The 247,836-nt window shown below is 48.9% G+C and overlaps 18 protein-coding genes and 2 long non-coding RNA genes across 132 annotated transcripts; 11 read left to right on the top strand and 9 right to left on the bottom strand.

Moving 5' to 3' along the window:
- Positions 1-10,517: 10,517 nt before the first annotated feature.
- On the bottom strand, positions 10,518-33,336 carry LARP7 (La ribonucleoprotein 7, transcriptional regulator). Of its 16 annotated transcripts, none has more exons than XM_086890684.1 (15): positions 33,080-33,163; positions 32,525-32,592; positions 29,986-30,079; positions 29,396-29,604; positions 28,261-28,361; positions 28,069-28,152; positions 25,812-25,976; positions 25,216-25,324; positions 24,237-24,611; positions 23,556-23,685; positions 20,958-21,106; positions 20,005-20,123; positions 17,491-17,650; positions 15,420-15,511; positions 10,518-10,944 (listed from the first exon to the last, which is right to left on the bottom strand). In XM_086890684.1, the coding sequence occupies exons 4-15, from the start codon at positions 29,601-29,603 to the stop codon at positions 10,864-10,866; spliced, it is 1,773 nt and encodes a 590-aa protein (XP_086746810.1). In that variant the 5' UTR covers position 29,604; positions 29,986-30,079; positions 32,525-32,592; positions 33,080-33,163; the 3' UTR covers positions 10,518-10,863. The 16 variants fall into 16 exon arrangements, with proteins under 16 accessions (XP_086746810.1, XP_086746820.1, XP_086746819.1 ...); XM_086890694.1 differs by lacking the exon at positions 33,080-33,163 and adding an exon at positions 32,703-32,876; XM_086890693.1 differs by lacking the exon at positions 29,986-30,079 and having other exon boundaries at positions 33,080-33,336.
- On the top strand, positions 33,087-50,144 carry ZGRF1 (zinc finger GRF-type containing 1). 14 transcript variants are annotated; one of them, XM_086890668.1, is made up of 29 exons: positions 33,115-33,581; positions 34,442-34,522; positions 34,632-34,712; positions 34,825-34,881; positions 35,359-35,544; positions 35,904-37,965; positions 38,262-38,344; positions 39,027-39,125; positions 39,449-39,622; positions 39,876-39,981; positions 40,063-40,166; positions 40,366-40,495; positions 41,230-41,894; positions 42,862-43,000; positions 43,373-43,557; positions 43,680-43,867; positions 44,419-44,558; positions 44,636-44,782; positions 45,401-45,515; positions 45,642-45,901; positions 46,366-46,525; positions 47,129-47,206; positions 47,347-47,494; positions 47,771-47,898; positions 48,161-48,284; positions 48,566-48,742; positions 48,867-49,001; positions 49,102-49,363; positions 49,848-50,144. In XM_086890668.1, exons 2-29 carry the CDS (start codon positions 34,502-34,504, stop codon positions 49,961-49,963), a joined length of 6,270 nt encoding a protein of 2,089 aa, XP_086746794.1. In that variant the 5' UTR covers positions 33,115-33,581; positions 34,442-34,501; the 3' UTR covers positions 49,964-50,144. The 14 variants fall into 14 exon arrangements, with proteins under 14 accessions (XP_086746799.1, XP_086746794.1, XP_086746793.1 ...); XM_086890667.1 differs by having other exon boundaries at positions 33,356-33,581; positions 34,407-34,522; XM_086890669.1 differs by having other exon boundaries at positions 33,369-33,523.
- Positions 50,145-55,350: 5,206 nt separating this feature from the next.
- On the top strand, positions 55,351-56,037 carry NEUROG2 (neurogenin 2). Its single transcript, XM_086890666.1, has one exon. The coding sequence runs from the start codon at positions 55,351-55,353 to the stop codon at positions 56,035-56,037; it is 687 nt and encodes a 228-aa protein (XP_086746792.1).
- Positions 56,038-56,621: 584 nt separating this feature from the next.
- On the bottom strand, positions 56,622-95,492 carry ALPK1 (alpha kinase 1). Of its 28 annotated transcripts, none has more exons than XR_015286623.1 (22): positions 94,894-95,477; positions 94,357-94,584; positions 93,745-93,896; positions 91,319-91,368; positions 83,179-83,329; positions 82,565-82,800; positions 79,174-79,328; positions 71,406-71,604; positions 70,497-70,556; positions 69,789-69,875; positions 69,047-69,123; positions 67,954-68,049; positions 67,454-67,558; positions 65,059-67,066; positions 64,623-64,776; positions 63,958-64,120; positions 63,681-63,867; positions 63,229-63,435; positions 61,651-61,802; positions 60,970-61,079; positions 59,758-59,878; positions 56,622-56,926 (listed from the first exon to the last, which is right to left on the bottom strand). XR_015286623.1 is itself a non-coding variant. In XM_086888229.1 (20 exons), the coding sequence occupies exons 7-19, from the start codon at positions 82,683-82,685 to the stop codon at positions 63,239-63,241; spliced, it is 3,609 nt and encodes a 1,202-aa protein (XP_086744355.1). In that variant the 5' UTR covers positions 82,686-82,800; positions 83,179-83,329; positions 91,319-91,368; positions 93,042-93,301; positions 93,432-93,516; positions 94,357-94,584; positions 94,894-94,961; the 3' UTR covers positions 61,490-61,802; positions 63,229-63,238. The 28 variants fall into 28 exon arrangements, 13 of the variants coding, with proteins under 13 accessions (XP_086744355.1, XP_086744348.1, XP_086744349.1 ...); XR_015286625.1 differs by lacking the exon at positions 83,179-83,329 and adding an exon at positions 87,339-87,612 and having other exon boundaries at positions 56,622-57,627; positions 94,357-94,440; positions 94,894-94,981; XR_015286626.1 differs by lacking the exons at positions 56,622-56,926; positions 59,758-59,878; positions 60,970-61,079; positions 83,179-83,329 and adding exons at positions 61,889-62,895; positions 87,339-87,612; positions 93,042-93,301; positions 93,432-93,516 and having other exon boundaries at positions 61,490-61,802; positions 94,357-94,440; positions 94,894-94,981.
- CDKL2 (cyclin dependent kinase like 2) lies at positions 95,458-123,948 on the top strand. Of its 20 annotated transcripts, none has more exons than XM_086888252.1 (19): positions 95,468-95,582; positions 95,819-95,945; positions 100,141-100,271; positions 102,168-102,332; positions 111,725-112,497; positions 114,629-114,741; positions 115,151-115,689; positions 117,682-117,876; positions 118,160-118,338; positions 118,464-118,576; positions 118,756-118,895; positions 119,210-119,298; positions 119,775-119,901; positions 120,513-120,781; positions 120,947-121,037; positions 121,821-121,905; positions 122,016-122,122; positions 122,409-122,502; positions 122,969-123,948. In XM_086888252.1, the coding sequence occupies exons 7-18, from the start codon at positions 115,522-115,524 to the stop codon at positions 122,466-122,468; spliced, it is 1,623 nt and encodes a 540-aa protein (XP_086744378.1). In that variant the 5' UTR covers positions 95,468-95,582; positions 95,819-95,945; positions 100,141-100,271; positions 102,168-102,332; positions 111,725-112,497; positions 114,629-114,741; positions 115,151-115,521; the 3' UTR covers positions 122,469-122,502; positions 122,969-123,948. The 20 variants fall into 20 exon arrangements, with proteins under 20 accessions (XP_086744368.1, XP_086744378.1, XP_086744369.1 ...); XM_086888250.1 differs by having other exon boundaries at positions 95,478-95,582; positions 111,725-111,949; XM_086888247.1 differs by lacking the exon at positions 100,141-100,271 and adding an exon at positions 98,995-99,069 and having other exon boundaries at positions 95,488-95,582; positions 111,712-112,497.
- On the top strand, positions 97,781-98,668 carry TIFA (TRAF interacting protein with forkhead associated domain). The gene has a single exon (XM_086888264.1). The coding sequence runs from the start codon at positions 97,781-97,783 to the stop codon at positions 98,348-98,350; it is 570 nt and encodes a 189-aa protein (XP_086744390.1). The 3' UTR covers positions 98,351-98,668.
- On the bottom strand, positions 99,898-113,014 carry AP1AR (adaptor related protein complex 1 associated regulatory protein). Of its 2 annotated transcripts, XM_086888257.1 has the most exons (10): positions 112,728-113,014; positions 109,590-109,638; positions 108,734-108,760; positions 108,277-108,302; positions 107,761-107,857; positions 106,945-107,043; positions 104,992-105,053; positions 104,079-104,152; positions 103,210-103,338; positions 99,898-102,295 (listed from the first exon to the last, which is right to left on the bottom strand). In XM_086888257.1, the coding sequence occupies exons 1-10, from the start codon at positions 112,802-112,804 to the stop codon at positions 102,030-102,032; spliced, it is 906 nt and encodes a 301-aa protein (XP_086744383.1). In that variant the 5' UTR covers positions 112,805-113,014; the 3' UTR covers positions 99,898-102,029. The 2 variants fall into 2 exon arrangements, with proteins under 2 accessions (XP_086744383.1, XP_086744384.1); XM_086888258.1 differs by lacking the exon at positions 106,945-107,043 and having other exon boundaries at positions 112,728-112,984.
- On the top strand, positions 122,969-128,923 carry RCHY1 (ring finger and CHY zinc finger domain containing 1). Of its 4 annotated transcripts, none has more exons than XM_086888263.1 (11): positions 122,969-124,001; positions 124,296-124,385; positions 124,537-125,240; positions 125,325-125,444; positions 126,189-126,304; positions 126,369-126,447; positions 126,692-126,736; positions 126,840-126,898; positions 127,230-127,256; positions 127,530-127,650; positions 127,874-128,923. In XM_086888263.1, the coding sequence occupies exons 3-11, from the start codon at positions 125,121-125,123 to the stop codon at positions 128,000-128,002; spliced, it is 816 nt and encodes a 271-aa protein (XP_086744389.1). In that variant the 5' UTR covers positions 122,969-124,001; positions 124,296-124,385; positions 124,537-125,120; the 3' UTR covers positions 128,003-128,923. The 4 variants fall into 4 exon arrangements, with proteins under 4 accessions (XP_086744389.1, XP_086744386.1, XP_086744388.1 ...); XM_086888262.1 differs by having other exon boundaries at positions 123,950-124,001; positions 124,218-124,385; positions 124,993-125,240; XM_086888260.1 differs by having other exon boundaries at positions 123,483-124,385.
- Positions 128,924-130,271: 1,348 nt separating this feature from the next.
- Positions 130,272-138,544, top strand: LOC147653302 (uncharacterized). Its single transcript, XR_015286631.1, has 3 exons — positions 130,272-130,606; positions 133,650-133,774; positions 135,859-138,544. It is a non-coding gene; the product is annotated as an uncharacterized LOC147653302 (long non-coding RNA).
- PARM1 (prostate androgen-regulated mucin-like protein 1) lies at positions 132,424-142,859 on the bottom strand. The gene is made up of 4 exons (XM_086888259.1): positions 142,732-142,859; positions 134,623-135,273; positions 133,835-133,913; positions 132,424-133,247 (listed from the first exon to the last, which is right to left on the bottom strand). Exons 1-4 carry the CDS (start codon positions 142,784-142,786, stop codon positions 133,163-133,165), a joined length of 870 nt encoding a protein of 289 aa, XP_086744385.1. The 5' UTR covers positions 142,787-142,859; the 3' UTR covers positions 132,424-133,162.
- Positions 142,860-145,495: 2,636 nt separating this feature from the next.
- On the top strand, positions 145,496-149,522 carry BTC (betacellulin). The gene is made up of 5 exons (XM_086888266.1): positions 145,496-145,614; positions 148,255-148,350; positions 148,554-148,671; positions 148,795-148,941; positions 149,231-149,522. The coding sequence occupies exons 1-5, from the start codon at positions 145,542-145,544 to the stop codon at positions 149,334-149,336; spliced, it is 540 nt and encodes a 179-aa protein (XP_086744392.1). The 5' UTR covers positions 145,496-145,541; the 3' UTR covers positions 149,337-149,522.
- Positions 149,523-153,367: 3,845 nt separating this feature from the next.
- On the bottom strand, positions 153,368-159,030 carry GC (GC vitamin D binding protein). Its single transcript, XM_023926470.2, has 12 exons — positions 157,843-159,030; positions 156,698-156,767; positions 156,130-156,262; positions 155,831-156,042; positions 155,535-155,667; positions 155,324-155,418; positions 154,927-155,056; positions 154,623-154,825; positions 154,243-154,375; positions 154,033-154,130; positions 153,714-153,846; positions 153,368-153,622 (listed from the first exon to the last, which is right to left on the bottom strand). The coding sequence occupies exons 1-12, from the start codon at positions 157,949-157,951 to the stop codon at positions 153,569-153,571; spliced, it is 1,503 nt and encodes a 500-aa protein (XP_023782238.2). The 5' UTR covers positions 157,952-159,030; the 3' UTR covers positions 153,368-153,568.
- Positions 159,031-163,152: 4,122 nt separating this feature from the next.
- On the top strand, positions 163,153-165,644 carry DCTN6 (dynactin subunit 6). Its single transcript, XM_086890661.1, has 7 exons — positions 163,153-163,571; positions 163,730-163,794; positions 163,874-163,979; positions 164,639-164,727; positions 164,932-164,979; positions 165,068-165,210; positions 165,313-165,644. Exons 1-7 carry the CDS (start codon positions 163,492-163,494, stop codon positions 165,409-165,411), a joined length of 630 nt encoding a protein of 209 aa, XP_086746787.1. The 5' UTR covers positions 163,153-163,491; the 3' UTR covers positions 165,412-165,644.
- LOC111945901 (uncharacterized) lies at positions 165,419-167,460 on the bottom strand. The gene is made up of 3 exons (XR_015287330.1): positions 167,231-167,460; positions 166,245-166,386; positions 165,419-166,061 (listed from the first exon to the last, which is right to left on the bottom strand). It is a non-coding gene; the product is annotated as an uncharacterized LOC111945901 (long non-coding RNA).
- Positions 167,461-167,544: 84 nt separating this feature from the next.
- Positions 167,545-181,091, top strand: RBPMS (RNA binding protein, mRNA processing factor). 2 transcript variants are annotated; one of them, XM_086890663.1, is made up of 9 exons: positions 167,600-167,677; positions 173,536-173,613; positions 173,794-173,832; positions 173,941-174,003; positions 174,733-174,883; positions 175,490-175,620; positions 177,331-177,400; positions 178,715-178,820; positions 179,419-181,091. In XM_086890663.1, exons 1-7 carry the CDS (start codon positions 167,615-167,617, stop codon positions 177,391-177,393), a joined length of 588 nt encoding a protein of 195 aa, XP_086746789.1. In that variant the 5' UTR covers positions 167,600-167,614; the 3' UTR covers positions 177,394-177,400; positions 178,715-178,820; positions 179,419-181,091. The 2 variants fall into 2 exon arrangements, with proteins under 2 accessions (XP_086746788.1, XP_086746789.1); XM_086890662.1 differs by lacking the exon at positions 175,490-175,620 and having other exon boundaries at positions 167,545-167,677.
- LOC147653301 (uncharacterized) lies at positions 169,839-179,424 on the bottom strand. The gene is made up of 7 exons (XM_086890665.1): positions 175,839-179,424; positions 175,338-175,411; positions 175,002-175,097; positions 174,202-174,307; positions 172,558-172,655; positions 172,057-172,135; positions 169,839-170,832 (listed from the first exon to the last, which is right to left on the bottom strand). Exons 1-4 carry the CDS (start codon positions 175,984-175,986, stop codon positions 174,302-174,304), a joined length of 324 nt encoding a protein of 107 aa, XP_086746791.1. The 5' UTR covers positions 175,987-179,424; the 3' UTR covers positions 169,839-170,832; positions 172,057-172,135; positions 172,558-172,655; positions 174,202-174,301.
- Positions 179,534-208,936, bottom strand: GTF2E2 (general transcription factor IIE subunit 2). Of its 11 annotated transcripts, none has more exons than XR_015287326.1 (9): positions 208,808-208,890; positions 208,038-208,204; positions 198,379-198,470; positions 197,882-197,989; positions 197,131-197,313; positions 196,550-196,643; positions 189,400-189,515; positions 188,459-188,717; positions 179,534-180,764 (listed from the first exon to the last, which is right to left on the bottom strand). XR_015287326.1 is itself a non-coding variant. In XM_086890659.1 (8 exons), the coding sequence occupies exons 2-8, from the start codon at positions 208,198-208,200 to the stop codon at positions 188,598-188,600; spliced, it is 876 nt and encodes a 291-aa protein (XP_086746785.1). In that variant the 5' UTR covers positions 208,201-208,204; positions 208,808-208,936; the 3' UTR covers positions 187,869-188,597. The 11 variants fall into 11 exon arrangements, 5 of the variants coding, with proteins under 5 accessions (XP_086746785.1, XP_023782241.1, XP_023782239.1 ...); XR_015287325.1 differs by having other exon boundaries at positions 208,302-208,809; XR_015287324.1 differs by lacking the exon at positions 208,808-208,890 and adding an exon at positions 208,302-208,801 and having other exon boundaries at positions 179,534-180,727.
- Positions 200,120-203,752, top strand: SMIM18 (small integral membrane protein 18). 3 transcript variants are annotated; one of them, XM_023926476.2, is made up of 2 exons: positions 200,120-200,204; positions 203,311-203,752. In XM_023926476.2, the coding sequence occupies exon 2, from the start codon at positions 203,356-203,358 to the stop codon at positions 203,650-203,652; it is 297 nt and encodes a 98-aa protein (XP_023782244.1). In that variant the 5' UTR covers positions 200,120-200,204; positions 203,311-203,355; the 3' UTR covers positions 203,653-203,752. The 3 variants fall into 3 exon arrangements, with proteins under 3 accessions (XP_023782244.1, XP_023782245.1, XP_023782246.1); XM_023926477.2 differs by having other exon boundaries at positions 200,151-200,208; XM_023926478.2 differs by lacking the exon at positions 200,120-200,204 and adding an exon at positions 202,827-202,910.
- A 28-nt stretch (positions 208,937-208,964) lies between the features above and the next one.
- WRN (WRN RecQ like helicase) lies at positions 208,965-238,166 on the bottom strand. 22 transcript variants are annotated; one of them, XM_086890641.1, is made up of 37 exons: positions 237,735-238,166; positions 237,496-237,617; positions 236,981-237,083; positions 236,091-236,206; positions 234,945-235,090; positions 231,992-232,140; positions 229,995-230,144; positions 228,724-228,796; positions 227,685-227,793; positions 227,034-227,439; positions 226,747-226,827; positions 226,248-226,392; positions 225,409-225,484; positions 224,906-224,973; positions 224,646-224,754; positions 223,036-223,104; positions 222,451-222,533; positions 221,872-221,978; positions 220,983-221,170; positions 220,698-220,872; positions 219,964-220,145; positions 219,521-219,622; positions 219,071-219,163; positions 217,642-217,783; positions 216,684-216,857; positions 216,509-216,603; positions 216,180-216,255; positions 215,951-216,024; positions 214,806-214,884; positions 214,413-214,525; positions 214,115-214,229; positions 213,405-213,530; positions 212,488-212,650; positions 211,799-212,013; positions 210,606-210,677; positions 209,989-210,120; positions 208,965-209,287 (listed from the first exon to the last, which is right to left on the bottom strand). In XM_086890641.1, the coding sequence occupies exons 3-37, from the start codon at positions 237,068-237,070 to the stop codon at positions 209,165-209,167; spliced, it is 4,416 nt and encodes a 1,471-aa protein (XP_086746767.1). In that variant the 5' UTR covers positions 237,071-237,083; positions 237,496-237,617; positions 237,735-238,166; the 3' UTR covers positions 208,965-209,164. The 22 variants fall into 22 exon arrangements, with proteins under 22 accessions (XP_086746767.1, XP_023782248.2, XP_086746761.1 ...); XM_023926480.2 differs by having other exon boundaries at positions 220,698-220,875; positions 236,981-237,089; positions 237,735-238,047; XM_086890635.1 differs by having other exon boundaries at positions 220,698-220,875; positions 237,735-238,047.
- Positions 238,167-238,253: 87 nt separating this feature from the next.
- Positions 238,254-242,287, top strand: PURG (purine rich element binding protein G). The gene is made up of 2 exons (XM_086890634.1): positions 238,254-238,336; positions 239,416-242,287. Exon 2 carries the CDS (start codon positions 239,429-239,431, stop codon positions 240,437-240,439), a length of 1,011 nt encoding a protein of 336 aa, XP_086746760.1. The 5' UTR covers positions 238,254-238,336; positions 239,416-239,428; the 3' UTR covers positions 240,440-242,287.
- The last annotated feature ends 5,549 nt before the right edge of the window (positions 242,288-247,836 follow it).

Raw genomic sequence — 247,836 nt, 5'->3', positions numbered from 1 at the left:
TGCTGCCTGTATTCGCATCTTTTAAGGCCAGGGGGAACCCTATGATCGGAAAACCTCCTCTCCCACACACGACGAGAATTTCTGGAAATAGAATTTCCTTCGAAAACACACCCCGAACAGCTGGCGAAGCTACAACATACGCGTCAGGAAAGCGATTTAAAACAACAAAGTTAAGACAAATCCATTCCATCCCTAGGCGAGCGGCTCCAATGACTAATGACGCTAATTTATCTCCAAATTTCAACCACGGGAGATCACTACACCCCTGCCTCCCTTTCTGCCCAAGGAAACCTTCACTCGCTCACATTTAGATGGCACCATGTCACAAATCCTCACCAAAATCCCTGTCTCCTTAACACAGCAATCTGCTATGAAAACAAATGAGCCCCTTATTCAGCAGCGAATGAATTTGCTGCTTCACTCAAGTTCCTTTCCAAAAATAGTTCGTTCTTTAGCACGAGGTGTTGGAAAACCGATAATCAACATTTATTCCCCTTGCGAAAGTCGTACGGGTGCCCTGTCCCAGCCTGCCATCGCATCAGCCTTCCCGCATCCCGCTGCCATCAGCTAAAAACCAGCCCTGGGAAGCACAAACTCCAAAGTCGCCATCATTTCCAGCGCATTAGGGAGATGCTAAATTTATTCCAACCTGCTAATTAATTTAACAACTACTTAGTGGCGTTTGCATCGGGATTTAGCCAATACCTTTAAGCCCCACCTCCAGTTCCGTGTCCCTACATCCGTTCCCTGCTGACGCCTTGGCAGCTTTTTGTAACACCTGGCACGTCTTTCGCTCAACAAGAGCCACCGGCTGTGTGAAGGGAAAGCACCGTTCTTCCTCACCTGTGGAACGCTGCAGAGGACATTTTTCCAAAAACCACACGCAAGGAAGGTTTCTTCTGCTTGCCTGACTTCTGTTACCACTCTCCATCTCCTGGTCCATCCAGAAAGGAACACGTGTCCAAGTCACCTCTGTCACACAAGGGCGCGTCTCCTCCTAAAATCCTGCCACAGTGTTATAGATACATATTATATTGTCGGCTTTTTGCAAATATTAAAATGAATGTTGTATGTATAAGGTTAGAAAACGTTATATTAATATAGTTCCTTCTGTTATTGCTGAAACTTAGAAATAGTGGTATAATGTACATATATGTTGAGCTACGGCATAGTATTAAAGCAAAAACTACTTTTGTTTGTATAACCCAAAGACTGAAAAAGATGGTCAGAGACCTCCCTCCATTCTTAGATTATCTTGTCCAGATGAGGACAGCAGTGACCAGAGCTCTGGGGGAGGAATTCATTGCATTTCTGTTATCAGGAATGTAAAACTGGGTGGAGCCAAGAAGATTGATTTATTGGGAAGGGGGTGAGTCAAAAACAAAGAAACATCCAAAACTTAAGAAGAATGTTTGAATCATGTATGAGAATTGATGGATATGTAGTAGGGTTCTGTTTTTAAGGGACAATCCTTTGTTAGTAAGGTGTGCTCTCTTGGCTGAATGCAGAGACACCCGGCCATATCTGTATTCTTTATCTCCTAATTGTCTTTCTATTAAACTTTTAAATTCTATAAAAAATATGTGAACCTGGTTTCTCACAACAACCAACAGGTTTATTCCTGGGAGGTACCTGCACATCTCCAGCACGCTTCAGGCTGGCAAGGTAGCTCAGGAACTCTGGGGAACTAGATGGATCTGGATGACAAGGAAAGCTGAGAAGCAGTAACAACTGGTAATAGGTGACAGGAACTGGAGACCTGCTTATCAAAAAGAGGGAGTCACTGGAAAACCAAGTCCCTGGTGAGAGGAAAGCAGTATTCTGCCCATGACCACATGTCCTGTATTTAAAGATTTTGTTGGAGGATGTCCCAGGGAAGCTTGGACTACTGTTCCTGCTCACACTCAGACTTAAGTTTCCCTTCTGGTTTCTTCCAGATCTATTTTACCACTTACTTTCAAAATAATTTGGCTTTTTTGCTCCTTTCTTGTCTCCCAAACCTTTGCCAGGTGAAGGGCTTTCCTTACCTGTGCACTCAAGTACAACCCATTCTAAGAACAGAGCTACTGGGGAAGAAATCAAGGACATAATAAAATTCCCAGGGGTTCCTAGGAAGTTAATGTAGTCGAGACAGGCTCCCTGTGGTTCCCACCATTGCAAACAAAACCCCCTTTTCCACTGCTGATCTGGCTTGGTGTTGTCACATCAGAGGTGCAAAAATGGGCCAAAAGTGAGAGGGAGACATCTTGTAGGAAAGAAAATAAACAGAAAAGCCTTAGCAGGGATGATCCCTTCTCCTGTCCCCATCAAGGCTGCTTGAAAGCCATGTTTGCAAGCCAGGCTCCTCAGCTTTGGCTTCAGCCACGGCTCTGTGCCAGCGGGAAGCTGTCGATGGCACTGGGAGAGGAGAGCAAAGGGAAGCAGAAGGAAAAAAATCTGACTGAAAATTAGTTGCAGTGCAGAGTGGCTGTGATTTTCAGGACCGCCTAAGGGACTTGGATGACCAGTTCCTACTTAATTGGGCATTATAATTTCCTAGGCAGCGTTGAAACCCTCTGCCAAGACTTAGGAACCGTTCATTTCCACATCCAGATTCGGGGAGCAGCCCTTTCTGTCCCAACACACAGTACAAGCTTCACCTTAATGAAGGAAACCATTTTTCTGCTCCAAGAATTGAGTTTTTGTGATGAGGACATCTCTTTCCAAGCCACCCTTGTGTCCTTGAGGAGATTGTTTCTATATTTCGATATTAACTCTGATACTGTTCCATTTCTCATTGATACCTGCAGGTCCTGGGTTAAATTTCCCTCCTGTACACGGCCTGTTAACAGACTTCCAGCCTTGTTCCCACCACTTAAAGTCGTCTCCCCTGTGCCTGGAGTTAGAATCCCCCCTTGGCACAGCTTTGCCCTTTCGCCTGCTTTTCCACTTGGGCAGTGATTTTACACTCCAGTTCCTTTCGGATGAACAGCCTGTAAGATCCACGGAACCGCTTTTCTCGCTGAAATATTTCTAGTATCGGGCTCCAAGCACTCTACTGTGATCCTTTGAGCAGGCTCAGAGCTCGGGGGTTTCCCGAGGGATGCTAACCCTGGCCTTAAATACCAGGGGCCAGGTTACTCAGCCTCCTGACTCAGGACATAAAGACCAGGAGTTCCTCCCTGCTGACGCCCTCATTGCTCCGGTATCAGAACAATTAGCAGAGGTAACAGATAAAGGAGCTCGACCTCACCCTCGCCAGCTGCTGTGTGAAGGGAACGATGCCGGGTGTTACATCTACAGATCATGAGCTGTCACGCCCGTGCCACACGAAGAGAATATTTGAGTGCTGCAGCAAGCAGCATGGCTGCTCCTTCTTGTCATGCCTCTACTGCTTTTCCATTTCACAGCAACAACCCCTTTGGGTAAGGGCCCTCCTCTGATTTAGCGAAACGCGACAGGCAAAAAGCTGAGCTGGATTCTCATCTACAATCACTCGGTTCTGCTAAAAACCATCAATCCGTACTTCCCAAGGGTTTGCCAGGCTGCAGGACGTGTGTGCGGCTGATGCCTGGCAGCTCTGCAGCACGGAGCACGCAGTGAGATGCGCCGAGAAGAGTGCTGCTGCCTGCAGACAGGTCTGCACACAAAGCGAGAGCACCATGGAAACTGCCGGAGAACAAAGGAGCCACAGAGGAGGTCGGAGAGGCGAGCTGTGCCAGGACCTGCACGGAGCAATGTCCGAAACACTTCTCCGTGCCTGCTGTGTGCAGCTCCCGGAGCTGCAGCCCCCACCGCCCTGAACTGGGGCTCGCCAAGGGATTGCAGCGGGCTCCGGGCTTTGCTTCTTCACCTCTGATGAGGAAAATTAGGAATCGTGACAAGCAGATTCCGCAGAGGACTGTGTTTTCCATCTCCAAGGTGATGATGTAAAGTAGGGCAGCCCGCAGGGAATACACAGAAAAAGCATTTACTCCTCAGTAAGGACTGGAAAAGAGCCTACTAGAAGGGATAATAAGCAGGAGTTAAAAGACATACTTTGCCCTCCAGAGGCTCAGGGGCTATTTCGGGGAACTTTCAGCATCTGTTTTCCCCATTTTTTTTTTTCTTTCCATCTTCCAAGTGCCAACTGCTGGAGATGTGTGCTGAGTTCAAGGAAACCTCAGTCCCACTGGGTATATGGCTGCTCTGATTTGTTCCTCCTTTGAACATCTGCTGCTAGCCAAATCTTCATCTAATTTGCTTTAAGACAAGTGCACGGAGCGATCCCAGCACATTGCAGCTAGGGGAGTCCCCACTGTAGGCTTTTCCTCTAGTGGCTGCGCCGTACAGCAGCATCCAGACCGTAGCAGGGGGAAGCTGACACACCAGGCTCACCATCCATCATCTCCTCTAGCTCAAGAAGAGCTGAAACACGATGTAACTGGAGCTTTTGGTCTAGAAATCCTGATGGATAACAACAATGTTTACTCCTAGGATGGAGTGGTATTTATGGATCTAGTGGCTTTTCCCCCAGATAACATTTGTATGCCCCTGACAAGCACCAGGAAACAAGCCCTAGCAATTCCCACACTGCCTGTAACGATGTTGAAAAACCACAGCGTGACACTGCCAGTTCTTTTTCCTCTCCAGTGGCTCCGAGTCTCAGTGACAGATGAATACAAAACAGATGGGATGGTGGCAGAACCTCATCAGATGGACCTGACGGGGCCTCAAGCTGCCCATGCTATCGCATAGATTAGTGTCACATGACGCTGGGCTTTGTACTTCGATACAGAAAGCCACACACTGGCTTTGGTCTTTTGTCCTGTCCAAATGTCACGATCCTCACTTTGATATTATGCAGAAGGTAGACTTTAGAAGATGTATCTATATTTCATCAACTTTCTGCGCTAACCTTTCAAATGGCACGAGAGGCTCTAGTGCGGCATAAAAAGATTTAATGAATTGCTGCATTTAAAAAATCAAAAACACTAAGCAAGTATCTGGTCTCACTAGATTTTTGTCGTGCATGCTTCTCAGACTGCTGTTACTTCACAATTTACGGTTATTTAATAGCCATATTAATTGGAAATACTTGTATCTGGCCACAGCAACAAATGTGACATGTCCACTCAGTCCGAGAGATCCCTGCGAGCTGTTCTGTGAGCATCTACAGCAGAGCCATGTCACTGAAAAATAACATCTCTTCCCTGTGACATAATTGCTCCTTGCCTTACCCACAGCAGATGTTCCCAAGGGACACTCACTGCACTCACACCACGGAGTCAGCTTGCTGAGGCCAAAAATATCAGTCAGATTCTTGCTGATCTACGGCCGCACGTGCAGCCCCCTGCAGAAGGGTCTGTCCTGCCTCTGCATAGAGCCACCCTCATGTCCCTCTCAGGAAACATTGTGCCATGCTAGGAGAGGTGAAGGCCAAAAACCCACCTCATTGGGAAGCAGAGTTGCTTGGTCAAGCTGGTGTTGTCAGAGGGGTCTGGTGGATCAGCTCCTCTCGGGAGGTTTCCGGTCAGGCTTTAGCCATGATGCAAACCCCAAGAGAACGGATCCTCTGTGGTACCTTGTCACTTCTCATCCTCATCACAGCTAAAGCCAGACATGAGGGGAAAAAAATGGTTATAAAATTAACACTTTGAACGTGGCTCAGGGCCTCTCTGGATGAGGCAGCCAGGGAGATTTGGAAAGGCTGAAATCAGAGATGCTGATGAACATCTGCCTATCCAGCAGGACACACTGTTTGCCATCCAGCAGCCTTCCCGCTGGGAGAGTGGAAAGGAAACATTTTCTGGGCAAGCTCTTCCCAGTGCAGGATGCCAGCAGAGCAGTTACAGAAACCCTCCTCTGGGTTTCCCTTCTGGTTTCTTCCAGATCTCACCCACCAGACCTCACCCACAATACACAGAATACACAGAAATAGCTCCATTTCCCCCCAGAAAGTGCCACCTCACATCCAAAGGACAAGCTATCCTTTCCATATATCACATGGCCACACTTGGCATTAGATCTCCCTCCTGGAGCTGTACCTCCACATGGTGAAAGATCCCAGCCACCCCTTTCCAATAAACTCCTCAGCAATCTCCCCAAGGAGGGGCTCTCCTGCATGCACCACTTGGCTATGAGCTGCTTTAATCTATTTCAATTTCCCTTAAAATTGTTGCTTTTGCACAACAAAAGAAATTATACATCTATATATATATATATATATAAAAATTATATACACATAATTTAAGACAAAATAAATGCAATGTTCCCAACCAACAAAGCCAGCAGGTGTTTAAAAGAGTGGGACACACTCTCATGCCTCCCCTAAAGGCAAGATTCCAAGCCAGCAACAAGCTACGTGCCCATGGTAAAACACTTGGACGACAAATGGGATAGAAAACACAGCACAGGAGTGGTAATCAGGGCACCTGAAACTGAGGATGTGGTGCCAAATTCAGGCTTAAAAGCTGCAAAGCGGCTCTGCGTGTGTCTCCCTGCTGGAAGCTGCGGATGACCGGCTCTCCAGTGCAGCTGTACCTATATATAGTTGTACTCAGGGAAAGAGGTGGCTAGAGAAATACATCTGTCTCTGCAGCCTAAACCCAGTTAGGTTACACAGCTGCATGTTTCAACACACAATTTTCAATATTTTGCCTTGATTGTAATCATGTTGTTCTGGTTTTTCTATCAGTGTAAGAGAGTGGCAAAAGGGCGCAGATCAGAGCTGGAAAATTTCAGAAATGCTGGTGGGTAAGGAAGTGATGAGAGCTGGAGGGAGAGGTTCATCTTTAATCCTGGCAGCCAGCAGCAAAAAGAGAAGAAACAGGCATAAAAGAAAGATAGTAAAGGAAAAGGAAGACTGTGTGAATCAATAAGAAAAGGGAAATTAATTCTATCTTGCTTAACTTTTTCAAGACACTGTGTTTTTTTGACAGCTCTGCTTTTTACATGTAAAAATTACTTTGGTGCATACACAGACCTCAACCAACAGGTCAAGTACACTTTGTACACATGGAAAAGGCTTTCTAGGCTAAACCTTGCAAGAATTTACCTATTGAGACACCAGACATGATGGGCAAGATCTGAGAGAGCAGCTCTGCTCCCAAAACACTCACCGAACCAATAACACAAAGCACCAGGTTTGTAACAGAATGTTTCCGTGTGTAACAAGTAGGGGGAACAGAAGCACCAGCCACTGGGTGCTTCTGTTTTGGGAGCTTTTTATTGGGAGAAAACAAACCAGAACAAAGAAGAAAAATGAGTAAGGCACGGAGGTGAACAGGTATTCAGCCATATCTGCCCCATACATCATTCAGGGGTAGCAGAAATGGACCATTCCTCTTTCCCAAAATAAAAGCATACAGCCCAGCTGACCCCAGCGCCGTTTGCGTCTCCAGCCCGGGACAGCTGGAGCAGCTTTGCCCTCTGCTGGTCCCGGGAGGACCCTCAGCCCAGCCCAGGCAGGAGCCTCCCTGTCCCAAGGACACTTCCTGGGGCTGTCATCCTCACCCCCAGCCCTTCCCAGGCCGTCAGAGCAAGGATTACATACTGCATAGGACTTGAGGAGTCGTCAGCTTGGCCAGGGTAGTAACATCACAGTGGGAATGAAAACTTTGGAAGAAGAGTAAAAAAACCCCAAAAAACTAAATATGATGGAGCTGAAGTCCCTGCTCCAGCCCAGAATGTTAAAAGGGTTAGTCAAACAGCCTTAATTAAATCACACCATACTGGAAGGCATTTCCTATCAGACTTGGACTCCTCAATGCATTCCAAGTGCTTTCATTCACACCCATCACTAGGATTGCACACTGCAAGGAAACATTTGGAAACAGCATTCCTGGCAGCCAGCCGCCTCCAAGGAGTGCACAGGGCCAGGGGAGAGAGACCCCAGGTAGCCAGCCCCTCTGCCCACAGAGACACCACTCATTCCCAAGTGCCAGAGCTGGTCTGACCCTTCCTTTCACCCCTCTCCCAATTGTTTTGCCTCTTGAGGAGTTTGTTTGGTTCCACTCAAAATGCCACAAGGCGAGAAAAGCACAGCAGTGTTTGTCCAGCACAAAACCAGTCACCTTGGCAACAGCCAGCAAAGCTTTCCCAGCTTCTCCTGCTTCATTTTCTCCTGCTTTTGCCAGCATTGGTGTGACTTGGGTGACGGCTACGAGTGCCAAGTATGCCGTCAGCACCTCTCCTGGCAAAGGCAGGGATGAAGACAACAAGAGCTGGCCTGGCTGTGCTGCAGACTGAGGGAAAGCTGTGTGCTGCCAAGCCTCCTGGGAACCGGCAGCTCCCTGACACCATCCCCAGCAGAGCCATCCCTTGTAGGTTAAGATAACTGCACTACTGCCTCACTCAGGCAATCTCAAAGTCACCCAAGCATACCTGATCTAATTATTTTTCCAGCACTGTGCAGCATTATTCCCATGATTTAATCCTGCCCGGGATCATTAGACACCGTAGTGCCGTTAAGGAAGCAATTATGACACTGACCTATGTTTTCAGGGACCTGGGCAGGCAAGTGCCTTTGTCATCTATCAGAAGGTAATTTCCTAATGTGATTTAGAACATCTCAAGAAAAAGGTAATTTACTTACCTGCTGGCTTTCAAGGATGCCTTGAAGTCTGACTTAAACTAGGGTACAGTGAATATCTTAGGGGGAAAAACCCCCCAAAACACAAGTATTAGCTGTGTAAAATAAACCAGGCAGAAGAGGTTTGCTCCAGGGGATGGTAGGATGAGGACAATCGAAGAAACATTAACCAAAGGTGCAAAATCAAGTGTAAAAAGGCTTTTCCACTCTGCAGGGACAGGTAGAAGGGACAGTGGGGTAGCAGCATTACGTGTGAGTGGGATACTGTGCTCAGTGGGGGCTGCTGGCTACTGAACACCAGCAGCTCCAGCAATCCTGGAGTATCAGGCCTGTGTTCCACTAAAACCAGTCCTGCTGCTGCCAATGCACAGTCTGCAACTCGTGAAGAGAGGTAAAAATATGAGTGCTAAAAATAATTTCAGATTCAGCCCCGTGCTGGGTCACAAAGAGCAGAATCAATGCTGGGTTCTGCTCCAGGCAGATGGATGGTAATGTAATGATGTTATTTCAAAACACTCAGTCCGGGGAGACAGAAAAATCAGCAACAACAAAGGACTGCTCCAAGGTTAAGAACTCCTACAGTTTTACAGTATCATACTGAATTTCTGAGTAAAATGTATTTATTGGGGAAAAAAAAAAAGGGAAAAAGTCAGTGTGGGAAGCTCCTAGAGGTCAAACAGAAGTTGCTTTAGGGATGCAGTTCTTGGGCTGGTAAAACTCAACAACCAGATGGGGAAAGACAGCAGCAGCAGCAGCAATTAATTGTCACTAAAGAATTAATTGTGTACTCAAAGAAAAAATACACAAACCATTCTGGCACGCTTGAGAACCCAAGCTTCTTTTGTAAAAGCATCTAGGCCGTCCTCTCCATTCCTGTCTTCTGAATTTAGTAGCAAAAATGCTGTTATTAACTCCTTCAGGAAGTACTAAACACCAACTGGCCTTGCCTGCTGGAGCAGATTGCTGCATTGGTTTGGAAAAGGAGAAAGAGAAAATTGATGTTTAAGTGCAAGGATTTAACCTGCATAAATATGGAAAGAAACAGAAGGGTGACTTCTATGTGTTCAAGTTGGGAATTATTAATAAACGAGCAAAACTCCCCAACTCACGCTTTTGCAGTTCTGTTCCACTCTCCACCAAACATCAAAAGCCTGAATCATTTATGATCTAAATTATTTATAACACAGATATATTTTTGACTTAAATGGATTTCAGCAGCAAAATCCCAAGCATTTTACCCAGGGTAGGCTGTGGGGTTTATTTTTTTTCCTTTTCCGTGTCACCCAGTCTCTCACCCACATAAGAAAAGAGTTAAAGATTTGATAACAATAAATTAAAAATGCTGGAATTGGACTAACCAGGAATCCTGCAGGAGTGCCTGGCATACAGGTTAGCTTCTGCTTTTCCCCTGCAGCCCTCTGGGAGCAATCTGGTCCCTTATCTTGCACTCTTCCCCTCTGCATTCTTGCTATCTGCAGTCGGATCGCTGCTATTCCCTCTCCATTCAATCCTGCCCCACCGGCAAACTTAGTCAAACCTGCTGGAGAATTCCAATTTCACCTTTAATTTTCCTTTTTTTCTGATTGCTGGTCTCACATTAAATACCTCAAAGCCATTAAAATCACCATCCTAACTTCTGAACTACACAACTTGAACACTTATCTGTAAGTAAGCAACAAGATGAACCAAACATACTCCCATCTCTTCCTCTGAAGATTCTTCTAAAAAATAAAAGATGTCTAAATTCAGTTCAGTGTGTATTAATACAAGTAAATTTCCTTCCAGACTCCTCAATGGCAGATTTCCTGCCAGCCCTACCCACTTGAAAATAACAGAAGCTTATTCTCCTCTACTTTGTAACAGCTTGATGGACTAAAAAGAGGCCTAGAGAGGTTTATGTAGCATTTACCACTTTTATTATTCATAGTCTCATAAAAAGCAAATGGAAGAATAAGAGATACACAACTGAAATTCGCCAGCATTTTATTTTATAACCTAGTGTATAAAACATACAAAAACAAACAAAAAAGAAAACAAAAACCAAACAAACAAAAAAATCCCAACAAACTGGAAGTGAACTAAAGGAAGATCTCAGAATACACAAGTTCCAAAAAGCTTTACCTAAGGGCTCAGAAGCAGTAAACATTCAGCCTATTAAAAATGGGATTCAGAACCAATCTTCACACTTGCAGCCTGCACAGTTATGGATCCAAGGGTTTAGTTGCTGTAAGCAGTGATGGATGTGAGGGCTGGATTTGGTTGTTTTGTTTGGAATACCTACAGTTCACTTCCAAGCTCACCATCAACCCTGGTTAGTTGTCATCAGTGAATCGAATGTGTTTGCTTGTCTGTTGAGTCTTCTCCAGTCGCATCCTTTCAGCTTTGGCAATCAACTGCAGGCAGGGAAAAGGATGGGGAAAATTAGAGGGAAAACTGCATTGTTAGGATTTGACTTCACAGTCAGGGATATATTCTATCCCCCCTTCCTCCCAACATGGTTGAAGACATCGAAATTGCAATTTCAAAATCCTAAAATACAGCCTCATGCAGGAAGTTAAAGAACTCTATCCTTTTAATAGATTCGTTTTGCTACTGATGTACAAAAACCAAGGCTAAATCACACAAAAAAAAAAAAAAAAAAAAAAGTACTTTATGAATATTGTGGAATTTTAAACACGAAAAAACCCCACAAATCCCCAGCACACCACAGAAACTTTACATGAACCCACTCAAGAAAAACCACAGTGCAGGAAAACCACACAAAAAATAAAGAACTCTCATAAATCCACACACGAAAAAATACACAAACACACTGAAAACACACACAAAACCCACATGCCACAAAAAAACCCCAAACCCAGGCAAAAACATTCGCACTGGAACCACAAATTCACATAAGAACACGCACAGAAACCACAAAACCTCTAAAACCCATACAAGAACATAAAGAAAACACAAACTGAAACCGCAAAACCCACAAATCAACAGAAAACCACACCTAAAGGCCCATAAAAACCCCACAGAATCCAACACGTGAACACACTCCAAGGCACATTCAGAACTCAGAACTCCCCCCCTGCAAAAAAACAGCTTCCCTAAAGATAACAGAAAAAACCAAAACCCACTAAAAAACACCAAAACCCTGAAATTATGCAACCTGCCAAAAAATACCCGCATGAAAAAAATTACCAAAACTCTCCCAAGCCTCTCAAAACAACCCCAAAGCCCCAGTACAAGAAGACCACTAAAAATACATATAAAACCCCTAAATCCCACAAAAAACAGTCAAAGGCATGTATAGAACCCACAAAACCCATCCCAATATACACAGAACCACACGTACCAGGAGCCACAAACAAACATGAGAAACCACACAAAAATGCACTCACACATAACACAGAAATACACACAGAAACACCAGCAAAAAACCAAAAAAATAAAAATCCAAAATCACAAACCCCTCCAAAAAAAAAAAACCGAAAAAACCCCCAAACAAACAAAAAGCCCTAAAAACCCAATCACCACCAAAACCAAAACAAAACAGAAAACCCAAACAAAAATCCACAGCAACTTTTCTGCTGGGCACTACTCAACCATATTAGCTGGTGTTATGGGGAACTTGCACCCCAGGCAGTCCAACGTGCCAGATTTGAACAATTTCACATACAAATCAAATTATTTATTAGTTCTGCGTACGACCAAGTCCTGCACACAGCACAGAGGTGCACGTTGTGCTGCCACACTCACTGTGGCAGTCAGGATTTTAGGCTTTCCCAACCAGTTTCCAGCAATAAAACTGACCTAGAGATGGCTAACTTTTATTTTCTGGTGCCTAAAAAAGCCCATTTTAAAATAGTTCAACGCTAAGAGGAAACAGAGGACGGTGGTTTATTCCTTCAGCATATGGGATGGAGAATGACAAACACGGGAAGGGAAGCTCTGAGTGTTAAATCCCATTCCAGAATTTGCAAGAGGCCTCAAGGATTTCCATTTCTAGCTCATCAGCCCAGTAGCAGCACCTATATAAAAGCACACCGCTACTCCTGAATCCAGCCAGGGATCCAGCCATTCCATAGATACCAGGGTCACAGAAACAGGGAAATGTCTTCTGGAGTGGGAGATGTCCCACGGGCCACAGACAGGCTCAGTCTTGCAAGGACACAGATGAGCCTCAGGCAGCATCAGGAGAGTGGGCTGTGCCCAGACATTCCCACCATCCTCTCCTTTTCCACTGCAAATTATTCCGCCCTTGACAAATACTCAATTCTCACTCCCTCGCCAAATGCCTTTCACATCCACCACCCCTCCCACCCTCTTAAACTTCCTCCTTCCCCCTGTGGAAGGGGGTCCAAGGTGCAAACGAGGTTCAGCAGCACCTCCCCCCAGGAGATGAGGATCCAAGCAGGAAGCTTGCGGGCACTCACGCCTTGGCTTTGGCAACCAGAGACTCCAATGGGTCTGGAGTTTAAGGCTACAGACTGATGAATTGCTTTAGGTCTGAATCAAGTGGCACTGCCCTAAAAAGCAGTTCTGGCTGGAAGTTTTCCATCTGTATCAGTAAATCACAGACGTGGCTTTTATCAGGCAGTTAAACAGACAAAAGGGAAGATGGATTGGGAAGGGGCAGCAGAGGGAAGCAGAGAGGTGACAATCTACCCAGGCCCGGGGGAAAGACACTTTTTCACTCCAAAGGATGGCCAGGCCTTTTCAGAGGAACCTTGGGATATCCTATCTCTTTTGGACATCTGGTTTATTATAGGAACTATGCCAGAGGAAGTGAAATCTTTACCACTTGCTTTGGTTTGGGGCACCACACCAGCCATCTGCTGCGGTGATCCTTAACCCTTATCCTGAGGAAAGCCAAGTAGGCCCGGACTTTATAGAAGACACGGAAAAGAGGAATCTCAAACTGCCTCAACTCAAACGTTGTGTGATGCCTGTGATGGGATGCAGTCCATCCATTTCAACACTGATTCAAAGAAAATATAAGATGCCTTAATTCCAAGCATAAAGCAGCTAACTGGCAAAAAGCTCCCCTTTGAAATCCTGTAAGGGATTTATTCTGTTAATAACAGAATAGACCTTGACAAGAAGGGCACATTAATGGCACATTTTACTGAAGATGTTCAGTTATCAAGTATTAGATTACTTTTTTCTACCTTTGAAGCCTTCGAAAGAAATCACCTTGGAAGTACTAAGGAAAAGAAATTCCAACAGGAAAATATTAACGAACAGAAAATTATTTTTTTTATCAGCAATCTGTATTTCGGCAATACAGCATGTCAAAAAGTAGGGAAGGGGTTAAGACTTACTGACTGCAGCGAGGCATTCTGGTCTTGATGTTTTGCTTAACAGCCTTAGCATTTAAATAGAATTCCCTGGCTTTGAAGTTCACACCTCCCTGTGTGGCAAGGTGATGGGCAGGGGGAAGGAGCAGGACTTTGCATCCTTGTGCTGCCATTGTTAGGCAGAGCTGAGACAGTTTGTATTTGCAAGCCTAGCTGAGGTACATTACTGCCCAATTTACACCAGCTTGGTCAACAAATACCAATCTTCAAAAGATGAAGGAGAGAAACTTGAGAGCAAGGGCTCCTACTGTCAAAATTCAAGTCAAAGGTCTCACTGGCACTTTTGGTTTAAAAAAGTAAAAGTACATTAAAAAAAAAACAACAACCTGGCAGCAATCAGAAAAATGTTGTAAAGCAGTGGTTTTCAAATTCGCTTTCTGCTCATGTTAAAGAATAATGGCTCGAATCAATGCCGTTTTTTAGGCTCTTAAGGAAATTAAATTAGACCTCTGGGCAAATTCTTTATGCACATCTTTGTTTAAAAAAAAACTTATTTGTCTGCAGGATCTCTGAAAGAACACTCACACAAACAGGATAAGACATGTAAAATATGCCTTGTACAAGATAAGGTTTTGACCTGTATGACTGCTGTTCCTTTAGGTCAATGAAATATTTATTTTCTATTTTATATGGGACAGTACTTTTTCCAAGCATCCAGGAAACAAAGAGTCTCCAAAGTCAACAACAAATAATTAAGGTCAGATGATTCTAAAGTTTTGCAAGCCACAGTAAAAAAAAATTCAGGCTAAAGCCAACTCAGAAACCTTATCTGGAGTATGTGTGAAGCAAACCTGGCAATAAAACCTCTGTGAAATACTCTCTGGCTCCTCTCTGTCAAGTCAGGGATCTGACTGGCTTAATCAAGGAACCCTTCATGCCTGGAAGGATCTGCTGGAGCTGGAGTAGAGGCTGCAGCCTGCAAGTTCATTGCAACACTTCCTGGAAGCTGCAGCCCCACAGGCACAGGGAAGACAAGGCTGCAATCTCCCAGTTTGGAACTGGAAGCTGTACAGCTATGGATGCTTGGAGCAGCACTCAGATTTGGCTGGGTCAGAGCTGTCACTCTGGTGCACAGGCTCCTGGACACTCTGGGAACACAGCAGCATTCGCCACAGCACGAATAAAACTGTGTTCGTTGTGAGGGGAAATGAGATCCATTCTCAAGAAAATGATTTTCTGGGTTAGAACTAGAGACTTGAGAGCGCAGCACTAGACTTAATTTCACTAGAGCACATCAAGACTACTTAAGTTATTAATGAGCTCATCCAGACAGGGTTTCAAAAGAAATCCAGCTTACAAATTAAGTTCAGGCCTTTAGTCATGGACTTAACTTTCTCCAATTGTCCCTGTAATGACAAACCCTACTCTTGTCAATTGCAGCAGGACAACCACACTCTCTACTTTGTGGCTGTAAAACCCTGCTGCCAAGCCAGTGGGAAGTGATTTAACAGAATTAAATACACAGAGTGTCAAAAGACATGGAACAATGCAGAAACAGTGTGGCTGTGATTTGCAGTTACCTTCTCAGTACCCCGCTTCTTCTCTCGAGGCTGGTTCAGCTTAGCTTGCCTGTCCACCAAAATCTTCTGCCAGTAACGCTGTTCATGGTCACCTTGGGGGGAAATTAACATCGAGGAATGTCAATAAGCCTAGACACGACAAGTGGGTGAAACCCTTCTTAAGATGAAAATACCTGTTAGGGAAACCCAACAAGTACTTTGCCAGTAGTCTTAAATTTCCTGTCCACAGAAGCCATATGGAATTGCTCTCTACCTGTCATCAGCAAAAGTAGCTGAGTTTTAGCTCAAGTTTGACCACAACACAGGCAGACCGTTTTGATTTACTGATGTACTCTGATACATTTTAAACAACTACCAAACAGGAGGGGAAAAAAAGGTAATTAACTGTAAGAACAACTGAGACTATTGTGTTTCATCAAAACCATTGCCTGGGGACTTCAAGAGCTGTCAGGAATATCTGGACATGGACAGCAATACAAAAACAAAAAATTCTGCAGCTCTTCTCAGCAGCTGCTTTGCCACCTTCTGGTTCCTTCTGGTTTGTGGTGTAATTATCATAATGGGAATTCTGTGATATCATTTTGCACGATCACAGGGCTCACCTTCAGCCACAGGGAAGTTTCTGAAGGATCTCAGAAAAGATTCCTGGAAAAGTTAGCATCTAAACATGATCACAGATGCTTTACCATCTTGCCAGATGCCAAGCTGAAGATACTTAAAGTCAAATCCTGAAGAGTAAAATACTACTGGGAAATCTTTAGTCCCTGCTGTAGAAAGCATTAAAGATTCTTTCCTTTTCATCTCTCACCTTCTGCCACCGAGAAAAACAAAAACCTTTACTGTGAGTCCCTTGTGCATTCCTGGAAAGCTTTTCCATTCTCATTTCAATGAGCCAGTTAGGAAAAAAAAAATAAATCTTAAGACTATGAATGGAATGCTCCTAGAATGTAGTACTTACTCCTAATCTCCTACTACACTCTTATGAAAGGATACAAAACCAGGGACAAACAAACAAGACACAGAGCTGTAGAACACAAAATTTGAGGTTATTTCTAGATCCCTGAAACACAGAGCACACAGGAGACAAATCTATCTCCAAATGACATTAGCAGCACTCACTGAGTCTCAAACTTCAATTAACTTTGATGTGATCATGAAGGTTAATGCTTCCATCAAAGCTTCTCCTCCTGCAATCCTTAACTGCCATCTACATCCCTGCACCCACCAGACTGGGTCCTAAATGACATTTAGGCAGGAGCAGGGGAAAAATATTTAAATACAGATGAGGCAGTCTCAAATTGATTGTTTAACCTGTTGTTTGTTTTTTTCCCCCCTGTATTTACAATTTTTGGTGCATCTCTCAGATACGAAAGTTTTATGAATACACCAAGTTGGACAGACTTTCTCTTTTTTCTATCCCTCAGTCCCACAAAGAGGCTTCTCCACACTTGGCAAACTAATCCATTCTAATACCAGATACAAATTTAGAACAGCGCAGTAATTTCAGAATGAAATAACACACATTAAAATAATCATGTTGAAAAGTAGAGCCCTTAAGAACCCTTCTTGTTCTGGCCTAAATTATTCAACTTCCTGAAAAATAAAGATCAATTAGTAGGTAAGTGCTAAACCCACTTTCAGGTTATCCATGCTGTTAGATCCTTGCCATGTCATTTCACACATATGCTCGGTATTTTCAAGAATGTCTCCCTTGAAAATTCTTTCACATTATCAGAATGTTCTATTCATAAAGCTGAAATGTCAGTTAAGTTCTACAGTCCTTTGCCATTGAAAGTGAAGCATATACATCTAAAAAGAACAGAATTAAGCTTGTAATAGCAAGCAAAAATCTTAATTTTGCTCTGAATGATGGCATAAAATCCTTTTTAGTTTTATCAATTTCACGGTAATTGCAAAATAAGAAGACTCTCATCAAAAAAAAAAAACCAACTAAACACGCAATCTTCTTCTCCTGAGTTACCTAAATATATCCATAAATTCACCAGAAACTATCCCTTTCACGGTAGTTAAGGCTTCTCCCATACTTGCATGAAAAAAAAAGAAGTCTTACCAGTGAGAACTTCGAATTTCCAGTTGTTTTTGATCTGTATTTCTTTGTATGATTTCATGACAGTCTGTGCATCCTCAGGAGTCTTAAAACGGACGTGACATTCGGTGTCTCCCTCCAGCATGTCAACATAAGCCACCTCAGCCAGCACTGCCAGAGCATCCTGTCAGAGCATGAGACAACACACACCATAAATCAGCCTTCAAAAAGAGAACTTAAAAAGAGTGACTTTTGACCGTTCCATTTGGAGGTCATTAACATTTTCAAAAAGGTCATGAAGTAGGAGGCAGCAACTGAACTTGGTCATTTAATCGATCAACCTCTTGTCAAAGGGTTTTGAATTGACATTTTTTCCTAAGAAGGTTATAACTGAGTTCTGATTGATGAGCCTGCAACATCTAGCCATCTATCTCTCATCCTCCCCTCCCATTAACAATTTAAAGCAGTAATTCCTGGAAATGCTAGGGTATCATTTTACTAATGGAGCATCACCCATTTATTTCAACACTGCATCTGATTTTTTTTTCAAAAGTAAAAACAGTGTACTATAACGTTGATAGATCTCAGCCTAACAGAAAAATATCAAACTTGATTCTACACATGAAATGTACAAAAGCAAGCTCAGGCATGGCAGATTATTTGAGAAAGGAGCAGTAGTAAAACAACGCTGTATTTATGAAGTGACCTCTGCCTGAAAATTTTCACTGACAGCTGAAGGGAGAAGAGTCACAAACGCTCTTGCAGATGAAGTACTTCACTTGTAATTCCTGCTGTTAGGGAAATTAAGTAGGACCACACATTCCTAGTCAATTTTGTTCACAGCAGGCAGCTCAAGTAAGACGCTTCTATTCAGCAACCACACACTGCTTTTAACCCTCCACTACCAAGGGCAGCCTTAAAACAAAACAAAAATTAAGTGACAACACTGTTGAGATCATTTGAGAGCTGACAAAAGCTACTTTCAAGCCTTATTTTCTTATCCCAAAGTCATCATTTCATGCAAAACTAAAACAGGCCGAAGAGTTTGCTGGAGCTGGCAAAAGTTACTAGCTTTGAGGAGCACCTTAAGGGCAAAATAGGGAAGCAGTGAAGTGTAAAATTAAAACATCAAAATAATATTTAAACTACACTTCAAAGACCTTTCCAAGCTGTGTGGCATGCATAATTGTTTCCATACAACGAGAACTGCAGGTCAGTTTGGAAGTCTGAGGGGAAAAAAGCCCTGGCAGCACTGCTTAGTGGCAGTTTGCTGCAACTGATAGCCTGGTAACACAGCAAAGCCAGGTCTGGTTGCACTTCTGCCTTCCAGTATGCAATTAGTATGGCCAGAAAAAAACAAAAAAAACAAAAAAAAAAGGAAAATAAATATCAAAATAATTTAAGATTTCTGCTGTTTAACTTAAACTTTTCTGCTACCCATAGCATATCAAGGTGTGACACAAACTTCTGAAACCCCAGCACCAGTGAGATGAGGGTTTCCAGTGACAGAGGCTCTCATGTTGTTTAGGTTCACGTACACACCAAGCAGGCCTCACACGCTTGCAAGCAGCCGGTGACTCAAAATGGCTTTCCTAGTAAGAAATGTTTGATAAACAGCATCAAAACTCGAATTTTAAACCATTCCCTCACTGTCTTGAGTAGGCTGGATATGTGCACCAACCTGAGTTGAGGTTGTTCAAATTCTTTCCAGTTGTTACTCATCCTAAAGTGTAATTTGGGAAAGAAAATGTCCTGAGTGACATGAACGGAAAAATCAGGATCTGGAAAAAGCCTGTTATTTCCTTTGGAAAACTCTTAATATTTCCATTTCAAAAGGATGCAGCTTAAAACTGGTATTTTCCTTAAAAAGAAATCATGTGTGTAACTTTTGGTTTGTGTCATCACACAGAACTGAAGGTATCTAACCGCTTTTTAAATCGAGAAAAACGAGTGCTTGCATTAGGAAAAGAGAGACTGAATCAACAAGTTCCACTGCTGTCACTCTCGCTGAAGTGGAGGTTTTGTCATTGTAAAATTCTTTCTGAAATAAAGAAAATTGGTTTCTCATGCAGAGAGCATTTTCCTGCCCCCCAAATTCCCGTTAATGATAAAAACACCATAAACTTTTAAAAATCCCCACAGGTACACTTTTATAGCTCCCTTGTCAGGATGACTGGCACAGTGACAAATGCAGAACACTGAAGCAGTCTCCAGCTCCTTTTTTTTAAACTGGAAAGCACTAAAGCATTGCTTATTCTCCTCAATATTTTCATTATAAACTTGACATTGCTCCAAGCACACTAAAGGCTCGGTTTTACTTTCAGACATCCTCCTTTACCCTATTTTGCCATTGAAAAATTTGCCATTAACAGATACTAAAGAAGAATTTGTACTCAGCTACCGGCCAAATAGATGAGGAGAAAAAAAAAAAAAAAAAAAATCAGTGAGACTGGGTGAAATGGTATTCCATATTCAAACATTTGGGGGGCAGGGTAAGAGGAAAGGCTAACAGCTACCCTGAGGTTACAAAGGCATTACCTTGATCTGCTTCCTGCCCGGCAGGGGCTCGGTGCTAATGATCTTCACAATTACTCCACTGACAAACTGAGGCCCCATTGTGCTGGCCTTGGCGGGAGGGGCACAATCTTCACCGGTGGCTGGTCAAGTTAAAAACAGGGTGGGGGGGAAAACAGAAAAAAGTTTTTACATTTATTAGGTCGAAAAAAATTAGGACATTATGAAAGCGTAGAAGCATCAAATACTGTTACTGCAGACTTGAGGTTTATTAAACAAAGGTTTAAGATTGTGCATAGGTTTGAGTCAATTCTATTTGAAAAAAACAAGAAAAAGTCTTAAGAGAAATTTTTACAGTCCACAGGGTCTTTCCTATAAAGAGATTTTATATTGTACCAATAGTAACCCCGCAGTTTTAAAGTGATTAAAAACATGGTGAGGGGGCCATTGGAACATCAGTGTTGAGGTTAGTGAAGAGAAGCTCAGAGTATTCAGAGCAAATAAAAGAAAGAATTCTAAACCTGGAAAAAAAAAAAAAAGTAGAAATTTAATTATGAAGATATAATTTCTAAGCTCCTCTTACGCATAGAGCTCATAAAGCCGAATCTCAAGTTGTTTTTTTTTAATACCTCTGGTACAGGTAAACACAAGCAGGTCAGGCCCAAGCTGCAGCACCAAAGAAAGATGATTGTTGATTTACCTCTCTGAGGCTTTATAATTTACAATTTCCTAAATATTTCTGTAAGCCTGGGAAGTGCTACTGAAACATACCGAAATCACTTTAGTATTTATTTATAACTCCTTAGTCCCAAATCTGCCTTAAATACAGGGAGGGGGTTACTTTTACTATCTGGCTTTTGAGAAAACAGCAGCATTTTACAAAATAAAACCTTGAGGCAGTGTTTCTGCAAGATCAGGGTCTTGCACTGCTTCTGTTTGCATACAAGAAACACGAAGAAGACAAAACCCAGGATTACTTTTGCCATTTTCAGATTTCTGCACACCAGATTCCGTCTCCATCTCTCCCACGGGCTCAGGCTTGATTTGAGACATGGTTTTCTTTAAGGAGGCCATACTGGCTTTCTGCAGGGCCAAATATTCTTGCTTCAAATCCATCCATTCAGTCCTAAAAGCAACAACACAGGCACAGGATGTCAGTTGCAAACGAGAAACTGATGTTTAGAAATTTAAAGGTAATTTAACAGGTTACAAACAGCTTTAAGTGGACTTGGTGAACAGTGCAGACCATTCTGCCACTGGACATCTCCCTGCACTTTGGTCAAACTCATGTTTGTCCCTAACTCACTTGCCCATGACTGTGCTTCAGAGAGTTCCAACAACATCAACCTATCATTCCTACAGAGCGGCTTTCACATTTGCCTTAAATATTCAGAAAGCATAGGGAAGAGTTTGGTGAACTGTGTGTTCCATTGGAACTACACAGAGCATAGACAACAAACTCAGAGTTAATTCAGAGACAGTGAACTCTCGATTCACTGGATTAGTTCAGTGAACCCGCTCCTGTGTCACTACATTAAGAATCAGTCATTCATTTTCTGGAAAAAAATCACTGATGGAAAATCAACAATTGGTTAAACTCAGCAAAAACCCAGCGAGATAAGGACATTCCTCACTATTCAAATGCACTTTGGTTAAAAAATACCCCCCCATGGAAGCAATTTATATATTTACATACATTTAACATGGAGATGTTTCTGCAAACAGCGAGAGCTTTGCTCCACAGCAACACAATGCCCGCAGTGCCACTGTGAGAACGACTCATTGTTACCCTAATCTGTGCTATCAAACAAGCTGATAGAGGATTTTTAAAGAGGAGGATATCTTGTGGTAATGGTTTTAGCTGTTAACAGTGACAACTGTATACTTCAAAAAAGCATCCAGACTCACCCAGGATCATACATTCTCAACAGAGCAAAGGCATTAAAATAACAAAAGACCCACGTAATGATTCTTGGAGATAAAAAAGGCAACACCATCCCATAGCAAGGTTTGGTATAAATACAAGCTCAAGGAGAACCTCTGTGAGTTACCACTAAGGAAGAGGAGACCGTGCAGAATGAGTCAGGCAAGTATTTGCAATGCTTACACTCTTTAAACATTTTGCCGCTTTGCTACCATTGAATAACTGTTAACCAAAACTCTTTGTGTTTGTTGCAGTTTGCTCAGAATGCCGACGGCAGAGGACAAGCTTCATCGATAACCTTTATTTTTTTTTTTTTTTTTTAATGTGGACCCCTTTTACTTTAACATGGAGGTGCTTTCTGCGATATAGAAAAAGTAAGTGCTTCCATGTTTTAGTAGAGGTGAATCCTGAAACACCATCCGGGATTATTTTTTTTATTATTTTTTTTTTTTTGCCTGCACTTCAGTTTAAGATTTTGACATCTTCAAGATTTTTAGATCCGGGAAAAAGTTTAGCTGTGAGCACATCTTTTCCAAGAGCTAAAATCTAGGTGGCTAAAGTTCATTTGAAGCGATTTTTAATTTTAAAGGTCTCCCTTTGCTTTAACATGGAGGTACCTGCTGCCTAAAAAAGTAAGTGCTTCCATGTTTCAGTGGCGGTGGATCCTAATCTTCAAAGGCTTCTTAAAGGAAATGTGCATGTATGTTTTTTATTACTGCATCTTTGTTTCAATTTGATCTAATTTCTCCCCTGAAGGACCCCCACAACTTCAATGTGGATGTGCTTGCTTTGGTTCACAATAGTAAGTGCTTCCATGTTTTAGTGGTGGTGAATCCTTTTAAATGCAACACTTTCCTCTGGGAATGTATCAAATTATGAAAAGACGTGTTTCTACATCACAATTTTGCAGCACAAGGCGGCGAGGACCCCCTCTACTTTAACATGGAGGTACTTGCTGGATGCCCAAAAAGTAAGTGCTTCCATGTTTTAGTTGTGGTGACTCCTAAAAGCCCAACAATTTTGCATTATAAGGCTGGCAGAACTCCACACATCAAGCAATGAAGACTCAAACTGGAACTTTCATCTACTTGCTACAGGCTAATACTGTTGCTAATATGCAACTCTGTTGTATAAAAATTGGAATTGCACTTTAGCAATGGTGATGGACTGTCAGACATACCAGAACTTAAAGAATAAATTATTTCAAAGGTTTTAAATAAATATGGTGAATTAATTTTTTTTTTTTCAGTAATGAGATGTCAATAAAGTATACAAAACATGTGACTTTCCTCCAAGTGAAAAATAAACTGCATAGTGCAGAAAAACCTGAACATACAAACACTTTATAAACATTAAAAATTTGGGGTACCACAAAAGCAACAGTTATGTACAATATCCCCGAGGTATACTGAATTTGTAGGAAACTATAAACAAAAGTAGAGGCCAAACACAGAACGAGATTAAAGCTTGTATGTAAAACCTCTGGGTTTTTTAAGTGTGACACATGGAAAAATTCGGGGGATTTTGTTAGCATTGGTCTCTCATTTAAGATTTCCCTTTACAAAGCCAGCCAAGCACTTCCCACTTCTATTGATAAAAAAAATCACTGATACAACAGAAAACAGAAAGAAAGGTAATTTATGTCACCTACTTGGAGAGTACCCTGAGGGGAATAACTTCTTCACCCATTTTGTGTCTTTCTTTGTGCTTTTTCTTGTGTTTCCTTTTAGACTTGGAAAGGGATGTGTCTTTTTTGTCTTTGTCTTCTTCTGCAGAAACTTCTATATTAAAACAGTTCAAATTAAAACATTTAATTCAAGCATGGATAGTTAAACGTTATTGCAATAAAATCACATTCAATATCTACTAGTTCTTTGAATTAACTACTTCTAGTCCATTTCCTTGACTACCCAAGTTTACTTTGCTTCTCACACCAAATGTCATTTCAATGCAGCTTTTCTTATCTCATGGAACAAAGGGATCATTACCTTTTCCCTTTTGTATTGTAATTTATTTATCTAGATTCCTGTGCTGTCTCCATTTGCCCAGGCTGTCTGTTTAACCCATACTTCACTCGGCTTCTATTGATATCAACTTCTTTGAACTATTTTGACTTTTGATTAGATTTCCCTACTTTGGTGTTGCAAGTTCTTCCTCATTCCCTGTGTGAGTGACTCCTTACCTGGTTTCATTTTAACTGCAGGGAACACCAATATGCCCAAACTGATCTAATACTTCCACCATATCCAGCCCATCACCCCTTATCCTTAAGGTTTATCTACCTTTTCATTCATGCACAGAAATCATAATAAAAAGAGGCAAGAATTTTCACCATTGGAATCTTTTGGGGCTTCTGTTGTTTCTTCTTTTACTGTTTCAACTTCATCTTTTTCAGCAGTTTTCTTAACTTTTGGAGCTGATGTCTCACCATCTCCCGAGGTGGTTCTTTTTCTCTTTCCCGGCCTGCTTTCCCAGGTTACCTCTGAGCTCTCTGTTCTGTCCCATTTCCTCTTCTCCCTTTTGGAAGGCTGCTTGGGAGTCTCAGTTCCCTCCATCTCAGAGCACTCTGATGGTGTCCTGTGTCTTTTGGACTTGGGAACTGCCTCTGTTGCAGTGTTAGTGTTTGATTCCTTTGGCTCTGCAGCTGCCTGCACATTGCTCTCTTTCTTGATTTTGGATTTCTTCTTTTTCTTCTTTTTCTTCTCTTCTGGATTAAAAACATAATATTTAAAACTGCCCATGATTAAATACTAGATTAGATTATTAGGGTAAACAATCAAAGCAGCACATATCACGATAAACTGGGTTGTTAATCTATGGAAGAGATGCAAGACATGGACACAAAGTTTTGCCTGGGTGTTTTAAGAAGAGGAAAAAAATCTCAGAGGTTAAGCAGGGTTTGAAAACTAGTTTGATTTCATTTTGTAGAAGCTGCTGCTACAACAAAAAACTGGTGATAATTGTGAGGAATATTAATGTGATTTATCATTAGTCTTACAAGAAAGATGGGAGGTTGTCTGAAGTCTGGGAAATTGTATTACACCACCAGAAATGAGGAAAAATGTTTTAGTGGTGAAATTGCAACATAATCTGTGACACTGGTTTGTCAATTACAGTAGATTTTTCATACTTAAGCCCATGCTGGCCAAAAACAGCAACATGAATTGTTTTTATTAAAAGCTTTTAAGACACATGAAATTAAACTGCAGTAACACAGCAGATGAGAATTTTTTCTTCAGAAGCTGAGGCACAAAACTGATCCAAATAACTTAATTACACTTCCTTGACCCCAGTAATTCAGTAACACTTACCTACTACAGTGGTGTCACTTGAATTCAGTGTAGGAACTGGTTTATTCTTTACGGTTTTGGGGAAAATCCCAGGTTTCCGTGGTGCTTCTTCTGGTGGATTATTTAAAAACTAAAAGAAGGAAATTGACAACCACATAACACTATAAAAATCATACTTTCTTTAAAGACTCTGCATTCAAGTTAAAACCAGCAATCCTCATCACATATATAAATATATAAATTCTTTCAAATCACATTTTAATACAGAAAATTAAGTATGACCATGCTTGCTTGATGAAATTTATTATTATTCAGAGATTTCGTCCTGTACAAGATGCCAAGAGTGGCCCACCAAATTACTTACAAAGAAAAAAAAAAAAGCCATTATATTTCTAAGTCTTCAGGTTATTAATAGAATTCAATCTTTAAAGAATTGTGGCACTGACTGTAGGTCTGAGAGCAGGAAAGAGAAGCTAACTCCTGTAAAGTGAAGCTTTTAAATGGTGATATTTTTGGAATTTCTCTAAGATTCAGTGGGTGACCTAGTAAAGAGCACACAGTCCATATCACAACGTGACACCAGGAACAGTGTCAGCAGCAGAGGCACCAGCACTCACCTCAATGGCTTTCTCTGCCTGTTCTTTAGTTTCAAATTCCACAAAAGCAAAGCCCTTTGGATCCCCAGTACTTTTATACCGAGGGATACTGACGTAAACTACATTGCCACACTTCCCAAACACCCTCTCAATCCAACTGTGATTGACGTTTTTGGGAAGCAGCTCCTAAAGGAGAAAAAAAATATGGAAGTTTCATGAGAAAACACTGAGAGGCAAAGTATCCAGGTGTTAAAAAGAGACCTGAAAACAGATCTCTAATCATTCATATACCTGTAACAAACACATTATATATTTAATTTAGATGCTTATCTTGTTCACATGACAGATACCAAGAGCTCACCTGCAGCTGGATCTCTGCAACATAAAATCTCTTGGTAAATTTAAAACCTAGGAGCACATGCCAGACTGGCTTGCCCCAAACTACCCTCTGCAAAGCACAAAGCTATTTTTTTTAGTTGGTGGTAATGCAGACAGGTATCAAAGAAAGAATTCCTGCAGGCCAGTGAAGAGTCACTACTGATAAAATTTTTACCAGTAACCGATCTTTTCAAGTTTAGCAGTTAGAACTTAATTCATCAGATGAGCAAAAGCTTTCAGGCAGCTTCTTGGGTGACAAAATTGTCTGATTTTTATTTCTATAAAGTCCTTAATATAGCAACATCAGTTTTTGCAGCTTGCAGATATGGTGTCTGAGTTCAGCATTTCCCCTCCCCAGTCAAAGAGAAATTGTGTCACACCGATTTCTCACTAGACCCAACAGAACACTTTAAAATCCCACTCTCAAATTCATGCCTAAACAACAACAGCGTTGGCACTATTTCATTTTGTTTTCACGACGAGTTACTGCACTGAAAGGTTCTCCTTGTAGGGAAACACTTATCACATTCAGATTTTCTTTTTTTCATAAACTTTGCCATCCTCAGAAAAACATTTTGTTACGGTTTGGCTCTGAGTTGAAAAGCCAGTTAAGTTTTTTTCCAAGTTTTAATAGTATAATAGTGAAGTCTGTGGTAGAGCATATAAAAAAGTCAGATTATTCCAGAGAAATTTAACTTACCAACACTTGGACTATTTCTACTCTCCCCAATGCCACATACCAGCTATTTACAAAACATTTGGCCACACACTTCAGCTCTGTATAGACAATGCAGCTCATGACTCAGAATATTTTATCCAAAAATGATATAGACAAAGTATTTCAGAATTCTAAGCAGTCCCTGTAATCGTGTTAGGAAAATATTATGTCTGGCACATTGTATTTAAAAAAACAAAAACCAGCCACCTTTTCTAGGCCTTTAAGGAAGAAATCCTCAGAGCAATTCAGTATGTCCTTATCTAGATGGGCTAGCATTTTGGCCATGATTATTGTGTAACTATCACAGAAAACTCAGTGCTGTCTGGAAAATACTAACCCAGCTGCTAACAGCTACAGGTACATAGCAAAAATTGCCATAAAAAGCAAACAGAGACGAAGCAAATTCCACAGTGCCTTCAAATCTAGTAAATAAAATTGTCCAGGGTTTAAACAAGCAAAGCATCAGATTTCTTTGCAATCTACCACTTGGCTGGCTCCACAATGTAACTAACAGCTTCTTCTCTCTGACAGAGATGAAATACCATGGTGAGATGCAGACTTATCCCATCAGCACAAGCTATTTTCATTTAAATGAAGCAGTCACTCCAGTATCGAGGTAGCCATGGGACAGTGTGCTATTAGGAGGACAGTTAAAATTTTTCAGATATAGTCTTGCCTTTAAAAGAAAGGTGTTTGTGGGTACAAAACCAGAGGCACTTGCAGTAACAGATCTTATAAACAGATAATGCTGTTTAAAGTACCCTGATAAACTTGGGAATGCAACTAGATCCTGTTTGATGAAGCTAATTTTGTCGTTATTAGAAAGCTTTAACTACGTTAACGTAATTAGTAAATATTTCTTAATACCACTGGTGCTGCTCTGATGGTATTAAAAAAGCCCAGTGAACACATCAATAGCAATGAAATTGCACCTTTTCAGCCTGGGAAGCAGCTCTTGGCTCGGCATTTACAACAATTTAAGCTTGGCACCAGAAATCCCTGCACCAAATGAAGCCCTTTCTTTCCACAGTCGCTCTCAGCTCTTCCACACCTGCCTTTGCTTAATTGATTTCTTTAACCTTTGCTGCACAATTGGCAGCAGCCAAGGAAAATCCTGATGCACGAATGGAGGCTGCAGAGCTAGGAACAAGCAGGCAGGGACACACACAAGTCCAGCCTTACCACATAGACAGTCCGGCTGTCCACGTCCTTTGGGCGCTCGCCCAGAGGTTGGCGTCTCCTGATCCTGGTTCCTTCCAAGTCCAACTGAAAGCAGGGAGAAACAAGCGTTTCCCGTGAGATTACTGCTAACTTCAGCACCCCACCAGTAATTTCCCAGCACCAGCAAATACAGAAGGGTGAGATGTTAAATACCTCTACAACAGATGAACTTTTAACTGCCCGAGCGATCAGCTTCCCGTCAGTAGTCAATTTTTTCATTTTGTTGAAAGAAACAAGAAGTGATATGTCAACATCTAGGGGGGAAAAAAAGTGTAATTATGAAATCGGGTGATGCATTCTACTCCACTTGTTTTCTTGTGAAACAATCTGCAACAATCTAAGTGTTGTATTTAACCAAGGATTAACAGAAATCTCTATCAAAATTTAAGTTTTAAGTACACCCAAATTTAATTTTCTTCCACGCCAGCCTTTATCAAAGGAATTTTGCCCTTTTTCCTCCCCACTGATAACTTGTTGTCTTTGAAAAGAAAGGAAGAAGCCCCCCTCTTTCTGTTGTAATTTTACAGCACAAAAACAATTTGCATTGAAAAAATGCCTCTTCTTCAAGTACTCCTCGAGTATTTAACCCAGTGCTGCCAACACAGAGCCCCAGCTTGCACCTCAGTTTCAACCAGACAGGCCGCTAAAACCTTGACAGAAAATTACATAGCACTAGTCTTAATAAAAATCTAGACATTTCTAGTATCTCTAGAAAATGCAGGGTGCATTTTATCTATTTATTATTTTATTAATTATTTAAGGGGGCCCTTAGAAAAGTCCAAACAACCACATAAAAAATTGTCTGAAGAGACTCACAGGAACCCTACCAGCAAAATCACAATTTCTCATCAAACTCGTAGAGAGAAAAGTGACAAAATTCCGATGCTTAACAACACATCTGTGTGACATTTTAATCTCTGCATTTAGCTACCCTGCAAAACAAGTCCAGTACCTCTGAGGGTAAAATTACTCTTGTTTCATGGCTTGTTCTTAAAATTATACAAAAATGGAAAAAGAAAATCAGGTCTCCCAGTCAGTCATTCCTACCCTGGCAGATGTCTTCATCTTAGGGCTGATAGGACAGGAGAAGAGAAAGAGCAAATAAGATTTTAAAAATCTAGTACCAGTTCTGCCTCCTGAGCTGCTGATGCTGATTTCCAGCATGGCACTCTTGCCTTTCTCAGGAGAAGACACGCACCTCAAAATAACCTGTCACTGTTGCCAGCAGTACAGGGAAGAACAAAGTGAAACCTAAGTGTTTGCTGAAATATACCGAAAATAAACTTACACCCATCTCTGGACTTCTCTATTTGTTCTCGAAGAAATCTGTCTTTGTGGAGGTTAACATCACCAAACCAGAAATCCACTTGCTTGGCTATATCTGCCAGCACCTGTTTAACTCTTGACCTCTTCTTCTTCTCTCTTTCCTTTTTCTGCTCAGTGCTTTCTTCTTCCATGGCTTTGTCTCTCGCTGTTTCAGTCTCCATCCCTGTCATTCTGTCAAATGAGACGTATGTATCATTTTAAAAACATAAAAGTCTTATTCCAAGGAGTAAATGTTCTTGTTTAATCCTCTGCCCTGTTACCAGACAAACAAGTTACTTGCTAAAAAGTGTCTACAACCACTAAAGCTGAAAAGCAGGTAGTTTCCCTGCTCATAAAGATGTTTTTGTAAGAACTGAACAAATATAGATAATTTTTTCTCCACTCCCCCGAATTCACAGTACAAACCATTAGAAAAAATCAGATGCAAAACCCACGAGCGCTACACACTTCAGAAACTAACCTCGTGTAAACCTTGATCACGGCAGACCTGCGAGCAGTAAGGTTAGTTTTTAAAAAATTATCTTTATTATGTCAAAAACGCAAACCACTCACTCCCATCAGCTACCAAGGCCCTGCCTGAGAGCAGGAAGTCAGTAAAGTGTCTCTAATGGCCAGCCCAGGTCTGCCAGAACTCCAGAACAGGCCCCTGGAAAATAAACATTAACTACAACCAAGTGACTTCACATACAGATTCGTCTTGAAAAATATAAAACGGTTTTAACCCATCAATTCATCTCTTTTGTCCACGACTCAGCTCGCTGTAGCTGAGAACTGCCAGTCATCACTTTACTACCTCATTTCACACCAGCGAAACAAGGCAACTGCTGCCAGAAGCAGAGAGCTTTTGGAAAATTCAATTAACACAAAAATTAAAGTAATTAATGTCGCAATCACCATATGAAAGACTTCTCAGCGCTCTGCCAAGGCTGCAGAGAGGGAAAGGAGAGCACAGCCATCAGAGAGGAAGCCCACCTCGACAACAGGATGGCGAAATGGAAATGGTCCCCAAATTATTGTGCAAATCAGGCTTCCTCAGCCGGAGATCAGTTTTTCCCCCCCTGCCGTGAGCTGACAACTCAAGACAGTGAAAGGTCAGCAGTCACCTTGGCAAGATTAGCCAGGTAAAACTGCTCAGCAAGTTCAAGCTCCGCTCAAGCCCTTCAGCAAGTTTTTTTTTTTTTGTGTTAATAACCAGCAGACAATACACTCTGCTCAGCTGAGGGCTGCACTGAGGTGCTTCAGAAATTCAGTAAAATGGCATTATGAGCTATCTGTGGTGGCTGAGCAGCATTAAGGGACCACACCAACACGTCAGTGTGGCCCATGGACACCACAGCCTTGTTTAAAGAGGCATTTTGAGTCGCTCAGCTCTGGGATTTGCTTCCCAGAAGAGGGGTTCTCATTCAAGCTAGAAGCAGCTGCAAGCTGCATTCCAGGCTTCCCTCTCACTTTGTGTTTTAGAAATGAAGCTTTGAGGAACTTCAAGCTCCTCCAGAGTCAGAGCAAATATCAACTATTAATAAGTAGACAAGAATCCAAGTAATTAATGCAGCAACCTCTGCATGCCCGGGTGTGAGGCAGTCTGTATTTTCCACATGTCAGCTCTCACACTACCAGCACTACTCTGATAAACAATTAAAATCAGAGAAAAGCAAAAGCAGGGTTAAAACTTCACACTGATAAAGCAAAGGTCTCCTCAAAAGCAATAAAATCGCAGTGCCCCTGTGTGCCAAAGTGAAACCAGAAAAGGAGGAACCATTAAACGGGGCAAGGAGCTTTAGGAAAGCAAAGATAATGCAAATCAAAATAACACAGCACCATACTCCTCTATAGAAAATTCTCTAGGCCCAATAAAAATTAAAGATATCAGTGCAAACCCATATCAAACCCCAGTTTCTGTTATTATCAACATCTGGAAAATATAATAAAATTCAACTGCAATACAAGGTCTGAAAGAAACAGGGTGCAGATATAAAATATACTTTATTCTTTTAAGCACTGATGCAAATGTTTGTTTGTCTGCTTGGGGTATTTTAAACATTAAAATAGGCCAAAGGGAATGAGGGAGAAAAAAGAATTCAAAATATTTTATGTACTATGAAAATGCTTTTGTAGAGTCAGGGGCAGCCCTAGGCATGTACTGCAGAATAAATGCAGGTATTCATTTATACTGAAACTGCTTTAAAAGACACATCCTGAAACGGTTTTACACCAATTCAGGCACAGGCAGAGCTTCAGGGTGAAGTTCCTGCACTGCCCTGCCTCATCTCTCTACCCAAAGTCAGGTAACAAGGGACATGAGTTAACACATGGGGGCCAGCACAAATTTCTTAACCTAAAAACAGAGCAAATTCTGCTTTCCCCCTGCAATTAAACCAATGCATTATTTTAAACGCAGTTTTCAAGCATTTGATGGATTTCATTAAACTGGTGTGGCCAGACAGAAAAGGCTTTTGCTTCCACTTGACGGTGCTGAGTGTTAAATCGGTTCCCACAGACAGGGAGATCCATGTGTGCTGCTTGGGCCCTTGCCTCTTGTCACCTCAGGAGGTGCAAAGTGCATTTATTTGTGTCAGGACTGGATGTGGGCCTTAGTGCCATGGTCTGGTTGACAAGGTAGTGATCAGTCAAAGGGTGGACTCGATCTCAGAGGTCTTTTCCAACATAAAGTGATTCTGTGGTTATAATTAAAATATATGCCAATAGCAGACTCTGACTAGGTGGATTCACCAAAAGGGCAGCCCAACTCCTTCACCTCTCAGTATCTCACCTCCAAAACACAGAACTGAATTTTAAGACCTGAGAACTTATTTCTTGTTCTTCTCCCTTGGGAAAACCAGGTGATTAGGGAATTGAACAAGCAGCAGAGCTGCTGGAGGGAAACAGGAGTAAGTAACCAGAAGCAGAGGGGAAGTGGTTATAAAAACCAAGCATTCTGCTGCCCTGGTAGCTGCTGCACTAGACCAAAAACACTGGAAAACTGTAGGAGAAGCTCACCTTCTTTACCCTTGAAACAAGGGGTAGGCTACAACGTGAGATAGATTTTTCTAGCCCTGAGTTATCCTTACAAGCCTGACCAGCATACACTTACCACTGCACAGGTACTGACCACTGCAGGTGCTGCTGCTGTAGCGACTCACAAATCTCAGCGACGTAACACTTAAAAAAACAAGCACAGACTAAGTCTGAAGGGCCCAAAGCCCCCTCAGCACGAGTCCCTCTGCCCCAACACGAGGCGTCAAGACATGACACCACGCAGAACAATTCACCTGTGCATCACTTGCGGGCAAAGCCACCTCAGCGCCCCGGGGGCAGAGACGAGCCCTCAGGAAGGCGCCACACGCGTCGGGAGCAGCGGGCACGGGGAGAGGAGAAAGAGGATGCCCAAGGGCGGGCAAAGGATGGGTCAGGGCCACAGTGTGATGCCGGCGGGCAGCGATGACCTGAGGGGACCGACGTGACCCCCTCGCCCCAGCCGTGAGGGGAGCGCGCGGGGGCGGATGGGGGGGGGCGGATGGGGGGGGGGGGGGGGGGGGCTCCGCGCGCGGGCGGCGGGAAAGCCGCTGAGGGGCCGACAGCGCCCCCTGTCTGCGCCGCCACCGCTGCAACCGGCAACCCCACAGCCCCTCCTCTCCCGGCCACCGACCTGCTGCGGCCGCCGCCGCGGGCACGCACCGCTTCGGTTCGCCTCCGCCCGGCCCGTCCGCGGCTCCGCCTCCGCCACCGTCCTCCGCAATCCCGCCGCCACGCGCTGCCCGTTGTCCCGCTTGCCAAAGACGAGAAGAGAAGAAGAAGAAGGAGGACCGGGGGGGGGAGGGGGGGGAAGAAAAAAAAAAAAAAAAAAAAAAAGCCCCGCGGCGGCCCCCGCGCGTGCGCGGCGGCGTCGGGGGCGCGCCCGGCTCTGGGCGCACGTGACTTCCTCCTGGCGGGGCGTCGCGGCGGCGTGACGTCACGCGAGTCGCTGCGGCGGGAAGTTCAGAAAGGCGGCGGCGGCGGCTGCTCCTCCTCCTCCTCCCGTGATCCTGATCCCGGTCTCGTTCCCGTTCCCGTTCTCGTTCCTCATCCCGGAGCCGCTGGGAAGGATCGCGGTGTCAGTCCGGCTCCACGGCTCGGGGCATCCCCCTGGGAGGCGGATAAAGGCAGTGCGGGTGGGTGGAGGGCTGGAGAAGGGCTGTGTGGGAACGGCGGGTTTGACAGCGGCGGGGCTGTGAGTTCGAGTCCCGCTGCCCGCGACATTCATTCCCCCGGGAGTCATCCCTAAGGGTTCCCATTCATCCAGCTGCTCTACTAACTTAAGGAATAACTTTGTCCTAAAAGGCGTGTCCAAGATTTTCACTTCAGGAAGCACCCAAGGAGGTGACAACCATAACAAACGGCGCGAATCTTTCCCCTTTTTTTCCCTTCTCACCAATCCAAGGAGGATATAAAAATTTATTTTAAAATATTTGGCGGTCTAACTTCAGATATGCAAAGAGGTTTGGCTTCACGGGGAGCTGGTTTGGAGAGCCAGTTATTTTTTTGCATGGGCAAAACATGCATGACCAACTCCACACCTGTGACAAAACCATTCTGGTAACGGCTTCCCTGAGGTTTTTGTTTTCTTTTTGTTGAATTTTTTGGATGTTGGGGTTTTTTTCTGTGTTTTTTTTTTAATTTTTTTTTTTCTGCAGGTAAACTTTTAGATTTTTATTTCAAGTAATTCTGAAGAAGGGTATTCCCAGTTGTCAGCCATTCATTTAAATGAATGAATTCATCTAAAAGCTGGAAAATATCTTGACATCTATTAAAAGAGAGGGGTTTTTTATTTATTTATTTATTTATTTTAACCAACAGTCTGTTAGATTGTTTTTGAGGTTTCTCTTTAAAATAGCCACAGCAGCTCTACCCCACAGGTTTTGTACTGTCTTGCATCTAATTATTTTCTTTTGAGGGGAAAAAAAAAAGTAATTTTTATTCACACTTTTCCTTCACAGCTCTGCTTCATCCTGAACATTTTCCTGTCTCTCAGGCTGTAGGAAGATGTGGATATTTGTGAAATAAGCTGTTTGATAACCGTGTTGCCAAAGCAATGGCTTCTCAAGAATTTACTGTGAGTGATTTTTAACACTGTGCAATTAAATAGGAATAAGTTTAAAGACTATAGTTGCTGAAATATTTGAATGTTTTCTTACTTCTCATTTTTTCCATATTTTAAACAGGTGTTATACACTCACCAAAAGATGAAAAAATCAAAGACATGGCAAGATGGAATTCTGAGGGTTAGAACTGGCAGAAACCAGGTGAAAATTCACATTTAACATTGTTTGGTTTAATATCATCTGCTACTGCCAGTGGCAGTCTAGCTGATTTGTGAAATCACTGGTTATTGAAAATCCTGTTTTTATATTGCAGGCTACTTTGTTTGATGATAAAGGACAATGTCTGGAGAGTATTTTTCTAAAATCTCAGGTATGTTTTGTTCAGAGTTGTTATTTTTATATCTGATTGTAGTTTGTCTTTCCAGCAGCATTTCAAACACTTGTTATGTACCCAAAACAGTAATTTTTCTTGTTGTTGATGTAAAACTCTGCTACAGTGCAAATAATGGAAAGGAAAAAACAGAATAAATAGAATAAATGTAAAGCTTCTGTTTTTCAGTAGATCTTAGTGTTTGTCCAGAAGGTTTCATGGACTTTTTTCTTCCTTTGTGGCAAAACCAGTGTATTACAGTGATATATGAGATTATCCTTGAAGCTAAGTGCTAGAGTTTTTTAGAATATATGTATAAACAAAAGTTTTATATAGCATCTGTGATATAGTAGGTGTAAGTACCTGATTTTTTTACATGAAAGTACTTAAAGGACTATATGTATTTAAAATAAAACTATGTTATATTGTTTCTTGTATAATACTATTATGTACACACTACTGCTCTCTCTTTTCCAGGTGACTCCTGGAGATGATTTAGAAAGCGAGCGATATTTAATCACAGTTGAAGCAGTCAAAGTGAGTGAGCAGCCCTCCAAAGACCAGCCAAAGAAAGCAGAAACTCCAGCAGTGGATAGAAATGGTGTAAAACCTGCTCTTCTATCCCCAAGACATCTCCCTGTCGGCTTGAAAAGGAAGTTTACGGTGTGTTTTTGTTCCAGATTTTTATATCTCATGTTTACATGCTTTATAAAACACAAGGGACACATATTTTCATGGGTGGGAGATACAGAGGCATAATTTCTCCCTGCTCTTTTTTTTTTAGCTGTAATCCAGAATGTGTTTTTTCCACATTTAGGAAATTTGGTTTAGCAGGATTGCTATTGCTGAGCCTGCAGTAAAAATCACGAGGGCTCGAGGTTGTTTCACACTTGTGGAACCCTGGTGTGGACTGGATCAGAATATGTTTTCAGGCCCTTTGATCAGAATCCAGTTCATGGGAGCGTGCCCCATTTTCAACACTTGATTACAAAACATGGTTTAATTGGAAATTTCTCTCCTAGGGGTTCCAAGGGCCACGCCAAGTTGAGAAGAAAATCCCAGTCGTGGAAGATGAAGGCCAACCAACAGTGGTGCCTTTATCGAAGGAGTGCCAAGGGAGTTTTCCATCCAAGTTTTATATCAGCTCTCCCTTATTTTCTACCATTGGCAAGAAGGATGCAGAAACAAATCCCTCTGCTGGTTGTCAGGAAGAGGGATGTAGGGACAGCAACAGAGAACAAATGTCTGTGTCCTCACTGCTTTCAGCTCCCTGTAGTGACAGCTGTGAGGAGACAGAGAAGCAAAACTCCAGTCAGTTTGTTGTGAGGCCAGAATCTCCTCTCCTTGCTGGGCACCCTGGTCCCAGGGCAGTGTCCCATCACATCAGGAGCACAGCACAGATAATTGCTCTTCTGAAGTCTAAACCAGCACAAGGACACAGGGAGCAAACATCTGGAGTCACAGGTTGTCTTTCCAGGTTTCAGGCAGCAGAAAATGCGGAATTATGTGACAAAAAAAGCCCCGTCCTACCTGCTTTTTCAGGTGACCCTAACAAAGGACTCATTCCAGATACTCAGCACCTGCCTTTTATGCAGGGAACTGTAAATGATGAAAAGCTCTGGAATGCTCAAACACTTCCCAATTCAGCTGGACAACCTTGTGGTGAAGAAGTCACGGGACAGAGACAAGACAAAAAGGTAAATAATTTAAGTCAGGAGTTACAAGATCACTGCAACACCGATAGTTACTTCCTACCCGAGTCCACTGTAAGTAGAATGAGGGACAGTCAGTTTGTCCCATCCTCAGGTGACATTTCATATTCAGCAAGTCCAACTACCTTTGAAAACAATCCCTTTGGATACGGGGAGCATTCAGGGACTGACAGTCCTAGGGAGAATTTCTCTGTCAAGATGCAGAGTGAGCTTCACCCAAGACAAAATTCAGAGGGAGTGTCCAGTGACCCAGGGCTCTCTGGGGATGTGATACTGACTGAAGATGGAATTGTGAAGGAGGAGTTCAGTTTGCAGGGCACAAACACCAGTCCTGATGGGGAACTGATGGAGGTTAACTTTAACCTAATGGAGACTTTTGATTTTAATGACATAGACCATGAAGATGTGTGTGAAAGAGAAGGGAAGGAATTCTCTGAGGGAGACTCCTCATGGAGCCCAGGTTGCTTACAGGGAGAAGATGCAGCACAAGATGCTGCCTTGAGGCCTCATTTGAAGCCTCATTCTTGCTGTGAAATAGAGACACACAGCAAAAATGAAATGAAATGTTCAATTTTTGATGGAGATGGGGGTCCACCATCCCAGCTTTGTGACAGTGATGCCAGGAGAACTGCTGCAGACGATGCTGCAAACCAGACCAAAACCAAAGCAGAACTTTTAGGTGATGGATGCAACATAAAAGAGATCAATGAGAGTCAATCAAGTTTTGGAGCCACAAACAAAGGGGAGGATCTGGATGGCTGTGCAGCACTCAGCATTGATGGCACATCTTGGATAAAAAACCAGCAGTCTGATCTCTTGCCTGATGACACCAAAGTTATTGAATGTCACCCTAAAACCAGGGTGTCTGTGGCAACTGGAAGTCTTCCAGGCATTTCTCCCAGCAGAATAATTTCTGCCATGGACAAAAAGACCGAGGAAGCAGTTGCACATCTTGGATGCATGGAATCCCCAGATGTTGGCTCAGAGCACTTCTGGGGTACTGAGAGTGATGACATTAAACCAGGCAGCCCTCTGCTGGCTTTGTCACAAAAGTCAGATCCTTTGGGAGCAGGTTATTTGTCTCCAGAGGAAACAGCAGTAGGAGAAATTGCGTTGGAAAGTGCAGAGAGCATAACTGCTTCTCCTGAAGCCTGCAAAGGAGAAACAATAGGGGTGAATAGCCTGAAATGCACAGCAGTGGCTGAGAATTCCTCAGGACTCCCTGATTTGGTGAATGATATTGCTCTTCTGGGAGCTTTGGCTCAGCACAGCACAGCATTAGAGAGTTTGCAAAAGCTGGAGGAAAATGCCAGCGTGTTCTGTGAAAGAGACACTTCTAAAGAGACACTTGAACCCCTTGAGAAGGATGAAGGTTAGGTCAGCTTGTGTTTTAAACTGGATGCTCTATGTCTGTACCTGTTTGATTTCTCTCACTTCAGCTCATATTCAGAAATACTTTTAGAGTGATGTGTTATGTAGGTTCCCTTGTGCAATTTTTACTGTTTAAAGCAACATTGTGTCTCTGTTCGCTCTCATTGAGTTAAATCCTAACCGTGCAATTTGTTGCCTGGGTAAGGTTTGCAAGACCTGTAAATATTCAAATGTTTTCATGTGAAAAAAAACCCAGACTGTTGACTCTAACTTACTGTGCTTTTCCATCTCTTGTAGCTAGAAAAGAGTTTACAGAAATGCCTTACTCAGAAAGTTTACAGGCATCTTCCTGTTCATACTTTGATTCTCCTGGCCTTATGGTAACCAATTTTTGACTGCATATATTTATCTGTACAAGATAAATTTATTTTCCACCTGGCTCCTGGAATAAAATCCTTGAACCATAGAGGTTGAGCTACAAATTGCTTAGAGGCATTGTTTACGAAGCTGATAATAAATAGAGGATGTCACCTTGGCAATATCTGGGAGGCCTCATGTATTAAAGACAAGAAATTTTATGAAACTTTATGAAACTTTATGAAAATTGTAGCATTTAGTCATGTTTAATATCCCATTAATATGTCTGGTATTTCTCCTTCCATACCCCATCTTTTACCACCTTCTTTTTGTTTTTTCACTATATTTTTAAATAAATGCCTGTCCTTGGAGTTTTAACATTTGGGTTGAAATACACTGGAAAAACTGTTTGTGTTTGATAATTCACTGTGATTTTTATCCAGTGGTATTAACAGCCTTTTTTCTTGTTCAATCTATCTAAAGCTTAAAGAAAGATTTTAGTAATCCTTCCCTTTTTCATGTTCTGTTTGAAAAGCAAACATAATTTCATTTCCTGTCATGGATAGTTCTGGTTTCCAAACTAAAAAAGCCTGTAACTGAAAAGGCTTCTTTTGTATCAATATGAGACATTTCTTAGCCTAAATTTTCACTTTAAATGGTTATTAAATTGTTAGACTAATTAGGTTTTGTTACTTTCCTATGCAGCCCAGCTGTGTGGATAATTTATTCCAGAAGACAGAGGCATATATTGTACCCATAGCAGCAGCCCAGAGAGACCCTGGGACATCTGACTGCCAACCAAAGGTACCTTTTCTGTGGAACTGAAGTATAATTAACAGTGTTTGCTGAATTTCACTTAAATGGTCTGCAGATTGTGATACATTACACTAAGTCCTAATAAAGTTTTAACCAGTTCTCATAATTTTTAGTACATTTAACTGCAGGAAGTTTTCCAGGAGAGTTTTAAACTCAAATTAAAAGGAAAAAACGCCAGATTTTTTTTGTTTCTCTACTGCTGTGTTAACAGATTATTTTTCTTGTGTGTATAAAAACTATCTGTGTTGACTGTAGGTAGTTGCAGAGCAGTTTTTACTTCCTGTTAGTGATAATTCCAACGCTTTCTGTAGCGTGTTGCCTTCCGAGGGTACCAAGTGAAAGGATCAGCAGCTAGTGAGGTCATGTTGAGAGCTCCATGCTCTCAGCTAGGATGGCAGCAGCCCCCAGAGAACATGGACTTGGCAGCTGAGACATTTTTCTCACCCCTCTTTTCAAGGAGTAATGACCTTTATGACTTCAGACAGGTAAAGCGTTTTTTTGTTCAGTTATCCTTAGCAAGTACCCTGCCCATTTAGGATAGAAAATAGTTCATTTTTTAAACTGCTACCATCATATAGAAATCAATTATTTTTACTTACCTTTGTCATGGAACTTTGTCATGTGTGACTTGGTTTTTTCTGCTCCTTTGATCAGCTGCACTTTGGAAAAAAAAAAAAAAAGATAAACAGTTTAATTTCTAACAAGTTTTTGCTTACACTTTTTTTTTTTTAAATAAAGTCTCCAGGTTCCAGTAGCCTTCATAAGGACGATGTTGACATGATCAGAGAAGGGAATTTTCAAGTGATGCCTGATGTTATTGAAGAGCCAGGAATAAATCCGTCCTGTAAGCGAAAGTAAAAGGAGAAGGGCAATGATTTGCCTCGAAATTTCTGCATGACTTGAGTGCTTCATGTGTTTTTCCCAGCACTGGCATTGGATGTGTATCCTGAACATGTGGCACCATGGACAATGCCACGCTCACCCTGTGACCTGAGACAAGCACGGTGGGCTGCCTGGGAACCTGGCAAGGTGGGCATTGACTGACTCTTGCAGATATTTTTGGCTTTATTTCCTCTGTGTTCATGGCAATTTCTTAGTTTTGAAGCTGTTTTATCTCAACTCTGAAAGACATTTCCATTGTTTAGAGTGATGAGAGAATACTGATAAAAGAGCTGTAATCAGGGTTTTTTCCAGTCATTCACCTGCCATCTTAATTCTTCACCTGTAGACTTCCCCACTTGATCCAGACTCTACAATTTCTCCACCTTGGGAAAACGAGGACACTGTTGGAGACATCTGTGAGCCCCTGACACGTGGGATCTTACCAAGTGAAGCAGAACTCCCAGATTTTTTTTTCAGTAAGAATTTACAGTTTTATATTGGCACCTCACAGTGTTTTAGCTGAAAACTAAAATCTCTGAGGATTCTTGAAGCACAAAGAATTGGGCTATCATAGACAGTTACTCTCCCGATTATATTCTCTTGAAAGAGACTTTACTAGAGGGGATTTAGTTTTATAAAGACAAATCAGCTTCTAGTTTGGGGGCAAAAAGGCTGTAAGCTAAGCTTCTGAATGACGCCTCTGTTTTTATTTACCTGCTTTTAGTTTTCTTCCATATTCAGCTGTTCTTTGATGCCCTCCCATCTGACATCTATCTGTAACTCTCACTATTCATAATTAATTTAGTGAAAAATGGTGCTTTTTGGTACTAAGAGCTTATTTATCTGCACTGTTTAATATTAATTCATAAGTTTGTGAGTTACCTTTTGGAACAAGCAGGAAATGTGAAGCTGGGTGTTTTCTACCAGCTGTCAGTGACATCAGATTAATGATCTCCAAAACACACCCATATTTAAAAAATGGTCTTCTCTACAAGCAGAGTGGCTGCATAATGTGTTCTGAATATGGAGATTTCAGAGAATTATAACTCATTAAAAGAATCACACAGAGCCCATCATTTAGTGTAACACAGCACAGGAACAATCCAGAGAGGTGTGTAAAAGGAAGAACTTAGAATTCCTTTCTTTTTGTACATCTAAAATGCCATCCCTAGGTGCTACAAGTTGCTTGTAAGCTGTATTTGCCCCACAGCCCGGGAGAAATCCAGCTATCCAGAGGAATGCAGCCTCCCAGGATCCCAGCCCATGATGAAAGCACGAATTCCATTTGTCGCTCTTCCTGCCACCAACGAGATTGCTGGTGTGTTTCACCCCACTGAGAAGAAGAAGCTCCAGCAATCTCTGGGCTCTTCAGGAGGCAATTTGAGCAGCGAGCCAGTGGCATTTCCTAGGAGCACTCCTGGCCCCGAGGACAGGAATTATGAGACCTCCGTGTTTGGGGAGTACACGGAAGATGGACAAAGGGGATCTGTGCCACAAGTGCTCCCTAATGTGACTGCCCAACACAGACAAAGCAAGTGGCTGAAGTATCAAAGCAGTGCTCAGTGGGATTTGATCCCTGAGAACAGCGCTGACAGGGAAGAGAATGATGATATCTGTGCCCAGAGCATCCTCGGAATGCTGCCGGGCGACACAGGAGAGGGCACAGCCATGAATCCAAGTGCTCCCAGCTCTGCACCGCTGCTGCCAGCCAGGAGCTCTCCCGGGGAATGCTCCAGGGCTGCAAACACCAGCCACCCAGATCTGGTTTCAGAGGGGAAGGTACTTTCCCTGCACTTAAGGCAGACACCTTTGGCTGAGGCCACACAAAAGGTGTTGAGTCACCTGAGCTGCCACGCCGGAACAGGAGAGGGCCAGGTGTGTAAGTGTTGAAGCAAACACAGCTATCACTGACACAAACACATTTCTCTGGCCAGAGGGACTGCAATTTAACTCATTTCCTGCAAGATATTATCACTATGATTGGATGAAATGTTTCTACCGACGTAGTGACACCAAATGTATATATTTTTTCTTAGTGCTGTGACTTATCCTTTGTAAAGGTAATTCCTTGTCACACACAGTGCCAGATTTAGATTTTTAATCTGAATCTTGGTGGCAGGAAGATGAAAGAAAAGCTGCTGGGCTGTTTTGACACCTGTTATTGGTAAGAAATTGTGTGCACAAGGGGTTTTTCTTAATTGTGGTATCAGCATCATCTTAATGAACACCTATTTTTGCTTCAAGGTATAGTTTCTGACTTCAAAATATTCTAAATTCCTTCAGCTTTAGTTGTGTAAAAGTCAAGTTATAGCACTGAATAAGCACCTAAAAATTTAGCACAGCTGTTTCTGACCAGTAGACAAATGGAGTAAACTGGGGGAAAACATTTAAAACGATTTTGAAGCTGTCAGATGGTTTTGAGAGTTAAAGAAAATGTTAACTCTAAGTTTTTTGGTTCTTTAAAACTGTCCACTACAGTAATTGTGTGAAGTAGAGGTGAGGAAATAACTAATATATTTCATATGTATATATGTAAAATCCATGTATACTAGACTTAAAAAAGCTTATGAAGATAGTTATAATGAATTTATTTCTATGCAAAAATAGTGAAAAAAATGAAGTTTGTGTGCCCTTTCCCCATGCTTAGTGCTGAAAAACATGATTTTGAATGACATAATTTACTCTAAAGCCTTTGGAAATATTATCTGGGTTATTATAGATGCAGGCTGTTTGGCATGGGGCAAATTTATATGTTGTGGTGAATCCTAACTGGCAGCCTAAGCACTAGGGAAATGTATTTTTAAAACAGTTTTTAATGTTTTCTTTTCCTGGGTCTTTTTAGGACATAACCATTTCTGAGTTGTCTTTTCCTGCTGTGGATAAAGTGAAACATGCCAGTCTTCCTAAAAGAAAGATTTCTATCCCAGCTGTGTTTCAGTCTCACACTCACTACAAACAGGTTTTTAAAGCTGCTCTGACAGGTAAGTCTCTGCTCTGTGAAATGCTGTCCCTTTAAATGCTGCCTATTAAAGCAACAGGGTCCATTTCATTTTTTATACATATATACTGAAATACATTCAGTCTATAGCCAAAATTGCAAAGACAAACCAAAAAGACAGTACACTTCTGTTCAACTGTGTAGCCTCAGGGCTATTTTCCAGTCTTAAGATTCCTTTTTTTTCCCCACTGGAATAAGTGGATTTTGCAGGTCACATGGTTTCTTTTAGGACTCAGATTAAATATCTTGATTTGGGATGGTAATCTTGCAGTGAAAATACATTTCTTTGAATGTTGTGTACCTGTGTAAGCATTTTAAGGCTGTGCTAATGATTCTGTTGTTCTCCCCTACCAAGAGCAATTGAACATAATGCTGTTTGAGTTGGCACAGAGACTGCACAACGCCCTCTCCAAAGTGGATATATCATTTTACACTGCACTGAAAGATGGGCAAAGCCAGAGCCAAGGAAGCTGTGCTCCACTCTGCAACCACAGGCACCCTGCTAAGCTGGTGATGGTTAAAAAAGAAGGTCAAAACAAGGTGCTGTTTATTCCTTGTGTTTTTACACTTTTGAGGTGAAATTATCAGCTGCTTTCTCTTCTTTCCTTGCTTGTTTTAGTGCTCATGGACTTCTTTTTTTTCCCCCCTCCCTTCCCTTGCAGGGTCGTTTGTTCTATGCCTGTGATGCCCCAAAAGCTGAGCAGTGTTCCTTTTTCAAGTGGGTTGAAGATGTGAACCCCACACAGACAAAATCCAGACCGAGTGCAGTGCTCCATGATACAAAAAGTATTGGGACATACCTCAGGAGCCAAAAGATTGCTGTCTATGAGGAATGCCAGCTTTTGGTGAGGTATCCTGAAATGCTGTGCACTTCTCTCAAGTGCTGTGTGAATTCAAGGTTGATAAATATTCCAGTAGTTCAGGATTCAAGGCGTTTTCTGCATATTTTAAGGAGTAAAGATTTCTTTCTGTGAAGAAATGCAAGAGTTAAATCGGTGAAGGAAAAATATTTATAGCAATGATATTTCTTTTGAGCAAGAATCAAAACTGCTGACCAGACACTTGATCATTTGCTTAATGTTACAACTGTTGCATTTGAATTATTGTTCATTTAATCTTCAGTAGGAGAATGTGATTTATTCTCTTGGAGATTCTAATTTTAATGCCAGAAGTCATCTCAAAGGCTATTCTGAGCTGTTTAACTGTAGAGGAAACAATTTGATTGTGGCTGAATATGAGGGAATTTTGCAGTCAAGATAAATGTATTTAAAACTTGTTAATGTAAGATGATTTACACCCACTTGGTCCAGTCTGTGGAGGTTTCTTATTTTTGGTGCTGAATCCGAAACATGCCAATGGTTTACCTACTTTTTTTTTTTTTTTTTAATTACAATTTCCCAGGAAAGCCTTTGAAATTCCATCACAGAAGTACAGTAAGTTGAAGAAATTTATGAATACACCTACCAGCTTTGATGGTGACTCCAAATCCAAATTATACCTGAAACTAAGCAGGAAGGAGCATTCTTCTCTGTACAGCAAAGGTAAGCACATCTTAAATAGCAGATTTAAAAGGTGGCAGTAGGAGAAGCTGATGAGGACTCTGATGTTTTTTTGGCAGATGACATCTGGGTTGTTTCAAAGACTCTGAACTTTGATCCCATTGATACTTTCATTGCAAGCAGTGCTTTCTTTGGACCATCCTCCAATAATGAAATAGAATTGCTGCCACTGAAAGGCTACAGTCCCTCCAACTGGAGATCAAACAGTGAGTTCCATGGCAAATCATTCAGAACTGTGGGACACAGCTAAGGAAAAATCCAGCCAGCAATGAAGGATGATTGTAGAATTTCTCACAGCTTGTACATTATTTAATTCACAGTATCTTTTTTTTCCTTGTATGTTTGAATATATTATTTAAATACTCTTGTAATTAACGCAATTAAATCTGCAAAGTAGCTGGCAAATTCCAAATGGATGGAGGAGAAATGAGAATAATATAAAGTAGTAAATTATACAATATGAGATATAATGCAAATTGACTGTCAGAGTGCAAGTTAAACTAATATGTTTTTACTGTCCTTGAAAAACAAAATACAGAAACCTCAAACAACTCACTGGAAAATTCATACTTATATTTATACTTATATTTATGTTTATATTTATATTAAAAGCCATGTACTAAATCTGTGATTAAAAGTGCAAAAGTTTCTTGGTTTTGCTGTTGAATTGAGTTAAAGCTTTGGGGTTGTTTTGTTTTGTAAATGGAGAAGATAAAATCAGTTAATGACTCTTTTGGCATTTTATAATAAATCTCTTTAGCTAGTTTGAAATTTCTGCTCATTTAATTTCTTTCTCATTTTGTTTTTCTGTGGCCTTTTCCCAGTGTGTGTTCACGCCTTGCTGGTTTGCAATGCCAGTGGGGAGTTGGCATCCTTAAGGAACTTGGAGGAGCACTTCAATCCATCCACATTACCACTGATCCCCTATCTCCTCAAAATGTGAGTTACTGTTGTGTGATACTGTGAGCAGGTCACCAAACACCAGCAGTCCAGTGGAGGAATAGCAGAACCAGGAGATGCAAATGATATCCTATCATGACTTCTGGCTATTTTTTGTTCTCTTAGGGATTTTAATTCTGAAAATGCTACGAAAAGAGTCGACAGAAGGAAATTCACTCCTCCTGCCATGAGCCTTAAGTGCTCGATGATGTCTGGCCCTGTGAGCTCTGAAGTGGCACTGGGAGTGGCTGAAGAGATGATCCAAAGGTTCTCCCTGAACCCAGACCAAGCAGCATCACTGATTCACATAGCTCAGATGATGACATCCTGTGGAAGCCCCAAACCTGGGCAAGGACATCAGAGCTTCCCCATCACAATCATACATGGTACACAGCCAAGAATTGTGACATTTGCTGCTATTGTATCTTCTCAAAAATGATGATTGATGTGAAATGGCATTAATGTGAAATGCCAGATCCAGCCCTTATGATAATGACCATGACATTAATACATCCATTCTGTCAGCACAGAGCTTTTACCCCTTAAATTTTCATTCTGCCTTTTGCAGGATTTCACTGAAGTATATGAGCTTTTGCCTAAGAATATCTGCACATAAAATCAGAGTTTTTAGTGTCTTCTGCTTCTTTCTTTTCATATTAAAACCACTTTTTGTCATGTATTAGCTTTGTTTTTCTAAGTGCAAGGTTGCCCCTGGACGCTGGTAGCTGGCTGAAGCAAGCCCATGCAATGTTTTTAGAGAAATCACATCATAACTGAAATGAAAGCAATTGATTCAAGCTTTCTAGGAAATTCTCACTTGTAACTTGGGCTTTTTCTTCCGAAATACCAGGTGTTTTTGGAGCTGGCAAGAGCTACTTGCTGTCTGTGGTGATCTTGTTCCTCGTGCAGCTCTTTGAAAGCAGCGAAGCTACGGAGGGTCCAAGGGCAACTCCATGGAAACTTCTCATCGCTTCTTCCACCAACGTTGCTGTGGACAGGATACTGCTGGGGTGGGTTGTTGAGGCTTTCACTGACTCTTCTTCCAAAACCAGTAATGTACTTAACATTGTAGTGATAATTGTGCTGGTATTTCCTGTAAAACAGGTCAAAAGGGTTGATTTCTTTCCCTGTAAGGTGCTGTGGACAGGCTTTGATTTTATCTCAGCTCTTTCACGCGGTTAAAAGAGTGAAAGCTACAGAAAACATTTACAGAAGATGACTTTAGGCTCTACTCTCTCATCAAATTTGGTATTCAAATCCATCATGACCAGATAGTAGTGCTCAGGAATCTTTGGGATGTAGTGGTAGGGGAAGGAGGAGCAGAGAGAATCACATCTGTGAAAATTCAGCATGAAATAAATCCATGGTTTGGAAGGAAAAAGGAAGGGAAGATAGACATGAGAGCAGGATCATCAAGGCATTAAGCATTTTTGAGGCAAATCATGATGAGGTAATTTATTTTAATTTTCTTCAATTACTGAGGTACTTCATCTCATTAATCACTGAACTTTGTGCTCCTTGGTGTTGTGATGTGTCTTTTGAAACCACTTTTCAAGTTTTCAATGTTTCTTTTTTCCATTTCTGTAATGATTATCATCTCTTTTTCTTTCAAGTCTGCTCGATCTTGGATTTGAGGATTTTATAAGAGTGGGAAGCATAAGAAAAATCACAAAAGCAATCCTTCCCCATAGGTAAGAAAGCTCTTTGAGGGATCTGATGCAATTTCGGGTAGGTTAATACATTGTTGCAAATTGCTGTTATGTACAAAGTATGTTTATTTTCCCAAGCACTGCTATTTTCATTAATGTATGTTACAAAATCTTCTTTGAAGTTTACATGCAGGCTCAGGAAATGAAAACGAGCAGCTGAAAGAGCTGCTTGCTCTCATGAAAGAAGATTTAACTCCAGCTGAAAAAATATATGTCAGGAAGAGCATTGAGCAGCATAAACTGGGGACCAATAAAACCATTCTGCAACAGGTACAGTCAAAGAGATGGAATGGGAAAGCAGGGATTTGCTGTGTCTTATCCACAGGGCCCAGCAAATGGGAACTGGGAATCCCCTCTCACACCTGCCAAGCTCCTGCTTTTGAAATGTAAAGTGCATATTAGGTTTGATTCCACAGGTGTGTGTGTTAGTGTCCTGTTTGTAAAAACAAATTTAGGTGTATTCTGCTGTACTTAGGTGCTGCACAGAGATGAACTGTCAAATGATCTCAGCTTTTTGCCTGCCCATTTTCTCCTGGCTCCTGACAGGTGAAGGTGGTTGGAGTGACGTGTGCTGCCTGCCCTTTCCCGTGCCTGAACTCACTCAGGTTTCCTGTGGTGATGCTGGATGAGTGCAGCCAGATGACTGAACCTGCTTCTCTCCTTCCCATCGCCAGGTACGGCCTTCCTGTGGGGCTTCAGCAAGGACACAAGTCCAAGTAGTGCCAAACTCCACACCTTTCTGAGCATGTGAACCCCAAGGTCTCACCTGAGAGAGCAAGAGGAGTCATTTTAAACTGAGGCCTCTCCTTGGGTGTCATTAAACTGGGGTGGAGAAGGGAGGCTGTTGGAAGCAACGTGATACAGAAACAGTGCACGCTTGGCTTGAACATTCTTTTTAGAACACTTTTTTCCTTGTTTTCTCACATTCTTATTTAGGTTCCAGTGTGAAAAGCTTGTCCTCGTTGGAGACCCCAAGCAGCTGCCACCAACTATTCAAGGGTCTGAGAGTGTTCATGAGCAGGGATTGGAGCAGACTCTCTTTGACCGGCTCTGCTTAATGGTAGGTGCTGCTAAACACACCTTGGAGAAAGGTGGAGAGTGGAATTGTAGGTCTCCTGAACTCACATGGGGAAATCTGCTTCAGGTGTCAGAGGATCAGGGTTTTCAGCATTGCAAAATAACCTAAAGTCACGGAACGGTTTGGGTTGGAAGACGACTCAAAGGTCACCTAATCCAACCTCCCCACCATAGACAGGGACACCTTCCTCTAGACCAGATTGCTCTGAGCTCCATCCACGTGAACTCTTCCCAGTCCTAATTTCTCTCTCCTCATTTCTTTAGGGACATAACCCAATTCTTCTTCGGACACAGTACCGCTGTCACCCTGCCCTCAGCGCCATCGCCAACGAGCTGTTCTACCGTGGGAACCTCATCGATGGGATTTCTGAGGAGGACAGGACACCTCTGTTGGAATGGCTTCCAACACTCTGCTTCTACAGCGTTCATGGCATGGAGCAAGTAAGTTCCTCAACACCTCTTAAATATACTCCTTATATAAAAAAATCAATATTGTAGATTTTACTCCTTTCCATTCCTTTTTATGTTGTTGGTGAGAACTAATTCCCTTTTTCCCTCTTCCTAGATTGAAAGAGACAACAGCTTTTATAACATGGCAGAAGCTCATTTTACAGTCAAGCTCATCCAGTCTCTGATTGCAAGTGGAATAGAAGGAGCTGCTATTGGTGTGATAACCCTTTATAAATCACAAATGTATAAGGTTTGTACCATAAATTAATAATCAACACCAATAAAGCCGTTTTCTTAAATGTGCACTGAGTAGCCAAACTCATCCCCCTTCCCTGTTTCTTTGCCCACAGATCCAGAATTTGCTCACTGGGGTTCACTCTGAGGCTTTTGAAGTCAAGCCTGTCCAGGTGTCCACGGTGGACGCGTTCCAAGGCGCGGAGAGGGAAATCATCGTCCTGTCGTGCGTCAGGACGAGGCAGTTTGGGTTCATAGGCTCGGAGAAGAGGATGAACGTGGCACTAACCAGGGCCAAGAGGCACCTGCTGATCGTGGGGAGTCTGCCCTGTCTGAGCAGGAACAGGCTGTGGGGAAGAGTCATTCACCACTGCAAAGGTAAGAGTTTCTTTGCTGGGGTTTTCGAAACCGTGCGCCTCATTTTCTTTAATTGAGCTGTGTGTAATACACCTGATAGTGCTTATATACTATATAACAATAATATATAAAATATACAGTATGTGCACTACAGCAACCACTGTATTCATTACACGTGAACTCCAGTTTTTAAGGTTACATAGAAAATCCAACATACTGCAAGAAAATGCAAGAATCACGTGCAAGTTGCACATCTGCAGTTTTACCTGCAAACTCTTTTTATACTCAAAGGTTTTGTTTTATCCACTAATGGAACTTTACCTGCTTGGCTGACATCAAAGAAAGCATCTTGGTAGTGACTGAACTCCAAAGAGCCATTTTCCAAGCAGAAATATCACAGCCACTCAATACCCTTGGGGAAATAGATGTTGGCATTGCCAGGGGCTGGTTGCGTGATGGATGCTGTAGAGAGAGATGTAATTACCCTGTTTATTGCTGCTTTTAGGATGGGAAAATGGCTTACAACATGCAAGCCAGTGTGAGCAGCAGCTAAATGACATTCTCAAGTCTTACTTGGAGAATTGGGAGGAAGAAGAACAGAGTAAGAAAAAGGAAAAATAAAATATGTATTGATTTTTGTGAACAAAATATTAACTGCTTGTCTATAGCAATAGCTCTGGTAATTTTTAATTTAGTATTTATTTAACGTGGGGTATTTTTGTTTGGATCTCAGTGCACTGATAATTTTGACCTTGTGGTCATGTGACTAAAAATTATTAAAGTGACTTTATTTGGTTGATAACCGTAAGTCAAGTGACTTTTATCTGCTTGAGAAGTGAAATCCTTTTATGCTTACAGTGTAGTTACTGATATTAGTGGTGTTTCATTGTTCTTCAGATTAAACACCTTGGTAGATTTAGAACAATTCTGTCACCTTCCATATTTACAGGCAGGTCATGTCCAGGAAGGAGCTTGGCTGTAACAATTAAAATTCCCCTCTGTTGCTCTTGGGAAAATCTTATGTGCTATCCAGGGCCTATGAGAGGGCTCTGTGAGAGCTGGAGAGAGACTTGTCACAAGGGCACGGAGGGACAGGACAGGGGACATCATCTTCAAAAGCCAGAGGAGGGTTTGGCTGGGATATTAGGGATAAATTCTTGGGAGGATCGTGAGGTACTGGCACAGGTTGCCCAGAGTAGCTGTGGCTGCCCCATGCCTGTAAGTACACAAGGCCCGGCTGGACGGTGCTTGTGAGCAGTGCTGCAGTGGTGTCCGTTCTGTCAGGTGCCCGGCACACCGGGAATTCGCCACCTGCGATTTTTTTCGAAAAATTCCCGATTTTGCCCATCCCGGGTTTCTGTGCCTCCCGCGGGTTCCGCCGCCAGATGGCGCCGCGCGCGCGGCGGAGGGAGCCGTCTCCGCGGTGATGCGCCCCTCCCGCCAGCCCGCCACTGCGGCCGCAGCACCGCTCCGCCCTGAGGGGCAGCGCCGGCTCCTTCCGCCGGGGGAGGGCTGAATAGCGCCTTTAAATTACTGCTGACACCCCTGTCCCAGCTCCCTAAAATCTCAATCAACAAGCCATTAGAACTCGACGGGAGTAAAACTAAATCCTCGTTTAAGTGTATTTATCCGCTCTCTTTTCTCTCTTTCAAATGCTAAATCCATTTCAGCATATGCCCCTTCTTTCTCTCGCCTTTCTCTAAAGACTGGCAGCTCGCACTACTCTTGTAAATATGAAAGATGCTAATCATATGACATATCACGTCTCAGTCGGAGCCTGGAATAAAGCCTTGAGATTTGGGATCATTGCCTCCAGACAACAGCTTCATCAGCCGGAAAGTTGGGTTTTTTTCTCCTTTCCTTCAACTCTCAATCCCTTCTTTGTCTGAGGGAAAATGCAGCCAACTCGAGCCACCCCGGCCATATGGTTCACTCTGTGTTTTCTTAGTTGAATCCTGAATTGTTTGTGACTTGCGAAGGGTTCTTTTTTTTTTTTTTTTCTTTTTTTCTTTTTTTTTTTGGAAGTGTGTATAAAGACATAGAAGAGGCTGCCCGGACTGGGACGGCTCTGCAGGGTTAAATCCACGTTCTTCACGTGTTCGCCTTCGGCCACCTCACCGCACAGTCAAAAAAGTATAAACCTGCAGATACACTTTATACCAATAACCTGTTCTAGGGGTCTGGTATTCTTCCCCTTCCGGGCAAAAATATATCCAGGTGTTTTTCCCTCTTCTGGATGGAAATCCCTTCTGGAAACACCATTCGTGTCTTGGCTCAATATAACAGAGTTAGTGCTCAGTGGCAAATTCCTTCTAGAAATGCCTTGACTAAGAGAAGGCCCCGAGTATTTTGGGTCAAGAAAAGCGGCTTTTTAGACCTGTATAAATTAGGAGCCGAGTGAGCTCGGCACACCCGAGTTTGGATATCCCCGTTTGATAGCCAGCCTGCCAAATTTTCTTTCTCTTTTTCCTTACACACCACCCCTCCCCATAAGGCCCTTTCACCAAACCATTAAATTCTACAGAGGTGGTCAAGCTAGTCCTGCTTTTCAGGCGTTCGAGAAAGAAAAGGGTCCTTGAAGTTTAGAAGATGCCCAAGGAAAACTCATTGAATGACATCAAAAGAATGAGTTTCCATAGCTGTTGAAGCACGAGAGCCGTGTAGCTGCACAAAGGCGGGTTGGGGCAGTGGGACTGTCCCACTGCTCTATCCCAGCACAATTGGGTCACTGAAATAGGGAATTAATTACCATTGGAGAGTGGGCAGCCCATTCACCACTGGCTGAGTTTTATTAAACGCCAATATAAATAACAAAACAACTCTTGTGGCTGCACTATTCCTACACGCCAAAGGAAGGATTATGTTGGGGATTAACATCTTAAAGTCTATGAGACTTTCTGACTCAAGGCTCGGAGCTGGTAATCGTATTTGTCTCCTGGTTCAGCGATTAGTGCTCTCCCTCGCGCACCTTCGCCTGGATGGCCAATGTCCCTTTTTGCAGGCACTGGGTTTTTCACACAATCGGCTGTTCTTTTCCCCACATCTATAGAAAAGAATAAGAAAACTGAAGCGTGTTCACGCGATCCTCAAGATTCTTCTCTTCTTCATGGGAAAGGAAGGCACCGGCAGCCTTTTTTCACAAGGGGTGGGGGGGGGAGGCAAACCCTCTTGGCGGGGGCGGGAGGGGGGGAGCCCAGGACTGCAAAATCGCTCCGCAGGCCTGCACCTGCCATGCAAATCCGCCGGGAACAATCGGCCCCCGACGAGGGCCAGGGTGGGGGGGAGCCAGGGAAGGATGCCGGGACAGCGCTTATGGGGGGACCCCTCCTCGCCTCGACCCCAGAACAAACCCCAAATGTGCTGATACAGCTTGGGAGTTGGGGGGCTGCTCCTCATCTTTATCCCTCCTTGTGCCAGTTCTTGCTGCAGCGTGCACGGGGTGTTCGGGAAGGACCTGGATCAGGGCGCGGGGGATACGCACCCTAGCGCTTGTCATTTCTTCCCTCTGCAGGGCACCCCAGTACTCTGCTGTGTGGGGACATATTCTCACATCCCATTTAAAAGCAGAACCACCCCACTCTCAAGCCTTGTAGGTGCTGCCCAGGGCTCGGCACCACAGGATCCAGGGCACCCTGGTGTGTGTGGGCAGCTCTGGGACGCCCGAACCCTTAGGACGCTGCAGGCTGTGGGGTTATGAGGGAGGCAGAGCTGGGAGGGGTCAGGCCACCCTGTCCCTACAGCTTTGTCCCCACATTTCCCCGGGATGTCGTGCCCCTGTTCACCTGAGGCAGGCTGGCCATTAACGCCGGCTCTCAACTTGTGAGGTCGACGTGTGGATGGGCTGTGCCCAAAGGTCTCTCAGCAACACAGACCCTAAACTTTTAGGGCTATTGGGTCACCTCAGAGTTCAATCTTCTTACAGCAAACAAAGCCCTTCTGAAGGTCTCCCCCTCTCCCCCACACGAGCTCAGCGTCCTTTATTTCTGGGCTGTGTGATAAGCTTAAATCATTGTGCTCCCATTTCTTGATCGTTGCCTACTTTGGCCTTTTGTTCCCCTAAAGTAGGATTGAGTCTGGCAAAGGGGCTGAAGTTGAACAGTTTGACCCTTGGAGGACAGTTCAGGCGCTGGGCAGTGGCAGCAGCATTCCTGCTCCCTCTCCCTCTCCCCCCCCGCCGCTCTCGGCCCTTGCTCTGCCCACAGACCACACAAGCGCCTCTCGGGAGCTGTGAGGATTTGGCAGCTGACCTGTCCTCGGTCACCTCGTGCTCAACCCTGCAGAAAAAAACCGCTGGCAGCAGGGGCTGAACCCCAGAAAGGCAGCACCGTGGGTTATGCAGCCACAGCGCTACCTCTGCCTCACCTCTCTCTGCTTTGCCTCAGCAGTGGGAGCACGGAAATCTCGGCAGGCAGGGAGGGGACGGAGGGACGGGCTGGCCCTGTCACAGGCGTACTCTGCTTTGTCCCTTAAGGTCCTTTTGCATCACTCTCCTGGGATGCCAAGGGGGCCTGAGAGCCTCCCGTTTTTCACAGGGAGGCGAGGGGAGTGATACAAAGTTTTGTAGAGTCACAGAGATACTCAGTGAGGCCTCAATCGCTCCCAAAGGCCATAAACCCAGAGGGCAGCAAGAGCAAGACTCATTTGGGTGTGAGTTTGTGGTGTGCTGAGCACGGCTTCTGCAGAGGTTTCGTCTATTTGGAGTGTACTGGGGTTTCAGTTTTGTATGTTCTCACTGTCATTTCTTTGACAAGGGCTTGGAATGACGGGCAAGAGGGGACAGCTTCACACTGACAGAGGGCAGGGCTAGATGGGATATTGGAAGAAAGTCTTTGTGAGGGTGGGGAGGCCCAGAGAAGCTGTGGGTGCCCCCCATCCCTGGCAGTGGCCAAGGCCGGGCTGGACAGGGCTTGGAGCAGCCTGGGACAGCGAAAGGTGTCCCCAAGGGTTCTGTGGGGCAAAGCCAGCTTGCCGACTCCACGGGTTTGTCACCAGGCTCTGCCATTGAGGGAGGGCTGGAAGGCAAAGAGGGGTGAAAGGAATGAAGTTTTCCTGGTGCACTGACAAGCTGGTGTTTGGGGTATTTTTATAAAGTCTCCTCCAGCCCTGCGAGCTGTATCTGGCAGCGCTGAGCTGCCCGGAGCGCAGGGCTTTCCCCCACTGCGGGTTTGGCCTGACGCACACGCAGCGGCCGCACGCCCGGACCATCTCCCCAGCACGAAACCACCTACCTTTACCACAGCGCCAAGCGTCCCCAGAAGGCGAAACCCTCCCGGGAACGAGATGGGTTGAAAGGGGAGCCCTTCCTTCCTCCTTCCTTCCTTCCCTCCCTTCCTTTCCTTCCCTTTCCTCGCCGGGGCCCGGCAAATGAAGCGGCTGAAGGGGGAGCCGGGCCCCGGCGCGCGCGCGTGGCGCGCGGGGCGCGGGGATTGGCCGCCTGCGCCTCGCGCGCGCCTCCCGCCCCCCCTCCCCATTCATTAATAAATTAGCGGCACGCTCCAGCCGAGCGCGAGGCGCCAATGGGGCCCCGCCGGGGGGGGGGAGGGGGGGAGGGGGGGGACGGGGACGGGGACGGGGACGGGACGGCGGCGGCGCCCCCCGACAAGAGTCGCGGGCGGGGCGGGCAGGGCGAGGGGGGGACCCCGGGGGTAGGTTTGATTGTTCCCCGCGGGGTATATAAGGGGTGTTAAGGAGGGTCGTGTGCCAGACACGCAGCCCGACGGGCCCCGGGCGCCGCTCCCGCCGCCCGCCCGCTCCGCCCGCCCGCCGCCCCCGGGGCGCGTGCCAGCGCCGCGCCCCCGCCGGCCCCCCCACCCCCACCCCGCCCCGTCCCCCGCGCTTTGCCCCCACCACCCCCCCCACCCCCTCCACCCCGGGACCCCCGCCCCGCTCCGCCGCCGCCCGCTCCGTCAGAGCCGGCGAACCGCAACAGCGCCGGAGAGGCGAGGAGAGAGCGCACCCGCCGCTTCCCGGTGCTGCCCGGCGCGGCCCCGTCCAGCCGCCGCGCAAGGATGCTGGTGAAGGCGGAGGTCCTGGCGCCGCCCGCCGAGGACGAGCTGCTGCTGCTGGGGCTGGGCTCGCCCGCCCCCTCGCCCTCGCTGCCGTCCAGCGCCGAGGAGGAGGAGGAGGAAGAGGAGGAGGAGGAGGAGGAGGAGCTGCGCGCAGCCCCGCCGGCTCGCCCCGTCGAGGCTCCGGGCGGCCGCGGGCTGCGGCGGGCGGAGGGGAAGCGGCGGCCGGGGCGGTCCCGGGGCGCTCCGCGGGCGGCGCGCACGGCGGAGACGGCGCAGCGCATCAAGCGGAGCCGGCGGCTCAAGGCCAACAACCGCGAGCGCAACCGGATGCACAACCTGAACGCGGCGCTGGACGCCCTCCGCGACGTGCTGCCCACCTTCCCCGAGGACGCCAAGCTCACCAAGATCGAGACGCTCCGCTTCGCCCACAACTACATCTGGGCGCTGACCGAGACCCTGCGGCTGGCCGGGGCGGCGCGGCTCGGCCCCGACGGGGCGGCGGTCCCCGCCGAGGGCAGCCCCTCGCCCGCCTCCTCCTGGAGCGGCGGCGCCGCCAGCCCCGCGCCCTCCGCCTCCCCGTACGCCTGCACTTTATCGCCCGCCAGCCCCGCGGGCTCCGCCTCGGATCCCGAGCACTGGCCCGGCCGCTTCGCCCCGGGGCCGCCGCTGCCCCGCCGCTGCCTCTAGCCCGGCCCGCAGCTCCCGGGGCTCCCCCCGGGGCTGGAGCGGCGGCGGCATCTGCCCGATTCCCAGGGCAGGGCGGGCTGTGGGAACGGCACCTGCCAAACCAAACTTTCCGTCTCTCTCCGTTTCTCTCTCTCTGTCTCTCTCTCTCTCTCTCTCGCCGATGTGCACTTTGTCCAGTTTTCCCAGATCTGTCACCGCGGGGCTTTTGTGTGTGTGTGTGTCCCCCCCTTTCCCCGCTCCCCTCTTTGCCATCTGTCCCTTATGATTTATAGGCGGGAGGGGGGTGCAAATCGAGGTGGAAAAACAAAAAAAAAAAAAGAAAAAAAAAAAAGTAAATTGTTTTGTTAGGGGTCCAGGTTAGAAGTCATTGTATAATTTGTAGGCTTTGTGAGGGCTGAATGCAAGCGTGGAAATTTAGGCTGAACTCTCTATCAAAAGGGGAAAAAAAATCGGGAGGGGGGGCAACGGGGAAGGATCTCCTCATACATTATTTATTTCGACCTTTAGGGGACGAGGAACTCCCCCCTTCTTTCAGGAGATTAAAAATAAATCAACAGACTGAAAACCTCAACAGACACGGAACATTACAGCGATCAGCCACACACGTGTTCACATTTATTTATTATAAAGACAGATTTCATGGAAAATATGTATTTTTTTGTATAATTTACAGAGTTTATTCTAGTATGTATTTACAGCTGAAGAGCAAAGGGATTGTCCTTGTGATAAAATATAAATAAAAAGCTCTAATTTTCGTAACTTTGGTGTTGCCGCTTGTTTCTGCTTTCCGTGCCAGCGATTGGGAATTACGGGATTGGGCCTGTCCTTGTCTCTTGTGGAACCAAGGTTTGGTGGGGCCTGATGTCACTGGCTCCATGAACAACTGTTTCTTTGGGAAACACCATCAGAGAGAGAGAGATTGAGAGAGAGAGAGAGAGAGGGAAGTTGAGTGGAAGTTTACTGATCATTTACCTTCGGCTCTCAGTACAGAAGATGCTGACAGCAAATGCAGGATGATGGATGGATGGATGGATGGATGGATGGATGATGGATGGATGGATGGATAGATGGATGGATGGAGGGATGATGGATGATGGATGGATGATGGATGGATGGATGGATGATGGATGGATGATGGATGGATGGATGGATGGATGGATGGATGGATGGATGGATGGATGGATAAAGAGTTATCACACTTCAGGCCTATAGATTTCACCTGGAAGGCCGTAGGAAAGAAATGTTATTGAGGAAAAATGGGGTTCCAAGAGGAAGAATTTCCTCTCTCTGAGGGTCAGATGAATTCCAGGCAATTCCAGGGGATTGGGTGCAATGTGTGCAGTGCACAGCCATGGATGTCACCATGGAGGGGGATGCTGGAGGCTGCCCAGGCCCTTCAATCACAGTCCCCGCGCTCCCGGGAGCACTTTGTGACTTCTGGGTGCAAACACTTGGAAATCATTAAAAACCAGCAGAGGGGCCTGAATGTATTAATTAAATAAAATGCTCAGCACGCGAATCCCGCCCGGTGCCCTCCGGATCCTGGGAGCGTGAAACCCGGCCCTCGGAGCGATGTCCGCCAAAGGAAAGCTGGGAGAGGGGAGGGGAGGGAAAAGAGGGAAAAGAAAAAAAGCCCAAAATGTGTGAAAAGAGAATTAGTGAAATTAGGTTAGGCCAATAAACCGCGCGGGGGTCCCTCGGCCCCGCAGCCTCGGGCGAGCAGCGCTATCTAGCCTGATCTATTGTTTCCCCCCCTGGCAGGGGGGTTATTGTGTGATAAATAATTCCCTAAAAAAAAAAAAAAAAAAAAAAAAAAGTGGGAGCATTTGCATAATCACTGCTTTGATGTGGCCAGCGAGATGAAGCTGTGTTCCCCCAAATCTGCCACGGGCCAAGAGGAACAAAACAAGAGGGAGCCTTTGACGGCGCTGGCGGTGTGTGGGGCAGCCCGTCGGGAGAGCGGGTTTTTCACTCTCACTCGCCCCTTTTAATGGCTAAACTCCAGGAATGCCAAAAAAGAAGCCTCTCCATCTTTTCTGGTCGGGCCTCATTGTCCTTCCTGGTTTCTCTCCCTCTTGTAAGAGGCGCTGGAGTAGGTGCCTTCGGCTCTCGGAAAGGCCGGGACGGATGGGATGCGCTTCTCTCTCGGTGCTGGAGCCACGCGGGAACAGGAGGGACATCCCGGGTGGCTCAGCACCAGGAAGGACGCTGCTCCTTGCCAGCTGCATCATCCTGGAGGGATTTCTCTCCGTGTCCGGGTACAGCCCCCGTTGGCAGGAGCGTTATGATCCTGCTGGGGCTGTGGCGAAGGGAACCACCGTGGGAAAAAGCGCACGACGCGTCAGAGGATGGAGGGGGGGTTGGAGAAAGGTTTGGGGTGGGAGCAACGCCAGCCAAACCTTCCCTGTTCCCTGGGCTGGAGGCTGGCTTGGGTTGGAGATGCCCTCGGAGGAAATGGGCCCGAGGGGGTGGCAGGACCATGCTGGCACAAGCTGAGTTGGAGCAGTTGGATTTGTCACCTCACCCAGCCACTCTCATCCTGATTTCTCATCCGAATGTGTTTGCTTCCTTTTCTCGCCCCTTAACTTGAGTTTATTCCTCCCCTTCGTTTCCTTTTTTCATGTATTTCCTTTTTTTTTCTGTCAGAAGACTGAGTTTTGGAGGTGACAGGGAGTCCCCAAAGCCAACTGCAGCCAACCTGGCAGCGGAGCAGGAGACGCAGGATGGGCAAACACCTCCTAGGACGATGTGAGGAACCTGGGGGTGGTTTCCATGGCAGCCCCTTGCCCCAGAACATGTGTTTATGATCCTTCTGTGTATTGTATTTTGGCATAAAAGCTCCTCTGCGCCGGCAGGGCTGGAGGGGCAGCTTGAAGGCCCCCAGGGGGGGTTTACAGCCCTCCTTGGCATAAGAATGGCCACGAGGAGCCAAACCAGCACCCCAAGGGCTGCCGCACGCCGCCTTTCATGGGCAGGCATAAATCTGTCCACGAACCCTAAAGAGCCCTCCCGACACGGCTCTCAGCTGGCTGGCGAGTTTTAAACCCAGCTTTCCTAAAGCCTCACTCAGGTGCCTCAGGTTGGGCTTCCCCCTGCTCCTGTATTATGTATGGATTTGGCCCACGTAGTGTCAATTCCCATTCCCCACGGGCAAAAAGGATCTCAATTATCTACTGCACTGTCAATCCCCTGGCACAGACAGAAATCCCAGAGGGATCTTTGCCGTAGCCTGATGTAGGTTGTTGTCTTACTACAAGGGAGAAAAAAATAAATAAATCTTGTCTTTTAAATCTGAGACACTTTTGCTCTGACAAGCTGACAATGTAAGGATATACAGATATAAGATATCCTGCCCTTCTACCTACGATTCTGCAACAGCTGTGCAGGTCCAGCAAAATTCTGGCAGCCTGCTCATCCCCCTGACCTCTCGTACCCAATTCAGATTAAGGAGAGGCAGAACTCCTGCCAGATTTAAAATCAAGCCTCTAAAAACTGACTGGAGGAAAAAAAAAAAAATTAAAAAAAAAAAAATAAAGAAGTCCTTGGAGGGTCACTTTGCAGCGGCTGGGAGGGAACAGGGATGGTGCTGGGGCGGCTGTGACACACAGCCATCCCCTCTCCCCGGCCTCCCCTCCTCCTCCTTTTATTAAAAAGCAGAGAGACCGGCCCAAAGCTGACGGCATATTTACCTTCATGAGTTTTAAAAAAAAAGTTAATTACCGCTCGGAGCAAGTTGGTCGGGCTGTCCTGAGCTGTCTTTTATTAGTAGTCGCCTTCATTAATTTCCCTCGCTGGATTTGCTGCTAATAGCTGCCTGGTCCCGGGCAGCACAAAGCAGCATCTGTGCCATTGAGCAGAAAAGCGGGAGTCAGGCAAAGGGGGGCACTGGAGAGAGGGGGGTGACGCCGTTTGCAAATCAACCTCTATTAACGTGATGTCCCGCTCGGAGGTAGCCGGCACGACAGTTTGGGCTGTGCTGGGCTGTCAGCGAGGGAGGAAAGGCACCTGCTGCCCGCCGGGGGGATGCTGGCCTCATCCTGCTCCCCCGGGCGCTGGCTGTGCCGCCCGGGGATGCCCCGGGATGCCGGAGCTGCCTCCGTGGCCCCGCGCACCCAGCTCGGTGCTGCCCGGTCCTGCGTTAAACAAACTCGGGATCTTTCCGGGGGAGACGGGCTCCGCCTTAAAGGCAGTTTGGCAGAGAAATTCGGGATTAGGGAATGGGATTAAGCTCTGTTTGGAGGGAGCAGCGGGCAGGCCCGCTCCGGGGGAGGGGGGCAACAGCCCCATCTGCTCCCGCTCAGCCAGGGGAGAGGGGAGATGATTTCATCCCAGCGGAAGAAAGGAGGGTGGCGGGTGTCACTCCCGGGAGAGGGGTGAGAGCAGCACGCTGCCGCCAGCTTCCTCGCAGAGCTGGGGCAGTGCCGGAGCTCCCCAGAGGCGGCAGGTGACAGCAGCAGCTGCCAACACCTTGCCGCAAATATCCCGCTTCTGCCTGGTGGGAAGGAGGCGCCGAGGAAGCGGCTGCCGTGTCCTCCCGAGCAGAAGGGATTGGGCAGCACGGGCTGCGGCTCTGCGCTCGCTGAGCTGAGCCTTTCCCCCCGTCCCCCATGAACAGCTGAGTCTGGGGAAGGAGCTGTGCCTAGATCCAGCAGCTGGGCTCCGGGGGCAGCTGATGCCGGGTTTATGGCAGCGAGGCCGTGCTGCCTCACAGCTGGAGGGGTCAGCCCCTGCCCGCTCGCTGCCAGCCGGAACGGGCCGGGATGCTGCGGCTGCTCCCGGAGGGAGAGCGAGGGGGGCAAGCTTGGCTCGGCCCTGGATTGTTGGGATGACTCAGGGGCTCCCTTTCCACTGCATCTTTTCTGTGAGAAATTCCCTGAAGTGCTCCACAGGGTCATTAGTTACCGGCAAACGAGTGAAAAAAAATCCTTCTACCTGTTAGCAGGCTTTAGCTGCATCCGCTTGCTCCCTGGATGTCAGATTTACTAACTGGGATGCACAAGCACGACACACAGCCAGCAAGGCTCTGCCTTTCACCTGGATACCTGCAGAAAGGGAAGGAGGAAAAATCTCTTTAGGCAAGTACCCTTCCTGAAGGACGGGAAAGTGCGTCACAGCTGTCACGAGCAGCTGGTTTTGTGCCTGATTTACAGCAGCACTTAGGGTGTAAACTCAAGTCCTGGAGTTAAGGGAAGAGGGGAAAATGTTTGATGTTTCCTCAGGTGCGTTGTCCCTACAGTTCATATTTGACTGTCCCAGCACAACAGAGTTACACTGGTTTTGTAGAGACTGGCCCTCAATGGTTATACCGTGTGCTTAGGTTGGAATTTTGGAGAGAGTTAAAATTAATCAAGCCCAAAAAGCATCTTGGCAGCAAGTTACTTAATACAGACCACTGCATCTGCAATAAAAAAATTCCAATTCCCAATTAAAAAAGGAAAAAGTATTCCCAGTGTCTCAGTTAGTTCAAGTTACTTTATTCTGAAACCAGAGGAAATAACAGCAATTTTTTTTTTTTTTTTGTCAGTAGCTCTAAGACGAAATTTACAGCCAAAATATTAAATTCACCACCCTCAGAGACACCTGTTTATTCCCTCAATAACCCCCTATTCGTACCACAAATATGAACCAATCATTTAAACTCTCTGTGTTTGGGGCCACGTGTGCCTCCCAGTTCTTCAGGCGACGAGGTGGTAAATCCGGGATTTCCGGTATCCAAGCCCCGGATGGAGGCAGAGCTCCTGATCCATCTGAAATTGTGCCCAACCCTGGAAAGAGTAAAACCAGTAGAATATGATTCCATGTCTGTTTTAACAGGGAACTGGACAAGCTGATCCTTCACCCTAATTTTTACCTGTGAGCAGCCGTAACTTCGGCTGAGGTGGCAAAATGTCTCTTAAAACCAAAAGAAGAAATAAGCCGCTAGGTGGAAATATTAGGAAGAAAACAAAATATCAACATTTCACAGGGATGGATTTATTCAGAAGCACGTCTAAATAAATTTCCTTCTTCTTTCCTTGAGCACGAAAGAGCTGGAAAAAGCATGTCTGGTCAGGGCTCCCCAAACCGCGTGTGCTGCCGGCAGCGCGTTAGGACACTTTGTCGCGCAGAGATTGTCCGAGAGTTTTTGTTTTGCTTTTAATTGTCTCTATAGAGCGGGGAAAGCTTCTGCAGAGGGGCTTTAACACAGCATCTCTGCCGCCCATTAATTCCCGGGATCTTGCTAACTAGCTTTGTTTGCTCTCCGGACGGAGCCCTGGCGCTCGCTGGCCGGAGCACGGAGCTATGCGAGCGCGACGTTTGTCCCTTAGTCAAAGCCAGCATTTCCCCACTGCCGAGGACAAGGCCGGCCTTTATTGGCTGCACAACAAGATAACGGGGCTTAATCTTCCCAGTAACACGTGAGTTTTCATGTATCACTTTAATCTGCGAGACACTGGGGCCGAGCGTCCCGTCACATGCCGATTTCACTCTTGTGTGAGCCGGCGACTGCCCAGCTCAATGATGGATTGTTTGCTGGCTCTGAACAACAGGCAAGATGGTGAATGCCCCGGGGTGACAGACAGTGTGCAATGGGAACGGCAGCAAATCTGATGGCCCGGTTCAAGTTCACCTGACAAAGCTGGAGCAGTCTGCGAGCAGAGCTCGGGAAAGGATTATTCACACTGGCATTATATTTTTGAATGCATTTTTCTCCCCGCGCAGCTGCGCAGCTCCCCAAGACTGAAGGTTTATGCACCATAATAAAGAGATTTAATTTCTTTTTTTTTTTTTTTTCTTCCTTCTCCCTCTTTACACCTAGTTCTAATCAGTTGGCCCAGGGATAGGGCATCTTTCCAAACAACTCGGCACAAACATCACCTAGAAAACAATAGCATTGCTAAAGCGCGGGGACAAAAGCCTAAAAACCTCGGCTGGCTGCAGAAACAAAAGGGGATGGTTTTGTTAAAGCAAAGTCTGTCGGGGACCCATCTCTTTTTGTGGAACTTTGATGGCTGTGCTCCCTCTCTCACGGAGAAAATCTCCCCAGAGAAATGATCCCAACGCTCGGGGGCAGCGGGACATCGGGGCTTTGAGGGGGAAGAGGAGAATGGGAAATGAAGGCAGCTTTTCGCTGCCTTGCTGGACGATCTGCTCCCAAGGATGTGTGGGGTGAAACAGTGTCCAGCTGATGTTGTCATTCTGTGGACTGACCTGTGCCAGTCTAGGCCAGCAGCTCCAGCGAGGGCCTCGTCAGGGACAGGCAGCTGCAGATCTCGTTGCACTCCACGTGTTGATCGTTAAAGAAGTAGTGAATTCCTTTCTTCCCAAAGTTGGAGCGTGAGACGTCTTTGCTGTTGAGGGAATGAATCTGGGGGTCTGTGAGGTAGATGAGGCCTTTCCCGTTACCTGTCACCCAACCTGTGGAAGAAATGGTACATCTTGATATCAAACACCACAGCCTTTGTGTTACCCCCCTCAGGACTCTCTGCCTGGCACAGCCCTTGCCCTGTTCGTGTCACCTCAGTGGCTCCCAGTTTCCACCTGTGGCAGCAAAAGCAGAGCCCTACGAGACACATAATGAATTTAAATGAAATGAATACCCCAAAGATACCTGTGGGCTAGAAGCAGAGTGTGAAAGGCATGAACGTCACTGTCATACACACCTTGAAGGTCGACAACAACGTCAGTTCCCTTGGAGAACTCGTAGGAGAAGTGGCCGTAAGCCAGACCGTACTCCGTGGCTTTGTACTCATTCTTCACTACCTTGGTGTTGTTGGAGAGCTTCACAAACTCCCCGAGGATGTAGGGCTCCACACTCACACACCCCTTTATAGTTCTGTCTTCCAGGATCTGAAAGGAGACAGCCTCACTGCCGCTGTAATCGACCCAGGACGCCCGTCCCCATCAGGGCCTTGGAATTGCTTACGGGACAGTTCTTACCAGGAGCACTGCAGAGGGGATATAAAAGATTTGGGTAGGGACCTTCTGCTCATACAGCCTCTTGTTGAACTCTGTCACGTAGTACTGGGCGGTCATTTGGCGCTCCACGTCACTGAAATGATGGAGGAGTCCTTTTTCTTCTTTATATTCCTTCCCAACATACCTAAACAAAAGGAGGAGTGTCTGGAGCGGTGTTTGTTCCGGCTGCTGCGGAACAGAATCATCACTGCAAAGCACAACTTGTCAGAAGCAATTCCACCCGTGGGTGATGCATTTAAAATGGCTGTGATCAAAACTGGGTGGAGTTCTTTCCTATCTCACAGAGGTGAAAAATTATCAATCAAACCCTGAGATGGGGGTTCCGTAACACTGGAATGTGTAAATTCAACTCTTCTTCACTCTGAAGGGAGACCTGGCTCAGAGGTATTAAAATACTATTCTCCACCCATAATGACTCAAAAGCTACTTCTAGCTTTTCTTCCTAGAAATTAAAAGGCAGAGTTACACAGAGTGATGGGAAAGATTGCCAAAAGGTCCTACACATTTGGGAAAGCCATAAAACGTTCTTGCTACAGCAAACCTTACCAGACAGGTTTTTTTAATCCATACTTACAAACAAGCAGCATTGATAAACACTTGGTTTCAGAAATCTGCTAGGTCCATACCTTCCCAGGCTTTCCTCTTGGTGCAGGAAGTGTATCCAAAAGGCACTTCTCTGCTTGCCTTCCTTGGCCACGTTCAGGTAGTCCCCGATGAACACGGCTGTCTCCTGGCCCGTCCACAGCCCAGATTTCTTGGAGTATTTCAGAAGAAGAGCAGCTACAAAAAAAAAAAAAAAAAAAGGAAAGACCACAGGTAAAAGGGAGAAATCAGCAGGACTGCTCTGAGCCTGTGCTGAGGACTGGCTGTTATTCATGTTTAACTTAATGATCATTATCTTAAATAGCTTTCAGTGATGGCACGTGGAATCTAAACTCAAGGAATGGGGTAGAAAGCAATAAAAAAGTTAAATCCCAATAAATGCTGACTGAAATATTGTGCTAAAAAGCCTGAGTCACACTTATTCTCTGTGGAGGCACACGATGCTGTGTGGGAACTCACAGTACGCTTTGTGAAGCTCTTTGGCCCTGAAAATCCCAGTAGGCATCAGTCTCTGGACAAGCCAATCATGCTCCACCCCTGCCAGAAGCTGCTTGTAATCATCATCCCTCAGAAACCGAGCGTCCAGAACCTTCTCCTTTGTTCTCCCAGGTGTGAAGGCAAAACCACTTCCCCTTGGGACTGAACCTTCAGGGGAGCTCGTGGGCAGCTGTGCTGACTTGATCCATGAGCTCAGAGAGGAACTGGATTGTCTCTTGCTGCTGGCCACATCCTGAGACTTCTCTTCGTCTTCTTCTGTAGTGGCACAGTCAAAGTGCTTTGTTGTGGATAACTTTCCCCGGGAGGCCAAAGCTGTTGGCACACCGGGATTTGCCTCACGCTTTGGAGGCAGTGCTGTGGGATAATTGTTCACCAAGTCTCCCACACTGATGAGCTCAAATTCAGTGTCATCTATTGTTTCTGCCTGGGTGTCAACCTGAGGCACTTGGAGAGATGTGTTCCCCAGCATGGCAGATTTCCTCACCCAGTCACTCACAGAGGAGCCACTGCCCGTTTTCGACCCCATGCCCCTGTTTTGGGGGGGCTGTGCCTCAAGCCAGGGATCCTCAGGGCTATCTGCAGGTTCTCCTGGCTGCATCCACTCCAAGTGAGCAATGCCTCCCTCCCCGCTGCTGTCCTTGGTGCTGCAGCTCAGCTCCGCACAGGAAAAGGACTCTTCCTCCTCCTCCTCCTCCTCCTTCTCCTCCTCCTCCTGGCCTGTAGGAACAGAGTAAGAGGCGGAGAGGGAAGGAAACTCATTGTTCGAGCCCTTTGCTTTCTTTTCTGAAGAGCTCCTTCCACGGTGTCCTCCCTCCATCAGCTCTTCTCCGCAGAGGGGCTCCTCCACCATCCTCCCTGCTGGAGGCGCGGGCCCCTCTGAGGAATGCTCAGGAGATCCCCCACAGCCATGGAGGGATTCTGGAGGAGCAGGATGCCAGGATCCGGCAGGTAACGAGCACAAGGGAGCATCCTGATTGTTTCCATCAGATTCCGTGGTGCAGCACCGCTCCCCCGCTGAGTCCTTCTCCCCTTGCTGCCCGTCCCTGAGAGACTCTCTGCTGCTATTGCAGCTTAGCTCCTCCCAGCTGGAAGAGTAACTGGATTTAAGCAGCTTGCACCAAGACTTCTCAGAAGTAGTGCTTTGGCTCCCGTTTTGCCCTCTGCTGAAAACATCGTTTTCGACGTTTATTTTCATCCCTAATGGCTCAACCTCCTCTTCCAAGGAAATTTTCATCACGCCAGAGCAAATGTCTTGATTTCTTTGGCCACTGGGTCCCTCTGAGGTGCTTCCTGCTGTTGGTGAGTTCGGGATTTTCCCAGCACCTCTCTTCTGGCGAACTGCGTCTTCAGTGGTGCACACGGTGTCCGTGGCTTTGGTCTCTGTTCTCAAGGTCGTGATGCAAGCTCCCACCTGGATTTCTCCCGGTGTGGTTTTACGAATCCTGCAAGTTTTTTCAAACACTTGGCACACTGACAGGTGATGCTGGGAATGCTTGGCAAGGATTTTCTCAAAGCTGGTTTCCCCTTGCAGGACAGGTTTTTGTACCGAGCCTTTATAACTGTCTGGGACGTAAGACCTGGAATCTGAATTCGGGAAGCTTCCCACTCGCAGGCGCTTCTTCACGGACGCGATCACAGACATGATCTCTTTGGCAAGCATGCCTTTATCCTCCTCCTCTGGAAACAAGGTGCTGTAGGAGTGCAGTTTTCCCAGGGCTTCCCTGCACAGCTGAGCCACCTCACGGAGCTCCCGGCTCTCTCCGTAGAGCCATCGGTGCACGGTGGCGAGGCAGAAGGCGGCTTTGATGAAACTGTGCAGCTCCTGCTTGCTGGTGATGGCACTCTGCTCCTCCTTGGTGAGCAGCCCGATCTCAAAGGATTCTTTGGCTTCAGACAAGTAGAACTCTCTCTTTTCCGGGGGGCAGTCCTTGGAGTGGCTGTAGGACAGCAGGCACATCCCACGGATGTTCTGGGAAGGGATCAAAGAGGAATGATGGAATTAAAAACACCTTTCTCTCCCTTACACAATCTGAAGCAAAGCTCGGCTCTAACTGCCTGCTGCTCCGTTTCCTGGAGGAAATAAACTTTCTCTTTTTTTTTTTTTCCCCCTTGGAAATACAGCTGTAATTCTAGGAGAAGCAGCCCCCACGGGGCTTGAAAGCCCATCCTCACCCTGTGGACAGCTTCCCTGACTGCATTTTGGAGCAATATAAACCCCATACAACCAACCAAACCCTCGACACGGACCTGGTGCCCCGTGCGATGCGCGGTTTGAAAGCCATGTCAGAGCCAAAATGAGCAGCCTGGACTCTCCCCCTGCCCAGATGCCCCTTCCAGAGGGAGGAGTGACACTCACCACGGCCGTGAGGACGAACAGGGGGGTGTACTGGCTGTAGGCAGCTGCCAGCTTGCAGGCCTCAGCCGCCGACAACAAGCGGTGGCTGAACTCCTGCAGGAGGCTCTGATGAAATAAAAAAAAACCCAACAAAATAAACATGAGGAAAAACCTCAGCTCAAAGTTACTTTATTTCCAAATACACGGGGCCTGGTAGGCAGGGACAGTCATATCTCAAACAACAGCCTGGTCTGTTTCTGCAGGACCCTTTGTGCTGAGGTTTACCACGGATACTCTCACATTTGACTCTATAAATATTCTAAATAGATACACTCTATAAAAATACTCTTTCTGTGTTCTTTTTCCTGAAACCAGGCATTCCCCCATCTAGGTGCTACTGAACTTTTTCACTGGAAGCAGTGGAAGTTCCTTCAGCCCTCTCAGCACAGGAGAGGGAATGTGTGGGTAACTCTGAGAGCCCCTGAGGAATCCACACACACAAACCCCAACCCAAGTCTCACCAGGTCAATGTCAGCATTGCTTTTAAAGCGTGCATAATCCTGCTCATTCATGGAAGCAAAGATGTCTGCCATAATACCCAAGGATGTGGCAATTCCCTGAAAAAGAAATTGAAAATTTTCATAGTGTTCTTTTTTCCCCCCCCTGTATTTTGAATTTTACTGCCCTGCTGTGTAGAACATGCCAGAAAAAACAAGCAAACAAACACACCGACAGGACCCAAAGATAACTGTGGCTAAGAAATTCAGAGATTGTCATCATGGTATGGTTTTATTAATTCCACTCGCAGGAAGTGTGATCTGGAAGACCTCATGCCACCTAAGGGCCTGCCTGGCCAAATAATTAAGAAAACCAGGTATGCTTTCACAAAATTCACCGCAGAATTCCCAGCTGCCGCTGAAATGGAGAACACTGAAAGGTTCTAAGCTTGAGGTCAAGCTTCAAGACATGGCAGACAAGAGGTGACAAGGTCTGGGTTTGTGGGATATCTTAGGCTGGGGTCCAATTACAGACCCTCTCCAGGCATCACCCGAGGACTTGCCAGGCTTAGGCTCACATTCCTGTTTAGCCATGGACACTGGGTGCAACTGCTGCCTCATCTCCAGTGGGAAGATTAGTGCTGCCCAGCCTCACAAAGGTGTTAAGGACAGGCACCGTGGCTGTGTGAGGTGTTCAGGTCCTGCAGGGCCAGGGGAATCCATCCCCCACCACAGACAGCGCAGAGCAGCTCCGCAAACAGACGTGCTCGGGGTGGGGGGAAAAAAAAATTAGTTCTAATCCTAAGAAACAGCTAAAATCTGTGTCTGCGCTCTGGAATTAGCCTGTCCTTGTCAGAGGCACCAGAGGCATCCTCAGGGATTCACTTCAGATGGTTCTGCTTAATGAGAAGTATTGCTTTCATCCCCCTGCAGGAAAAAACCAAGTGTGGCTAAGGCCGTGCATGCACGCGGAAACAACGCGGAATACAGACTTTGTGCTGCCTGTTAACCCTGGCTGAGGTGTGTAATCGAAACGCTGCTGCTGCAGGAAACAAAAGCTAAGCTGCAGTGATTATTGGATTGGCAGGGAGATGGGGAGTGGAAAGGAAATTGCTACCTTTTTATCTGGCTGGGGAAGTTTGAAGTATCCCACGATTGAAGCCCAGATCAGCTCTGCTGCCTCATACCACATCCCTGAAATCAACCAAAGAACAGGCACTGAGCAGGTGGCTGCCAAGGATGGCTTTCCATGGCTTATTTTACACCTCAGGTCCTCAGAACAGGATAAAACCTTACCATGCCATGTTTTGCTTCAGTGACTCCGACCACTTAGGAGTTACCTTTAATTTTTTGGCTAAAACACCCATTTTGTCCTCATAGAAGGGTTCGGCTCCACAGCTGTGGAAGATTTGGTGTCTCAAACCAACAGCAGAAAATGAAGGCTGTTGCCTCAAGTGCTAAACCCTGAATAGCCAAGTCCATCCTGCTGAAAGTCAGGGATTTTCCTGTCTTGAGAGAGGGCATTGCCGGGATGTCCCTGCCTTTGGGAGCAGCGAATTTGGGACAAACGTTAGCAAACACGGAGTGGCACGGGGAAAAAGGGAACATTTCAGATGTTCCTTAGATTCAGGTGAGATTAGTAATAAAATGATAAATCCTGCAATGCATTTACTTGGTACATGGATCCAGGCCCTTGCTGCAAAGAGATGGGTGTGGAACTCATCCTCTGTGCCTGATTTACGGGTATAGGGTGTTCACCACAAGCCAAAATTCTGACATGGGCCCAGTGTAACATTTTAAAGGTGAAAAAAGCCTGGGGGAAATCTTGAGAGGAAGCTTTTAGAATAAGAGAGCCTTACCAAGCTTTTGCAGAATCTGCCCCCTGATTTGTAAGCAGACTGCCTGAACAAGAATCCGATCGCTCTCCTCGGCGTACCGCCAGGTTCCTGCAGGAGGAGTGGGAAAACTCGGCATAGAATGAAAAATATTCCTCTCATTCGAAGCCTCCAAAGGTAACCTGAATCCCAGCAAACTGCCAGGATTCTCCTCCTTGCATGGAGGCCCTTTCCATATGAGAATCTCAGCTCCTCATGGAAAACAAACCAAGAGAACCTTGATTTTCACAGTTGTGCAGCGACCTGAGTACACCCACTAAAGAAACCCTGAAGGAAGGAAAATAAAACGTATAGAATAAGGTATTTATTCAGTCTGTAAGATCAGTGGGAGTGTGGAGGATGAACACTACTCCAACAATCTGGATTTTGGAGTGGATAGAGTTGTCTTAGTTTTCTACACCACTCAGTTGCTTGAAATTGCTCCACAGGTTGAACTGCTCCATTCGGAGTATTTTCCCACCTGAGCGAAGGTATGCAAGGAGAAATGATGGAAATATCAAAAATAATGTTTCCACATTTTAGGAGAGAATGGTGAAGGAAAGAGAAGTGTGATGTGAAGAGTCATTACTGGGATTGGTTTGGCTTAATTGAGGCTGGTGTAACTGTTAAAATTTGGATCAGAAATCACACCAAAATAGCAAGTATGAAACCAGAAAAGAAATTTATACGTACCCGTTGCCCCGTTGTCATTGATCAGGCTGCCGAGGATATACTCAGCTTTTAAAAGTTTACCTGGTTGAAAATGAAAGAAAAAAAACACGGACAGAAAGTGGTCACAAAAATGTATTGTGGCATGACACGAATTAAAAAAAAACTCATCAGGTATCACCTGCTCCTAGAGCTGCTGCTGTCCCCAGCCAGAAATGCACGTGCCCCACCTTCTGTAGCCACGTGAAATTGTGAATATATCAGTTTCACTTTACACATTACACCCTCCTGGAAGACTGCTGGGATTCCCAGCTCTTATTTCCCTCCCAAAAGGAAGTATTCTAGCCTGCTTCCTTCAGCGGCAGTGCTGATGGATTCCCCAGGAAACATGGGCTTTTGGAAAGCTACTTAGGTCCGACTGGGGAGTGGCTTGACATCCCACCCCGGGAAGCACAGCCACAGGAAGATGTGTTAAAAATCCTTCAGGTGTCGTCCATGCTACAGGAATGATGGAATTTTATCTTTTTTCATCCTGGAGGAGTTGTAACCTGCATTGTTTCCATAGTCAAGTGGCCCCACTGAAGAATAAAAAGCAGCTGGGACAGTGCAGAGAAAAATGCCGGGATTCTAATTTCCTTTTTCAAGGCCCTCGGTCCAGGAGTACAGCAATTCAGATACCCCTGTTTGAAACCAGCAGGGAAGATTTGTTAAGGGACAAAAGCTCCAATTAGTATTTCCCACACCCTTTCACCATTTTCTCTCCTGCTTTTGCCTCCCAAACCCTTTATACCGGCCCCTTTGTGCTAGTGAGAGGAGCCGGGAGGGCTCCAGGGGGCTGGGAGCGGGAAGATGGCACTGTCAGCGTGTGTCCCTCCCAGCGAGGGACTCTCCCGAGCCGAGCAGCCTCTCCTGGAGCTGGAGGCAGAGCGGTACCTGCGTTGACGGCGAGGCGAGCCTGGCGGATGAGCACCTGCGGGCTGATGGGAGCGGCGGGATGCAGCCGGTGCAGCCCCTTGGCGATGCGCAGGAGCCTGCTGGAGGCGTCGATCCAGTAGAGGAAGCGGTCAATCAGGAACACCACGGCCGTGGCCGTGCTGCAGTCCCCGGCAAGGATGGAAGCCTTCAGATAAGCCTGAAAAAAAACCCAAAAAACAACAAAAAAACAAACCCCAACCCAGGCATCCTCAGGGAAACTCACCTCAAATGTTCAGCTTCAGCCAGCCTGCTCCTCACCCTATTTGTATTTTGAGGCTAGCGAGGTGCCAGGTGCTTATTTTGATTGAGATGTAGATATAATTCTTAATTTTTATATTTTTTTGGGGGGTGGGGGGTGATTTTTTTAATTGTCTGATATTTGAAACTGCAGGATTTGGTGGTCTGCTAATGAATTTAAGTCATGCCCAGCAGCAATTAGTTGAAGAAAGCGGGGGTGAGACTGGGAAGGCTGGAGGTGGTCGCTGTAGCCATTTTCCCATTTGGAGCTTGAGACATCCACTCTGTACACCACAAACAGGCAAACAGACTGGGAATCCAATACTTTTTCCCCTGCAGGCCATCCTTAATGACTCCTACGTGTCTATGAACTCTCCTGGATTCCCACAGCGGCCCAGCCACCGCACCCAGGCGGGGACCTGCCAGAATTCCTGAGATCCTTGCTGTTACCGCATCAGGAGGCCAGCAAAGACAGCCGTGGGAGACACACAGCCTCATCACAGCTGCAGAAATCCACGTGGACCTGGGGGACATTTGCCAAAACCCTGTCACCTCCCATGCTGGGCAGGGCCTGGTACTCCTGCCTGGTGGAGCGAGGAGGTGCTCCACACACTGACACCCAGGAGATGACTTTCCCAGAGACTGCCAAGAAATGTTTGTCCAAATCCCCACTAGAGCATCCAGCAGCACCCTCTGAGGTGTGCAGGAAGAAGCACATGCCAACCTGGGGAAAAGCCTACGGCACGAAGGCCGACTTGCATCACCTATCCACGGCAAACACTTCCCTCCGAGGCGGATTTGTACAAATTCCCTTCCTTTTCCCCTTTTTTTTTTTTTTTTTCACCCCCCCCCACACTTCCCTCAGCCCGAGTTGGATTTTCTAAGAAAGAGGATGGCACTTGAAAAGGATTCCTGAAGCTCCGGCAGGGACAACTCCGCTTGTGCCGGCCGACAGTGGAGGAATCCCCCTCTCCAAGCACCTGTAAACTGACACTGCCAACCAGCCATTCCAAATGCTCATCAACAGGCCATATATTTAAGCACAGAGCATCGCCTAATCTATTTTTTTTTTTTTTTTCCTCCCCTTCTTCCTTTAATAGATGGGAGCACAAAAGCCTGAGAGAGGGTGACCTACCAAACAAAAGGGCCTTTGAGTTCCTAGGAAAAGTAGACTTGGAGGAGGATGGAAGGAATCCAAGTGGCCCTATTATTTCCACTTGCACTAATTAGACATTTTTCTGTCAGCTATTGAGCACTGCTGAGAGGCCAAACTCACTGAATTCATTTCTAAAGTGTTTACAGAAGTTTGCATCTGTTTGTGTCTCTTCAGGAGGAAAATAAGCACTTCAATAGCATTGTGGAAAATCTAAACGAAGCATCCTATTCTGAAGGGCTTGGCAGTCTTGCAGCTGCATAATTTAACTCCCCGCTCAATGCCCAAACCTCTTGTGTCCCTCTCCAAACCCAAATGGACACAAAATGTAGAAAAGTCAAGCCAGGGGGAGAAACTGGGCTATTTCTTTTCTTTTTTTTTTTTTTTTTTTTTTGGGGGGGGGGGGGAGGCAGGGCCGCATGCTGTGTGGCACACAGCGACACAGGTCCCGTGTCAGCCTTGGCGGAGGAGGCGTCCGAGCAGGACACCGAGAAATTAATACCCGCTCCTTTCATTCCCTGCCAACTCGTGTGGCTGGAAAATTCCTCAGCACCTCCGGCGGGCGCACCGGGCATCCTTTCCCCAAACACCGCTCCAAGATGAGCCGGGACGGCGGCTTCCCTGTCAGCCAGCCCAGAGCCAGGAAAACCCCTCTGGATGCCGGGATGTCTCGGCCTGCTCCATCACAACCAGGAACTGGCAGCCTACACAGCTTTACTCGCTTTCTCCATCGCTTTAGGCGCATCCAGAGAGAGAGAGAGGGAGGGAGGGAGAGCGAGGTACGCTCGCACTTTGTTTTCACATCTGTGCCCGCGATGTGAAATGGATCTGCCTAATTGAGTTGATGCCACAAAGGGAACCTCGCGGCTGGGAAGTGGAATCAGGTGGTGGGAGAATTAAATTTGCGCCAGATTTCTATACACGGACCATTTTGGTGGGGGAAATGCAAAGCAGCCTTTAGTGAAGGGGTCTGGCCTTGATGGCGCTGAGTGGGGAGGGTGTGCGGTTCGCATGGCTCCCCGCATTAGCGGGCTCGGCTCCTCCTCGCACCGGGGCTGAAGTTTGGGTCCCAGCTCTGGGTTCAAAGCCACGACGCCTCCTTTGCATTGACAATGGGGGCCGCTCCCAAGAGAGGGGAGAAGCTCAGAACCGGGGCCATCTGGCACTAGGACGGGCAGGAAAGCGTCAAAGGGAAATTATTGGTGCATAGTAAATGAGGATGAGGAGGAGGGGAAGGAAATAGGGGAAAATCTTTATGTGGCAGCTGATGTAAGAGGAATTACAAGCCCAAATAAATGAAATATTGATTTAATCCACTCTCTCGGCCCTCTTTATAATGCCAAGATCCCAGAGGCAAGCCCTCCTCCATAGCCTGCGGGCTCAGGAGGATCCCCTTTGGAAAAACTCCTCTACAAACAGCGTGATTAAAAGCAAGGGGAAAAAAAAAAAAAGAAGATTTAATTTTCAGTGTCCCCCACAGTCTTGTGGGTACTCTGGAGTTCCGTGTTGGCTGATATCCGCTTGTCTCAGAGTGGAGTTGCACTTGTGACTGCAGCCAGGTTTTAAAATCTTTTTAAAAAGCCACAAAACTGAGAGGGGCCGGCAGAGGATTTCTAATTCCTGGAGCAAGGCGGGAGCGTCGGAGGCACGCACTTACTTCCAGGTGCTTCGCTCCTCTCCCAGGAGCTGCTCCTAGTTAGCACTCCGCTGAACCCTACCAAATTCCCCGGTTTCCTTTCCTCCTGTCAGATTAAACACAGAGCCACGGGGCCGATGGATTGGGATGGATTTCCCCCTCTTAGCCCACGCGCCGCTGGCAAAGCCCGTCCTTCCCAGAGACCAAAGCTGCTGTCACCGCACGGGACTTCTCTATCAATCCCTGCCTTTCAGCTGGCAATCAGAGCCCACCCCACAAGCAGCAGGGAATTAAGCCTCCCACCACCGCGGTGATGGGCAGAAGGAAGCGTGTCTGGACAGACTGACACACGGGACAGTCACACAGAGAACTGAGGAACTCCTGGACACTTCCCTCTTGGTCCCGAGCAGATGAGAATTCTCCCTCACCCTCAACCTGTTAATTATCTCGGGTTATTCGTCCTGCAGGCAGCGGAGAGTTGGGAATTCCAAGGCAGCAGCATGATAGGTCCATTAGGAGCAGCTCAAAACAGACCGGGACAGCTTTCACAACCACCTTGATCTTGTTTCACCAACTGAGGAAGTCCTGGAGTGGGAATATCTCCTGATTTCCTCAAGAAAAAAAGAACAGCAGCGTTTTGTGATGAGGAGGAGAAATCTTAAAGTGTCCAGGAAGCTGCTTGAAGGGGGGGGGGTTCCTGGGGGCCTCGTATCCAAGAGGGTAGAAGGGATTTGGGGGACCACGCTCACACGCAGGGTTCCTGCTCTCGATTAGTACCAAAGTGTCGCAATCGTTTTGTGGTCCTGGTTTGTTCTGGACCGCTTATAAAGGTCTCCTTTTAAAAGGAGATGTTTTAATATCTAAATGTAGCAAAAAGAGTGTCAGAACCCCCCGCTGAGGGAGCAACAGCAAGACCATTATCAACACCTAAAAATAAAAGAGACTCTTCCCTGAATCGATCACATGAGAAGACTCCAGGAAGCTGCTTCTGGCAGGAATAAATCCTACACATGAGCAAAGTGGAGTGACAGCCTTACACAGACCCGGGATCCAGATTCCCTTTTTAAAAAAAAAAAAAATAAATAAATAAATAAATAAATAAAAATGAATAAAATATATATAAATTTATGGTTAATTCTGCTGTAGTTTTCCCACATAGGCGGCAGAAGACAGAGCACCAGGGCCGTCACACCCTGGACAGCTGAAGCTCTCCTGCCTGCAGCTGATCTCGGGCACTTCTCGCTTACAGAGCCCCCGGGAGGCCGGGGTGCCGCGATTCCCTCCCGGTCTGAATCCATCCCGCACAACACTCCCTCCGTTTCACAGCGATCACCCAAGAAGAGCTCTTAGGAGGCAGGTAGCAAAAGGTCAGCCTCAACAACCGAGATCCCAGGGCTACCATTTGAGGCTTTAATTCTCCTATTACCACACCGGCAGCTAGAAGGAGGAGAAAACTAAATCCTCAGCCCCCGCTTTGGTTCTTTCTCAAAGGCTCCCAGCTCTGAAGTGCCACACACACACCTACTGCAGTTAGGGCACGTCCCTTGGAATGGGATCCCTAATGGCAATCCATCAGCACCTAATTAGCCCGGGCCCAGCCGAGGGCTGCAGGGCCTTATTTTCCCCCCCTTTTCAATATTCCCATTAAATCCCATGAGATTCCGAGCCAGCCCGCACAGCTCCCTGCGGAGCAGCCCCGCTCTTGGAGGCTTTTCCTTTTGTATTCCCATTGCACCCGTCCCAGCAGATCCTGGTCCATCACCGAATGCAGGAATTACTGATGGGTACCACAAAAATGAGGTAAAAAGCCCCACATCATCACTTGGGGTTTGCAAACGGGGAAAACAAACAAACAAACAAAAATTTTAAAATAAAAAATAAAAAAATAATGTAGCGTGAAGCATCCCACAAGGGAATTATGTGCGTGTGCATGGAGCTGTCCTTCAGCTAAATCCACAGCAGTTTTTTTGGGATCAAAGCTTGCGTGGACATGGGCATGTTGCCCTCTATTGGCTGCTCACCGAGCATTAGGCTAATTCCATCTCTTGGGAAAGCAAAGATCTGCAGGAAGGGCACCCCTGGCAGCCTCCCTTTGGGATCTGCAGCCCCGCTCCGAACCCCACAGCGCAGGTGGTGTTTAGGGAAGAAAAATCATCCCTGCTTACTTAGCCCTCCCAGCAAGGATGCCGTGACAATTCTGACTTAAAAAAATCCCAGTGTATCCCCGTTTTGGCTTTGGATACGGATGTTGGCTATCACCCTTTGAGCCTTACTGCACATTCCCACCAGGAAAGGCTCGGTTTGCTGGCTGGAACCTGTCAGGAAAACGTGGAAAACATTGCCTTGAGCTTGCTGAATTGCGGTGGCCTTCGGGCGGTGAATCCCGGCGGGGAAAAGGGAAAAAAAAACCCTAAAATTCAAACCAAACCCTGGCACCATCTATGGCACGCTGAGCAAAGGGGAAGGAGAGCACTTAGAGAAGCTGCCGGCGCAGGTGGCTTTGCCTTCCTGACGCCTCCAAGGAGCGCGGAGCTGCCGGCAAGGCGGATCCCACTTTTTATTATTTTTTAAAAAAAAAAAGAAGTGTGACAACACCGAGGCAAACCCTTGAAGCCTCAGCCTAATCCTCTTACTCCCTGTGCCGGTCTCATGGAGCTTTTGAGCCCCCTCCCAGTGCGAGACATCCTCACCGAGAGCCCCGGTAGCCAGCGCTGCCTCCTGCAACACCGCCAGTGTGTTATGGTAATGATGCTCCTTTCATTCACAGATCTCAAAGCGCTTTTTAAATGTAATGAATTACGGTTTATGAGCTTATTCGAAGCATGGCAAATTAAAATAAACAGAGAGGAAAATTTTTTTAAGGGTTTTTTATTGGGTTTTTTTTTTGGTTTTTTTTTTTTTTTTTTGGTTTGTTTTATTTTCCCCCCTGAACAATGTATCGGTAAAGACTTAATTTTTTTTTGTCCTTCAGGGAATTAAATTATTCTTCTGTCCCTCATGCCAAAAAAAAAAAAAAAGAAAAAAAAGAAAAAAAAAAAGAAAAAAAGTTGCTGAGACTTTTATCTTTCTTCATCACACTGTAATCACTTCTCTTCAGCCTCATTTCCCCCCTCCAGCTTTTTATTCAAAGGACTGAGGCAGCCTTTGCTCTGCCTTGAAATTTTATTTAAAATAAAAAAGAGGGGGGAGAAGGAATGGATGAAGGGGAAAAAAAAATCCCTTTTCCTGACTAATACTAATAATACAGGTCAAAATGTCAGTCTATCTACAATTAAATGGAAAACAAAAAAGGTTTTCCCTTTTTCCCATGGTACAATGGCGCTGGAATATAAATTACCGATGAAGATGAAATAATACTTCAAAGCACATGGGGAAAGGCAGCACAACGTTTACAAAGTATTTTCCACCGCGGGATGAAACATTGGAGACAACGGCAGCCAATGGACTTCAGGGGGTGTGGGTGAATAGCCCAAAACTAGCACGGAGGAGGATTTGAGGTCCCTATAGTCTCTGACCCCACGATAGGCTTTGTTTAACAAGGGCAGCTGCAGTTATCAACAGATGTTTCAGCAATAAATAATTGGTATCATCCCAGAAAGGATCCATCTACCTGGGGAGAGGGCATAATGCCGCAAACGCTGCTCCACTATTACAGCCACATTAATCTCCCATCTAGCCAGGTCTCTCGGGGAGTTTGCTGCAGGTGTTTATCCCGGGAGGGAGCACACAAACGCTCCCAAGTTGGAGAGCTGAGCTGGCATTGTGAAGGAGGTCAACCTCCGCCATAAATTTCTGTCTGAGGCCACACACACCAAAGGGAGAAAGAAAATAAATACCCGAGAGCAGCCGCTCCCCGCCCTCCCCGGGGAAATTCAGGAGCCCAGCGATGTGGGGATGCTGGGGCTCCCACTTGGCTGGGCTCCTCACTGCTCCATGCTTTTCAGAGGAATCAAAGCTGCTCCCAAAGAAAACCTGCTGGCCTCACTGAGGCAGGACTCTCCGGGGCAGGTGAGATCTCCTGGCCACCTTGGAGTTAACAGCAGGCAGGAATGGGACAGTGTTGGCTTCAGGAACAAACAGGAACAAACCCTGTCCCCATAAAATTCACAAACCTCATCTTTAGCCCTCTCCTGGCTAAGGGATAGCCCTTAGCCCAGATATTACACTGACCATGATAAAAAGGTGTCCTCTATTTGCCACATGTCTGACATGTGCCTAGGAAAATCAGAAAAGCAAAAAGCCATCCACATTTCCTGCCACTTTATAATCTTTAAGCTCAAACTCATCGCTTTATGGGAGGGGATCCCCAAGGACCTTTGGGATTCTGCAGCTCCTTACACACCCATCCTTTACTCACAGGAAAAATCACATTGAATCCTTGCCTTTCCTACCTAGGTTTTGGTCCTCAAAGGGACTCTGTCACGTAATTTTATTGAAAGAAGAGCAGCTGATGAACTGTGCAAGCGAGTGATCCCCAGGATTTCGTTGCAGAGCAGAATTACTCGTCAAATGCGTGGGTTTTTAAACAAAAAACCATTACGTGAACACTTGGCATTTTTCTGTTATTATAATGCACAGCTCTTCAGGGAAGAGGGAAGCATTACCTTATAGTGGAAACAGAACCACAGCTGCCCTGTGAAACCCCTCCCCCGAGCACATCAGCGGGACATTTTACACCACAGGTGTGTTGAACTCCATACCAGCAAGTCAGGGAGCCTGGCGCTGATCATATCTTGCAGGTTTGTTTTGTCTTCTGGGCCGAGGTCTTGTTTGTACTGCCACCTCTCCGGCACAAAGGGCCACTTCATTTCCTTTGCCTCCTCCAGGAGGCTCCTCAGCTCCTCAGGAAGCAGAGCTGAAAGGGTCAAAGAGCAGGTGAGGATATGGCAGCAGGTTCAGCCGCAGCGCCCAAACACACCGATCCCTGAAAAAGCCCCTCTCCCAGTCGCTCCCACGGGCTCCCAGCCCTTGTCACCAGCCTCGTGGGAAGGGGAAGCTGGCCTGCCATCCGTTCCCCTTGGCTGCACTGCCCTCCAGGTGAACGGGAGCCTCCAGCCATTAAAAAGGCTTTTAGCAGGAAGTCATGCCGGCTGGTGGCTGCCTGGGCCTGAAGAGCTCTTTCCAAAAAAGGCAGGAGGGAACCTGTTCCCCTGTGTGAGGAGAGGACAGTGGGGTCAATGGCACACATTTGTCCCACTTGCTCAGGTGACAGTGGCAGAGCCAGCCTGGAAATGCACTTCCAAACTGGGAGATAAACCTGGAGCACAGACAGCAATCAGACAGAAATCCAAAGGGCTGTAATGAACATTAAACACAAGCCCTTGAGTGGTTTGTCCCTCCTTGCTCCCTCTCCATACTGCTCCTAAACCAGCTGGATCCTCAGCTTTGGGTGGATCTCCAACCTGATCCAACTAAGGATGCAACTGCTAGGAGCCCACAGCCAGAGACTGGGGCTTGGATCTGTCCCTTCCTTCCAGCCAGAGCCCACATTTCCTTTTCCTTGCAAAAGGGGTGATGTGGATGTGCTGTGCCGTGCTAATCATCCGGCTGGGCAGCCTCTCTGGCCAATAAAAGTGGATTAACAAAGATTATTGACCAGATGGGGTTAATGGTGATCATCAGCTGCAGATCTGGCCCCTTCTGGCCATTAATCCCCCGAAAAACCCCTGCTCAGAGACCATCGCTGCCTTAACGAGGCAACACAATAAATGCATTGCTACCTATTTTTTAATCAGTCCTTTATGCAGGGACTGTAGAAAATGAACCTCCTAAGAAGGATGCTCCACTCTCATATTGCAGCACATTCACAGGTATGGTTTTGCTGGGAAGAAACAGCAAGTTGGATATTTAGGGCCCACTTCCAAAAAGTCAAGTCCACAATGTTACCGCATTTCCCCCACCCACTTTTTCTCACTTGTTGCCATCCCAAGGAAACGTGGGGTTTGGGAATCTTCCCCTTTCACACCCTGGCTTAACGTAAAGCCCAGTTTTTCCTTATCCTCCCGAAGTGGTGCCTGAAGGGGCTCAGCCCTGAATGCCGTGGCAAGGTGGCCAAGCGCCAGAGCTGATGGGGAGAGGAGCTCCCGCTCCCACTCTCACCCTTGCCACAGAAAACCCGTGCTAGAACAGAGATATCTCGTCACAGGGATGTTCATCTCATCACAGGGAACGCAAAATTATGGACAGAATGACCTAGCTCCCATGTAGAAGGGGGACAACTGAACTTCCTGAGTCTTTTCCTAAGGAAGATCCAGCTCCAGGGACAAGAGTTTACCCCTGTAACAGAGAGAGCTGTTCTCACCGCTGGCAATATAAACTCATTAAATAACGAAGACCGAATGGGCACAGAAGTGGAGTGGAATGATTTCTAGCCTAAAAAAAGAGAAATAAAGAAGAATTCCAGACCCACCCAACACCCATTCTGCCCCCTAAAGGGAGAGAAAGCTGCGCTCCTCCTCTCCCCTCTCCCCACCATTTCTGTGGATGTGGCTTTCAGTCCTTCCTGCCGCAGGTCTGAGAAAGCCGGGGGGGAAACAAAGGCAGCCCCGGGAGGAGAGGGGGGCCAGGAAAACCCCTCGGCCCCTGCGCTGGGAGGGTCCCCCCGAAGCCGAGAGCCGCCGACCGGCGGGGCCCTGCCTTCCCCAGGCAGAGAGCCCCAGCAGTTATTAATGTCGCTGTCACCACCCCGCTGCTGGGTATTTTTCTTCCAGCTGATGGGAACACGGCCCTCGGAAAAGCCCGAGCAGCACTTGGGGCTCTGATCGCCCATTTCCTGAAGCAGTTTACCTGAAGGACCGTGTCTAATCGAGTGATTATAAGGGCACTGATTTACCTTATCTGGAACTAAACTGATTACTTCTCATACTTTGTGGTATTTAATAGGAGAAAAGGAGGGAGGAGGATGAGGGGGGAAAAAAAAAAAAAAAAAGCGCTACCTGATTAGGAGTTCAAGAGCCTATTCTGCGGAGCCATAGTAAAACTAAAAAAGAATTTGCGACGAGGAAACAAAGTACCCTTTGTTGGAAACAAAAGAAGAGGAGAGAAAAATCTTCCAGTATCCATAACAGAAAGCTACACGCCACCCTCCAGCGCAAACAGACTTAGGTGCTTCAGAAAAAGGCAGCTGACCTCCCAGCAAGAACAAGGATGGTCGGAAAAAACATATTCTCAGCGGCTCCGCGCCCCGGGACAAACAAAGGGGTTTTAAAGATCACATTAACGTTATGGCCGAGCCACTCAAGCAAGGCAAAACTAAACATTATTAACACCAAACTGGAAAACGGGCAGCGCCGCGGATGCCTCACGCGAAGGGAAACCTTAATTCCGCTGGAATTAAGAAATAATAAACCCTCCTTTCGCAGCGCAGCAGCGATACCGAAGTAGCTGCTGGTCTCCAGCAGGTAACGCCAGCATTAAACCAAACGAGGAATCCTTTTATTACACCTCTCTCGCTAAACGCTGCTTCCTTTCCTGGTTATTTATTCCAGACTTTAGCCAGCACGGATTTTCCTTTCAAGAGGGATATTGCAAAGCCTTTTTTTTTTTTTTTTTTTTTTTTTTTTTTTTTTTTTTTTTCCCCTTGGACACCACTTATAGAGGTCACACACATTTTACAAGATAAAGATTCGGGCAATGAGCTCTTTAATATATGAGGAGAAGCTGACAAACAGAGGGGGCCCTCCCCCAGTTCCTATGAAAGGAGAGGAAATATGTGCCCTTATTCAGAAGTTGCATCCTTTTTTTTTTTTTTTTTCCTCTCCCCTTTCTCTTTTCTTTTTTTTTTTTTTTTCTTTTTTTTTTTTCTTTTTTTTTTTTAATAACTGAAATTTATGTGCATCAGCAAACTTTTGGGCATTGTTCTTCCCCAAACTAAACTGTTCCTTACAGCCTCATGTTTACTGAAGCCTAAAATTAGAACTGACAGCAATTCACTGCAACAAAGTGGACTTCTTTCCCTGCCTGCCTGTAGCCCGCATCCCATTCATGGCCTCGAAATCCGGGCATCTCTTGACACTCATCTGCCCGGAGAAGAAAAATAGGGCAGGGACGAGGGCCGGCGGAGTCCTGCCGCCTCTCCTGGGGAGAGCTCACCTTGGCACTGCCGGTATTCCCGCTCCTCTCCCTCGCCCGTGCCGGCCTTGGGTGCCAGGAGCGTGTCCAGAGCCCGCTCGCACTCCTGCAGCAGCACGGCCACGGCGCTTTGCTTATTCATGAGGGCTGATCCCACTCGGCTGTGAATTGGGTGTCCCCGGGTGCACGGTGATCAATTACTCAGCAGAAGACACGGGGGGGTCCAAATGAAAAGGATCCCTTCAAGGCTGAGGTACCTGGCAAACAAAGGAGGGGGAAAATGATTAACTAAAGTATCATCAATTATCTGAAAGGCTCAAGCAGGGGGGAAATAATAGGGGAAATACATGAAAATACATGACAGCCTCGGAGGACTTTATTAGAGGAGTGTGTGAAATCACCGCGGGGTCCCGCTGACAGCGTGCGAGGGGAACATCTCTGAGGTGCCAGCGAGACAGGACAGGCTCATCAGCGGAGCCGTGACATCCCGAGCAGGGAAGTGACTGTCGGGGCTGCGCCCAAGCCCTTTGCACCTGGGAGGCTCCTCGGGCTGTCACACACACTTAGCCGGGATTGAATGGCAGAGAGGAGCATGCTGTGTGCATTTCCCAGACTACGGAGATCCTCTCTTTTACCCTGGGATGCCATCCCGGCTGTGAACGTTCTCCGTGCACGTCCCCCTGCGAGTCCTCCAGGTGCTCAGGACACTGCCAGTGGTGATGCAGGAAACCCTCACCATTTCCATGACAGGTATCTGGCTCAGCTCCTGCCAGAACACTCAGACAGCTTTGAAAAAAAATTAAGCACGAGATAAATACTTTGGGCTGGGTTGTTGTTTTTTTTTTCCCACCCCTCACCAATTTGATGATGGTTTCACTTAGAAAAGCATTCCTGCAGTTTGAAGTGATCGAGCCAGCAGCAGCCTCAGTGAAAATATGTCTAAAACTGTGGAAACACTGTGGCAGTGAAGGAAGAAGGGGAGTGCAAAGGACAACACACACGAGGCCCAGCTTGGCTCTGCTGGCTGGAGAGCACTCACATTTTAGCAGCTACGCTCCCAGGCAGTTTTTCCCCCTTTCTGCTGCGGCTCTGGGATGGCTGGATGCTGGAGCTGGCGGCAGATAGGCTGTGCTCCCAACGGCACTGAGCGGGAGCAAGCTGCCAGACTGAAAAGCAGAGGGCAAAAGAGATGCACTCATGCGAAAGCAGAGAGGATCAGGGAGCCTGCCGTGGAAGGGCAGGTGGAGCAGGGCAAAAGATGGGATTCAGCAGCAAAGAGCCTGGAGGCAGGAGCTGCTCAGCGGGGCTCTGACTGACTCTGCAGACAAATGTCACAGAAAGAAGAAATTCAAAAAGTAGCTGGAAAAGGGAGACCGAGGGAAGGAGCACAAGCGGCATGAGAGAAGCTGGGGAGCAAGTAAAAGATCAGCCAGAGGCGGATTAATGGATAAAAGCAGAAGGAAAACCTAGGAAGCGTTGCCCGTCTTTTTAGCCTGAAGTAAAAGCCACCAGGGCCACTCTGTGCAGGGTTTGAGCCTGAGCTGAGCATAGCTGGGTGCTGGGATCGCATCCCTGCGGATGCACTGGGCCCATTTAGCGGCTCCCTTCAGGACCAGAAAAGGGGATGGAGCCAGAGACAGGGCTGGGGAACAAAGCTACAGCGTGGTCCCAAGTCCACCCAGGAGATGGGGCTGAGCCAGCTGTCACTGGCAAAGATGAATGGAAAAAAGGACACTAAAAAAGGGATTTGATCACGGTGCAAGGTCCAAGCCCACATCCTAGTTTGCAAAGGCGCCCTCTCCCTAAGGATCCGTCAGGGACAGATCTCTGAACCCAGGAACAACAGCCAGAAAGCAGAGTCCTCTGCTCCACCCTGCCAGGTCTAGAGAAGCTGATCCAGTTGCTGGGTACCCATCAGGGAGGAGGAAAGCGTAGTCACGCTAACACACCTATGCCGGTGTGGCTTTCCCCGTTAACTGCACTGACATCTGCTAATTGATTTATCTGATTACCCAGCCCTGTGGGAAGGAGTGTGCAGCCGTCCCAGGAGTACCTCCCAGGTTGGGATGAAGCATCCCTGCCATCTGGCCTGGACTCCATTCCTTTGTGTAATTGATTTCTCAAAAAAAAAAAAAAAAATCTCATTTTCCAGGAAGCCCACTCCGGTGACTACCAAGCACATATACACCTGTCTTGGATCCGCTGTGGACGGTAATCCTGGGAACTGGGACCTGGGAACTGCTTCAGGAGGGTGCAGAAGCACAGTGGAGAAGGCCTGCGCTCAGCTGCCACCTCACAGCCTGTAAATAAATGCTCATAAGCACAATTTGCTGCGAAGACGCACTAGAGCAAGCAGACACTGGGGTGTTTCCCTCGACAAAAAATAACCTGGCACCAGGAGCATCCAAGGGAGTTCATGGACGTGCTCCACTTCTCTGTGTTACAGCTCAGAGCCCCAGATCAGACTTTTAAGCCCAGCTCTCGTTGGGTCTTTACTGCAGGCAGGAGGGCCCCGTGGCTTTGTGAGCCACACAAGCTGCCACTCTCACAAAGAAATGCTGGGGCTTAGCAGGGAAGCTCAAATTAGTGTGGAAGTACAGCACTTGGCTTCCTTGGATTGGGAGGATTTAACTCACCGGGAAACTGCCAGGTCCCTAACAGTGATCTATGAATGTCAGCAAGCAAGGGATTCTTCCTCAAGTACATTTTTCCAAAGAACTGAATGAACAGCAAGGACACGGAGTAATAAAATAATGATTTACAGCAGCAGCAACGCCAGAGTGCTGGAAGCACAGAGAAAAGTGCAATAAACTGTACATTAGTACTCAGAAGGTAGAGAGCCTATGGGCAGCCATCGCTGGGGACAGCGACTCGCATCATAAAATCAGCTTAAAATGCACCACAGAGCTTTAAACCACACCAGCATCCTTTACACAGATGCCACTTTGTAAGTTGTGTTTTGTGACAGCTGTGGCGTTGAGTGACAGCTGGGAGGGGGAAATAACCAGGCACGCAGCTTTCCTGGGGAAACACAGGACCCGAGCCTAAAGCCCAGGAGCAGAGCAGCAAAAAACTTCTGGAGGCCTTTAGAACCCTCTCAATGGTTACTAATCAGCTTTCTCAGAGTTCCATTAAATCCTAACAAGTGGCACTTTAAGGAGATGGTTTTGAAGTGGTAAAAATTGCAGCTCGACGCGCTGCAAAACTGCCTGGGCAAAAATGTTTTCTAAGCATGCTCTTAGAAACGCTCTTTGAAAACACATAATAAAACCAATTTTGCATCAGATTGAGGATTTAAGCACTGCTTGGTGGCAGGAAAGCTGCTTTACTCCTGTGTGGGGCAAAACCAGCTTTTAAATGCTTGATGTAATTGTTAAGACGCTTTAAAACAGAAATGGTGAGGGGGGAAAAAAATAAAATAAATCTGTGCCATTTCTGATTGGAGCCTGGATTAAAACGACTCCTTGCATCAAATACGATGAAAAAAAAAATATGACAAAGGTCTCAGGGGATGAGAAAATACATTTCTGAGGTTGCCCTCTAATTGGAGCTGGGGTTCAGAACAAGAGGGATGGAGGGAAGAATTGGGTGGGCTACACAGAAATGATCTCTTTAATAAGAAATGGGCCATACTGTGACATTTCAAGGCCCTTGGGCTAGAAGACCAAAAGATCTGTCAAAGAGAAAGGAATTTTAAGTTCTGCCATGGATGGAAGGAAGCCTGGGAGTCAATCTAGCCGGTTTAAGACTGCAATTAGCTCTGGAGGCTTTAAGAAAAAGAAGATGTAATTGCTGCATTCAAACTTCAAATGCAGCAAGGATAACAAGCGCTGGTTTCTCAGACAACATCGTTTGGGAAATTTTCCACAGCATTATGGTCCTGAAACACAAATTAGAGATCACCAGACCTTTTCTCTCTGAAAATATATTATCCTAATTTTCATCTTATTCAGGGTACCCTCCAGGTCCAGGGAGACTAATGAAGAGGAAGCAAAGACCTGATGAGTTCCATGTGGAGACTGCATTTATGGATTAATCCCAACAGGGAGCAAATAAACCTCATTCCCAGAGCTCTCGGCTGGGACTCGACACAATCAATCGAGGAATGGATAGTTATTTATGACTGAAGCTGTTTTGACTTTCAAATAAACATTTTAATTATTTTAAGTGTTACACTGCAACTTAGAATGTTGAGCCCTGTTTTCATTGCACTGCCTGGCTCTCCCGTCTCCTAATCCCAAACCACTCCGGTCATTATGACACCGTGCAAATGACACTGATTTTCATGCCTAAAACATTTGAAAGGTAAAATCCATGGACCAGGCAAACTAGAGAGGAGGAAGGAGGACAAGGGAGGAGGATCCCTCTGAGTGGAGCCAGCATAAATGAAAGGAACACTCTCAGACTACACTGAGCCCCAAGAAAATGAGGTGCCCAACTCCGAAACCCTTTTGTAATCAAGTTGGCACATCCCGATCCACCTTCGTATCCTGCTCTTCCCTGCCTTTTCCTACAAGCAATTTTAATAAGCAAAGTACTCAGGGGTGTTTCTTTTCCAGCAGCTCATTTTCAATTCAAGTACCTGCACCATTTGCACTGCTGGCTTTTCCCTCCAGCCTGACTTGGGGTGCTGTGGCCCTTCCACCCACGGCTTCCCTGAGGTTAACAAAGCCACACTCATTTTTAGGGAAGCTCTTCAGGCTGTCAGAGTCTCTTGCTAAATAAAGACAAGGGGTGAAATCACAACACAGAGGCAGTGCTAGGTCTGTTGTAGCTGTTGGGGCTACGGTCTCACCTTCACTCCGTGTGATGGCATTTCACCTCCCTTTGCTTTTCTGTAGGGAGACTGAAAAAGCTGCAGGAGGTTGCCCTTGGAAGAGCGATGGAACATTTGGGCTGGCGTTTTCACCTGCAGCAGGTAAGAGGGAGCATGCACATGACACAGCACCCTGGGCTGCCCTCCCTCCTGTGCATTTGTGCACGAGCCTCCTGGAGTCCTTCCCACCACTCCTGGCAAAAATAACAGGCTCAGCTTTATATTTGGATTTGGCAGCTTGAGGGATTAAAAACTAAAACAGGAGAAAAAGAAAAAAAAAAAAAAAAAAAGAAAACATGTTCTTGGTAACTCAGCAAAGGTTTCAATGATTGAGTTAGTATCACCTTCCACAGAAGGCAAATTCAGTTTCCCTGAATATTTCAGTGCACACATGCCTGTGTTTTCCTACAGCATTTACCTCTCTTTGGAAAAGTATGGTTTTAAAAAAAAAAAAAAAAGATAGATTTGCTAGGGGCTTTATTCAGTTAGTTAGCTAGTTTACTTCTCTGGCTTAAAGATTAGATGTTTTCTTTTGGTAAAGCTGGCTATCCCAACTGGCTGTATTAAAATAAGGAAGAATCTCAATCAAAAAGCCTCTCCTAAGGCAAGCTTTCTTGTTAATATGCACCAACATGAAAGGGTTTCTTTTCATCCTATACAACTACAGTGTGTGTAAATTGCAGGGGGCTCATTGGCATAAATCTTGGCTGTGACCTCTGAGGTAAACTGGATTTACATTACTTTCTGACAAGAATTAAATGAAGGCCTTGTGGATATATGAACAGCCTTCTAGACTGCAACAGATGGGCATGAATGTGCTCCCTAGGCAAACTATCAGTGACATCTGTGTCCTCCAAATTCTGGTGGTCTCAGCCAATTAGCAGGCAAAAGGGGGAAAAAAAAAAGAAAAAAAAAAAAAAAAAAGAAAAGGAAAAAAAAAAAGCCAGCCCCTGCACAGCTTCCTCAGCCAGAGCCAAAGCAGAAGTGCTTCTGTTTGGAAATGGGATCAAGAACACCCTCCAGCAGCAAGGAGGTGCTTTGCTGGCCGCTGTCACTGTGGAGGTAACACTGCAGGAAAAGCTGAAGTGGTTAGGTAGAACTGGTATTAATATTAACACAGGACAAAGCCCAGCCCCACCTAAGCCTGTGTGGGGCTAGGGTAATGGGGTGCCACCATGGATTTACACTGCTGCAGCCAAGGAGGGAGTTTTGTGGACCCTAAAAAGTAGAGGAGGGGTGAAAGTGAAGCCCAGTGCCTGCAACAGCTAGGGCAGGAAAAGCCCTGCTCTTGATCCATATTCAAAACCTCTCTCCCTGCAGAAGTAGCCAGAGTTGGAAGGGACCCATAAGGATTCCCAAATCCTCTCCAAGCATCCCTCCTCGGGTGGATGGGGTCTGGGGAGCAACATACTCGACGGCCACTGCACCTGCCTGCCCCAAAGCCCAGTGCTTTGTGGAAGAGCATTTCAGCAGCAAACATCCAGGGGGAAAAAAAAGAAAAAAAAGAACAACTTTTCTAGTTTTGTTGGTCAGAATGAGGTTTGGGATTCCTTGGGGTGCAGCACAGCCACAGAACAGAGCCAAAGCCACACAGCCACTGCTCACCACATGGAGGTGGCCAGAGGGGCATCAGGGAGTCAAAAACCCATCTCCAGCCTACAGCAGAGCCACGGTTTTAGGCCAAGTTGCACCAGAGGAGTGACCCAGACCAGCACAAAACTTCAAGCTTATTCTCTGTCTCCCAGTTTTTAATGGAGCTGACATGGCAGGAGCAGGCAGGACCTCTGGCTAAAAGCAAAGTGTGGAACAAAAGCACCTGTTGTTTCGCCCTGGTCATGACTTTTCAGAGAGGCCACTTGGGTGTTTTTCCCTCACCGCTGCTACCCCAAGTACTACCAGGGGATGTTAAAAAAAAAAAAAAGGATTAATTGAGGAGCAGATCAATAAATTAAAAAGTTCTAAAAAAAAAAAAAAAAAAAGAGAAAAAGGAGAAAAGGCATAATGAATTTGGTACAGCACATATTTTTAGATCAAAGATGCCTTTGAAGTGACAAACCCTTAATCCATAAACTACTGAAGCACTTCCTTTCTCTCCCAAACTACTTGTTGTCAAATAAAATGGAAGTTAAGGAAATTATCTTTATCTGAAAATGGCCAAAAGAAGCCATCACCTAATGACAGCCTTGTCAAAATGACAATTGGGGAAATTGTTAGGAAGGGGAGGCCTGACGACTGGAGGAATAAGCTGGCTGTTTGCTCTAATCTGGTCAGGCAGGCCCCACACAATTCCAGTCAGCTTGCTGTGTGAAACAGCCAAGTCTTTGTCAGCGCAGGCAGGGGCTGGAGAGACTTCTCTTTCATGAATATGTATCACCACCCTCCACGTCTACAGAAAAAAAAAAAAAACCCAAACCTTCCAAACAGCAAAATAATTTAAAAAAAAAAAATAAAAAAAATAAAAATGGAACCAACAAAAACATAGAAAATAAATCCCAGAACGACAAAATCCTGAGATGCGGAGCCACAGGGAAAGGAAAAACCTCTAAGCAATGAAAGCTCACGTTTTGGAAGCTCCTTTGGAAGGAGGATCCTCTTGCCAAAGGCTTTCCTTGCACTTTTATGCCCCAGTGGACTGGGATGAGGCACCTCAAGTGCACAAAGGCAGAATGGGGTGTTCAATGTCCAGGGCTGTGTTTTATATTTGGCGTTGGTGGCACCAAACCCCAGGCCAGAGACACGCACAGGGCCGGGCTGGTGAGACGGAGCTCACAGGAATTCCCTGTGCGAGGAGGGAATCACCTGGAACAGGTCTTAAAACACTTCCAAGGATAGGCACAGAGGCAGAAATTTCCAGTCAAGCCTAAAAACCCAGGGAGAAGGGGTTCCTTGACAGGCAACAACGCAGCTGAGGTGCTGGGAAGTGGATGGTGGCTCCCCAGAGCTCCCACAGAAATGATTTTCTGAGAGATGTCCACGACATCTGTAAATAAAACCCTCTGCAACACCTCTGCTCAGGCAGCTGGAATCGTGGGTCACCTTGAAGTTTGGGAGACTTTTCTTAGGTTAAATCCCAAGCATTCTGAAGACTGGCATAGAAGTGAAACAGGAGAGCCAAATGAAGTGTACTGGGCTGCCCAAACTCCTCTAAGCCCAAAAATGGTGTTTAAAGCAAAGGATGGGAAGAGAACACCGGGTCCAACAAAGCCTGTGCCTGCTGCAGAAAACTCAAATGAAGATATTTTAAGCTGGGGTGGGTTTTGTCTCTGCTGGACAACTACGGCATCATTAAAGCACAACAATGTTTGAAAAGTTACCTTCAAGTGCTTTTTGCTGTATTTTTAACTTTGCTAGCGAAACTGCAAACTAGATCTTGACTTTCCACAGAAAGCTTGTGGTGATATTATAAACTTGAGTTTTTCTCCAAATAAGGACCAGAATATGAAAGTTTGCCTCCCAGCAGAGATACCAAGACACAATGCTCAGTTTTGAGGTCCCCAATATTATGCAATGTTTGCTGTAGACATTTCCATTCCATTAGCATATTCTACTTTACATGAGATCCAGCAATGAATGCTGTCCCTGATCTAAGGCTAATCCTCTTTAAAGAGCTACAGGCTATATTACATGTGGCCACAGCCACGGTTATGCCAGGGCTGAATCACTTTGAAGCCTATTGAACAGTGTTCCCTTGTGAGACCATACACAGAGCCATAAACCAATGCTCCCTGTGCTGTGAAATCCTGCTGTTTCCACCACCAGGACTTTCTGGACAGACTGGAGTCCCAGGCAAGGGGCTGCAAACAAGGAAGAGGCACCTGGCTGCCCTCACCACCCCTCAGCACCAATTTATGTGCCCACAGTAAGAAAAATCCTTTTTTTCCTAAACCTCAACAACAACTTCTCCAAGGGAGGGCTTCCAGAACAATCCAAAGGTGAAGGTGAAGCAGATACCTGCTTACCTGAGCAGGAAGGAAGCTGCTTGAGTAGTCTGGGACACGGATATATCGATCTGGGAAGGAAAAAGAGAGAAATGGTCATGTAGGTACCTGTAATGCTATAAACTGAGATAATGGAACTGTGTTTTTATTGCCACACACCATGTGTTAGAATCCCCAACACCTTCACATCTACACAGATTGAAAGGGGGAAAATAAAAATACTAAACAACAAAAAGATCACTATAGTCTCTGGTCCTGCTTACGTATAAGCAAAATACAGCTTGTATTGTCTTGAATTGCTCAAAATTACTTTCTTTGTTCAATGAAGGGAAATGGAAAGGTTGGCTCTGCTCAGCCTGCACCGTGCACATGAAATTTTCTCTGTCTGAATGGTATTAAACCAGACAAGGAGAGTGGATTCAGCCTCCACAGTAAAATGTGGGGCCTGGTGAAGGCAAGGTTCAACCTCCTCGCTGTCCAAATAGCCGCACAAATTATTTTTTCCTTTGCAGCAGACGGAGAAAGGGTTAGCAGAAAAAAGAAACAAAAGGCGGAGGGAGCAGCAGAGGGAATAGGAAAAATAATCAGGAGGATGGTGAGAGGGAAGAGCAGCAGAGAGCAGGAGGGGCAGGAAGATGGAAGAGAAACTGAGAAGGAGGAGAAAGGGAGAAGCCAGAGAGGCTCTAAAGGAGGACCAAGGGCAGATGATGATGAAGAATGAAAATGAGAACTTGGAAAGTGGCATAAGCAAATTCCATCTTGTAAGGAATACTTCTCCTCAGCAGTCAAGGTGAGATTCCTCATCAGTTTATCCAGGTCAGATGAGAAGGAAAGAGAAGAGAAAGAGTTCTTTTTCCTGAGTAAACAAGGAGCAAAGGAGGAAATAAACAGAGGGAACTGTGCTGTCTCTTCCTCCTTTGGAAGATCTCCTCTCAGCTTATGGAGTGGAGCTCTTCATGGCACTGGGAGCTAAAACTTCAGTGAGCACACAGTCCTCCCCATGCATCTCTCCTCCCTCTCACACTGACATCCAGTGGAACACAACGGGATATCCCCGGACTGCACCTGTCTTTGAGAAGGGCCCATTTCTTTTCTGCTTGCATACGAGGCCCTGGGCTGCTGCACGGTAGCAACTTATTGCAGAACCTCACTACAGGTTGTTGCACACTCCATCGGGCCTTTCCCAACCCTTGGAAGTTATCACTGCCATTATTATCGCTAACTTGCAAGCACCTCGACAACTCTTGCACTACCAAAATTAAATTTGTGACTTTAAATGAAAAATAAAGATAAAAAGGAAAGAACTCTCCCCCCCACTCCCGCCCCCAACCAACAACTAATAACCACAAAACACAAAAACCCCCCAAAACGAAAGCTGTCTTCCCGTGTCCGGTCACATATTGCCATCTACTGGCTCCCACTCCTGTGCTCGGAGTGCTTGGGTGGCTAGGAACGAGAAAAGGGCTGTGAGCAGTTTACGGCTCCAAATCAATCATCTCCCACTCGCCTCCTCCTCAGTGACTTGGCAGGTCCCTGAAGGACGGTTTCGAGTCACCCTTGTGCCATCCCGGGAGGACAAGCCTCGGGACAGGGTGGGTACAGCAGCATCGTGCCCGGGCCCACGTGACGGGTGACAAGACACGAGTGAGGCATTCAACACCAGGGAAAGCCAGCAAACAGGGCTCATGTGCCTCGGGAGACACACCTGGGATATGGAGAGGACTAGGGGGGGACAACTACCCACCTACTGCTGCCTTCTCTGGTGGGCTGTCTGAGCTCACCAGGTCACGGCTGTCACCCGTGTGGCTCTGGGTGCATCCTCCCGTGCCCAGAGCCAGCCCTGCAGAAAGGGCAGCACTCCTGCAGATTTCTGCCTCAAAACCAAGCCTCGGTGCACGCAAACCCACTGCGGTGTTTGGCACAAGAGGCGTCACCAGGCCACGGCAGCCGCTTTCACGTTCAGCTGGCGACGCTGCAGACAAGCTGTGCCGGTGAGTGGGAGCGCTGGTGACCAAAAAACCACGGGAATTATACTCACACACAACACCTAGAGGCGTTGTCGCCCTTCAGCCCTGAAGCCACTGGCAAATCCCAGCACCACATGGAGTTTGAATAAGCAGGTGTAAAATCTGACCTTGGGAGGGAAGGGCAGAACAGTGGAAGCCTCAGCACAGCAGAAATCGGGTCAGACTTCCTGTTGATTCAGCAGAGTGGGGATACTTTCACCATGTAAATTTAAGTAGCAGAGACAAGGAGAAAGTTTCAGGCTGGTCTGGACTGCTGCTGGCCTCAAATGTCCACAGAAAGGCTTTTGTGCCATAACAGAGACAGAATTATATAGGACATTTTCCCCAAGTGTCCAAGAAATGTCATCACAGTGTTCCCAACTCATAACCAGTCACACAGGTGATTAAGAGACTGTACTTCCTATAACTCTTCTGACCTACCATGAACATCCCAGAAAGAGAAAGAAACACTTTTCCCCTCACTGACTCCTGCTTCCTAAGCCAGCTGTGACTGACAGCAATATGAAAGTTCCTCGTATTTTTCCATTTCCCAGATTTGCCGACGGCAGAGGCTCTGGAGTTACAGCAATCAGCTGTCAGAAAAGCAATGCACCATCACAGCCATGTCAAACCACCTCCAACTTCCAGCCTGAAAAATCCTAAATTAGCCCAAACACCACATTTGTTCCCAGTTTCGCTTTTGACCGAAGAAATTTCAGCTAAAAGAAGAAGTTATTGTAATACTGGAATGACCTCTTCTACAGCACAGAACAATTTTAGCAGAATGATCACCCAAGAACCCCACAGGCACAGAGTGCCTGCATTTTACTTTTTTTTTCCTCATAAAGGGCAAACCTGGAGTTGTTTTCCTGAGGCTGGCAGTGTTTCAACTGACTAGAAACTTATTGCAGAGAGAAGCTGTAAATCCAGTTCCTGCCCTCCCCTGTACAAAACCACACAGAGCTATACTTAAATCGTAAAACAATGAAGGAATATGCAGTTAATTTCACGTTACACAATCCTAGGGAAAAAAAATGAAAGGTCCGTACATACCTCAATAGATACAAGTATCAAAATAATCCTAATCAGGAAAGTTGTCTCATGACCTGGGACTCGGGCTGTTTCCGGAAACAAAGGCTGACAGGAATTATAACCACGAACAGATGCAATAAATAGCAGACTTGCGCAATTCTGGCTTTTCCAGAAGGCACAGAAGTATTTTATTTTTCTTGTGTGTGAGCACACAGGCCCAGCCCTGCCTGCTGTAACAAAGGCCTTCATCTGTGGGATAAAGTTGGAATAATCTGTTTTCTTTCCTTGCTTTTCAACACAACTTCTTGCAGAATGCAGTTTAATCCCTTTTTTTTTTTTTTTTTTATGATGTCAGGGAGAAGAGCCCATGGAACAGCTGTGTTAGATTGCATACAGATAAAAATTATCCCACAAGAACTACAAACAAACTTATCAGCCCACAAGTCATTTACCTGTTTGTTGAAGATATATAAAGAACCCACCAGTAAAAAGCAGTTTCTATGAACCAACACGGTATTTCACCGCCCGTGCCAAAGCAATCGAGCCCTCGGTGCTTACTTCCAAGTCCCAAAGCTGTGGAGGCAAAGGGAAGGGGGGACCCGGAACATCAGGGATCTGGATTCCAAAGGAACAGGTTTGCTTGGCCACTTGTTCTGTGCTGGGGAGTAAATACTGATGAATATGAAAAACCAAGCCGCTGGATAAAGAAGAATCCAGGGCTGTGGCAGGATTTGTAAAGGGAAGAAAAAAAAAAACCAAACAGAAGTAAGAAAAAGTCTTCAGATCAGTTTAGACCATCGGCCAGGGAAAGATTAGGTTATTTCCCAAAGGCGGTGCAATGTTTGCTTAAAGCAAACAATCAAATATTGTAAAATAATTGGGAGGTAAAACCTAAATTATCTTGTCTGAGAGCTGAGCCCAGGATCTGACTTGTGATCCCTGACACGGCTCTGAACACACGTTCACATAGCCCCGTAAACCCCGGACAGACCTGTGGCTATTCCTTTAGAGTTATTCACTGTAATAAATAATTTAACTCTTTTCTTCTACTTTTCCCCCCCTTATTTTTAAAAACAGTTCTATTTCCGGCCCCGCGATGCCCTCAGCGTCCCCTGCCTCAGCGCCTCCCCTCAGCTCTTCCCGCCTCAGCGCCTCCCCTCAGCGCTTCCCGCCGCCTCCCGCAACAATTACCGGGAGTGAGGAGCCGCAGGAGCCCTCGGCAGGCGCCGGAGCCCCGCTCCCGGCAGGTGAGGAGGCCTGGCCGGGCCGGGTGGACGTGAGGGGAAGGAAGGAAGGAAGGGGACGGGATAGATTAGCGGGCGGACCGGGATGTCGCCCGGCGGGTTCGGCCGGGGGATCCCGGGCTGGCCGTGCTGTGGGGTGGGGAGGTGGCAGGGAGCCTGCTCTGCCCATGTTCTCAGGGCTCCTCCGCGTTGCTCTCCTGCCTCTGGAAGTGGGGATAATGACGCTCCATCCCCCGTAGGAGAGGATGAGGTGAGATCACGGTCGCTTTGAGTCCAGTGAAGGACAGCAGCAGGGCAGTGGCTGCCTCAGAACTGCGGGAGAAATCTACAGAAAGTTTCTTCCCCCTGGCATTGCAGTACAGTCTAGTAAGTAGAAACTCCTTTAGCATTTATGAAGGAATGTTCAGTATGTTGAACCTCGGTGAACCTTTAAGGCAGGACTGGGCAGCCGTGCGGGGAATGCCAGAGGTGATCATGGATCTGAGGCGGGGGCTGTGGGAGCTGCCGAGATCATCCAGGATCACCGGTGGGTGCTGCCGAAGCAATGGGTGAAAATGGGAAAATTCTTTCTTAATTAATGTAGCCATGTGTAAAACTCACTAATGTGAAGTAAAGTCACAAGTGTCTCTGTGGGCTGAACTGCAAACAAAGTGAAAGTGCTCAGCGGTTTTCCCCTTCACCAAAGATAATGTCTTGTAATATCCCCTTACTGGTGCAAAACAAGGAAGGGCAGAGCTAGACACGGGGACTAGCCCTTCCTGGCTCACAGAGCTGCTTCCAGCATCCCAGAGTTGGGGAAGCTACAAGGAGGAGGGATTGATAATGGTGCCACCACAGCTTGTCTCACAGATGGCAAAGGAATAACCTGCTATCAGGGTGTCTGTCTGTATTCCTGCCAAAAAGCACAGATGATGTTCCCTAGCTTGTTTTTAAGTGAGCTCCGCTGGAAATTCTGTGTTTCACTCATCATCTGTGCCGCTGCAGCTTACTTCAGTAACCAAGTAACCTGCTGTGTCAGAAGTGTGGCTGGTTTTGTGTCAGAGGTGGAAAGGAAGCAGTTTCGAGGTCTCACCCAGAAAATGATGCGCTGATACACCACCCTTCGCTATGCTTGGTGTTTGTGTGCAGTGTGTAAAAAAACACAAGTCAACTCCATCATCACAAAACACAATCATCACTTAATTGCAGTGATGATTCAGCTACTCATAAAGCTCTGAATGGAGCTGGTGAGCTCCAGATCCATGTGAGACACGTTGGCAGCTTACTGCAGTCTGGATGTAGAAACATCTGCACCGTGTGATACCAGTTAAATGGCTGCTCACATGTTCCTCTGGTGTGTAACTGGGAACTCATTTGTTGGTTTCTACTTTCAAATAGCAAGGCTTTTCTTTAAAAGACTCAGTTTTAGTGCGGGAAGACACTGGCCTTGCTTTTAGAGAACCAGCTGACAGCCTCTCCTGAGCTGTCTCAGGCTTTATTAGGATGCACTGCAGTCGCTCAGGCTTGGGAGCAGAAATTGTTTCATAAGTATGTGGTCTGTGTGCTGCATGTGAAGAGCTTAAAAAAACAACACGAAACTACCAAACCCAAGAAAAGAAATTTTTTTAGCACTTCTGCAGCAGCAGAGAGCTGGGATTTTCCAACAGACAATGAGGAAATAGCTGGAGGTGGTGACAATTCCTCTTTTAGGTCTCATGGAGAGTCCAGCTTTTGCATTCACTTTTTATGCTGTCACAGCGGTCACTTCTAAGCACTTTTTCCGTGCAAGAGGTCAGTTTGGACCCAAGAGCCTAAGGAATGCTTTATACACATTTGAATTACCGCTTCCTACAGACAGTGTGCTGGTAAAAGTCATTTGGTACCTTCCAGGCACAGGACACACAGAGAGCAGAGCACACAGGCCCAGCCAGTACCGTTTAACTCCATTTTAAGTCTACCGAGTAACTCTTACTGCTAAAAGACATATTTCTTGCAAAGATAAACCTGCCTGTGAGATCCTCCTGAAGAGCTTGTTGGCAGCAATAGTCAGCTGTGGCTTCTGAGCTCCCACTCCCATGCTTTCATCATATTTACTGTCAGCCAGTCACCTGGAAGGTGCGTAGAGCAGCGCAGGGAGTATTTTAATGCCAGGGTGAAACCCATTTGTTGGTGATTCTGTGCCGTGATTTCCCCCTTTTCTTGTTCTGAGGACTCTTTCCACCATGACCTCTTTCGAGGAAGCCGAAACAGAAGAAACAGTGACGTGCCTCCACCTGACCTTTTACCACCCTGGCCAGGATGAGAAGATGATGTTCCGCTGCCTGAATTTCTGCAAGCGTGAGCAGGTCAGGGCGGACGACGTGGCCAAGTTCGGCCGCGATTCCAGCGTCTGCCGCTACAACCTGATGGACACGCGCGTCTCCCGGATCCAGTTCTCCCTGCAGTTCTACAGGAAGCTCCAGGCCTCGGAATATGGTTTTGAGATAAAGAACTTGAGCAAGAAAACAAAACTGACCGTCAACCAAACAGAACTGGGTTACTTAAACAAAATCGACCTGCCCTGGAAGTGCATCATCTCTTTCGGGGACTACCAGATCCTAGCAGAGATTCAAGAAGGGGAGGCCATGGATTATTTTGAGACCCACTTACACTTGGCTGAAGCACCGATCCTACAGGAAAGGTGCCTGCCATGCCTGCCATCCCTGCAACCTATACCCGAGAACGGCGTTTCTCCTTCCTATTTTCTTTCCCAAGGCAAAAGCCCCACAGAGATGGATGAAAATGAGCTGTGACAGCGGGGAGAAGGAGGCTGGCTCAGGTTCTGCGGCCTGCACAGCTTCCAGCGTGGACAGCTCTCACCTCAGCCCGCTGTTCTTGGTGCTGCTCACTGACTGCTGCACATCAGTCTTCATGGTGTTTTCAGCACAGGCATTCCAGAGCACTGTTCCACAGAAATGGATCCTTGCCTTCACTGAGGCCTGAGGGCTGTCTGATGCCCTGTGGGAGACAGGGGGGTCACTCAAATCCGTGGCAGCAGGTTCAATGCCAGAAGTGTGGCCACGTGCCTCGAAGGGATCTTTCACAGGCATTAAAACAGGGCTTCGGTCCCAGCCAAGGGGTGACGCAATGTTTTGTTGCATGTCATAGTTTCTGCTTTGCTGTGGACACCAAACTCCAAAACAGTATTTGCAAGCCTAGGTTGTAACTTGACAGATTTTGCAACTTAGAAACACTTTGTCCTTTTATGTTTTCATAAGCTTCAAAGCAAGGTGGGTTTTTTTTTTATTTTTACTTACTGGACATATATATATATATATATGTATATATTTTTTGCAAGTTAACTTGATACTTTTGCTTGTGATGTAGACAAACATGTAGCATCAATGATCATGGTCTATAAAAATTAATTTTGTAATAAAAGCATTTTGTTCCCTAGTAAGGATTTGCTCTATTACACAGCTGCAGTCTAAAAGAATTTTTGGAGAATAAAATGATTTCCAGGACCATCCAGGTAAGAGGTTCACTGTCACTATTCCAAAAATGCCATTTCTCCAAGGTCAGAATTTACTTAAATACTTTCAGGAAGTTTTCTACCTCTATCCTCAATCCAAATCTCTCTAATAATTTTCTTGTCTTGTAAGTATTTGTCAGGTTATTTCAGTCAAGTTTTTCTTTGTCAGGGGCTCAGCTTTTCATTGGCATTTGGCTTTTTTTTAATTTTGTCAAGTACATTGGTTCTCTTGCAAGACACACTGGGGAGGAGTTCCCCATTTTATCATCCTTAAATATTAGGATGCATTTCAGCATTAATCATTCCAAGAAAACCATAATTATAACTGAGGGGAGGGACAGCTGAGATTCAGGCAACCAACCACGAGCGAGGGAAAGCCATGGGAGGGGCAATGAAACTCAGAGACAGTCTTATGTAGGATTTGTCTGTCCATCTCGTCATGTTGCTGTGTTTTCCACCCCTGGAACCAACCAGGCTGTGGTTTCCAAACAACAATCCCTTGCACAGCTGCATCTGCCTGAGGTAAAGGCCAGCCATGTAAAACACACATTAAAAAATGAACTGTCTGCTATCACTACATTGATCCACCCAGCAGAAGCGAATTTACACCAGGGAGGTTATTTCACCTTGGAAGTGGGAGGGTGCAGCTGCTCATTTCCAACAGGAGAAGGGCTCCATGCTCCAAATTCCTCAGGTCTTCTGTTAATGCAGCTTGTTTAGAGCTTCCCTTCCAAAGCAACAGGTCCCCAAAAGGGACACTGTGGGATTCAGCAGGGCTCTGACGCGGCCACCGCAACAACCCAGCGACAGATACACCACTGCCAAATGTAAGACTTGCTGAAAATTTTAATGACTTTTAAATTTTGTACAGATATGCATTTTACAGTACCCTTGAATTGTTTCACATGAGCTGCTTATAGAATCTCTCAGTTTCTGAAACATCCACAAATACGGAGCATCGCTTCAGAGTCACTCAGCGTGGCGCGCTGAGCGCCGCACGGGTTATCGCGAACCGTGGCTACGGAACATGCCCATCACTGAAAAAGCTGGAGTCAGCCTCCTTTTTCCTAGGTGCTTGTTCATCCTGAGGGCAGGACTATCAGCTAATTGACTTCCTCAAGGCATGGTCAGGACAAGGCCACCTCATGTTCACTGGCCAGGAAAAGCAGTGACCGCTGCAGGGGAGGTGGCAGTTTCGGCAGGTAAAAAACATGTTATGTACATGTTGAGGAAGTTGCCTTCCTTCCCATAGGAATATATTGTACAAAGGAAGGTCCAGGAGAAGTCACACAGCAGTAGCTTAGGCCAAACCCAAAATATACATTTGATGTGTACAGATATTTAAAGCTCATTACAAGTATTGCAAATATAAATAATGGCATGAAGATATTTCCAGTGACATAGCTACAACTGAAAGGAAGAGATGGAATGTCACCAACAGGATTTATCTGTTCTCTCAGGTTATTTGTACATATTTCATCCCAGTGTGCAGTATTTTTGTTCCTTATCCACGCTGTAATGACCCAAACATTCCAAATAGTTTCAGATAATCTCAACCAGTGACACAACTTTCACCAACAAATTCAGATGATGACAGCGCAGGGTCATTTCTTATCACAACCTGTTCCTTTTACTCCAAAACAAAGTTAAACCCTGTCACCCTTTTTTTTCCATGGAAAAACGAGACAGCTACACAAAATAATGGCAGAGCAGAATGGCTTTGCTTTGAAACTTTGGGGAAAGCTTGAGATCTGCAAGTATTCTGCAGGTTCTCTTATTAAAAAGTAAGATTTACATGGAATACTGGAGGAGACCACACAGCACAGGACACCAGCGGTGCAGTCACTGAACACCTCCATGGATTTCATGGATTAACCACCCACTTCAGAGGCACAGGAAAGGCAGAGCACTTCAACACACTGTTAAAACACAAATTTTTCTTCTTCCTTTTCAAAATGCAGATACAGAAATTCAGTCTTTAGGTTCTTGTTCTTCCCACCCCAGCAGCAGCAGCATCATCCCTACCCCAGCTGGCTCACTGAGTGTTGCTTTTCCATAACTGTTCTGGTCCAGTGGAATTATCACTTTTCCACAACTGAGGAATTTTTAGGACTGTGTAGCAACACATGTTGGTCTGTCCAGGGAAAACAAGACTTTGGTCCTCCCAGTTCTCGACTGGTTAAAATTCCCTCTTTATTGACACGTAGAGAATTTGTATTTTATTTTATTTTTGTTTCTCTATCTAGCACGCACTTACTAAGCCTGGCATGTTATACAAGACAATATCTTACCGAACCTGATGAGTTTTACTATGTTCATTGAGGTTAACCGTGCTTGGCATAAAGCAATTAAAAAAAATAAAGTGAAGGGAAAAAGGACAACACAAGACTAGGAAGACTTTAAGCTAAACAGGGGAAAATCTGCAATTTGCCATGTGTCAAATCCATTTTGCAGCTCTTACTTTTGCACCCTCTAAGCAGCTGAAGAGCGAGTCAAAAAGCACAGACCAGAAGTAAAAATATTTTAAAATTGTTTCTCTATCTTCAAGTATTAAATAAATTATACGAGACTTATTCTGAGATAAATATTAGGCCAATGATCAATTTCAAAACAAAATCAATAGAAACATCACCCAAAAAAAAAAAAAAAAAAAAAAAAGGCAAGTTAAAATATAGATAAGTCAAGCTACAAAGCTTCAATTAGTGCAGATCATTTTATATTAAATCCAGATATCCAGAAATATACACAATAGAATCATCCCAGTTTTCACAAAAGTGGAGAAGGTAGATGATAAAATTGCACTTAGTTCTGAATTCCTTCAGACAGCGAGTCCTTGCCGTTCCTGGCCGGGCCGCGCGCAAGAAGAAGGGAAGCGGGTTACAAAAGAGCAGATTGGCTTTGCACATTCCATTTCCCTTTCCAGCATTTGGTCACAGGCAGGGGCCGTGCAGACATGGTCACTATCTGTCCTGGCGCTCGGAATCTGACAGCCTGACATCCGAGGCCGACAGTTCCAGCACGGGGTTGACGAAGCCGGCGTACTCGGAGTTGCCGTTGTCGTCCATCTCGGCGCTGACAAAGTCATTCTCCCACTCCAGCCCGTTGGAATCGTCGGAGGCTGAGGCTGGGTGGCTTCCTGCCTTCCTGCTGTTGAATTTCAGCGCTGCCCGCAGGATGTCCTCCTCCGTCTTGGAGCGTTCCCTCACCGGAATCATCCTGTTCATGCCTGGCATGTGAGACACGCGCGTGAGAAACACATCCTTGTGAGTGCTCAGCTAACTTTTATGTTTCTGCTAGAAGAAACAAAGGTGAAATTTGGACAGGTACCGGGGTTCAATGGTCTGGGAAAGGTCTTGGGTTTGTATGGGAAAGGGATATTTAATTCCACACAAAATAATACAAAATACAGTTCTGGAAACTGCTCGAAGACATCCAGACGTTCTTGAGGTGAAATTAAAAAAAAATCACCTAGAGATTGGCTAAAAGAAACAAACCCTTGCTAATTTTTGGTGAGCCTTTCAATAGTGGGGGTGTCAACACTTTGGATAAACTTTCAACTAAGAGCTTTTGCAGGGTTAGTAAATAAAAGAGAAAGTAACAATGAGGAAATACAGGAAGCACCTGTAACAGCAGCAATAAGGATAAGCTGGGATACCCCTTGGAATGCAGACCTTAGTCCCCAGTGAATGTTACAGTACAAGTAATAAGGGTTTTTCCCAAAATATTTAAGTCAGACTCCTGACTTAAATATGTTCTACCACATTTTAAAAGGAAGAACAAAACAAGCTCTTCCTTCTGCTCCTAGCTCACGAGAGGGCAGTATTTCTTTACCGTCACTTTTGTCAGGAGTTTACAGGTCAGTTCCACAAAAGGCAGGGAAACTAATTCATTTATTTACTGGAGAATGCAAATAAATTAATTCATTTATTAGTGCTATCTCCACATTTATCAAAATAAGGAATTTTCTCAGTAGAAATAATTTTACAGTTTAACCATTACAAGCTTGTCAGAAATTGCATCAGAATCAAGTTTTAAATCACCTTGCCTTTTGAAAACAACAAATTTACAATGAACATAGCTCAAACTGTCAACATCTTTAACTTTTGAGTTCAGGATGAAGCTGAAATGCAGGATAAATACCTTCTTCATCTTCCCACTCTAAATCCAGGGAGGTGCTGTCATCGTTCCCACTCACTGATTTGGTTTTGGTCATCAAGTCACAGCTGCTCTCGGTGTTGGGTGTCAGCACCGTGGCATCAGATGAAAGTCCTGTTTAAAAAAAAAAACAAAACAACCCATGATGTACTTTTAATTAGTAAATGTACTTGAATTTCAAGTTCAACATGCAAAAGTAAAATTCTGAATTAAGCTTTCATTGTGCTTTGTGGCCCTTTAAACCTCAGGAATGCTGGAAAAGGCAATCAAGTTCAAAGAGTAACCAGTAGCTTATTAGTAGTCACTGAGATATTGCCTAATTAGAGCCAGAAAGGAATTTAATAAGCTTTAAGCTGAGTTTGTATGAAGACTTATTAAAAAAAAAACCAACCCAAATCAACCCTCTCCTCCCCAGAAAACTGAACTACTCACAGTATTTCCTGAAACACAGCCATCAGTCCTCCACCTTAGTGGTTATTGTGTACTGTCACCAAAACTTACAGATAAAAGCTTGCCAAATAGTTTTCCTCAAAACTTAGCGGAATTTTTAAGTACAGGCAGCCAAACTCCCCCTTGGAACTTCATTAGGGGAAAATTAGGCATTAATGTGATTCTAATTACTTTGCCAAGGGATGATTAAAAAAAGCTGCAAACACACATCTGCATCTCCAGCACAGGGTCTGGTTTCACAAGAAATGTCCACCACTATCTTTTATTTATCAGCTAAAAAAAAATGACCAGATCTTTTAATTCCACACATAAAACTATAAACAATCTGTGTTTATCTAGAAAAACTCTGTGCCCCTCAGACTCCTTTAACACTCAAAGATGTGCTTGAGGAAAAGCAGACTTACTACTGCTTCGGAAAGCTTCATACTGGAATTTTGTATTCCTTAGGAAAGGATCGAGATCTTCCTCTGCCACGGAGCTGCAAGAACAATGTGCAGGCTTTTAGCTTTAAAAACCTCCAAGGGTGCCACCAAAAATGTGTTAATCCACATTCCCCCAGCCCTGTGCTACAAAGCACATACACCTCCAACTAAATTCTTTATAAAACCATCTGCAAAATACTCTTCTGTTCCTATTCATCATATCCTCTCCCAGTCTGTGCTTCTGCTCAATTTTTATTAGCATTTCCAGTTAAAACAAAGTAATTAACAAACTCAATCTTTATCACTTTAGACAAAATCTTAATTTTCAATTCATTTTTAAAAAAAATTAATTCAAACCCTGCTCCTGCACTCCTGAAATCTGGCCAGTTCCTACTCAGTTTTCACAGCTCCTATTCTAATTGTGCTTCCATAGCAAAATTCCTCCTGTCCCCCATGTCTTCCATGCATGAGCTTTTTTCCCTCCACATTTTTTTTTTTAAAAGTTTGTTTTTCCCAGCACCACCACCACTGAACACAGAAGGCAGGAATGAAGAGACTTAAACTATAAATAAACACGTAAAATATTTAATAAATAAATATAATTAAGAATTCTAATAAAGAAACAGGCAGATTCTATGAACCATTTAAGCAGCATATTTCTACTGGGTTTCTCAAACAGGGTCCTGAATAATAAAAATACTTTTATGTCACCTTTTTAAAAGAAACCACTGGATTTGGTGTGGGTGTAAATATCTGTTAGTGGCTGGGTGCAGCAGTCTAAGAACTCCAGCGACAACCAGAGTGAATCCAAAATACCCCCTAACTTTCCAGGTGAGGAAGAGGAGTACAAACAGCCAGGACTCTCAGTTATCATGGATGAAATTTGGTCTCTTACCTCTGGAACTCTCCATTATTAACAGGGTGTGCTCTCTGCGTTATCCTGTGCTGCCTACGTTGCTAACGAGAAAAGCGAATCGTTGAAAAAGCTGAATACTCAGAACAGAGCTCTCAATACTTAATCCTATTTTATGCAACCCCACCCCCCCCCCCCCAAAAAAAAACACCACCCATCACTTTTTGGAAACGTGGACACCACCTCAGTCATGACTGCACCTGTCTTGTCTCCTGCCTCCTTAAAGAATTCTCAGTGCACAACTAACTCGCGGGTGATGTTTGATTTCTTTTGCTCCGTGCCCAGGAACAGCCACCCTGCCATTTAAAAGACAAATATTTCCTACAAATCCTTTTATCCCTGTGCAGAGCAGTCCTGCCATCTCCTCTGGCTGTCTCCATCAGCACTAAGTGCTTCATCTATATTAATAACAGCTTTGCTGCCTTGCAGGGCCAAAAGTATTAATAACTCTGCTAATGTCAACTTCACCTGAGAATTGCTCTTTGCTTTGGGTGTGGGGAGGTAACTGCACTGGATCTAGTGTTTTTTCAGTCCCAGGATGATAGTGGGTTTGTTTCCTGGCACACTTTGCATCTTGGATATTTAAACAATAATAATTGCAGGTTGAAATGAGTAAATGGGGAGTGCAGAGAAAAAAGCAGAAGTAGAAATATCACGTTGTGGTGGTTAGAGGTGAAAAGACTTAGGAAGGCAGAGAGGAACAGACAGAAATTTGGCACAACACAGTCAACAAATCTGTCAAAATCAATTACTGACACATGCAACGATTTTCTTTTAGGATTGCTATACCCACATAACACCCAATTTAGATCATCTCTCCATTTTGCCAGGTCACATCCCAATATCCAGCACTGCCAGTTCCAGGACACACACGTATAAAAATTCCCCGCTGTTACAGACCCTGACATTTAGTAGGGCACCATCAGCAAGCCAAATGAGCTTTGAAAGAGGCCACACTTCCAAGGAAAAAGCCATTTTCCCATTTGTGCCCGCAAACAGCAGAAAGATGAGTGGTGCATTCAAAAATAGCTTCCAGTTTATCTAGAAGGGCTAAGTGCTTGATGCATATCTGGACAAAAAATTCTTCCTAAAAGTCCTTATAATCTTTATGGGTTTTGAGGAGGGTGTTTGAGCAGGAGATAAGTGGTACTAATTTTACACGAAGAGGAAATTAAACTCTCTATAATCCATTCTATCTTAGGCCCTGACTAAAAGAAGTGCTTATTAAAGATACTGAAAGACAAGAAGTACAGCATTTCTTGTGCAGAACTTCTACAAAAACCAGTTAACGCCATTAAAAAAAAAAAAAATCCAAAAAAAAAAATCCACTTTTGCTGGCTTTCTATAGATCAGAAGTGGTAAGGAAAAAAAGCAGGCAAAAAGGTCAGAAAGAATTAACCCTCCCACACCAAATGGCAAGGGGAGAGAAAGAAATGTGAAATGAGAGCTGTGCTTAGTGACATGAAAATGAGATGAAAAAACTCCAAAGCGGGGTCAACATGAAACACGAAGAGAAGGAACAAACACGGTGCACAAATACATCAAGTACATTTTACGAGTCTAAATGATGTCACAACCTGTGACATTAATTTCAGGGTTTTTTTTGGGTTTTTTTTACCCAAAACCCATCACAGATCGTTTCACATTCAAGATCAGCAACTTCTACATGTTATATAAGAAGAGTGTTAAGCTAATTATGGATTAAAATTATAGCTCGTTCAAAATCTGCACTCGGCGACAGAAGCCGTTTGAAACAATTATGGTGATTTTCAGCTGTTCCAACCAGCTGTACTTTCAAATCTTGTACTTCTTTCTCTACAAGCCCAAGCCCATCTCCTTGTCAGGTCTCCTGAGATGGGAAGGATATCAGGGAAGTCTGAACACATGGGAACAGGACAGAGGCTCTCATATATATTGGGGTCTTTTTCCCCTCACCTCCAAGAGCTTTTTCTGCTTTGCTGCCCTGGCTGCTTCACGCTGTGCAGCATATAAAGCCTCCTCTTCTAGTCTTAACTTCTCCTCTTGTAAGGCTAACTGTATATGAACAAAACAGTAATGGTTAACAAAAGCAGAACCTATCTATCTTCCTATTAATAAAGCTGTAAGTGCAAGGAAACAAAAGAAAAGCAGCTAGAAAATCAAAATAAAACAAAACCGACTACAGCTAAAGCATTAACTGAATTTAACAGCTTCCCTCCCCGCAACCAAACAGCCCGAGAAATTTAGGTAACTACTGAACAAACACTTATTTTTAGCCAATTGCTCTAATGCTCTCTCTGTTTTATTATGAACTGCACAGTGAAAGGTTTAAAGGTTTTTCAGTTCCATAGTTCACTGGCACTTTAGATGAAAGTCCATTCAATTTCACACGTGTTGTGTTCCACATCCTATTCCATCAGCTGCTGCAACACTAAAACAGAATAACAAATTATGTGGGGGGTTTTTTTTCTGTAAGAAAGTTGTGGAGAAAATTCAGTGCAAGAAAAATTGAGTAGAGAATATCCCCCATTTGGTCTTGGACTAAAAAAAGGGTCAAATTTAAGAGGTCCTGGTCAGAGACCCATCCTATTTATTCAGTTTTTCAGCTAGGAGGCTATTAAAAAGAAGGAATTTGTGCATCTTGTAGACTTAAAAACATTAACTGATGAACAAAACCCAACTGTTCCATGTGAGTGGAATCTCCTGGTGTCCATGGCTGATCCCAACATTTTTGGAAGGCAAGCTATTTATACTGTCACTGCAACCACTTACCTCTGACTGAAGCTTCAGATCAACAACCCTCTGCTTCTCAGCAATGGAGTCGTAGTGTCTGTCTTTCAGGTCTGCAATTTCTTCCTCAGTCAGAGGCCTGGATGCACGGGAGAAAGACAAAAAAAAAAGCTCCATCTATTATTCATGCATGACAGCTCTCATCTGCACTTGAACATATCTGTGTGGTCCTTCCTGACTGCTCCCTTAATGCAGATCCAACAGGCTGTGCTTGTGGCTTGTTCCTCCTGAAAGTTCCAGTTTATTCAGGACAATGCTGTCTCTCCTCACTCTCACAATGTGGATTATTTATATCTTTGTAGAAAGCTTATTTTGAAAACCATCTCTGCTAACAGAACTACTGGAACAGAACCATTACCGTCATTAAGGTCCAGATCTCGCTATTTATTTTTTTTCCTGAGTTGTTTTTTGTCCCTTGTTTTTCCCTTACTCCATGTGGTTCAATATTCACAGTGGAACAGCAGAGGGAAGGAGAGGTCCTTGGTCTCAAAGTCTTACCTGTGGCTGCTTCCTGGGCTTTCCCCCTGTTAAAATAAATAAAAAGGAAAGGTCAGATTTTTCTAAAGACAGAGCACTTCCGAAACTTCCCTTAGCAAAGCAAGCCAGGTCCAATTCTGTTCTCAGACTGAGGGCACTTGCTGAGTTCTAATGCAAGAGTTATACCGGGAGCAAATTCTCCTTTAAGTCCTCCCAAACACACTTTTCCTCCACACCTTTTCTTTCTTCCCTTCCTTAAGGGGTTATTTCCCACACTCCCCAAAACCAATCTCTGAGATCTTTATCCAAAGTCCTAAATTCGTATTCCTAGCGCAAGGAAAACTGAAATTAAAAAAAGAAAACAAAAAACCCGTGATTTAAGTCTACAACTCAGCTTCAAGGGGGAGGAAGATGGAGATGTTGGAAGCATTTTTAAGGATTGCACGAGCAGGTTTCACATGATGCCCCAGGTACTCACCTCATCGCTTTCCACCAGGTTCTCAAACTGCAGAGAAGAAGAAAGAAATAATCTTTACAATGCAATATAATGAACCACTGCAGACAGACAGCAAGCATGACTGCCTATTTTATGTGTCTTGTAAAAATCTATGCCAATTCTAACAATGGGACTGTAACAATATTTATGAAAGCCCCTACTTTCAGAGGAATTTCATTTTTAGGGTTGGACCTTCCTTCTTACCAATGTTTCTTGTCTTAAAATATTACATTCTCCTAAAAGGAGAAGAGTCAGAATTAAAAAAAAAAACAAGCATTCTAAACTGCACAAACTCATCCAGCAGAAGTTCAACTGCCACATTGGAAAGAAAAGAAAAAAAAGAGAAAAAAAAAAAGAGATTCCTGATTGACCTAATAATTTGGGAGGAGAACAATACCTCCTTTTCCCTGCCATATGTCTGCGGCAGGAACACCCTCTCACCGCGGGAAGTTCTGCACCAAAACAGATCTCCCCCTCTGTACACATCCTGACCCCTTTCTCGACAGCATTGACAACAATAATTAATGTTCTCCTCATTAACGGGGGCAATCAGGCTGCTCTAGGACTTGCAGAGCACAGGAACACTCAGGGAAAGTAAAGCAGGTTATTCCTGGTTAACCTTACACTACCCTTGGCAAAAAGGGAGCCTGGGAAAGGATCTCTGTGGCGATCAAAGTAGACCACAAATGCAATAAACTCTCAGGTAACCCCAGCATCAATGTGGGCTGGAATATCCCAGAATATTTCAGTGTTCATAAACTGTAAAAAGTGTTAAAGGCATTGCTAGGGTTCAGCTTTCCCCACTTTTTCATAAATGGCTAAAAATACAAGTACTCACCTCTATGGTGAAGTGTTCTCCTGTTGAACATGTTCTAAAATACTTGGATCTGGAAAAACAAGCTTACAGTTAGACTACAGAAGACTCTTCAATACACAGCAGAAGGTTAACGAGCCCGAGGATTTAAAATAGATTTAAAAACATGTTAAATGTAAAATAACAACAAAATCTTCATGTATTTAACACATTAACTGGAGCTCTGCATCGCTACTACAGCAGTGAGAGGCAGTAGCACGTAAACATCTTCTGTAGAATTGGGGGAAAAAACTAAAACCCTTGTGTGATGAAATCATCTGTCAGGATGCTGGACTTGACATTTAGAGACTATTAGCATGTTCTGCAATCCCTTTAATACATCTTTCCTGGAAAAAAACCCATTGTTCCAGGCAATTTCTGAAAATGCTGTTGCTCACCATGGCACTTAACTCTTTCTTGGCAGCTTCTACCTCATAAGTGTTAAACAGTATATTTTATATATTAACAGCTTGGCACATCCAGAAGGGTGAGCCTCAGAGCAAAACATCCAAAAAGAGGTCAAGGCAATACTTTAAAACAACAAAAAAAAATTATAAAATTTTTATGCTCTAATTTTATACAGGGAATTGGTTTCTTACTTGATTCCTTATTCAGAATTCTTCCTATTTTATTTTAATTCTTTTACAGAGGACAGTTAGCCCTGTCCTCTACAAAACCCAACACAGTATTAAGTTACCTGGATACATTTTTACCTAGCCAAGGAGGTTTGGCCACCGTCCAGAAGAACATTCTAACGTAAACACTCCTGAGTACAACATCCATTTCATCGAACTGTTTCCAAAACCAGAGTTTCCAGTTGCAAGTGCTGACTGGTACAAGGAATAAACCCAAGGCCTCAGGGATTTTTCTATACTTGCAGGAAAGACAATTCAGCTCTCTCAACCAACACCTACTCTGACAACAATAAAAGCAGCACACCAGCCAAAGCCTGAATTATTTCAACCGTATCGTATTTCATCTCCATCTAATTTTTCTCTGGAAGCCAGTTTGGGGAACATCTCCCCTGGCAACTTGTTGCACAACCTTTCCTGCCACCAAAGAACCTTTCCCAGAGAATTCACCGCTGTGAAACCAGGGAGGAAAGGCCACCTGAAACACGTGACAAGGGTAATTGGGACACGCGGTACGGACACTTGGAGCAATTTCACTGCTACCCTTCTCCGTAATTTGGTGTGTAGGAGCCAATACCATTAAGAATCCCATTTAAAAACCGTAAGAGGAAATCGTTCTAGGCTGTTAACAAACGTGTAATTCCAGTTTGCAGGCTTTAGGTAAATTACTTCCAACTTCCCAGACACTTGAGCAGCTTAGTTGCAAGAACTGAAAAGTGAACTAAATGCAGTGCGAGCTCCCTAAGTGTAATCACACACAGCCCAAAAGCAATGCCAGCTCTCTAGGAAGAGACTAGAGAGTCCCAAAAACCTAATTCTGTGCCAGAGCTTGAGCCCATAAATCCCAGAACTACATAAGCTTGAGGTCATTAGTACACAAACAGAAGACCCATCAGCTTCACCCCTATACAAAACTTCAAATGAAGTATCAGCAACCTTGGAAAATGTTTACACCTCTTACAGTTCTCCTTTAGGCTCTACTTTTCCATTATTTCCTAAGACTTGAGGATCTTTTGGTTGGATAGCTCCTGGAGAAAACAATTCAGCTGATAGGTCACAGGACCTATAGTGACAGTCAGATTAATCTTCCAAGATCTGAAGCTATTAAGGAGACTAACTTTTCATACATATATATATATATATATACATACTCCATCCATATATATATATATATATATTTATATATTTATATATGAAGCACAGTTCCAAGCAAAGGCAGCTTAAAGTCTTGCAGGATATTAAAACACTTACCAAAAACACTATACTACTTAGTTGTTTAATGAGGGGTTTATTTCTTACAGGCAAATCTTGGAACATCGAAAAATAATGAAGCTGGGGTGAGGATCTGCGTGATTAAAATCATGATTAAGTTGATAAGCACCTTTTTTTACATGATGGTGATCCAGAAATAGCCAAATGTGGACAATGTGGTATCGATCTAACCTAAAAACTTTATAATACGACACATTTTACAGTTTTGGTTTTAAGGCAATTCCCAGTGGAAGTGGGAGGAGAAGAACCTCAACACTCGGACACCGCTCCATAAACTACCGCCGCAGCCGGAAAACAAATCTGATCTGAAACAACAGGCCAGCAGCTCTCTGTAAAAAAGAACCTTTCGAGTATTTCCTGCTGCTCTCAAAGCACGACACACCGATACTTCAGCACCAGCTGTCAAGGCACTGGAGGTGTTCTCATCTGCTCAGAATACAGGCAGGTATCCTCTACACGCACTGCCCTGGTTTTTCACCCGTGTCTTGTCTGCAAGGCCCTTCAGAAGGTGAGGCTCGCCTGCCAGAGCTGATGGCAAGTAAGAGGCCACGAGCTTGCATCATGTAAAACGCTCAGCGCATCTGCTGAGAACGATTTCCACCCTTATGCATCAAAACTGAGCGATGCCTGGGTAAGCAGCGCTGGTCAGGATATGGAAAAGCCCCCGAGCATTTCCTGCTTGCACAGTGCGGTTCCCATGAACTGGTTGTGGCACATCGAAACAGGTTGTTACACGTTTCCAAGAGATAAGAATTCCTCTGAAGCATTCTGCAACAGATATGAGTTCATCCGAACCATTCTGCTCCTGATTTATCCCAACAGCGTCTCAGCCTCTGACTCACAGGGAAGACGAGATCACATTGCAGAAAACCGGGTGTTTTTCCATCTTTTTTTTTTGCACAAGCACGGCCGCCTGCACAGGTTTTGCCAACTGACCCGAAAAACCCCTCTAAGCATCTCCTGCCGGAAAAACACCAGCGCTGGCCGGGGTAAGGAGCCGCTGACCCTGGAAGTGCATTAACCCCGAGCGCACAAACCTCAGGGAGCCCGGCGCCTCCATCCCCCCCGGGATGCTGCGGCTCCCGAAGGGAAGGGGCCAGGGCCCCGGGGTGCCCGCATCCCCCTCCCCACCCCGTCACCCCCTCCTGCCCCACGGGGAAGGCGGAGCCGGCACCTCCCCGCCGCGGGGAGGGGAAAGGGGCAGCCGGATCCTGCTCACCCTCCGCCGCGCTGGATCCGGCCGGGATCCCTCCGGAAGAACAGCCCGCAGCACCACTGCGCCCAGCAGTTCCCCATCGCATCCTGCTGGGAAACAGCTCCTCCCTCCCTCCCGGCGGGACTCAGGCCGCCCCGGCCGTCGGGAGGGGCGGCCGCCGACCCCCGGGAACAAAGGGCCGGCACAGCCTCATGGCTGCGCAGGGGCGGGCGATGCTCGTCCCGAACGCCGGCACCGCCCCTGGCACCGGCATCATCGGCGGCATCGGCCCGCCCCTCGCCGGGACCGTCCCAGCCGGGCCGGATCCCGCCCCACTCCTGCCTTCCCCCGGGGCCCTGCCAGCTGGGGCGGTCCCAGGTGTGAAAGGGGGAAAATATGCCAGGGTTCCCGCGGGCAGGACGAAAAAGTATAGATATTATTATTATTATTATTATTATTATTATTATTATTATTATTATTATTATTATTATTATTATTATTATTATTATTATTATTATTATTATTAATAATAATAATAATAATAATAATAATAATAATTTATTAATAAAATAAAATAAAATAATAAAAACAAAATAAAATAATAAAAAGAAATAATAAAATAAGAATGTATTAATTTATTATTAATTTTAATTAATTATTAGTAATTATTTTATTATAATAATAATAATAATAATAATAATAATAATAATAATAATAATAATAATAATAATAATAATAATAATAACAACTACCACCAAAACCAATAACAGCCTTTTGAAGGAGAGGCTCAAGGCCCCTGTTTTATGAGGGGGAAAAAGCGGTGTCTCCGCAGTTGTTGAGCCCGGGCTGGGTCGGTTCCATCGAGATAGGAACAGAGCTAGAAATAGCTGGAGCACGGGCACAGCGTGGTTTTGAGAGGTTCCTCGCATTCCTTGGTCTCTCTGGCTTCTTAAATCGCGGCACCGCACCGACACGTGGAAGCACGGAGTCACGGAATGGTTTGGGTTTGAAGGGATCTCAAAGCTCCTCTCATTCCAGCTCCCTGCCATGGGCAAGGACATCTCCCATTATCCCAGGTTTTTCCAAGCCCCGTCCAGCCTGGTTTTGGATACTCCCAGGGATATGGGGCTGCCACAGCTTCTCTGGGCAACCTGTGCCAGGGGTTCTCCACCATCAAAGGGAGGATTTTTATCTCCAATCAAATATGCAATCTACCACCTCTCTGTTTGAATCCATTCCTCTTTGTCCGTGCTAAGTTAGTGGTGTCACTACAAATATGTTGTTATAAATGCATATCATATTGTTGGCTTTTTGCAAGTCTTATAATGAATGTTATATGTATAAGATTAGAAAATTCAGCTGTAACAATACAGTCTTCTTTATTTCTGTTATTGATGAAACTTAGAAATAGTGGTATAATACATATATGTTAAGCTATGACATAGCATTAAAACAAATCTTACTTTTGTTTGTATAACCCAAAGACTGAAAAAGATAGCTGGAGACCCTTTTTTTTTTCTTTTGTAAACTGTCTTACTCAGATGAAAACAGCAGTGACCAGAACTCTGGGGGGGGGGGGAGGAATTTATTGCATTTCTGGTATCAGGGAATGTAAATCTCGATGGCGCCTAGAAGATTGATCTATTGGTGAAGGGGGCAAGAGAAAACTAAACAGAAGAACACCAAAGATCCTAAGAAGAATGTATGAATATGTATGAGAATTGATGGATATGTAGTAGGGTTCTGTTTTTAAGGGACAATCCTTTGTTAGTAAGGTGTGCTCTCTTGGCTGAAGGCAGGGACACCCGGCCATATCTGTATTCTTTATTTTTATCCTCTAATTGTCTTTCTATTAAACTTTTAAATTCTATCAAAATTACGTGAACCTCGTTTTTCACGTGTGGTTTGCTCCTTTCTCTCAACAGATCCAGAAGCATCTCAGCAGTGGGAGGGTTAATTGGATTCCAAGTCAGCTCTCCATTAGCAGCAGAGGACAGATGCCAGGACCCAGAGGAGCTGCTTGCTACAACAGTAGAAGGTAGGAGGAATATAATAAATATAATATAAATAATAAATATAATATAATAAATCACTGCCAGCCACACTCCCATGTTTTTCTTTCCCTGGAAATGTGAGGTCGGCCTGGAAAGGTGCATTACTGAGATTGCACGTAGGGAGAGAGAATGAGGGTGAAGGAGACACAAAAGCAAATAGGAATTAATTTCAGATGGTGATGCGTATCAGGAGCAATACAACGAAGGTTCCAGAAAATGTTATTGGGATAGATGATCCCTCATGACACTGTTTTCCAGGAAACTGACATTTTGGGAAGGTGTATATATACTGCTTCTTTCCCGAAGAGGAATGTTGCAGTTTTCCAGCCTGCCAGGTGTTCATAAATTTCCTCAGAGAAACTGAACAGCTATTTTTTTTTTTTTTCCCCACAGTACCCTCAGCTGCGAAATAGAGGCCGCCAAACTGAAACGGGAATAATTGGAACGCCTTTATCCCTGCAGTTTGTCCCAAGGTTGCTTAACACGCTTTAACGTGTCTTATCCTCTTTAAAGAAACAGCCTTTACAACATTTTATTCCCAAAATATTTCACGAGGCCCCTTCTCCAGCCCCTCACGAGCCGCGCGAGCCCTCACGCGCCTTTCGCGACAGGCGGGGCGCGGCCGCGCTTTACGGCGGGCCGTTGCCGCGGTAACGACGCCTCGGGCCGGGGAGCCGCCGCCGTCCGCGGTGCCTCCATCCCGCTCCTGTCCCCGCATCCCGGCCCGGTCCCTGCCGCAGGGTCCGGGCCCTCCCGCCGCCGCCATGGACAAATACCAGGTGCTGGGGCTGGTGGGGGAAGGCAGCTACGGCGTGGTGACCAAGTGCAGGAACAAGGACAACGGGCAGATCGTGGCCGTCAAGAAGTTCCTGGAGAGCGACGACGACGCGGCGGTGAGGAAAATCGCCCTGAGGGAAATGAAACTGCTCAAGGTGAGGCTGGCGGGAACCGCCCCCCCCCCCCCCTTTTTTTTTTTTTTTTTTTTTGTTTTTAGCAGTTTTGTGCTTAAAATTCTAGGGGTTTTGTGTTGAAATTCGCGGCTTCTCCTTCAGCTCTCGGCTCGGGTTGTGTCGCAGCACAGCGGATCTGGTCAGCCTTTACAAAAATTAAAAAAAAAAATTAAAAATCCAGGTCGCAGGAGGCTGGCGTGAGCCCTGCTTGAATTTCCGCCTGCAGATGAGTTCTCCCTGCTTCTCCCTTAGGCCGGGCGCTGTGCTGGGCTCACCTGGTGAGCCCTGGATTGGAAAAGCCTGGTGGTGTTCTGGAATGATACGCGGGTCTCTGTTGCCTCCTGCTGGTAGCTGCCCACCCCCCTTGTCCCAAATGCCTGTCCTTTGCTGCTGTGAATTTGCTGAAAAGAGAAGAAACACTGACCTTTCAAAGCCTGCGGGTGAAACCAACGGTGACCTGGGGGTGTGACACTAAACGAACCTGCCGGTGTCACTTGAGACGGGAAAATGCTTCTAGGAAAGTTTTCCTTTATTTTTTCTTTCATTCATGGCAGGCAAGAGGCTGGAGGGGGTCTCCTATGAGATTCCCCCGGGTGGGAGGGAGCTGGCACCGTGTCCTTTGCAGTTGGAGTGTGGGATTTGCCTGGTGCCAGTGTTGTGGTGAAAGGGGGGAAGGACAAGGGGAAATGGATTCAAACTGAAAGAGAGCAGGTTTTTTGTCGGATATTAGGAAAAAATGATTCCCCGTGAGGGCACGGGTTGTCCAGAGAAGCTTCCCTTGCCCCACAGGAATGCTTGTCCCTGTCCACGGGCACATGTGGGTGTTTTGGGACAGGGATGATGTGTTTGGTGAAAAAAAGAAGGAAAATTTTATTACACTCGAAGTGCATCCAGGCTACTCCTGTGCTGTGGGGTGTTCCAGAGGCGGGAATACTGGCAAACCTGTGTCCTGTCCTCTTGTCTGCCACAAGCGTCTCTTCCTAAATCAGCCAGCTTAGAGTTCCTGTGCGCTGAAGGGGGGAAAAAAAAAGTGATGTTTTCCATAACTGCAAGAGCTACAGAATTAGAGTTAATAGAAATGTGTGTGCTGGAGCTTGAGACACAGCCAGCAGCTGCAAGCATTATCCCTTCAAACCCTTTTGAAGGGGATCTGTTTGAGCCTGGATTGTGCCTGCTCCACTGGCCAGGCTCACTGGGTTGCTGAGCACCAGCACCCAGGTGTGTTGGGAATTAATTGCTTTTCCTGAGTGAATGGAATCTTAGCAAGGGTAATATTTGCATGTACAGCTCAGGAAGGGTGGCCTCTCGCAGGGGAGATAAATACTTGGAGGTTTGGCCTCCTTGTAGTTCCTTCCCTTGTTCCCTATGAGTCTTTGGTTTAAATTTTTTTTTCTCTCGAGTTTGGGCAGAAATTTAATTGTGTCTGAAAACAACAAAACCTGTTCAGGTCTCCTGTGTGGGGAATAAATCATTCTTGGGGAAAAGAGCTTTTTGTCTTATTGATTATCCTTTAAAAATTCTTCTCCTGTCAGAACTTGTGAGAAATCTGGGCAGACACAGGTGCAGGTTGGCTGGCACTGCCTCTACATTGGCAGAGTTTCCCCTACAATTCCCTGTGCTCTGCAGTCCTTTTGCATCTTCCTGGGTCACACCCTGGGGCTCTGGTGCTGCCTCCAGGCAACCTCTGGTGATGTTTCCCTGCCAGGCTCCAGCTAATAAATAACTGTGCTCTGTAGCATGGCCTTTAATGTTGGTGTCTGATAAATCTGTAACAAATTGGAGGTGGATTCTTGTCTGCTGGGAAAACGATGACAAAATAACTAGAAAAACACAGCTGCTTTTTCTTTCTCTTTTTATTCAAGTTGCCTTTTCTTTTTGATACTGTCCCAGCTGGGCTGCAGTTAAAAAAATTAACTGCAAATTATTTTTTTTATTATTTTTTTTAATTTCCCTTCATTCCCTGTTTTATGACAGCAACTCAGGCACGAGAATCTGGTGAACCTGCTGGATGTGTGTAAAAGGAAGAAGCGGTGGTACCTGGTGTTTGAATTTGTGGATCACACGGTTCTCGACGACCTGGAGGAGTCTCCCAGCGGACTGGACTTTGAAACAGTTCGGAAATACTTGTTTCAGATTATGAGAGCAATTGCCTTTTGTCACAGCCATAATGTAAGTATGTGCATGAAATCAGCTCTGCAGCTAAAATCAGCAGATACATCTTAGAATAGAAGCAGATACTTTTGTATTTATATATGTTTGAACTCAGAGAAATAGAGCTTTGTCTGAAAAGGAAAAGAGATGTATAAAATAAAAGTGTCTGAAATTAGAGGCTCTGTGTTTGCCTGTAGTTTTTTATGTGAATGTGAGAAAGCTGTACTTTTTGCTGAGCCAGTCAGCTCGCTATGTACAAACAGGGAATTTGCCCTGACTTGCTTTTTTTTCCCCTGTGCAGATAATCCATCGGGATATTAAGCCAGAAAACATACTGGTTTCCCAGTCAGGAGTGGTGAAACTCTGCGACTTCGGATTTGCCCGGCCCTTGGCATCTCCTGGGGAAGTTTACACGGACTACGTGGCGACCCGCTGGTACAGAGCCCCGGAGCTGCTGGTGGGGGACAGCAAATATGGCAGGTGAGTTTGGCCTGCCAGGCTGGGAAGGGCTGTGGGGAACACGGAGGCCGTGCTCCATCTGCTGGCCCAGCTTTTGGATGGATGAAGTTGTGCTGAGCTGGGGTGGCGGTGGTTTTTCTCCCCAGGCCTGTGGACGTGTGGGCTATTGGCTCCCTGATAACAGAAATGCTTACAGGAGAGGCACTTTTCCCTGGAGACTCAGACATTGACCAGCTCTTCCATATCACCAAGTGCCTGGGTAAGAAGTGCCCCTCTCGCTTGCTCAGGAATGAAGGGCTCAGGTTTGTTTTGATGGGTGGGAAGATCACAGCCCAGACTGTGGCCCTTACTGCAGTGCTGACCCAGCATTTCAGCCTCTCAAATGTTTCACTGTGTCCTGTATTTTTCCCTGTGGTCACTGTGTTTGCATGATTCCAGGTAACTTAATTCCAAGACAACAGGAGTTATTCTATAAAAACCCCCTCTTTGCTGGCATGAAGTTGCCTGAGGTGAGTGAGCTCGAATCCCTGGAGATACGCTATCCCAAGCTGCCTCCTGCCGCACTGGACTTAGCCAAGGTAATGAATTGTTTGTTGATTAAGGTAATTAACTGTTTGCTGTGAATGTTTCTCTGTTTGCCTGTCCTTCACCTCGTGTGGGAAAGTACAGGGCCACTCGAGCGCCTTTCTCTCAGCTCCCCATCCAGCGAGCGGCTGCTCGGCGGTGGCAGCTCGGTGAGAGCAGAGCTCCAGTCCGGGGTGATGGGGGCACTCAGCCCTGCAGGGCCAGAGGGATCACTGCATATCCTGCAGGGATCTTTCACTCAGACGTGCCAAAGCCTTTGTTTAATTCCTGGTGTGTTTACCTCCTCCTGTTCACGTTGGTTTGACAGGAGTGCTTGCAGATTGACCCAGACAAGAGACCATCCTGTGCCCAACTCCTGCAGGGCGATTTCTTCAACAAGGACGGCTTTGCTGAAAGGTAAAAGCTCCTTTCCTGCTCACTGCAGGCTCAGGTTAGAAAGAAGTGAAGCAGCTGTGCTTGAAGATTGCACACTGGGCCTGAATGTCTCCGTTTGTTTTGGCTTGACCTTCCTGGAAACAGGAGAACAGTTGGAAGGGAACACGTTGCAGTGGCACATGTACCTTGTTGTGACATTAATTCATCAGTGGCACCCCATATTGGATAGTATAGTCTTACACTGTCTTCACTCTCTGCATCTGCCACAAACTGGGATGCAAACACCTTTATTGCTGTCTTGTGAAAAATGTGTGATAAGATTTTATTTCGTTTAATGTATACATTGTATTTGGCTTCTCTTTAGTTAAAAGGCACAGTTGGTTTGACTGCATAAAAGGTTATGGGAGCCAGCCTGGGCTTAGCAACTGATGATGATATTAAGATAAACAGAAGCCCTTTTATTAATTGTTTTTCTTTTCTCCTTATATGGAATGTAGATTTACTCAGGAGCTTAAAGAAAATATCCAGAAAGATATCAGAAACTATCAGTTCCAAAAAAAACCTAAAATCATTAAAAGGGACAAATACGATGTTTTAGAAGAAAGAAAAATGATCAGCGTCCAGGTTGGTCCATCTATGTTTTCCAAACCTGTATTGTTTTGTTTTGTTTTGTTTTTCTTGTGTTTTAAAATCATTGTTTTTAAAATCCGTGCAGCAGTTTAAATTCCTAGGAAATAGCTTGGGAGTGCAGGTGGTTCTTTGGCCAGTCTCTTGCAGTGAACCACACAGTGGTGCAGGTCCTGGCCATACAGAGCTGGAGGGGGAATCACTTGGGAAGCATAAGTCATGCTTTATGCTGCTGTTAACTTGTTTTAAAGCCCTGCCTTCAAAATTAAAAATTCTCCTTTCAACTGGATTCCAGGGATGCTTCAGAGTGATTTTCAGATGAGTTTTTATTTCATTTCTTTGGAAGAGACATGGGATACAGCTGTTTTTCCTCCATCATTTCTGATTCTAGTCTCAAGTGACTTATTTACAGAGCGTGCTGGAGCCCTGACAAGTTTTCTCCTGTTTGATGGAAAGCAGAGATTTCCTAACAAAACCAATTCCATCTCCATTAGAGTCTTGCAGAATCATGCACATGCAGGCTTCTGACGTGTTTTTTTTTCCTGCATGCACTGCTGTAAACTGCTTTTTTAACACAACTGTAACAAAATGTTTGTCTTCCCAAACAGGATTTCAGCATGGGCCAAAGGAGAAAAGAGGGAAAGCTGATAAAGACCAAGCCCTCTAAACCTGATGCAGAGAAAGCAGATCAATCCTCCAAGCTGGGCTTCTACGACAGCACAATCAAACCATTTAAATTCAGCCCTCAGACCAACCTGAAAGATTCCAGCAGCAGCTTGGACTGCGCCAAGAACCTGGGCACATTTATTCCTCCCATCAACCAGAACTTCTCTCCTACATTTGGGATAGGTTCTGGGCCTGGGAACCTTGGTTACAGGTATGGGAGCAGAGCTAAGAGAGATTCTATCTATCATTCCTGTCTGTCCTGGGAGGTGCAGGGGTGGGAATGCGAGACTTGGAGTCTGGGATACCTTGCGTCTGTTGCTTTATATTCGCTGTGTTACCCAAGCTAATACCAGTTTTGGGGCATTTCTGATTACAGACTTGGTGAAAAGAGTAAAAAATACATGAACCCGTTGCTAAAGGCACACAAGCCTTCTCCAGTGGGCCGTTGCAGTGTCATCTTGACACCGGTGAGTGTGTCTGTCTGTCTGTCCCCCTTGGCCGAGCAAAAATAAATTCAATTGTGTGTTGTATTCTCAAGAACTGATCCGTCTTTCACCACAATTCCCCACTAAAAATATTGGGTTTGTTATCCCTTTTCTCCTGCAGATTTTTTGTTCATTATCCAGTGCTAATAGTTCTTATGTAAAATATGTCAGAAAACAATTTGAAATGAGGGGAGCAGTCCAGCACAGGGTATTGGTGAGATTTGGAATATATCCATGGTCTCCTGCCTGGCCAGGAAAGATAGACCATGTGTACTAGGCTACTGAAGCAGAACCAAGGGCTTGGATTTTATGCAGCCAGGGCCTTACTTAGTCATGCCATAAATGCATTAAAAATTGATAAGGAAAACAAGTGAAATGGAAAGTTTTCCTCTGCCCTCACTACCTAGGCATGATTATTTCTGTGCCAGCCAGCAACATTTGCCTTTTTCCAGATAACTAATCCCAGTCCTTCTCCAAGTGCTGTATTTTATCTCTCTGAAAGCAGCCTCACTTAGGTGATTGTTTTTATTTTGCTGTTGCTTTTCCATTGCTTATGTATAAACAGCACTTGAGCAGGTTGAATTCCTTCACACACATCAGAGTCTTTTGTCTCGCTTTTGTAGAAATTCCAACTAAATCAGAACATTGCTGTGTTACTGCTTTTTTTAAGCTTGAAAAATAGCTTTATTTTTTTTTTTCTATATTTTCATGAGCTGTTCCTTATTCCCTTGGTTACTGGTTACTAATGAAAAACCCATTCTTCAGGCAAGTAAGAAAAAATGGGAATTCTCCAAGCCGGATATGCGTTTGCCAGAACTAAATCATCTCCCTGAGCTGAGAGGAGCGGAAGGTAGGAACTTTGAGGTGCTGTAAATAAAACCTGGGTACCAGACAAGTGTCAGGAGGCAGCGTGTCTGCTCTCCCTCCCTTAACATGGAGTGCCTTGGTTGTGTTTTGCAGCTCGGCATCCCAGATTTGTGAAAAAGGAAAACAGAATGTTTGCAGAGTCCCGAGTCCCCTCCCTTGCAGCTATCGACCTTCATAACTCAAGTCTGGCTTCACAGCAGGTATCAAGGCAATAAAGTGGTTTGTGCTGCTCTGTATTTGTTTGGTTTGTGACTTCCTCAACAGCGTGGTCCACAGAAGTCCAGTTTGACTCCTAAAGGAGCAGAATTTGCCTTGGGATCTTAAGTCTTAACCTGGGGGAGCATTTTAGAACCATCATTTGACCAAAGAACAGATTTAAGTTAGGTGTTGGCACTGCATATGTCTTTAGAAGGCTGTTTCTGATTGTCTTCTCTGTTTATGCTGCAGTTGGAAATTGATCCTGTCGCTTTCTTTCCCATTTCACAGCTGTCAGGGACCTTGATGCCGGATGCATCAGAAGCAAACTTGCCCAGGGTCGAGCACTAGCCCTGGGGAGATGGTTCACACCTGCCTGTAAAAGGTGGGCTTTCATTTCTGGTGGCTTCCAAATGGATGGTTTCATGAACACTTAGCTAGGGATGGGAATTGCAATAGGAAAATTCTTTTATAGTTCACATTCTTGGTCAGGACATGCAGCGATGAGAGACTCCTTACTGAGGGCGGTACACAGCTCGCTGTGCCCGGTAAATCATTTTCCTGAGCTGAAGTGCTGGGCATTGGGGTTGGAAACGAAGCAGCTGACAAACTTGGAGGGGTTGAGCAAGATGGTAGAACAACAAAAAAAGGGGAAGCTGGCTGCTTGCATGTGAGGAGGGGAAAAAGAAACTCAAATTTTTCTCATCTGTGAAGCAGAGAGGTGTAAGCGCACAGCTTCAGCAAGGCATGGATGCCTAACAAATCAAAATAAAGGAAGCCTTTTGCCAGGGAGCAGCTCTGTGTTTTGTTAGTCTGTCCAGAGTCATTTTCCTTTTCTCCTCTTGATGCAGGTGACTGAACAGTGGGAACAATCCATCTGAGTTTCCAGGGGCTAAAGCTGCCAGGTCTCTGCAGGGGAGAGGAGGATCCCTTACTCCTGTTGGTGCAGCAGGCTGCCACGGAAGTGGCTCAGGTCCAGGCTGAGGACGGAGCTTGCACTGCCATTGCTGCTGGATTTCTTGCACGCAAAAAGCCCCTGGAATGTTGATCTTCTGGCTTAGAGCCAGGTCTTGTCTGAGAAGAGTAGTGGTCATTGGTGTGTGACAAGGGCAGGAGCTGCTTTGGAGGACTCCTGAAGGAAGCTGGGCTTTCTTTTGTCCAGCTGCTGCCCGCGTGAGGGGTTTGTTTTTCAACGAATAGCTGCCAAAATTCTCATGTTTTGGTGGGCTGCCCGATCTGGGTTGGTAAGCACCTTTGCCTTGACAGTGAAGAAAAGCATTTGTGCAAGAAATACAATATCTAAATGTGCAAATCTGCAGCTGTTCCTTTGAAACCCTTGCTAACGCACTTGTCACTTTGTTTTAGGTTCCTTTTCCCTTCATGTTTGGGCAGTTGTCTTTGGGGTGTTCACCTGGGAATGTTGTCTGGCTGTTGTTGATGGTGAAGGAAGGAATATCCCTGTGGAATACTGAGCTGTGATGCAGGTGACACATGGAATGTCTCAGTAACTCGAGTGATCATTGCTTTAGATCCCTTAGGGGAATAGGACAGTAAAACTCAACCGTTTTGAAACCATTTTGGCTTATTTGCCCTTAGTTTGTCTGTGGTCGGTTTTGGGCTGTCCCTGTGTTGCTCACAGCTGTTTTCCATCACCTGTCACAACTCACATGGTGTCATTAACTTTGGAACTTATTTTTCCACAAAATACAGCCTTTCCCGTCGATGGATCATGACAGAATATGGTCTGAACTCATTGTATTTAGGGATTTGTCTCTATGCTGTGTCCTGACGTGTACATTTCATTTGTAAATAAAAAGATCTTCCAATTCCAGGCTTGACTGTCTCCATAAGTGGATGCTCCACTTGGCCACAGCAGTCAGTCAGGTAGCCATGAGCAAATGCAGGGGGGGAAAGAAGGTTTTGGGAGGGAAGAGTGGAGGTTTTTTGGGGAAAGTTGGGTGCGTGGGGGAGAGAAAGATTGATTTAAGGCGAAGGTTTTGCACGGGGAAGCGTGTGGCTGACAGGTCCAGGGAGGTAATCCTCTGCTTGGCCCTAGAGAGGCCACGTCCGGAGTGCTGTGTTCAGTTCTGGGCTCCACAGGTCAAGAAATACCAGGAGCTACTGGAGAGGGTCCAGCGGAGGCTGAAGATGATGAGGGGTGTGGATCATCTCTCTCAGGGGAGGAGCCTGTGAGAGCTGGGCCTGCTCAGGCTAGAGAAGAGGGAGAGGACAGCAGGAATCTCATCAATCCATACAAGCATCTCCAAGGTGAGTGTCAGGAGGATCCCACCAAGCACCTGAGAGCTTTGTCCGAACACTCTTTGAGCTCTGTCAGGACTGGTGCTGTGACCACAGCCCCACCACCACCCTCTGGGTGAAGAACTTTTCCTAACATCCAGCCTCGCCCTTCCTGGCACAGCTCCAGCCATTCCCTCAGGTCCCGTCACTGTCACCAGAGAGCCGAGATGGGTGCTGACCCCCCAGTTCCCGTCGGGAGGATGTTGTGTACAGCAGGGAGGTGTCCCCTCTGTTTCCCCCAGAAACCCATGGAGGTTTCCCTTCTTTCCATGGAGGTGGCAGAGCGCTGGCACGGGCTGCCCCAGGCAGAGGTCACAGCACCAAGCCTGACAGATCCCAAGGGACCTTTGGACAAGGCTCTCGGGCACCTCCTGGGATCGGTGGGGTGTCCTGTGCGGGGCCAGGAGCTGGACCCGATGGTCCTTCATGGGCTCGGTGTAGTCTGTGAATGTGTGACTCCTGCTGGAGTCTCCCTCTCCGGAGATATTCCCAGCCCGCCCGCTCTGGGTGACCCTGCCTCGGCAGGGAGCTTGGACTGGGCGATCCCCAGCGCTCCCCTCCAGCTCGATCCCGGCAGGCTCCAGCCAGACGCAGAACACCAAAGTTCGAGGCGGAAGGGAAGCTACCTTTGAAAGCTCCAAATCCTCCGGAACCGGCTGTGAGGAAGCGGAAGAGGGGGAGCGGGGCCAGGCGGCGGCGGCGGCCATGGCCATGGCGGGGGGATCGCAGGGATGCGAGCCGGGATGCGAACCGGGATGCGAACCGGGATGCGAGCAGGGATGCGAGCAGGGATGCGAGCACTACCGGCGGGGCTGCCGGCTGCGGGTGGGTGAGCGGGGGGCGGCCGTGCCGTGGCAGGGATGGTCGCCGATCCGTGTCCCCATCCATGCCGTGTCCTTCCCTTCCCAGGCACCGTGCTGCGGGAAGCTGTACCCGTGCCGGCTGTGCCACGACGGAGCCGAGGAGCACCAGCTGGACCGGTTCCGGGTGTCCGAGGTGCAGTGCATCCGCTGCCGCCTCCTGCAGAAGGTGGGTCCGGGCAGCGGAGCTCACGGGAGGGGTCGGTGTGGGAGAGGTCATCCATCCCACCTCCCTGCTCCGGATTGTCGGGGTTATGGGCCGGTGTCCTGGCAGGGGAGGTTTGGGTTGGATAGCAGGAAAAGGTTCTCCCAGAGGGTGGTGAGGCACTGAGAGAGGCTCCCCCGGGAAAGTGGTCACGGCTTCGGTCCTGGCAGAGGGCAAGAGGCATTTGGACAGCGCTCCCAGGCACCTGGCGGGATGCTCGGAGCTGTCCTGTGTGGGGCTAAGCCTTGGATGTAATGAACCTTGTGGGTTCCTTCCCAGCTCAGGGTGTTCTGTGATCACAGAGCGTATGGCACAGGCTTGTGTCCGGGAGTGTGTCCTCACTGGAATATCTCTGCCTCTCTGGGCAGCCTGTTCCAGAGCACAGCAAGGAGGTTTTTCCTCCTGTTCAGGTGGAACTGCCCGTGTATTGGCTTCTGGCCCTTGCCTTCGGGCCTGCTTCTGGGCACTGCAGAGCAGAGGCTGATTCCATCCTCTTGGCACCTTCCACATCCCTCCAGACATTGATTAGATGCCCTCAGCCATCCCTTTTCAAGGCTGAACAGGCTCTGCTCCCTCAGCCTGTCCTCATAAGAGAGATTTTACAGTCTGTTGATAGCTTCCTAGCACTCGGGCCTCGCTCCAGGAGCTCCGTACCCCTCTCGGAGCCCGCAACTGGATGCGGCATTCCATGTGTTGCTGTCCCTTCAGGCCCAGCAGCGCTGTGAGGGCTGTGACAGCCTCTTTGGGGAGTACTACTGCGACATCTGCCACCTGTTTGACCGAGACAAGAAGCAGTACCACTGCGAGGAGTGCGGCATCTGCAGGTGCGTGCGGGCGGCGGGCCCGGCTCGGCGGGGACCGGCCCTGCCCTGACTCCTCTCTCCGCAGGATTGGCCCCAAGGAGGATTTCTTCCACTGCTCCAAATGTAATTTGTGCCTGAGCCTGAGTCTCCAAGGAAAGCACAAGGTGAGGATGCGCCACTTAGCTCCGTGTCTTAAAAAGTGACACCTTGAGCCTGAAGCCGGATGTGCCTCAGCCCCATCTGAGGCCACAGGAACAGGGAGAGCAGTGGCTTCTCCTTCTCTAAGTTCACCTACCGGCACAGTTATTGAAGACATAAGAAATTTTATTATTGGACCTTCACAATATAGAAAAACACAGAAAACTATGCAGCAGAATGACTTTTTCTTCTCTTTTTCCATTTGCCAAGTGTATCGAAAATGTCTCCAGGCAGGATTGTCCAATATGTTTGGAGGTGAGCAGCTTCTTTCCATCTCCTGAATATCTGTGTGGCCCTGTTTTTGACTGTGTCTGAGTTAATTTTTCTTCTCTTTTGTCTTACGCTTGCCTCCAAACAGGATATTCACACATCTCGTGTTGGAGCCCATGTTCTGCCGTGTGGTCACCTCCTTCACAGGTAAAGCAGACACCTGAGAAAGGGAAATACCTGCTGCATTGTGTTGGGTGTTTATTCAGCAGCATTCAGTCTGTATCAGCTGCTTACAGCTGATTTCTGAGGGACCTGCACTGTGGGGGCAGTCTGTTTCGCCAGGAGATATTTTCTTTAGAGGGGTTGTCTTTCTTCTCAGTCTGTTTTGGCAGTGTGAAGCTCTCCTGTCACTTGGCCTAGGGATGTTTTTTTAATTTCTGCCTTGGGGAATACCTGTGTGGCTGTTCCCTTAGTGCACTTCAGGTGTGTTACCAGTCAGCAATTCCATTCTTCTTACTGACCTGTGTTTCCTTTTCAGAACATGTTACGACGAAATGCTGAAGGAGTGAGTATTTCCAAACACCTTTCCTCTCGGTATTATCTTAGTCCAAACATTTACTTCAAGAGGTAAAAGTCATGGTGCCAATTCTGCACCAGCTAACTTAAAGACAGCTCCTAAAGGGATAAAGGGCATTTAATTTCCCCTTCTGTTTGCAAAAACTTGCTTTTTCGTGGCGTTTGCTTGCCTGGAACAGTATGAAACTTGTCCCCACCAATGGACTTGTTTCATGGCCTCGCTTCATCTTCTGATTTGGACATTTCCCCCTCTTTCTGCCAGAGGCTACAGGTGTCCTTTGTGCATGCACTCGGCGTTGGACATGACCAGGTACTGGCGCCAGCTGGACAATGAGGTGGCACAGACTCCCATGCCCACGGAGTACCAGAACATGATGGTGGAGGTAAGAGCTCAGCCTTGCCACCCTTGCCTGGCTTTCATGGAGCTGTGCCTCGGAGTTACTGGCAGTAGAGGGCACTAGGGACGTGTGCTGGATCAGAAGTCAGACCAAGGGGTGGGGAAATGATGAGGGCAAGTCACGCGTAGCGCGTTCATCATTCCTGTTTATATCCACGCAAACACTGCTGGTGCTGCAGCCTCTCCCTCCCTTCCCTGTGTGCGTGCAGATCCTCTGCAACGACTGCAACGCCCGCTCCACGGTGCAGTTCCACCTCCTGGGCATGAAGTGCCAGAACTGTGAGTCGTACAACACGGCCCAGGACGGGCGGTGCCGGCTGTCCTTGGAGGAGCAGTGACCGGGATACGCGCGGCGTTCGGCCGGACGGGGAGCGCTGTGCCGCGGGAGAGACTTCTTTTACAAACAAAGCAACTCTTTGTCAGTAAAAATTCCAGTATTCCTAGTTCAAGGAGTCCTTGACTGCGCCAGGGAGGAGGCAGATTAGAAGAGCAGCACGAGGAGATGTGGTGAGCAGCTGATGCAGCAGCAGGAAGAGTTTTGGGGCCTCATCCTGGCTCGCTGCCGTCCCTTCGTTCAGATTCCTTTGCCAGCCGCAGTCGCTCTTTTCCCCCATTTCTTCCTCATTTTGCACCGTTCACTGGCAAAGGCCCAGGTGGTGTAGGGTTTTAGACTCGTACACAGCTCAGTTTTGCTGGGGAGGTACCTGAAGGGGAGCACATGCTTCATTCACATCAGGCTGAGCCTGAGATGTTCACTGATTCAGCAGCAGTCCAGAGGTGCTCCAGTGCTGCAGGGACCAATTTTCTGTGGTTTTGGCGTTTGTTAACTTCAGTTAGAAGTTTGTTAGAACTTCCCTGGGGGGAGAGAATGTGGGGGGGTGAACGACTGCCTTTTAAAAGAAGTGAAAACCCCAGCCCGGCCCTTCTTCGTGTGACCTCCTGCCTGAGGTGTTTCGCAGTCTTAAATATTGCAGAAAGTTCTTGATTCCTGTGAATTTCACATGCAGATGCTTTACAGTAATAAGATATAAAAAAAGAGTCAGTTACTCTTCAGGTTACGGCTACTCATTTTTAACTTGTTCTGTTGTAAAATGAGCTTTTCTTAATCCAGCAGTGCCCCTTTCTGCATGGAGTATTTAGGATTTGGATGATAGCTGTTGTAGCTTGCCTTGACTGGGGTATCTTTTTCTGGAGCACTTTTCTCACTGCTATAAATAAATGTAAAATAAGTTCTCTGTTAAAATAAACAAGTGACACTGCGTGATGTGCTCTTCTTCCACGCACGTACTCTCTGGAAATTCCCAGCTCAGTTTAAACCGTGATTCAGTGCTGAAAAATGGTTGGGTGTGAGGCCTGGGACACTGTTAGGAGAAGAAGTGCTTCATTTTTTACAAGCTCCTGTGTTTCTGTATTTTTGTTTTGCGGTACAAGCGAGACTCCCTGCTGCTTTGGTTGGTGCTTGGTGACTCCACCTCCTTTCCTGGATGGAGATCTGCTCATTCCAGATAAGCCTGGAAGTGCCAGTGGGGCTGCCATCAGCCTTGCAGGAGTTGTCATCCCAGAAAACTCTGGCCAAATAGCCTTGGAGTTTGTTGCTAATGGTAAAAACCCGTGCTGGTCAAGCCAGTAACCAAGCAGGTTCACTGTTAAATGGGATGCTAATTCTATTCCAATTATTAACTGGAAATATTCTTGTTTGGGTTCCAACCACAGGAGGAGGCTGAAAGGAAACCCTTGGTTAGGCTGAGCTTTGGAAGAGCAGGTCCTGCTGAGCTGTGGTAGTGGGAAGGAGAACGATTCGTGGTGTGGGATCCAGGTGATTTTGTCCTTTTGCTCTCCTTTTTTTTTGGTGTTTGCCTCTGGAAGGTGCACGAGGGCCTGCGAATGCTGAGGGAACGCTGAACCGCTGCTCGGTGTGTTTATCTTGGCACCCAGCCCTCAGCACCCTTTGCCAGGGAACAAATCCCACAGCAGGAAAAGGAATGGCATTTTCAGGGGATAAAGGACAATGGAAGGGATAAAGAGGGGCAAGGAGCTGCTTTATGGGATGGGAGGTGCTGGAGGGAGCTTTGCTGCCCTGTCCATGGAGATGCAGCCGATGGGAGCGGGAAGGACGCTGGGATCAGCGCGCCGAGGTGATCCTGGGTGGAAGCAGCAGCTGCCTTGGCCAGAGCTTGCCCGCTGGCTATGGGAGCCATAGGGAATCCTGCCTTGCCCACCCATCTAGGCCAGAATCAGGAGCAGATGGGATTTCTGCTGCTTTGTGGGAAAAATGTGGAGTTGCAGCAGGCGCGGGGCCTGCAGCCGCGCACGAGGTCACGGAGCTATTAATAAAGCCAGGGCCCGCCGAGGTATGCGGAACTCGGGAAGGCAGCGAGCCTGGGACTGGGAATGCGGGACTGGGGGGCTCAGCTGAGCCCTCCATCCCTTGGGAAGGCGCAGGACAACGGCTCAGGAGCTGTGGGGAACGGGGATCCCCAGCTTGGGGCTGGTTTGGTGCCTCTGGTGTGGTTTTGGCTTGCTCCACTAACATCATTTGGGATGGAAGTGGGGAGTGTTCCATGCTAAACCTCCGGTTCATCCGCCCCTTCCTGCGGCTTTCCCGGTGCTGGGGCCGATGTCTCGCCCCTTCCCAGCTGCAGAGAAACCATCTGTTTTTAAATTTCCAGCTGGAAGGAACGCAGTGAGGGAGAGGCTCCTCGTGTTGTGCTATTTATACCTCAGAGGGGGCAGCCGAGCATCTGTATAGATCCAAGCTCAGCCCAGGGCCGTGCCGGGACCTCCGGGCTGGAAATGCGGCGCTTTCCATGGATTTGCTCCTTCGTGGTCCCAGCTGGAGTTGAGCTTCTGACACCTGAGCCCATCCCTGTGCCCAAGAAGCAACCAGGAGGCTGCAAACCAGGAGCTGCTCGCTGCGGTAACTCCAGCAGGAGTCTGAGGAGGTTGGACGCTTGGAAACACGCGGGTGATACGTGGGATATTCGCAATATTCAATATTCACAGTATTCACTATTGACAATATTCACAAATGAGCCAAACAGGAGCATCATTAGGGTGGCCAGAGGCAGTCTGGAGGAGGGTGATGAAGCAGCCAGGAGGCGGCTCTGCTGCCAGGGCAAGGCGGGAGACGCGGAGCGGGATCGCGGCGTCCCCGGCGCCGCTGCCCGCGGGGTTGGGGAATGGGACGTTCAGCACAGAGCTATGCGAGCTATTTTCGTTTTTATTTTTTTTCCTACATAAATAAAATATCTCTGAGATGAAACGGGGGAAGCGAGGGAGTTGGGAGGAGGTGGAATTGAGCCAGAGTTGTGGGAGCCTGTGGGAAAAACGGGAATTTGCTGGTTTTGCAAATTGAACAAGCCGGTAGCAGGGTTAACCCCATTGTTTTTGAAGGAAAAAAGGCCCTTTTTTATGGAGTGTCATGGTGGCTTTCCCCCTCTTTTCCCCTGCTGTACTCGTGTGGGAAAGAAACCTTCGGATAAACCAGAGGGTCTGAGGTGGGAATGTGAGAGGGTTGTTGGAAGCTGTTGCCTGGAACACGGGATTCCTCCCTCTGAGGGCATTACCCCCCCAAAATGAAGTGCTCTATTCTCTTGGTAAACGCATCTGTTGTTCCCTAGGCTGCCCTGTGCCTTGGCTTGTGCTGGCAAACAGCTCTGCAGATGGAAACACATTATCCATGTCCATATCAGCCATGTCACAGGGCAGCTGCACAGGGAAAAAAGGCACTGGGAAGGGTGTCTGATCCCAGGGAAGTGAGGAAGCTGTTTTCACCCTGGGATATCCCCAAAAATACGTACAGCTTCTTCCTTGCATTGTAGGCAAGAGAGAGCGATTCATTTTGAGGCACAGGGCTGAGCAGGAAAACTGACACCCCATTTGTGTCCTCCTTCCTGAAAAAGGAATTTATTCTCTTGGGGTTATATACTTTTAAGTGGAGGTGATGGCTTTTCCTCTCCCTTTATTCCCCCAGTTTAGCAGCAGCAGCACACAGCACCCAATTTATTTCCAGAGAAGACGGATGGTGGGGTTTTTTTTTACCCAGTTTGTGTTTTTTTCTTAGCCAAGGTAGCCTAATTCGCTGCTTTTTGGGTGCCAAAAAGGTGAAAAGGAATTTTTCTCATCCTAAGCATCTCCAGAGCTTGTGCTTCTCTGTGCACACTCCCAGCCCCAACAGTTTTCCAGGCTGGCTGTGGCTGGGAGGTGCAACAACAATTCACAGGTTTATTTTCTAGTTATTCACCAAGTTTCAACAAAAAAGAGCTCGGGGAACACACAGCAGAGGTGAGAGGACGGACCCCTGAACAGGCTGAAAAAGGCTCAGGAGGAAAAGGAAAATGCACAATGACTGCACTTCCTCTTGGGAAGCAGAGCTGCCCTCGTTTCTCCTGACCTTTCCAGGTGCCTGCTGTGGCCGCGTTTATTACGCTCCCTTGATGGAAATCTGGAGATGATGCATCTCTGGCAGGAAGCAATCATGGAAACGCCCCAAGCTTTGATGTTTCCAGGGATGCTCCATTTAGGAGGCAGGCTGAACAGCAGAGCCTGTTCCCAAGCCTGCACCACCTGTACCGGGACACCCCAAAATTTTGCGGCGCCATTTGGTGCTGGTTTATTTATTGAGGTCACGTGGATTGAGGGCTTTGCTTTCCACTGGCAGGGAATTTAGCCAGAGGGAGAAGTGGCTGAGCATCCCCTTCCCAAACCAGCTCTGCCATCAGCCACCCCCAGCCTTCCCACACTAAAAGCTGCACACAGATTGGGGATTAAAAGAACACTCCGCTGTATTTTAGCAGCCAAGTTTTGTTTAAGGAACGGAAACAAAGCTGTGGAGCAAGCAGCCACGTGTGTGAAATGGGTGGTCAGTGCATCTTCCCCTGGGTTCCTGGGCTGCTTTGGGACCAAAACCCCCACAGTTTAATGGGAAAAAAAAATTAAATTAGGAACTTCTGCGTGGAAGCACCTGCAGAAAAAGAAAGGGAGCAGAGACTGAGCAGCCCCATAACTGTTGGTGGTTCCCGGTGAGACGAGGCAAAGGATTTCACAAAGGGCAACACAGGGGAGCAATTTTAGGGAAAGGGACATGTGAAAGCACAGGAGACCCCTGCACACTGCTGGCTCTGGCTCAGCAGCCCCCCACGCCTCACCCCACCCCACCCCCAAATCACAGAGCAGCAGCACTTCAAAGGATGCCACAGCACTGGCTGAACCTCCGTCCTCTCCCTTGACCTCCCCAGCCCTTCCCCCTGGGGAATTTGGGTTCCCTTGTCTCCAACAGGTGGCTGACCTGCCCCAGGACCTGGTTTCCTGCTCAAAGGCCAAAATTCAGGTTTATTGTCAGCACTGCACACCCACTCTCCAGCTCCTGTCATCCACCAGACCCCTGGAAATCCTGCCTGAGGCAGGGGCTCTGTGCCCGGCATCTCCTCGACAGCGGATGCTCTGCTGCAGAAGCGCTTATAAATTAAGGGTTTATGGGGTTTCTTTCTTCATCCCTGCTAGGAATCATCATAGAGAGGGTTGTTGTAGTTGCCCCAGGAGCCGTAGTCATGGTCATCCAAAAGCCTTCCATAGGAGGAGTGCCTGCCAGGGAAAGCAAACCAGTTACTTTGGGGATTTATTAGTTATTTTGCCACGGGATGAAGAAATATTAATGCGAGGGCTCCCTAGGTCAAGCTTTGGGATATTTTAAGAGGAAGGACCAGGAGAAGTGAAGAGAAGCCCAGGTGGAATTTTGCCCCCCTTGAATGAGCCTGGACAGGGCAGGGAATTAAAACAAGACCTTTGCTCATCTCGGCTGTCAGCAAAGCCTCATTAGGGATGCTCAAGCACCGGGCTCTGCTGCTGTTTATTGTCCCAGTGACGGCGAGACCCACGGCAGCAGCTTTCCCAAGGGATAATTACTGGTTATGACTATGCTGAGCAGCATCTCTGGCATTTGAGCAGGGCTATTGCAAAATGAGGGACTGAAACTCTGCTTTCCAGTACAGGAGCGGTGAGGAACGGCGCCGCGCTGGCACCAGAGGCTGCACGCTGCCCTGCCACGCTTGGGAACCGCCTCTTCCCGGGACTTTGTGACGGGGATGGAACTCTGCATCGCCCCTGTGATGGTGAGAGGGGCTGCAGGGAGCCTGGGGGAGGCGGGGGAGCCGCCCCAAAACCAGCCTTACCTGATCTTGAGGTACGCGGCTGCCCCGAACACCAGCACCACCACCACGATGACCGTCACGGTTATGGCCACGATGCTCCCTGTGGATGGAACGTCAGAGAGGGCAGGGTTCAGCCCCACTGGGTCCCAGCTCCATGGCACTCACCCCACAGCCCAGCTGCTCCCGATTCACCCACGCCAGCCATCTCTGACAGGGGGGGAATATTCCCTCACTGCTTCCCAAAGAGGATGCTGGGCCCCGCTCTGTTTTTATTTTTTTCCCAGTAAATGCAGAGCAGGTAACATGTAGGATGAAACACAGCTGGGCTTTGCTATGGACTGGCTCTTTGATGCTCCTCCCAGCACTTTAGTGCTGAGCCAAGGCTAGGAAATGTTCCAGATCTCCCCTTTTCCAGCCGTGTGGAGCACTTTGAAGCTACCTGTGTTTGCAGGAGGGGACAGGGAGAAGCTCGTGTCAGCTTCCTGAGCTCTCCATGAGGGAAAGCTAAAGCCTGCATCATCCTAACTCAGGCTGCACCCACCATCCAGCCATTTGTTTCCTCTCGTCCTTAAGTGTTTCAAGTCAAATTTAGAACTGAGGATTTTATTCACATCTCCAGGCAACCAAGATTTGTTATCTACCACTCCCGGTCTCTGCCGGTGGATCGGATGACACAAGGCTCCTCCAGGAATTTTGCAGAACGATGCTCTCAGGAAGCTGACCACCTCTGCCCTTCCAATCTGGGGAGGGGAGGTGTGTCCCTCCTACCTGAGCAGCCTGAGGCTGACACTTTATCTCTGTATGCTCACCTGCGCTCAGGGCACGCGGGACCTCCTCCACGGTGACCCCGGTGGTTTTCTCAGAGGCCTCGGCTTCCGTGGGGCTCAGCACAGTCACTGGGGGGGACGTTGGCTCCATGGCCAGGCTCGATGCCATGGCCACTGTCCCCAGGGAAGGGACATCCTTGGTCAGCAGAGGTGGCTGGGTGGCGCCAGGGCTCGCCAGGACAGGCGTTGGGGACAAGGCCATCCCGGGAGGTGAGGAGGGGTCACCGGCGGGAAGGGAGGAGGGAGCTGATGGTGCAGCTGTGTCTGTGGGGCTGGAAGCTGCCCCCAAATCCATCGTGGCAGTGTCTGCTGTCCGGAGAGCCGGGGCTCTTTCTGAGGTGGGTGGCACCGAGGTGGGGCTGGGGGCCTCAGAGGGACCGTCTGTCGCGGCCGCGGAGGCAGGAGCAGGGGACAGTGCCGCCACAGGCGTGGTGGCATTGTGGCCATGCCCCTCCAGGGGCCTGGAGGACGTCCCATCTGCAGAAGGTCCCGTGGACAGGGGCAGGGAGGGCTGGCCAGGAGCTGGTGTGGGGACATCTGCATCCCTGGAGTCTGGTTTCACTGGGACACCCCCCCAGAGGAAGGGGGGGTGGATGGGGATGAGGGAGGATTCTGGGGAGTCATCGCCCAGCCCTAGGAGGGAGACAAAGAAATGTTAGTAACAGGACAACCCCTGGGGCAAGCTGGTGTTTGGGAGAGCCCTGAAGGGCTCGGGAATTAAGCTGGAAATAAGTTTGGGATTTAAAACGCTGAGAGCCATCTGAAAAAAAGAGAGGGGAGATACAGCTGTGCACCTAGAGGTGAGGTTTAAACCAGACCAGTTGTGCTGGCGTGAATCAGCCTCATTTTTTTGCCCAGTTTGGGATGCCCCCATCCCAAATCACCCCCTGCATCTCCTCCCAGCATCTCCTCCCAGCAGCAGGGGGAGAAGCTCCTCCTCACAGCAGCCACTGTGCAGCTGGGAGTGATAACACAAGACGTCTCTTTCTCCTCTCCCCCCATTTCCTTGTGCATTCATTCATTCCTCTCCATTTCTTAGCATGAAGATGAGTCATTTCTCCCTCTGTCCCCACCAGCTGACTGCTGGGGCTTTTCCCCCCCTTTCTAGGGCTGAACTCAGCACCGGTCCGGCACTGGCCCCCTGGAGCGTGGTTGGGATGAGGGAAGAGTGTGCCAGCCCCGGGAGGCACTTTTATTCCGTGTATTCCTTTATTTCAGAGCATCCCCAAGCTGGGAAGAGAGGGAACTCACTCCAGCTGCAATGAACTAATCATGAGTGGGGAGGACAGAAACATTCAGTGCCTGTGTGGAGAAACAATGGGATCTGGCACTGGCGAGCAGGGACTCGTTAATCCAGCCAAAATGTCTTTTTTTTTTTTTGGTTCCTGAAGGACCCCATTTCCCAAGCAAAGGGGTCTTGGAGGTGGGACTGAGGCCTGTGGCTGCTCTTCTTTCCTGAGGAGAAGCACTTGGAGATGCCTCTGAGCTTTCACCCTCCTCAGGCTGAGGACACAAACCGTGGGATGGGGAGGAGGACAGGAATGACAAGCTGGAATCTGGCTACTGGATAAACCATCCGGCCACCACAGCAGCAGGGAGGCCTGGACCAAGGATGCTTCACACCATGGTTCAGAATCCATCTGAATTTCCATCATCCTTGCCCCAACACACCTGGAACCTTTCAGATTTCTCCAGCAGGTGCCAGGCAGCCTCTGCAGCCCGAGGAGCCCGTCAAGCACAGCAGGTTCCTCCCGGGGCTGGGAGCACCTGGCAAGTTTGTTACCCCTGGAAATGCAGATACTCCCAGACTCTCAGGGACACAGGCAGCTTTCCACCTCTCTGCAAAGCCACCCTGATGTCCCAAAGTGCTCGGGGTCAGCAGAGCTCCCATGATCTGCCTGAACTTTGGAGGCAAACCGATAGGGAGCTGGGGAGGCTGGCAGCGCTGCTAGCCTGGATGAGTCAGGAACTTTCCGATAATATCTAAGGGGTATAAATTCGGAGGCTGAGCCAGAACTGGAGGCAGGAACAATCTTTGGCTGCTGGCTGAGCGCTCCCGGCCAAGGAGGTCACAAGTCACAGGGACTCTTCCCAGGAGAGCGAGCACCACCGAAGGCACTGCTCAGCTCAGCCTTCCCTGCCTCTCCCTGCGAGCAATCCCTGCCTGTGCCAGCGCTGTGCTGGCCCCTTCCTCCTCCAGCAGCTCCAGAGGTCATCTGGGACCCAGCCACTGCCCTTGGGGGCTCACCCAGAGGAGATAATCCATGATCCTAGAGGCAGAGCAGGCTGCTTCTGAATGGAGGTAGGATTAAGGGACAAAAGGAACGGGGTTGGGGCCCCCTTGGCTGGTGCTCCTCAAGTCCCCATCCAGATCCCAGCTCATGGGTTAGCCTGTCCCATCCATGGGTGGCATCCAGCTTGTCTGCAAGTCCTGTCCTCTAAGCAATGCATCTGAAAGGGAAAACCAAAAGGAAAGCAAGAGGTGAGGAGAGCTTTCCTTTGTTTGCCCAACACCTGGGCGGCAGGAGCTGCCACAGAAGCAGAGGAGCGCCCCGGAACAAGGGACAAAACAGACAGCTACAACTCTTTCACTCAGATGACTTGAAAGGCTAAAAACACCTCGGCCACAGGGCTGTCAGGGGGTCTGAGGGATGTTAGCTCCCAGAGGATGCCGAGCATAGCTCAGCCCTGAGGAATTTGCTCATCTAATTCGCTTAAGGCGGTTGACCACCCTGCTGGAATCCAGCACAGAGCGAGGCAGCGGACTGCCAGGATGAGGCATCCACCTGGGAAAGCAGAAGTGTCACACTCCAGAGCCCCACAGGAGCTTTGGGAAGTCCTTTTCCTAGATTTTCTCCCCCAGGAATACAGAAAACAGCCAAGGAAAGAAGAGCCCAAAGCCGTGTCATTCGAATATCCCGCTCTTGGGGAATATTAGCCCTGATCATGTGCCAGCCTAAGGAATGAGCCTGATGAATTATCTCTCCCTCCTACTGCCATGCTGCTCTCCTGGCTCCTGGAAGCCTCACAGAGGGGCAGGTCTTGCCCTTGCAGCAGCTGAGCAATGCTCAAGCTCCTCTTGGGAAAGAGCTGCTTGACCTGGGCTGGCAGCCTCTCCACAGTGCATTTCCCAGGCACTCCAAAAGCCATTGCAGCAAATCCCAAATCGCTCTGCCAGCTGAAAGGCAGCATAAAAGCCACCAGAGAACATCTCCAGCCCGAGTGAATGACATCAGATGGGAGCAGCCACGTTGCAGCAAACAAGCACCCACTGATAAGGCAGAGATAGAGCTTTTAACAAGCTTCACTTCAGAACTCGTCGCCTCTGACCCGGCCACAGGAGGATCCCCATGACCTGACCCACAGCCTGCTCTCAGCCCAAATGAACTCGAGCACCCAAGCCCCAGCTGCAGCCAGGGATGCTCCCCTAGCAGCCAAGGCCGAAGGGACAATCAGAGTTTCCATAACACCGATGTTGTTTGTTCCGCCTGCCAGACCAGGCAGCAGATCCCGACTGGAATCTCACCACCTGTTCTGAGCAGGGAATACAACAGCAGGAGAAAAACAAGGGGAGCTGCTGGACACACAGAGCGCGCTGTGCTTGTGCAGGCAGCTTGGGCACCGCTTTCTGTGCCAGCTTAGCAGCTGGTTTTGGGGCAAGCACCCAAAAACCGCGAGTGACCAAGAGCATCCATAAGCATCACCCCTCTTTAAAGCAAAACTCTGCAGAAACCTTGGTCCTTAATCACAAGAGCGAGCAAAGAAGGACCTTTTGCCTGTTCTGTATTATGCTGCTCCTCACCAAATGCTGATGACAGAACAGCCCTGAGTCCCCTGAGTGTGCCTTGGTTTATAACCAGGTTAAATGATGCAGAGCAGTAAAACAATCTATATTTAAGCGTAAGTAAGGATTTCCTGCTCGTGACCTCGTTGGCTCAGCTTTGGTTTCTGTGGCTGGGGATTCCCATAACTTGTGCTGGTTTTTTGGTGGCTCCCCTCCCCCTTGTTAATGCTCAGGCATCATTTTCATTGTATTTCTTTGCTACGAAACCAGCAGCATCTGGCTGTGGATGGCAAAAGCTCTCCTTCAAGTAGCTAGGACTGAGCCAGACTGGTTTTTGCTTTGGGTTCAACGAGTTTTTCCAGCTGCTCAGCCCTGCACTGCCTCACCTCCCCTGTCACCAGCAGCAGTTTGGGATCTGGGGATGTTCCCTCCTGGCTGGCTGGAGGCCCCATCTGCAGTGCACAGGGCTGTGGTTGAGCTCTGTGCTGCAACAGAAGGGGGAAGGAACACAGAGGATGTGGTGGCTGCTTTGAGCCTTTAACTTGTGCCTTTCTTCTTCTGGGGCGCTGCTGTGGACTCCTGCCTCGTTATCCCCAAGAAATAGGGATGGTGGGGAGGTCTGGGAGCAGTTCTGCAGGCTCTAAGCTGTGCCTCACGCTCACCAAGTTTTTTCATGCCTTCACAGAGGGAGCACCCAGCTGGATCAGTGATGGGAAGCGGTGGCTCCTGGGGGTCTCTCCAGCCTGAGGTTGTGCAGCGAAGCTCCAGCATTGCATGTGGATGCTGGTGACCCCCAAGGTTAGCAGCAGCACCCCTGGCTGATGTGCTGCTCCACTCTTTCCTGCTCTGTCTCCTCTGTTTTCTGTGCCAGGGTCTGCTGGCCATGGAATGAAACCACTTCCGAGAGGAGGAGGAAACCGAGGGGGAAAAGCAGAGGCCAGAAACGCCAACAGGTAAAAGGCAAAGCTATTCCCTGCCCGTGAGGAGAAGCCAAGGCCATCAGATCCAATAAATCTGCAGTTGCTCTGATTTACTGGCGAGCCAAGCTGGCTTCCTGCATGATTAGTTTTATTCTGCTGCATGGTCGTTAAGTGGTTTAGGTCTAATTGCTCTGAAGCTTTCCGTGGCTCAGAGAAACGGCTCCGCCACAGAAATCCCTGCGCCGTGTCCGTGTGTCCCTCGCCATCCCCAGGCTCTGTCCCAGCCATGCAGCCAGCCAGGACACCTCAGGGATGTCCCTCCCTGAGGATGGGGCTGCTGCTGAGCCAGCCCATCGGTATCCTCCTCCTCCCCGGATGCACCAGCCTGCCCCTTGCAGAAGGGAAGAGCAAAATCCACAAAAATAAACGAGGGGGGTGCTTTGGGAATCTGGCAAAGAGAGATTGCAAGCCAGGTTCTCCCTGCCTGGGGAGCAGCTGGTGCTCTCCTCCGGGCTGTTCTGAGCTGATGTGGAGGCCTGGCTGCCTCCTGCACAGCCTCCAGGCCCTGAGGGATGCTGCTGAGGGCACACTCCCCTTGAGGAAGCAGCAGGGGAAGCTCCACCACCCTGCAGCCTCCGCTCTTCCCAGCTGAAAACAGCTCTTAAAATTCACGTGGCTCCCTGCATGCTGCACTGTCCCTCCTTCCTTGCCTGGGGTGGGTGTCCAGGTCCTTCCCCTGCCCCACCATCCAAACCCAGAGGTGAGGATTTTGTTGGCGCAACAAACCCACCCTCCACGCGAAGGAAGCCTGGTGTTTCCCCCCCACCAAATTATTCAGCTCGTGGGGCCCTTGAGCCTGAATGCTGCAATGAAATTATAGCAGAAAAGAAGGTGAAGAGGAATTTTTAAGTGTTTTTTTTTTCCTCCTGAGAGTTGACAAAACACCCTCTGGCTAATGGTCAGCCTTTACAGCCAGAGGTATCTGATGAGGACCTGGGGTGGAAAGCAGGAGCTGACAGCAGCAGCTCTTTCTAAAATGATGTTTTTCTTCTTTAAATAATAAAAAACCACATTAAGTATTTCAAGTTATGCTTTTGAAACATGCAAACAGGTGTTAGGCTGTGCTCATTTCCCTGGGGAAGGGGAGTAAATGATCCCATGGGATGCTCTTTGTTGTCTCCTTGGACCTGCCTGCTTGGGACACCTCACAACACTTTTTCCCAGGCACATATCTTGGATATGGCTCTGGAGCCAGCCAGAAATTTTGCAAGAAGCAGCTCTGCCCAGGTGACAACTCCCCAGTCCCCATAATTTTCCTGGCTGGCTGTTTGGCTGCTAATTAGTGCTTCTAGGTGCAGCTTCCAACATGCATCAGCCCCGTCCCAGCCGCTCCCAGGGGGAGAAGCAGCTGGGTTTGGCAGAGGAATTTGAGAGCATCCTCTGGTATTAGAGGCTGATTGCTCATTTGGGTTGGGAGAGGGGATAATTACCCAAGTCTCCCATCTTTCAGCTCAAGGGGGAGCAGAGTGCCTAAAGGTTTGCCTCCTCCATGGCAGCTTAAAACAACCCACGATGCTCCAAGAGCCCAAAAAGCGGCTTTTCCACCCCGGAGCCTCCAAGAGGAAGCACTCAAAACCTTAAAAGCCAAGAGCTGCTTCTAAAAGGTACTTTAAAAATGTCTCAGCTGGGGCACAGGGGGAACTGCTGAAGGGGAGAGCAGGCTCGGGGCTGGGCACCAGGTCAGGAAAGCAAAGCAGGTTTCAATTTGCTTCCAGAGTAAGGAGTAATAACAGGATAAAAACTTCCTTGTGCAAGACGCTGTTATTTCATTACGTGGCCAGGCAAAGCCCTGACTTATTTTACTCCTGGCCAGTGACGTCCTCGCTGTCATTTAGTCCTGAAGAATGTGCCTGAAGCATATTTAAATCGTGATTTGTGTTTCCTCCCAAGCCAGATATATATATAGACATATATATATATAAAATATATATCTATTTTTAAAAATATAAATATAAATATATATATATATATATGCAGTTTTGTGGGGATTTTTTTTGGGTGCATTTTGTTTGTTTGTTTGTTTTTCTTTTGGGTTTTTTTTTGGTGGGTTTTGTTTGTTTGTTTTTCTTTTTTAAAGAATTATTTCAACGGGGACAAAAAACGTTGTAGAAAGCATCTGAAAGATGCTCCAGGGTTATTTGGGAGCAGCCTGAGAGCCATGGGACCCCAGTGCAGGGAAAAATCTTTTCTGTTTCTTCTGCCAAGCCTGGCTGGCGTTGGTGCTTTAGAGAGGGATGGTCGTGGGAACAGCTTTGGGTTTGGCCCGGGCGCTGGGAAAAAAACGCCTCCCAGCCCCAAAAGCTGACTCCCAGCAGAGACCGGCTGCTTCAGGGGCAAATTTGGGCCAGGCAGGGGCCCGGGAAGGAGAAGGGAGAGCATCCCTAGCATCCCTGCGGAGCAAAAAGGCTCATCCCCATCCCTCCCAAACGCATTTCCTCGGAAAGCACAGATCGGGAGCTCGCCGGCAAATCCCCCCCTTCGCAGGGAGAATTATTCATCCTGCTCTGCCTCTCACCGCTGGGGTCACTCATCCAGGGAAGATCTCCCGGCTGCTGAGCGGGGTGATGCTTTGGGGGGTCCTGCAGCCTGCTCTGGGGGCTGGCTGCTGGCTGCGGGCTCATCCCGGTGCCCCCAGCTCTGTCCTGCCGGCAGCGATGTGACAGCCACGGCTCAGCCCCTGGGTTTCTCCCCTCGGTTATGCAAGTGTGTTTTCCGCTAATAACAAACGCGAGCAGCTCCTCGTGTTTGTTGGAAGCGGCTGGAGGGGTGACCTGCGCTGGCTGCGGCGGCTCCGCTGGCTCTCTCGGCGTGGGGAAATGTCACATCGGGTGTTTCTGTGCCATGGGGAGGCTGGGGCGGCCGGGGGAGGGAGGGGAAGCACCGGGGGCTGGGGGCTTCGGAGCTTCCACTCGAGGCCGGGGAGAGCCCTAAAAGCTCCTTGGAAGCGGCGAGCGTGGAGGGAAGGGGGATGCGGGGCTGGGGGCGAGTCCAGCCCGGGCAGGGGGTGACCGTGAGGAGACTCCGCTGGTCCCATCGAGTTGTCCCCCTCCGAGGCGAGTCGGGGACTCTGCTGGGGGCGCCTCCGAGGGGCGAGGGGTGAGGAGAAGAAGGGTGAAACACCTCCCGCCCGACCTCCCCGCCGTCATTGCGGGGGTGTCACTGAGTCATCGAGCGGGACCCGCTCTGCGGAGCCCTTCTCGGGCCAGGAGCCGGGCACCGGGGCTGCCTCCCTCCCTCCCCATCGCCACCGCTCCAGCCCGACACCGCGGGGTCCCCGGCCTGTCCCCCCACCCTGCCCGTCCCGCTGCGCCGCCGGGGGGCTCTTACCTGCCGGGAGGAGGAGGAGGAAGGCGAGGAAGAGCGGGCGGCAGCAGCAGCCCATGGTGCCGGCGGCGCTGGCAGCCGCGGCGGGAGGGACGCACAGCCCGGCCCGGCCCGGCCCGGCCCCCGCCGCCGCCCCCCGCCCGCGCCCGGCCCACAGCGGCACCTGCCGGCCCCGGGATGCGGGACCGGCACCGCCGGCATGCGGGCAGAGCCCCCGGGGGATGCCAGGGACGGGTCCGGCTGGCCCGGGGTGAGGAGCTGGGGCGGGATGCCGAGTGCCACACGGTGCCGGCGGGTGTCGCACACCGAGGAGCTGGCGTGGGGGGTCCTCGGAGCAGCCGGTGATGCCTGCTCGGGGTGCTCCGTGTCACTGCCGCCTGTCCCTCTCCATCCTCGGGGCCGGGCCAGCTCCCACATGGATGTGATGGCCGTGTCCTGGCACAGGCTGGTGGGACCAGCTCTGGTTGCCCCATCCCTGGAAGCGTTCAGGGACGCGTTGGACAAGGCTTGGGGCAATCTGGGCTGGTGGAAGGGCTGGGACGAGAAGAGCTTTAAGGTCCCTTCCAATACAAACCGTTGTGTGATTCCAGGATTCTGGAGCTCCCTGGGGATCCCATGGTCTGGTGCCTGTGGCGGGGGACAACGCAGGTACAGGAGTCAAGGGGAGCCAGGCAGCCAGGGCACAAACAGCTCCCAAAATGCAGCTCCCAGTGCCCAAAGGATGCAGCCAGGAGACACCTGCGGCACGGCAGGAGGTACCAGAACCATTTTCCTACCTCTTTCCTTCTGGAAAGAGCTGTGCTGCGGGTGAAATATTTTCGGGCTGAACTCATCCTCCCCAGGCTTTTGCATGCTCAGTATGGAAAAGGATTTACAGAGCCCAAGCTGCGGCCGAGCTGTCTTTAACTGGGGTTACTCAGCCCTCTGCTCTGTTGTGTGGCGTTTCCTCAGGATGGATCCTGGCTCTGGGCCTAAAACAGCAGGACACAAAATGCAGCTGGTGTTCCTGAGGCAGACGGGTGTCGGGCGATATCAGCATCTCAGCTCTCCTTGAAAACCTTTCCTCTGCTGGGGAGGAGGGAAAAGGGCGCTGTTGTTGCTGCGGGAGCTCGGTGCCGCCGTGGGAACAGCGTGATAATCTCCCTGCTTCTCCTCTCCCATCCTTTATTATTATTATTGTTGTTGCTGCTGCTGCTGCTGCTGCTGCAGGAGATTTTCTTCCCACGGGCAGGAGATTTTGGAGGGGAAGGGAGGGGCTGGGCACAGCCGTGTCCTTGGCTGCCGAGCCCGAGCCCAGTGTTGGGGTGCCAAGGGCCGGGCTCTGGAGCGCCCCTGAGGGCCACCAGCCTCGGGCTCCAGCTGCCACCTGCTGGTCACCTCTGCCTGCTCCTCCCAGCGCGGGGGATCTGAGCAGGGCAGGGGACAGGGCCAGGCAGAGACCCTTTTTTGGGGATAACTTTGTTTCCAGTTTCGTTGGAAAACCATTGCCTCTGGCAACATCCCCCCCCCTCCCCCCTCCCCCGAGGGTCCCAGCTCGCTTAAAATCTCTTTAAAATGCTTTTCCCCACCAGTTTTAACCAAATACGGAGGATGCTGGAGGGACACTTCGGTTTTGGTGGGCACGAGGAATTTTTTGCCTGCCCCCTGCCTTTGCCCACCCCACCGGGATGAAGCCAGCTCCTCTTGCTGCCGCTTTTTGCTGGTCTTGCCCAAGCCCCCAGCAGAGCTTTTTGCACCATCCTTGTGGTTTATGACACTTTGCCTGTTTTTGGGGGTCCGCTGGCGGGGAGCCGGGGTGGCCGTGAGCCGAGGGGCCGGCGGTACCGGTGTGCAGGAGCTCGCAGCAGGAATTTTTGGCTGGCCAGAGCTAAGGGAGCTTGCTCACCCCCTGGCCAGCGGCCAAATGGCACGGCTGGGTGGCTGCCAGCGCTTGCATTAATAGCTGCCAGCTTGCGGTTTGAGGTCACCCGTTCTTTCCAGTCTTTCATTTCCACCTTAATTCGCGCCTGTAAGGACGCGGGGCCGGGGGGCAGCTCCCCCTCTTTGCCGGGAGAAACTCTCGGGCTCCTCCCGGAGCCAGGACAGCGCCAGCCCACGGCAAAGCATCCCTAGCGAGCAGCCCCAGGCGGCAGGAGGGGACGTGCCAGCACCGGGGGGACACCCTCCGTCCCCCCTGGGTCTCTTCTGTTCCTCAAGATGTCACTCAGGGAACCGGGAACACCTTCCCACACCCTCCGAGGCAAAAAAAAATACCCCCCGAGGCCAGAGTGCGGAGCGCTGGTGCGAAGGCACAGCCCCTCGCAGAATAATTCGGAGCTGCCGTCATTCCCTGCCAAGGCTCTTGGGAGGGTGTTTTATAAAGAAAATATATATGAATCTAAATTGTCACAACGAGCTGGCCGGGGATAAAGGCTTTGGGGAGACGAGGCTGGGCTTGGCTGCACGTCCTCTGTCCCGCTGGAGAGGGGATGCCCGGAGCCCGTGATGGGGGATCCCTCTCGCCGCCCAAATCCCCGGGGATGCGGGGTGAGGCATCTTCTGGAGGCCCCCTGGCAGGTCGAGGCCAGGCGTGGCTGGTCCGAGGTGGGACACGCGTGGGAGGGGACACACGGGAGGGGACACGGCTCGGGGGCACCGCCACCCCGCCGAGGGATGGCTCCGGCGGGGTGGGAGCCGCGCAGCTGGAGGAGGAGGAGGCGCAGGAGGAGGAGGAAGAGGAGGAGGAGGAGGAGGAGGGCGGTGGTGCCAGAGCGGCCGCCCCCGTCCCGCCCCGCCGCAGCTGCCGGGCACCGGGCACCGGGCAGGCGGCGCGCATGGAGGCGGCGGCGGCCCCGGCCCCGGGCGGCGGCCCCGGTACCCTGCTGCTCTGCCTGGCTCTCGCCTCCGGTAAGCACGGGAGTCCCTCTGCCCCGCCACCTGCCCGCTCCCGGGATACCCAGGGGCTGGCAGGGTGTTCCTCGCTGTCCCGGCCCTGCACGGTGTCACCTCCGCTGGCCCGGTCCGGTGTCACCCCCGGTGCCGGCGCTGTTCTCTCTCTCGTCCCGCTGCTCCTTGGTCCCAGGCTGATGATCCTGCACCTGCCTCCCGGTCCCGTCCCGGTGCTCCCCCCTGCCTGTCCTGCTGCTTCCCCTCATCCCATCCTGCTGAACCCTTGTGTTCCCCCCTCTGACACCCCATCCTGATGCCCGCCCCGTCCCATCCCAGTGTCCATCCTGGTGTCTCTCCAGTAACTCCCCGTGCCCCCCTGGACAGTCCCATCCCAGCCCTTCCTCTATATCCAGCCTGCTGTTTACCCAGTCCTGTCCCTGGGCTCTCCCGTGTGCCCCCGGATCCCATCCTGGAACTCCTCATCCTCCCAATCCACTGCTCCCCCCGCCCCCCCTAAATCCCTGAATCGCTTGGGGCCAGCCTGGCTGGATCCTGGAGCGGGACTGGGATGCTTTCACCACCTGTTGATGCTCATGGGTGCCTGGGCACCCCCAGCCACCCTTGGCAGCGCCGGGACTGTGGGATGCCGGGGGAGCCAGCGCCTTCTCAGCAAAGTGTGGGAGCATTCCCACCTTAGTTCCTAAGTTTTTGGGAAGCGGGAAGCTGCAGACAGGTGGCTGCTCGTGGCTGCCAGGAAATAAGCGCGGAGAGGCTGGGCTGACACCCTCCCTGGCAGAGAGTGCTGGGATTTCGGGGGAGCTTTTCTCTCCGCCGGCAGCGCTTTGGGTTTGGCCCTTTGGCAGGGCTGGTGACAGCGCTTGGCAAAACCTGCCAAACCTGTGCTGGCAGGAGGAAACCAAGGGCAGCCGACCTGTTTTTGCGGCCGGTGTGTCCCCTCAGACCACGGCAGCGTCCTGGGTGCTTGCTCTCCTGCAGTTTGGGCTTTCCTGGCGGAGAGCATGGGGGTGTCAACAGCAAAACAATCCAGTGTTTGGGATACTTTGCTGGCTTATCTCTGCTCGGGAAAGGGCGCAGCCCAAGGCAGCGGGGCCGGTCTGCCCGTGCATCAGAGGGACGGGGGCGTCTGCACCTGCAGCTTCTGGATCCGGCTGTGGCTGGGCACAGCCCCGCTCCCTCTGGAGCTGGCGCTGCCACCAGGGCGGTCCTGCCAAGGAGCTGCCAGCCCGGAGGATGCCAGAACTCCGCATCTGGTTGCAATAAGGGCGGGGAGCTCAGCTTGGTGGGGATCTTTTCCATGTCGAGCTGTGAACTCGGTCACCGGGAGTGAAGTCAGCCTCCCTCCCTTGTCCCGCCGCATGCCCACGCCGCCCACAGCTGGATCCAGGGGTGCAGCCGCCCCATGGCTCATCCCTGGCTCCAGCCAGGCAGCTCCCACCCTGCTGGCGGGCCGGGTGGGGCGGTGGGTTCCCTTCCCTCGCCTCTCTCGGAGCGCTGTGCCCCGCAGCACGTCCTCAGCGCGGTGGTGGCTCGGTATAGCCGGGAGGGACGCGTGTGCCGGGAATGTCCCCGCCGTGGGATGGCGCGGGGGGGGGGGAGCTCCGGAGGCTTGGCTGGGCAGCTTCCACCGCTGTTTCCAAGGTGCCGGGTGAGGAAACAGGGAGCGGGAGACCAGGCTGCCAGGATTTGGCAGCGCAGACTCTGGGCTCTCGGGGAAGCCTCGAAGCGCTCGGGATGGGAACAGCCCCGCCTCGGCGAGCCACCTCCTCGGGAGTCACCCAGCAGCCTGGCCCGGCAGGCAGGACCTGTCCCCGCTCCCTGGGTGCCACCACGGCGGGTGAATCCCCGGGGAGGGCCGTGCTGAGTCAGTGCTGGTATGCCAGCGATCCGGTTACCGCCGCTCTGACGGCCTCGGCCGCCTCCCGCTCTCCCCCCGCGGCCGCCGGGAGCGTGGTGGCCCCCTCTGCTCGCCCAGGCTGTGCGAGGCTCCAGGGACACCGGAGAGCGCCTTGCGGTGCCTAAGGGGGCTCCGAGGGAGCTGCAGAGGGACTCGGCACAAGGGCACGGAGGTGACAGGACAAAGGGGAACGGATTCACACTGCCGAGGGGAAGGTTTAGATGAGATATTGGGAAGGAATTCTTCCCAGCGAGGGTGGGCAGGCCCTGGCACAGATTACCCGGGGAAGCTGTGGCTGCCCCATCCCTGGAAGTGTCCAAGGCCAAGTTGGACAGGGCTCGGAACAACGTGGAATAGTGGAAGGTGTCCCTGCCCATGGCAGCAGGGTTGGAACAAGACGAACTTGACAGTCTCTTCCAGCCCAAACCCATCAGTGATTCCATGATCCCGGATCTCCCTGGGGATCCCTCCCCGCATCCTCCCTGGCCAGAGGAGCAGCTGCCTGTGCTGTGCGGTCCAAACCCCACCAGGCTGCCTCCCAGACCCCCGCGCTGGGGCGCTGGCGGGTGGAGGCGACAAGGCGGGGACCGCCACTGTCCCTTCCCCCGGCCCTGGGGGAAAAGCTGATGCCTCCAGCCGAGGGGGGCCGTGGGCGCAGCTGCAGGGCCCGTGGCCGGCGCCCTCCCTGTGGCGGTGCGGGGGTGCTGGGGCTCCCCCTCCGAGCTGCCCCCGCTGCCTTCCAGGCTTGGCGTTCTTCAGCTGCGTGAGCGCCGACAGCAACATCACTGCCGGCCAGGGCACGGAGGGGCTGAGCTGCGGCACAGCCAAGGCATGCACAGGTAAGAGGGTGGTGCCAGGGGGCTGGGGGAGAGCCGCGGGTCTTAGAAAGGAGAGGGGGAGCAGGCGTTCCAGGTGTCCAGAGTAGCGGCATCCCAGGGCTGGTTCAGGAGCTGCTGCGGGGATGCAGCGGCTCAGGGACGCTGCTGCCTCCGGGCAAAAGCGTCACCCCTCTGGGGGTGTTCTTCGTCCTTGTCGCCCGCAGGGAACGGGACGCAGCTGCGGCGGCAGAGCCACTTCTCCCGGTGCCCGGAGGAGTTCCAGCACTACTGTGTCCGGGGGAGGTGCCGCTTCCTCGTGGCCGAGCAGGCACCGGCTTGTGTGTAAGTCACCCCCGCGGGGACACGGAGCTACGGGGAGGGATGCTGTGCCCGGGAGAGCAGCGCCAGAGGGGCACCTCGGCAGCTTTTGGGACCGGCCCGTGCCTCCCCTGTGCCCCGGGGCAGGTGCGAGAGAGGCTACACCGGGGCTCGCTGCGAGAGGGTGGATCTGTTCTACCTGCGAGGGGACCAGGGCCAGATCGTCATCATCTCCCTGATCGCCGCCATCGTCACCCTCATCATCCTCATCGTCGGCATCTGCCTGTGCAGTCAGTACGTGATGGAAAGGGCCGGGAAGGGCAAGGGAGGAGGGAACAAACCCTGCCCAGCTCCGCTGGCTCCAGGCCGGTAGAGCTGGGGCTGTGCCAGGCTGGTCCTGCACGTGTTGGGAGGTGCCTGGGACATTCCTTTGGGGCCGGAAGGCAGCTGCGATCCCATATGGATCTTCTGCAGGGTAAAAGCCGAGGGAGAGAGGGGAGCATCACTGCCAGGCCCCTTTCTGCTTCTTGTTTGTTTGTTTGTTTGTTTGTTTGTCACGATTTTTTTCCCCTCTCCTCTCAAGCCACTGTCGGAGGCAGCGTAGGAAGAGAAAAGCAGAAGAGATGGAAACTCTGAACAAGGATTCACCATCCAGAAGTGAAGATGTGCGGGAAACGGGCATCGCGTGAAGGTGCAGGGGAGCCGGGGGTGGGGGCCACCGAGCCGGTGCTACCGGAGCCCCGCACCGGGGCGGGTGCCGAGGCCGCCGGGCCCCGCTGTGTCCGCAGGAGCTCCCGGTACCTGCGGGCGGGTCCCGGGCGGCAGCAGCGGCCAAAACCGGGCAGCGGCTTGAATAAAGGGGTGCCGGAAAGGTGTCGTCGTGTCGCCCATGTCCTTGCGGGCGCGGGGGCCGCCAGACGGCGACACTGAGCTGCTCCTCCGTCCCGATCCCGGCTCCCGGTGCCGGCTCCACCGGGCTCAGCCGGGCTCGGGGTCCCGGTGCCGGCTCCACCGGGCTCAGCCGGGCTCGGGGTCCCGGTGCCGGCTCCACCGGGCTCAGCCGGGCTCGGGCTCCCGGTGCCGGCTCCACCGGGCTCAGCCGGGCTCGGGGTCCCGGTGCCGGCTCCACCGGGCTCAGCCGGGCTCGGGGTCCCGGTGCCGGCTCCACCGGGCTCAGCCGGGCTCGGGGTCCCGGTGCCGGCTCCACCGGGCTCTGCCGGGCTCGGGGTCCCGTTCCGGGTGCCTGGGGGCTGTGCTGGAGCTGCTCCCGTTGCCGCCGCGTCTCTCCGTGAGGACCGAGCCGAGCTCTGCATCCCCGGGCGCCCTCCCGGTTCCCGACGCTCGGTGGGTGGGAGAGAGCCGGGGGCGGCCCCGTGTCCCGGGGCGGGAGCGGGTGAGGGAAAGCGGGAAAACTGATAGAAAATGGGTGCGAAGCGGGGCAGAACCGGGCGTAGCGGAGCCCTTGGCTCCCGTCTCCCCCGGAGCTGCGGTCCGGACCCTGCCCGGGCAGCCACAGGTGATGGATTTGCTTCCTTCCTTCCTTCCTTCCCCCCGTGGCTCTGGCAGTGGGTTTGGGCACGGACCCTGTGCGGGGGCAGCAGCAGCAGCAGCAGCAACCCGGGATGGGCCCGGGTGTCCCCGGTGTCACCCACGCCGTTCCGCGGGGGATGGGGACGCGGTGGAGCCGCTGCCAATTCCCACCACGGGAGCGGCTCTGGGGGCTCTTGGTGCCTCCCCTGCCACTCGCTGCTGGCGACACTGGGAGCACTGGGGGGCCGGAGCCTCCCGGGAGAGCCGCTGACCCCTCCTGCCCCCGGGCTCCGCTCTCCCGGCACGGGCACGGCCTGGATTCCTGCGCCGGGGCAGGACGGAGCCCTCCAGCCCGGCACTGCCCGTGCCAGGCACGGGATGAGCTCCCACTGGTGAGCGTGGGAGCAGCTGCTGGGCAAACTGGTTTGCTCTGAGCCCTCTGCTGCTGCCCGGGCTCATCCTCACGGGCGGATAACCGGGAGCTGGAGCTGGCAGCGCCATTTGCTGGAGCAGGGGCTTGGGGGTGTCTCAGGAGCTGTGGGAAGCCCTGCCGTGACCCAAAAGCTGCTTTTTCAGCTCAGAGCGTGCCAGGGTGAGAGCAGAGGCCGCCGCAGGGATCTGCATCACATATCCACAGGGCAGTGACCACCCCGGGGCCGCCAGTCCCTCGGGAATTGCTGCTGTGCCCTTGTTGGATCTCGGTCTTTTCAGGGCTGAGCTCTTTTGGGATGCTCTTGCACGTGGAGCTCAGTTTATCTTAGTTTTGTGTTCGGAAGGATGCTTTAACGCTTTGCTAGGCTCTTGTTTTTCGCGTTTATTAATGTATTATTAAAAGACTTGGCAGGTCTTTTTTAGACTTTTTGTTCAGCTCACTATCGCCTGGTTTAAATTGGTTTGAATGGCATAAAATGGCTTCGAAATACGCGGTTCTTTTATCTTTATACTCATTTTTACTCAACAATAGACACGTAAATTATTTTTCTTAGTGACTTAACCACTTAACACTTGTGTGCTGCACTGCAGCATTCTTTATTCAATCATTTGTTACTACTTAAATACTTGGAGAAGAAGAAGAAGAGGAAAGAAGTTTTCAGTTTTCTAAACAAGTTCAAACTCTAAACTTGAACTTTTTCACCCAATGACTTAGGAAAACTCTCTCATTTACATACACTTTTAGTTTTTCTACTCAACAGTTGTTTTCATGGTGTTATATGAAATTCAGTGTTTTCTTGGATGTCAGAGCCAGGTATCAGAAATAAGGGCACGCACTCTGTGCCTCTGACTCCAATGATGCCCTGGCTCATCCCAGCACCCAAACATGCAGCACGGCCCTGAGGTGCCTGGGGATGGTTTTTTGGGGCACTTTCACCAAGGAAGAATGGATTCCAGATTCCACACAGCTGCTGGAAGCCCTGCTGTGATCTGAGAGGCACCAGCAGCACCTGTGAGCTGATCCCCCCCCACCATGGAAATGGTTTTTTATCCCCAGGCTGTGCTGGGCCTGGCTGTGGGGAGTGAAGCCAAGGGAAAAATGCTTGCTGTTCCTGTTGGGAATGTGCTGTACACAGTCTGGGAGACAAATAAAATAAAATGGAGGTATGAGATTATTTTTTTTGTGTGTGTGTGTTTTTTTGAGAGGTTGAAGTTGGTGGCTGGGATGCTGCTGGCCCAAAAAGGGCTGGGAAAAGCAGGCACTGGGAAATCAGCAGCCCTGCAGGTCTCAGAGGTGGCTAAAACAGACACTTTCAGTCTTTTTATAGTGCTTCGTGGAGCAGTGGCCAGGTAAAAGTTGGAGCTGTTTTATTCAGTGCCTCGAGTAATTCTCATTGGGTTTTTCCCACGGCAGCCCTACATTCCCTGGCTGTGATGAAATAATGTTTTCCTGGAAGCCACCTCAGAATTCCTGCATTGCCACTGAATTCCTCCCTAAAGCCAATGAGTTCTGAAGAACAGAGCAGATAGGATTTGTTGTTTTCAGCAAGAAGGCTGGGAATTAAAAAAAAAAACCCAAAAAACCATAACTGAATCAGGAGCTTTGCTGCTTCCTTTACATTTTTTGGAATGGATTAGAGAGGCAGGAGGTAAATCCACCTCAGGGCTCTGAGGGCAGGAGCAATGAGAGCTGGAAAATAAAATTAATTGGTAATAAAATAAATATTAATAATGATAATACCGATTTTTAAAAATAAAATTGTTATTAAAAAACCAAATAAAAATTCCCAAAATTCAGCTGGTTTATGCCCAGGCTGGCAAGGGCTGGATGGAATCCCTGGGGATGTGATGCTGGCTGGCATCAGGCACGAGCAGCCCGAATTTTCCAGGGAATCTGGTGTTTTTAGTAAGAGGATTATGGTTTGTGTTGTTTTTGGACAGCAGTTGAGTATGTTTGGGTGGCATTAATTAATATTTTGGAAAACAAATGCCAAAGGCTGGCTCTAACAGGAGGGTGGTGGGTAGATCCAGTGCCTTGGCATCAGTGGTTTTGCTGCTCCAGTGCAGTCCCAGGTCAGTGGGATCTTTGGGGAGGAAAAAAAAAAAAAAACCAACAGAAAGTTTTCCTCTCTGTCCAGTTTTGTACCCCAAAAGAAGAGGGGCTCTGGCAGGAGATGGGCAGGGACTGTGCCAGCCAAATCCACCTTGTTTCTCACACTGCAGGGAAACTCAGCAGTGATGCTGCCAGTGCTCCCCAGAAAAGGGATGAGCCGGCTTGAACAGGGAGTTCTTGTCGGTTTTGGCTCTGTTTTATCACTCTGCTCCGTCTCTGTGCACCCAGGTGTCCTCACCTGCCTCCCTTGCTGGATTTGTTGTACACAAAGCTGCCGCATTCGGGCTCGGGGGATTTTCCTGCTGTTTCTCGGCTGGCTTGGCCACCCTCCAAAGAAGCCCGAGCCGGGGTTTCCTTGCCTGCAGCACCCCCAAAACCCCACCCGTGCTGGGGAGGGCTCACGGGGGCAGGTGGGGAGGCTGGGGGTGCCCAGGGTCCCCCTGTTGGCTCCAGGGAGCTGAACGCTCCAACACCCACAGACTGCTGTCCTTGGGGGCGCTTGATGTGTGCTCTCCTTGCTGTCCCTCAGTGTTTTAGAGCTTCAGCTCCCAGGATCTGGGATCCCAGGGCTGGGATGTGCATGTGGAGGCACAGCTGCTCCTCTTTCCCACCCTCCCCGAGGGCGAGCAAAGCCTTTCCACCATCAGCGGGGGGACTTCTCTTTATTTGGGCTGCAGGAACTGCAAGGGTGGCAGGGAGCTGTGGGCTCGGTGACAGCTTCCATCTGCAGGACGCCCTCCAGCCCGGCTCCCTGGTGCTCCCTTGCCATGTCCCGCAGTGCTGCGTGCTCACAGAGCTCAGCCTCGTGCTCTCGCTCCTGGAGAAGCGATCCCTGCCGCCGGGCCCCTAGGCCAGCAGGCAGGACTCCTTGTCACACGCTTCCCCCAGCTCCGAGCTCACCTGGGGAAGGAGGGAAGAGCCGAGGGGCAGTCCCGCTGCTGGCTCTGGCCCCTCGGCGGCACAGGAGGGGCAGGAGGGGCCGTGCTCCTACCTTGGAGGCGCAGAGGAGCGGGGGAGCCTCCGGGAGGCAGCAGGTGGAGGCGAAGGATGCTCGCTGCTCCAGGAGCTGCTCCAGCTGCGCCGGGCTGGCCTGGGGCTCCGCTTGTTTCAGGTTTTCCCGCAGCCTGCGGGCGTGGGGAGCCAGCTTACAGCGGGAGCTGCGGCATCCCGGCCCCACGCGGCTTTTGGGGAGGGAGGGGGGGGATGCACGCCCGGGTGGGCTCCGCTTTGCATCCTCGACGTTTCGGACCAGCTCTGATTGCGTCCTGTCATCCAGGTGGGTTTTGTCGGGGGAGAAGGCAAAGGCTTACCTCTTCTTGAACTCAAGGAAAGGCAGGTTGCTGTACTGCCCGCAGAGCTGGCTGGCCTTTCCCAGCAAGGGGAGCAGCTCTGCCTTCAGCCGCTGGCGCTGGGGGCAGAGGGTGGGAGTCACCAGGCTGGGAAAAAGCCTCGGCGGGGATTTGGGGAGCACTGGGATAAGTGGGGAAAGGATGAGCCCCCAGAAGCCTCACAACACTCACCTTGCTGTCCAGGCAGGCGGAGGGGTCCTTGGTGGAGCAGCACCCGGCCCGAAGTTTCCCGGAGGAGTCGTGGAGCTTGGCGAGGACGGCGTCGGGGATGCTGGGCTGCCTCCGTGCCAGCTCGAACAGGAACCTGGAGCGGGCAACGAGCGATCACCGGTGAGTTTTCATCATGGGTGCTGCTCAGAGCGGTGTGGGGCCGCTTTGGGCATCTTTGTGCAGCCCCTGGGACACAAATTCCCCTGAGGGAACCGAGGCTGTTCCCCCGGTTATCCCCATAATGAGCTAAGCACGTAACAGGGTCAGGAACCGGGTGGACTCGATGATCTTCGGGGTCTTTCCCAGCTTGGAGGGTTCTGTCCCGTGACTGCACCGCTCACCTGGTGGCATGGAGAGCCCCCTCCTTGCCACACAGCTCCTTGTTGGTCGGCTCAGATGCCTCTGGCAGCTTGGGAGCCGGCGCTGGGAGCATGGCCAGGATGCAGAAATGGTTTTCCATCAGGTCTTTCCCTTGGCAGCAGTCGGCGAAGCGCCCGTCCCGGGCCGACAGCGCGGCGCAGACTTTGGCCGTGTGCTCCAACAGCTGCGGAGAGGGAGCAGGGGATGTGCAGGTCCCCCCCTCAGCTCCCTGAGATCCTGCTGGGACTCAGGAGCTGGTTTGGGCTGGGATCCAGCCTCCCCTACCTTCTTCTGCATGCAGTCCTCGGCCAGAGAGTCGCAGCACTGGGAAGCCACCTCGGCAGCGTCTTCGGCCAGGGGGAGAAGGTCCTCGAAGGAAGCACTGGGAACCTTCTGAGCCAGCGAGGCCAGGTAGCTGCAGAGCACAGGGAGTGTGGGGCTCAGGGGGCTTGGATCACCCTTCCCTGGAAGCAGCTCCCAGCAGGGATGCAGGAGGGAGGGGATGGGGAGCACGGGGATTGCCCTGCACCTGTGGTGTGCATGGAGCATCTCCAGGGACTGAGGGCAGAATTACAGCTTATGTTTCTGAATGCTGCCTGCCAACAGGATCTGCAGCAGGAGAGGGGAATCCTCTCCCAGCCCGGCCCCTGTTCCAGGATGGAGAGGCCCTTTCCCCCTGTACCTGAAGCTGACTTTGTCCTTCCCATATGCCGAGAAGCGGGAGCAAATCCGGTTCGACGTCAGGGTGAGTAGGGAGAGGCTTTTCCTCTCCAGTTTCTGCCACAGAAAGAGAGTGGAAATGTCCTCCTCTTCCCAGGGCCATTAGCACAGTGCTTGCCTGGCTCCCCGGGGAGCGAGGATGGGGGCGAGCCCAGCGCTCCAAAGGCTCTCACCTCCTTCAGGAAGCAGGCAGTGGGTGCAGGGGAGATGCAGCAGGTGGAGACCATGGAGAGGAAGGTCCTGGTGGAGCCCAGGAGCACAGGCAGGGGAGCCTGGCTGTAGCTGCTGGCGTACTCATAAAGAAACCTGCGGCAGAGATGGGATAGGGAGACCCAGCGCCTTGGGATCAGGGGATGGGGAGCATGAGAGCGGGGTTTGGATGTTGTCCAGGGATGGGAACCCTCTCCAGGTACCACCTCGAGCTGTCAGCTCATGGCACTGGGCTCAGTGGGTCCCCAGCCTGGCTCACCTATCCGCAAATTCCCTGGGATCCTCCCGGAAGGCCTGGCACAGCTCCTTGTCGGAGGGCTGGAGGTACCGGGGCAGGGGCTGGGGCGGGTGCCGCAGGGCAGCCAGGCACAGCTTCCTCTCCAGCCCCTCGTGCCTGCAGCACTCGGCCGTGCCGGGATGCGCCGGGAAAGGCGAGTCCGCGCTGCAGGATTTGACCGACAGCGCCGTGGACTGCGGGAGGGAGGGAGGAGGTTACGGTCACCCCATCCCAGCTCCGGGTTTTGGGGTCCAGTACCCGTTTTTTTGGGTCACTCTCACCCCGGCATCGTAGCAGGAGGGGTCGGCCCCGTCGGCGCAGCACGTCTCGGCCAGGGAGACGATTTCCCGGACGAGGTGGGCGATCTCATCGAAGGTGCCATTGGAATATTTCCGGCTGTTGGCGATGATGGTCCTGGGAGCAAGGACAGGGAGAGCCAGGTGAGCCTTGATCTTCAAGCAGAAATCATGTTACAGCACTGTTCTGCACAAGTGGGTTTAACCGTGTCGGCTGCGGTGCTGCGAGAAATAACAGCGTGTTCCTTGGAAAAGAGCCAGGAAAGAACTGGAACATCTTCCAGGCCAGGGGCTGCCACTTACAGGGGACTGTGTGTCAGCTCTGTCAGAATTCTTAATTGTTTAGGTACTTGATTGCTTTTGAGGAATTCAACAACGGATCAAACTTTTTTTTTCCTGCAAAAGCAATCAGAGTCCAGGGGTTGAATTGCATCTCCCCTTTTTTGAGGAATTGAATCCATCTGCCCTTTTCCAAGATTTCTATTTACTGTTTTCTGTTCCTGGCTCAGGTGTCAAGCGTCCTGGGTGGGCACCAGCAGCAGGAGGTACCTACAGGGTTCGGAAGTTCTCCTTTCCCAGCATCCTGTACTCCTGGCAGACTTTCTCCCGGACATAAGATTTCCCTGGAAGTGCAGGAGAAGGAGGAATTTTGAGTAGGGAACAAGGAATGCTCCGCCACCGCAGAACACGCTGCTTTATTCACTTGAGGTTAGTTCATTTTTTCTCTCCATTACTTCTTTTTCCAAGTGGGATTTTGTGTTCCCTGGGGAGATGTTGGCGCAGCAGGTCTGGGAGAATCCAGGCTGCTGCTCCAGCCCTGCAGCCAGGGAAAGGGGCAGGGAGAAAACCCTCTCTGAAGCTGGGAGAGCTACAGGTAAGTTATATGGCAGCTCTTGAGTAAGGAATAGGTGGGCTTGGTTTTTATGGCAGGGCTTGGAAACCATAAGGGCTGGGAGCTCAGGGGGCAGGTCCACGGAGCAGCCAGCAGTGAAAACATTCCCAGCAATGCTGTCATCCCTGGAAAAAGGCGATCGATTTGTGTTACAGGCTCTGTGGGGTCAGACTTTGGCACCAGCAGGGTAAACAGCGTTTCCTGGGATTACAGTGTGGGGCAGGGTCACCTCCACAAAATCCAGGGGCTTGGGCTGGGGCACAGAGACTCTGCTGGGAATGAAAGAGTAGGGTGAAGGCAGGGGGCTGCCAAAAAAGGGGAAGCTATGGAAAAGGCAGATCTCTTTCCTGGCAGGAATATTGGCTGTCGGTCCCAGCTTGTGGCATTTCTGTTGATTTCTATAAAGCCATGTGGGAGAGGTGAGCTTTAGGTGGTTTTTGGCAGGTGGGCGATTCCCTGTGGAGCTGAGAAGGCAGCAAAGGGTGGCAGAGCATCGTTTCCACCAAGGGGTGAATTTTACAGAGGAATGGTGCTTGTCAGGGGGGTCAGGAGATCCCATTTTCCTTCAGGAAGAGAAGGAGCCGATCCCTGCAGCTCTGTGCTCTCCCACCTCCTCCAGCATCACCCTAAAGTGGCACCCTGGATACCAAACCATCATCCCACCCCTTCCCTTTCCTCTCTGGTCCTGCCCAGCGGTTTGGCTGCAGGCTGGGAGAGGGGAGGCCACTGAAAACCTCTGGAAGGGAGGCCCCAGCCCCGTGCCCCTCATCCCGGGGGCCAGCAAAGCCCCGGGATCGCACCCTTACCTCGGTGCAGCGCGTGTGCAGCGGCCAAGAGCAGCAGCAGGGCCAGAGCTGCCCTCATGTTGGAGCCGGCTCCCCTTCTCCTGCTGGGAAGTGGCACCGGGAGTCCCATCCCGGCGTTTTTATGGAGGCAGTGTCAGCAGCCAGGAGAATGATTAATCCCAGAGGGCAAGCATCCTTGGCCTGCCGCCTGGGGCCTGGGTGCCAGCGCCTCCGAAATCCCAACCGGTTTAAATCATTAACTCGGAAAAACAGGGATGCGTGGCCATGAAACCTCAGGATCTGTGGAGGATTCTGGGAGCAACGTGAATGGCAAGAGGAGAAAAAAGCATTCTGTGCACCCCACGAGTGGGAAGCCCTGTGCACTCGGGCCAGTGTCTGATCCTCAGGAAGGAGAGACACATTTTGTTTGGATGTCAGCGATCCTTGCTGGTTCTGCCTGGGGAATTGATGAGAGGGAAGCAAGCAGAGGGGGGATGGAGATGCAACTGCTGCAGTGAGACTCCTGGCCCCCAAATCTGCTCAGCCTGCCCCTGCACCCCCCTTGGGGCCAGATGTCCCCTCTCAGACCACATCCCCTGGGATGAAGACAGAGCAGTATTTTAGGGAAAAACCCATCTTTATTTCCCAGTGCCCTGCACTGACAGTGAGCTGCAGCTTGGGACCAAATCCTGCCGAAGCAGGAGCTAACAACGCCCTGATCTCGATGGTTTATGTGTGAAAGGTGAAAAATAAATAATCAGGAACTCATGGCATGGGCTCCTCTCCTGGACGAACTCTTCCTGTCGTGCTTTCCTGTGGCCGGGGAGGGTGTGGGGCAGCGCCCACCGCCGCTCTCGGGGCTGCGGGAGCCCGGGCCGAGGAGACGGTGACGGGCGGGGCCACCGGGGGCCAGCCCGGCTCACGGGGCCGGGGGGGCTGCGGCGGGGCCGAGACCGTGGAACCCTGGCCGGGGGTGCGGGGGCCGAGCGCTGCTGGGCTCTGCCGGGGGGTCCCGGGCGGTGCCGCCACTCCCTCATCGGGCGGATCGAGGCGCCATCGGGTCCGGCATCGGTCTCGGGTCCGGGATCGGTCTCGGGCCCGGCATCGGTACCGAGCCCGGGATGGCGGCGGCGGTTCCCGCTGCGGACGCGGAGCCCCCGTGTGGGCCCGGGACCCCGCAGGGCGCCCTCTGGCGGACGCGGAGCGCCCGGTGCGAGCGCGGCGCCCCCCGGCGGCCCCGGGACAGCGGCACGAGGGGGGCGGGGCCAGGGAGGGGCGGGGCCGGCGCAGGTGCGAGGGGCGGGGCCACGGGGCACCTGCGCAGCTCGGGACAGCAGAGCGCGTGCGCAGCTCGTGACAGCAGAGCGCGTGCGCGGCTCGGGACAGCAGAGCGCGTGCGCGGCTCGGGACAGCAGAGCGCGTGCGCGGCTCGGGACAGCAGAGCGCGTGCGCGGCTCGGGACAGCAGAGCGCGTGCGCAGCTCGGGACAGCAGAGCGCGTGCGCGGCTCGGGACAGCAGAGCGCGTGCGCGGCGCGAGGCCGCCTCAGGTGTGCGGGGCGGGGCCGGCACAGGTGCGAGAGGCTCCAGAGCGGCTGCGCGGGGCGGGACCGAGGGCACTTAAACACCGGAAGGGCGGCGGCCGCCATTTTCTCCGGGAGGAGCCGGCTGCGGCCGCTCCGGTGAGGCGCTTCTCTCTCCTTTCTGCTTTTATCTCTCCTTTCTGCTTTTATCTCTCCACTCTGCTTTTATCTCTCCTTCCTGCTTTTATCTCTTCTCTCTGTCTCTTCTCTCTCCTCTGCTTTTATCTCTCCTCTCTGCTTTTATCTCTCTGCTTTTATTTCTTCTCTCTATCTCTTCTCTCTCCTCTGCTTTTATCTCTCCTTTCTGCTTTTATCTCTCCTCTCTGCTTTTATCTCTTCTATCTCTTCTCTCTCTTCTCTGCTTCTCTCTCCTGTCTGCTTCTCTTGTTCCTCTCTGCTTTTATCTCTCCTTTCTCTGCTTTTATATCTCCTTTCTGCTTTTATCTCTCCTTTCTCAGCTTCTCTCCCCTCTCTCCTCTCTGTTTTTCTCTCTCCTTTCTCTGTTTTTCTCTCTCCTCTCTGCTTTTCTCTCTCCTCTCTGTTTTTCTCTCCCCTCTCCTCTCTCTCTCCCGTCTCCTTCTCTCCCCTCTCTGCTGTTCTCCCCCGTCTCCCCTCGCCCCTCCTGCCCCCCCTGCCCCCGCCTCTGTTCCTGCTCTGTTCCCTGACAAACCCTGACTCCTGTCTCTGTTCTTCCTTCTCCTTCTCCCTCCATCCTCCCGCCCGTCCCGACCCTGCAGCCTCCCGTTATCCTCGCCTGTGCCCGCTCTTCCCCTCCCTGTCCCCCTTCTCCTTCCTCTCTGTCCTTATCCTTTCCCTCTCTTCCTCATCCTCCTTCTCTCGTCCTTATCCTTTCCCTCTCTTCCTCATCCTCCTTCTCTCGTCCTTATCCTTTCCCTCTCTTCCTCATCCTCCTCTCTTATCATCCTTCTGTCGTCTTTATCCTTTCCCTCTCTTCCTTATCCTTCATGTCTCTTCCTCATCCTCCTCCTCTCGTCCTTATCCTCCTTCTCTCTGTCCCTTTCTGTCTTCCCCCGCAGCCGCGGGGCTCGGGGCGCCGGATAATAAAGCCCCGAGGGCCGGAGCCGGCGCCCCCGGCGGGAATCCCCTCACGGGGCCGGAGCCCGCGGTGCGGGTCCCCCCACGCACAACACGGCCCCACACTGCCGGGTGTCCCCACATCACACTGGGGGCTCCCGGGGGGCTTAGGGTGGGCCCCCTCCTCCGGAGGGGTCTGGGGTGGGGTAGCGAGGGTTGGGGGGCGGGGGGGGTTTGGGAAGGGCCCCCTCGTTAGGAGGGGGTCCCGGGTGGGTTAGGGGAGGGTTAGGGGGGGTTTAGGGTGGGCCCCCTCCTCTGGAGGGGGTCCTGGGGTGGGTGGGGGGAGGGGGGGTTTGGGAAGGGCCCCCTCGTTAGGAGGGGGTCCCGGGTGGGGGGTGGGTTAGGGAGGGCCCCCTCCGGAGGAGGGGGTCCCGGGGAGGGGCGGGGGGCGGGGCCCCCTCCGGAGGGGGGGGCCCGGGGTGGGAGGGGCCGGGGGGGCTCCGCCCCCTAAGCCCCTCCCACCCCGGTCCCTCCCCTCCGGAGGGGGCTCCGCCGCCCGGCCCCTCCCCAGGACCCCCTCCTCCGGACCGGGGCCCGGGGGGGGAGGGGGGGCGGGGCGGGTGGGGGGGGCAGCAGAGGGGGTCACGTCACTCTGCACCGTAATCGCACATTTGTGTCAAACGACAGCACTCCCCCTCCTATTCCCCCCCCACCCGCCCCGCCCCCCCTCCCCCCCCGGGCCCCGGTCCGGAGGAGGGGGTCCTGGGGAGGGGCCGGGCGGCGGAGCCCCCTCCGGAGGGGAGGGACCGGGGTGGGAGGGGCTTAGGGGGCGGAGCCCCCCCGGCCCCTCCCACCCCGGGCCCCCCCCTCCGGAGGGGGCCCCGCCCCCCGCCCCTCCCCGGGACCCCCTCCTCCGGAGGGGGCCCTCCCTAACCCACCCCCCACCCGGGACCCCCTCCTAACGAGGGGGCCCTTCCCAAACCCTCCCCCCCACCCCCCCCCCCCCAGGACCCCCTCCAGAGGAGGGGGCCCACCCTAAACCCCCCCTAACCCACCCGGGACCCCCTCCTAACGAGGGGGCCCTTCCCAAACCCCCCCCGCCCCCCAACCCTCGCTACCCCACCCCAGACCCCTCCGGAGGAGGGGGCCCACCCTAAGCCCCCCGGGAGCCCCCAGTGTGATGTGGGGACACCCGGCAGTGTGGGGCCGTGTTGTGCGTGGGGGGACCCGCACCGCGGGCTCCGGCCCCGTGAGGGGATTCCCGCCGGGGGCGCCGGCTCCGGCCCTCGGGGCTTTATTATCCGGCGCCCCGAGCCCCGCGGCTGCGGGGGAAGACAGAAAGGGACAGAGAGAAAGAGGATAAGGACGAGAGAAGGAGGATGAGGAAGAGAGGGAAAGGATAAGGACGAGAGAGGGAAAGGATGAGGACGAGAGGAGGATGAGGAAGAGAGGGAAAGGATAAGGACGAGAGGAGGAGGATAAGGAAGAGAGGGAAAGGATAAGGACGAGAGAAGGAGGATGAGGAAGAGAGGGAAAGGATAAGGACGAGAGGAGGATGAGGAAGAGAGGGAAAGGATAAGGAAGAGAGAAGGAAGATGAGGAAGAGAGGGAAAGGATAAGGACGAGAGAGGAGGATGAGGAAGAGAGGGAAAGGATAAGGACGAGAGAAGGAGGATGAGGAAGAGAGGGAAAGGATAAGGACAGAGAGGAAGGAGAAGGGGGACAGGGAGGGTAAGAGCGGGCACAGGCGAGGATAACGGGAGCCTGCAGGGTCGGGACGGGCGGGAGGATGGAGGGAGAAGGAGAAGGAAGAACAGAGACAGGAGTCAGGGTTTGTAGAACAGAGGGGTGTAGGGGGAGGCTGGGTGTGGAGGATCGAGGTGTAGGTAGAGGGGAAATTGAGGGGGGGGTCGGGTTGGGTAACAGCGGAAGGAGGGAGAAAGGAAGGAGGGAAGGGGTGGGAGATTGAGGGGCATAGACGGGTAAGGAGCGGAGCGAATGAGGAACTTGGGAAGAGAGGGGTAAGGGGTAGGAAGGGGAGGAAAAAGAGACAGAAAGAAGCTCACCTGGGCCCCACCGAGGGAGCCCTGACCGGCTACCACCGACCCCAACACATCCTGAGGACGCAAATGGCGCCTACTTCCACTTCCGGGGTTCAAATGCCTTCGGCCCCGCCCCGCGCAGGCGCCCTGGAGCCCGGCGCAGGCGCTTTGGAGCCCCGCGCCAGGTGCCGTGGAACTCCGCACACCTGAGCTGGCCCTGCCCCGCGCCCCGTGGCCCCGCCCCTCACCCTGAGGTGGCCCCGCCCCCCACCCTGAGGTGGCCCCGCCCCTCACCCTGAGCTGGCCCCGCCCCCCACCCTGAGCTGGCTCCGCCCCTCATCCTGACCTGATCACGCCCCGCGCCCCGTGGCCCCGCCCCTCAGCCCCTCGCTGGCCCCGCCCCGGGGCTGCCTCGCTCCGCCCCTCGGGTTCCACCCCCCCCCCCCCCGCCCCCTCAGTTTGACGCGTGCCGTGAGCCCCAAAATTCAGGATTTTGGATCTCTGATCAAAGCCTTAAACTGCCTGCATGAGCCTCGTTTCGCACGCCCCAAACAGGACCGGAGTCTGCTTCACAGCCCAAATACTGCCCGGCTGGGGGCTGGTTCCAAGCGTCAAAAACGCCGGACTTGGAGCCCCAACCCCCCTCCGAAAAATCCAGGACTTCGTCTCCATTTCTGAGGGGAAAAAAAAAAAGAAGAAAAAAAAAAAAAAAAAAAAAAAAAAAGACAAAAAAGAGAAAAAGGAAAAAAAAAAAAAAGAAAAAAAAAAAAGAAGGCTGATTTATTTATTGCAGGACCCTAAAAGGCCCACATGAGCCCGGTACTCCCAGAGGCGGGCCTTGGTATGTGTTTCTCAAGCACGAACACGCAGACCCCTCTCTGAGCCCTCAAACACGGGACTCGGTCTCTCTTTCCGGCTTCCTGGCTCAGCCCGGCCGCTTTCCGAGCCCCTTTCCCCACCTGCCGGCCTTTCCCGGCCTTTCCTGGCCTTGCCCGGGGTTCCGGGCGGAGCGATGGGGCCGGGCCCAGCCCCGCAGCTCCGCCCCGCGCAGGCGCTGCTGCCCGCGGCCATGGCGGAGAAGGTGCAGAAGAGGTGAGGCCCGCTCCCTCCTCTCTCCCTCCTCGCTCCCTCCCTCTTCTCTCCCCCCTCGATCCCTCCCACACCCACCCCGGGACGCCTTCTCCCCTCCCCGGGTGTCCGCCCCCCCTCCCTCGGCGGAGCCGCCGTCACCTCCCGCTCGCTCCCCGCAGCGTGAAGATCGCTCCGGGGGCCGTGGTGTGCGTGGAGAGCGAGATCCGCGGGGATGTGACCATCGGTAAGGGCCCGCTGTCCCCCGCCCCGCCTGGCCACACCGCCGGCACCGGCCCCGGGCTGACGCCGGGCTGTCCCCGCAGGGCCCAGGACCGTCATCCACCCCAAGGCCCGCATCATCGCCGAGGCAGGGCCGATCGTCATCGGAGAAGGGAACCTGATCGAGGAGCAGGCGCTCATCATCAATGGGTTCGTGGGACACGCGGGGGCTGGGGGGCTTAAAAACCCTGGGGAGGCAGAGTTTATTTAAAAAACAAAAAAATCACCAAATGTCGTGCTTTTGTGTACATGTGTGGCACTGGGGCTTGGGGAGAAGGCACAGAACTAGCAAAGGTTAAGTGCTTGAAGTGACTCTAAAGGTAATTTTGTACCACCCCTGCCACAGGCAGGGACATCTTCCACTATCCCAGGTTGCTGCAATCGCTGTCCAACCTGGCCTGGAACACTTCCAGGATTGGGGCAGCCAGCGTTGCCCTGGGCAACCTCTTGATTATCTCACCTCCATCACAGTAAAGATTTTCTTACATACATGCAACCTAATTTTCCCCCCTTGAAGTCTGTGCCCCTTACTCCCTGTTCTGTCACTCCAGTTGCTGACAAAGAGTCCCTCTCCAGCTTCCTTGTAGGCCCCCTTCAGATAGTGGTTGGTTGCTAAGTCCCCCTGCTGAATCCTTCTCAAGGTGACAGAGTAGCAGAATCCTAATCCTAAACAGTCTCAAAATTCTGACAGCACAGCTCTGCTGGGTGGGAGAGCTGTGGCTTCAGTCAGTCTGGCACAAAGTTGAACTGCCACACAGAACACTGTCCTCCTGTTCTCAGACGTGGGAATCTGTTCTTCCTTCTTGCAGCTATCCAGAAAATATAACCCCAGAGAGCGAAGATGTGGAGCCCAAGCCCATGGTCATCGGCACCAACAACGTTTTTGAGGTTGGGTGCTGTATCCTTGCTGTGCGGTGACAAACCCTCCCTTGTCACATCCACTGCACTTCTGGCTCCCTCCAGGGGGAAGCGTCTGTGAGCTCTGTTGGGGTTCAAATAGCCCAGGGCTGCGTGGGGGTTTGGAAAAGGCATCAGGGTTTTTTCCCTGTTGGAAAAAAAAAAAGCAAAGCCTTTTACAGTTTTACTTAACACAGATCCGTAGATTCCCAAGCCATGAAGGTGGGAGACAACAACGTCATCGAATCCAAAGGTAATTCTCGGCTGGGATTCTGCTCCTGTAAAAGCTGTGGGGGCAAGGCTCACAGGGATTCCCCTCTCTCTCCCCCTCTGCCTGGCAGCGTTTGTTGGCAGGAACGTGATCCTGACGAGCGGCTGCATCATCGGGGCCTGCTGCAACGTCAACACGTACGAGGTGATCCCGGAGAACACCGTCATCTACGGGGCCGACTGCCTGCGGCGCGTGCAGACCGAGCGGCCGCAGGTGCGCGTGGGACACGCTGCCACCTCCCGTCCCCCTGGGGCTGCCCCTCTGCCTGCTGCCCTCAGGCCGTTCCCTCACCTCTCCCTTTGCCTCCCTTTCCAGCCCCAGACGCTGCAGCTGGATTTCCTGATGAAGATCCTGCCCAACTACCACCACCTAAAGAAGACCACGAAGGCCTCGTCCACCCCTGTCAAGAGCTGAGCACCCACCTCGTGCTTCCAGTGCCTGGCCGGGTGCTGGGTCCTGGGAAGCAGTGCACGCTCCGGGAAGCATCCGGTCTCCACGCCCCTCATTCCATCAAACCGCTTCTTGCTTGTTTGTGTAATTTATTCATCTTCCACCGGGAGTCTCAGACCTGCTTTGAGTCTGTCGTCTCCCACGCGTTAACTCTGTTGTTCGTGCTTTGTTTTGGGAATAAAACATATGAAATAAAACATCCCCTGTTCTGGTGTCCGAGCGAAGCGCAGCCGTGTGACCGTGCGGGGTGCGGTGCCTGTGTCACACAGGCCGTGTGTCACCGCGTCCCGCCCCGGGGACAGCCCCGGTGCCGCCGTGGTGCCGGCAGAGGGCGGTGTGACCTCGGGATCCACACGGAGACCCCGGGCTGGGAAAAGCTCCGCGGACCCGGTGCCACCCTCCGCCCCTTCCCCCGAGAGATGCTCCTGCTCGGGCTGCCTCCCGGAGGACCCGGAGCAGAGCTGAGCCTTGTTCCGCTGGAGCCTCGGGAATCGCCACTCTTCCCAGCCGTCCCCCCAGAGCCACCACTTGTTCACGACTTCCCTTTCTATCCCTCTATGACACGGTCCAGCGTTGTGTCCCAGCGCAGATGGACATGGACGCAGCAGAAATTCCTGTAGGAAGGAGGGAGAGAAGGGAGAGGATCAGCACCTACCACAGAAGAACCCCAATTTTTGTGGGACACGGGGCTTTGGGTTGGGACCGGGGGTTTCAAGGCAAGGAAGCAGTGCGATATCCGCTGGACCAAACGGGATTTTCTCCCCAAGTTCAGTTTCGTGGACACAAAAAATGCAAACCTCCCCTTTTTCCGGTGTGTGATTCCAAGCGGGGTTCCAGCGCTGCTGGGGAATTGCAGCTCTTCCCCAAAGCTGAGTCCAAATAAGGGTTGTGAATTTTGTCCCACCCACTGTCCAGCCAGAGCTTTTGGTCGAGATGCCTCTGGAGGGAAAAAACAATGCGAGAAAAAACACATCTCTAAATTCCCCCCTTGCTGAAACATCTACCCCAGAAGTCAGAGGCTCCAGCAGATTTGGGTGACGAGATCGGTCTCTGTGCTCGAGATTCCCTCTGGCGGGGGCAGCTGCCCTTGGAGCCAGACATTTCCCGCTTCCCCAAATCCAGCCGGCGCAGCTCATTTCCACCTCCCTCCCGGCGAGAGGTTCTGCCCTGTAAATCGCTGCTGCGGGGAGCCTGCAAACCTGCAGGTGGCCGGGCTGTGTCCCCCGGGCAGCACAGGCGGACAGCAGCCCCCGGCTCTGTTTCGGCCGCTGAGGCGCAGAAAGGCAAGCGATGACCTTAAGCGCCCGCTGGGAGCCAGCCCTGTGCCAGGGGCAGGATGTCCTCGGTGTCACCACCGAGAGCGCCTGCTCTGGGCGCAGCTGCTGCTCTCCACCCCGAGGGTCTCCGGTCACCGAGCGCAGCCCTGCGGGACCGCAGCCCCCGCCGTGGGGCAGTGCGGGGCTGGAAGGACCCAACACCGAGCTCTGGGATGAAGCGCACACGATGCCAGGCCCAGAGAAGGCTCTGCAAACCCCCAGCCGAAGCACGAAGCTTAAATGCAGTCCCCGGGCCAGGCGGGGAGGGGTTGAGCCCCCAGGTGGGGCTGGTTGGGGTGATGAGCCCCCACCGCTCCTTCCACTGCCCCCAACCTTCCATCGGGGGTCCCCTCCTCTGCCCCGCAGCCCTGATGCACTGATGTGCCCCAAGCCTGGTGTCCCGCATCCTCAACCTCGCGTTCTGTGTCCCCAGGACTGTGTCCCCTCTGCCCAGCCCTGTCCTATACCCTCAGCCCGTGTCCCATGTCCCTGAGGCTGTGTCCGTCTCCCCATCCTCGTGCCCCGTGTCGCCAGCCTTGTGTCCGGTATCCCCAGCCCCACGTCCTGGACTGTGTTCCGTGTCTGCAGCACCGTCCTGTATTCCCAACTCCGTGTCCTGCGGCCCCGGCCCCGTGTCCCGCGTTCCCAACGCCGCATCGCGCGTCCCACCGCCCGCCTCCCGTATCCCCGACCCTGCCGCTCCTCCATCCGCCCCCCCGCGCCCCCGCCCCGTCCCTCCCCGGCCGCGCCGCCCCGCCCCGGCCCCGCCGCCGCCGCCGGGACCAGCCCCCAGCACCGCCCGCCCGGACGCGGCTGCCGCCGGCGGGACGAGGAGCCTGGCCGGTCGCACCATGAGCAGCGTCCCCGCCGACAGGGAGGGCGGCCCCGCCGACACCAGCCTGCCCGAGGAGGAGGTACCGGGGGACACACGCACACGCACACGCGAAGGGATCTGGGGAGGAGAGGGTCCGGCTTCCCCCTCCCCACCCGCGATCCCCGGCAGCTGCGCTCCGCGGGTGCCCACGCAGCCGCCCGGGATGGGCGGGGGTCCTCGCCGGGGGGGTCCCGTCGGCTTCGGCGGCTCCCGGTACCCGGGGCTGCTGCGGGGGGAACGGGGACGGCCGGCGGGAGCGCATCCCCGCTCCCCGGGACGCTCCCATTCACCGCCCGCGTCCCCCTGGGGCTGCCCGCAATCGCCCCTCCGCCTCTCCGGAGGGAACCTGCGGGCGCGGGGAGCCCCACTGGAGACACGGATCTCCTCGGGAGGCGTGCGGGATAAACCAGGCTCCTCTCGGTCCCGCTGCCGGCGCCTGCTGCCGGCGGTGCCCGTGGGTACCGCGCATCCGGCGGCCGCGCATCTTCTTCCCGTGAGTCTCGCCCCAAAAATGTCCAAAACGCTCCCAATCCCCACGGGAGACCGACCCCACAGCCCGCCACGGTGAGAGCGGCTTTTCTTCATTCCAGCCGGAAAGTTCCTGGTTTTGCCCGTGACCTTGAGATGGGAATTTGGACTTTGTGAGGGTGAGAGCGGGAAGATTTCTATCTGAGATCTCCTCTTCCTCCTCACCGTCCACCCGGCTGGGCTGCTCCAGCAGGTCCCTGCTGTGCTCCCTGGCTGGTGGCCGAGGCTGGGATCAATCACCGCAGCTCCATCGCCCGCTGTCGCCCGCCTTCATTTGCGTATTCCAGAGGTGGTTCCGGCTCCAAACTTCCCAAAGTTTCCTAAATAACGGGGAGCTTTCCCCGCTGGCGGCCTTGCGGGGTGTGTGGGAGATGATGCTGCGGCTCCTTTGGGCACGGCCCTGGGTGACAGCCGTGGAGCCCTCTTGCTTTTCCCAAAAGCATGGCCTGGACCTTGCTGGCAAAAGGCAACCCTCGCTCTGCTCCCGGTCGGATCCGCAGGGCCCGGGGCTGGATGATGCTTGGGGATGCTGGACATGGGGAACCCCCGGAGGGGAGGGCTGGGAGGTGCCAGGGACACCCAGAGGGCCGCGGACACGCGAGGAGGGCGATGCCCACTCCCGGCCCGCAAGCCTCGCTCCTCCCGTGGCCAGGCAGGGATTTTCCCTGCGGGACTTTATCCAGCCCAGGCTGTGGAGGAGCCGGTGCTGTCTATTTGCTCAAGGATTGCTCAGCTACTGTGCCTCACCTCCTCCCTCCCAAGGCTTGCCTTCCAGCCTCCTGCTCCCTCCGAAAAGGGGGAGAGGCAGCCCCCATCCCGGGGAGCTCAGCCAGGGCGCTGCCGGGTGGGAAAAGCCCCCACTCCATCCCCGCTCCTCCTGCCCGGGATGGCCTCCCGCTCCCTCCCGGCTGCTCCCCCGGGAAGAACCCCCCCGTGCAGGGCAGCTGTGGGCCAGGGGCTTCCCCACGGAGGAGCCAGAGCAATTTGGGAAGGCGGTCACGTCACTTCGGCCGGGCGAGAACGGCATGTAAAAAGCTCGGCGGAGGCCTTATTTGGTAGCGGAGCGGCTGCGGAGAGCCCGGCTCGTGGCTCTGGTCCCCATCCCGTGCCAGATCCCTCATCCCGGGGGAGCCGCGCCGTGGGGAGGGGACCCCACGGATGGTTTCTAGGCACAGTGTGCCCAGCGAGGGGATAAAATTTGCCTCCGTGGCCCCAGTGTTGCATCCCCCCCCGTCGTGTTCCCGCTTCCTTTCCTCCTCGGAGCGTGGGGTGCGGAGGGTTTGGGAGCAAGCTCCGGGCGGGACAGGGACGTGTGTGACCCGCGCCTGATCCCGCCGCTCCTCCGCTCTGTTGCAATCCCCCATCTGCTCCCTTGGCTTGCTCGCTGCCTTTTCCTCTGCCGCTTCCTCGTTCCAGCCCCGGCAGCTCTGGACTCGCTTTTCCCCAAGGGCTATTCCTCTCCTCCTGTCCTTCACCGGACGCGAGAGAAGCGGGATTTTCCGGAGAAGCGGCTACGGGTGGGAGCTACGGGAGATTTCTGCCGCTCCTCCCGCATCCCCCGGGCGGAGAAGCCGGCATCCCCCGGCCTCAGCCTTGTTTATGTCGGGGAGTTTTGCGGGCTGAAGGCATGCGTACACACAGCCCGGGAATCCAAACCCAGCCGAGGAAGACGCTCCATTAGCCAAGAGACTTTATTTATGGCAGGATTAATCCCTGCGGGGCGGGAATGCACCCCGCTTTGCCGGGAATGGGAGGGGAAGCCCTGCTCGCCCTGTTGCACGGCTCGATGGCAGAGCCCCGTGCCATCGCCCTCCCGCTCCCGGTGCCTCCCCCTGCGGCGGGCAGTCAAGCGGATAATCGGCTGGTGGAGAATTAAAGCGAGCCCCGCTGGAAGGGGCGCACGGACGGACGAGAGGGATGGGAGCTGGGCTGAAGGAGGCGATTAAATGCCTCGTGGATGAATCACCCGGACGCCTCCCGCCGCCCCACGGCCTGTTAACATTTACCGGGAGTGGTTTGGGCAGGGCAGGGCACCGGGGACGGCTCCGAGACCAGGACCATGCCAGCAGGGCACTGCTGGGGTACCTGGCGTCCCTCCAGGCATCACCATCTGATGGGGGTCCAAGCCAAGGAAATGCCTCCCTGGTGCCTCCTCACCTTCAGGAGACGAACCTGGCCCGTGGCTTCATGTGAGCAAGGAGAGGAGGAGGCTGCTGGTGCTCCAGCAAGGACCTCGCCGTGCTGGGGTGATCCTTGATCCATGCTCTGGGGACCCCAGTCACTTCCTGGCCCAGATCTTTGTCTCTCCTTGCGTGTCTTCGGCCCTGACCATCCCAGCAAAACTCCACAGACCCTTTCCAGCATCCCTCAAATTGGCCCAAGACGAGACCCAGGATTTCAGGGACAAGAGAATGTGATGGTGGGATGCAAAGGTGAGAGGGACAGGCCAGAAGTGGGATGGAGATGGTTTCCAAGGAAGAGGAGAGTAGCAGAGATGACGAGCAGACTTCCTGCAGGGAAAACAAAAGCCAGGAGAGGACATACCAGGAGTGAGGCAACACAGGTAGGATCCAGCAGCCCTGGCAAACCTGGGAGCTGTGGGGTGCAGCAGCATGAGCAGAGGACAACTGTGGAAAAGGACTTGGAGAGGTCCCATAGCTGCCATCCCTATGGAAGGAAGTCAAGATGGTCACCTTTGAGCTCCTCCTGGAGCAAACATTGGCACTTGTGACTTGAAAAAAAAATCTTTGGTTTCACCCCAGATTTTAGGAAGAAGGAGAGACCGAGGAATGTTCCACCAAAAAGAAACTGAAAGATGTTCGTACAGCAGAAGTGAAATGAAACAGCTCAGGCTGTCCAAAAAAACCTGTGGGGTTTAGGCTGGGGGAATCCCATGCTCCAGCACCCTTTAATCCTTCCTTGAGAGCTGTCTGTCTGGCCCTGTCCCATGACATCCCTGGGAGCAGGCCCTGTGCCTGATCCACCTCCCAGGAGGAGTATTTCTTCCCTAGGGAAGGTCATATACGTGCCTGCTGCCTGGCAATTTCTCTGATTAGGCTTTTATTTTTTTTTTTCCCTGCTTCAGGAAAAGATTTTCCCCCAGGAGTGTTTCTAGTAGAGGATGGGGAATGAATCCTTGGGATCTCTCAGCACAAAAAAAAAAAAAACCTGGAGGAGCTCCCTGTGGGCCAAAGCTCTCTGTCCATTTAAGGGCAGGAGTAATACTTCTGTCAGGAATCTTTCCCTTGGCAAAAGGATATCTTTTAGCCTGCTGGGATTATCCCCTAGGATGCTCCCTTGCTCTGCCAGTCCCACCTGCTCGTTACCCAGTGAAAGAACGCTGTTTATGTAGCACCCACTCAAACATCCCTGGGGCTGGGTACATTTGTGGGGTGCACATGGGGAGCACCCAGGAGCTCACCTCCATCCCCTGCCCTGAGTCCCAAAAACCCTTTTGGGGCTGGAATCCAGCTGGGGGATCCTTTGGAGCCCTTCTCCCTCTTGCCGCTGTATAATTTTACAGATTCAAACTTGGCCGACCCACGTTTGAACTTGCAAAGAAAACAAAGTCATTAGAGAAGAGAAGCCCTTCCTCTCTGGGGCTGAATTTCGGAGGGTTCCTTGGGAATCTTTCATCTCTGTCTCTCTCCCATGTGGCTTGGGGGATAAATGGCCTGGCAGGCTTGGGCACGTACGGTTTGGATTTCAGGGATGCGGCAAACTGGCAGTGGGTTCCCCCGCTCCCACCAGTCCCTCCCAGCGGAGCTGTGGCCAAGTTCCCTAATGTTTCCTGAAGCTCTCCAGAGGCAGAAAGCCAGGCATGGCTCCAGGGGTGAGGGAGAGAGGGGACACTGTGCAGGGATGCTCGGCCTACTTGGGATGTAACCCCACCTGGGAAGGTGGATGTGTCTGGAGAGCCGATTCCCTGGACAGCTCAGGAGGATCTGTCTGAAAGCAAATATTTTTTACCCTAGGAAAGGAAAAGTTTGCTTTCTTTAGGTTGAATTTCACGGACACAAGGGGACATTCTCCAGGTGAATCCCTCCCTAGCCCCTGCCAGAAGAAGTTTGGGCAGTGTCTCCACTGGGGAAAGGGGCAGGACACAACACTGTGGGATGTTCCATCACTCACGGGTCTCAGGAGACAGGCAGAAAGCTGGCAGGGGTCCCCCAAGGTGCTCTGGGGGATGGTCCCAGTAGAGGGGACAGGCTAGCAAGCTGTGCCTGCCTGCAGCCCGGGCTCAGGACGGGGTGAGGACATCCCTTCTCTGCTATCTCATCCAGCCTGGATGCTGGACCCCGCAGGGGTGGTGATGGTGATGATAACTCTGGTACCCAAGATGGGTATCACTGGGGCTGTTGACACAAGGGCTGTGTGCAAACAGCTGAGTACCTTTTGTTATTTAATAGATATAGGTCAGCCAGGGGTTTTCTTCCACAAAGCAGGAATGTTTGCTGCTCCCAGGCTGGGAGATGGGGGAGATAGCTTATCTGCAAGAGAAAGAAGAAATGTCAGCAAAAGAATAGGCCTGGGCGGGCTGTTTCCCATGTCTCTTTCCCAGGGAATGGGGCAGGCAGGGTGCCTGGCCAAAAGAATTAAATAACATACATCGAGGTTTCCCCCTTCTCCAGCCCAAAGTGTTAGGATGAGATTTTGGGGATGAGGAAGAGGATCAGCACGTTCAGTTCCCCACACTGCTCTCCCGGTTACAAGCTGATTGTAAAGTAAAACCATCCCAGCACAGGGTTTGCCCATCCCTGAGGAGCCCCACATCCTCCTTCAGGGTGGTGGGAGCAGGATTTCTGCCAAACATCCCAGCTTTGAGGATGCTGCACCATGGGTTAACATTAGATCCACCCGAAAAGGGTTAAATCCCCTTAAAAGGTGACTTTCACAAACCAGGGACAAGCTGATTAAATCCAGCCCCCTCTAAAGCAGGGCCTTTCCTCCAGGAGGAAGAGTTGGTGTTTGTTTCTCCCAGTCCTTAATGAGCTGCTGCAATTAAACTGAGACAATAGGCATTGTCTGTGGAGTCCGGGATCCCAGATGACGGAGAAATCCTGTTTGCCAGACCGGGGTAGGAAGGTGCTGGGATTCTGTGAGCTTTTTTATCCTGGAGAGGACTGGTAGGGTTAGGACAGGTCCCTGTTACCTTTCCATGGTGCCTTAGCAGCTTCCTCCATGGCCACATGGAGGATATGGGGACACCCCTCCCAAAAATTCAGCATCACTCAGGTGTGACTTAAGGCTTTTGTCTGCCCAGGAGGTTCCTCTTGGGCTGGTATTGTCCCTCTGGCGGCGGGAAGCGGGGTGTATCCCCAAGTTAGGGGTGAGAGAGGGTCCCCAGGAACCTCCTTTATTCTTTTCCAGGTGAGGACACTCTTTGTCAGTGGGTTGCCTCTGGATATCAAGCCTCGGGAACTTTACCTGCTCTTCAGACCCTTTAAGGTATCGAACTGGGCAGGGAAAGGGGGGCTGAAAGCATGGGGCTGACCTCTGCCCCAGTCCCATGGTCCCAAACCACTTGCTGGGATCTGGGAACCCACTGAAGTCCAATTCAATCTGTTTATTCAGCTATTTAATTGTGGGGATCTCCACCAAACAGCCTTTTTAATCCTTTCCTTGCAGGGGTACGAAGGGTCTCTCATCAAACTCACCTCCAAGCAGGTAGGAGATGCTCCAAATGGTGCAGCCATCCCACCATTCCCTGGGGTGAGGGGCTACCCTCTCTGCTCCCCACGAGCCTCACTGATGACTCCTGTCCTTCCTCCACAGCCCGTGGGCTTTGTCAGCTTCGACAGCCGCTCCGAGGCGGAGGCGGCGAAGAACGCGCTGAACGTGAGTGTGCCTGGCCCAGCCACTCCATTTCCTCATCTTCCCCTTGTTTCCCTGTCCCCAGATACTCTCTGAATTCCTCCATCCCAAGGATGTGCACCTCCCATGCCAGCCTGCCCCATGGCATCCCCATCCCTCCAGACAATCCCATTTTTGTTTCTCAGCTGCATCCTCCTTCCTGGGGGGCTGCATCCCTCTCACCTTTCTCAGGGCCATCCAGAAGATCTTGACTCAAGCCTTAGATACAAGTGAGAAGCAGCATTCCCAGCCTCTCCTGTTTACTCAGCAGGAAAAATCCCAGCTAAGTCTGCAAAAGAAAAAAGCAAATTTCACTTTCTTTCAGCAGCTTGTGAAGTTACCTGAAAATAGTCACAGGCAGAACTGCGTGGAGCCGGTTCTCCAATTCCTCACCAGTTCTCCCTGTGTTTTTGTTTTGTTTGGGGTTGTTTTTTTTCCCTTGTCTTCATTTCCAATGTAAAACCTTTTTTTTTTTGGCTCCACTAATCCCTCTGGATAAGAGCTCGGCCTTGCAGGATGCCGACTGCCAAATATGGTGCCGATGCTAAAGATGCCGGAGGAATGCGAGCCGCCTCGGGGCCCGGCAAATTAGCTCATTTCGGGGCTGGAAGTTGAAAAAACCCATAAATAACGGGGAGCTATTTTTGCTGCGGGGCCGGCACGCGGCGGTGCTCGCCCACCCGCCACGCCTCCTTCCCTCCTTCCTTCCCACAGGGCATCCGCTTCGACCCCGAGATCCCCCAGACGCTGCGGCTGGAGTTTGCCAAGGCCAACACCAAGATGGCCAAGAACAAGTTGGTGGGCACCCCGAATCCCAGCACCCCTCTCCCCACTGCCGTACCTCAGTTCATCACCCGGGAGCCCTGTGAGTACCCCTGCACTGCCAGCAGGGCTCTTTTTGGGTTGGGAGGTTCTCTGGGGAGCAGGGATGTCGTGAGCTGGGGGTGAAGGGGAACAGCGGGTCTGACTGGAAGCATTGGCACCTGCTTGCTGCGTGGTGGCACGTCCTGGGGGTTCCTGAAGGAACTGCTGGTGCTGGAGAGGACCTGGGACAGGTGACAGCCAGCCTGGCATGGTGCCTGGGAACAGGATGAGGTCTCAGGAGAGACCTTGGCGATGTCTTGTGAGCGCTCCATGCCTGTTTCCGCTTCCAGAGGAGCTTCTCTCATGCAGACTCCAGCTCCTCACCTTGCTGTTGCATGCAGGCATGAGCTGCACTCTCTCCTCTCCTGAATCCCTGGGATTACTAAACCTCTTAGAGACAACGAGCCCAGCCCTGGCTCCCTGAATGATGCCCCCAGCCCTGTACCATTGCTCACCCTGTTATCCCAATGGGTGAATTGTCTCTCAGCCGTGGCATCTCGCACTTTCCCGGGGCCAGCTCTGCTCCTGCCTCAAGGGGAGAAGGAAGGACGCAGCGAGGGTTGCAGCCCTGTGGTCACCGTTAACTCTCCCTCTTCTTCTCTTGCAGATGAGCTCACAGTGCCTGCACTTTACCCCAGTAGCCCTGAAGTGTGGGGGCCGTACCCTCTGTACCCAGCGGAATTAGCACCTGCTCTACCTCCTCCTGCTTTCACCTATCCCGCTTCGCTGCACGCCCAGGTAATTCCGACCCATCCGCCTCCACTGCTCACCCTCCCGCCCGCCCCGGAGCCCCTTCCCCTCGGTGCTCACCGCACCACTAACTCTGCCCGGCTGACAGGCACTCGCTCCCCACTCCCCCCTGAGATTTAGGGAAGGCTCCCAAATGGAGCTGAATGCTGGCAGGGGTCCTGTCTTTCCCCAGACACCTCTCTCTGCCTTCCTGCTTTCGCTGGTACCTGTGGTGGGGCAGGTGGTGAGGGAGGAGGGAAGGCTGGGGATGCTCTCAGGGTCTGGAGCATCGCCGTCGCTCCTGGCACCGAACCACCCATCCGGCTGGCCAGTGTGGGACGAGGGCTCCAGAACCCCTGGCTGCCCCTGGAGCATCGCTGCGCGCTGTTCATGGGGTGTGAAGCCAAGCAGCTCTCACTGGGGAGGAGAGGGAAGTGAAGCGCAAATGGAGGATCCATCTTTTATTGACGAGGCGCTGCCTCCTCACAAGCGCTTCCTGCTGGCTGCCGCTGCCGGTGGCCCCCGATGGCAGCATGTGGCTGTTAAAAATTAACCATCCGCCTGGGAGAGGAGCGGGGGAAAGAGGAGAAGTGGAAATGGCGGAGGAAGAGGATTTCTTTGCAGTGCCAGCCTTGCAGCATCATGGGGATGGCTGGGAAAGGACGCCTGCCACAAGGGGAGAAAGGGCAGCTACCCCCTCAGCATCCGTGCTGGACATCATGCTGGCTTTTGCTCCTTGCTGCCTGCTCCGCCTCAGTGATGAACAGGAGTTAAACAAGCACGTGGAAATAGATTTGCCAGACAAACTGCATCCGAAAGGCTTTTGGCCTTGGCCCATCAGGATTGAGCCAGGTTATCCAGAGCCACCATCACTGGGAGCTGGAGCAGCCAGGGGCTGGTTTGAGCAGGAGGGTGAGGAGAAGTGCTCAGTGTGCAAGCCATGTGCAGCCTTTGGATGAAACTCCGGCTTTTTGGGCCCTGCTGTTCATAGGAAGAGCGTTGGTAAATATTATTGCAGCTACGTACTTGCCTTGTCAAATAACTGCTAACAGGCAGCACCTGCCCTGCTCAGGGAAGCGCACAGCCAAGGAAACAGAGGTGTACGGAAGCTCTGAGGGTCCCTTGGGAAAACCCAGCCCGAGACCTGATGTTAGACAGAAGCAATATTATCCGATGTGAAATATCAGCGCGGTGGGGAGGGTGCTGGTGGCACCTTCCCATCCTCCTGTGCAGCTGCCGGTGTTGGGGGTTTGCCGGGGGTGGGGTGTTGGGAGACTGGTGCCACCATCCAGACTGGAGCTGCTTCGCTGGATCCTGCAGACAGCAGAGAGACCAGGAACTGCAGGATGGATGGTGGGGCTGGCTTGGAGTTATCTGGCAGAGCACTGAGAGCTTGCACGCCAAATTTTGGCATGTGATGTTTTCCGCCCTGTTTCAAGCGGGCTTTGCAGGAGCTAAGAAGGATGAGCTCACTCCTGCTCAGTGGGACCATGATGCTGCTGTCCCAGCTCCATCCTGCTGGAAGCAGGGGCGCCAGGGGCTGTGCTCAGCTCGGTGTTACTGTTTGGAATTGGAGATGGGATGGCTGTGCTCCTGGCGCTCCAACCTCCCTCCACCCTGTGCCTGGGAAAAGCCAGGAGAAGGGAGCCCAGACACAGCCTGATCTTGCCAGGGTGGGCAGCCACCTCCCTCTCACCTGTGTCCCCCTTGTCTTCGCAGATGCGCTGGCTCCCTCCCTCCGAGGCTGGTTCTCAGGGCTGGAAGTCCCGTCAGTTCTGCTGAATGCCGGGTGAGTGCCACTGTCCCGCTCCCATCCTTCTGTGCCACCTGGGGACCAGCTCCACCTTCACCCTGAGCTGCCCCCGCTGTCACTCCCGGGGTCTCCAGCAGCTCAGGGTGGGTGGCCACTTTTCAGCAGTCACCCCGAGCCCAGCTGCCCTCCTTGTCCCCAGAAGGGGACGTCTGTGCCACGATTCACCCCAACACTTTCCCACATGTCCCGGGGCAGGATGGAAAGGCACCATGCCAGAGGGGGGGTGTTGTGATGGAAAAGGCAGCCCTGACACAATCACTCATTAAACCTCCAAGAAAACTATCCGGGCAGCCTGGGGTGGTGGGGCTGCCAAAACAAGAAGCACAGCCTCACTGAGCACCCGGCTGCCCGGCAGGAGGGAGGGACAGATCCCATTCCATCTGGGACCTCTTCGGATGGAAAAAGCCTTGCAAGATACACTCTGCAAATAACTTTGGCCTTTGTGGATAAACAAACAAAGGGGACTCAAATGGAAGAGGGAAAAGAGCCTTGGTGGACAGTAGAGCACTGCTTGCCCTGCAATCCCAGCCTGCCTGGGACCATCCTAGCTGGGAACTATCCCTGCTGGGAAGCCTCCTGCTTCCACACCCACCTGTGGAGAAACGCTAGTGGATCTGAAGCTCTGGCATCAGCTGCTTGCATGTGACTGCTGTGCCCATCTGCCTGACATCTGCAGCCCTGTGCTGCAGCCACGAGGTCACTCAGCTGGGAGGGCAGGAGGCCCAGCCCTGGCTGCAGCCGGCCCCAGACTTGGATCCATGAAGAATTCACCGGCTATTTTAGGCCCGGCAGATAAAAATAGGGAGTAGCCAGGCTTTGGGAACCAATGGTTCTTCCAAAATATGCAACATGCCCATGTTTCCAGAAAAAACATCATAAGCAGAGACGTATTTGGGAAGGGGAGATGAGCGAATCCCTTGAAACAGGTCCACCAGCCCAAGAGCAACAGTGGGTGGTGAGGATGGAGGGTCAGGGACCTCCTGTTTCCCTTCCAGGGCTCCTCCAGCTGGGAAGGGCACAGCCCACTGAGGGTTTGGCTGAGGGCCTGGCTCTCCTGCCTGCATCTGTCTGTATTTGCTGTCTGGAGCCCATCACGGGGCTAATCCCAGAACCAGCTAGGTTGGAAAAGACACCTGAGATCACCAAGCCCCATCTTTGGCCGAACTCAGCGGCAAACTGTCCCCTCAGGAAGTGCCGACTCCGGTCACCGTGAGACCGCCCCTCCCCACAGCACACTGACCTCAGTCCCCAGTGCCAGCGTCCCTCACTCTCGGCTGTGTCCTCCCACAGGTCTCAGGTGTGTGATGGTGGCCTACAGTCAGTCTTGTGGGTATTAATGGAGTCTTCCGAGGTGGCTACTGGGTTGATGTGCTCTCCACAGGACCTCAGTGTGCTGGTAAGGATGTGACCCTGCGGGCTCGGCTGCTTTGGGAAGGGGGCAGAGGAGTGAGGAAGCCAACACAACATCCCTGAGGGAATAGGCCCTGAGGGTGGCACGAGTCTGGGGCTGCTCCAGCTGCTGCCCCGCAGAACCACGGCTCTGCCATTCCCGCCTTTATCGCTGTTATCTGGGGTGAGAGTTTCCACAGCCAAGGAATGCCTCTCGGCTTTGAATTACCCCCGCTAATCTCATCTCCGTCCTTGCTTCCTGCCTTGGATCAACAGAGACCGAATTCCTCCTAAGCGCAAAATGCAACTCCAACTTAACTCCCAGCTTCCCAGTTCAAACCCCGGGGACCACAGGCAATGGGAGGAACAAAATCAGTGGGGTTCTTCATGCCTGGGATGCTACGGTCGCTCCCTGCAGGCATTTCCCACCTTTCCCTGCTAAACAACTGTCCTTGGAGAATGGTCCTGACACCCATTTCCAAAACAAGCCTCCTTCTCCCCTACCTTGCTTCCTTCCTTCCACGAAGGAAGGGAGATAAACCACAGCCCTTTTTCCTCCATCACAGCTGCTCTTTTTTTTTTAACACCTCTCTTTGTTGTTTCAGGCTTGAAAAAAAACCTCACACAAGTTTGGATTCCTCCAAGACTTTCCCACAGCCTCTATCACACATCTGCTCTCCTAGAAGAAAAAAAAGAAAAAAAACATACCTAGTAATAATATTTTCCTCTTTTACACTGTATATTTGTAAGGAAGAGTGCGTTACTCCCGAAAGCATGGTTTGACAGGCATTGTTGTAGTGTTTGAAAAAGCTTTTCAAATGGAACCATAGGAAAGCAGACTTCAAAAAAGCAAAAAAGAAAAAAAAAAAACCATAGAAAAAGGAAAAAAAAAAAAAAAACCAAACCAAAAACCAAAACAAGAGCAAGTATTTTTGTACCAAAGCTCCTCACGAGGACAATCTTACACCGGGTCGGACCACAGGTTTTGTGCTTGACTTTGGAGGTGTGTAAAGAAGAGTCTCATTATCCCCTGGCCCCGTCAGCTGCATGATGTCGAAGGCATGATGTTCACAAGCGTGAGAACGTCGAGGCACGCCATGCGGGTTTGTAGGAATTGTGCTCCGGCCGTGTTGGCAAGGTGTCTGCAGACACTACAGTATTACTGTTTTCTTCCCAGTTGCACCAAATGACGAGCAGGCAGGACAATCAGGAACTTTCTTCCCCTGTTTTCTTTTGGTTTTTTATACCTTGGGGCTGTGTTCATAGCTGCTGTGCAAAGCTTCCGTGGGGTACACCAGCTCGGATCAGGGATGGGCGGACAGCCCACACAATGTAGCAAGGTGACAATTTGCCTCCTCCTCCTCCCTCCTGCCATGACTGCTCCAAGCTGTTACGGGCAACCTAAACTGCTGTATGAAAAAACATAGCAACAAATCCTCGGTTTGTCAGCTTCCTCGAGGTTGGACATGAGTCCTGAGGGGCTTCCCACTATGATGAAGCGCTGGTCTGGTCTGGCTTGTGGTTTTAGTGCCGATGTTACGCTGGTCCAGCCGCTCCCTGCGTGGCATTCCCATGTTTCCATGTGCAAAGATGAGAAGGGAGGCTGCCAACATCCTTTACAGAGATAAGAGTACCAGCAGAGAGACTGCTTGACATACTACTTCTCCTTCTCCTTGCTCCAGGAGGATATTTGGAAAAAGAAGAGAGCAAACTGACCCAAAACTTCTATCAGGTTTTGGTTTCTTGCAAAGGGAGGTGCAGAACTTCTCCTTCCATTGCCTTTCCCCCGTCTCCATTCCAGCTGCAGGGAACAATGAGCTCAGCTGCTGCCCAGGCCTCGCCATAGCTGGTTTTTCCCAGCTGCCCATGGCCTTGTTAAACATCATCACCTTTTCCTTTCTCCTTCCTCTTGTCCTGTGGGTGGGCCAAAATAAGATGGCTGAGATTCTGCCTGTCGGGGTGGGAGAGGGGGGTGAAAAAATGAGGTTGGCTTTTCACCATGAGAAACCATCCTGTTGGGGTCTTCTGTGAAAAACAGGCCTGACAAAAGTGATGTGAGAAGAAATCAAATCCAAGACGAACCTCAGAGCGGCTCTAAAAGGAACGATACCAGCGTTCCCAAGCGACGGACTAACTCTTTTAGCAAACTATTTCCTGTACTTTGTCTCGTGGAGAGGAGAGAAGCTTCCACATTGTCTACTCTGCTTTTGGAAATATGTTTAAAGGTACTTTTCTATTGTAATTTTTTAAAAATAAAACCGGTGATTATTGTAAGTTACGTGCAGAGCGTCGCTGTGTGCTGTGTATCTGGCTAGGAACAGGGAGAAGGATCCCAACACACCCCTCAGGGCCTTGGCAAACATCAACCTCTTTCCTCCCTTGGGAATAGCTGAAAGCACTGTGAGGCTCCCGGTTGATTTTTCAGGGCAGATGCCATCGTCCCTGTTTGGCTCCCTTGGATCTCTAGGAAAGCTCCAAAACCCAGGCTGGAAGGATCAGCAGGCTTTAAAGAAACGACTCCAAGTTTACAAAGATGTTATCGGTTAGTTTTTAAACCTACTAATCTTGGCAGGGAGCACAGGAGCTGGGATGCAATTTTCCATGAGCTCAGCCTCGGCTGAGGCAAACGTAACCTAGAGACGAAGGGCCAGATTAGCTCCGTATTTTTTTTAACACGCTGGGAATTCTGAAGAACTCGGGTTTGTAAGCCCAAGCTAGAAATGCCTCCTCCTTTCTTTGCTCTGCCCCCACCCTGACAAATCCGACCAGCCCCCCCAGGAGCTTCAGCCAACAGGCCAGGCTTCAAAAACCAAGTGCCAGGAGCAAGCTCCAGCTTAGCAAAGGCAACCTGGAAAATGGGGTGTAAAGGCCAGGATTAAAAAAGCTACAAGCCCCAGGGTGGAAGGAAGAGGCACGGCAGTTATTTGAAACCCCTGGCTGGCAGGGATGAGTTAAGCCCTTAATGTTGGATGTAAATCCTGCTGCGGCCACCGCCACCGCGAGTCACGGCTTTCACAGCTTTCCTTCCGAGTTGCATCCAGCGGAGAGGTTTGTTGGCAGGCACGGGGGAGGAAGGGAAGGGAGCCACAACACACTGCTCAGCCCAAGAGCTGCTCCGAGCAGCAGCCACTGGCCAAAACCTCTGTCCCAGGCACGGCTTGAAGGGACACACAGATGTTTTTGGGAGCGGATTCAGCAGCAAACATCCTCCAGCTAAGAGAGCCGTGAAACGTGCACACATCCTGGACTTTGCCTGGGCATTGCATCTGCTCCCAGATCTGCCCTGCGAAAGGAAGCGGGGCCTTGCCCAAAATATTTAACCTCTTGAACTATTTTTTTTTTCCCATTTCCCCCATAAGCCTGGCTGGTTTTGTCCCCGTGCTGATGAGCGTTGCCCTCATCAGCAAGGGGCGGGAGCGGCACGCTGCTCGCCTGGTGTTCCCTTTGCCCGCGGTGACCTTTCCCCCTGTGGCCGGGGGAACATTCCTTCCCTGTGACCACTGGGGCACTTACAGGAAGGCCCAAGCTGCTGGCTGACACGGGAGAATTGCAAAACGGGATCAGGGACTCCCAGGCCAGCGCTGCCATCCGATACAAGGGATAAGTCCTTGGGGAATATGAACAAGCAGAGCTGGAAAAACCAAAGCGAGATTTTGCACTCTCATCGTTTCTGCTTTCCCATCCTCCCAGCATCAACTCAGGAAGGGGGGGGATGCAGGCAGCTCCTTCCTGTGCATCCCTGCCCAGAGGTTGGCTGACCGGCAGCAGGCTGGAAACAGCTGCAAAGGCAAGGAACAGCTTGGCTGGGTCTACGAGAAAAAACAGCACTGATTCCCCGCATCAGACGGACACAAGCGAATGGCAGCGGAACAGGAATGAGGTGGGAGAAGGAGAGCCAAATCTCTCAGAGGAGTTGTGGTGGATGGTCAGGCAGCAGTAGAAGGGACAGGGGATCCTGCTGCAGGAATGGAGATGGGCCAGCCGGGCCAGGGAGAGCAAAGGGCAGACAGAGCCGGCGCCAAGGCCGGCAGCACCCGCAGCCCAGATGGGGCAGGGAGGAGGAGCAAGCCCAGCGCCACTTCTGGGAGAGGGGGAGAAGGAATAACAAGGCTGGGAGAGGAGAGATGTGAGAGCACCAGGGCTTGGCCAGGCAGCTTTAAGGGCTGAGACACAGGCTGTGAGGGAAGATGGTGACTAAGAGCAAAGAGATGAGTAGCTTGGTGAGGATAGTTGGGGCCCGGCACAGCGCTCAGCATGGATTTGTTCCCTGGCTCCTAAAGGGCAAATCGAGAGGTGTCACCCTGCAAGGGTCACTGCACTGCCTGAGACCTGCCAGGCAAGGCTGCTCTGATCTCCCTGCCAGCATGAAAAGCAGGACATTCCAACCCAGGGGGATGAGCTGGGTGCTGCAGATGTCATCTGCCCCGAGAGCCAGGCTCCAGCCAACACCTGAACGCCACGACCTGCCTCGCTCAGGGTACAAACCAAGATGACAGTGGGGCTTAAAAAAGCAAAGCTCAGAAATCCCATTAGCAGGTCCCTGAAATGCTGCCTCTAAAACACTGGGAAGTCAACCATTAGCAGAGTCTGGACTTCATCTCTGCAGTCTCCATAATTAATAACCAGCTCAGGAGGGAATAGAGAACACAACCAAACTGATGGAGGCAGGAAGTAACCGCACAAGTACTTCAGGCCTTGGATACAAGCCCAGAAGTGCAGGTATATAGTCAAAAAATTAACTTAATGGCAGGACAACCTCCTGCCTTAACCATCCTTTTGCCCTGCTGTGCTCGTACTCTGCACAATGTCCAGCCCACGAGGCCGGTGCAGTTTGACACGTGAATCCCAGCCACTGGAGCACTGATGGGTTTTCAGAGTCATGGCTGTTTTTCCTGGGCTGTTGAGTAACACAGAGGCCACTGCAAGCCAGGGGAAACAAAAACTGCTCTTACAGCATGCCAGGAGGCACCAAAGGAACCAGGGCTCAGACCCACAGGTGTGTGTGGGTACAAGGGGCTGCAGGAGGTTTCTGATCCAACCTCCCTTTCACAACAAGATTGTTGCCACCAAGAGACCAGGGCAGCCTGGTCTTGTCTGGGCAATGCTTGAACCCTCCACGGATGGAGACATCTCCCCACCAGCTGCTTTCCTCCTAACATCCAAACCAAACTTCCCACATTCTCCCATTATGTCATCTGCCACAGCTGCCCAAAGCATTTGACCACATCATCCTCCTTGCTGCCCTTGACACTGCTGTACCTTGTGACTACAAACACCCCCAGCCACCTGCTCAACACACTGAGCAGTCCCAGCCCCCCATGACTCCTCCCAGGCCCTCTGCCCCCAGTCCTGACCAGCCTGGGAGCTCCAACCTGCACCCCTGGGGACGGAGGGGTGATTGAATAGAGGGGGAGGCCTAAACTGGACACAAAGTCCAGGTGTGAGTAGCGTAGTGCTGAGTGGAGAGCCATCTGCTTCCCTCGCTCTGCTGGCCCTTGCCGGAGTGGCGCAGGCTGCGGTCACCTCATTTGGGAAGAGAACAGCTACAGCTATGCAATACCAGGGAGCCCTGCTGTGTCCAGGCAAGCCCTCTCTTCTGCGGAGATGCCAATCTTTCTTATCTGCTTTGCAGGGATGTGTCCAGAGAGCCTGCGCAGGGCTGACGCCGTCAGAACACACCCACAGAGCCAAAGGACAGACCTGAGGAACGGTGCCAGAGCAGACCCTCTCTCCCCCGGGAGGAGATCAAACCCCAGAGCACCTCCTTTGCCACATCCCTGACTTTGCCAGCAGAAGGAAGCCAGCACCAGGCAGGCTGAGATCCAAGCTCTCCTCTCCCTGATGGCTGTCAGTGGTTAGCCTTGCCAGTCTAAGCACTGGCTCTACTGGACATCCTTCCCCCAGAAGCAGGAGCTGCCAGAGGCCCCCGAGGCAGTAACACACAAAGGAATTTGGGCCCGGTACATTAGCAACGACCGGAAAGTGAGCAACAAAGCTGGAAATAACGAGATGTCAGCACCAGGGTTGCTTCTAGTCATCTGCAAAGGCAGCCCCTCCCCATCAGCAGGTAGCGGGAGCGCGGCTCTCCCTGGTGGCCCGGCACCGCCCGCCCGTGCTCATCGGAAGTGACAGACCTCGCTGGCTGCAGCCACGTGCAGGGCCTCCATACCCTTCCTCAGGGCTCCCTGGCCTCGCTCTCCTCCGCTTTCTAAAAGCCTGGAATGATCATGATGAATTATAGATTAGCTCTCGTACACATCGCCTTATGTCAGTTTTCTCATTCAACCATACACGATCCTGCTGCTTTCCATCCCCTTCCAGAATGATCATCATAATGGAGGAGGAGGTGGAATAACTCTGCACTTAGAGCAACTTTTAGGAGAGAAGTTAGTTAGCAGAGATCCATGTTTAAAAGTGTGACATACCTGGGCTACTCAACTTGTCCCTTCAAAAAGGAAAACCTTGCCAGGATCAAGCCACCAAACCCTGGAGCTGAGGGAACAACGCCCTTGCCGGACAGGAGCCTCAGGAGAGCGGAAGAAACAGGGACAGGTAAAGGAAGACCGAGGTGGGTTTGCCAAAGAACCTTCCTGAAATGCACGAGACCAAGGAGCCTGCCACAGACCACTTCCCTCTGAAATATTCTCTGTTCTCAGCCCAAGTGCCCTCGTCTTATTGGTTTGCAGCAGATGCTTCCAGGGAAGGAGGAGGAAAATGTGATAAAGGCCCAGGGCTGCCAGGACAGAAAATGATTCCTCTCAGCAGCCCTTTGGAATGCCAGTCAGAGGGAAGAAGGGTTTTGCCAAAGTAAGCAAGCTGAGGGCATGGTGGTTTTGGCCACCAGGAGAGTCATTCTGCCAGACACAGAACGCAAGAGAACATCCTGGGGGAATACGAAGGAGGTTTAAGTTTTTAACAGCTGAACTTCAGCAGAAAGCCTGATCAGGATATAACACTGTGAATAGACTGAAGTGGACAGCAATGGTAGTAAAATGGTTTCAGAAAACAGATTCATGCTCTGAGATGTTTTCTAGTTCCACCATTTGATTTTGAAGATATCTTTTAAAAAAGAGGAGCACTGGGAACATCTTTTGGAAACAAAATCCAACTCATGAAGTCTACACCAAAGAGAGGAGCTCCTACTCCTTTTTGACAGGCTTAGAAAACTGAATCTGTTCATCCTGGAGAAGAGGGGGTTGTATGGAGATATCACAGCCCCTTCCAGTACCTGGAGGAACCTACAAGGAAGCCAGAGAGGGACCGTAGTGACAGGATGAGGGAGATGGGGTACAAACCGAAAGAGGGGAAATTTAGGGTTAGATATATTGAAGAAAGACTTCCCTGCAAGGGTGCTGTGGCCCTGGCACATATTACCCAGAGTTGTGGTTGTCCATCCCTGGAAGTGGCTGAGGCTGGGTTGGACTGGGTTTGGAGCAACCTGGTCTAGTGGAAGGTGCCCCTGCCCATGGCAGGGGACTAGAATAGGATGGGCTTTTAGATCCCTTCCAATCCAAGCCAGTTCAGGATTCTATGATCCTGTGCTTATTGTTCCAACTTGTTTTCTTTACCACTGCCCATGACACCACTAACAGGCCAATGTGAGCTCCCCTTCAGCTGTTTTTTACATTTTACCCTAACAAGCTGCAAAGCTTATTTGTGCCCTTTCCGCTACTATTGCAGAGCAGAAGACATCCACCAGTGAGGCAAAGCATCTAATTCAGTCTTTCCAACTGGACACCACCTGGACCCTTTTGTTCCTTTGAACACTGGAGCCTGACCAGGCCAGTGCAGCACACAGAGCTCACAGTCACTTTCCCTTTTCTGCTCTCCTGTTTTTTGACCTAACATATTTTTAATCTTCCCAAGTAGCTGGAGGCATTTTCTTTAGACTCAGACTCTATTATCCTAATCACTTGAGCAGAGAAACAAAGCAGGTAGCCTACCTTACAGCCAGCTTTGGTTCACAGAGGAAGGGCAGTGTTATGTAAGACAACTGGGAAGTTACTCCAGGAGACTCCCCAAAGGCAGGGAAGGCAACTCAGAGCTCTGCTTTTGTCCAGGCACCACCATCAAAAAAGGATCACTGCTCAAAAATGCAGGAGATGGAAGAGAACCTTTTTTCCTTGAGTGAAGATGACAGAAGAGAGGCGAACAGTTTCACAAGTGTGCTGTAAGTACTTAAAGAAGAGCTTTAACAGAAAACTAAAAAGCACCAAGAGGAATTGTTTGTGCTGACCTGGAAAATAGAGGAAAGAAAAAGACTTTCAGAACTATCTGGAGCAGCATGCTTTTATAAATATATATATATATATATATATATATATTTTAAAAGCATGAAATATATATATATATATATATATATATAAAAATAATAGAAGAAACCTCCTAATGGCATTTGGCAGCTCCTTAAACAGGGCTGACATGTGCAACGCTGGAAGCACTGTCTGTTTCTCACAAGAGCAGCCTTTAAAACCAGGAGGATAAACGCTGCACTTACGGAAGCGTATTTCCCCAAGCTGACAGAACTTGTTCACAGCGACAGCAACAAAGCCTCATTCTTCATCTGCTCACGTGCCCACACCCGACGGCCTCTGCCTCGACCCCGGCTGCATCAAGCAAGACAACAGCCTGTGCTGCTCAGCGATCTGCCGTCGGTGGGGAGCTGCAGGCACCTCTTTTATCTTTGATCCTAACCCTGGAAGAGCGGAGGAACAGCTCCTCTCCTGCAGCGCCGCGCAAACAGGATCAGCATTGACCGACTCTGGTTCGGAACATAAAAATAAGTTATCTAGAGGACATGATTTGGCCACATTCCATGTAAGGCTGTGCTGCACAGAACACCAGGCATCTACAGGGAGCTTGCATTTAAGGTGGTTCCTCTCCTCTCCCCAGACATCATTAGAAGGATGACAGCGTTAGCCCAGAACAGCAGGGCTTTTTTTTACCACTGAGAGGGGGAAAAACACAGCAAAGATTCCTTTACCTCCGTGAAAAGGAAAATGCAACAAGCACAAAAGTTGCCGATTCTCTCGTTCTTTAAGGAAGCAACACTGGAAACCTGCATTGAAAATTTATTACTTAAAAGGAAAAAAAACCCAAAACACTATTACACCGTCGTTTTATTTCCCTCCTGTGCACAGAGCAGAACGTGCAACACACTTGTACCCACAACAGTGAGGAGACATCGCCAAGGGCAATTCCTAATTAACATTAGGAAGGCTCTGGCTGCATCCCATCCCACAGCCTGCCTGCTGGGATTTTAGGGAGAGTCTCAGATATCACGTCTTTCAGTAAAGCTCAGTCCCATGGCAAGGAAGAAGCTTACAAACCGGGGGTGTATTTGACTGTGAAAGAAACTTTGCCTGCAGTGATTTTAGGAAAAGGTTTTCCTGAAACAGGTAAAACAAATGCTGAATTCAAACCCACTAGAAAGCCCCTTGTAAGTAATTCCAGGTAAATACCCATTAAGCAATGTAAAAGCAGAGTTAAGCACTGAGCAGGAATTCCTGCATTACATGCTGAGCACCATTTATCACCCTATGCCAACAGGCAACTAGTGAGAACCTCTTACTCAAAGAAACGTTTCCCATTAGCTAATTAAATTAACCTCTAAATTTAGTAGCTCACACTCGCTCTTAAACTGACCTGTTTCACCTCGGCAGTTGCTGGGGTGGGGGAAACACATCACATTATTATATACAGTCAGTCCTTCTGCGAGCAGACACCGAGCCCCAGCAGCAGCAAGCCCGTCTAGAAACGCGCGTTTGCTCCTGAACTCAACCGCTCACTGCTTGCCAGGAACCACATCAGAGTAATCTTTTAATACTCCAACCAAGTGGTCATTGTGAGTCTTAAACCGGCGTTTCTTCTGAGAAGCAGGTTTCTTCCTCCTCTGAATGGGGGCCTGCAAGAAGAAACAAACAGGAGTCAGAAGACCTGTGACGTCTGACCTGACGTGTGACACCGTGCCGGTCACCACTGCTGCGAAAGATGAGCTCTGCCAGAACCAGGGGTGGGCAGGGAAGGGAAGTTCTGGCTCTTGGAGAAGCAACGGCATCCAATTCCAATCCAGGCAGGGAGATGACCCTGGGGACAGAGCAGAGCCAAGGTATCCCAGGCCCAGTAGTAAAGGTGCCATTTCTAAGTGCAGGTTCCAAACCACCCCATGCAGCTACGGAAGCAGGTAGATGCTCCACAGTTCTATCCACAATCCCACCAGGATTTCAAAGCTGTTTAGCAGGAAAGTTAAACCCCCTCACAACACTTCCTCCCAAAATACTACTACTCTTGATGCACTGTAAAGCTTCAAGCAGAAGCTGCCACCGTGGAGCTCACAGGGATTCCTGCTTGCCCTCTTTTGATGCTGCTCAAATTAATTACACTGGCACTAAGGAGTCATAAAAATCACGGACTGATTTTTATCATGGACTGGCTGCAGCACGTGGTTTTCCCAGTTTTTAACACTGGTCACACTTCCCCAAGCTCCACAAAGCCGTGCACAGGCTCACCAGCAAGTTTTGGAATTAACACTGTGGGATCAGGAAGGGGGGGATTTCCCAGGAAGATCTACAATTTGCATCTCTTACTATTTTCTTTGGTCCGGTTTCTTGCATGGAAGAAATACCCTGTCGTTTCAGATACTCCTCTATCTTCTCCTCATCCATAGAATCCACGGGAATGCTCCTCCACAGCTTCTGGAATTCTGAAACGACAAACCCAGTTTTATATATCCCTGAGAGCAGACCCTGGGCAAAGACCCCACAGGAAGAGAAGGAGAGAGACTTGATTTCAAACACTGAAACATTCTGGCACGTCAGTCTGTCACCGCCAGCAGGCACTCACTCAGCACAGCCTTCCTGCTGATGCACTGCCAAAACCACCCAAAACCCGAAAAGATGGAATCCAACCAGCAAAACAACAACACAACACCCTCAGGCTAAACTGCACTCGAGCATCGGGAGCACCCGAAGGCAAGCCGTGCTTTTCATGTTTATTTGCTACTGGAGTCTCCTTTTGCCTGGCATCTCTAGACCTGTGTAGGCTAGGAAGTAGTTTCACAGATCCTGATGAAGGGCAATCACTAACCATAAATGGCAACTTCATTTACACATCTTCAGCTGCCACTGACTTGCCAGACTTGTCATCCCATCCTCTAATTTGCTGAAGGTTCAAGACGTTTACTTCAGTGGCCCTGAGCCCGTTTATCACTGCAACATGATCCATTACCGTGCTCTACAGATAACAAAGTACTCAAATTCCTCTGGTGTTAAAAAGAAGAGAGACACCTTAAAAACCACAGCAGCAGGAAAACAGACAGAGACACTAAGTCTTAATTAGAGCAGCTGCCATCTGCCTGCACACTTTCTGCCTCACGTAAAGTTTCACAGAGCCTCTGGAATGCCTTCTCCAGGCAGCGGCTGGTACGATCCTACCTCCCTTCATTCCCCAGGCAGAGAGTTAAGATACATCCTGTCAGCAGGTCTGGCTAACAAACTATAAATAAAACACGAGGCACACATAGCAAGGCAAGACTAAATTTTTCCTTTTATTTCCAGATAAATTTAGTTTACAGTTGTCAAAACAACCACAACCTCTGCATGCTTAAGGATATCTGTCCCGTGCAGCAGGGGATGAGATGCTCCAGTGCCCGTTTGCCACAGATACCCACCCGGGCTCTGGGCACGCTGCAACCAAACCACAGTGTATGAAACTCAACCCAGTTCCTGCCCTTGGAACAATTCCCTACCTAAGGCACCTTGTTTTCCTATGCTCTCAGGCATTTCTCTTCCTCCTGTTGCCAACAGTAAGAGACTGTGCCAGCTTTCCAGGAAACAAAAGAAAGGAATTTCACCAGCGAAGAACAACAGTGTTCATTTTTGGTAATGCAGTGGTTTTGAAGAGAACCCAAACCTGTCAAAACCCCACTGTTGGTTACAGGGAGATAGCTCACAGCCTGTTTCTCACAGAGGCTATCCAGCACCCTGGGATCAGTGTGCACATCCCTTAATGCAAGGACTGACACTGGAGTCATGACATTCTCCATCTGCTCATCCATTCTGATGGGGATTCCAGGCTTTCAGCATAGCTGGCGGTGCCTGCTATCACAGATCATCCCTCACCTCATCCTGCTGCAGCAGGTGGAGAAGGTTTGTCCTCTTATTTATGATATCTTGCTGCAAACAAATGTGTCTCCTCATTAGAGCTCAGAATATATGGACAAATACGCCCTGGTGCAAAAAAAAAGGAAAGCTGAGGATAGGTGCTTAAGGTTAAACCGGTCTACATTCTTCTGGGGAACAGAAGTGAAAAATTAAACACTAGAAAATAAATGGTCAGCTCTTCAGGGATCAGCATGCACAGAAGTGCAGATCACAGTTAATATCTAACTACGCTGCTCTCTGCATTTCTTGTAGTGCCGTGGTTATAACATCACTCCAGCTTCACATCCACCTCTTAAACTCGGCCAAGAAATACAAATGGAACAGGCACCAAGATCCAAAACTGCAGAGCTAAAATGGGCTTTACATACAGATAATTTAATCCACTAATTGGCCCCACCAGAGTCACTGTATCATATTCTGCAACTCCATTTAAAAACTCCTCCATAAATCAGGCTGCTTTCAGCACTACTGCTTTGATTGCAGTAATTGCAAAGGAATCCTCTTCCCATCCTGGAGCTCCATGTAGGGCTTTAAAATACTTCATTACCCGGGAAAGAGGGAGTCACAACGACATGGAAACACTCCGTATCGAAGGTCTGGTGTGGAACTGAAAGCACAGGATAAAGCTGGAGAAGCACAGGGAGCTGCCACCCTTCAGTGCCTGTGAGCTGTCTGCACTTTAGTGTGTCATCTAAAAGGAAAGGGAGATCCATCCATCATCTCATCACAAAACTGACTTGGTGTAACACCAGACACTGGGCTAAATGCAAGGTCTGAAGAAAGAGAGCAGCTGGATGGCTGGCACTGAACCATTTACATATTACCTGTCAGGTTTTTAAGTCTCCAAGGACTATGCCCCTATCAACCAGGGAAAGTTTAGACCTTGGGAATACACTCTCTGAATTATTGTGACATCCTCTCGGAAATATGAGAACCTGTGGGAAAAGCTGGCAACAACCACAGCTCTCAAGAAACAACCCTCTGCATTTGTAGCTGTGGTACTTCTGCACCTCAGAAAAAATACCCTTGACCTGACATAGGGAAAGATTTTTCCCAGCTTCCTTGCAAAGAATCAGAAATGCTGCCACCCTGGCCTTTGCTGCGTGTCTGAAGAGCAGACAACAGAGGCAGAAGGCAGCTCCTAGGGAAGGCTTCAATATACCAGATCCATTTTTCACAAGGCCTTTCTTTTCTCTGTGGACAGGGCACAAGGAGCTCAGTGCTGGTGTGAGGAGTGGAAGGGGGATGCAGGAAGCTCCCCCCATGCTGGCCTGCTCCAGCCAGCCATGGAGAACAGGTTGGGATGTATGCATTCCTGCGGTGCCTGTAGCCATTATGATTGCAGAGCGCATGCAATTTTCCTTCTCCGTGTCTTGTTCGCTTCTGGGTGATCTTGACACCATCACAGTGCAGAAAAGGTGACAGACTCTTCTCTTTGAGCCACTAAATTATTTTATACCTCAGCCAGAATGAAAGTAAAATGGCTACAGGAGGATAAAAAGACAGCAAGGCTTCACCTGACCGCAGCAGGCTGCACTCAGGCAAGCTGACAATCTCTGCACGACTTAGGCTGCTTTGACAAGATAGAGCCCAGAAAAAATCCCCAGGGGAGAAATTTCCCCTGGAGCTTCTGGTCAAAGCCATGAAGGTTTGAACCCTCACGGAGATTTGCATTTTCCACAGAGCTTTCAAGTCCTGATTCCAATGCAGATCCTCCTGAGAAGAGGCAGAAAGCTGCGATCGCAGTACTGAGGCAAGTGTCACGAACAAATCCTACACAGAGTATCTTGCAATCTGATTTGCAATTTGCAAACTAAAACATTCTAACTCAGAAACTGGACAGAATCAACACTACTCACAGGCTGCCTCCTTGCTCCTCCACAGAGCTCAATTCTGTTCTCTCAAGTACTGAGAGGAGGAAATGAAACCAGGAGCTGGCTGAAAAGCCAGTTTAGATGTTTGCTGACATCTCCAGCAACGTGAAGTCTGCGTGCCCAGACCCAAAACAATGAGCTCTGACCAGCAGGAACCAACACAGACCTAAGCAGAGGGCAGTGTAACAAAGATTTTACAGACACATTCTCTCTCTGGAACACCCAAGGGGTAAGGATGCACAGTTACCTTGATTTTACAGCATCATGAGGCGCCTCATAGATGAAAACAATTTGCACTGACATTCCCTGAGTGATTATCCTCTAACACACTTCCTTTCTATAAATGCTTACATTTGGGGAATGAAGTCATGGGTAAATGACTGCCTGGTGACTTTGGAGAGGCTTATCCCAGCACTTCTGACTGCCTCACCTGCTCTTGCAGAAAGGTTGAGATGGTTGTGGAGATAAACTGATACATCACACAGGTAATAAAATCTGCCAGAGATTAAAAACAGCTTAAAAATCTTCAGTGAGCCAAGCCAAAAGCTGAACAAAGGACAAAACCAGACAATTACAGTGTAGAAGGGAAGAAACAACAGTCCTAACAGTTCCAGGGAAGGCAGCACTGAATTTATACCAGAAGGAAAAGGTGCTAAATCTGTGCTGTCCCTCGACCACCACAGCCCTAAGCATTGATCCCAAGAAATTTTTACAGTGTCAAATTTAAGAAGCTTTGGCCATTCTCTAAAGCCTTTCAAAGGCTTAGGAAGAGTTTTAAAATAATGAGCTATCCGAATTTTTTAGCATGAAAATACTTCCTAGAGTGCATTCAGCTGGGAAAGATACCATCTCTAGCAGTTAGGCAATCAAACTGGCCTTTCAGCATTCAGCACAGGGGTGAAAGCCTTGTTCACATGCAAAGTGCTTCGCCCCAGCACAAAAAGGCAGCGCTTGACTTGGCTGAAGCACCTGAAATCTGGCCCTGCTTTTATAAACACTTTCAGCTCCACACCGCTGACAGTAGATTAATTAGCCAGGAAGTCCAGAAGGAACACATGCAATCTGAACCTTCCTCGGCTAATCACATAAAAGGAAGAACAAAAGCCGTGCCTTACTGCTAAAACCTTCTCCAGTACCCTTGAGATCACGATATATAGGCACCGCTCCCGTTGCTGCGATACATTGGGATTCATTTTCGCAGGGGGAGAAAGAAAAGCTTGTTCAGCCATCAAGTTTCAGAGGCAGGCACTGCCAGAAAGCAGGTCCTCCCACTTCTCCAGGCAGCAGAGCTCCAAATTGCCCTGGCAGCTCCTCTTTCTCTGCTGATGGAGCTCAGGCAGCAGTGGGAGAGGACACCCGACTTTTCAAGGCTATCAACCTCAGCCAACACACGTTCTGAACCGAGATGTCATACGGCAGCACCGTGCACCGAGGAGCACAGAGACCTTATTTCTGAGGATAAACATTAAACTAGAAACATATTTTGAACTGTCATCGGCTGCTAGATCAAAGAGTCTGCCAACACTTCAAGGCTTATTTTGCAGGCTTTAAAAAACTTCATTTTAACGTTGCCGGAGATAATGAGCTGCAATAGCATTGCTAAGGCAGAGACGTGTCACAACTCATCCTGTGCACAGACAATTCTGCCAGTGACTCCCTAAGAGACACCCTTCTGCTGCTCTGGAAATAATCCTAAAGCCAAGCTGCTCAGGAAGGATGGGCTTCCTTCGTCACAGGATGCTTGGAAAAAGGACCTGCTCCAGTTGCAATGAGTGAGTGAACCTACTCGGGGATGTTTCCAGCACGGTGGCATGTGCAGGTGGATCACAACAGTCACAAAAGAGAAAATATCCTTCCCCCTCTCAGAACAAAGAATCAAAAGGAAAACCAAAACCAGCAGGAACAGAGCAACAACAAAACATCACTTCTGGCTGGGATGGGAAGCTGCTGCCACCTGCGGATAAAAGGAAGCAGAGCCACCTTGAACTACAAACATCACACACTGGATCCCTTCAGGACACACACTGCAGGCTTAAATGCCTTCCTTCAGCAGGAGGCCAGGAGTTTTAAAGGGCTTTTTTAACCTCTTCCTCCCTCTGACAGCAAAAGCTTGCATTGCTTGCTCCTCAGCAATCAGGGGTGTGCTACAACGTGTCCTGTCTAAGAAGAGCCCGGGGTTTAGGCTGGCTGCCTGGTGCCTCTGTCTACATCTTAACAAAATGGGCTCTGATATGAAATTTCAGGGTTTAACCTGGAATTACTACAAGCTAATAACAACAGGGTAGAGACCTCCCTCTGATAACTCTGTTAGTATGCTTGGGCTCCTGCTATCTGGAAAAAATTGCACAAGAAAAAACATTCATTTAGCAACACGACTAGGATACCACCAGTGGCTAAAACTTCAAAGCTGTGTCTCAAAAGTTACTGCAAGAGCATTGATTTCTAAATGTTTTGGCCGTAAAACTGTGGGCTGATGGACTGAAGAGGCACTACCTCAACAGAATGACAGGGTTCATGGTAAACTCCTGAACATTTGGAAATCAGAAATTTCCCATTCTGCATATAGTTTCACTGCTGCTACTGAGAAATGACAGAAATTGTTTAAAAAGAAATTCACTTCTACCTTTTGAAATATTTTTCCTATTTTTAAATGCTGTAGATGTCACCTCTATTTAATCACCCCTGTGAAACAAAGCATGTACTCTCAGTACATAACAAAGAGTTAACGATACACATCTTCAGTGGCTAAATTCTACTGAAAATAAAGATTCCTTTGGAGGTAGGCAAAGATAAAAAAGATCTTTATGAATCCCCCTGTGGTCCTGTAAGTAGAGCAGTTCAAATTTGTATCAAAACTCTTTTTTTTTACTTTTTTACCATACATAATGTGATGCTATGTGATGCAATGGCTTTACATGTCATGTTACAAGAAAAATACATTAACAAAAGAAAGTGCTCAGTGTCATTGAGTCATTCAAAATATTTTGACACAGACTGCCTTCCCCTTTCTGCATTTACAGACACCTGATGTTGCCATTAATGTCATTACTGGAACACAGACTGATTCCTGTAATTAATTTCTGTGCATAAAAGGGCACCAGAGCATTTTACCACTATTTAGGACACAGCAAACACACTGAACCTGTGAAGCCCCAAATCCACTCCAGCCCCAGGCAGGAGCACTGTCCCAGAGCTGTGCTCTCCTCCCAGCTGTAACCACCCCCTTCTCAAGAATTCTGCACACATCTCATCCCGCTGTGCTTCCTCCTTCACTTCCATTTATGGCCTCTTGCTGCATTCACCAATAAAAGGCACACAGTTAATAAACTAGAAAAAAACCCAACAAAAATCGTGCACCAATCATTCTTTTTGGGTTTTTTTGGGCTTCCCCTTAAGCAGCAAAATGTTAGATGCCATTTTAATGGCAGTGAGGTGGTTTTTAGTTTCTTCTGTACTGCTGCTCTTGAAGACAACTCTTAGATTTCTGGTACCATGTTCCAATGTACTCATCATAAAGCAGAGGATATTTACCACTGGACCCACTTGCTGGTTTCATTAGCCCCATGTGAATATAAACATTCCCCTTGCATCAGGACACACCTAATATTTCATTAGCACCTTAAAAGCTCTACCTGAAGTCTGCTTACACACAGAGGTGCTTAAGATGAATTCAGATCAACCAAAAGTAAAACAACACCTACCTTCGTCCACAGCAAAGTGACAGCTCTTGTCATTGTAGAAAAGAATTTTCTTCTTATCAGGGCGATTAACAAAGATGATCTGGTCCCCTAAAGCCTCAAAAACAAATGCAAAAGAACATCTCAAAACCACTTTGTTTCCAAGCTGAAGGTCTCCCACTCCAACAGAGCCAGACCTTGTGCTACAAAAAAGCAACAACTGGAGTAAAGCTGCAAAGCAGCTGGCATGAAACACATGAGTACACTAATAAATCAAAATATTTATCACAATCTTTTTAATTTATTTATTATAAATCAAGAGATTCAAAGGACTGAGGTCAAGGTGTGAAAGCAGAACTAAATGCCTACGGTTGGAATGTGTGAGATCAGAAGTCTTTTGTGAGAAAGAGTTCTGAGAGCTGTGCTGACATCAGGGCAAATATGAACGTGAAGGATGGAATACAGACAAGGCCACAATAATAGATCTGCTGAAATAGCTTCTGAGTTATCAAAAGAACACAAACAACTCATGAGAAAACTCTGTTTTAGTGTCTCTCTTCTCTCTGAGAAGTGAACCAGCTGAACTGCAGACACGTGTTCCTCACCTTTATGGCTTTCTGTGCGTTTGGCAGCCCTTCCTCGATGTCTTCCAGAAGGATTCCTCCCAGCCCTCGCTGGTCATGCTTGTCCAAGAGCCTGAGCAGAGCCTTTTTGTCTTTCAAGTTGTACTTGGGTTTGAAAGCATACTTCCCATCCACAACTTCTATTTTCGGATTGTTGACTAGAGCCTGTAACAGAGTCGGAAATTTCAAACCTTGAAAGAGTGCAGACACTTAGTACTTAATTTCTGGTGTGCTTTTGAGCACATGAGCCATCATGTTACAGCTGCCAGGCTGAAGGTTTGAGTTTAAATGGATTTTAAACCCTTGGATCTGAGATCCACCAGCTCAGGCACAATTCACCACGACACAGAGCACCTCTAACAGAGAAGGGACCCGATTTTGGTGCTGTGGGGTATTTTCTTTACCTTTTCTCATCTGGCAAAAGCTCAGAGATAATTTTAGATACACTTCTTGGGAGGAGCTCTCCCATTCCATTTTGATATTCTGGTTCATTATGGAAGAAAGCTGGAGCTACCTTTTGAAAGACTCCAGTAAAGTCAAGCTTCCCTCACAACCAATACTGCCAGAGCAGTGGTTTCTGTTCCCCAGAATATTATTAGTGCTGGCAGCAAGGAACATTACAGTCTTAGCAGTTTCTTGAAGGTGAGATTACATATTTAATAATTTAATAAATGTGTGTAATTGAGCTTTATCAGAATGCTTTAATGAAAACCTGAAGATGTGTTTTCTTTACCTCGCTCATTAACCATTGTTTCTGTTTGAGCCCAATATCTAAGTGCTGTGTTTCATCCAGTATCTCTTCCAGGGTTAAGGGATGTGTATCACCGCGCTGGTGCCGGGTCTGGAAAAGCAAACAGGACCTATTACAGTTCTGTACTCACTTGATTCAGCAACTCAAGTCACCAAAAAGTAACTAAGGTTGGCACCAAATTACACTTCATTTTGACCAATAGCCCATGAATCCCAGAACCTGACAGCATCTTGCAATTCCTGCATATAAACCCCATTATCTTGGTTGTAAAGTGACCTGGGATTTCAGTTATGGAACAATATGCTGACAATTTCATTTACTGACAGCACTTGGAATTCAACAAGCAGTTTCTTGAAATTCTCACTCTTGCAGTAAAAGAACTTCAGAGGTTGAAACATTCAGCATTTTCCAGCTACCACAGGATATGAAATAATTAGAGTATTTAAAACCAGTATTATTTTACACCAAAAACATCATACCTTCATATAGTTCACTATTTTAGCAAGGACTCCAAACTTGTAGCCAGAGCCTCCTGAAAGGGCTTTCAAGTTAAATGATCCATTGCTGTGATCTACAAGGAAAGAAAACCAACAATTAAGAGGATGCCTCGATACCTTCCTGTTGGCTCTGAGCTCCATCACGTTCTCACTCTGCTTCCAGCAGCTTTTGACACGACAGCGATGGTCAGAAACAGCAGTGGCAGAAGCAGCCACCCCCAGGTGACTCCTTGCACATGTCTTGATCCAGACCCAGAGACTCAGAGGACACAGCTCTGGGACATTCCTGAGCAGAACTCCACAAATAAAAAGTTAAGAAAGCAGCAAGTGGCTGCAGAGTTACTGCCACAAGAGAACGTGCTTAATTCGGTGGCTTAACATCCCATAATCATTTTCACTACATTAATCCACGCTGAAATAATGCACTGCATTTGCTCCACCAACACCTTCCTGCTGCTGACATGGGGACAGAAAGCTTCCCTTCTTCCCAAAAGGCACTCAGTGGTTACACAGCAGGTAAAGGAAAGCTGTGATTTTTTAAAAAATGATTGTTTAAAGTAGCTCTAGTGGAGAATTTATTAAACAGACCCATACAAACGCAAACCAATTCAACCTGGTGTGTTGCACCACTGGAACAACAACTCAGAACCCCCTCTGTTGTCAACTCTGGTTGTCTTTATAATGAGGTTTACTATCTTTTTGTTTCAAAAATTCAAAAATTCTTGCAAGGTCGTTAATGACCATTTCATTAACGCCAGCTCTTAGCACTGCACATTAAACACAAATATCCACAAACCGCTGTCACAAGCCACAGGCTCATTACCAGCACAACATTGCTCAAACCTAATGGCAACAGTTTCTTTGGATTTCAGCTACTCCAGAAAAAGAACATCCTCTCTTTGTCACCAGGGGGATTGTTTAATCCTCTGGTGATTTCTAAGCACATCTGATAGGACAAGAGCCATCTCAGAGATAGGAGCTCCTATTATTTCTGTGGAAAAACCCGTGAAGGGAGAGAAAAGAACAGAACCTTGAAGCTGTTACATGACATTGTCTTAGAGGCTCTACACAGCACAACAATTCTAAAATTAACACAGAAGAATCAGTGTAACTCCAGCTACAGAAGAATGTTTTATTCTGGTTACTAAATTAAGATGGTAAAAGGAGGAAAAACAAAAGCTGGCTCCCTCTGAAGATGCAGCCCACAGGGATTTTCCCCTACAGGGTTTCCCTTTAAAGATTAAAAATTAATGTCTATGTAGGGCATTTTAGAAATAAATAGAAAAATCATAAATGTGATGAAAGATCTGAAGTGACCAAAATAAATTCAGAGGTACAACAAACAGTCAAGACAACTTAGCGTGTTTTTGATCTGTCAATTGAATCAGGAAGATTATCTTGTTTAATCTGCCTGGCTGCAGCCTGCTAGAGTTCATGACAAGAGAATCTAACCACACTGTGAGGCTGGAAATCTGCAGATATTAACACTTCAAACGTCGTGGTTTGATGGCTGATCCCAGCACAAGGCAGAGCAGGGTGGTGGCCAAGGCGATCCCCTGCTAACGAGCTCATCCCATCCTAAAAATCAACAACAGGGAGGGGTTTGCTTCTTATTCCAGACAGAAAGAGTCATGCTTATGAATGATTTACTCCTGGGGTTGAGGGCTCGATGCAAATGAGCACAAAGGAAGTTGTCAGCAGCACCGTGCTCTGGCCAATGGAAGGAAAGCTCCATCTTAGCTGTGCCATAGGCTGCACTAAAAAAAGGGACCAGAACGGCGCTCTCTCAGCATCCTTTCACACGAGAGGTAGGTGTGTATCATTTTATAACATTCTCTGAGGTTTATCTTGATTACTGAAAGAAAATATGCCTGTAAGCTGAGAACCTGTAAAAGCTTCTTGGAATCAGAATGATTTTTCTCTAGGCTGAGCGGGATTTATCCCGCTGAACGCGCAGGAGCTTGTCTTGCACGATCAGACAAGCACTTTCACCATCTGTGCACTAATGGAAAATTGATGACCACTCCATCTTACAGCAAAGCTAACACAAGCCAAGATTCGGTAAACAAAATGGATTTCGTCCTTACAGGGGAGGTGGCTGGTTTCCTGCAGCCTCACATTCCTTGTGATTGATTCTGTGTGTTTTCACAGAAATGACAGCGAAAGGCTTTTCCTTAAAACAAAGACAGCTCCAGCTGAAATGTGAGAAATGTTACCTCCCAGGGGGTATTCTGTAAATTAGGCTGCCTAAAAGAGATCTGTGTATGTGGAAGAGAAACCTGTTCTGGAAATGTGCTATACACTGGGTAGGGAGAAAATCCTGCTGCCTGCTGTTATCTTTGGAAATACTGGAGCAGCCATCGAGAGGACGCAAACAGCCGGGGTAGAATGCACCTGAGATTTGTAAATGCTTTTACCCCGAGATGTCTGCTCAGTGCTTTCTTAAACAGGAGCTCCTCAGTGCTGCATTAAAAGGATTTTCTGCCAGTCATTACCCTCTGCTCCCCGAATATGATTTCAAATAAAGCTGCTCCTCTGCAGTGCCCAAAGATGCTAATGCTTTTAAATTAAAACCTGGCGCAGATATTAGAGGAACCAGTTCATTAAATATTTAACTCACTGCATTTTGGATACATACAAGTGCTGACCTGATGGCAAACCAGACTGGTTGGCGATACGAATCTGTACTGTGCCATTACAAAATAAGTAAAACTGCAGGAAATCAGCCCATTTTTGACAGCTTTCAAGGACACTAACCTCATTTGTGCTCTTTTAATTCTGAACAGTCAGCAACAGCTACTTCAGCCTTGTATTTTAATAACTACAGCAAAGAGTAGCTGGTCTTTATCTGCCTCGCCTCATTCAAATCTAAGGAGATCATCCTCCTCCTCCTCAAGGGGCATTAAATTCCACCTCCTGGCATTAAGACAAACATCTCTCCACTGTGCAAACCACTATTGGTGGCAGTGGAGTGGGAAGGGAATGGCTGCTGCACTGCGCCGTGCTGCCGGCTCCTGCCTGGCCATGCCGTGCCCGAGATGCTCCTCTTTTCCTGGGAACAGAGCTACTGCCTTGGCAGAGAGCTGTGCTGGAAAAGGGTCCTGGCTACACAGTGCAGAGCTGGACAGTCCCTCCAGCAGCCCCAGATCTTGATCACTTCGAGCAATATAAATAAAAAAAACCCAAAAACCACCAAAAATGACTAAATTTTGCATCAGAGCAACAGTCTATTTTTGTGCCTGGGGTCTATAGAGCGAGCAAACTTACACGTAACAATTCCAACCAAACCCTCAATCTTGGAAATCTGTTAACAAAGTCCAAACCAAAACTCCTTTCTTTCCCAAAGGTATCCTCTTGTCATTTAAAATACACAATTAAAGTCCTGCTTATTTTAAGTACTCCTCAAAGTGGACTCCAAATCCTTTTATTCAGCTCCTCCCTCTCTCTTTCTCTCATGGATTATTTTAAATTAAGCCTCCAAGCCACCCCTCCCAAAACCCTCTTGACTTTTAGCCCCATAACAGGTTGGCTGAGTTTCCTTCCCAGACCGTGACCAAATCCAACCACTCTCTTGAAGCCAGGACCTGACTCAAGCCAGGAGTATTTTTAGGTTGGATTTGCTCTGTAAACTTTTTTTTAAGGAAAAAAAAAACAACCCACCAACAATTTAATTAATCCCATCCACCTCAGTCGTACTTTGTATATTCAACTACTAATTTGTGTACTCAGTCACAGATTTCACAGAGGAAAAGTTGCTGCAACTGCTCCAGTAAATGCCTGTATGGAACCCTAATGCCAGGGACCTTCCCAACAACAAAGCTCTTTGGTTTCAATTTAAATCCATTGAAGGCAGAAGTATAAAGGACAAAATATGTAATATTTGAACAATAAAAATAAGGCATAGATCACAAGCTGATTTGGTAGCAGGATCCTGGTTTTCATTTCATTTAATAACTTCACAGAAATGAAGACAGGTGCTCAGACTGCTTTAGTAGACACCACCATGACCACGCTCCACCTAAAAACTCCTTGCCATTTCCTCAAGGAAATATGGAGACCTGACTTGATCTCCTCCTCCCACGCCCAGTTTTCAACTGCCTGTGGGATTCAAAGGTTATTATGACGTCCTACAGCCACAGCAGGTAACCACAAGTTACCGTAGCTCCTTGGACAATTTTTATTACATTGGACTACAGAGCAAAGGCAGATTTGCTGAAGTCTTTCTTGCTTCATCTCCCCCCACACCACAGAGCAGCCTCCTCCTCCTCTGCTGGGTGCCAACAGACAGCACTGGGTCCAGGGTTAGGCAGAGTTGAAAATAAGAAATCAGACCTCCTCACAGAAAGGGTTGGGTATTCCTTGTCATCCCCCCTGATGACTACAGCACCACAAACAAGATTCCCAAACACTCTCAGTGCCATCTGGGCAGCCAAGTTCCTCCAGCAGAAACTACTCAGCAGTGGAACGAATGGGTCAGGCAATCTGCTCTCCTGAAGTCAAGCGAGGTTTTGCAGGTGATTCCAAAATTCCAAAACAATAAGGCCTTTCCCACCATGCAAGTGGCAGCCTCAAGGCTGATGATGGACAGGTGGCTGAAACCACTGGACACCTAGACAATCTAAGTTTGTAAGCTTTCTGTTTGTGCATGTAATTGAAATAAAGAAGCAAAGCTCTCTCATTCCTGAATAACTTATACAGCATGATGCCTGCATGAACCAGACGCTGCCAAAATAAATATTCCTGTCCTATCACAAACTTACACATCTGGAGTTTGATATTTTGGGGAGCAAATATGAGCATGCAACAATCCAGGTTTGCATGGATTTCTGTATTTAAGTAGCTGCAATTTGTGATAAATATCACAGCATGTCTTTGATTGACAGAGTCCTCAACAGCTTTGTTTTTGTGTTTCAGCTCCCAAATCTGTGCCAGTGAGCCTACTCAGACAGCTCCTCAAGAATGGCAACCCTCAACAGCACTCACTGGAATGAGACTACTACATCCATTTCCCAGTACCTGGGCTTCCAAGTGCAAAAAATTTACCCTTTCCATGACAACTGGAACACTGCCTGCTTTGTTATCCTGATCATATTCATCTTCACTGTAGTTTCTCTGGTGGTGCTGGCTTTCCTGTATGAGCTGCTGGACTGCTGCTGCTGCGTGAAAAACAAAACTGTCAAAGACTTGGAGAACGAGCCCAATCCCGTCAGAGCAATGATGAACAGCTTCAGGAAGCGTGAAACGGAGGTGGTGTAGGAAGCACTGAGCACCTGCACTTGGAGAGCAAACTCGGTTTGACACCTCGAATGAAGCCTCTTGTACCTTACAAATGAGCAAGTCACGTGCTTTTTTTCTTTTGGACCTAAATATCCACGGTTGCAATTTTATCTCTGGATGTGAGCTGGAATAATTGCAAAGGCTTTCCAAGTGTTTGGCAGAAAGACAATCTATTGCAGTGCTATGGGAGGGAAAAAGGTCTTTGTTTTTAGATGAACTTTTGCTGTTTATATTGGGTGACTAGAATAGAATTTTGTCTACCTGACTGAACAAATTTTGCCTAACATGCATAAAACTGTTGTTTAACTGAAGAAAACACTTATAAAATGCTCAACAGTCTGATCATATTCAGTGCAAAGTCAGCAGGGTTGTCCCACCAAGTCAGACACACAGGTACAGGACAGACAGACAAGGGGTAAGAAAAATGTTGGGGAGAGAAGGGTTGAATGGCAGGAGAGGACTGGGTAAATTTTAGCCTTTGGCAGCACTTTTTGTTATGGGTTTCTTGCTTTTAGAAGAGAGAGTGGTGGGAGGAAAACTAAGCCAACCAGAAATGCATCCCTAAAGTGGTCTTTTCTAGTCCTCCTAAGGGTACTTTGACCCCTTCTTTCCACACTTCTTCAGTTCCAGGGAACTGTTCTCCCCTTACTTCATATGCAGTCTGGCCAACCACTTCTGTCTGTTAAGACCTGTGTAACCCATTACCTTCAGAATATCTGACCCTTTCCAAAAATCCTGCTGGAAATGAACAGAGACAATTCTGAACCCTAAGGCGGCTGCTTCTGTGGCAACCACAACACTACAGGGAATTGCACATGCTGGATCTGTCATCCCTATGCCAAACTTCCAAAGCCAACTGGAAGTGATGGAGCTCTTGCCAAGAATGCAGGGAGATGGGCCACAGACCTCCCACACTGAAGAAGGGGATGCAGCTTTCAGGTGCAAGCATGTTTCACACAGGAGGCCACAACAGGATCAGCACTGTGCTAAGAGGGCAGCTTCACTGTGCACAAGAGACTCTCCCTTGGCTTCATCTGCCTGCTGATACATCCCAGAGTTCACACTCACCCCTTCCTCACGTCCTCACCACACAACTCTCACACCTCTGGCTCACCACTCCTCTGTAGCTATGCTGTGTCTGGGATTTTTAAAAGCCTTCAAGTTTTGCAGCTACAAATGGCAACTGTAACAACAGTGCCCAACGTGGCCATCAGTAACTCCTGGCAAGTCCTTCCCACTCCTGAACCCACACGGAAATGTCCCAGAGCAAAGCTACACACTGGACAAGCTATTTAACTGTATCGACCACAGAAAACATTCCTGCCATGAAGGAGACAAAACCCACCCAAATGGCCACAGCCATAAGTGACTTCACAGTCCACCCATGTCTGAAAAACCTTTGTGCTATGGCCAGTACCTATAATGATATTTTTTTTTCATATACATATACATATATATATATATACATATATATATATATATATATCAAATCCCTCTCTCAGGTTGAGCATGACTAAGCTCCAGAAGATCTGGACACAGTGGAAGACTTGCTAATAGACACATGCTGCTCCTGGTTGGTGAGATGGAGTCACAAGACACCCAAGGCACAATGAACTAGCACAGCTAGTCCAGTGATTCACCTGGAGAAGCAAACTCCCTCCTGCAGTCACAAATCCTCACAACCACTCATCTCAGACACACTTCTTACAGTCAAGTTTGGCCAGGACCAGTCCCCTGTGCAGAGAACGCTTCAAGCTCTAAATCAAAAGCACAACTGATGGGAGCCCCAAGTACAAGACAATTCAGGACTCCCATCAAGACGTACGACAAAGAAAACGTCAGTGGTGACAACAATGACACGTCACCTTCTGCTGTAGGTGACAGCATCAGACTGCAAAGTCCTGCTCAAGAGGCCACAGCAGCCATTGGGATGCACTGAATTAATTAATGTCTCTTTCCTAAAAGCAAATGCCCTGGACACTGTCAGCATTCCCACAAAATGCCCATCAGGGCTGCACAGCAGAGGGCAGTGTGTGCAGCACGCAGCCTCTGCTGCTCTGGCAATGCCTTCCCGAGAAGCACATGGAATGACAAACCTTGGGACTCATCCCAGCTTTTTTTATTTCATAGGTCTGCAAAGGGGAATGGCTGTGGGCACAAGAAACAGAAGACAAAGGTGTCCCCTTGCACAGTACCAGAGAAGACTCAGGACGATTCTTTCCCACGAAATAGCCCCTGAAGATTTTGGCTCTTGACTACTGTTGGCGGAGACTGCTGAGACAAAGGTCTTCAGACAAAGGCCACAGCCACAATTTACTACTGATTAATAAAATGAAACAAACAGATTTGATCCATTTCGTTCATTTTCCAGTTCCTATTCTGAACTGAGTAAACTAGTTTTGAATATTTTCAGCAAACCTGTTGAAATAATGATCTGAAATAATGATAGTGAAGTCTGTATAGCAATTGCTGTAGGAGCAGTGGGAAGCTTAGAGCCAGACTTCGCAGACAGGCCAGATTCAGCTGTGCTTTTTAATTTGAAGATTAATTACCACGGTCTCCATACCTCTCCTCCCCCCAAAAGTGAAAAGGGCAGGTTCTCTGAGTCACAGAATCACAGAGCGAGGGAGGACCTGTGGGCACTACACACGCTGGGACTATCAGTGCCAACACACAAACAAACTCCATTTATCACCTCTGTGGCTGCTACACAACAAAACTAGCAGTGACCCCCCCTGGTTTTTCTTTCTTTGGGGTGGTGGGACAGGGATTCCTCAAGATCAGGTCTTTACTCCACCTCCCCAGACCCGACTTTGACACCCACACAGCCAGACAGGCACCTGCCAGTCAGGCAAGTGAAATAAAAAAAGGGTTCTGAGGCAATGGATTTTGACTCCGTAGCATAAAAACATTGTAGAAACCCCGGAACCTTTCTGGTACTGCCTGGAACGCAGCCAGCAGCATAAAAGATCAATTTTATTTCCTCAGAGGCACGCTGGGTCCCTGTTTGTGTAAGTGTCTGACAGCCACAAAAGCACTTTAAGAAACCCTCAGCCCACCAAAACCACAGAAACAAAACAAAACCTTCTTCATCTGCTCAAATCCTCCGGATCAGACTCACACTTGTACCCTCTGCCCTCTCCCTGACTCCCTGTCCCTTTTTCCCAGCAAACCCCTCTCACCCCAGTGACGCAGCTTAGGATATTCTACGTAGAATTTTGTTTTATTTGGAGAGTGTGAAAAAGGGATGGATGGAAACCTGGCCTCCCTTGATTTATTTTAGCATGTCTGGCTGATACTTTATTTGGTGCCTGAGAAGCTGCAGACACATACCCAAATTCCCAACTCTTCCCCTGGGACAGAAGATGCTTCACTCCTCCAAACTCCCTGACATTCTTCTCTGTTGTTTTTAGCTCCATTGTTTCTTTTGGATTTTAGGAGAGAGCCACGTGTGGTATTATTCAAAATATGAGCATGGACTGAGTTTGCACAACAGGGTATTTTGTGTTTTAGTAACTCCTGGCATTTGATCTGACCTTTAAAGTGCACTTGAGAACTGCCACTGCTTTCAGAGCAAATCCTCTCCCCGGTGCCACACTTTCCACACACTCCCACTATTTTTGGTGCCTCTTTATTAACTGTTGATTCGATCCTGAGAGAGGCATTACCAGTGCCACCACCCCCGGGAAACGCCACAACTCCTCAGTAAAAGAGGCAGAAACCTCTGGAATGGCTGGTGCTCATGAGCAAAGCTTAGCTCCCAGGTGAAACAAGGACAACAGCTAATTACAACATGCAAGCCAGACAAGATGCACCTTGCAAAATCCACCTCGTGTATGAGTACCCTTCAACTCAACAGTTACCTAAATGCTTTAGGTGCTCTCCTGCCAGAAATAATCACAGAATCATGGAATGGTTTGGGTTGGAACAGAGCTTAAAGATCATCCTGTTCCAACCTCCCTGCCATGGGGACATCTTCCACTAGACCAGGTTGCTCCAGGCCCTATCCAACACGGCAAACAGGGAGAAAACAAACAACACCACTGCTACTGCCTGTCCAGCCAGCACCAAAAACCACAAAGCAAAGCACAGTTTCACATGAATAATTTTGGCAGTAGTGATTCCTCCAACGGAGCAACAGCAAACAAGCTGCTGGATAAGGCTTAGCACATATGCACAGCGGGGAATGTGTTTTTCACATTGTGCAAGCGCCTTGCTTAACAAAAGCAGCAATTTAAGAGAAAGAATGACAACGGCCACCAGCACAACTCACAGATACAGCGTTCTTCACATTAATAAACCACAACTTAAAGGCAAATAGTGGGAAACACAAAGCACCTGCTGGACAGGAGACTTCCACCCACCTGTGTTTTGTTTTGAGCTGGAGGAGCCCCCTTGTTCTACCTTGGCCTTCTTCTTCTTGGAAGCAGAGGAGTCCGAGGAGAGTGCTGGGCGTTTCTCTACGGCCGGCGTGGAGAGGGCTCGCTTTTTAAACAGCTCCCGCTCCCTCAGCAAGCTGGGGTCCATGATTCTGCCACGGGGAAAAGGCGAGAAAAAGGTGTCGGCGTCACTGAGGTATTTTAGGAGCAGAAGTACCAGTTTACCACGGAATACGCTGAGGGTCCCACCACTGAGTCCAACTCTTAGCCCTACACAGGACCCGGCCAGAAGCCCACAGTGGGCCTGGGAGTGTCGTCCAAAGGCTCCGTGGGCTGTGTCAGGATTGCTGCTGTGACCGCATCCCCGGGGTGCAACTTATTTCTTGGCTGCTCCTCCTTTTCCCGAATATGGACTTGAAGAACAAAGTAAAGGTGTCAGTGCACTACCGGAACCTTAAGGAGTGTGAATGGGAATGCCGAACCAGCCCTCAGGTCCACAGCTGGCCAGGACAGCCAAGCACCAGGCTAACGAGGGACCTCACAGCCACCGGCAGGACGGAACAAAGTAGCAGCGCGGCGGGCTGGCGACCGGAAACCACCGGCCGGAGGATGCCGGTGCCTCGCCGCCCCTGTGCCCGCGGACAGAGCGGGGAAGCCGCTCCCACATCCCCCTCTCCGTTCCTGTCCCTGTCCCGGTCCCGGTCCCTGCCCCCCCTCCCCGTCCCCTCACGGCGGCCCCGCGCGCGCCCGCTCACCCGCGCGCCGCCGCCGCCTAGCGAGCCATGCCGCTCCCGGCATGCCCCGCGCGCCCCGCCCCGGAAACGGCCGGCCCGTCGCCATGGCAACGCGGCCCGGGGCCTGCCCACAGCCCCACAGCCCCACACACACACACACACACACACAAAGAGGTTATTTATTTAAATCTTTTTATTGACATCCCATTTCACACAGTGAAAAAATGCTAACAGTGCTGCGCGAGGAAGAGAAGACGCAGCAGCAGGAAGAACGCAGAGCAGAGGCAATAAAAGCACCTCTGAAGCAGCAGTCTGGGCAGCTAATGCTTTTGGTGATGGGAAAGAAGATTAAAAACCAAATCATCTTGATTTCCACGTTCAACTGAAAATCCCTTTTCTGGTTTCTGTTTTGCACTTCTTGGTGTGGGTTACAGGTCCAGCTGTTGCTGCTGAGGTTCCAAACCATTCTGGCACTTTCCTCTTAGCAGGCGGATGCGAGTTCTGGAAGGAAACAAATGCACAAATGTGGAAGGGAATGCACAGCTCTACTCCTCAAATTCACACTCAGCTGGAGCCATGACCAAATTGCTCATTCTAGGCTTATGTTTCACTTAAATCCAACACCTTACTCAAGTCCCTAAGGGGTTAAAAATTAAACCCTGAGAGTAAAGGCTGAGAAAGAATTACACTCGCAGCAATATCTGGCTTCAAACTGAAGGAAGGGGTTCAACAAGTGGTGCTGGTCAGAGACACGAGCTCCCTTTTAAATAAAAATCAAAATCTCTATTTTAAAATTTAAAAAGCTCCCTAAAAATAAAAGCTCATACAGCTTGTGTTCCTACTGACACCAGTGCAGAAACCCTGCACAGCCTCACAGAACCCTGTACTTAAAAGGAAAAAAAAAAAGGAACCAAATGTCCTCTTCAAATGTTGGAAGCATCTGCCACGAGATAGCTGACAAAACGTCCTGGGGGAAGTTTCCTGTAGTAATCTATTGCTGGCCAAGTGGGATATTTGGACACAGCAAGGACAATAAAAGCAACATGGCATCACTGCCTAAGGGATGTCGATGAGGGAAGTGTGCTGGTAAGCCAGGCCAAGCTTTTAGACACCACCTGGAAGCCAGACAGAAGCTGAGAGTTTGGTTATTGAGGATCCCCCAAGCCAACCCCCAGGTCTGGGCTGCGCTCCTGCAGCCTCACCTTTGGCTGAGATTCCTCCTCCTCGGGATCGAGGGCAGGCTGGTTGGAGAAGGCCGGGGTGATGGGCTTTGAGGGCCCTGCTGCCCCTCTGCTCCCTGCCTGCCTGGCATCCACGCTCCCTGCAGCCTTCCCCTGGGACAGAAAGGAAGCACCGTGTTACTTGGCTCACAGTCTCTCATCAACCAAGTGCCAACACCTCTGCTTAATGAAGGCACTGCCTATTCCTCATTCGTTTCACCACAATAAAATCTGAGCAAGTGAAGTTTGTGCATTTCAAACACACAGCAACTGGAAATGGAATTGTATTTGGGCCTCTTTTTTTTTTTTTAAGTGGAGAAAAAGAGTTCCTTCATCCCTACAGCTCTGAACACTTGAAATATTCACTTCTGACTCAGAAGAGTTACATTTTCTAGTGTGTTTTTACAGCTCAAGTGTCAGTTCAAAACAGCACAGTGCTCACAGAGGTATTAACCCGTGTTTTTTGTATCATCCTGCTGGTCATAGGCTGCAGCAGCCAAGCTGACGTTTTTGCATCAGCTACACACCCCTGAGTTACCAAAATCCTCACTAATGGCACCTTTACCACGTGCTTTATTAGAGTGAGAACATGTGTTTACCGCAGCCAAAGGCACCACATGCAGATGGGTTTCCTCTGCTCCTTCCTTGGATGCTGGATTGATCCCATTACCCTGTAAAAGCAGCAGCAATGTCAGGCCATTCAAATCCAAGAACATCCATTAAGAGATTTAAAACTGCTTGCTACAGAGAATTATTAGAGCCAGGAGAAGTAAACTTCTTCTGAAGGAGAAGTAAAGACTGGATTAGCTTTTGGATTTGCAGCCTGTTCCTTTGGATTATCTTAGTTTGATTACTAATAGCATGTCATTCCCACTATTAGCTCCAGGAGCTAACCAGTAGCAGGGAAAATGTGTGATCAGAGCTCAGGCAATTGGACTGTCAGGAGGTCAACTGCAGGAAAAAGGAGGCTCTGACACAGATATTGTCAGAAACAAAACAGCACTCAGGGAAGCAGGAAAACCAATTTGGCAAAATGACAATGCTTGAAAAATTGTTTAAGCCACTGTTTAAGAAATCAGCCCAAGGCCCTGTAAGGAACAGACATGAAATCCTGGCACAGTCAGCAGAATTTGGAAAATGACTTTTTTTTTTTACCATCCCCACCAGGTGCAGGGTATCCTTTGTACAAGGTGCTGAACTGGGACTTGGGGTCACAGAGGCCAGCACAGGGCTCAGACTATCCTGGATTTTCTTCAACAGCAACAAAGAGCTCCTCATTTCCCAGGATTTGTCCTTCAGGAGACACTTGTTATCAGGCTGTGCCCAGCAGTTTCAAGCAATACAGGAATGCAAAGACTGAGACATTCCTGGTGGGAATTGCCTCTGGCTTTTTCATCTTCTTACCCTTCCTGCTTCCTGCACAGTAGGAAAATATCTTTTCCCACATCAGGTTGGTTATTAGGTAGCAATGCACAGAAACAAAGCAAGGGCACAACCCCGATTTGGTTGCGATGAAGGAACGAACATGTCCAACTCGTGTGTAACAAACCAGAGCTAAGCTGCACAAGTCTGACCTCTTCCTGGGTCCTTATCCCAGAAGAATCCTCAGTTTCTGCTCTGAGCATTCCTCTGAAGAAGAGGAAGAGGCAGTTCTACTCAGAACTGAGGGAGAAATGGATTGGGAAGATGAGACGCTAAGCACTGCTGGAAACGCCAACAACATTCTGTTAGTCTGTTCTAGAAAGAAAATATGATTTTGCAGAACAACAGTTTTATAACCTTCTTAACTAACCTGTGTTTTATTCCACGAGGCACCTTCCCTGCTTGCTTGATCTGCTCCTCTTTTTCCCTGCTGCCCTTCAGGCCACACCAACCTTCTTTTGATGTGTGAGTCGCCTTGGGATTTATTTCTGTCCTCTTTCTCCATCAGTGTAATCACCATCTTGATCAGATACAGCTCAATATTTGCAGGAGTAAGTTTTCTAATTTCTTGAATTTTGGTAGTGTCTTGGAAAAAATATGAACACAATATTAATTGTTTAGGCTCCTTGCCCCTGATTCGGTTTTCTTATATTGCAAAATAAATTTGTTGCACCTCATTAAAGCACAGGATTGATTAAGGCATAGAAAAGAAAATAAAAACATATGGGTTTGACTCAGAAGATCATGTGATAAATTCCCAGTGTGTTTTATGAGGATGCCAGTACTTCCAGGAATACTTTGTCAGGCTGATACTTTTTTCCCAAAAACACTGAAGTAAATACAGATTTAAGAGGGATATCCCAATCGTTTCCATACAATCAAAGCATTTGCAAAGGTCTGCCCCATGGTTGTGGAGCACGATGGTGTTATTTTGTACGTGAATCTTGAAAGGAAAGCAGTGACCCTGGCACTGCCCCAGCCTTCCAGGATTGTTGGGCTCTACCAGGCATGAGAAGCTCCAGGTGAGGTCAGTGGTGCTTGCAGTGACGCCACACTCACCCGAGAGAACGGGAGGACTGCGGATAACGTCCCGAATGACCTGCTCAACTGCAGGCGTCAAACCTGCTCGCTCCAGGCTCACGCTGTAGCCAGCTCTCAGGGCCTGGGACAGGTGGGTGCCAACCACAGCAAGGGGCAGAGATCTGCACTCGCTCACAGCTTTCTGGGGAAACAAAAGGCACAAGGGATTCGCATGGTGCAAGTGTCGTTCCTGAAAAACAATCCAGAGGCACCGGCACAGGCAGCGCCAAAAAAGCTCCCCAAACCACTGCATTGCTCCTAACAGCTACCTTGTTTTTCTACCTTTTCAAGTGTGTTTCTCCCTCAAAACTTCACAGCTTGAGTGCAACACCTTAACCTTGAACTCAGCTGAGATGAAGGAGCTGTGGTGCACCGGACCTCTCAGGGGCCCGCGTAACACAGAACATCCGTGCAGGACACGGATAACAGAACCAAAACAAATCCCCCCTCATTTGATATGTTCAAAGAATTTTCCTCTTAAAACATTTGCCTTGAAGAAAAACACACTGTGCATATCATCAGGATTAGTGGATACAGAGCATCAAGTTAATAATAATTTGCACAACTATTTCTTGTTACTTCATCCTTAGGTACATTTTTAACTTGGAGAGCACCTGACCCATACTCTTGGGAGAAGCAAAGCAAAAGCCAAAACAATTTGAGTTGCTAACTGTGGAATTAAAAACTCACTATATCCCACCCCAATTTTCCATATCACTACTTCAGAAGAGGATCTGCCATTTCCCAGGAAGATACTGCCTCAAGAGTTTTAAAGCAACCTACCCAGCACTGTGCAGAGGAAGTTTTAAGAGAACTTGCACATCCCCCTCCTCTAGACAAAGCATCCCTGCTGTCCGTTTTCAGCAAAGCAAAAGCATCCACAGTCAAAAGCTTACCAGAGAGTAATTTTTCTCCTGGAACAGGATATATGTGACCTCCTCTGAGGGAGAAAGGGCTCTAGCACACTTCCAGGGAGATGCTTCCTTCTGAGCCTTAGATTCAGATGTGGGGAAAGTGTCGGTCTAAGTGAGATAAAGCAGAATTAAATGAATTGTTAACCCAGTGACAACCAGTGATTCACCCTCCCATTAGCTGAAGTTACCTGATGAAGTAGCACTAACAGAATCATTCATCTCTCTGGAGGTGGGTTTTGACCCCAACTCCATGTTCTTAAACCAAAAAAAAAAAAAGTAAAGAAGGGAGGGAAAACTAAAGCAAGGAGAGAATTCAGATGGACACTCACACGTTCCCATCTTACTAAAACCAGCATGGCATCATCCAAGGAACTTGGAAAAGAAAACCAGCCAGAACAAATTGCCCAGGCCAACACATCATCTTAGGTATTGCTCATTCCATGTGAAACTATTCCATCAGAACAAACTGTGGCATTTGGTCTTCATGGGCAACTTCTCCATTTGAGCTAAACTTTCTCAACACACACTCCCCCAAAACAACTGAAAAACTAGGCATGCTTTTGGTTCCCATTGCTAGATCAAAGTATTTTTTTTTGTGAAGCAGAAAGACAACTCCATGGAGTCCAACAGCTGCAGAACAATTCCTATCCTTAAGGCTCCTGCCAAGGAGAAGACACTTGAGTTCATCATACCTGCAAACCATTCACTTGGCAGAAGCCCTTAATTTCATCCAGGAGAGGCATCAACATGGTAGACTTGGCTTCCGACACACCATCAATTTTCTTCAGATTCTCAATGCTTGTGGGCCTGGTTTAGGATGAAGAATGCAACAACATAAGACATTCCCAAACCGTTGCTGCCTACTGCCTTTCAGTAGCTGGTGGAGGCACTTCAGATGCCTCCACTCTCCCAGCAGAAGAAGGAAAGGGATTTGTGACTTGGCTTGCAAGCTCCCCACTTTGTACAACAACGTCTGCATGCTGGTTTTACCTTATCCGGGCCATCTCCACCAGGATCTTATTGGTTGCCAAGACAGCTGGAGGAATTTCCTTCTCATTAGCTACCTTCTGTCTAGCAGTCAGCAGCTTGCCATACAGAGCAGCCTGGGAAGGAAGGAGCCAAATGCTCAGGAAGCAGCTCCGCATCACTCATAGGTGTAATTATTACAAGAGCACAAGTTATCACCTCCCTGATCTTTCCAATAATACACAAAACCCCTGCAATCCATTAATCCCTCCTCCTGTTATTTCAGCCCTATTCTGGGACTTCTATTCAAAACAACTCAGTAATTTTAAGAGCTGTCCAAGCCAGCCAGACACCCAAACACAGAACAACTGTGGCTTGCAGGCTCAGAGATATCCTCCCTATCCCAGAAAACCTTACCTCTAGTTCTTGTTCTCGGGATGAAACACTTGGTTCTTGGGGCCTCAGAGGAGATCTCAGTGGTGAGCGCCCTGAAACACTAACAAAACATTGAGTGTGAAGCAAGCCTCGATTCAGATCAGTTTATTCAGGCACTTGGTTCAAGGCTGTGGGAGAGCAGCAGCCCAACTTCTTTTGCCAGCTCCAACAGCACCTCATGCCAGCTCTGCTCCGAGCCGGGACTGGAGCTGGCTGGGGTACAACCAGCAGTATCTTTAATGTCACAATTTCTCTGATCTGGTGCTGGAACCCAAAACCAGCATGAAACAGTATCTGTGGGAGTCTGGGGGGAAAAAAACCAACCCAACTCTGCATGATCTCTCAATGCTGGATTCCCATATCTTGAACAAACAAAAACAAGATCTGACAGTCACTTGTCCCCTGTGACACCCCATTTTTGCCATGGCTGAGAACATTAATCCTGGCCAAGGACAGTGATCACCTTAAAACCATCAGTGACAGGGACACAGCTGCTGTGCTGTGAGTGGAATTAGCACAGCTCCCAGTCCATGGGCTCAGGGACATTTATCCTTGACTGCACTGCCATGATTACACCGCGATATCTGTTAGCACACAAGTCAAACTTAGAGCCTCCTTTCCTTTTTGATCTGGATTTTAACTATCCCTAAAATATTATGTCTTCACATGGCTGCAGTGACAACTATTCACCTAAGGAACCAAGCCTCTCTTCCTGCCATCTGCCAGCACCAGAATGGCAGCACGAAGGAGGAATCCGCTCAGAAATACAAGGTGCATTTAATCTGAAGCAGCACCTGAGCCAGCAAAACAAATTACTTGGTCTGCTTTTTGCAAGAGGTAATTTGATTTCTTTTGACCTGAGGGAGCCTCGAGTTGGTCTCAGTCTTTCTCCAAAGCAGTGTGGAAAAGCAGAGCCCTCCATGTTCCCTGACATTAACTGTGAAATCTTGTAAATACAAGAGATTTTGAAGTACAATGCCGTGTACAGCAAGTTTTAGGCACTTGTCTTTTTTTAATGCGTTAAACAATTCTGCATCCATTTCACAGGAAAAAAAAATGCTCATTTTAACCATCCCCATGAACACTGCCACAATGAGGTAAACCTGTTTTAATTTCAAATACTGTACCTGTTAAGCATGTTAGTGCTTCTTGGAGGAGTGTTATCTTTTCTGTAACAGGAGAACATCTCATATAGAGATACCTATAAAAAAACAGAAGAACAAGACAAATGCTGATTTACCATCTTTGGCTGTTGACAAAACATGAATTTGTGATGTTTGCAAGTTGGCTGTTTAGGTTTTTTTTTAATATGAGCAAGGGTGGATCACACTGCAGGAGGGTTGCACTGGTACAGACCTGCTTGCCTGGTGACTGTGTAGCTCCTTTTGTGCCTGGGGAGCGCTGCCTGGGGAGCACAGGTGAACGCCTGCTGCTGTAATGCAATTAATTATATCTTAATTCCATTGTGTAGTGACACTGCCCTTCAAAAAAGTAACATTCTGCTAAATAAACTCATTTCAAGTTGTATTTGGCAAATCAAGTTATTGATTAATTACGAGAATCATCGTTCTTCACGAAAAAAAACAGGACACTGAGCATTTCAAAGCCTTCTCCAAAACCAGATTTCAGAGACAGACCAGATGTTAGTAAAGAGGCATTCAGGAGAACATATGAACTACAATTACCTGGTAGAAGGCCTCTGCAGATTAAGGTCCTCACTGGACTGTAATAGCAGACTTGGATTTGAGGTAGATCCAGTTTTTAACAGCCAATTTCTACCCTGTAAGAAATAAATCACACTGCTTAGCTGTGGATGCCACAGGAGGAGCTCTCAGTGGGTCACTGCAGTACCACAAGTACCTTCTGGGTGAGCACACAAATGGTTGCAAACTTGTTGCTCTGGGCTGAGACTTCTTTGAGGAACCCTTCCATTATCAGCTGTTGGCAGAGCAGTTTCCACCAGTTCTCTGGCCACTCTTTCCCACAGCCAAAGAGAGGGTGTCTCCGGTACCGGTCTGGCAAGCGCTGAGAGAACTGAAAGTTTCCAAACAATCTGTCAGATTTGTCCACTCCTTGCACAGGGAAGCTTCAGTACAATCAGTAAACCAAAAGCACAGTGTGTGAGGAGCCTCCTCTAACCTATTCCACTCCTCATCTACTTTCTCTCTACTTTCTTTCTTGCCAAGGCTGCGGCCAGTTCATTTTTCCCTAGATACACCTGACTGACAACCAGAAGCTTAACTTCATTGAAATGTTAAACAAGGAACATAATTCACCCCCAGTTTTACCAAGTACCACAGGTCATTGCTTTTCTCCTCAGCTTGTAAACATAAAAAGTATTTTGTCCTTATTCTAATTCATTTCCAGTGAGTTTCTCGCTTAATCTTTCAGAACAATTAAAATTAAATGTGTAGAGAAATGAATTTATATTCATTCTGGTACCCTACTTCCTACTCCAGTACTCCAAGTCAGAGAGCAACACAAAGCTACAGTGGAAGCCATCCCTTTGCTTAATTCAAACATGAGCCAGCTAGTTCAGCCAAGATGTTTATCCTTCATACTGATAAGGCTGTTCCTCTCAAGATAATCAAAATTATGCATTTACATAAAAAATTAGAGAACAATCTTGTTTGTTGCATGGGGAATGGAGCTGAGCAGCTTCCCAAAGTCAAGATGAGCTCTCTACACAAACAGCCATCTCCCCAAGCAAAATGGTATACACACATTGACAAGGATGTATGTGCAGGTACTGACTGGCAGATCAGCTGAGAGGAACACTGTCACAGGAGCACACACAAGGAGTTGTCCCATCACTCACCGACCCTCGAAGAAGCAGAATTGGCATCCTGGTGCCAAACTTCTCATCCAGGGCACTCACTGCAGACAGCAGCTGCTGTGCTTGCTTCCCAAAGTCCTGCAATCCGCAGTCCAGGTCACTGGGGACTGCCAGGCAGGAGCTGCTGAAACGCACAAAGGAAGCAGAGCTTCACACAAACAAATCAAGGCCCCTCTCCCTTGCTCCGAATGTCATCAACCCAGTGATTAACGAAATAATAAAATGAAATAACCACAAGTGATTGACTTGTACTTAGTCTCTAATGTCAGTCCTGGTTCTATACATTAAATTGTCTGTATCAATGTAACTTCAAGAGACATTTATATTTCCATCAATGTAACTTCCCAGACCCAACAGTAACTTCTCCACAACACCTACTGTTAAGAACATTGTCTCAGCAATCTTTTGAATTCAGTATTTAAACATCTGCAGTGGTTTGGGCATGCACAACCTTTCTTTAACTGCATTTAAAAAAAGCTTTTTTCTGTTTCTTTAAGAACATAAAGGAAAAATAGAAACCAGGAGTAAGGAGCAACCCCATTAAAAGGCTATGTAAGGTCTGTTGATGTACCTTGTTACTGACTACAAGAACCCACTGAAAAATCAATGGCAGAAACCATTTCTGAGGAGAAAAATGAAAATTATCTATTTCAAGCCTTTTCAGTGCTGCAATACAAATTCACTACCTGGCTCTTGATTAGCATAGCAAGGTGACTGCAAAGAGGGAAATAATTATCTCTTAAACTCTTTTTTTTTTTTACTTAGTTGTAGTAGAGGCCAGACAAAGCTGTCCAAATCCTTGACATACAGAAATTCAGTAGCGAAATGGATAACACTTCCCCAGAAAGCAACACAGCCTAGGGATCAGAAAGCATCAGGCCAACAGCAAGAGCAAGGAATGCTTTACTGGAACTTCAGGGAAAGCCTTATGGCAACCACAGAAGGAAGTGACTCAGCCTCCTGGGTGCCCCTCATCCAGCACATCCATGAGATGATCAGCAAGGTTAAAAGAGCACATGTCAGCACGGGAGAACAGCTCCCTGGACACTGGGGCAATTTAGCCTTAAACACCTGGTACTGCACACCATTTGCAAGAGTTGTCTTTTGGGATTAATTACCTAGCAGGGCTTAAACTGATGAATAGAAGTGTTTTTCACTGAGTGTTGCTCTAAATCCCTTTTAGGAACTGTGATCCTGCTCTGCTTCCAGGCTTTCCCACAGCCTAACTCAGAGCTTATCACAGTTTGCTCGACTCACGAGAAAAAGGTTAGAGAGATGTTCAAAAATAAACCTCAGGCTGAACAGCTGCAAGATCAGATGTGTGAAAGTCAATTCTTTTAGATAATTTGCCTTGTAAGTCAGTCTGAAAGAACATAACCTCTATGATCAGCCTTTAGGGAAGAAAGCTTACCTGGACCTGCAATTATCACAGCATTCTTCTGTGCCCATGATGCCAGAGGAAACCTTTCGGAGTTGTCTGTCTTCAAAATGAGACAGGATGATTCTACCCAAGGGAACAAAAAGAATTCAATAAAAGACCAAGAATTTACACGTGAAATTTATTGCAGAAAATGGAGTTGAAATCAGCATCATTAATTAATTCACCGGGGAACCAATTACTTAGCCTTGACTCCTCTAAAGAAAAAGACTTTTTTTTTTTGAAGAAAGCAAATAAGGAAAGGTATAAATGTGCTGAAGGTTGTACTTTTGATACTGCTTATTAATACAGAATAGAATGTTCTGTGCTTGTAGAACACATTGTGAGTCTGAGATGCCTTCTGGCTGCACAACCCCCGAGTCCCAGCAGCTCTTAGCAAAGCTGCCTGCAGTGACACAGCACTAAATAGGTTCCAGCACTCACTTCCTCCTGCAGCTATTGGAAACCAGGTACTTCTCCATCTTTGCCAACATCTTCAGCTTGTACAGCCGGAATGCCTCGTTCTGGATCTCGTTCAGGAGGCGTCTGAGACGGAAGCAACAAATGCAGTCCCTTAAATGCTGACCACTGCTCCCCTGTCCCACACCAAAAATGAAACATGCCACACAGCGCTCTAATTCACCAGCAAGAGCTAGAGAGAACATCCTACTAAAACCAAATCCAAGCTGCCTGCCTGCTTCTCCACCACCTTGATCCCCAGGGATACTCAGGAGAGCACTGGATTCTATTCTTCTAAACGTTATCCCACAGAGGCTAGAAGAGGAGAGAGACAGAGAGGTTCTCCCAAGCCCACAAGCTCCTGAGCTGCAGAGACCCACGGCAAAAGGCCCTGAGGAGGGAGAAAAGGGCTGTGCCCAGAGCTTTACCTGTTACAGCTGAGGTCTGTGGCGGCCCACAGGACGTGGCAGGCAGCGGGAAGCCCGTCGCGCCCGGCTCTCCCCATCTCCTGGTAATAGGATTCCATCTCCTTCGGGGCGCCGTAGTGGATGACCAGCCGGATATCGGCCTTATTGATGCCCATGCCAAACGCCACCGTGGCCACAACACACTGCAAAACAGGAGCCACGTGCCTTCAGGTCGTCCCAAAGAACATGCCTGGGTCAATTCACACACACTTGGTGCCAATCTGCTGCCACAGACTCACAACTGAGCCTGAACTCCAACAGCTTCAGACCCACAGTGCTGAGTTTGGCCAGAGCACAGCCATAGGATTTATAACCATGAGAGGGATGATGTGCTGTGCCAAATGCAGCAGTGTTTTGGAGCAGCTGCCCTCAACAGGCACAAAACAGATCATGAAAAGGAACACAGTAAGTCCCAGGATATTTCTGCAGCCCAGGAAAGAAGCAGCTCACAGACCTTGTCATCTTGTTCCAGCTACCACCATTTTCCTTGGATACCATGCATTTTTAAGGGAATTACTACAAAAATTCAAAAAATAAGCCAGGAATTTTATTCCTGTCAGCACAGACCAGCAATTTCTTCACCCAGAACTGCAGACAGAGGACATGGCTAACACAGGTTGATATCCCAAAATTGTCTTCGACCAAAAATCTCTGCAATTCTAAACAGAACCAAGACAATTTTGTCTGCTACATACCTGAATTTCATCCCTCATGAACCGGTGGTGAGTGTCTCTCCTCTGCTTGTTCCCCATCCCAGCATGGTAGGTGCCACAGGCCACGCTGAGTTTATTCAGTTCACACACCACCTGCTCAGTGGCCTTCCTTGTAGGGCAGTAGATGATAGTGGGGCCTTCAAACTCATACACAGAGCTGCTGAAAATAACAACAACCACAACATGTAAAGATACAGAACAAAAGAAAGCCACCTGCCTGTGAAAAAAAACACACCTAAGGGATCAAAACCAGGTTTAAATCCTTACCTTCCTTTCCTAGTCAGGAACTGCTTCAAATCCCTACTGATGTCTCCACTTTGCTGTCCAACTTCCAGGTACAGGTTAGGTCTGTCAAAACTGGTACAGGTGACCTGGGGATCCCTCAGCTTCAGGCATTTCACAATGTCCTCTCTTATCGAGGGACTCGCAGTTGCAGTTAAAGCAATAACGGGGACCTGCAAAGAGGTGTAAGAACGATATTCACGACCTCTCATTGATTATTTTTTACACCAAAAACCTCAAGATTCTACTGATGCAGAACCTAGACAGGCACTTAATTGTGTTTATCATTGGATAAGTCCAGTCATTTGGAAAATACAGTTAATATTGAGCTTCTTCAACATTTTAAACCAAAGCTCTCCAGAGAGCAGAGAGGAACAGAACACTTGAAATACAACGTTTTATTCCAAATATATCTTCCACAAGTCCACAGCAATTCACTGATGTGATTAGCTAAATTTAGGCAATAGAGGATAACACTTCCAATGAAAAGATATTAAGTTCAGGTCTAAATTTCTGAGTTATGCAATAAGTGCTTGAGGAGTGTCTACAAATCAGTGGCATGCTCCTAAAAGTCACTCAGTCAGGTAAAACAAAATCCTCCAGTATTAAACCAGAACCTTAGGGACATCATCCTCCTCAGCATCAGGATCCAAAGCAATTTAAATTTCATAAGTTTCTGCAAGTCCAACTTCAGATCATCCTTTGTTTAAACACTGGGAAAAAACCGACAAAGCCCAGTCACTGACAGGGATGCTCCAACTCCAAACCAGCATGGTCAGTACACCCAGAGCACAACATGAAAAGGCTGGTATTCCCAAACTATCACAGAAAAACCTCCTTCTTGCATCACAAACCCAATACAGCCAAACCTCACCGATGGCAGAGTCTTCTTTAACAAGCCTAAATGTCTGAAGGAGTTCCTGAAGTCGTGGCCCCACTCGGAGATGCAGTGAGCTTCATCCACAGCTATGAGGGTGATACCTGGGGGACACAAAACCACAGCACAGCAAGCTCCAGCTTTTCTGAGAAGTCACCAGCAGTGCTTGAGTTTTTGTTCCTGGAATGCTTTCTGCTGCACCAACTTTAAGGCCTCTTTCATAAAAAAAGCCCAAGAGCATTTACAGTCTCCCCCCCACTACAGTCCAAGCTCCAGACTTCCAATGTCCCTCACGGGGATCAAAATCCCAAGCTAGTTCCAACAGGACCTTTTCCCACTCACTGCTTCTCAATCACAGTCACAAATAAGAATCACAGATATCATCTGTTGTATTTTCCACACTCACAGATGATTTTTTTCATCAGTGACAGCACCTTGTGTGATGAACGGGAATAAATGGTGTCACTGCTCTCACCAAGAAGTGGGTGAAGAGTCTTCAATCATCAAAAAGGCTTAAACATAATTATCAATTTAAGCTGCCTGGCAACTCACCCACAAGTCTCATCTCCAACTTACCAACAGTTTGGTCAAGGTCCTGAAGTAAGTCCAAGTTCCCTGAACAGAACTCTGGAGTCATGTATACGACTCTGTACTGACCCCTGAAAGACCAGAAAAAACCACACTGACACAAAAGACCCCAGACAGCTGAATTCAATGAAATCATGACTGCATTGAAAAACAACATGAGAACAACACATTTCTGATGGGAAACAAGAGGAATTAAGTGAAAACCATGGAAAACATTTCAGAACCACAGGAAAGCAAGGCATTACAGGAAAAGGAAAACCAGATTTGCCAGCCCTTAGAATAAGAACAGACTGTTGTGTTGATGACAGATACAGGCCTAAAACCTGTCTAATTTCAGGTATAAATCAGAACACAGCTGAGTCAATCAGCTCCATCCACCCAGCCAAAAGGCACAGGAGGGTGGCTGTAGCCTCCCACACACTGAGCCTGGGTGAATGCAAACATCCTGAGTGCCAGGTCCCAGGGCTGGGCCAGAACCAGGAGTTCCAGTGATGATGGAGCAGGGAGCTATCCCACCCCTCCAGCACCCCTATGTCACAGCCTAGAGCACCAGAAAGCTTGGCTAAAACTCACCCTCTGATGGAATCCTTGACCTGTTTCGACTGAGCTGAACCAAGGAAACAAGCTGGAATCCCTGTCATTCTGCAAAAATAAAACAGCAGTCATCAGCAGCCTCACTCTCCAAGCTTCAGCTTCCAGCCTGTGCCAGCATTTCCAAAGGAAGCTCAAGCTGTGAGGTCAGAGACTACTTTCTTCAAGGATCTTTGTGTGAGACACCTATAGAAAAAGCAGGAGCGGTGCACGGCTCTTCCTGACACCCAAATGCTCTTGCACTTCCCCCCCAGCTGTCTCCACAAGACACACACTGGATTAGTAGGAATCAGAGAAAGAAGACATTGCTCCTTGCACAAGTTCACAAATAAAACATCCAGAAGAATATGCTAAATGTATCTTCTTTAACTATTGACTGCCGCAGTTCCTCACATTTGGATGTAAGCCTTGCTAGCTCACAATTTTTTTACCTTGTTCAATTTTTCTGAGTTACTGATGCTGCTGCATCTGCTAATTTTAAATCAGGTGGCTGGTTTTTAATGACATAATAATTACCAGCTCAAATGATTCACATTTTCCCTCTTAACTCGGTGATTTGCTGCATTGCCTCAGAGCCCTTGGCTTCCACAGGTGCTCAGCCCAAACTGCAGCCAGACTAACAGACAAACTGCTGCAGTTTGTAGAAATTTGGTCCCCACTTGGCCTTCAAAATGAATGACCCTCTCATTTTGGATATTTGGAAGGTAGTGAATAAACCCCTTCCACTGAGGAAAAGAGTGGAAAAGTCAAAGCAGCAGCTGAACACACAACTATTACCCTGCTGAGTAATAGTCAAGGAGCTTAGGCTGTCCAGCCATTCATCTGCACACAGCCACGACGTGCAGCAGAAAATGCCACATGTTAATTGATGTTCTTCACTTCAAAACACCTTCATATCCCCTCTTGAACAAGAGACTCGTTCTTCCCATGCTGGACAAGGCAGCAATGAACTAGACAACTCAGCATGAGGCCCACAGCTTCAGTGAAAAAGGGTCAGAAGTGCATAGCTCTTACAATAGGAAGTGAAGACATGTGGAGAAAGCATTATCAGGTATTAAAAATCAAAGAGATTTATCTTGACAACACCTAAAACCACTCATGTCAGAGTGATTTGGTGTCACCCACAAGTTGCCCCCTCAGATCTCTTAAGAGGTGAAGAGACCAGGTGTTAGGAGACCTACTACACTGTCCCTCTTGAAAGCCTGTGCTGTGGCTTTGATCTGGGTGGCTTACAGCTTCCGGCTGTACTCGGTTCAGATGCCACTCCTCAGACCCAAAGGAAGCCCTACCAAACTTTGACATGAGTCTGACAGCCTCAAACAGCTTCCCATCACTTTGGTCTGGACACAAAAGGCCTGTGAATCCCGAAATAAGTGCCTTCAGAAACCTCTCACCAGCGCCCATCCTTTGCAGCCTCGGCCTGTGATCTGAGACCGCTGAGGCAGGCAGGTGTGTTCCTTGAGAAACACGTGCTCTGCAGCTGACACACCAACAGCCAAGCTGCAAGTGGGAAACACCCAGGAACAGGCAGGATGCAGGTGATTCCATGGGGAACCCAGCAGCAGCCTGGCACTGCTGCCCACGTTACTCACGTCAGCTGCAGCACCTGGTCCTCCATCAGCGAGATCAGAGGGCAGATGACAACTCCTGTGCGGCCAGTGTAAACAGGAGGAAACTGGTAGCACAAGCTTTTTCCGTAGCCTGAGAGGGAAAAAGCAGCACAAGTGAGTCCTTGTGCTTTCTCTGCAGCTACAACAGAGAATTCTAACACCTTGGTGAGCCCAACAAACCAAGCCCTGCCCCAAAATGGGAACGACTTTTTATTGTTTCTTAGGATGCAACGGTAACTCACCAGTTGCCATGACAACAAGATTATCTCTTCTGTCTTCCAAAAGAGAATTGATGACTTTCCACTGGACCCTTGAAATTAAACAAAGGGGAATACTGGATTTTTGCCATCACAGATAACAAGCAAATCATATGAAAGTGCATATTCTGTTAAATTGTGGGTTAAAGGGACCCTTGAGGCTGCCCCAGAGTGCTGTCTTTGCACACTGCAGCCACTCAGCCGCTCCAAGTACTGCAGGCAGGGCCACGAGTGCCAGAGCAGGGATCTCTGACAGGACTCGGGCAAGCAGCACTTGGTGCAGACACGCACAGGAGATCACAAATCACACCTGCAGTTTGCACAGTGCTTGTGGATCATCTGTCTCCAACACAAAAAGAGTGTGAGCAAGACCTGGATTTGCTTGCTGCCATTTTTTCAAGCAAGCAGGAATAAAAACATCATCCAGGTTGAAGGAAAGGCAGGAACGCACACCCCAGAGTGTCCACTGTGACAGAAAATACACTCACGGTTTAAATGAAGAATGCCCAAAATAGGTCTTCAGACACATGATGTGGCTTTCTGCAGGTTCTGGCAGCAGTGGATCTTTAGTGGGAGAGAGGAGGAAACACTCATTTGGGATTAAATTTTCAAAAGATAAAGTGCTGTCTCCACAAACAACAGCCTGCTCATGGTTTGTGATGCCCACGGGTTAGAATTTGGGCAATTCCAGTGAAAAGAGAGATATCAAACTCCAGATATTTTCAGGCTAGAATGAAGGATTAAAAAAAGCAAAGAGGCTCCTCAGAGACCCTGCATGAGGAGGAGAACATATGGCTTGATTAATGAGATAAAGCAATATGACTGTAATGCATAACTGCTTCATCTGGAACAGGTTCATCCAAACAAGCCCAACTCCTCACACTTCAGCTGCTTTTCCCCATTTGATTCCTCTCCACAGGGACAACCCCAAAGCAAGTCAAAATCACCCCCAAGGCAGAATTCTGCTGTACAGCAGCAACAGGAGAAGAACAGGCAAACAGAGGAGGTGTCACCTCCCCCATGCTGGGTTCTGAGCGGATCCCCTTGGCTCTGCAGGGCCCCCACATCCCCACATTGGTTTCATTCCCAAGAAGCAGATATCAGCTGATCAGGGCAAAACTTCACTCTCTTTTGCCAGGCACACCTTTGCCTGTTTTTCATCTTTGCCAATTTTCATCTTGACATGGTCCAAGCTCTCCCTTGGAAACCCAGGTGAGCTTGATCTTCCCGGTTTGACAAACCACCCCCTAAAAGTCACTGTGCCTCCACAAACTGTGATTTTTAAAAATTTATTCCATCATGCACTAAGATTTTAAAAAAAACATACCAAAATATTCCTCCTCCTCTTCTTCAATGCCTTCATCTTCATCACCATCTGGTGCTACATCCACTCCTGTGTCGGGAGTTTTGCAGCGTTTACTGGATTCTCCTTCAGGTAAAACTCCTTCACAATCATCTACATCTTTCAGGGACTGAGAAATGAAGAAGAAAACAAGTTATTTTGAAGCATGGAAGGGTAGATAAAATGTCTATCCAAGGTAATATGATATGGGAACCAAGCTTTAATCGAGTTATAACAACTTACATCTTGTGGGTGGATCAAGTCAAAGCTGGTGTAGTAAAGATGACATGGGAGGCAAATGATACTCCAGTCTAACACCAGCAAATTGAATTCTTTAGGTGTTCATGTGTTTATTCCACCCATCTTCTGTAGGCAGCACTGTTTTGTTTCATATTCCCTCCCCTTGAGTGTGCTCCACTCCACTGTGATCCCAGAGCAGCATCATTAGAAAAAAAAATTGCAAAACAAACCCCGAGGCACTCACTTTCAGCATCTCCATTTCCAGCTCCTCATCACTCTCAATGACACAGGACACATTTTGTTCGTTGTCTGTGGAACATGCCTCCTACAAAATCAACAGGGTCCTCTTAGAAGCCAAGTAATTTCTGTTTTACCCATAACCTTCCAACCTTTTGTAGCCCCTATAAGCCACTTCTCCGTATGCTTCAAATTCTTACCATAGACAATTAAGTTCAACATCCAGCTCTGAGGTCTGTCCATTAAAATCAAAATATCTGAAAGAAATATTAGAACTAAACAAATTCTCATTACCTCGGGGGCAGCTTCATTGACCAATTCCTTGGCAGCCTGATGTTCCAGGACCTGAAGCTCTTGCTCAGTAATGTCCAGGGATGCAAAGTCATCTCTGACCTCTCTGTCTGCAAATTTGGCTGCTGGAGCCACATTTTCCAGGGCAGTGCTGCCTCTCTGTGCCTCCTCTCCACCCATTTCTTCCTCCCAGAGGACAGCCAGGGTAGCATCAGAGCAGATGTTGAGGTCACCTTCAGGTTGCTCAGCACAGTCTGCTTTTTGTGCTTCAACATTTGCTGACGTGGCTTCAAAACGTGTTGGATCTGCACCACAGCTCCTCTCCAGTCCAGAAGGGGAACCTGAGCCCAAAAGGGTGGTTTTTAAGGCACTGATGTTCTCTGATATCTCAGCTAGTATTTCTGCAGCCCTAGGAGATAAAATCAAGGAAGGTAAAACAAAATTACAGAGGCAGTTACTACAGAACAAAATTGAGCCAAGTTCAGTGTCAAATCTGTTGCAATTAGACCAGTGAAAACACGTATTCCTACGTGTAAGAAAATACATTTCCTTGGAAAACAACAAACAGGTAACAGATGTCTGTTCAAACACATGTACTTGATCAGAGGCAAAGCACTGATTGTGGAGGCAGAGACAAGTCAGCAAAAAACTGACCTCTGGAAGCTTTCCAGTTCTCCAGAAGAGTCAGGGATGTGAGAAGCCAGGTCTGTTATCTCTTCAGCCAGTGAAGCCAAGCGCTCCTTCACACCCTCAGATGTGGCATCTGTAACAAGTGTAACAATTGGTCATTCTCTAATAATTGGGGGCTAACTACCTTAAGAACTCCCATTCCCACGACTGCATTCCTACATGATGTACAGCTACTAAGACAGCATTTTCCAGGGCTTAAAAACCAAGCCCAGAGAATCAGGCCAAGCTTCCAAGTCTGTCAGCATTGCATCTCTTCCATTACACAAGCTCAGGGAAAACAGCTACACAACGGGACCGCTACAAAGTGATCCCTCCCGGCTTCCCTGCAGCTCCCAGAAAAGAGCTGCTAACACAGACATGCTGACTAAAGCAAGGCCAAATCCTGCACCTCGTATCAAGGGGACAGCACTGCCGCTTCTGCCTTGGACCCAAAAGTAAAACTCAGCCAAAACAAAAAGGAAACAACCCCCTTGCCACCTCTTTTTCAGCCTTAAGCTACCTGTAATATCTCCTTTATGAAACACGGAACTGAACAAAAACTAAGATTTTAAAATCTCCTCTGATGAAGTAAATAATGTTAAGCCGCTCTAAAACATTTGGGCCCTATTGATATGCCTCAATAAAAACATTACTTCCTAACATGGTTTGTTTTGTGGCCCTATTTCACCTTAAATTAGGTATTTGTCCCTGCATCAGCAGCACTGAAATTAACTCACTGAAGTGTTTCCATAAACAAACAGGAACGACAGCGGGAATTCTTCCCATCTCTGTGTACAGCAGAGACAAACACAAACAAACCTGCTAAGAGTACCTTCCTACATCCTATGGAAAACAGAGTATGGTTACCCTGAGCATCCAAGACTTTTTACCATCTGCTCCCTCTGCAAGTCATCTGTAATCACCAAGAAGCCAAACAAACCTGATACTGGTAAAATACCTGCTGGGAAATGGAATATGCAATTGTACATAGAATAAATTCCTCGTGCCTGGATGGACAACTTACCTTTCCTCATGCTAATTAAGTTCTGGTCACTCTTATTCATATTTTTCAGTTTTTCATAAACAATGTAGCTAGCCTAGGAGAGAAAAGAAATAATTACTACTCAGTACTCCACAGAGAGAAAGCATCAGCAACAACAGCAAATTAATCAGGAATTAATCAGGCAAAGCATGGCACCAATACAGAGTGACCAGCAGAATTCCAAACTGGAATGCAGCTCACATTATACTAATTACTACCCTGACTCCCCAGTGCATCAGGACCAGGTTACATGCCACAGGATGCTGCACTAAGGGCCAAATGCTGACTTGGGACTCCCTCTGGAATGGATACTCTTGCACAGATCCCAGAGTGGGTAATCTCAGCAAGCTGGCTGCACACAGAAAGCTCCCAGTACTCAGCTCTCAGTCCCACCATCTGCTCACCTCATTCAGATTTCATGCCGTGCTCCACGAGAAGATCTACAAACCTACCAAGATGGATTCGGTGTGTTTAGTATTTCCCTTGGTATGAATAATGAGTTCTAACAGAAAAATACAGCCTAAAGCCAGCAATGTGCTAATTAGGCTACACGTGTTGGAAAAGAAATGAGTTACTCCCCCATGTTTTCCTGGGAGGCTGCAGAAGGCAGCCCAGGTGAACAGAGCAGTGGGAAAAAATGGCTACAAAAGCTGAACAAAACAATTCAGAATGTTTTCCTTACTGTTCTGGGTCTTCACAGGGGCTAAACTCTCTACAGCTGAACTTTAAACTAGAGGTCAGGAAAGAAACCACTGTCCCACTTCCCTTCCTCCAAGTCTAGAAATAAGAGACTGAAGGCATTTTTTTTCTTGCCATAAGGAATAATGATTTTCTCCCAGGAAGCAGGTGGCACTCGGTAGCACATTGATAAAACCCTTCACAGAACTGCAGATAAACCAAAATTCACCCAAAATATTGGAAAAACAGGGACTTCTGGAAAAGCAAAAAACTCGTATGCAACTGAACTCTTGCTGACAACCCACAGTGTGGTTCTCCTGTATTAGTCAGCAGTGAAGGCTGTGTTTCTTGCAAGTTGCTTTTGAATTTCACCTCACATACTGTATTTGACAAGATTTGGGTTCATTAGCAGCTAAGAAAGACGACAAAACCAGAAGGCAATGCATCCAAAAGTGGCAATAAGCTACAGTAAACACCTGCAGAGAAGGGGCTAAAGAAATAACCAGCAGCTAAGAGCACACAGGAGAAGGGATTTACTCCCAGAGGTTGGAATGGTGATCCCCTGTGGTACATACATAGGCATCTGTGGCTGCATAGAGCTTCTGCTCCTGGTTGAGTGGAAACTTTTCCCAGTTGCTGCAGCGGACAGACTGATCCTTCAACAGCTGCCTGCCAAAAAGGTGCTTCACCAAGCCATTTAGACTCCACGTCTCCTTACACTTCAGCTGGGGGAAAAAAAAAAAGCACAAACAAAACACCAAAAGCAGAGGATTTGTTTAAAAAGGAAAGCACCTGCACCTCCCCAAAAAGAGCAAAGTGCACTCAATCCCTTGTTAGAAGCAAAGAGCTCTGGGTTAGTAAAAGCATACTTTGTTTTTCAAAGCAGTAACTCTTCTCAGTGCTGTCACTGAGATACCTGATCTCATCACTTGATGTCACACTATCAAAAATATAAAAAAACCTCTGGGTTGATAAAATAAAAGCCCTGGACTTAAACAGCATCCCCCCTCTCCTCCAGGACTTTCCTGTTATTTGCCTTTCTCATTAGAAAAACTCAGTGTCAAGCGCCAGGGATTTATCTAATAAAAACACAGGAATATTAAAGCCTGCCTGTGAGTGCTGGACATCTTTTGCCAGGCTGAAGTCAAGCAGGAAGCAGAAGGGCACAGCTCTAGCCCAGGATAGCCGCTGCTCATCCCAAGCCTCCAAAAGCCACCCCACCACGCTGCTGCCCCAATTGCCTTTGCAATCCCTTGTCGACCGCAGTGGCTGCACACTACAGTCTCCAGAGCCAGTGTGGGACACTTTCCTTCACAGCCTCATGGCTACAGCCTGCTGTTATTCCAGCTTGGAAAACGTGCCCAACCGTGGAGCAGCACTGCAGCATTAGCAGCTCATTGCCTTCAGCCTGGTATAAAAAGAAACCCCTCCCAACTGCTCTTTTTAGGCTCCCCCAGCCCTTCCCCTCCCATTGTGCCATTCTATATAACCCGGTTCTTTTGTTCTCTTTCAAGTTTATTTTTGGTTTGTTTTCTCTTTAGCAGAAGACTTTTAAGTTGCTATCAGAGATCACATTGCTCACCTTGATAACAAATTATCCCTAGTGGAATGTAAGGGGGGAAAAAAACATAGTGACTGAGGAAACTCCCAAGTTTGAGAAGTAACAGCTCCTCTTATTGCATGAGCAAAACAGTTAATTTGTATAATTTCCAATCCACTAGGAAGCAGGACTCTCAAGTGGCAGGTATGAAAAGCACTGCTCCAATTGTTGGGTGCTGCATCACAGAAGGAATGAGAAATGTGTGGAGAGACCAAGCACAGGTAAGGAAATCCCTGGTGCACACAGAAAGAAAAGCTTTAAGGGGCATACTAGAAATAAGAACGATTTGGAAAGCAATGACCCTCTGGCTCCCTTCCCTAAAAAGACAGCAGGGACCATCTCTGAAACAGAACAGGAATTCAGGGTGTGCCGAATGCGGCAGGATTTGTAAACAACAGCTCACCAGGTGCTGGAAAAAGCACCCACACCAGAGCTGAGGTGATGCCAGCCTGAGTGTCGTAGCAATCGAGATATTTCTACAGCTCCAGGTTTTGTGGCAGAAACACCTCTGGCTGGGAGGACTTCAAGGGAGAACTTGATGCCTCCCTCCAGCATCCAGCACGCCACAGCAGCAGGGCTGCCCTTCTTGTGCCCTGTTTATAAGGTCCAGCCACAGCTGGGACAATGACAGCACTGCCAGCAGAACAATCTGGTTGCTTCCATCACTAAGAAGGAAAGGAAAAAGCGCTTGCAGCTGAATTCAAAAGGTACATCTTGTAAATAGTAAAAGTGAACAGATCTGAGAGGTGACAAATGTTGATTAAAAACTGGCTCACTGAAAGAGAGTACTTAGTTCTGCAGGCTTTGAGAGGTGCTCTTAAACAGTTTCTAAATAAGTCACAATAGCTCTCTGCTTTATTCCACAGAGCACATTTGCTATTGGAATGGAACTCCAATCAAGACAAGGAAGCCTCCTTTTGCACAGCACCATAACAAGATTCCCTCCCACAACAAAAAGGTTTTAAGTTTTACTTTCTCATTAGCAACGTCAGCCAGCTCCACAAAGCTCTTCAGTTTGATTTCAAAGTCACTCATCAGCTTCCATTGATCTCCCTCAATTCCTACGCCAACCTTTTTAATTGTTTCATCTTCGAGCAGCCTTTTGAGTCCCTTGGGAAAACCTAAAATAGATCAAGCCCAAACATGAGAAACTAAATACTGGAAGATGCCAGAAAGTCTAATGGAAATGACAAAATCTAGGCACAAAGGCCATCTGCAAAACCCTGTGCTTTTAAAGGAAAAGCCACCGAAGTTCCTCTGTTTATTTCATTCCTCTCTGCAATGACTGAAAACTTGAACTGGTTGTGATGGATCATCCACAGACAAGCAAGAAGGGAATACCTGAAATACACAAATCATCCTGCACCTGAAAACAAACCAAGTAGGAAAAAACCAAAACAAAACCCCAATACCTTATTTGTCTTTCTGATTGTTAAATCATACAACAAACAGAGCAACCCCTCACTGGACAAGACACTTTAATTCCCAAAATTCCGTGTTGATGACATGAAATCAAATATTATTTTACTATTTCCCACATAATTTCTTCACAGCTTTTGCTATTTCACATTTCTGGGCAACAGTTTAAGCCATAAGCATGGGAAATGAGCAGAAGCACAGACTCTCTGGAGACACGCTCAAAGCTAAGGCTGGGCTGCTCCAACAACAGCATTTGGAAAACAGAATTCACCAACCAGATGCTGTGCCAAGCCCAAACATGTCAGTCTTGTCAGCAAGCAAAAACCCACAATGTTCAAAGATGCACACAGATCCTGAGTATTGTATTTTGATTTCTCCCAAACTGATGGCACAGCAACCCTGGATCAAAGGGTATTTTCAGGCTTACAGGACTGAATTAAAGCAGGCAGCTTTCTCATCTCGTTTTCCACAGGAAGAACAGCCACAGACACTTCATCCTTGAACAATAACAGCCTTTTCCTCCCCTGTGTGTTTGCTCCCATTTAAAATTCAGAGCATCTTATTTAAATCCATACCTTCAGGACCCCACAGCTGGATACCCTGAATTAGTCTCAAGTGCAAATCCAGTACCTGCAAACACACAGAACTGCACAGGCACACAGTGCTTATCTGCCTTGGGTTTCATTGCCAACATCACCTTTCCTCAGCCCTGCAATATGTATTTATGTACTTCAACAAACAATTGGCATCACTGATTTTATTTTTGCACAATTAACTCTGCCCTTTGATGGCTGCCACAGTACAGGTACCTTTGCAGCTACAGCCACGGTTGGCTGTGCTGTGGACTGTGAAATTGCAGATCCACCCCAAAGCATTAAAAAAAAAAAGGGTAAAACTGGTAAAAACCCCCCCAAACTGCAGCAGCCTGGCGCTGTGACGTGCAGACAAAGCACAGCATTCCCAAAGCATGTGAGCCACAGGAAAATACTCCACAAAAGAGACAGGAGTCCATCAAATAAAAGCCTGCAACATACACAGCTGGCTTGCTGTACAAGGGCTTTTCCACTTAAGGGAATGATCATTAAAATCTTCAAGGATGGACACTCCCCAGTGGAGGACTCGTGCCCCATTTCCACCACCTCATTGCTAGAAAAGTGACTAACAAACATCATAAGGTCTAAGTTGAAGACTGTGCAAAAGCTACAATATGAGAAACAAGTCACATTTTGAGAAATATGTAAGGAAATAAAAAAAAAAAATACTGAACAAATGGAAAATTATAAACCATCTTCCCCATAAATCAATACATGTGTTTTTGTCATTTATACACAGTCCAAGAACTCTCAATTCCTCCTGCAGGAGAAAGTTTTTTTGCTAGGACTTACTGCTTTCTATAGTGATTTGGCCAGCATTTCTGCAAATCATATATATTGCCATAATAAGCAGAAATTGGCTCTGGTTCCCACACAAGTCACCCAGTTCAAAGTGCATCTTCCATTGGCAACAGCAGGCATTTTGGAAAACCATCCAGAAGGAAACACCACCTTTGCTGTAACACAGCAGCCCACATGCAGACACACAAATAAACATCTCCCCCTGCCAGAATCAAAAGCATTCCAGCTCTTTATGGTCCTTCTTCCCTCAGCCTCCTCTCCTCACATCATTTTCCTTTGTGCTCTCCTGCCTCCCTGATGGAATAGCCTCCAGCAATTAAATTTTCCACCCCATTTGCTCTAAATGACAAAGGATTGAACACCGACATTAAAATTATCGCTATTATACCTCAGCATGAGTCCCCCAGGGAAATCAGAAACCTCTCACAGGCATAGTTTCAATCTAACATTTTAAACCAAAGGTTATAAAATTGCCATCTCCTTCCCTCATCCCTATTTTCCCTATTTGGAAGCTTTTATTCACACCCATAATGAATTCAGCCTCTGCTAAGCACAACCCCTTCTCTCCCCACGGCTGCGTCACACCAGGTACCCAGTACTCTTTCCCAAAGCTGATCTCATGTAATGCAGATATTGGGAATAAAGGGCACAAGAGCCATCATTTTTGAGGATTTTTTTCTTGAAGCCAAACAAAAAAACAAAATAAAACAAAAAAAAAACCAAAGGAAAACACAAAAAAAAACCCCAGCCTGCTCTATTTAGGATCACTGTTTATTTTGGCACTAAAGAGAAAACTCATTATAGGAGCAGAGAATTAAATTTTTAAAACTGGAATAAAATAATCTCTCCCAGAGAGAAAAATAATCCCCAAGTAAGGCTCTTCTCCCCTGTTCAGAACCCAAGCACACGTGACAAGCTAAGATTGTCTTAATATACAGGCATCGCTCCAAGAATAAATGCCTTTATTATAGGTGGGAAAGGGGAGAAAAAGGGTGGATTTTTACTGTCCCATGTAGCAGGATATATCAGCCATTGCTCAAGGCTTAAATTCAAACTTAACCACATGAAACAGCGAGCAGTTCATGGCCTAAATAAGAGAGGGAGTACATTACCTGCCATGGAGGAGATGTGAAACAAGTAACACTTGTCCTCGGTGACACATATCTGGATCACAGCTGTTTTGGCCATCTTCCCTTTCATGTATGATGGCGGCCATTCAATGTCAAATCCAACAGCAGCCCCATCTGATAAACTCTGCCTGGAAAGGAACAGAAAACCCCTCACACTGATCTGCTGCTCTGTCAGAACACCAGCCTCAAGTCACCTTACACAAATGTGAGAGGTGCGCTGGCTGTGACTCCATTTCAAGCATCCAAGACACAGAAACCACGCCACAAACACAGACCACTCGAGGCTGATCCACACAAAAACCTGAAATGCTTCACATAAGATCTGCAGAGCTTGCAAATACCAGCACATTATTTGTAAGCAACTGCAGGTTGTGGGTGCAGGGCAGGACAGGGAGAGGATGCTCAGCCATCACCGGCACAGGCAAAACAAAAACATCAAAATGAACTCATTTCCTACTTATTTCCCATTGTAATATGGGAAATTAATATTTCCCATATTACAATGGGAAATAAAACAAGCCTAAAACACCTTTCCCACACCATTCCCTTCCTCCCTGCCTTAGCTGAACTCCCAAAATTCCCACCTCTTCCCCCTCAGCACCACAACAGGGACAGGGCCTTTGGCCCCCCCACTACTAAAACTTGGCCCCACAGGCCTCAATGACAGCCAGAGGCAAAAGATGATGGAATAGTTTTTATTCCTTTGAAAGGTTCTTCCTGATTCACCCCATGATCCCTTGAAAGACAGCCCTTGATTTATTCCACAGCACTTCAAGTTTTGTACAAAACTTTTTCCCCCAGCAACATGGGCTGTGGCAAAAGGGGAAAAATAACAATGTATTTGCACCAGGGATTTACTGCCTTTTCCTTAAACATCTGGTCTCAAGTCAGGAATTAACCCTTCTCCAGGAAGTCACTGAAGCTCATGGAATTATCCATACTATGAAAGGCAATCCATGTGCATTGGAGCCTTCACAGCTCCTGCTTTGAGGGACTGAAAGGTTCAACAATGGCATCTCCCACCAACAAGGCCAAATGGGGAATTATTCCCAAGAGCCAAGTCCCTTCCAAAAAGAAAGGAGCACTCAAAGGAAAGAAAAAAAAAAAAAATGGAATATGAGGTGTTACCTGATATCTTCTGAGAGAAGAGAACAGTCACTGGCTTGGTAGCTATAAACAACAGAGCCACAGAACTCCAGGAATGGCAGCCCATCCTCCAGAACACTCCTCTGGGCACCAGGCTTCTGGCAAACAAAATTTGGCAGAGATCTGGTTACCCACCACACCTATCCTCACCAGGAACATCCATCCCAGCCAGCCTCACACACCACCCACCCCTTATCAAAACATTTGGGTTCCTGCCCCAACTTCTCTACTGAATTCTGAGCACTCAGTGAACAAAAAAATTAAAAGTTATTGTTGTTTTACCTGATGATTTCTAATATCCAAGCTACTAACCATTTACCAATCAACTAATCATTTACTCCCACTTTGTGGAAAAAAAGCTGCTGAACAGAATCCTCTGCTTTTCCCCCTCATGAATTAATTTTCTAACTATTGAAGCTGTTTTAGGTGTTACAGGGATGGTCTCTTCTCATTTGGGACAGCAGGCATTTTTGTACTGAACTGCTCATACACACAGATAAAGCCCAAAAAACAAGGACACAGTAACACTTAAGGGACATCAAAACCCGACAAACAATTATTAACATTGACAATTAATTATTAACAATTAATTCAGCTGATGCATCTGAGCTGCAAACCATCCTGGAATACTTAACACGTGAAAGACACCAGAAGGGTCTTGCCAGAACCAGCTCCCCTGCCAGGCCACAACTGGAAGTCTCAAATTAAATGGATGAGAAATTCCCCATCCTCGCTGACGTACAAGTCACACTCCTGGGTGAGCAGCAGGAACACCAAAATTCCCTTCTGAGAGGCAGAAGCCTAACTAAAAGCACATTCTCCAGAGCTGGATTATTCTGCAGCCTGCAAAGCACCCCAGAGCCATGACCTACCTTTTTGTGGCCCAAAGAAGTTTCCTCCTGACTCTCTGTAAGCATCCACTGGGGATACTTATCCTGCAGGCCAGCAGTTACCACATCCATTTTTGGCACATTTCTGTTGCTTCCACGTTAATAAAAAAAAAAGGAACAAGAAATTAGAGCAGTCAGCAGCTCACGTGGAGAAGAGCCATGGCTACCATCAAGCCTGAACAGAGTTATGGAAAGTTTTTAATTTTCTAATATATTTCCAAGGCTAAGCAGACTTCTCCCCTGGTGTGCAGCAGCACAACCAACTGCTCCCTCCATTTCAACTCCAAAAAGGATTTTAACGCTAAAACAGAGACATGGTTACAGCTCTCCTTTACAGCCACTCGGTTCTTCGGACTGGGACTGCCAGGAACAGCAAAGAGCAGAGCAGAAGCTGGAAGTAAAGGACACCCACAGCCCCCAGAAGCAGCTGGAAGTTCCAGAGCACCTTTGGTGCCTACACACGATCCCGCACTACCTCCCACCACAGCATCACCCACCTGCCCAGCGTTAAGCCAACATCCGCAACTCGGGATCGCTCAGCATCCAGCTCGGGAGTCCTCGGGAAAACCGGCAGGGGACATGGAGCCGCAGCCAAGCCCTCACACAATGGGTAACACGCCTAACAGGAAAGAGCAGCCTCAGCGCTGGGCAGGCTGCCGGGACACCCTCGGGGCGGTCACTTCGCAGTACCTCCAGTCCTCCCCACCGTTCCCAGCACCGCCGCCACAGCCCGCACCGCTTCACTTCTTGTTCCCCGGTGTCCCCGGCACAGCAGGCCTCGGCGCGTTCCCCCCGCAGCCCGCAGAGCCGCGGTGCCCGCGGTGCCGGCGGAGCCCGCGGCAGGCCGGCAGCAGCCTCGAGCGCTGCTCGGCGAGCTCTGAGCGGGCTCGTTCCGCCGCCGCCGCGACCTCTCCGCGCCCGGAACCAGGGACCGCCCGGCCGCCCTCACGGATCCCGCGCTGCGCGCACATTGTGCGTCATTCCGCGTCGCGCCCTGGATACGTCACCAATGAGCTCTCCCCATCCCCCCGCCGCCGCTCGGGTTACCCGAGGTGACGCTCACGCGCAGTGCTGCGGCGGCCGCGGGGCACTGTGGGTGTTGTAGTCCCGCGGCCCTGAGGGCCGCGCACCCCCCGGCGCCCCCCGCGCTGCCGCCGCCGCCGATCTCGGCCGGGCGGGGCCGGGGCGGGCCGGGGAGGGCCGGGGCGGGGCGGAGCGGGCGGCGGGGGAGCGCCAGCCCGTGGCTCTGCGCGGCGGGGGGGGGGCGGCGGGGCCGCCGGCTGCGGGCGGTGGCGGTGGCGGCGGCTGAAGGGCAGCGGCGGCGATGGGCGCTGCGGGGTGAGTGACCGGGCGTGGGGAGCGCGGCGCTGGGGGGCGCGGAGGGGCCGCGGGGGTAGCGGGGGCAGTGATGGGGCGGGAGATTCTGTGCTGGGGGGCGCTCGGGGGGCCACAGCGGGGCACTGGGAGCGCTGGGGGGCGGCACTGGGAGCGCTGGGGGGCACTTTTGGGGCACTGGGGTCAGTACTAAGAGCACCGGGGGACAGTTCTGGGAACGCTGGGGGGGTCTGGGGAAGGATACTGCGGCACGGGGGGCTCCGGGGGGCAGTACTGGGAGCGCTGGGGGGCAGTTTTGGGGCACTGGGGGGCGAGGGGTGAAGTTGTGGGGGCACCGGGGAAGCTGGTGTGGTGATGGGAGGCCCGGGGGGTGGCAATCCTGGGGCACTTGGGGGCCAGGGGGGCAGTACTGGGGCAGTGGGGAGGGCAGGAGAGCAGCACTGAGGGCAGTACTGGGGACACTGGAGGGGAGTGAGGGCACCGAGGGGCAGTCCTGGGACAGTGAGGGGCCAGGGAGGCAGTGGGGCAGTCCTGGGGGGAGGAAGGAACTGAAGCCTTGGGGGGCACTGGGGCAGGAGATGCAGCCGTGGGGGGGCTCCGTGGGTAGCGGGGGGCAGGAGGGCAGTGCTGGGGGAGCCCCAGTGCTCCCCCCGTGCCCTGGGACACGATCAGAGGGAGTGATGGAGGGGGAGCACAGCGATACGGGGACAAACCCTGCAGAGCGGAGCTGCAGCCCTGGGAGAGGGGCGAGTGCCCCCCGAAACAGGGCACCATAGCCCACCCCCGTGGGGCAGCTGGAGGGTCTGCGGTACCGCAGGGGCAGGACAGAGGGGCTGCCGGGCAGGGAGTGCTGCCGGGGAGTGCCGCTGGAATCAGGGCTCCCTTGTCCGAGAGCCGGAGCACGGCAGGGAAAGAAGAGCGCCCGGGATCCTCGGGCTGCGATGCTGCGTGCCAGTGGCAGCGGAGAGGGATGCAGGAGCCTTTGTAGGGAGGGCAGCGCCGAGCGGAGCCGCTGCCGAGGAGCTGAGCAGGCCCCTGGTGCTGATGTTGTCATCTGTGTCTCTGTTGTGTATTATTTCCAGCTGATTGGTAAAGATGGAAAGAGGAAGAGGAGGAGGAGGAGGAAGGAACCTGGGAGGCTCTGGCCTGCACAGGAACATTTATTCCCAGTCTCAACAGCAGTACCACTACCCGGCCTCCTCCCAGGGGAGCTGCATGGAGATCCAGGAGCTGGCCTCCAAGAGGGTGGACATCCAGAAGAAGCGGTTTTATCTGGATGTGAAACAGAGCTCCCGCGGCCGCTTCCTGAAGATCGCCGAGGTCTGGATAGGAAGGGGCAGACAGGACAACATCAGGAAGAGCAAGCTGACCCTCTCCTTGTCCGTGGCTGCCGAGCTGAAGGACTGCCTGGGGGACTTCATCGAGCACTACGCCCACCTGGGCCTGAAGGGCGGCCACGGCCACCGGCACGAGCACAGCAATGACAAGGAGCAGCATCCCCGGAGGCGGCCGCAGCACCCGCCGCCTTCGCCCCCCGTGTCCGTGGGCTCCGAAGAGCCGCCTCACAGCGTCCTCAAAACGGAGTACATCGAGAGGGACAACAGGAAGTACTACCTGGACCTGAAGGAGAACCAGCGCGGGCGCTTCTTGCGGATTAGGCAGACCATGAGCAGGGGACCTGGCATGATGGGTTACTTTGGTCACAGCTTGGGACAGGAGCAGACGATCGTCCTCCCGGCGCAAGGGATGATCGAGTTCAGGGATGCTTTGGTCCAGCTGATTGAAGAATACGGCGAAGGGGACATAGAGGATCGCCGGGGGGGAGGCGACGAGCCCCCGGAGCTCCCCGAGGGCACCTCCTTCCGAGTGGACAACAAGCGCTTCTACTTCGACGTGGGATCCAACAGGTACGGCATCTTCCTGAAGGTAAGTGAGGTGAGGCCGCCCTACCGTAACACCATCACAGTTCCGTACAAAGCGTGGACACGGTTCGGGGAAAATTTTATCAAGTACGAAGAAGAGATGAGGAGAATTTACAACAGCCATAAAGAGAAAAGAATGGATGCCAGAGGGGACAGTGGTGAAGAGCAAGAGGGTCTGGAATAGAGTGCATTGGACAATTAACCAAACAAAGCAAGCAGAAATTGGTGAGAGGGACTGACCTATAGTAATTCCAAGTTGCCCCAGTTTTTTGTAAAGTCCTTTTCTGGTAGTTCTTGCTAACTCCAGTACATGATGTTATAGGAGTCTGGTTGTCACGTTAAACTATGCCCAAAACATCTCCGTATGTCTTAGGAAAGGACCAACCTCCCGAGTCCGTATGAGTCAGCTGCTTCGAGTGTTGGAGACTGTGGAAGTACGAGTATCAGCACAAACAAAATCCGGCACCCTGACCTTTAAATAGTCTAGAAAAGGCTTGTGTTGCACTTAAACACGATACAAAAGTACCCCCACCCTGAACCTTATGATGAAATGTATCAGTTTCTGCTTATCACCAGTTTTTCAGGACTGGCTTCTGCCCGTGCTCGGTCCAAAGGCCGAGCAGCATTGCCGTAGAGCGTTTATGGCAAAAATCAGCTCCACGCGAATCTCTGGTCGGTGTGTGAGGAGGGAGAGAGGTTTTAAAGTTGGCATCTCCTGGTTATTGAGTTGGAAAAAATAATCTGTTTATGGGTAAAATCTTGGTAACCTGTCAGACCTCGGTCACGTGCCGGTGAAGGGCGGAAGATCTGTCATTCATTCCGTAGTTTTGTGCTGAGCAGATAACCTGAGTATCCCAGGACAGCGGAGTGCTCAGCCTTCTGAATTAATGGCAGTGAATAATAACCCACTCCTCATCTCCGTGTTCTGCCCGTTAGAGGCTGGTGATCTTTTCTTTTTTTTTTTTTTTTGTTTTTAATGTATTTTGTCAAAAATTTCAGAAGGTATTTTTGTATTGGGCGTTCCAGCAGGCGACTGTGGAGCGGGTGTTGGGAGGTGGAAGGAATGCCGCGACCGAGGCTCCCAGATGATGGGCTTCTCTCCCAGATTAATGCAGTTTGGGATGTTACCTGTGCGAGGAAAGCATTTGGGTGTTTTCCTCCTCCTGCCATGAGGAAGACCTTTGGGGTGTTGGGCGCACCGCTGGATTCGGGTAGAAGGGCATCTCTTCCACGCTCACCCGTGGTGCGTTTCGGAAGCTCTGGTGGATTTTCTGTTGTGTTGATTGTGGGTGGTGTTGGGGAGACAACATCCGTGCCCTGCCATCACCGCCTTCCCGCCCTGCTCCGAGCTGGAGCTGTCCTTGAGCGGCTCCAGTCCCCATCTCGCCTGTCCCAAGGTTTCGATGTCATCCTGGAGTCTTTGTGATGTAAATTTTAAATCTCATGATATTAACTCTCTGCCTGGAGGGCAAATATGTGCAATTACCTGGTTGGGAGGTTGATGAAAGATTCTGTGTTTCTTAAAACATGAATATTTATAACATAAGGGGCTTGTCCAGCCTTTGGGCGACCAGCTCCTTCCCCCTGAACCAGCGGGAGTTTGATTGAGCTCCAGGTACTTCTAGTAGCGTGTTGCTCACCTTTAAGATTGTTTTAAGCAGGCATTACCGTGTCTGATCAGATATTTGTAATCACTCAAATTGTTTCACTGCAGAGTGGCCTAGTGTGCATGTGGACCAGCTCTTTTTCCATGCAACCATGACCTGTTTTATGTTTCAGCCTTTTGAGAAACATCTTTATCTCCAACCAGACCGTTCACCACTCTGAGTCTGGAGCCACCTGCACACTGCATGGCCACGCTCAATCCGAATGCTGTTGCCTGTTAATGTCATAATGAGAAAGGTTGGGGAGACAGGGTTGGGAACCAAGAGGATAATCTGGATTTTAGTTTGGGTACTAAAACTAGTCAATCTGTTTTAAGTTTTAAAAAAAGGAAAAAAAAAAAAATAAAAAAAAATAACAGCTTGCACCAAAGTCACCAAAGAACCTTTAGGAAAATGTTACAGTTGTGACAAGAAGTAAGAAAGTTAATTTCACTGTTTTAGGTGATTCCCCCTTTAAGACCACATATAGCAGTTACAGCAACCAAGCCTTTGGCTTAGTGTCAAAAACTCCCATCCCTTTCTCCATAGGTTGCTCTTTCAGGTCCCTTTTCAAACCTGGAAGAGAAGTTTTCGCTCCATCACTCGAACAGCCAGTGGACCGCGATGAATCAGCGGGAGTTGTGCGGGGTTCTGGTTCATCGTGGCTCTTACGGCTTCGATCCCAAGTGGTTTTAACAGGTCAATTAAAAAAAACCCCATAAAACCCCAAGTTAAAAGTTAAAAGTACTTTTTACATCCTGTTAGGTGTGAAACCAGAATTTAGTGAATGAGTCGTTGATGCGTACGTTAGCGTATCGCTGACTGCTGCTGCCCGTCACAGTGCCTGAGGTAAAGAATTCACTTCTAGTCCAACAAACCGGAGCTATGAATGTACGAACTTTTTACGCTCTCCTTCCCCTTTCTGTGTGGCATTCCTCCCCTGTGAGCTCGGCATCTCCCATCCCTGCCCGCCTTTGCCTCGAGGGATCGTAGAAGCTCCTCGGTTGGAATTAGCCCGAGTGGCCACGTGTGTTGTAAGTGCTCATGCCTTCCCTGTGTTCCCGTAGTGTTGGTGAGGAAATCGGTGGTGATTGGAAAGGGATGTTTTCTTCACTGTTTTCAAGGGAAAAAAGGATGCAAAATTGCTTTCCTCATTGCTGCCCATTTATTCTAAAACCCCTTTATCTTTCGTTAATGAATTGGCCTTCCAATGCCGTTAGTTTGTCGTAAATATCACCCAGGAATCCAACAACTGCTGGCTACCGGCCGGCCTGGGTTCTGGCACGCTGTTATCCCGTAGGATCCGCTAATGCATTTACTCCCCTGGCACGGGATGCACCTTAGTATCCAAACCTGGATCGGGATCTTCACGTTCGTTGCCGATCGCTCGTGGGTAGACCAGCGGCCGTGGGTTTCCATCGCAGTGGAAAGCGGCGGCGTTGGCGGATGTTGGGTTGGATGGATAACGGCTTTCCGCGCGGTGGGAAGCAGATGTCGGGTTGGAGGGTGGTAGGGATGCACTCGGAGTGTAGCAATGCAAGACTTGAACGGCGAGATTCGGAAACGGGTTCCTTTGTATTTTCAGCAGCGCGTCTTCAGCTTCCCAGAGCAGTGACCACGCGGGCTTCTGGTGCCCAGAAGGGCCCAGCGAGATGCTCGGGAACACTGAATCCCTGATGTGTTTTAAATGTTCGTTCCTGACGCCCTGAAACTGCCATGTCCCTTAAACTTGAGAAAACACAAGCTTATTTGCACTAGAAAGAATGGCCAAAAACAATCCTTAGGAGGACAGGGTGAAGAGCACCGGTCTGAACCTCTTTTTCTCATAAGAGAATTTCCTATTCAAGCCCTCACCTCTGTTTCAAAATTGTATGGTCCCGGCAGAAAGTCTGTCCGTTGAATTATTAAATCCTAATGCACTTTATATTGTGTAAATAATACTAGGAGCACATTTCTGCTCCCGCTCCGGTAAGGGGATGCTTTGGTAACGTAGTCTAATGCTGAGAGAAGCCGTCTCCTGCATGCACGTGTCTGTTAGAGACCTGTTGATCCTGCTTGGTCCAGCTCCGCTCGTATGTTAGAAGAGGACGGGCGCTGTGTCGAGGGTCCTCTCAAGCCACCAAGGGTGGGATGATGATTTGGTTCTTTAAATTGCAGTCTGCAGAGCTGCTGAGCGTCCTCGCCTCTGCTGTGGCAGCGGCTCCTCGCCCCTTCTGCAACCACGGGCCCCCTGTGTTGCTGTCGAGGCTTAAAACCGAGCTTTAGCTTGACAAAGCTGAGTCCAGCAGCTGCCTTGTACCTGGCTTTCCCTGCTGCGGGTGCAAGAGGAGGGGTGGTCCCTGAAAAGCTTATCCTGCATGGAAGGGGCTGCGGGGGCTTCCCCTGCCTTGCGGCTGGGGCGATGTTGTGTTGGGTCCGGCCCATGGAGCCGGCTTTCCTGGCAAAGTGCAGAGCTATGGAAGGGTTGGGGAAGCGTTTTGCACTGGTGTGGAGAGGGCGACCCGGCGGGCGCTGCGGGGGGAACGGCCAGACCCTCCCTCGTGGGCTCCTCGCGTGCAGCCTGGATGGACGGTGGACTTTACCCAGCGAGAAGCTGCAGCGGTTATTGGTATCTACTCGTCGTCGTAAGTGTTTCTTATCTGTATCCGATATATACCGATTCATATCCACGTATAGGCATTAATATATTTATGTGAGTATATTGTAGCCTGTAGTAGCTCGTAGCGAAATAATCTTATTTATCTGAAGTGCAGTCTGAGGAGGGGACGTCTGCTCCCACCACCGGTCTGGATAAACAAGTTATTCCACCCAGAGCTGGGTGCGAGCCCTTGGCCGCGGCCCTCGTAAGAATTCCATAGGTTCTCGGCAAGGCTGCGAGGGAAAGCGTAGTTAAAAGAAGGCAAAGCTCTTCCTTGGAGGCGTCGGTGAGAGCTGTAAAGAGGCAGCTGCCGGCCACGTCGTGTCTCCATGCCATTTTACAACCCCTGGCTCTGCAATTCTGTACTGCCATGTTCATAAAATCCCGAGCAGAAGTATTAAAATCCCATCCTTTATACAAAAAAGAACCCCCAAGCGATTACCAAAATCAATGTCAGCGCTTTTTTTTTTTTTTTTCCCCAGCTACAGATGTCTTAGTCTGATAATTGCATCATTTTTTTCCCCGCTATGGCCTATTGAAGTGACCTAAACTCTCATGGAAGGGAGCTGGTGGTGGTTAGGAAGCCTTCTGCTCGTGTGACTTGCAGCCCTGTTTTCCAATTCTAGTGATTTTTATAGTAGAAAGGAGTTTATTACTGTGTATTTTTATTGGGCGGATTTTGCACCGGGTCAAAAATTACGTCCTAAGCGTTTTCAGTTCCATGGCATTCCCACTTTTGCTGTTCATGCACTAGATATATGCCATTTGTGAAAGAATTCCTGAAGAAAATTAGACCTTGGGTTTCATTTTCTATGCTGCTTACTCCGAAATTAAGTTGCCCTTTATTTTTAATGACTTAACGTGTTGTGATGTCTAAAATTCACCTTTGCCCTCCTACCCCTCCGTTCCTTTCAAGTGAAGGTTGCGTTTGAAACGAAGAGTTCATTCAGGAAGGAGCGGAATTAAAGGCTACACCTACATAAGCTGTACCCAAGCGAGGCTGTCGCATCACAGCCTTTGCCAAAATGGATTGTTTTTGCAAAATGATCTGGTCTTGCCTAAAAATGGCCTAATCCTGTCACAGCCACAGGAAAAAAGCCCCGGCTAGGGGACAAGGTGCTTTTGGATTTGGGGGATTTGGAAGAAGCTAAAGCCAGGTCTTTTGCTGTTCTGTTTCTCCAAAACCTGCGGAAGATTTCATGGGCTGACATCAATTTTTCTTCCTAATATTTTGTCAGCCTGTGTTCAGTTCCCCACCTGCACCTCAGTAAAGGCAACAGTATTCTAAAGCATCAAGGTGAAGTAAAATATCAAGAACTCCTGATAGATGACATGGATTAAAAATTGGTTTTCCAGAAATGTCAAAGCATAAATTGAGGTTTTATAAGCCGGATGTCGTTTTGGCATTTCTGTGATGGATGTAATTAGATCGCTCCTTCCCCATGCGGAGGGAGGCATCACGCGGAACCCGAACCTGCAGCCTCGGGGCTCTCTCGTGTGCACCAACTTCTGGAAAGGTGCAGGTGCCTGCTGGCTTCTCGTGTGTGGTGGATGTGGCTGCTTTCCTACTGGCCTAGCCTCAAGGGGCCTGGCTGCCCCCCCTATAAAACCATCATTAACGACTTGCTAATTCATCTTCTTAATTGCTAGGCTGCACAGAAACGCTTGGAGTGGCACATGGAAATTGCTAGCTCTGCACAGAGTCGAAACTTAAAAAGGCCTGTTCTGTCTTTCAGGGGTTTTAGACCCATCCAACACACCAGTATTAAACGGGGAGGGATAGCGGCTCCTGCCTCGGAGGCGTTGGTTGGACACGCAGACAGTCGGACGGATTTCTTGACCGCAGTGGGGGAAATCCATCCTGCAGGCGGGAGTTTGCATCTGCTCTTCGTCGTGATCATTTGCCACGCAGAGATTAATTGGAGGCAAAGATGGCCCTCGGTGGCGGCTGCTGGCAGCCGGAGAAAGCCGAGGCTTCGTGCCCGGCCCCGCTCGGCACCGCGCTGGCACAACATCTGTGAATTCGTGTGTGGGCACAAATGAACGCAGAGGCGAGGGAGAGAGGAATATTAGAGATATATATGCACGGACATCTCGCAAATACTCGTTTTTCCCCCATTTCCAATAGGTCTTTCCCTTGGAGATATTAAAACGCTATCCATCGCCTACTCTCTTTCCCGTATCGGAGACGTTCGGTGTGCAATAGGAGCGAGATGGGTTTCACAAGCAATATCAACATACTCTACTACTAACCTTAAATCTTTACACTGCAAAGCGCGTGCAACAGAATCTGCATTTCAAAACAGCAGAGAGTATGTGGGATAAAAGACACGGGTTAACCCCAGGCTCTTACGAGTATTCCCATCTGGTCCTTGTTGGGAGCACATGTTGTTGGCACAATGCAGAGGGAGAGGGGGTGTAAGAGCAGAGATAAGTGCTTCCCACCGAGGCAGAGGAACGAAAAGGCAGGAGGGGGCGGAGGGAAGTGAGGACAGGATCCGTGCTCCAGGGAATCACAGAGCATGAGGATGGTTTAATCCATAGTAGCAGGAATGGGCGGCACTTTTGGCATCGGAGTCCCACAGAGCTGGGGTGGGAGACGCAGAGCCTGGATCCTAATGCTTTACTCAGGGACCTGAGTGGTTCTCTTGGGCTGGTTCTCTTTCCTCTTTGGGATCAGTAAGACGCTCTACAAGTGTCTAACCTTGCCAACAAACGCACTGGGGCCAAGCTTGTCCGATGCGTGGAGTTACTGCTTTTACAGCTCGCCCTTTGAGGCTCACGTGGCTTGGCTCTTGGGAGGCCCATCCAGGAATACCTGCAGCAGCTTAGGGGAGCACACAAGTGTTGGTGGCCTGTAAGGTTTGCTGATGCCATCCCAATTTATGGATGCTTGCGTGTGTTTTTCACCAGAGCCTTGCTCCGCACGCTACATCAGCTGCCTCCCACTCCAGGAACGAGCGATGGAGTGCTGTGTGTATCCATGGGGCAGCTGCTCTTTTCCATCGCTCAGGAAAGGGCTTGGTGAAGGCTGGAGGGGATCAGAGGGGGAAGGAAATCGGCTTTCAAGAAGCAATCTCGTGCCTGCCTTGGCAAAGGGGTTTGTGTGGTTTCTAACAAGATCCTGCGGATGATCTCCACTTGTACCGCCTTCGCTTTCCTGGGCCTGCCACTCTGAGGTCTGAGGTGCAGCAGGGGTCGGTGTCAACAGCTGTGGAAAGCTGTGCTTTGAACCAGTGAAGTGCTGGAGTAATTGCCTGGGAAAGCTGTCAGTGTGTGGAGCAGGGCTTCCTGATAATG

The sequence above is a fragment of the Cyanistes caeruleus genome, chromosome 5 (assembly GCF_971803275.1).
Source record: "Cyanistes caeruleus chromosome 5, bCyaCae1.hap1.1, whole genome shotgun sequence".
Taxonomy (NCBI): Eukaryota; Metazoa; Chordata; class Aves; order Passeriformes; family Paridae; genus Cyanistes; species Cyanistes caeruleus.
This window is presented reverse-complemented; position numbering and strand designations above follow the sequence as displayed.

Bases quoted from the DNA above. Each gene is read 5' to 3' on its own strand.
- LARP7 (XM_023926449.2), bottom strand. The intron at 20,124-20,957 runs GTAATCCTGGGT...TAACTTGACCAG, and splicing joins GAAATCTGAAAATGGCAAAA to CCACCGGTGAAGATTGTGCC. The intron at 17,651-20,004 runs GTAATGCCTTTG...ATGCTCTGACAG, and splicing joins CGGGCAGGAAGCAGATCAAG to GATGCTCTGGCAGTGCTGGC.
- ZGRF1 (XM_086890668.1), top strand. From the start codon at position 34,502: ATGGCTTCTCAAGAATTTACT. The intron at 39,126-39,448 runs GTACCTTTTCTG...CGCTTTCTGTAG, and splicing joins CATCTGACTGCCAACCAAAG to CGTGTTGCCTTCCGAGGGTA. The intron at 47,899-48,160 runs GTACGGCCTTCC...ATTCTTATTTAG, and splicing joins TCTCTCCTTCCCATCGCCAG to GTTCCAGTGTGAAAAGCTTG.
- NEUROG2 (XM_086890666.1), top strand. From the start codon at position 55,351: ATGCTGGTGAAGGCGGAGGTCCTGGCGCCGCCCGCCGAGGACGAGCTG.
- ALPK1 (XM_086888222.1), bottom strand. From the start codon at position 82,685: ATGAATAAGCAAAGCGCCGTGGCCGTGCTGCTGCAGGAGTGCGAGCGG. The intron at 69,876-70,496 runs GTACGTATAAAT...CTCCTCCTGCAG, and splicing joins CAATGACAACGGGGCAACGG to GAACCTGGCGGTACGCCGAG. The intron at 69,124-69,788 runs GTAAGGCTCTCT...GGTTGATTTCAG, and splicing joins GCAGATTCTGCAAAAGCTTG to GGATGTGGTATGAGGCAGCA.
- TIFA (XM_086888264.1), top strand. From the start codon at position 97,781: ATGACCTCTTTCGAGGAAGCCGAAACAGAAGAAACAGTGACGTGCCTC.
- AP1AR (XM_086888257.1), bottom strand. From the start codon at position 112,804: ATGGGGAACTGCTGGGCGCAGTGGTGCTGCGGGCTGTTCTTCCGGAGG. The intron at 107,044-107,760 runs GTAAGTGGTTGC...GTTCATATACAG, and splicing joins ATCTGAAGCTTCAGTCAGAG to TTAGCCTTACAAGAGGAGAA. The intron at 104,153-104,991 runs GTAAGAGACCAA...TTGTTCTTGCAG, and splicing joins AATAATGGAGAGTTCCAGAG to CTCCGTGGCAGAGGAAGATC.
- CDKL2 (XM_086888242.1), top strand. From the start codon at position 115,522: ATGGACAAATACCAGGTGCTGGGGCTGGTGGGGGAAGGCAGCTACGGC. The intron at 118,339-118,463 runs GTGAGTTTGGCC...TTTTCTCCCCAG, and splicing joins GGGGACAGCAAATATGGCAG to GCCTGTGGACGTGTGGGCTA. The intron at 118,896-119,209 runs GTAATGAATTGT...TTGGTTTGACAG, and splicing joins CCGCACTGGACTTAGCCAAG to GAGTGCTTGCAGATTGACCC.
- RCHY1 (XM_086888263.1), top strand. From the start codon at position 125,121: ATGGCCATGGCGGGGGGATCGCAGGGATGCGAGCCGGGATGCGAACCG. The intron at 126,448-126,691 runs GTGAGGATGCGC...CCATTTGCCAAG, and splicing joins GTCTCCAAGGAAAGCACAAG to TGTATCGAAAATGTCTCCAG. The intron at 127,651-127,873 runs GTAAGAGCTCAG...GTGTGCGTGCAG, and splicing joins ACCAGAACATGATGGTGGAG to ATCCTCTGCAACGACTGCAA.
- PARM1 (XM_086888259.1), bottom strand. From the start codon at position 142,786: ATGGGCTGCTGCTGCCGCCCGCTCTTCCTCGCCTTCCTCCTCCTCCTC. The intron at 135,274-142,731 runs GTAAGAGCCCCC...TCTCCCTCCTAG, and splicing joins CCTCCTCCTCCTCCCGGCAG to GGCTGGGCGATGACTCCCCA. The intron at 133,248-133,834 runs GTAAGGCTGGTT...TTTCCCTGGCAG, and splicing joins GCCGCGTACCTCAAGATCAG to GCACTCCTCCTATGGAAGGC.
- BTC (XM_086888266.1), top strand. From the start codon at position 145,542: ATGGAGGCGGCGGCGGCCCCGGCCCCGGGCGGCGGCCCCGGTACCCTG. The intron at 145,615-148,254 runs GTAAGCACGGGA...GCTGCCTTCCAG, and splicing joins CTGCCTGGCTCTCGCCTCCG to GCTTGGCGTTCTTCAGCTGC. The intron at 148,672-148,794 runs GTAAGTCACCCC...GCCCCGGGGCAG, and splicing joins GAGCAGGCACCGGCTTGTGT to GTGCGAGAGAGGCTACACCG.
- GC (XM_023926470.2), bottom strand. From the start codon at position 157,951: ATGGGACTCCCGGTGCCACTTCCCAGCAGGAGAAGGGGAGCCGGCTCC. The intron at 156,043-156,129 runs GTGAGAGTGACC...TCCCTCCCGCAG, and splicing joins CCTCCTGCTACGATGCCGGG to TCCACGGCGCTGTCGGTCAA. The intron at 154,131-154,242 runs GTGAGTGTTGTG...CTCTGCCCCCAG, and splicing joins CCGCCTGCCTGGACAGCAAG to CGCCAGCGGCTGAAGGCAGA.
- DCTN6 (XM_086890661.1), top strand. From the start codon at position 163,492: ATGGGGCCGGGCCCAGCCCCGCAGCTCCGCCCCGCGCAGGCGCTGCTG. The intron at 163,572-163,729 runs GTGAGGCCCGCT...CGCTCCCCGCAG, and splicing joins GCGGAGAAGGTGCAGAAGAG to CGTGAAGATCGCTCCGGGGG. The intron at 163,795-163,873 runs GTAAGGGCCCGC...CTGTCCCCGCAG, and splicing joins CCGCGGGGATGTGACCATCG to GGCCCAGGACCGTCATCCAC.
- RBPMS (XM_086890663.1), top strand. From the start codon at position 167,615: ATGAGCAGCGTCCCCGCCGACAGGGAGGGCGGCCCCGCCGACACCAGC. The intron at 173,833-173,940 runs GTAGGAGATGCT...CTTCCTCCACAG, and splicing joins TCAAACTCACCTCCAAGCAG to CCCGTGGGCTTTGTCAGCTT. The intron at 174,884-175,489 runs GTGAGTACCCCT...CTTCTCTTGCAG, and splicing joins GTTCATCACCCGGGAGCCCT to ATGAGCTCACAGTGCCTGCA.
- LOC147653301 (XM_086890665.1), bottom strand. From the start codon at position 175,986: ATGCTCCAGGGGCAGCCAGGGGTTCTGGAGCCCTCGTCCCACACTGGC. The intron at 175,412-175,838 runs GTACCAGCGAAA...TCTCCCCTTGAG, and splicing joins CACCACCTGCCCCACCACAG to GCAGGAGCAGAGCTGGCCCC. The intron at 175,098-175,337 runs GTGAGCAATGGT...TCCTGTTCCCAG, and splicing joins TCACCCATTGGGATAACAGG to GCACCATGCCAGGCTGGCTG.
- SMIM18 (XM_023926476.2), top strand. From the start codon at position 203,356: ATGGCAACCCTCAACAGCACTCACTGGAATGAGACTACTACATCCATT.
- GTF2E2 (XM_086890659.1), bottom strand. From the start codon at position 208,200: ATGGACCCCAGCTTGCTGAGGGAGCGGGAGCTGTTTAAAAAGCGAGCC. The intron at 196,644-197,130 runs GTGAGGAACACG...TTTGTTTTTGAG, and splicing joins ACGCACAGAAAGCCATAAAG to GCTTTAGGGGACCAGATCAT. The intron at 189,516-196,549 runs GTAGGTGTTGTT...TTGTCGTTTCAG, and splicing joins TCACTTTGCTGTGGACGAAG to AATTCCAGAAGCTGTGGAGG.
- WRN (XM_023926480.2), bottom strand. From the start codon at position 237,070: ATGGATGTGGTAACTGCTGGCCTGCAGGATAAGTATCCCCAGTGGATG. The intron at 224,755-224,905 runs GTGAGTTACCGT...TTTCCCTCTCAG, and splicing joins TCTTGTTGTCATGGCAACTG to GCTACGGAAAAAGCTTGTGC. The intron at 214,885-215,950 runs GTACAGTATTTG...ATGTTTTGTTAG, and splicing joins AGCACTAACATGCTTAACAG to TGTTTCAGGGCGCTCACCAC.
- PURG (XM_086890634.1), top strand. From the start codon at position 239,429: ATGGAAAGAGGAAGAGGAGGAGGAGGAGGAAGGAACCTGGGAGGCTCT.